General features: G+C 31.7%; 43 protein-coding genes, 4 long non-coding RNA genes and 4 other non-coding genes across 67 annotated transcripts; 31 read left to right on the top strand and 20 right to left on the bottom strand.

Annotated features, from left to right (window-relative positions):
- Window positions 1-966: 966 nt before the first annotated feature.
- LOC126674907 (agamous-like MADS-box protein AGL75) lies at window positions 967-1,748 on the bottom strand. The gene has a single exon (XM_050369451.2). It carries the CDS (start codon window positions 1,643-1,645, stop codon window positions 1,001-1,003), a length of 645 nt encoding a protein of 214 aa, XP_050225408.1. The 5' UTR covers window positions 1,646-1,748; the 3' UTR covers window positions 967-1,000.
- Window positions 1,749-6,415: 4,667 nt separating this feature from the next.
- On the bottom strand, window positions 6,416-9,522 carry LOC126671448 (luminal-binding protein 4-like). The gene is made up of 6 exons (XM_050365221.2): window positions 9,403-9,522; window positions 8,801-9,077; window positions 8,477-8,688; window positions 7,426-8,151; window positions 7,128-7,282; window positions 6,416-7,035 (listed from the first exon to the last, which is right to left on the bottom strand). The coding sequence occupies exons 1-6, from the start codon at window positions 9,458-9,460 to the stop codon at window positions 6,451-6,453; spliced, it is 2,013 nt and encodes a 670-aa protein (XP_050221178.1). The 5' UTR covers window positions 9,461-9,522; the 3' UTR covers window positions 6,416-6,450.
- A 987-nt stretch (window positions 9,523-10,509) lies between these two features.
- LOC126674342 (uncharacterized) lies at window positions 10,510-16,017 on the top strand. Its single transcript, XR_007639511.1, has 4 exons — window positions 10,510-10,646; window positions 13,909-14,057; window positions 14,690-14,737; window positions 15,803-16,017. It is a non-coding gene; the product is annotated as an uncharacterized LOC126674342 (long non-coding RNA).
- LOC126674341 (formin-like protein 11) lies at window positions 10,946-14,770 on the bottom strand. The gene is made up of 4 exons (XM_050368777.2): window positions 12,584-14,770; window positions 12,304-12,494; window positions 11,984-12,219; window positions 10,946-11,884 (listed from the first exon to the last, which is right to left on the bottom strand). Exons 1-4 carry the CDS (start codon window positions 14,323-14,325, stop codon window positions 11,159-11,161), a joined length of 2,895 nt encoding a protein of 964 aa, XP_050224734.1. The 5' UTR covers window positions 14,326-14,770; the 3' UTR covers window positions 10,946-11,158.
- Window positions 16,018-29,453: 13,436 nt separating the features above from the next.
- On the top strand, window positions 29,454-31,258 carry LOC126671025 (heavy metal-associated isoprenylated plant protein 35). Its single transcript, XM_050364714.2, has 3 exons — window positions 29,454-29,653; window positions 29,776-29,851; window positions 30,022-31,258. The coding sequence occupies exons 1-3, from the start codon at window positions 29,537-29,539 to the stop codon at window positions 30,960-30,962; spliced, it is 1,134 nt and encodes a 377-aa protein (XP_050220671.1). The 5' UTR covers window positions 29,454-29,536; the 3' UTR covers window positions 30,963-31,258.
- Window positions 31,259-38,172: 6,914 nt separating this feature from the next.
- Window positions 38,173-39,494, bottom strand: LOC126675248 (40S ribosomal protein S21-2). Its single transcript, XM_050369858.2, has 3 exons — window positions 39,340-39,494; window positions 39,105-39,237; window positions 38,173-38,402 (listed from the first exon to the last, which is right to left on the bottom strand). Exons 1-3 carry the CDS (start codon window positions 39,387-39,389, stop codon window positions 38,337-38,339), a joined length of 249 nt encoding a protein of 82 aa, XP_050225815.1. The 5' UTR covers window positions 39,390-39,494; the 3' UTR covers window positions 38,173-38,336.
- A 1,152-nt stretch (window positions 39,495-40,646) lies between these two features.
- Window positions 40,647-46,732, top strand: LOC126675025 (uncharacterized). 4 transcript variants are annotated; one of them, XM_050369589.2, is made up of 11 exons: window positions 40,647-40,888; window positions 41,249-41,368; window positions 41,451-41,559; window positions 41,974-42,222; window positions 42,295-42,407; window positions 42,650-42,714; window positions 44,389-44,636; window positions 44,707-44,854; window positions 45,357-45,424; window positions 45,516-45,673; window positions 46,498-46,732. In XM_050369589.2, exons 1-10 carry the CDS (start codon window positions 40,784-40,786, stop codon window positions 45,650-45,652), a joined length of 1,362 nt encoding a protein of 453 aa, XP_050225546.1. In that variant the 5' UTR covers window positions 40,647-40,783; the 3' UTR covers window positions 45,653-45,673; window positions 46,498-46,732. The 4 variants fall into 4 exon arrangements, with proteins under 4 accessions (XP_050225546.1, XP_050225547.1, XP_050225545.1 ...); XM_050369590.2 differs by lacking the exon at window positions 46,498-46,732 and adding an exon at window positions 46,326-46,491; XM_050369588.1 differs by lacking the exon at window positions 46,498-46,732 and having other exon boundaries at window positions 45,516-45,785.
- Window positions 46,733-51,986: 5,254 nt separating this feature from the next.
- LOC126671217 (rapid alkalinization factor) lies at window positions 51,987-52,808 on the top strand. The gene has a single exon (XM_050364953.2). The coding sequence runs from the start codon at window positions 52,260-52,262 to the stop codon at window positions 52,629-52,631; it is 372 nt and encodes a 123-aa protein (XP_050220910.1). The 5' UTR covers window positions 51,987-52,259; the 3' UTR covers window positions 52,632-52,808.
- Window positions 52,809-56,539: 3,731 nt separating this feature from the next.
- On the top strand, window positions 56,540-58,030 carry LOC126671181 (uncharacterized). The gene is made up of 2 exons (XM_050364912.2): window positions 56,540-56,785; window positions 57,444-58,030. The coding sequence occupies exon 2, from the start codon at window positions 57,446-57,448 to the stop codon at window positions 58,028-58,030; it is 585 nt and encodes a 194-aa protein (XP_050220869.1). The 5' UTR covers window positions 56,540-56,785; window positions 57,444-57,445.
- Window positions 58,031-63,731: 5,701 nt separating this feature from the next.
- Window positions 63,732-65,768, top strand: LOC126674345 (REF/SRPP-like protein At3g05500). The gene is made up of 3 exons (XM_050368781.2): window positions 63,732-63,963; window positions 64,529-64,753; window positions 65,155-65,768. Exons 1-3 carry the CDS (start codon window positions 63,928-63,930, stop codon window positions 65,617-65,619), a joined length of 726 nt encoding a protein of 241 aa, XP_050224738.1. The 5' UTR covers window positions 63,732-63,927; the 3' UTR covers window positions 65,620-65,768.
- A 790-nt stretch (window positions 65,769-66,558) lies between these two features.
- Window positions 66,559-71,036, top strand: LOC126674350 (ATP-dependent Clp protease proteolytic subunit-related protein 3, chloroplastic). Its single transcript, XM_050368788.2, has 9 exons — window positions 66,559-66,939; window positions 67,029-67,130; window positions 67,277-67,399; window positions 68,390-68,449; window positions 69,744-69,840; window positions 69,937-70,010; window positions 70,274-70,327; window positions 70,416-70,499; window positions 70,587-71,036. The coding sequence occupies exons 1-9, from the start codon at window positions 66,652-66,654 to the stop codon at window positions 70,680-70,682; spliced, it is 978 nt and encodes a 325-aa protein (XP_050224745.1). The 5' UTR covers window positions 66,559-66,651; the 3' UTR covers window positions 70,683-71,036.
- A 1,270-nt stretch (window positions 71,037-72,306) lies between these two features.
- Window positions 72,307-73,561, top strand: LOC126674906 (cytochrome c-like). The gene is made up of 3 exons (XM_050369450.2): window positions 72,307-72,648; window positions 72,759-72,892; window positions 73,198-73,561. Exons 1-3 carry the CDS (start codon window positions 72,537-72,539, stop codon window positions 73,288-73,290), a joined length of 339 nt encoding a protein of 112 aa, XP_050225407.1. The 5' UTR covers window positions 72,307-72,536; the 3' UTR covers window positions 73,291-73,561.
- Window positions 73,562-74,462: 901 nt separating this feature from the next.
- On the top strand, window positions 74,463-77,644 carry LOC126675101 (uncharacterized). Of its 2 annotated transcripts, none has more exons than XM_050369683.2 (7): window positions 74,463-75,017; window positions 75,349-75,426; window positions 75,530-75,672; window positions 76,284-76,354; window positions 76,480-76,575; window positions 76,645-76,679; window positions 77,200-77,292. In XM_050369683.2, the coding sequence occupies exons 1-6, from the start codon at window positions 74,541-74,543 to the stop codon at window positions 76,677-76,679; spliced, it is 900 nt and encodes a 299-aa protein (XP_050225640.1). In that variant the 5' UTR covers window positions 74,463-74,540; the 3' UTR covers window positions 77,200-77,292. The 2 variants fall into 2 exon arrangements, with proteins under 2 accessions (XP_050225640.1, XP_050225639.1); XM_050369682.2 differs by lacking the exon at window positions 76,645-76,679 and adding an exon at window positions 77,380-77,644 and having other exon boundaries at window positions 74,467-75,017.
- Window positions 77,645-88,323: 10,679 nt separating this feature from the next.
- Window positions 88,324-88,967, bottom strand: LOC126671833 (uncharacterized). Its single transcript, XR_007639142.2, has 2 exons — window positions 88,889-88,967; window positions 88,324-88,447 (listed from the first exon to the last, which is right to left on the bottom strand). It is a non-coding gene; the product is annotated as an uncharacterized LOC126671833 (long non-coding RNA).
- Window positions 88,968-95,650: 6,683 nt separating this feature from the next.
- Window positions 95,651-96,283, bottom strand: LOC126671831 (uncharacterized). The gene is made up of 2 exons (XR_007639141.1): window positions 96,216-96,283; window positions 95,651-95,774 (listed from the first exon to the last, which is right to left on the bottom strand). It is a non-coding gene; the product is annotated as an uncharacterized LOC126671831 (long non-coding RNA).
- Window positions 96,284-99,344: 3,061 nt separating this feature from the next.
- LOC126675179 (uncharacterized) lies at window positions 99,345-102,763 on the top strand. Its single transcript, XM_050369781.1, has 7 exons — window positions 99,345-99,689; window positions 100,096-100,214; window positions 100,361-100,426; window positions 100,561-100,758; window positions 101,248-101,366; window positions 101,486-101,591; window positions 102,124-102,763. Exons 1-7 carry the CDS (start codon window positions 99,464-99,466, stop codon window positions 102,667-102,669), a joined length of 1,380 nt encoding a protein of 459 aa, XP_050225738.1. The 5' UTR covers window positions 99,345-99,463; the 3' UTR covers window positions 102,670-102,763.
- Window positions 102,764-103,600: 837 nt separating this feature from the next.
- Window positions 103,601-107,001, top strand: LOC126673530 (F-actin-capping protein subunit alpha). Its single transcript, XM_050367707.2, has 10 exons — window positions 103,601-103,791; window positions 103,877-103,992; window positions 104,069-104,158; window positions 104,259-104,323; window positions 105,067-105,228; window positions 105,334-105,412; window positions 105,537-105,614; window positions 106,179-106,253; window positions 106,339-106,374; window positions 106,506-107,001. Exons 1-10 carry the CDS (start codon window positions 103,677-103,679, stop codon window positions 106,614-106,616), a joined length of 927 nt encoding a protein of 308 aa, XP_050223664.1. The 5' UTR covers window positions 103,601-103,676; the 3' UTR covers window positions 106,617-107,001.
- Window positions 107,002-107,140: 139 nt separating this feature from the next.
- LOC126673531 (protein GAMETE CELL DEFECTIVE 1, mitochondrial) lies at window positions 107,141-109,356 on the bottom strand. Its single transcript, XM_050367708.2, has 3 exons — window positions 108,666-109,356; window positions 107,830-108,019; window positions 107,141-107,519 (listed from the first exon to the last, which is right to left on the bottom strand). The coding sequence occupies exons 1-3, from the start codon at window positions 109,163-109,165 to the stop codon at window positions 107,301-107,303; spliced, it is 909 nt and encodes a 302-aa protein (XP_050223665.1). The 5' UTR covers window positions 109,166-109,356; the 3' UTR covers window positions 107,141-107,300.
- A 2,497-nt stretch (window positions 109,357-111,853) lies between these two features.
- On the top strand, window positions 111,854-114,217 carry LOC126671295 (uncharacterized). 5 transcript variants are annotated; one of them, XR_008790499.1, is made up of 3 exons: window positions 111,854-112,003; window positions 112,094-113,802; window positions 113,984-114,217. It is a non-coding gene; the product is annotated as an uncharacterized LOC126671295 (long non-coding RNA). The 5 variants fall into 5 exon arrangements; XR_008790500.1 differs by having other exon boundaries at window positions 111,854-112,136; window positions 112,862-113,802; XR_008790497.1 differs by having other exon boundaries at window positions 111,854-113,403; window positions 113,535-113,802.
- On the top strand, window positions 111,874-111,945 carry TRNAE-UUC (transfer RNA glutamic acid (anticodon UUC)). The gene has a single exon. It is a non-coding gene; the product is annotated as a tRNA-Glu (tRNA).
- Window positions 112,386-112,556, top strand: LOC126676058 (small nucleolar RNA snoR127). The gene has a single exon (XR_007640232.1). It is a non-coding gene; the product is annotated as a small nucleolar RNA snoR127 (small nucleolar RNA).
- Window positions 114,218-116,210: 1,993 nt separating the features above from the next.
- On the top strand, window positions 116,211-120,390 carry LOC126675271 (uncharacterized). Its single transcript, XM_050369881.2, has 13 exons — window positions 116,211-116,436; window positions 116,677-116,814; window positions 117,305-117,386; window positions 117,465-117,541; window positions 117,625-117,743; window positions 118,146-118,263; window positions 118,482-118,598; window positions 118,717-118,808; window positions 118,919-118,985; window positions 119,077-119,158; window positions 119,255-119,346; window positions 119,485-119,628; window positions 120,066-120,390. The coding sequence occupies exons 1-13, from the start codon at window positions 116,293-116,295 to the stop codon at window positions 120,210-120,212; spliced, it is 1,419 nt and encodes a 472-aa protein (XP_050225838.1). The 5' UTR covers window positions 116,211-116,292; the 3' UTR covers window positions 120,213-120,390.
- On the top strand, window positions 116,573-116,644 carry TRNAC-GCA (transfer RNA cysteine (anticodon GCA)). Its single transcript has one exon. It is a non-coding gene; the product is annotated as a tRNA-Cys (tRNA).
- Window positions 120,391-122,202: 1,812 nt separating the features above from the next.
- Window positions 122,203-123,231, top strand: LOC126671160 (uncharacterized). The gene has a single exon (XM_050364883.1). It carries the CDS (start codon window positions 122,203-122,205, stop codon window positions 123,229-123,231), a length of 1,029 nt encoding a protein of 342 aa, XP_050220840.1.
- Window positions 123,232-127,099: 3,868 nt separating this feature from the next.
- Window positions 127,100-130,819, top strand: LOC126674103 (26S proteasome regulatory subunit 6A homolog). Its single transcript, XM_050368478.2, has 10 exons — window positions 127,100-127,362; window positions 127,463-127,579; window positions 127,960-128,067; window positions 128,204-128,395; window positions 128,485-128,676; window positions 128,978-129,096; window positions 129,221-129,308; window positions 129,509-129,628; window positions 129,719-129,859; window positions 130,573-130,819. Exons 1-10 carry the CDS (start codon window positions 127,246-127,248, stop codon window positions 130,648-130,650), a joined length of 1,272 nt encoding a protein of 423 aa, XP_050224435.1. The 5' UTR covers window positions 127,100-127,245; the 3' UTR covers window positions 130,651-130,819.
- Window positions 130,820-132,160: 1,341 nt separating this feature from the next.
- On the bottom strand, window positions 132,161-133,868 carry LOC126674016 (translationally-controlled tumor protein homolog). The gene is made up of 5 exons (XM_050368366.2): window positions 133,748-133,868; window positions 133,347-133,420; window positions 133,138-133,263; window positions 132,578-132,735; window positions 132,161-132,484 (listed from the first exon to the last, which is right to left on the bottom strand). The coding sequence occupies exons 1-5, from the start codon at window positions 133,773-133,775 to the stop codon at window positions 132,367-132,369; spliced, it is 504 nt and encodes a 167-aa protein (XP_050224323.1). The 5' UTR covers window positions 133,776-133,868; the 3' UTR covers window positions 132,161-132,366.
- A 2,987-nt stretch (window positions 133,869-136,855) lies between these two features.
- Window positions 136,856-141,979, top strand: LOC126673742 (E3 ubiquitin-protein ligase RFI2). The gene is made up of 6 exons (XM_050367993.2): window positions 136,856-137,406; window positions 138,317-138,489; window positions 140,111-140,169; window positions 140,430-140,455; window positions 140,559-140,934; window positions 141,292-141,979. Exons 1-6 carry the CDS (start codon window positions 137,217-137,219, stop codon window positions 141,749-141,751), a joined length of 1,284 nt encoding a protein of 427 aa, XP_050223950.1. The 5' UTR covers window positions 136,856-137,216; the 3' UTR covers window positions 141,752-141,979.
- Window positions 141,980-142,196: 217 nt separating this feature from the next.
- On the bottom strand, window positions 142,197-147,642 carry LOC126671524 (serine/arginine-rich splicing factor SR30-like). Of its 7 annotated transcripts, none has more exons than XM_050365296.2 (14): window positions 147,492-147,642; window positions 147,117-147,213; window positions 146,287-146,352; window positions 146,077-146,151; window positions 145,792-145,900; window positions 145,664-145,710; window positions 145,488-145,545; window positions 145,087-145,136; window positions 144,916-144,972; window positions 144,705-144,838; window positions 144,487-144,588; window positions 142,751-142,784; window positions 142,578-142,658; window positions 142,197-142,469 (listed from the first exon to the last, which is right to left on the bottom strand). In XM_050365296.2, the coding sequence occupies exons 2-14, from the start codon at window positions 147,201-147,203 to the stop codon at window positions 142,413-142,415; spliced, it is 957 nt and encodes a 318-aa protein (XP_050221253.1). In that variant the 5' UTR covers window positions 147,204-147,213; window positions 147,492-147,642; the 3' UTR covers window positions 142,197-142,412. The 7 variants fall into 7 exon arrangements, 2 of the variants coding, with proteins under 2 accessions (XP_050221253.1, XP_050221256.1); XM_050365299.2 differs by having other exon boundaries at window positions 147,117-147,203; window positions 147,492-147,626; XR_007639038.2 differs by lacking the exon at window positions 142,197-142,469 and adding an exon at window positions 143,060-143,384 and having other exon boundaries at window positions 142,576-142,658.
- Window positions 147,643-152,633: 4,991 nt separating this feature from the next.
- On the top strand, window positions 152,634-154,300 carry LOC126671527 (uncharacterized). The gene is made up of 3 exons (XM_050365304.2): window positions 152,634-152,799; window positions 152,894-152,984; window positions 153,887-154,300. Exons 1-3 carry the CDS (start codon window positions 152,730-152,732, stop codon window positions 154,011-154,013), a joined length of 288 nt encoding a protein of 95 aa, XP_050221261.1. The 5' UTR covers window positions 152,634-152,729; the 3' UTR covers window positions 154,014-154,300.
- A 1,139-nt stretch (window positions 154,301-155,439) lies between these two features.
- Window positions 155,440-156,881, top strand: LOC126671526 (60S ribosomal protein L22-2). The gene is made up of 2 exons (XM_050365303.2): window positions 155,440-155,758; window positions 156,578-156,881. Exons 1-2 carry the CDS (start codon window positions 155,523-155,525, stop codon window positions 156,720-156,722), a joined length of 381 nt encoding a protein of 126 aa, XP_050221260.1. The 5' UTR covers window positions 155,440-155,522; the 3' UTR covers window positions 156,723-156,881.
- Window positions 156,882-157,902: 1,021 nt separating this feature from the next.
- Window positions 157,903-165,876, top strand: LOC126671128 (acetylajmalan esterase-like). Its single transcript, XM_056104918.1, has 8 exons — window positions 157,903-158,459; window positions 158,555-158,767; window positions 158,857-159,005; window positions 163,416-163,665; window positions 163,756-163,968; window positions 164,327-164,475; window positions 165,291-165,561; window positions 165,642-165,876. The coding sequence occupies exons 1-8, from the start codon at window positions 158,210-158,212 to the stop codon at window positions 165,857-165,859; spliced, it is 1,713 nt and encodes a 570-aa protein (XP_055960893.1). The 5' UTR covers window positions 157,903-158,209; the 3' UTR covers window positions 165,860-165,876.
- Window positions 165,877-168,192: 2,316 nt separating this feature from the next.
- Window positions 168,193-171,355, top strand: LOC126671612 (acetylajmalan esterase-like). The gene is made up of 5 exons (XM_050365394.1): window positions 168,193-168,560; window positions 169,541-169,753; window positions 170,409-170,557; window positions 170,657-170,921; window positions 171,014-171,355. The coding sequence occupies exons 1-5, from the start codon at window positions 168,311-168,313 to the stop codon at window positions 171,229-171,231; spliced, it is 1,095 nt and encodes a 364-aa protein (XP_050221351.1). The 5' UTR covers window positions 168,193-168,310; the 3' UTR covers window positions 171,232-171,355.
- Window positions 171,356-182,214: 10,859 nt separating this feature from the next.
- LOC126671495 (3-ketoacyl-CoA synthase 7-like) lies at window positions 182,215-183,705 on the top strand. The gene has a single exon (XM_050365265.2). It carries the CDS (start codon window positions 182,266-182,268, stop codon window positions 183,631-183,633), a length of 1,368 nt encoding a protein of 455 aa, XP_050221222.1. The 5' UTR covers window positions 182,215-182,265; the 3' UTR covers window positions 183,634-183,705.
- Window positions 183,706-184,540: 835 nt separating this feature from the next.
- On the top strand, window positions 184,541-187,197 carry LOC126675427 (uncharacterized). The gene is made up of 2 exons (XM_050370068.2): window positions 184,541-184,721; window positions 186,666-187,197. Exon 2 carries the CDS (start codon window positions 186,676-186,678, stop codon window positions 187,021-187,023), a length of 348 nt encoding a protein of 115 aa, XP_050226025.1. The 5' UTR covers window positions 184,541-184,721; window positions 186,666-186,675; the 3' UTR covers window positions 187,024-187,197.
- A 3,006-nt stretch (window positions 187,198-190,203) lies between these two features.
- On the top strand, window positions 190,204-191,620 carry LOC126674366 (dormancy-associated protein homolog 3). 2 transcript variants are annotated; one of them, XM_050368811.2, is made up of 3 exons: window positions 190,204-190,402; window positions 190,638-190,804; window positions 191,291-191,620. In XM_050368811.2, exons 1-3 carry the CDS (start codon window positions 190,288-190,290, stop codon window positions 191,399-191,401), a joined length of 393 nt encoding a protein of 130 aa, XP_050224768.1. In that variant the 5' UTR covers window positions 190,204-190,287; the 3' UTR covers window positions 191,402-191,620. The 2 variants fall into 2 exon arrangements, with proteins under 2 accessions (XP_050224768.1, XP_050224769.1); XM_050368812.2 differs by having other exon boundaries at window positions 190,207-190,402; window positions 190,638-190,799.
- Window positions 191,621-193,339: 1,719 nt separating this feature from the next.
- Window positions 193,340-195,816, top strand: LOC126673302 (folate-binding protein 1). Its single transcript, XM_050367391.2, has 4 exons — window positions 193,340-193,493; window positions 193,859-194,217; window positions 194,710-195,044; window positions 195,511-195,816. Exons 1-4 carry the CDS (start codon window positions 193,424-193,426, stop codon window positions 195,632-195,634), a joined length of 888 nt encoding a protein of 295 aa, XP_050223348.1. The 5' UTR covers window positions 193,340-193,423; the 3' UTR covers window positions 195,635-195,816.
- A 346-nt stretch (window positions 195,817-196,162) lies between these two features.
- Window positions 196,163-199,981, bottom strand: LOC126673301 (serine/threonine-protein phosphatase PP1). The gene is made up of 4 exons (XM_050367389.2): window positions 199,564-199,981; window positions 198,107-198,666; window positions 196,779-196,964; window positions 196,163-196,659 (listed from the first exon to the last, which is right to left on the bottom strand). Exons 1-4 carry the CDS (start codon window positions 199,757-199,759, stop codon window positions 196,636-196,638), a joined length of 966 nt encoding a protein of 321 aa, XP_050223346.1. The 5' UTR covers window positions 199,760-199,981; the 3' UTR covers window positions 196,163-196,635.
- Window positions 199,982-202,012: 2,031 nt separating this feature from the next.
- On the bottom strand, window positions 202,013-202,962 carry LOC126674045 (uncharacterized). The gene has a single exon (XM_050368413.2). It carries the CDS (start codon window positions 202,826-202,828, stop codon window positions 202,319-202,321), a length of 510 nt encoding a protein of 169 aa, XP_050224370.1. The 5' UTR covers window positions 202,829-202,962; the 3' UTR covers window positions 202,013-202,318.
- A 646-nt stretch (window positions 202,963-203,608) lies between these two features.
- Window positions 203,609-206,651, bottom strand: LOC126675377 (bidirectional sugar transporter SWEET16-like). Its single transcript, XM_050370010.2, is given in 7 exon segments — window positions 203,609-204,412; window positions 204,642-204,761; window positions 205,148-205,309; window positions 205,404-205,614; window positions 206,306-206,342; window positions 206,504-206,537; window positions 206,539-206,651. Coding segments are annotated over 7 exon segments (945 nt in total). The 5' UTR covers window positions 206,590-206,651; the 3' UTR covers window positions 203,609-204,082.
- A 3,687-nt stretch (window positions 206,652-210,338) lies between these two features.
- Window positions 210,339-213,245, bottom strand: LOC126671210 (uncharacterized). The gene is made up of 8 exons (XM_050364948.2): window positions 213,097-213,245; window positions 212,914-212,995; window positions 212,769-212,836; window positions 212,590-212,687; window positions 211,696-211,832; window positions 211,499-211,566; window positions 211,163-211,226; window positions 210,339-210,637 (listed from the first exon to the last, which is right to left on the bottom strand). Exons 1-8 carry the CDS (start codon window positions 213,105-213,107, stop codon window positions 210,620-210,622), a joined length of 546 nt encoding a protein of 181 aa, XP_050220905.1. The 5' UTR covers window positions 213,108-213,245; the 3' UTR covers window positions 210,339-210,619.
- Window positions 213,246-214,176: 931 nt separating this feature from the next.
- On the top strand, window positions 214,177-215,941 carry LOC126674811 (60S ribosomal protein L18-2). Its single transcript, XM_050369328.2, has 5 exons — window positions 214,177-214,285; window positions 214,388-214,477; window positions 214,582-214,710; window positions 214,806-214,988; window positions 215,639-215,941. The coding sequence occupies exons 1-5, from the start codon at window positions 214,283-214,285 to the stop codon at window positions 215,795-215,797; spliced, it is 564 nt and encodes a 187-aa protein (XP_050225285.1). The 5' UTR covers window positions 214,177-214,282; the 3' UTR covers window positions 215,798-215,941.
- Window positions 215,190-215,271, top strand: LOC126675960 (small nucleolar RNA SNORD25). Its single transcript, XR_007640141.1, has one exon. It is a non-coding gene; the product is annotated as a small nucleolar RNA SNORD25 (small nucleolar RNA).
- A 320-nt stretch (window positions 215,942-216,261) lies between the features above and the next one.
- Window positions 216,262-218,088, bottom strand: LOC126674065 (uncharacterized). The gene is made up of 3 exons (XM_050368435.2): window positions 217,530-218,088; window positions 216,817-217,058; window positions 216,262-216,674 (listed from the first exon to the last, which is right to left on the bottom strand). Exons 1-3 carry the CDS (start codon window positions 217,992-217,994, stop codon window positions 216,428-216,430), a joined length of 954 nt encoding a protein of 317 aa, XP_050224392.1. The 5' UTR covers window positions 217,995-218,088; the 3' UTR covers window positions 216,262-216,427.
- A 3,883-nt stretch (window positions 218,089-221,971) lies between these two features.
- On the top strand, window positions 221,972-222,827 carry LOC126674392 (putative invertase inhibitor). The gene has a single exon (XM_050368838.2). The coding sequence runs from the start codon at window positions 222,036-222,038 to the stop codon at window positions 222,549-222,551; it is 516 nt and encodes a 171-aa protein (XP_050224795.1). The 5' UTR covers window positions 221,972-222,035; the 3' UTR covers window positions 222,552-222,827.
- Window positions 222,828-236,824: 13,997 nt separating this feature from the next.
- Window positions 236,825-237,413, top strand: LOC126674480 (putative invertase inhibitor). Its single transcript, XM_050368926.2, has one exon. The coding sequence runs from the start codon at window positions 236,871-236,873 to the stop codon at window positions 237,381-237,383; it is 513 nt and encodes a 170-aa protein (XP_050224883.1). The 5' UTR covers window positions 236,825-236,870; the 3' UTR covers window positions 237,384-237,413.
- Window positions 237,414-237,877: 464 nt separating this feature from the next.
- On the bottom strand, window positions 237,878-241,401 carry LOC126671292 (signal peptidase complex subunit 3B-like). Its single transcript, XM_050365058.2, has 7 exons — window positions 241,235-241,401; window positions 240,751-240,901; window positions 240,616-240,663; window positions 239,322-239,384; window positions 238,890-238,943; window positions 238,554-238,640; window positions 237,878-238,439 (listed from the first exon to the last, which is right to left on the bottom strand). The coding sequence occupies exons 2-7, from the start codon at window positions 240,874-240,876 to the stop codon at window positions 238,305-238,307; spliced, it is 513 nt and encodes a 170-aa protein (XP_050221015.1). The 5' UTR covers window positions 240,877-240,901; window positions 241,235-241,401; the 3' UTR covers window positions 237,878-238,304.
- Window positions 241,402-243,578: 2,177 nt separating this feature from the next.
- On the bottom strand, window positions 243,579-245,636 carry LOC126674421 (uncharacterized). The gene is made up of 6 exons (XM_050368866.2): window positions 245,343-245,636; window positions 245,055-245,124; window positions 244,892-244,954; window positions 244,160-244,204; window positions 244,029-244,085; window positions 243,579-243,943 (listed from the first exon to the last, which is right to left on the bottom strand). The coding sequence occupies exons 1-6, from the start codon at window positions 245,576-245,578 to the stop codon at window positions 243,851-243,853; spliced, it is 564 nt and encodes a 187-aa protein (XP_050224823.1). The 5' UTR covers window positions 245,579-245,636; the 3' UTR covers window positions 243,579-243,850.
- A 1,284-nt stretch (window positions 245,637-246,920) lies between these two features.
- On the bottom strand, window positions 246,921-249,790 carry LOC126671447 (probable pectinesterase/pectinesterase inhibitor 21). Its single transcript, XM_050365220.2, has 2 exons — window positions 248,508-249,790; window positions 246,921-247,836 (listed from the first exon to the last, which is right to left on the bottom strand). The coding sequence occupies exons 1-2, from the start codon at window positions 249,553-249,555 to the stop codon at window positions 247,136-247,138; spliced, it is 1,749 nt and encodes a 582-aa protein (XP_050221177.1). The 5' UTR covers window positions 249,556-249,790; the 3' UTR covers window positions 246,921-247,135.
- Window positions 249,791-256,411: 6,621 nt separating this feature from the next.
- Window positions 256,412-258,544, bottom strand: LOC126674501 (probable pectinesterase/pectinesterase inhibitor 20). The gene is made up of 2 exons (XM_050368951.2): window positions 257,565-258,544; window positions 256,412-257,320 (listed from the first exon to the last, which is right to left on the bottom strand). The coding sequence occupies exons 1-2, from the start codon at window positions 258,499-258,501 to the stop codon at window positions 256,635-256,637; spliced, it is 1,623 nt and encodes a 540-aa protein (XP_050224908.1). The 5' UTR covers window positions 258,502-258,544; the 3' UTR covers window positions 256,412-256,634.
- Window positions 258,545-261,272: 2,728 nt separating this feature from the next.
- LOC126674502 (shewanella-like protein phosphatase 1) lies at window positions 261,273-264,253 on the bottom strand. 2 transcript variants are annotated; one of them, XR_008790337.1, is made up of 10 exons: window positions 263,939-264,253; window positions 263,647-263,747; window positions 263,459-263,572; window positions 263,120-263,332; window positions 262,895-263,030; window positions 262,606-262,785; window positions 262,402-262,486; window positions 262,241-262,310; window positions 262,036-262,157; window positions 261,273-261,524 (listed from the first exon to the last, which is right to left on the bottom strand). XR_008790337.1 is itself a non-coding variant. In XM_050368952.2 (10 exons), the coding sequence occupies exons 1-9, from the start codon at window positions 264,141-264,143 to the stop codon at window positions 262,058-262,060; spliced, it is 1,191 nt and encodes a 396-aa protein (XP_050224909.1). In that variant the 5' UTR covers window positions 264,144-264,252; the 3' UTR covers window positions 261,273-261,524; window positions 262,036-262,057. The 2 variants fall into 2 exon arrangements, 1 of the variants encoding a protein (XP_050224909.1); XM_050368952.2 differs by having other exon boundaries at window positions 262,036-262,144; window positions 263,939-264,252.
- A 652-nt stretch (window positions 264,254-264,905) lies between these two features.
- Window positions 264,906-269,320, bottom strand: LOC126674499 (ATP-dependent RNA helicase DEAH13-like). Its single transcript, XM_050368948.2, has 6 exons — window positions 269,146-269,320; window positions 268,842-269,054; window positions 268,040-268,270; window positions 267,843-267,956; window positions 266,488-267,735; window positions 264,906-266,351 (listed from the first exon to the last, which is right to left on the bottom strand). The coding sequence occupies exons 1-6, from the start codon at window positions 269,272-269,274 to the stop codon at window positions 265,191-265,193; spliced, it is 3,096 nt and encodes a 1,031-aa protein (XP_050224905.1). The 5' UTR covers window positions 269,275-269,320; the 3' UTR covers window positions 264,906-265,190.
- Between the last annotated feature and the right edge of the window lie 4,512 nt (window positions 269,321-273,832).

Here is a 273,832-nt window from a genome sequence, read left to right as displayed (position 1 = left end):
TTTTAAAATTAAAACGAACTCTTATTTTATATTAATAAATAAATTATTTTTCCGGCTGCCACGTCATCAAAAGTTGCTGGAAAATGTTAAAAAAATCATTTTGAAACAAATGTTAGAAGGTTGGGTACCATTTTGATACAAATTAAAGGTTAGGTACCATTTTGATACAAGATGCGAAGGTTGGGTACCATTTTAACTAATGACCCTGTATGTGTAGGTATTTATTTGTCCTTATGATACGGCGTCGTATTCAAGGTGTCTATTGTATGGATTTTGAATTTTGAGTATCTTAATATAATCTTCTTTTCCAAATTAATTACTGGATCTAAACTTTAATAAAACAAATGAACAAAGGGTCAATCCAGCCTTCAAATTTATGTCTCGGGATAATTAAGGTCGAGTAACTCCTGATTTGTATATCTTAAATTTTGATTTATTTGACAATAGTTAAAGTGATTTGTTTGATTTTGACATACTGAAATGCATGTGAAAAATAACTTAACCGATTCTGAGACATAAGTTAGAGAGTCGTGAATTCACTTTTTACACCGAAAACCTTACGTCTACCTCGAACGTTACTTCAATCTGAGCTACTTCTTTCGGAGCTGGAGGAATTCCTGATAGGTCGAAATTTATTGCCAATTTAAATATTTCTGGATGTGAGTACTTGTACTCGACTAATTTTTATTGGCTGTTTCGTAATTAATCAATTAATATTATCTTCATTGGGATATTTGATATCATGTGCTTTGTGTGTACAGCTAAAATCAATCCGTTGTCAGACATTGGAATAGATTTTGACGCCATTAACCGCAAAGAAAAGAGAATGGAAAAACCAACCGAAATATTAGAATAACAGAAATAGAAGACAAGAAAAAGCTTTATTTATTTATATATAGTTAGTTTTTTACATTTGCAAAACTCAAAGATAATTCCATAACTCGTGTTACTCAACTCGGTAACAATTAAAAAACACCCAATTAGTACTAAATGGAGTAAATTAAATTTGAACGATCTCACCATCCCACCAAAATTTAAGATCATTAAAATCTCCCATAAGTTGTTCTGCCCCTAAACAAGAATTGCCTCCAAACATATTATTATCATCAGTCCTTGTAACTGTACTACTACCACCATAGGAGAAATTTGAGCAATCCTTGCAACAGTTTTCTTGAGGCTGATTAGCGGATTCCACTTCTTTTGCAAGAGACGCTATTTTTTCTTGATAGTTCCTCAACTTTTCTTCAAGAAAATCAAGAAAATCGGTCAATTCGCGACCCGACAATCGATCAACATGTTTGGACAAGGTATGGATAAGTTTGGTTTTCATCAACCGGGTTTTCTTCTTGACAAGTTTGGCCTTCTTGTCTTCCAAGAAATCAAAAAGATTGCTCTCTTTTTTTCTTGTTTGTTCAAATTCTTTGTAACGCATAACGCCGTCTCTTACTTGTGATTCATTCTCAGGCCAAATATCGACACTGCCGTCCGGACCAAAACGTAGGACGATGACGGAGACGTCGCACAATGTTTGAAGCTCGAGTGCTTTTTTCTTCAAGGTTGGATCTCTCTTCAAGAAACTTGCAGTTTGAGTCTGTTTGTCACCTCTCAAAATTTTGGTCATGAAATTCTCCTTTCTTGGAGCCATTATTAGTTGAAAACTGAAGAGGAGAATTGAAGAAGGGTTTTATAGAGTAAGACCGAACCCTTGATGTTTGCTTTCCCGTTTGTTTAAGGAAAGCTTAATGAAGTCATTATTAAAGCATCTCAAGTATTAATTACATTCTGTTGTATAAGGGATTTTCATGTAACTAAAATGTCTATACAATGGGTCCCATTTAGTTGTTAACTTTATAACCCTTGTTCTGTGGGGCCGTTTGGTTCAAGATTGAGAATGAGAATCGGAATGAAAAGAAATGAGAATAAAAATAATTGTTTTTATTTTTTATTTGGTTCAAAATTAGTTTAGTAATGTGAATGGATAAAATTTAATAAAAAAATATTTCATATTTATTAAAAAAATACTTTTTTATTTAAAATAAAATATTTTTAAAAAAAATAAAAAATAATTTTTTTGAAAATATATTAAATTATTTTTGTAAGTATATTTTTTAAAATAAATATTTAAAAATAGATTTTTTTAATAATTATATATTTATTATTTATTATTAAAATATTTTGTTAAATTTTGATTCTCATTTCCAAAAGTCCATTTCCATAGGATAAGGGGAAAATGGTTAATTTCCTTCTTTTCCTTTTTAATGTTCCATAACTGTTTTTCTTTTAACACAATTTATGATTTTTTTAACTCTTTAATCTAGCTACATAATTTTATTTAATAGCTAACTCATAATTTCAAATGATTATATTTGTCTTTTCATTTATTCTCACATATGAATCTTATTAATCCATTTATTCTAAACCCCTGGAGAGGCTAGCCTCGGCATCCCACCGCCCAGACCTCCTACTTAATATGGGCCTTAACAACTCATTCACAAATACTTCCAATAAATTCTATTTGTGAAATATAGGATTCGAATCTTGATTTTTTTAAATTTCATGCTTACTGTCCATACTTGTTACTAATTGAGCCGACCCCCTGGCAATCAATTTTAATGCCATACAAATTTCAAGTTGAAATTTATTTGCAGTTGGATTTTTCACTAGTAGCAAAACAAAATATAAGAAAAGTAGAAACATGGTCTATTGAAACTAATTAGACTACTGATTATGGGTCGAGAGAGAGGAAAAGAACCCAAATGGCAACCTAAAGTGAGTGTCGCCTCGCCGTGAAAAAGTGAATCGATTTTAGTCCCCGCCAAAACTTTGAAATTGAAGAAGAGGCGGAATCGGAGTTATTTATTTGTTCTTATGATACGGCGGCGTTTTGAAGCTATCTATGGATTTTTTTTTTAAATTTTTTGATTATCTTTAATATTGAAACTTATTTTCCAAATTATTAACCGGATCTAAATTCTAAAAAAAAAAAAGACTTAATCACCAAAAAATTTCAAACTTTTAGAGAAAATATCATTTATACCCAAACCTTTAATTGTATAAATTCAATTTTTTAAGAATTGGAAATAATCGATAAAGTTTGAATTTATTTTGTCACTAGTCGTAAGCCCGTGCATTTGCACGGAATCTAATTAATAATTATATTTTTCAAATAAATTCACGGAATCTAATTAATAATTATATTTTTCAAATAAATTCATATAAATAATAATTAAAATTTAATATCTTGTAATTTATAAATTAATAAATAAATATTTTATTAAATTTGAAAAAGTAATGAGAATTATTTAAGTGTAATAATGTTTAAAAATTATTATTTTTTATTTAAATTTAAAATTTATAAAAAATTTATTTGGTATAAACATTTTATGAAGTCGGATTATATTGAAAATTATATATTAATAACAACTTTTAAAAATTAAATAAGTGTTTTATTTAAGTTGAAAACTCATGAAAATACTCTTTTGGTCCCTTCAATTTTATAAACATATAAATTATAAAAAATATTTTAAATTTATATAATATTGGGTTCTCTGTTATTTTGGTATAACTCATACGTTTCTATCAAAATACAAAATTACAAAATTATTTTAAAATATTAGTGCAATAAAATCAACAACTTCTAGTTTGAAGTTTATTAGTATTTTGTATTCTTATAAAAATAACTTAAAAATTCATACGATTTATGTAAGATTTCAAGAAACCACACGAACTATAACAATATATACATGAAAAGAAAAAAAAAACAATTAAATTATTGCCTTCTCTTAAAAACATTTGGAATTGAAAAACTTCTGGAACCATATGTAGGATAACCATAAATTGTCTTTGCGTACTTGTTTGATTGAACCATCATGTATAATATAAATTAAGAGAAACCTATAAAATTGCTAACGGATCTTCAATCAAAAGTAAAATTAAATTAGCATATATATAAATACACCATCTCTCTGAAATTTTGTCAAATAAAAATTAAAAATAAATTTAAAAATAAAGTTTAATGTTCTGAATAACCTCGACTTTTTAACATTTTTTAATCTACCCCGACGTTGTAAAATCGTCAATTGCATCCAAATCCACACCACAAGTGTTAAATTGACTCCTTTTCCATTACAAAAAGGTTCAAATAAGTCTTTTATTTTGAATTTTTCAAATGAAAAAGAGTTCAAATTAATCATTTATAAAATCCAATTTGTAAAATTGGTACAATTAAAACTCAAAGGTATGTATTTGGGTATAGTGGACGATTTTACAATATGTAGGTGAAATCGAAAAGGTGCTAAAAATCGAGGTTTTTTGTGGCGTTAACCAAAATATAATAATTCAACCGAAATTCTTACTACTATATTTTATGTTGATAAACCAAAATCACTTCATAACCAAAGAATGTAAGCTATGTTCAATAGTGTATATCATGTCGGTTCAAGTTTTTATACAAAATGAAATTTTAAAGTAAATATCTAAAAAGAGACATGACAATATCATGAGTATGGAGGAAAAAATAAATCACGTAAAACTTTTACATTTTTTTTAAGAAGTGAAACTTCTACATTAAAAATCTTATTACACATCATTGTACTACATCTGGGTCAAAGAGCATTGTTGTTATCCTTATCTTTATTATTTCAACCTTGCACCATTGTGTAATAAAAACTTTCATACCTGTGGTCTCAAGTGACTATAAACGTTGGTGATATACAATGGAGAAAACACATCCCATAAAAATTATTATTGTAATTGTTTAAATAAATCTAATTAAAATTACCTATTGGTTTCATGATATGAAATTGTTTAAGTAATTTATATAGAATTGAATAGTTTAAATAGATTAGAGTTAGTAGTTTAGCTAAATTGTTTAAATAGATTGAGTAGTTTAAATAGATTAGAATTATCTAAATTGTAATTTCAATTACATAATAAAATTAAAATTAGTTGTTTTAAAAAGGTGGGAACTTATGAGAATGCTCTATTTGGTGAGAATCAATGAGAGAGCTCCGTTGGTCCTCTCAATTATATAATATATAGATTAAACTAAGGCCTAATGTCTTAAAAAACTCCGACCTTTTAGCCCCTTTTCAATCATACCCTGACGTTGAAAATTTGTCAATTTTACCCTATTTTGCATTTTTGTGTTTCAATTGTACCCTGAAAAATTAAATTAACGTCTTTTGCGTTTGGAAATTTGTTTAAAACATTCTCCATGTCTCGCATATATTGATTGTATATTTTTTAAAATTTATTTAAATTTAGTTAAATTAATTAAGAATTTAAATTAGTGTTAATTTGATTATGGGTTTTAGTTAGTTTTTAAAAATAAAGGACTTATTTGTACTTTTTTGAATAAAAAAAATTTAATTTCACGTTTAAACTTAATTAATTGAATGATTTCATCATTTAAATAAAAAAATTAACAAAAATTAAAATATTGGGGTACAATTGAAAACGGAAAATTCAAAAATGGGTAAAATTGACAAATTTTCAACGTCGGGGTGGAATCGAAAAAAAGTTTAAAGGTGAGGGGTTTTTGAGTGATTAGGCCTTAAACTAACTAACTAACTAAGGGGCCGTTTGGTTCAAGGTTGGGAATGAGAATCGGAATGGGAATGGGAATGGGAAGGAATGGGAATGGGAATGATTGTTTTCATTTTTTGTTTGGTTCAAATTAGTGTAGGAATGGGAATGAATAAAGTTTAATAAAAAAATTATTTATTATTTATTAAAAAATACTTTTTTTATATAAAAAAATAAAAATATTTTAAAAAAAATTAAAAAAATATTTTAAAAAATTTTTTAAAAATATTTTAAAACAATAAAAAAATATTTTCGAAAAAATAAAAAAATTATTTTCGAATTTAAAAAAATTATTTTAAAAAAAAATTAAAAATTATTTTTTTTTTAAAAATTAAAAAATTATTTTTAAAAAAAATTAAAAATTGTTTTTAAAAAAAAATTATTTAAAAAATATTAAAAAAATAATTTTAAAAAAATATTAAAAACGTTTTTTTTATTATTTTAAGTATAATTTTTTTAAATAAATATTTTAAAATAATTTTTTTAAGAATTATATATTTATTATTTATTATTAAAATATTTGTAAAATTTTGATTCCCATTCCCAAAAGTTCATTCCCATGGGGTAAGGGGGGAATGGGTGATTCCCATTGAGGGGATAATCACATTCCCATTCCCTAGTACAATTTAACAAAACAAACATAAACAATGGGAATCATTCCCATACCCATTCCCATTCCCCCCTTTTTATGGCGAACCAAACGGCCCCTAAATATAGTATTTGACGTTATACATAAAATTTGGATTGGATTTAAATAAATAAAAAAATTCCTGAATATAACGTTATTAAAAATCAAAAGTACAATTAAAAAAAAAGATAGAATGAAAATAGAAAAAAAAATTATAACTATATATACTAAATTATCTAAAGTTCATCATATGGTTCTTCATCTTCAGAATCAGCAGAACTTGAACCTGAACTCGCACCACTCTGTTCATATAGTTTACTAATGACAGGATTGCAAACATCTTCCACCTCCTTCATCTTCTCCACATAATCATCCTTGTCAGCATCCTGGTTATCATCTAACCATTCAAGAGCATCCTTCAATGCACTCTCAATTTTCTCCTTGTCATCAGAATCAATTTTATCACCAACTTTATCTTTATCACTCACCGTATTCCTCATGTTATAAACATAACTCTCCAAGTTGTTTCGTGCATCGATCTTCTCTTTAACTTTGCGATCCTCCTCCGCCATTTCTTCAGCCTCCTCGACCATTCGCTGTATCTCCTCGTCCGAGAGACGCCCTTTTTCATTCTTGATGGCGAGGGATTGGGATTTCTTCGCTGCTTTGTCTTCGGCTTTTACGTGGAGTATCCCGTTAACATCTACCTCGAATGTTACTTCAATTTGAGCTACTCCTCTTGGAGCTGGAGGAATTCCTGACAGGTCAAAATTTCCAAGCTCGTGACAGTCTTTCGTCAAGCTTCTTTCGCCTTCATAGACCTGAAACATATTTTCAGGTTATTTAAAGTTCGAAAACATAAAAACAAGAGTTTGGATTATTAAATTTGTGAGATTTGTGGTTTTCTAATTACCTTGATTGAGACAGTGGTCTGCTGGTCCTGATAAGTGCTGAAAATCTGGGATTTTTTGGTTGGAATAACAGTGTGTCTCGGGATCAATACGGTCATTACCCCACCAACAGTTTCAATTCCGAAACTCAATGATGTCTTATCGATCAATAGAATGTCTGCAAAAAAAGACAATCATTTGTTAAACATACTAATAATGCATCGACAATCTTTTTAAAAGGAAACTTCCGAAACTGCGAAGCAATCTTGTTTCCGGCATTTCATTCCATAGGGGTAGTTACAAATTACAACAGCTACGTACCTTTGATTTTGTCATCGTTGTCGCCGCTAAGAACAGCACCCTGAACAGCAGCACCATGAGCCACGGCTTCATCAGGATTCACAGCTTTACTCAGCTCTCGCCTATCAAACATATCCTTCAACAGCTCCTGAACTTTAGGAATCCTAGTACTACCACCAACCAATACAATCTCATCAATATCAGATTTCTTCAGACCAGCATCTCCCAAAGCCTTCTTAACCGGTCCTAATGTCTTCTTGAACAACTCCACATTCAGCTCCTCAAACCTCGCCCTCGTCAGCGACTCCGAAAAATCATTCCCGTCGAACAGCGACTCAATCTCGATCCTCACTTGGTGTTGGTTACTCAATGCTCTCTTAGCTCTCTCGGCTTCCCTCCGAAGCTTCCCGAGCGCCTTTTTGTCAATGCTGATATCTTTACCGAACCTCTTTTTGATCAATTTGACGAAATAGTTCATCACCTTGTGATCGAAGTCTTCTCCCCCTAAGTGAGTGTCTCCGCTCGTGGAAAGAACCTCGAAAACGCCTCCGTCGAGAGTTAAGATGCTGACATCAAATGTGCCACCGCCGAGGTCGTATACTAGAATGTTTTTTTCGGCGTCGTTTTGTTTGTCGAGACCGTAGGCTAGAGCTGCAGCTGTAGGCTCGTTGATTACTCGAGCCACGTTAAGTCCCGCGATGGCTCCTGCATCCTTCGTTGCTTGCCTCTGTGCATCATTGAAATAAGCTGCAAGAAATAACAATCATCAATTATTGTAATTACGAAACTTGGTTATGGTAAAAGAACATCGAGCAGGATTATATGAAAAATAAAACTAACTATTCTTACTGATGTCGAACTTTTACACTAAAAATAGTTAGAGCATTATAAAACGGTTACCGAACTATAGATTTGGACAAAAAAACATTATACAAACACGCAACAAGCTCATAACCATTTTGTAATTTTTGTTGTAAAAAGTTATAGTATGATAACCGTTTTGTAAAAATATAATAGTTGGATAACTATTTTATAATTCGATAACCAAAAATATCATAAACGATATGTATACCTGGTACTGTGATAACAGCATGTTGGACCTTTTTGCCTAAATATGCCTCAGCTGTCTCCTTCATCTTCCCTAGCACCATAGCACTAATCTCCTCAGGGCTAAACACTTTTGTTTCCCCTTTAACCTCAACTTGTACATATGGTTTACCATCCTTATTCACCACCTTATATGGCAACATTTTTATATCCTTTTGAACTTCTGGATCATCAAACCTAAGTATTTATTATGCCAAATTAACCATTAATATAATTTTTCAATTAATTTATTTTAAAAAAAGGAAAATAAATACTAATATACAAATATAATAATAACTCAACTAGTTACCTTCTTCCAATGAGACGTTTAACATCAAAGACGGTGTTTTCTGGATTGGAAGCTGCTTGATTTTTCGCAGCCTCTCCGACGAGACGCTCAGTACCGGAGAACGCGACCCATGAAGGAGTGATTCTGTTGCCTTGATCATTGGCTATAATCTCTACTACGCCGTTTCGAGAAACGGCGACGCATGAGTAAGTCGTTCCGAGGTCAATACCGATCACCGTATCAAGTTTTTGTGAATAACCATCTGTAGTTGTTGCTGTTGCTAATCCTGTCAAAAATTCTTCAACAAAGCAAAAAAAAAAATTAACACAAACAAATTGATAAGTAGACAGCTAGTTAGCACGGACACAGACACCTGACCAGAGGCAAAACAATGCTACTTTAAAGTTCTTTTTATGTAAAAAAGTGAAATTTCGTGTCCATCAAGTGCCTCAAACGTTTTCGAAACGGGACATATTAACTGAATAAAGTGTTGGTGCTACCTAGATTGTCAGAAACAGTATATAAATCAAATACTTTGAATAACCTTTACTACTTAGCAATTATATAACAATAATGATATAAGCCATCTTACGAAACTAATTAAAAATTAAAATTTTATTCACCTGAAACAAAGAGAAGGATTAAAACAGCTCCATAAGCTAATCTATTCCTGACCTTCATTATGGTATTTTTGAAGTTCGAAACTATGGGAAAAGTAATTGGAGAAGTGAGTTTATATAGAGGTTCTTCAGTTCAGGTTTCTGTACTTTATATAATGATTCGTTATCCCATGCAATTCAAGTATTAAACACGTTATTAAGCCAATAGAGTGCTGACACGTGTTTTTTGATTCAAAATTTTAAATCAGACGTTATCTAACCAATAGGATTAGCACGTTGTTCCACTTCCATTGAATTCCGTTTGTTATGTAGATTAGCTTCTGTTTCATCTTAATATTCCTAGACAAAACTCTATAAAGATTATGTTTCAATCAAATTGCTCTTCGCATGGAATTTGTTTTCCTAATCCTAATTAACTAATATTCCTAGTATTACGTTTTTAATATTCTTTTAGGTTTATTTACTAAAAATCTCTAGATTTAGGTCAAATTGTAAGTTCCCATCACATTTGAAAAATATATAACAAATTAATAAATTTTGAATGATCAGTCCAAGATCCAATTGTCAAGAAATTCTTTTGACTTGATCTTGAATTTATTGTTTAATAAAATTTATAAAAACTTAATTATTTGTTTTTAAAATATTTTATAATAGTTTATAATATCATAAATTATTAATAACTATTTTAGTAATTTATAAAAAAAATTCAGATTCGGTGATAATAATATTATCATTATTCAAAAAAAAAAAAATTAACATAATTACTAGCTAGTTAAATAAAATTGAGAATTGTTTTTTTTGGTTGACTAAATTGACTAATATATCAAAGGAAGAAGAGTTGCCGAATTTAGCCGAATTGCTCAATTATTTTACAAATATTTGCATGAATTATATTAAAATCTGAAGAACTTAGTTAGTTTGATTTCAATAATATTTCTATTTTTTTTTATAATCGGGAAGGTTGTGTTTATGTTTTTGTTCTTCGTTTTTTGGCAATCCACAGAACCACACGTGATGTGTCTAAAAAAAGTTTGACACGTCATATTATTTAAGTTTCGCGCGCAATGGTTACAAGGGTAGTTTCGCCATAGCAAAAAGTAAAGTAAACGATGCATGCAAGTCCTTCAAAAACTGCAGCGTTTAAACGATTTTTCTGTTTGGTTCGTTTCCTTGTAAAAAAATTTCTTGCCAATTTCAAATTTTAATTTGGAGAGCGGTTTAAAGATGAAGACACAAATTGACAACAGGTGAGCTCAATTATACAGAATTTAGTGTTTATTGTCATCAATAGTAAGATTATTTCATGATAGGTTCATCATTTTATTTATATTAAATTGATTTATGCACATTTGTTTAGATGTTGAATTAGTAAGAACCTAGTTAGCACGGATACCGACACAGGAAACGAGACACTTGGACACAGGCACGCCAAAATAATGTTATTTTAAAGTTTTTTATATGTTTAAGGGACACGATGATTGAATGAAGTGTCCGTGCTACCTATCGTAGGAAGGAACTAGAATTATTATAGGAACTAGTATTATGCTTGATGTAAATATCCAAACTCTTAATCTGTTCAAATGATCAATAATGTGATTAATTGTTATTACAAATCCTTAATCCCAGCTAATTGAGATTTCTAGAAATTGAATTTAAACAAAAACAAGCCAAAACTCTACATAAAAATCCAAAATTAAAGTTAATTTGGATGCGATATAATGTATCCTCCCCTATATAAACACACACAAAACAATCCAATCTATCTAAATGGAGCAAGAGGATTTGGAGTGTTACTGACTTTTAAGCTTCTAAGCTCTTTGCAGACATGATCTAACATCCCCAAAAAATCTCTTACGATCACGAATATTCGGAGCGGGTTGGTTTCTTCTTTACTCACAACTCCGTGGAAATACTCCGCGATTCCTTTAACGTGTAATAGGACTTTATCTTCGTCTTCCTTTAACAATTTTAGATTCCGTTGCGCGTAGTTTAGGAATGTTTTCATGGCATGCACAAAGCTTTGGCTCTTCTCATCTGTAGACAAGTCTTTTACTAGATTTTGCAGTTTAGTCATTCCATCTGATAAGTTTGAAACTGAGCTTGCAAGAACGTCGAGGTCTATTGTGGCGGTTTTCTTGACATTGAAAAGTTCGGTACTTAAACCTGACACGAGATCTAGTCCCATTCTTTTGTAGTCTTCTTCGCGTTCTTGAATTGTTTTGCTTTTGTTCGTCTGATTGATCCTTCCCATTATGCTATCTGATACTCGAATTCCTTCTGACCGAACTATCTCTTGTACTACGAAATGTAGTAGTGTAGTTTTCCCGTCAGTTCCTTTTACATCAGCAAGCTTAAGGAGTGCATCGAGCTTGAATGCTCTAGCTCCGCCTCTAATTGTTCCCACATTCATACGGTTGCCTGTTTTTAGTACTGCTTCTAATAACTTCAAGAACAGCCTGCTCGACCTGAGTTCTTTGCAGGCTTCCTATTGGGAAAAAGAAAGATCAGAAAATAGGCGTAAGTTAGCGCTATTAAGAACTATTTCAATGTGATATTGTTGTGTGATCGTTGTCTTCGTAGTTACCTCTAGCATTGAGAAAGAATTTCTGAGATGAACTACCTCGTCTTCAAATGTTTCTCTATAAAGCATCGCCTCAACTCGCGAAAAGGCAAACGGTATAGTAAGGGCTACTTTAACAAACTTCTCCGCTGAACCTAATTGACTGATGTTTCCTTTGTACTCAGCAAGCTTAGCCCCTTCTTCCTTTGTCGGTACCATCTTCGACAATGCCTCTAGTTGTTGTAAAGACAATCCACTTCCTGCTTTCAACAATTTGAATCAGAAATATATTCTACTTTGTTTGATATCCGTTCATAATGTAATACTAAGTGTTCTGAGCATACCTCTATACAGTGCTTCACATACTTGCTCAGAGGTTGAATTCAAGGCTTTTGAGAGTATGGTTAAATTTTGCAGTCTCTTAGGTTCTAGGACATGCTTGCTTGGAGAGGGACTTTTGCTCTTTGCTTCATCATTCTTCATTGTGTTCTGTAAGTTGTATCCAAATAGGGATTCAATCATCTCCTCATCGAACCTGTTGTCAGAATCATAGTGTGTAAACTCCAGGCAGAAGCTGCAGAACAGAGGAAATACATCTACTGAAAATAATAACTCAGGACTTACTCAAATGAGCTTGATCTTATTTTATCCCACACCATACTACGATCCGGCGCTGCTCTAACTTTGTCCCAGTGAAGTGGCTTCAGTTTTGGCAGTGGAACTCCATCTTTGCCTAATGGTGCAGATTGAGGAAGTAGAGATGGAGGAGTTGGTGGCCCTTTAGTAGAGCCACTTGTGTTTCCTTTCGTAAATGGCGGTGGGCATGGTGGTGGAGGTGGGCCTTTGGCGGAGCTTGTATTTCTTAGCATAAAAGGAGGTGGGCATGGTGGAGGAGGTGGATTTTTGGTGGACATCCCATTTTCTTTTGGAAATGGAGATGAACATGATGACGGAAAAGGGCGGGTTTTCGGAGATTTTGAAGACCTTGGAGATATCTGAGGTGTTGCCTGGGCTGATGGAGAAGAACATGTAGGTTTGGATGTAATTCTAGTAGAAAAGGGAGATGGGCCGGAGGCCGGCGGAGGAGGAGGTAGTGGGGGCGGAGGTGGAGGAAGAGGCGCAAGATTCTCATCAGAATTTTTAGGAGACAGAACTCTCACATTTTCTATTTTGAGCTGGTTTGGAGATTGGGGAGCTTTAGTTTCAAAATATTTGGAAGAATTGATTGGAGATGAGGATATTTTAGGCCCATTTGATGGGGAAACCTCTGATAGGTCAGTAAGACTACCAGCTGAAGCATTAGAAAGTCTAATGTGAGAAGAATGTGAATCAACAAAAGAATGAAAAGATTCATCATCAGAAGAATCAACTTCAACTGGAATAACTTCATCATCAGGAGAAAAATTTCCACCATCAGAATCATATTTCACAGATTCAACAATATCCTCATGAACAGACAAGATTTCCCTTGTGGCAGAGGAACTACTAGCGTTATCAAATTCCGGTTCTAACATCATTTCCTGGTTTGTTTCTTCCCTCTCATTGTGTAACGCGTGTTTCGGTGTGCTACGATTTGATGCTATTTTTAATGTATCAGCAGGTTGTTTGAAACAAGTGCTGCTATGTTGCTCTAAATCTCTTTCTAATGAATTAAGATAGAGAAGATCAAGACCAGGATTTAACCTCACCTTGCTTGCTGATTTGTGTGGAGTCATAAACTTGGCTTTACCTCTGCTTCTGCCCTTTTTTCTATATACCGACATCAATCTTACAGTAAGGCTTTTGTCTTTTCTGAATTTTCTTGATACCCAGATCAATCCAAGAACACAGACAATGAATGCTGCTCCTGTCGAAACAAGAACTACTGCGAGAATTCTTTTAAATCTGCCTTTATCTTTGTGTTTCTTTAGAATCTTATGAACTGTTGCGTTTGATTTTGAGTGATGCAGCGGTGGATGCGAATGTACCTGAATTGGCAGCACGGAAACACGAGAAGGAGCAGGCGACGGAGCTTCAGCTTCTATGGAAAGCGAAGGAGAAGGCGCCGGCGAGAGATACTCATCATACGAGCTTCTTGCTCTGAAGCTCCTCAGTCCAAGTAAAGCTCTAAACTTCTGCACTATCAAAGTTTCTTTTTCTTCATTCTCATCATCCCCTGAAACTTTCTGAATCTTCTTATCATAATTCTCTCCACTAATTTCCTCCACAAACTCCAACTCTTGCTGGCTATGACGAACTTTTAAGTACTCTGCTGCAGCCAATGAAGCATCAGCACTCAAAATGTGAGCACTTTGCAATGATAGGAACATAAAAATGGTTATAATGATGATGAAGAACATGTGGAGAATCTGAGTAGAAGATCCCATGTTCTTCAACTACAAATCAAATCATTCATCAAAGCATCAATATCTAACTTTCTCCTTATAAATCTGGCTCATTTTTTTTATTTGAGATACATTTATTTTTTGTTGGATGGTGTAGCTACTGTAAATGTGTAGTAAAGAACATGTTTTACAGTCTTTAATGCTACTCCAAGGAACCCCTGACTATGGCAGTTGGGGCTGTACTGGTCCTTCTTTACTTCTCTGTTCATGCACTCTTATCTCTTCATAAATTCTCTCCAAAAAACACTGTTAAATTTGCATTACACTTTGTCTTTAGAACACTGTCCTTTATTTCTTTGTTTAGTTTTTGATTCCCTTTCTTGTGTCTTATAATGCTCTCTGTTAGAGAAAAGCTGACTGGCTGATGCTTGTTTTTCTTCTGTTCATACTTTATGTAACTCTACATTTTCCTGTGTTTTTGTAAAGAAAACAAAACTTAAGTGTCTTTTTAGTTATGGGTTTTGCAGTTGAATAGTATTATCTTTAGCTGCTAAGTGCCCATGAATTAGACAATGAAAAAGTTTTTTAAAAGGGTCCCATTTTTTTGGTTGGACTTTGCCTACCCATCAAGAGGGTGTTGGTGGACATTTTCTCCAACCCACATTATTGAATGTGAGCAAGAGAAAAATTGTCCATCACTCTCTCATGTGAAAGTATACAAATCTTTAGGTTTAATTCATCCAATAGTCTTTTTACTATTAATTTTTATTTCATTGGTGTTTTTATAAATTGTTTAAATTAAAATTCTCAACACTTATTTCATTAAATAATGTTAACACTTACTAAGTTCAACTTAATTTATTCAATTAGGTCAAAAGTCATTTAAAATATTAAATTAAAAATATTAACTCAAAACTTCTACTTAAAATATTTAATTATTAATTTCTTTAATTTTTTTATTAAAATAATTTTATAGTAAATTTGATTTAATAATAAAGTATCAAAACTATTCAGTACTTAATTTTAATATTTAATTTAAAGTTTTATCAAACACCACCTTAATCATTAAACTTTATGATTTTAAAAAGTCTCTCTACTCTTAATTTTTATATATTCATGTTATTTTGATTTGCATGAAACGACAACACTTTATGCAACTCCATCTAAATATGGACTGCGACGACATAAAATTAATATAGTAAAGAGATTTCTTAAAACTATATTTTTTTTATAAGGACTGAGTAAATTAAAAGTTAATAGTACATGGGTTTATTGATAGATTTGGCCAAATTTCTATTTTAGAAACTAAAAACAATCTTAAATCTTGAACCTTGAACTTTATAGGATGATAAAGAGTTAAGATCAGCAGTCTCCATCATTCAGCCTTTTAATTGATAAGGTAGTTATTGTTGGTTTCAGGTTCACAATATAGTATCTATTGATTTGTTAGAACTAAAAGCTGATTTGAAGACATTTTTAGTAATGAATTAACTTTTTGTTGTCTCTTACCTAACCACAGAGATTTTGAAAGAGGTACACAATCACCAACTAGATCATCGGCATTTTATGGAGATTAGCTGTTAATTACATTAAAGCCACGTCTTGGTTTTAAGAACCGAACTAGACCGTTCGGTTCAATTGGTTCGACCGAAAATAAGAAGTAAATTAAAGTTGATTCCTCTTTAAATATTGTATTCAACCTATTCGAATAAAAAACGGCAAAATTATTGAACCGATAAACTTTACAAATCGTATGTTTTTTTTCACTAATAAAATATATATAATTTTTTTATTATTATAACTATTTACTAGGGTGCGATTCATTTACTTTTTATGTACTTTGAAGTTTAAACATGTAAATTTATTCAAAAAATATATTATAGTATCATATATATTGTATAAATATCTTTATCTTTGTTATTTAATTAGTTGAGTCGATTATTGAATAATTGTAAATCGGTTCAGTTTTTAAAAAGTCTAATGATTTCAAAATGTCAAATCTTCTCAACTTTTTGCCAATTTATTTAAATCTTTTAAAGTTTGCAAATTTATCACAATTTGGCATTCTGTTGAAATTCTACTCAATTTTTTTCAATCAATTTAATTATATCGGTCTTTCACCTCATTAGAATACTTATTTTCTTATTTGATATTTCTGGTCAGTCTTCACTTCAAAGTTCAAACTTTTCTTGTTTGCTTCAAGCATCGAAATTGAATTTTGACGTTATTTTTCAATTTTTCTAAATCAGAAGTTAAATTTTAGAATTTTGAAAAATGAAATTTGCTTATGAAGGAGTTAATATATAAATTCAAATGAAAATTAAAATAATAAAATTAATTAAAAATAAATAAATAGAATCACAATGAAATTATCAAATTAGAATATATTTGCCAGCTTTAAAAGATATGATTAAATTTGTAAAAGGTTGAAAATTTTTGTTTGTTTTTGTCACAATTAAACATTTTAAAAATACATGTCTTTTTCATTCACTATAATAGTAAGGGGGGCCTCATTGAGTGTTTCGGTTACAAATGAGACTTGCCTTCTGTTAGAAACTTATGTAAATGGCTATGTATGGATCTCTGCGGGCATAAAAAAAATTAAAAATGTGTGGTGAATAGCCTAACTTAGTCGATTTAGATTTTTTGTTTTTGTTATTGTAAGTGTTTGGTAATATTTAAAAATTTGTAATTATTAGTTGTTTTATTCTAAATTTACCGAAAGTTTAATCAACTTTATTCTATAGCATTTTAGTATTTTATAAATTTTTAATTTATTGTTCTATTAATAGCTTACAAATGCTAAGTTTTTTCATTCTTGTTTTTTTATATAGTTTAAAAATCATTAACTTTTTCTACTATTAGAAAAATTAATTATTAAATATCAATGAAAACGACTTAGTTTTTTTTTTAAGAAAACAAATTAGTTATTTGATGATTGCATTATTAAAAATTGACTGTTGATTAAATAGAAGTCGACTATCTTTACAATTTCATTTATTGTAAAAAAAATTGACAATGAAACTTTGCAAGCCACCTCAGACCCACATGAAGATTCTTGTGTTTGTTTGTCGAGAAAGATTTTTATCAATTTTCATAGTTGCATAGTACTAAAACACTAAAAAATTCCCAAGAAAATCCTAAGATTTCACTTACTTTTCCGCCACCTTCTATTTTGTCCCATGTCTTCCAAATTGGTAAGAAAATATTAGGTAAGTACTTGTTGTATATTTTGTTGTTCAAAGGGTTATTTCAAGAGAGAATTAGCTAATTATCTATATTAGAAAAATATTAGCATTTGGTAACCCTAAAATTCTAACTTGATTTATATACCCCAAACGTGTTAGCCACTTATGTTTTTACTCTGCGCTTTATTTTTTATACTCCATTTATACCTAACATGTTTTATCCATAGTTTCTTCTCTTTTTCAGCTCATTTAAAGTGAAAAAAACAATAACAAATCAACAATTAAACTCAAAATCTTCAACTCATAACAATTCAACAAATTGATTTTTCTAATTCTATCATTACTTTTTAAAAATTTATTGTGACTTTCAAATTTAATTTCGATCCGCTCGAATTTTTAACTCGTAATCAAATAGTTTCAAATTTCACTTCGAATTCAAATCTAACGATCATATCTTTCTCCAAAAACAAAGAAAACTGTAAATTATTAATTTATTTGTTCTCATTAAAAATCTATTAAAAACGGTTTCAAACGGTTTCAAATACAGTTTCAATTTGCAGTTTCAAACCGTTTACAAAAGTTTCAAACAGTTTAATACAGTTTCTAAAAAAACGCTTTCAAACAGTCTAAAAAATAACAGTTTCAAAAAACAGTTTCAAACCGTTTACAAAGGTTTCGAACAGTATAAAACAGTTTCAAACTGTTTACAAAGGTCTCAAACAGTCTAAAAAGTTTCTAAAAAAACACTTTCAAACAGGTTAAAAAATAACAGTTTCAAATAGTATAAAACCGTTTCAAACCGTTTACAAAGGTTTCGAACAGTATAAAACAGTTTCGAGAAAACAGTTTCAAACGATTTCTAAAATTAATTTAAAATATTTGAAAACCAAGTCAAAATATCATTAATGAAGAACACTACGATTTTTTCAAAAAAAGTTGTAAAAAATTCCAAAAAACGATGCTACCATAATTTAAAACAACATAAAAAAATAGAAGAAGAAGAAGAAGAACTTTCTCATCTATCACCATCATATTATGCCTTAAACTCTTTTTTTTATTCAAATTTTTTTGTCTTAGAGTTCATTTGTATAATGTGGAAAATAGAAAAAGCATATTCGAAAAAAACGAAGAAAAAAAAATTGCAGAGGAAAGAAGAAGGAGAAGAAGAGAGAAAAAAGAAAAAATGAGAAGGAAGAAAGAGAAAAATGAGAGAGAAAAGAAAAAAACGAAAAAAAGGAGAAAGAGGAAAGAAAAAGAGGAGAAAAAAAAAGAGAAAATGAGATATGCATGTATTTAAAAGAAGGAGAGTAAAAATACAAATAAATTATTTTGCTAATTGAGGTACAACTAAAACAATTGAAAAATAGAGTAAAAACGTAAATTTTTGAAATTGAGGTATTTAGAACAAATAAGTTAAAAAAAAAAGGAGTGTTTGTGCAAATTCCTCTTATTTCAAAAGCTAAATCACACATTAAAAGTTTAAAAGGTTGTGTTCTAGTTTATACAGTCGACCCTTTGATAATTAATACACATGCTGGATCAAAAATTTATTAATTATTAGAATTATTATTTTATTGAATTTGTATAAAAAAAATTATAAAAGATATTTTAAAGCATCTACATTAATAGATCTAATATTATTATTATATTATAAAAAGACTAACTAAATACACTTTACAATCACTTAATTTAAAAAAATAATTTTATATTCAATTTAAAAAATATCAATTGATATCAAATCAAAAGATAACTATTAAAAAGTTGTATTCATAAAATAAAATAATTTTTAATATTTTTTATACTAGAGATACTTTACTTACTTTAATTTGTTTATCTAATAACTTCTTTTAAAATTTCTTAAAAGAATAAAAAAGTCATAATTTGATGTATTTTAACTTTCACTTTATGAATTAAGTGAAAGTTAAAATATTGCCTCAAATAAATCATCAATTGTTATATATTTTTTTAAAAAAAATCTCTTTAATAATTAATATTCATGTAGAATATATTTTAAATTTTATTAATTATTAGATAATAGAATTATTAATTATCCGACGTGGAACGAAGTTGGTTCTCTCAATTTTCTATTAATTATTAGAATTATTAATTTATAGAATATTAACTATTAAAGGATCGACTGTATATGTTTATGCATTATGGGTTTAAGGAAGGGAATGGGCTCTCGTCCACCACCCCCCCCCCCCCCCCCCCCCCGAATTGGGCTTGGGTGTTGGGTGTGGGATAAATATCGAATGGGCTAAGTTCGAGACTTGATTAAATTTTTTATTACAAGTAATCATAATTATATTTTTTATTTAATTATAATTAAAATCTTATATGAGACGGCCCGTATTTGACTAAGTAAAAACTTATTTTGGCTAACACCTTAAATCTCGGAACAAACTTGACTAAGCCTTCCATATTTTTTAAATCATATTTAAATTATTAACCCACTATCTTCTACCTTGTTATTTTCGCAGATGCAATTATTTTAAACATGTTTGTATATACGACTACATACACTATCTTGTAACCGCATTTTTACTGTTTACCATTTTTTAAAAACTTTAAAATGAGTTGTTACTGTATTAAGGGAGATATGAAATTCGTATCAAATATTCAAATATTACTGCTTCTGCTCCTACTTTGTTATTAAGTAGAGGGTCTTGTTATATCCTGGGGTGTACGTTTATACAGCGAATAATACTTTAGGGTAGTGAAACATTTTCACGCCTCAAGCTTACAAATACACTTTGTTCTACAATTTATAAACCTCGCTAGCGTCAAACTTAGGGTTAGGGGTGTAAATGAACCGAGCCGAACCAAGCTTTGAAGTGTTCATGTTCGATTCGTTTAACGAACAAGGTGTTCATGTTCAGTTCATGTTCAGTCGAGTTTTGAATGGAGTGTTCATGTTCGGTTCGTTTAAATTTTATAGTGTTTATGTTCGGTTCGTGTTCGGTTCGTGTTCAGTTCGTATTCGTTCGTTTAGCCGCTAAACGAACAAGTTCGCGAACGAGCTCGATAAGTACTAAACGAGCTCGTTCGCGAGCCCGCTTGTTTAGCGGTTAAACGAGCGAACACGAGCTGTTAAACGAACAAACACAAATATGAGCTGAATAAATTTAAAACAATCTAATCGATCTCGTTCACGAATATGAGAGAAACATAATTATATAAAGTAATTTAAATATGAATTAGTTCGCGGACACCTAATGGAGTTTTTAAACGAGTTTGTTCATGAATTATATACGAGCTCGTTCACGAATTTGCTCACGAACTCTTATACGAGCTGTTCGTGAATGTAAACGAGCCGAACACCACTATGTTCATGTCCGGCTCGTTTATATTAACGAACATAAAATCAAGTTCGAACTCTGTTCGTTTAGAATACGAACGAACATGAACCGAACTCTTATCGAACTGAACACCGAGCTGCTCGCGTACGGCTCGGTTCGTTTACACCCCTAGTCAAACCATGTAAACTACTGCTATGCCTTGAAATTTGACTGGTTTTTGGTCACTCATGTGAGAATAATCGGTCCACACATTAATTATTTTATATAATTTGGAAACAGAAAACAAGAGCAGCAAGAAAAGTACAACATAAGAGGAGTAACATTAGTTTCAATAAACAAGGCTCAATTGCAGGAATATGCCCCTCTTGTTTATCTTGGAGAATAAATAAGTCCTTTTTGAACATTTAGTCTGAAAACATCCTCAACTTTATCAAAGTGGAACAATTATACTCTTAACACTAATGGAGTTAACTTTATACTCTTAAATAGAGGTCTCAACTTTAAGTTACGGATATGCAGCAGTTTTAACAAATATATCAAAAGATAATACTCATTCCGTCCTAAAATAATAGTCTCATTTGATACTTCTATCTGTCCCAAAATAATAGTTCACTTCATCTTTTCATTTACTTATTCACACATTATCCTTATTTATACACTACTTTAATTTAAATATTACTAAGTGAAATACTTGAAAAACTCATTTTTATTAAATAAAATACTTGAAAACCATAGAAATAGCTACAACTTATTGATTTTCACAATCATTAATACACTCTTGTGTTTATCTATCATCATCTAATGTTTTTAGTTACTCCCTCCGCTTTTTTTAGTTGTCCATTTAACAAAAATTATATATATCAAGATAGTGCTTTTTTGTCTTAACTTATAAGGAAAAATAAATATAGCCCTATTAGTTAATAAAAGTTTTTTAAACTAAAACATAGAGAACATTTATTAGGGATGAGTAAATTTGGAAGATAGTAGTTAAAGTCACATTGAAGTCCTAAATAGACAACTAATTAGAGACAAATATATTTTGCTAAATGAACAACTAAAAAAACCGGAGGGAGTATTTTATAAAGTCTCATTTATTTATAATGATGGATATAATTGGAAAATTATAATATTTTAACTATAATAACTATATTACTTAATATGTGTGTGTTTTAAAATATGACTATCATTTCGGGACGGAGGGAGTATTCAGTTAGGATTGGTCCAATCAAAGAATAGTTTTTATTTTATTCTCATAATTAAAATATTTCTAGTAAGTTTTACATTTTTTTAGAGTATGAAGTTTTAATTAAAAAATAATTGAAATGCAGGGCAAATCTAGCTATCACGGCCATGGAAAAACAGAATACTTAGACAGCAATACGACGAAACAACGTCATTTTAAAAAATTTATGTTAAAAAATAAACTTTTGCATTCAAAACGTCGACTTTCTGATCTGTTTTCAAAATGAAAAATGTAAATAGATAAAAAAAATGTGTGCTATCCAGAGGCGGACAAAAACACAAATGGTAGAATAACAAAAGAGGAGGTAAAAGAGGGGAGATAAATTTTTGTTCTTAATAACATTCTTTTTTTTTGTAACTGGAGATTATAGCTTTAAGTGCTTCTGCTAATAAATTTTCAAAGATCCAAGAAAGGGTTGAGGAGTTTGTATGCTGCTCTGATTATGGAAGAACTGGGCCCAAACAATCTTGGATTTGTTCAGGCCAGTGTCCAAATTCAGCTTTAGCCCATTTTATTAAAATTCTTAACAATGGCCCAACTTTAATCAAATTACCCAATCCTACTATCTTTTCAAATTTACCCTAATTATATATTTCTTTATAATGAATTGGTATAATTTTTTTTTAAAAGTTATTAATTTTATTGAATTCGTAAGAAAAAAAACTATAGAAGTATGACACTAATTTGTTTCAAAAAAAATTACATTTTTTAACCTAATATTAATATTAAAACAAACAAACTAGATATATTTCAAAGTTACTAAAAATAATTATTAATTATTTTTATCATGCGCCAAGTCGACATAAAAGAAATGCCTTCTATTTTTGCATCATAATCAAATAATGTGGATAATATTTTGATTATGCCTGATTAAAATAACTAGTCAATAATAAATTAATTTATTCAATATATATAAAAGTAAATTCTTAGAGGAGTGGGAATATTAGAGAGGTCAAACTAAAAAAGAAAGAGTCGGATGAATAAAACAGTACAAAATTAGGAACGAAATGATGCATTAAGCCTATTGTAAAATTTTAAGTTTATATACATTCTTTGTTACAAATAATAAATAATGAATTAAAATTATGCTATTTTTTTTTAGAAAAAATTACATAACTCATAACGTAAATTGTAATATCACCATTAAAATATGTACATATTTATTAGGATAATTTACACAAATCTCCTAAAAATGGTGCTATCTAATGTTTTTACCTCAACTTTTCAATTTTAGCAGTAATCTCTCAAAAATACAAAAAAGTTTTTATAAATCCCCCATAACCCAAAAGTAGCTGAATTAATTATGAAATAATACATCTTTAACCTTCACCTGTTGTCCTTCATTTTGTTTACAACTGAGACAAGTTTACGCAAATCTTCGCCGGAATACATGAAAACTTTAAGGCTAAGGATTAGGAGTGGTTTGTTGGTGGTTGAATCTTCAATAGTCGGTCAGGTATTCGGACTGCCGTCATCAGTGGTCAGATCAACGGCGCAATAGAGATGGTCGGATCAGCGGTGGTGGTAGGATCAACGGCGCAATAGAGATTGTCGGGTCAACGGCGGTGGCCGATACGGCTCTGAGCTTCTGGATCGCTACATAATTTTCCCTCGCTCCACCTCACATAGCCTCCACCAACATCTCACCTCCATCTAGTAGCGCCTCGCCGGAGAAGAGAACCACGATTTCGGACTGTTCATTTTGGACAAACCCAGTTGGGTCCGTCTTCAGCTTGGTTCGTCTGCAGATGAACAAACATCTATTCGTATAGACGAATCCAGCTGGCGATCCCAGCTCCGACGAGAGTTGAAGATTCTTTGTTCTCCGCTATTACCCTCAGGTTGGAGATTTTTTGTTTGTGTGCATAGAGGTGGGTCAGTCTGTGGTCATTAATGACCCAAATGGCAATTTTACAGTTACTGTTTTTGATGCAAATCACTGCCCTGTAATTCATTTTTTAATCTTTTTGTGGGCTGTTCAGTTTCAAATTTGTATCATTCACTTTAGTTTTGTTATGAAAATTATTTATCATATAAAATCAGATTGTTTGGCCAACCATGATGTTGATTGTACATACAGATTTCAGTTATGCGATGTTGCTATTTGTGGGTGTTTCAAATGAACAACCCATATATGTCTTACATCTGTAAATTCCGTAAAATATTATCATGAAAACTTGTCCACTATATATATATATATATGCAGTCAATTTAGCCAAATAACTATTCCCTCCGTGAGCCGTTATGGTGTTTTCACACCGGCAAACAGCTTCCTTTATATTGATATTCAAAAGCTTATTTAACTTTTTAGTGTTTGCTTTATCCTGTACATTTAGAGTTATGTTTTTGTTCATGTTCATGGCAATCAAGATATAAATTATTGTATCTATATCTTCATTATCAGATGAATGCACTTATAAACAATAAGTTACCATATGAGCAAAGATATAATTGGGTTATTATGATAATGTTGCATAATAAAGAAAATAGTTTCGAAAGTTAATATTAAATTTATTTTAAATTTGAATTAATATTAAGTTTACACCGACTACTATGAAAAACTTAGATAGTAAGTTGATATTAAATTGACGTTAAATTTATATTAAATTGACATTAAGCTTATATTAAGTTGACATTAGGTTCATATTAAGTTCATATTAAGTTTATATTAGTTTATTTTAAATTTATATCGAGTTGACATTAAGTTCATATTAAGTGTATATTAAGTTCATATTAGTTTATTTTAAATTTACATCGAGTTGACATTAAGTTCATATTAAATTCATATTAAGTTCATATTAGTTTATTTTAAATTTATATCGAGTTCATATTAAGTTTATATTAAGTTCATATTAAATTGACATTAAATTTATTTTAAATTTATATTAATTCTATATAAAGTTTACACCGACTATCGTGGAAAACTTAGATAGTTTACATTCGATTTATTTGTCACTTTAGAACATTATTTTTGAATTATTAGTAAGTTAATTTGATTAGACAAAGTTAATTTTAAATTGATAATCAGTTTACAAAAAATTTACTTTAAATAGTTTATTTTAAATTTACATCGAGTTCATATTAAGTTTATATTAAGTTTAAATTAAGTTCATATTAAGTCCACATTAAGTTCATATTAAGTTCATATTAATTTACTTATATTAAAAAATTAAAATTATCAAGAATGACTTTAAAGCTTCTATATAACACTAATAACAAAGTTGTATTCAATCTAATTGAATTATATGAACTGCAAATCAAGCATGAACATGAATTAAATAGAAATAAACAGGTACATATCTTACAATATATCTCTATCATTACAACAATCATAACAAAATGCTTATTGTATCAAATAACATTTGGACTAATTGGTCGAATCACAATATAAGGAGATTTCACTAGTTTCATGTAATTTCAACATCACAAATTCAAAATTCCAAACCTCAACTGGATAAGAAAAAAGCAACAGCAAATGATATGGACATATCAAGTAAAAGGACTAGCTTATGTCTTAATAAGCAAACCGCCACACAAACAACGGAAAATAAAAACAAATTCAAAAGATAAATCACAATCCACCATATTTTTCACTAAATCATCTATTTCATTGTTTTATTTATTTAACGGTGAAGAAACCATATAATTTAGCTCTGCTTTCTTCTTTTTCTGCTTCTTCGTAACTCTTTCATCTGCATATCCACTGCTTTTTATCGGCACCGGTGAATTTGCAGATGATTATTTGAATTGCTAATATATCATATGATCGGTGAAATTATTGTTTGATTCAGCTTTAGAGCTTGATGGGATTGAAACTATCAACGGTAGAAATTTAAGCGTCGATGGATTAACAGATTTTCGCTAAAATAGCAGCTGAGATCTCGACGGAAAAAGAAGAACATCACCTGAACAAACATTAATTGAGAAATCATCAGTGGTAATGGTGCCTATTGAGCAGTGGAGAAAGATTGGTGAGAGATGAGACTGTTGCGCGTTGGTCCGAGCACCGCCGTCTTCCGTCCGACCACTGCCATTGCCTTTCTGACCACCAAACCAGCTATTCTTAATCTTTGCCTTTAAAGCCTAACCTTTAAGTGAGGTGAGGGTTAGAAAAGGAATAAAATAAAATGAGGTATCCGGTGTTAATGGATTTTAAAAATTGAGAGATTTTTGCTAAATTTTTTTTCTTGAGTCATAAACATAAACAATTGGATTTTTGGGGGATTTCATGTAATTTTCTCTATTTATTATGGTATTATCATCATCAGGGCCGACCTTAGATGAAATGAGGCCCTAGGCGGGTTGTTTTGACATTTTTTCAAATATACGCTTGCTTTATCTTTTTTATATAAAAAAATGACATTTCATTCTTTTTTCTTATAAAATTACGCTTTTAGTAGATCATTGGTAGACTTATTAATCGTTAGTAGTTTTTTAGTGAATTTTTGATATATTTTTAAAAATCGTTATTTTTTTAAACAATTAAAAAAATATATCTATTTATCAATAAAAGAATATAAAATATATTTTTTAATAAGTAAATAAATAAAGAGAGATCATCTCTATACGGTTAAAAATATATAAACTATATATTATTTTTATTGGCACACTGATTATAAATGGTTCCAATTAATATTTAAAATAAAAATTACAACACCTATTTTTAAAAGAACCAATGATCATTTTATATTTTAAATAGCTTAATATTTTTAATAAGATCTTATAGGAATACGGGGGCCTTTTTAATTTAACATACTAATTATTTAAATATAAAATTAATTTTTATATAAAATTTCCAACACCTTATCACTAAAAAAAACCCAATAAACATATAAATAATTTAATATATATATTTTTTTTAGAGAACCCCATCTAAAATGGGGCCCTTAAAAACTTGAGGCCCTAGGCATAGGCCTTAGTGGCCTATGCTTAAGGCCGGGCCTGATATAATGTGATAGGTCACACGGCTAACGTGCTGAAATGAGTCTGTTTCAAGATTTTTTTTTTATGAAAAAAACATATTGAATTAAAATGTAGTCTAAATAAATGAATAAAATTAATTAATTAGTATACACATTACTATGCAGTATGCATGGTATTATTCTTTGATAATTTTCTTTTAGGCTGTAGTGATTTAAAGTGAACCTAATTAAAATAATGTCCATTTCCTAAACTAATATCCATTCATTAATCAATTATTGTACTGGAAAGTTGTTTAATTTATACATATTAATATAAAGATTGCAATATAACCTTTCCCTTCCTAGCTAAGAAGCATTAAGCAAAAGGTATCAAATGCTTTCCAAATTCTTTTTCCTGCTTGTTAAGAGCCAGTAATCTTAGTGTCTTTTTAAATATTTTAAATTTATCATACAATTACTAAAAAAAAGTATCAAATGCCACTATAGGTGTAAATAAGCATAGCTTTGTTAGTTGAACATTCATATCTCTTGCACTAATAAGATATTTTGCTTGTGTTTGTGCACAGAAAACATGTAAAAATAAATAAATAGTCATCCACTAATAATAATTTTTTTTTCAAATAAAGACTCTGCAAGAAACCTCATTTTTTTGAGATCAGCTGGTAATATTTTGTATGAAATCCGATCGGAACAAATAAATCGCCTAAACTTTATAATTTTGCGCTTTAAAAAAAAAATAGTTCATTGATTAATTTTTATAAATTGAATGACAATTTTCTAAATTTGTAGTACGTTTAAGGTTATTTTATTATTATTTTTTATTTATAAACTTATGCGTAGCGAGATTAGATATAATTTTGTTAAATTTTATATTGAATGATATTATATTATTCTCTATGCTTTTTATATTTGTCTATTTTTTTAAACTAATTTTATTTCAAAATAGTTGTCAAGTATAAATTTTAACAATAATTTTTTTTTTTAAATCACTGTTTTCTTTTAATTTAATTAGTGTAATAGAGATACTAGTATTTAATAGGGTTAATTCTATATAAGATCACCATCTTTACACGTTTTTTTATTTTAATCACGCCTTTTAAAAAGTGTCAAATAAAATCACCATCTTTCATTTTTTTTCAAATCTATCATTAATGAGTAAAATTCGATGTCTTTTTTCTCACAAATAAATGTTTTAATTTGACTGATGCCCTATTAACATACAAAATACATTCCTCTTACTCTTTTCTTATTGATTCCGGTTGTCAAGTCAACAGAAATACACCGAATTTTCACATTCGTGATAGATTTGCAAAAAAAATGAAAGGTGATTATTTTATTTGACACTTTTTAAAGGATGTGATTAAAATGAAAAAACACGTAAGGGTGGTAATTTTATATGAAATTAACCCTATATATCTGTATAAAATTATTTAGTTATTTAGATGGGATTTTAATGACTTTTTTAACATAGGCCTTTTATTAAAAATAATATTCAAAAAATTCAAAGCGCATGTAGGTGGTTAATGTGCTCTCTTAACTTAAATGAGATCGTGGGTTTTAAACTATACTCATGAATGCAACCGTTTAAAATTTGGGGTAAGAGTTTTACCTTTCGCAAAAGACCTGCACGACTCGAATGAGGATAAGTTTGAATGTGGAAATTTTGAAGGTGTCGTTTCATAATTGGACCTCATTCATAACAACTCATGATATTATTATTTAAAAAGAAGAGTAGTCGGTAGCTCCTATTTTTTTGCAATATCCACTCGAATTATTGTTGGTAGTATTAAGATTTTTATTGTCGATTTTTCGTCAATAAATAAATTGTATCTATTAATCTAAAAATAAATAAATTGTATCTTTAGTAAAATATGGAGGTAATGTCATAAAAATTCACTAATTTTACACGTTTTGTTATTTTACAGCCGTGTAAAAATCGTCATTTTTATTTACCAGCTATCAATTTTTTTTCAAACCCATACATCACGTGAAAATATGGTGAAAATCAGTGACGTGTCACTATCCGGTTGGTTCTGACTTGTCACTCTCTGGTTGCCAACTCAACAATTTTTACTGAATTTCTGAACGGTGCATCAGTTTGAAAAAAATTAGTAATTGATATATGAAATTATAATATTTAAACAACGCGATTTTTTTTTAATCTGAGATATAGTTAGCATGTGCTAGCAGGAGTTAGTTATAATATTAGTATTATTATTGGATTTTATTTTTTTAGCTTAGTCCACTGGCTGTAGAGGCATGGGTCAAACCCACATCCTCTAAAAAGTGCAATATAAGTGAAGCTAACCGGACTATCTCTTGTTTGTAAACAACGAGATTAAAATCATAAAACATATAAAGTTGGTGAAATTTTTACGACAGTAATTTTAAAATAAAAAAATAAAACTAATAATATAAACTTGTTTACTAATAAAATATATTTACTATTGCCACTTCATGAAGCACCAAGAGGCCCCACTATTTGCATGTCTTTCATTTATTCTCCTCTTTCAAATCCTTCATTCCCACTTTCCTTCTTCTAAAGTATTCTATCTCACTCCCTTTCTAGAGCTTTCTCTCTCTACACCAAACTAACCTTCAATGGCCGCTGAAGGAAAAACAGAAGTCAAAATTGAACCAAAATCTGCAGAAGCTAATAATAAAGAAACAGCTCCAGTTGTAGTAGAAGAAATTCAAGAACCACCTCTCAAGTACAAGGTAATTATTGATTAGTACTAAAGAATCTTTATTTTACACACACACACACACAAATCTTTGTAATCAAATTTAAATTTTTGAACTTTCATACATAAATTAATCCAATTTTAACTGTTTTTCAGACATGGGTCTTGAGAGTTTCCGTTCACTGCGAAGGCTGTAAAAGGAAAGTCAAGAAATTATTAACAAATATTGATGGTAATTGCTAAATAATTTACTTTCTTTCGTTAAATTTCTTGATTTTATTATGTTTCTTTCATTTGCATGTTGGTTTTTCTTCTTTAATTAGGTAGCACGGACACGGGATTTCGTGTCTGTGTCCGAAACGTTTCGGAAGCTAAGTAATTGTTGTCCGTTGTTAATTGCAGGTGTTTACGCGACGGAGATTGATTTAAGACAACAAAAGGTGACAGTGATCGGAAATGTGGAGGCGGAAACGTTGCTGAAGAAGCTAGTCAAAGCAGGGAAGCATGCAGAACTGTGGCCTGAAAAAGCTGACAACAAAGAGAAAAAGAAAGGAAAATCCAAGAACAAAGAAAAAGATAAAGATAAACAAAGTGATCAAGAAAGCGGTGAAGAACAAGAACCGAACCAAAAAGAAAAAGAAAACGTTAAATCTGAAGTAGTAATTATTCAAGATCCATCTAAAGCGACGGAAACCGCCGTCGTTAAAGATATTAATACTGAGTTTGTCCATGTTTTTAAGCCCACGGACGGTGGCGGTGGTGCAACCGGTAAGCCATGTGTTCAGTTTAAGGAGGTGAAGGTTGAGCTTAAACAACCGGTTACCTTTGTAGCCGGTAGCCAGCCACAAGGCGGCGGTGAAATTGAGGGTAATGCTGAGAAGAATGGAAGTGGAGGTGGCAGTGGCAGCGGAGGTAAAAAGAAGAAAAAGAAGGGGCATAAAGGGAATAATAATAGTAACAATGGAGATGAGGTTGAACATTGTTCTTCTGATGCACCAGCAGGCACTGGATCACCGAGTCAAGGTCAAGTTCAAGGTCAAAGTCAAACTCATGTTTTCATTCCATATCCAGCCAATCATAGCCCTCCGCGTCACCCTGTGTATCAATACCCACCGCATTATTATCCACCTCCTGCTGCATACGCTGTGAGTTACAATACGATGCAGCCCACTACAAGCTACGGTGCATCGGTTTATCCTCCATCGTATTCATACGCGTATATGCACCCCGGGATGGCAGTAAGCGAACCTCCACCGTCTGATCTGGACTCATATCCATCACAACCATCAGATTCATTTGAGATTTTCAGTGATGAAAATCCAAATGCTTGCTCAATTATGTGAATTTTTTTGGTAACAAATTGTGGCACCAGCAAAATGGAACTTTGTATAAGTAATCAAGTCTAGGGGGTAAATTTGTTTTTTTCTTTTAATGCATGTGTAGATATGAATGGTAAAATCACAAAATAGGTGTACTAGCTTTTTATTTATTTTCAAGTGGGGGAATATGTAGCTAGCTTTAATTTTCTACTTTTGACTCGTTTAAGCTGGTTTTAGAAAGTTTATATCAGCCATGTATTGCTAGATTAGTTGTAAGTTAGTCTCTCTCTTTTTGATATATGTGCAAAGTAAATTTTTAATTGGTGATTAGTGATTAGTGATATGAAGAAATGGCATGGAAAGTGGTACTAATTATGATAATTTTGGTTCATTTTTTGATCTTTAATAAGAAAATTAAAGCATAGTTTGATTGGAAGTAAGTTCACCATTACTTTTTTAATTGGTACATTTTTTTTTGTTCTATTTCTGCAAAGTTGAGGGTTAGGTTTTTTTTGTTATTAGAATTTCCTGAGAAAATATAAATAAAGTATCGCTTGGTTGGAATTAAGTTCATCAAGAAAAAGAAGTATCACTTCTCAAAAAATCTAATTGAATTGTACTTTCCTAAATTGATACTAAATACAATCATCTCTCCGATTTAATTATTGAATATTAGGATATTGTTGTTTTAAAAGTTTATTTGATTAAAATGAATATGCTTTTCAAAAATTAGTAAATAATCCAAGTGAGAGGTAATTACATATTTCATGTATATTAACTTTCCAAGAAGTAAATTTTCTGAAAATTATATTTATATGGCTTTGAAGTAAATGAGGTCTAAACTCTACTTTCCTAGTCAAATTGAAACAAAAACGCGATTATATTCCTAAATTTAATTAGTTAAGTTAGTTATTAAAATTATTTATTTAATTGAAAATAAAATATAATTTTATAAAAAATTGATTAGTAAACCAAGTAAAGTAATTAGCAATTTCATGCATACTAACTTTTTGAATTATTAACTTTCTAAAGAGTATAGTTTTTGGAAATTTTATAGTTCTGAATCAATTTTATTTTTTTAATCGAGTTAACTGAATTAGTCGAAGAAATAGATCAATTATTCCATCGATGTGATTTTACAGTTTTAAAACTATAGTTAATATATATGATTAGACTGATTTTGGTTAAACTGATTGTTTTATAATTTAAATGATTGTGTTATAAAAATAACAATTCAATTAATTAATTATTAAATTGATCAGTCTTTTAATTGAACGGACTTTTTGGTCTTCCTAAAAGTTAGAGGGAAAAAAGTGGCAAATATTTGGTGGGTGATAATGGAAGAAAATGAATTTTGACCAAAAAATAACAAAAAAATACTCGACCTAACTTAGACACTTGTTAGGTGACCTCCACATATAAGTTTCATTATGCTTTGTGATTTTTTTGTCTTAACCACTTAATTAGTTTGATTGTAGGACCCTTGAAATCTTTCTAACATTATACTATATCATATGTGTAAAGGAGAGTTTGATTGGGAATTAGCGACACTAACTACTAATGAATGTGCACATTGTGCTGGAAAGATTGATTTACAATGTGGAAAGTTTTTGATGTCACTTGGGAAAAAAACAGGTTATGAAAATGAAATTGAGTTTGTTCTTTGTGATTTTTTTTAAATATTTGTAACTTCGAGTTTAATGGATTTATTTTTTGTTTTAGGTTTGATATGTATATCCCTTTCTAATCCTTATCAAGCAGTTAAAATTCAATTTTTTAATTTAAGACTTTAATTAAAAAAACTCCTTCGAAGTGTGCGTTTTAATTATTTTCATGTATGTATTTGTACTTTTCCCCTGGTATAACTGTTCTTTTGATGTATGTAGATGTATGCCATTTTAAGCGGTAGAATTTTATATTTTATGGTTATTTCATTCGAGTAGAACTTACTTAAGTAAAGCTTAAATAAATTACATATTATTCAACTTTGAGTTTAAATTGATTCAAATACGGATTCGAACTCAAATTTATATAAATATTCGAGCTCAAATTTGACATATTCGAGTTCGATTACTGTTCGGTTCGTTTACACCATGTCTGAAATCTATTTTCTTAATTGCCATCTTGCTTATGATTAATTAGTTAATTTCACAATTTCATTGTTACAATTGATGCTAATCCAATGGTTTGTAAATAAATAATTATCATTTGACGTGTCCTTCCAATGATATTTCTCTACATTATTGCAATAAATTTAAATAAATTGATTTTGTGGGGTCATATCTTTGTCCAGAAGGGCAAGGACCTCTAAAATAAACAAAAAAGCTACCAACACCTTCATTTCCTCTTTCTTTCAATATCTAGAAAGCTCTTTATGGGTTATATTCTCTTAGCCACTACAAGGTCATTTGACATTCTAAGCAATGAGAATCTCATGTATTGTTTTTATTCTTATTCTTCATAATGAAGTGTCCCTTTTAACTAAATAAATACTTGAAAAAAATACAGTTTAATAAGTATTAGTACATTGCATGATTAAAATGCTTTCTTTTAAGGCCTAATCATTCAAAAACCACTCACCTTTAAACCTTTGTTCAATTCCACCCCGACGTTGAAAATTTATCAATTTTACCCACTTTTGAATTTTCCGTTTTCAATTGTACCCCAATATTTTAATTGTTGTTAATTTTTTTACTTAAATGATGAAATCATTCAATTAATTAAGTCTAAACATGAAATTAAATTATTTTTTATTAAAAAAAGTACAAATAAGTCCTTTATTTTTAAAAACTAGCTAAAAACTATAATCAAATTAACACTAATTTAAATTCTTAATTAATTTAACTGAATTTAAATAAATTTTAAAAATATACAATTAATATATGCGAGACATGGAGAATGTTTTAAACAAATTTCCAAACGCAAAAGACGTTAATTTAATTTTTCAGGGTACAATTGAAACACAAAAATGTAAAATAGGGTAAAATTGACAAATTTTCAACGTCAGGGTATGATTGAAAAAGGGCTAAAAGGTCGGGGGGTTTTTAAGACATTAGGCCTTCTTTTAACTAATGCCAAGATATTGGAATTGGGACAATGTGGTTCTCCTCCAATCTTTACTATGATGTTGGGTTCAGAGTTGTAGCCCAATTCATTGTACAATCAGATTTTAGGGTTAAATATTCTTTGAATCACTAAATTTATATTATTATAAAAGAGATATTAAATATTTTTTTTTTAAGGTCATCAAATTTTCAATTATATTTTAGAAAAGTTTTGTTCGATCTAATTTTACCGACGTGGCCAAATGAATTAAAAATATTTATCACGTCGGCAAAAATTATCAAATTATATTTTTAATTTAAAAATGAATACTAACTTACATTACGTATAAATGGATTGAGGACATAACAAATATTATCTGAATATTCTAATTTGGATGGTCACATCAATAAAATTATATTAAAAATACATTTCTAAAATAAATATTGAAATTTGATTATTTTTTAAATAAATGGATATTTAGTATTTTTTAATAAATAATTTAAAAGTTCAGCGATACATGATGTATTTAATCTCATTTCCATGAAATATTATTTTAATTTTATGACAGTCATAAAACCATATAGCAATGGACAATACATACTAAAATTACCCTTTTTATCATTTAGTCCCTTAATTTATCATTTTTATCAATTAAATCAAATGTATCAGTTTCGGAAATATCTATATAGGAATAATTAATCAAAATTTGAGATTACTGATAAGATGTAACAACTTCAGGGAGCTAACAGATAAAAAGTTAATTTTTAAATGAAAACAAAATCTTAATCCACCTTACAAAATAGTAAATCTTATGGTAGTTTTTTTTTTATCAGGTCTTGGTCTTGGAGTAGTCCTTTGTGCATATTCATATCTTTTAATTACTAGCAATTTCTATTATATCAATAAGGAATCTGATTCTTTCAATTTAATCTATCTTCTTCTCCAAGCCATTCTAATTGCTGGCATATCCTTTTTAACACGATTCATGATAGATACATTAGAATTAAAACAATTTATCAGAAAGAAAATAGCTAGTATTTATTAAAGTTAATAAAAAAACGTTTTTGAACATTTTAATTTAAAGAATGAAAAAATCTAAATTTTTTACCCCTGATGTATTACAATATAAATTTTTAAGCACTTATCAAATTTTACATAGTCAAGGCTTCAAGCAGCTTACAAAAGCATAGTTAAACGAGTTTCTGTTATAAGAATCAGTTAGTTACGCAATGATTACGAGTGGCGGTGCTGTAGTTTTTTTTGGTTGCACATCCGATTTTCAGAGTTTCGCCTTGACTAATTCGGATCCGAGCTGCGTCGCGCACCTGACATGGTGGATGAGTCTGCCAGCGGAGATTTTCTGCATTCACAAGACTCGAACCTGAAATCTTGCTTAAACGATTCCAAGCCGCTTACCATTTGTATCAACTCCCGTTGATAGTGGAGGTGCTATAGTTAATGAAGAAGATAATCCAATAATCATGGCTTAACATAGACAATAATGCATACACATGATCATTGAATAAATAAAATAATTTACATTACCATAATACCATTGGCTTAATAGCTATAGCTACCTAACCTTCTTTTTTCTTTTCATGGTTCAAAACACAAGATTATACTTAAAAGAACAGCTAAAGCAGCAAAAAGGCAGGAAAAAAAGAAAAGAAAATCAGAACTGGTAGACTAATTTAATAACTGAACCGAACCAAAAATTCAACTCGCTTCGGTTGAAATTATAAAAATAGATTTCCAATTCAATTCGCTTTTGGATAGCAAAATTTTAATTAAATTTTAGTGCAAACCGAATCAAAATAACCAAATGAATTTGAAATAGCATTCCGTTTAAATTTTTTAGTGCCTTAATATTTTAGTTCGATTAGGTTAAAAAAAAAAATTAATTCGCTCGGTTAGGTTCGAATTCAATGGAACACGCGCCCCCCAAGTCCACGCATCAAAAGTTAGATCCTAGTAACAGGAAGCTATAGACCTATTTGATATTGGTAAAGCAATTGTTTTGAACCATATGCTAAATGCTATTGAGGCTGATCATTACTGTCGAAAAAGATGCATTTCAATGAACACATGCCTTAGATTTTTGTTGGTTTATGTCTCAGTTAAAGCTTTGCAGAATATCATGAAAAGTTGAACCCATTGAAGACTTATTTTAATCAGTAGAAAACTCATGAGAGGTCTAGATTAAATTACCTTTTAATTTGAATTCAAAAACTGTTAAATGAACATATTAATAAAAATTCCGATTTGTTGTAATAATGGTAATTCTATGTATATGGAACACGAATGTGTAGATCCTTTCTAGTTGGAAACGAAAATTTGCACTGAAGATATCACACAAAGGAATTAAAGAAATGAACTTTTAGTTCACTATCTTCGTGTAGTCTTGGTTTAACCTCTTTATAGATTTAAGTTTATTATAAATCCTACCTTTATTTTTAAAAGAATTATGATGTCAGCCTGAACTGAAGCCTATCCTAGCTGTAGAATAATTCTGCCCCGACCCGTGGACGAGGATTAGAAGACAACATACCTTTTGATAAAGATATCTCAATTCTCAATTCTCAAGCCAAGCACACCCATTTTTTTGGGAATATGAGTTTTATTACAAGAACATAAAAACATTTCCTTAGGACAAATGTAACTCTCAATGATTAGGGTTGTAAGTGAACCGAAGTTTGGCTCAAAAGAGCTCGATTTATGTTTGTTAGTTAGTCTAAATAAACGAGTCCAAACTCTAATATATGTTCATTTATTTAAACAAATTGAATTTGATCTAATGGTCTTTGCTCAATTACGTTTAAGCTCGCGAACGAACTCATACGCGAGCTTGATTAAGAAATCATGAATGGATTTATATGTAACACATTGTAGTTTCAATGAAACCTGTATAATTTATAGTTTGTATCAAGTTGGACTTGTATTCATAAATTTAGATGTTAAACAAATTTGGTGAGTTTTTGTTCATTTAAGAGTTAAATGGGGTTTTTGATATTTGAGGCACCCAAATTTCCATTGTTGTGGCTCTTTTGGAATTAATTCCAAAAGAGTGCCTGGACCCACATGTTCCGCATTCTAGAAATGCGGAACATGTGGGGTTCCGCATTCCTAGAATGCGGAACACCACTAATTTTGACCCAAATTAGTGGTTTCCGCATTCATGTTCCGCATTTTTAGAATGCGGAACATGTGGGTCCAGACACTCTTTCGGAATTATTTTCGAAAGAGGCACTGATCCGGAAATTTGGGTGCCTCAAATATCAAAAACCCAGTTAAATGAGTTTGTACTCAGATTGTTGATCACTTCAATATACGAGATTGAGTTTGATTAGTTTTTCTTCATTTAAGTGCTTAAAAACACCTGGTCTATTTATTGAATATAAATACTTCATAAGTTCAACTAGATGCATATCATTTTCAGCCCAACTACTTATGTTGGTTTAGAAGAAAACAGTCTCACATAATTGAAAATACTGCAACATTTCAAGTTTATATGAACTATCAGTCTTATTCATCCACTTATATGAAATGTTCATTTATAAGAACCAGAGAAACGATCACATTTTAAATATCAATAAGCGGCATAAATATACTGGATTTTGGTTGCATTTTATTTTCCAACAAGTAGATTTAGATACAGAAACTTACGTCAAATTCTGGGCAAGCTTATAGGCACCAGCACTATTAGCATTCAAGCTATTGATAATGCAAAACTTATTCAGTGTTACTATGAGGTGTAGACAAGAGACTCGGAATTGAAACGAGGCCATGGCTCGACTTTGGAATAGACATCCATGGGGGATTTGATGTTTCACTAACAGAGAAATATCCTAGCACAGTATCAGGTCATCAGGATCAGACCAATCCGTCTATCATTTCCATTGCATCAAACCGAATTCAGATATAGAAAACTATAAATTATCATAGTATCTATCTAATGACCACCAGTGAAAGAATATACATATTCAGCAGCTTGCAGTCTGCCAAGTATAACTGATAATCTACACTCCTATCCAGGCCAACCAAACAAATTTCACATATACAATGGGGTCAACAATCTATTTGAAAGATATGTTTTGGCTAAATATTAAAATGGTACTATTTCTTTAAAAAAAAAGATAAACTATGAATAACAAATTCAAACCGCAAAATGTAAGATCGGAAAACAAAGAAGTTCAATGCCGAATGGATCTAGTACTAAAAAATTGTCTTTGTTGACATAACTAAAACAACCACGGTTTCAAAATGGAATAGCTCAGTCAATGCTATCACACTCTCTCCTTGAACTAACATTGTTTAATTCAAATTAACATAACAAATAAAACATTTCAACCACATTTACTGTTGGCGGAGTTCCACCTTCTTCTTTTGCCACAGCCTATCAATAGCACTGTCAGCATCACCCTGTCAAAATTTCATCATAAAATAGATTATTATTATAATCAAGAAGCAATAACTGAAACAGATTAAGAAAACGGCATATAGCGCACTTAGTTAATATTAAGCCAGTGATTGCCTTAATCATAAGATATAAATATAAACGTAAAGAAAAAAATATTGGCATTGTAATATTCAACTGGAATCATTCATCTATTTTTAAGCAAGCAGCTAAGCATGAACCTATTGTCCTAAAATCTAAATTAGTACATGTGCCAAAACTAACACCAACATGAACAGGCATCACGGAACACAGGAACCAAACTGCTATGGACTCTTAACAACAATAAAAACAAATGAGACGCAATGACTAACTCTGTCAATCGCTGACGTATAAAATATAATCGGCAAATAATACAATTGACACCCAATACCATATTAATCTTCTAATCAATATGAAACACTGTTCTACTTTCTTCTATTGAACACGAAATCACTTGCTCATACTACAAGCATAAAATCCTAATTCAGCTTAAACCTAACCATAGAAATTACAAACGCAACCAAAAACAAGTGACATTGAAGGGTGAATCTTAATCAGCTAAGACAAGCAATAATACTACACAGTTGATAATAATTACACTTATTATACATCAAAGCTACGTATAATTAGCCGACGAAAGCATGTAATTTTAGATACCCAAATAAACAAAACAAAAAAGCAAATACCTGAGCTCGGATATAACCACAGAGAGCAAAAGTAGTGAATTGCCCAGTGTAGTTGCCATTAGCATCAACATGTCCAACGTTAATCTGGACTGATGCGTGATCCTTGGAGGTGATGAGTCTGTTTGTGGCGGAGCTGGAATAACATACAACCACAGATTCATAAGATTTTACTAACTGTAAATAAATCAAAGTGTGTTGAAATCAAAATGAACATGACAAGAGATTGAATTATTACCACTTCCTTGGGATGTAAAGATCCATGTTCTGTCCTTCCTCGTTCTGCATCTTGTCTGATTTGTTTAGTTTCGCTAGCGAAAATGTGTGTGAACCAGAGAGAGGAGAGACGGCTAGCGCAAATATTATGAGACTGAGCTTAAGGGGAATTGGAGAAATTTATTTGCAGTTTATATGCCTGCTACAAAACCCTAATTGGGTGAATGACTTCCGTGTCCTTGTAATTGTACAAATGCTAAAACACGCCTAATCTTTTTTTTATTGGTACAATGGACCCCTTATAATTAATCTAATCTTTTATTGAAAAATAAAATAAAGTAACACTATAAATAAAATAAAATGACATCTAAAGTAATAAAATGATATTTTTTTATCGAAAGAGGTTGGACCAGACTTGCCTTTTTCTAAAGGCAAACTCGAGTCCGGCCCGATCCAGATTCGCGTTTCAAATGTACTATTCAAGCCCGGTTTTCGTATAAATTTTACAATATTAAGAGCTCAAATCCACTTATAAAAAATAGCGTGTTTTCGGGTTTGGGCCTAATTTGTGGTAATAAAGCCACAGTCCAAGCCCGTTTGAAGGCGATTCTGGACGAAACAGGCATGTATCCATACCCGTGAAAAGGTTTAAGTGAACTATATTTTACTTTTTTTCAAAAGAATAAACGGAATTAAATTTTAATTATAGTCAGTTCGATTCTATTCATAAAACACGGTTTACAACACTTAATGTATAAAATGTGTATAGCGTTACATTATTTTTACTAAATACACACGTGTTCATAATATTATATAGCATCATATACAAATTTATTATTTAATTGAATAAATTTACTTTAGTATTGTACTGAAATTGAAATAGTATTAGTATTAGTTTAGTTACTAATGTTTTTTAAAAGGTGCATTGTTTATGTAAAAATTACTAATTTAAGTCATAAAACAGAGTATAAATGCATGCTTAATGCATTGGTAAGTTCATATACTGGTATTGTATTTAATATGAAATTTTAAAAATTAATTTAATATCGTCCTATAACTAATGTCAAATTTATGTATGTGTTATGTCAAATTTGACACCAAATATAACATTTGATTTTTTTAGTTATAACTTTACTATAATTAATTCTATTATATTTAGTATATTAACATATTATTTTAATTAACATTTTCTCTTTTTAATTTTAGAATCAGCTTAAATTAATTAATTTAAATAGAAAAACATACACCAATATAATAATAAAAAAACTTATAAACCTTTCTTATCCTTTTAATAAAAATATCAAATCTTAATTATCATCGGAAACATGATTGACTGTTATAAATAACAAGGCGGCAGTAGCAAACACCTTGAAAATTTTACTTTAGCCATTTCCCGCCAACCCGATCGACGATAGTTTCTACGTACTCGCTCGAGTTGAACCAATTTTTGTGAGGGAAAAACGTAAATGGAGTTCACTCTCAGTGGAAACGCGCTCAAGACCTTCGCTCGTTCTATCACATGCCTAGCGCGAGTAGGTAACGAGCTTGCCATACAAGCTTCTCCTTCTCAGGTACATTCTATTTTTGAAATCTCAAGGGAAACAAACACATTCATTTTTTTTTCATATATCATCTCCACAAAATTAAATGGAAGTTAAGCAGTAATTTTGCTGTAATTTTGTCGGTTTTGATTATTTTGTATAGTATTGCACGCAGAGAGTATACTCAATTTGAATCGGTATCATCTTAGGGTTTTAAAGAGGCATTTTAGCTGAGAAATGTTAATTATTCTTTAAACTGAAGTTTTATCCCTGTGAGTTATGCGAAAATAGCGAAATCATGTGATATACCAAATTTAATTTTGTTAATTATGAAATTGGAGGATAAAAAACCATTAGATTGCTATATTTATTGTTTTGTTAATGTCACAGCTTGTACTGCACACTCTTAATTCATCGCGATCTACCTATCAATCGATTACATTGAAGTCCGGCTTCTTTGATGTATATACAGTTTCCGGTACACAAGTCCAATGCAGTGTACTTTTGAAGGTTTTATAATGATTTTAATCTTTTTAATTACAATAAATTGACAGATTTAGTTTGTGAGCCTTACTGACTTGGCTGCTTTCAGGCCATTTGTGCTGTTCTCAGAACACCGATTCCAAGTATTGATAATCTGAGTGTGCGACTGCCTGATCCTGATGCATCAAAAGTGCAATGGACTTTGGAATGCTATAGTGGTAAAGTGTATTTGTCTTTGTCTGTGCCCTTTCTATGGTGCTCATTCAACTTTAGTTAGTTATTATCAGCACATTGCAGATCATGTAAGTCGGAGTGGAAATTAGAGAAATATAGAGTATGCACTATTAAATGTGAAAAGCAAAATTTAGAAAACTTTAAGTTGTGGTGGCAAGGACTGATTTATATTTAAAGATCTATCGTAAGACATATTACATAACTTTTCATGAAACAAAAGTAATTTTAAATGAACTTTTTCTACGTACTCTTCAGGACGTATTAAAATTGATGTGAGAAAGAAACTGAGTGTTTATGTTATGATAAACCCTAATATCGTTACATTGTATGTTATCCAATTATTTTTTCTCATGCACGTGTTCGATTCCTGAAATGTTATAATTTCTAACATTATACAGGTATAAGAAAAGCCTATTGGATCACTTGCAATGTTGAGCCAGACATACAACATTTGTCTCTTGATAGGAGAAGATTTCCGAGTAGCTTAGTGGTGAGGCCTCGTGATTTTAACAGACTGCTGGCTAACTTCCAATCAACACTTCAAGAGATTACTGTCATTGCCACAGAACCTGCTGGTCCTTCTGATTCTGCAAGTGAAATAGGCGGAAAAGCTGTTGAACTTAGAAGTTACATAGATCCAACCAAAGGTCAGAAAACATAGAACTAGAATTCTTGATGCGTTGCAGATAACTATTCACGTTTCAATTATTAATCTGCAGACAATGACTCTTCACTGCATACTCAACTGTGGATAGATCCGGTAGAAGAGTTTGTTCAGTATACTCACATTGGAGACCCTGTGGATGTAACATTTGGAATGAAGGAATTAAAGGTATCTGTGATTAGGCCTAGAAGAAAGTTTTCTGTACTATATATATATATATATATCTGTTTTGAACTCATATCCGGATGTCCTTGTTTGAAACCAAAAGCCTTATTGCCTTGTTGGTGGAGATTGGAGAATGTATTTCTACCATTGCATTTTTGTTATCCTTGCAAGTTCCTCATATGCTTTAACTTGTATCTTAGTTGACCGTGTGTATTTAATTTGTTTAAATTTTTCTTAATTTTCAGGCGTTCATTGCTTTCTGTGAAGGCTGTGAAGTGGACATTCACTTATATTTTGACAAGGCTGGAGAGTATGATTTTTCTTGTCCCAAATTTAATGTCTTGTTCTATTTCTCTCCTTTTCAATATTTCATCTCCCTGTTGATTTAACAATACTTGCAGGTTTCTCGTGTATCTGTATCATATCATAAATGCATACGGATGACATCCTTCTTAATATGACAAATGACATTAGGAATGAGTAGAGGTAGCAATGAGCGAATATTTAGGGCTTAGTTGTAGCAATGGCTTTAGGTTACATCTTTTTTAGTTGAAAGTCTACACTAGGAGCTAGAGGTGGCCACGGTTCATAACCCGGCGGTTCCGGTTTGGAACCACCGGGTTGCGGTTCAAGAAAAAGTGGAATTGGCTCGAAACCGCCTAAGAGACGGTTCCATGACGGTTCGGAACCGGACGGTTCCCGTTCCAGTTTAGGACGGTTTAGAAAAAATATTGAAAATAAAATTAAAATTTAATTACTAAAAAATATAATTTAACAATAAAATAACTCACGGAGATAGTATTACAAGAAAATAAAGAATTTTTTTTTGAAAATAAAATATTAACCAAAAATTTAACTAAAACAAATATAACATATATTTTATTGCAAATATATATATATATATATATATATATATATATTATATATTATATTATAAAGATATAATATATATTTTTTTTAAACGGATTCGATCCTTGAACCGCCGGTTCCAACCCGGAACCGCCCGTTCACGGTTCAACAAATTTGGAACCGGCCCGGGACCGCTCTTTCTATGGTTCCGGGCCGGTTTTAGTCCGGTTCCAGGTCTGACCGGGCCGGTTCCGGGCGGGTTTGACCGGGCCGGTTCATGGCCAGCTCTACTAGGAGCAGGCTAATTTTACAAGCTAGATTTTAGGATCATTTTTTATTTGATGACAATGGTAACTTGGAAGTTTGAATGAACAATGGTACACTAGTTACACTTCTATGAAGCACCGATACGGGTACGGACACTGGTACGGGTACGGGGAACGGCATTTTAGAAAAAAATAGGATACGGGTACGGCGGGGACACGGCAATTTTTTTATTTTTTTTAAAATATATATTTAGTTATATATAAGCTTTCAAGATGCAAAAACAATGAATCTTATGTTATAAGATGCATAATTAATAAGTAAATTAGTTGAAAATTAAAAGGAGGTTACTGCTGCTTTCTTTTTTTTTACATCAGGGGTTTTCTTCTTTGAAAGCAGGTTACTGCTTCTGTTTAGATATAGGGCTGCTGTGTTTTTTTTTTTAAATTAAAAATAGGGTTTAGTTTCACTTACTATCTAATTGTATTTGGGTTTGGGCCCATTTACTTAAATTTCTTATTAAAAAACCCATACTAAAAAAAAGACTTAAAATTAACTAAATATCACTAGAAGTGTCCCCCCGAAGTGTCCCCGAAGTGTCCCCAAAGTGTCCCCGGCGTGTCCCCCTCTTTGACCAGTCAAAGGTACGGGGACACGCCACGTGGCGTGTCGGGTACGTATCCCCGCCGTGTCCCCGGCGTGTCCCCGTGTCCCCGAAGTGTCCCCCTAAATACGGCACTCCGGAGGAGTGTCGGTGCTTCATAGTTACACTTGTTTTGATGAAACATTTGTATGATTTGCTATTTGACATTCAGTCATTATGCAATTCAAAACGTGAATATGATGCTTGTACGAACATGCACTGAAACAGGCCCATATTAATGGCACCAAAGTTTGGTTTAGATGATGGATCCACTTCAAATTTTGATGCTACACTAGTCCTTGCTACCATGCTGTTATCACAGCTTCATGAAGGCAATCCCACAGAACCTCCACAAGTGGCTACCACAAGACATGGTCAGAATGTTCCAGTAACTGGATCACAGCCACAAGGGAGGTCTAGAGCAAGTGTTTCCGAGCATCCTTCCGATCACACTAGAATTTGGTCTGAACTATCAGGTATATATGCTCACAGTTTTTAGGATTTAGAGATATACACCGAAAATCTTATATTCTTCAACTTTTACAGGAAGTGCAGCAAGAAGTGGTGGTCAGGGTGTTGAAGGAAGACACCATCAAGGAGACATAAATATGAATGCTACAGAACAGAGGGAAATAGAAAGGATTAGTAGAATACAATTATCAAAAGATGCAGAAGATGTTCCTGAGGGTCCAAGGTCTTGTCTCCTTTAAAAGATTAGATATTTTAAATGAACTGTTTTTCTTAGTTTTACTGATGCCTCCTTTTATCTCTATGCATTTACTGATGCCTCCTATTCTCTCTATGCTCATTAGAAGTTAAGCCTGTTAGCTTTGGGTCTATAGGAAGTTTTTTTTTAAATAAAATTGTCAATGATTGCAGCTGGGTAGAGTAAGGTGCAGAATAGATCATGCCTGCATAGTTAATGTGTATCCTAGGTCGAGCAATGATTTTCATCCTATGACCCTAGGTTGAGTTATGATTTCCATTCTGTGACTATGATTTTACACAGTTAACGATGCATTAGATATCGCTCATCTCATTTAAATATCAGCGAAGTTTGCTTAGTCTTTTAATTACATAATTGCTACCACATGACAATCTTGGTTACTATAAATACATTCTACACAAATCATACATTTTTGTTGTTTGTGTGATCTTGTATTGGATTAATTCTGATATGTTATTGTTGATTTTAGATCTGTTCTTTTGGCTGATGTATTTAGGTGTGATCCTATGGGAAAGTATCCTCAAGAAGAAACCCGAGGTTAGCTCTAGGCTTTCTAATTAGCTATGCTACTGCACAAATATTGTCCTGTCTCAGTAAACTAAAAATTTGCCATTTCTTTTTCTCCCAGACAAGCCAGAAACTAATGGTCAGAGTGTTTCACAACGACATCCTAGTAACTGGGTAGATGCACATGAAGATGACGAGGACACCGAAGATAATGAACTGTGTGTTCAGTCAACACCACCATACTGTGAAGAACAGTAGCACCTGTGATATCTTTTTGCTGTAAGTTCATATAGTTCCTCATTTAAATGCCTGATCCTCGTGGCTTTTTGCATGTTCCTACAACTCATGTCACTAGTCTTTCATTTATCATTATCTTGTTATTAAGCCAGCATTTCCCATTTCCATAGTGTTTTTGAAGTAGTAGATACTAGCTAGGAGCACACCTTTACGAGCTTTATAAACATATCACACATGTAATTATAGTCTATTTATCCATTTTAATAGAATGAAATTAGAGGGAAAAAAGGGTCATGCTATATGGTCAGTCCAAAGAAATTTTATATGATGTTTGTTGGGGACAATTAATGGATTCTTTTACTTCATTACACCAGTTTAGGAGTTAGGACTATCTTTCTGAAAAAGTTAGAACCTTAAATTCATTTTTCAATTCTTCAGTTCTTACTTCTTAGTATCATCTTATGCTTGTTTCCCTCTCTCTGCTAATGTGAGTTTTACTATGAGTACAATGTTTGGTAATTATATATCTTACTGTATATAAGTTATAACATGTTAAAATCATGCTTTGATAACTTCGGGTCATATAAGCTCTATTTATTTAATAGTTATATTATATTGATGGTTAACAAATCTAGCAAAATGATGTACTTAGAAGAAATGAGTTCCAAATAACCAAAGCTGAAAATTTCTGTAGCTCATATGGACTAGCAGATACAATTTATAATCCTAGGGTGAAAATCACAAACACCACAACAAAACAAAGATGAAAATATTTGTCGTTGGAAGTGAACTTATGTTGGGGGATCAGTTTTGAGCTATTTTTGGAAGATAGTTGGGCTTGTAATTGCTTTTTCCAAACGTTGCAGTTTCTTCACCAATCATCCTTGGATTGCATTTTGTATTCGGCATTTACTTGGGATCTGCTTTGAAATTACCCCTTCTCAAGTTATTTTTGCGTTTATGTATTCTTTTATTGATTCCGACTGGAAAATTACTTTGTTTTTTTTTTGGAAATGTCAAAAAAGATTTTGTGGTTTAATTCTTTTTCATCTTTGTGTATGTATTGACAAATCAAGGAATGCAGTTCGTTTTCCAAAGTCAGTTTATTGCCATACTTTTGCTAGTTTTGGGTGATGTGGTCCTGATGGGGCAAAACTTATAAATGATTCTGACATTTTTTGCTGATGTGGACCTTTTGCTACGGTGGCACCTGTGTTTGCCGCCATGAAAGCACCAGATAACAGTGCTATAGTATTTTAGTAACCTTTAAGCCTAAATCACATGTTTGTTTTTTGAACCTTTCGTATGGGCAAACACAACTTAGCTTGAACAGGATGTCCAGACTTGAAGATGAATTTTCTGAATGAACTTTAACTGGTTGCTGCAAATCATTGCCCAAAAAGGCTAATAGGAATTCTTGTTGTTTGCTTCTCTAATAGTTGATGTGTATGCTGCATGCATCAAATATTCCGTGGAGCTTGTTTACAGCTTTCACTGCATTAACTTTTGCTTGGACATATTCTTACTTATCATGTTGATAAACGGTTAAAGGAATTGCCAAAATTTCTATTTGGAAAAGCTTGAAATATTTGTGATACTTTTTCATTATTTCAGTTAATGGGATCTTTCACTTTTTGCACCAAACTTGATATTTAGGGTATTTTAGTGTGGTGAATTCAATTAATGATGTTACTTCTTTTTTTTAGCTTTGTTTAAATGACACTTTGAGATCGATATGTGAAAAGATGCCAGCCTCCTCAGGTTAGGTTATGGGATTGGGTAGTACACTGATTCACATGGCTCCTGATTTATCAAAATTATGAATTTAATTATAGAGCCCTGCTGTTTGGTATTTATTAGTATTAAGCAAAATGCAGAGTTAATCCCAATGAGATGTCTACATGCTGTGTTATAATTTGCTGGAAATTGGATAAAATAGAAAAAATTGGAGAATGTTATGCAGAAAAAAGATGAATTAACTGCTAGTGTCAGTGGCCTTTACTAGAAACACTAGTGTACCTAAAAAGGATATTTTTGGATGTAGTTATGAGGGACTTGAATTCAAAACCTCACAACCCACGGGAAAGAATCCCACCACTAGACCACATTAATAATCTTGCTCCTTCGATTAGTATCCTAAAAAATCTTATTTATTAATTAGTGTCTGATATGTGTTGTTTATATCTAATTATGTTGAGGATATTTGCTGGATTCTATTATTCATGTTCAGCATGATCCTTAAACATAGCTTACATGCCAGGATGTTACTGAACCTATCTGCTTTCTTTAATTTAGTGCTTTCTTGATAGGTTTTGTGAGATTTTTTATTTGAGGCAAGAAGTTTTGATTTCTTTTTTAACAATTGGGAGGATTTTTAACTTGCGAATATGTGTCTAAGCAAATACCTGAGCTGGTGGATGTATCTGCAAGGTTATTCCTTAAGACACAAAGTGCAGTCTGTTGGCTTGACTACGAAAAATACCATTTATGCCAATCTCTTTTGAGCTGCAAAAGCAGGGTGACCATTGTTAACAATCCCCACGTGTTATTATGTGAGATCACCTAGTGGTTATTAGGGGGGTGTAATCGGGTTGAGCTAACTCGGGAGTTACTCGGGATTGACTCGAAAAATACTCGAAATCGACTAGACTCATATTGAGTCGAGCTCAAGTTTGAGCTATTCGAATTAATTATCGAGTCGAGTTCGAGCTCCAAAATACTTGACTCGATGAGCTCGCGAGCCTAATCGAGCTTTTGTTAAAATATAATTTTTAAATATTTATTTAGATGATCGAGTCGAGCTCGAGTCTCAATTATTCTATCGAGTTCGAGCTCGAGCTCCTAAAATTAACTCGACTCGGTTACACCCCTAGTGGTTACCGAGCTATAGCTTTTTATGTTGTGGTTATTAATTGTTTTATATTTTCATAATTCTAACGTTATTTTTTTCAGCGACGGAAGATTATTTGTTACACTTAGACAAATCATCTTATGATCGATGAAAAATTATATGGCGCACAATTTTTCCGTTGCCATACAAGCAACTATCAATTGAAATGATAATAATAATTTTCTAATTAAAAACAAAAATAAAAGTTGGTCTATTGAAATATAATAAATAAAACAATGATAGCATTATTAAAAAAACCTCTCCCCTCTAAGGAATATCTAATAATATGCTACCGAAGTCATTTTGATGTTTTATTGCTGTGTAAAGGCTTTTAAAAAAAAAAGAATTGTTTTTTTTTTTTTTTTTGAAATGAAGAATTGTTTGTTATTCGTCTAAATTGTAAAATGTTTAAAATAAAAAGATTTTGTTGAAAAGATCTGTTAACTCACAGCTGGCATTTGGTAAGGTTAGTTACAAGACGCGCACACACCGTCCTTGTGATCTGTTTATGGGTCCCATAGTGCCTTAACGGCTTCGTATGTGTCACGTCGGCGCTTTTACTCCTTGGTTAACGCCGTTTACAATTCGTTAGCCTTCTTTTTTATACTACTACTATTTTATTCTTTCGGCTGGGTCCTGGCTTTTATAATTTGTTTTTCCAAAGAGGAAAAGAAAAGAATTGTAGCCGTTGTCATATTAAATGTTCTGGCGGGCGAAAGCATCCCTAGTAAATTATGTCATTTTTATAGTATTCCAAATTTTGCTTTACTAATGAGAATGGTATAAGCGCTAGTCAGCAAACTGTTAGGTCGTGGGTTAGATTCCTCCCACAAGCACTCTCCCCTCCCCAATTATCAAAAAAAAAAAATTTGCTTTGAAATAGTAATTTGATAAACTTTAAAAGTCCAATTTAACTTATTTCTATTGAAAGAATGTAGAGGAAATTTTGTGGAAATTTTTCCACATCCTAGATAGCATGGACACAGAGACGGAAAAAAACGGGACCTTCAAATTCGGACACATAAAAACAGTGTTCTGTTAAGGTTTTTTATATAAAAAAGTTGAAATTTTATATCCGAAACGTTTTCAAAATAGGGCATGTTAATTGAATGCAGTTCATGCTACTTGGTTCATATCTTCAATCTTAAAAAAAATCTTTTCACCTGATTTTGTAATATTTAAAACTGAGGGCTATGTTAAGTTGCCCATCATGTGACCTATTTATGGGCAATTTTATTACTTTCAAAACTGTATATATTTCTGAATTTTCAACTATTAGTATTATTTTATAGTACTACATAAGCAATGGTGCATGCTACTGAATATAAGCCAGGCAGCAGTAAATGAGATGGAGAGGACTATAATGAAAAACTCAATAGGACGAAAGAGAGGTCTATTTTTAACGGACAGATTAGTAAACAATTAATTTCTCAAGACTGAGTGTGCAGAGGAGTAATATTTGTTTTTTGCAAGGACTACTTTTATTGTTAGATTATGCAAGAGTTTATATCTTTATCATTTCATTTACTTTTATTTCAGATATTCATAATATATTTCAGAATATTATTTTGAGTCGAGCTCGAACAACTCAACTGACTAATTCGCGAGTTACTCGGGATTGACTCAAAACAACTCGGCTGACTCATATAAAGTCGAGCTCGAAAAACTTCAAAATTCTTGGTTCGATGAGCTCCGCAGTCTAATCGAACTTTAGTTAATTTAGCTTTTTATCCTTTATATATATATTTGCTTTAATATTATAATTTAATAATCGAGTCTAGTTCGAACTTGGCATTATTTTAACTCGACTTGATTATACGCCTAATTGTAAACAAATCAGGAGTGAAATTTGGCCATGTAGGAAAGAGGAAACGTGTCTTGGTTGATTTGATAGATTGGGGTTTAGCTCTTTGTTGTAATGAACTTGGAAGTTAGAAATAGCTGCAAAATAAACTCTAGATGCTGTCATTTCACCAATACTTTAATCATAATTTGTTTCTATATCCAGTGTTTTTCTCTAATAAAATCCAGGAGACAGAACTAGCTAGGGAAAAAGACAAGCGGTCAACCAGAACAGGTGCATGTGTGATCTTAGGTGTGGACTTTGTGAATGGCTTAATACATAGTTTGACCCCTGAACTTGTACCCTTTTACCCATCTAACCTCTAAACTACGTCTCACCTATCGAACCCCTGAACTTGTTAAATAATCCGATTTAACCCCTGAACTTGATAAATATGTAAATATTGAACCCCTTCGTGCCACCTGTCACTTGAAACATTCTAGAAGAAATTGTGTACGGAGGGGTTTAATGTTTACGTTTTTATCAAGTTCAGGGGTCAAATCGGATTATTTGACAAGTTCAGAGGTTCGATAGAGGAGACGTTATGTTTAGGGGTTAGATGGGTAAAATGGTACAAGTTCAGGGGTCAAACTATGTATTCAGCCCTTTGTGAATAAATTGTATGTGTTCAGCTTCTTCATTTTACTCGCAAAATTTACTTGTCTCATTTTTCCCTTAAATATTTCTTTACTGATTAAATCTTTATTTTTTGAGAAATGTCTTTAATCATTGTGTCGAGTCAAGAAACAAATTGCTCTAATTTAATAAATCTAGGGTTCAAATTCTAAACATAGAGTAATGTTAAACTTTGTAGAGATTATTTTATTGTTTAATAAATGATCATGCTTGATTCAAATTCTAACTCAAATTAATCAGTGTGAATTTTATGATCACTTTTTATTGATTCAACAAAAAAAATGATTTGAACATATTCGTAGAGTTATTTAGAATGAGGATTACTTCTAGTTAAGTTCATAAAAGAAAATTATTCTTATACTTGTCACTATTAATGTCTTTCATCTTGGAGTGTGTGACAAATACCAATGAGTTATAGTTCAAATTGTACGTGTGCTAGATAGCATTCTATCAAAATCGTATAATTAGGGCCAAAAATTTCTCCTTTGTGAATGATGGATAAATAAAAATAAAATCTAACATGTAAGCTTTCAGCCATTAGTATTGTGGTATTGTGATTTTTAAAGGTTCCCTTACCTTGAAATGCATTTGGGAGTGTTTATCTCATGCATTGGTTGTGCCATGTCATATTTACAACAAGCCAATGAGCATTTACGATAGGTAATTTTTTAATTATCATTTAATTTTTTTGTTACCATTTTTTCCACATAACTAATGCAACATTGACTTATTGCACGAATGACATGGCGCAATAGTTACTTGCAATAATTTTTCTGCGTTTGGTTTATAAGAAAATGGTATGATGAGTTGGTTTCTTGATGTTAATTAATTAAGAAGATTAAATAAAAGAAAAAAGTCAGATTCTAAAATGATAAATAATTTACATATTCTATAAGTAAAAAATGTACCCTTGACCTTTCTTTTTCATTTCATCCCACCATGTAATATATATTACCTAATCCTTCTACTTAGTGGTTACCCATAAACTATTTAGCTTCTACCAACTGAATGGCATTTCAGTAAATAAGATCAATGTCAAAGTCAAAAGTTCAAAGTTCACCACTGCTATAAGTCTCCAACTATCCCTTAGCTGTTTGTTCCATGCTCAAGAAAAAGAAAGAGAATAAACAAACCTTAGCACACAAATCATACAAACAAAGAGAAGAAAAGAGAGAGTCAAATTACCAAGAATACCCTCCAATTTTAGAAATCAAAATTATTTTTTCAGCTGATTTTGATTTCTTGTACAGTAAACAAAAATGGCCAATTACTTCACAACTTCTGGTTTCTTGATGTGTTCTACACTGTTGATCTTGCTCTTGATAACTGAATCCACCGTTGAAGCCAGTGGGGACAATCTAGGATGGATCTCAGCCCTCAGATCATCCTCGTCATCATCCTGCAAAGGCTCCATAGCAGAGTGCTTGGCCAGTAATGGGGAAGAGTTCGAGTTGGATTCAGAGATCAACAGGCGTATTTTAGCAACCAGCAACTACATCAGCTATGGTGCGCTGCAGAAGAACAGTGTGCCTTGCTCTAGACGTGGAGCTTCTTACTACAATTGCAAGCCCGGAGCTCAGGCCAATCCCTATAACCGTGGATGCAGTACCATTACAAGGTGCAGGAGTTGATTTTATTTTAATTTTTATCATACAATTTTTTTTTGTTTTTTATTGTTAATTTACCTTTTTACCTATTTTCATTTAAAAAAAAAGTTGGGAGTTTGGTTTCAGAAGGTGAAGATTGGTCTGTATTATTAATGAAAATATTGTTTTCATAAAAGTATATTTGAGTTTCTTTTGAATTTATTTCTTGTTTTTGTATACTTTGGATTGATAAATTATAGGTTGGGAAGAATCATTTCTAGTTAGGGTTTGGTGTTTGGTTTGGTTTGTCTAGATTCAATGTTTTAATTTGTTGAATCGCAAAATATGTTAAATACAAATTTAAATGAATTATACAATTATACTTAATAATTTTGGCAGAATTTGTGATTGAATAATGTAAATCTAATGAGTAATTATTTGTTCTTTGAAATTCATGTGATGCATTATTATGAGTTGTTGGTGATGGTAGAGTTTTGTGGGTTTGTTCATTATTGAGGTAGTGGATGTAAATCCTTTTCCCAAAATTTGAGTATGATGTTCCCTTAGTTCAGGCTCAAATTAAAAGTTGCATGAAATTTGGTATATGGAGAGGGGGAAAAAACAGTAATTTCAAAGTTAAAAGAGCTACAAAATTATTGGATTGTTAGCAGTAACTTAGCACTTTTGTTACTTTTTGTAGTTTTAGGGTAGTGTTTTTTTTTATATAATTGGGGAGGGGGAGTTTTTGGTAGAAAATGAACCCACTATCTTGATAGTTTGCTGTCCAGCGTTTATACCATTTGAGCTACAACTCGTTGGTTAGTTTTAGGGTAATGTTATTAATCTAATCCATGAAATGTTTGACTTAGACAAACTTACATTTTTTTTCATCTTACATTGGTTGAACTTGTGTACTTTTATGATCCGGATTTAGATAATAATCTCTCCCATTTTGATACTGAGGGATCACTTTCTAACTTTTTCACAAAAATGGGTAAAATTTGATTTGCACAAATATTAAAAAATAATAGTTAAATTATATTTTTAATTAACTTCTCATTCTATCCTTAATTTAAGTATTTTTTTTAAAAAAATACTTCTTAAAATTAATAATATATTTTAAAAAAGTAATAATAGCTAAAAAAAAATATCATAACGGGCTGAAATTAATGAAAAATTAATTTTATTATTTTAGCTAGCTATTCAAATTAAAGTAGTAAGTTTGCATGTATTTTGGAACTTCCCAAAATAGAAAATATATCAATCTTTGTGGGATGGGGGTAGTACTTTTTAGTCCTAAAAATACTGTAATTGTATACCAATTCAATTAAATAAAGAATATAATTAAAATATGGACTATTGTCCCCTCATTTATTAAAAACAACAAGAAGGATTTTTCATCAATCCATACTACAGATCAATCACTTCAAAACTTTGTGATCTGAAATCATCTAAATTGGGAAAATTCAATTCAAGTAGATGATAATTATTAAAACTAGTAATAATAACTCACTAATCACAATTATCTATTTGGTAATTGTTGTAAAAAAAAGGGTATCATGTACAAGTATTTAATTTATTCACGTGAAGTTGTATTGATTGAACAATTGAGAGCAATAGCAATAAAATTAATTTCACCTTTGTTTTAAATTCTTTGGTTTAGGTTGGGTTGTTAATGATGGGTCCATTCCAACCTAAACATTAAAGTAAATCAAAATTCAAACGTTGGTCCCCATTTTCACCAAATTTTTTAAGATCTTGGTTTACCTATTACTATTAGAGAGATGCCCTTTTTCTTTCTTTTACAAAAAGGTTTGGGCTTACATGCAAATTTTCAAAAAAATTGTGTTATTGTCCTGCATCAGACAAATTACAAGGGCCACCACTTGAATGGGAAGAATCTGAAGGGTCCCAAAACTAGCAATTTTTAAGTCCATCACTGGTATTTAAGTACCGATTACTCTTTCCGTTCTATTTTATTTGCCATTTTTTATATTTTTTAATGTTATAAAAAAGTATGAATTTTATATTATTGATTGTTTTTCACCCTTAACATTAATGAATTTGCTAATTAATATAATATGTAAAATTAATTATGTGTTTAATTGTATATTGTTTTCAATTAAAAAATAAAGAGTACAAAAAGAATTATTTATCACATCTAGCATTAATATATGTGAAAATAGAAAAGTAACAAATAAAATGGAACATAGAGTAATATTTTGAAAACCATATTGGCGGGGTTACCACTTAATATTCCATCTAGTTTTATCAACAATAGAACCTCTTAAATAAAAACAAATATAGTTATAATTTTATACTAACTAGACCTTATATATGAACTTTTATAGTTTAATTAAATTCATGAAAATTGACCGGTTTTACGGTTCAAGTGTTAATGACTCACCAATTTGTATAGTTTTTCCGACAATTCAACCACTTTTCACGATTTCGAGGAACTAAACCAAATTGAACTTTATTTTATGCTCAAATTGATTGAACCGGTCGATCTAGTTGGGTTCGTAAAATACCTGAACAAATTTCATTCTATAGGTGAAGTGAAACTATGAAATTAATCTCTTGAAATGGACCCCATCAGAATAAATAACAAACCTAAGCCTCAATTTAAATTATTTGGTTTTATAAGACTTATTTGAGTGACCTATACAATTGAGTTTAGGATTTACCTTATAGTTTCATGCCTAAAATATGATTAATGACACTTGATTAGTCTGCTAAAGAAATTTACTGTCAATTGATACCAACTGTGATTTTTTGTTGTTGTGAATCCTATAATTTTTTTTGGATAATTGAGAAGGAGAGAGCGCTTGTGGAAGGAACCCATGATCTTGACAATTTGCTCTCAGCGCTTGTGACATTTGAGTTACAACTCGTTGGTGAATCCTACCATATTTTATGGAATTTATTTCATCTTTGATTTTAAGAAAAAAAACTAATTATATTTGTATCACATTGATTAGAAATTCATTTTATTATAAAATATAATTTAACCAAATAAATAGCTGAAATGAACCCAAAAGCTAGATTTATAATGTGAAAATCAAGAGCATCAACCAAAAAAGGAAGATGCTTGCTTTGTATTAATGCCAAGATTTGTTGAACATACATTAGGTATACACATTACACCAAGGGCCCAATATTTAATGCATATTTGTAATACTATATCATAAGCCATGTGGTGTAAGTTTTTTGAAATTTAAACATGTAAACTAATTTGGGGAGGTTGGCATGCTCCCACCATTCATTAATACATTTGTAACTCAAATATTTGTAAGTGTTATTAAAATTTAATGATTACATAAAATTATGATGCACTTCAGTTACATATATTTTTGAAAACTTATAACATAAAGTATTACTACTTGAAGTTAAGAGTAGCAGGCTTCAATTGTCTAGCTAACCCAAAACTCAATTGTTTGGTCCAAAATTAACTCTAAGTAGGCCCAAGTTCCGATTGATGCTAAACGGGCTGATCTTAGGTCATGCAATTAAATTGGGGTTTTTTACACAAATCCCCTAAAAATGCTATGGTGTTTCATTTTTCGGGTTAATGACGTTTTTACATAAAAAATTAAGAAAATTTCTTAAATTACCCCATGATTAGAATTTTTTCTGTATTTAGGCCATACAGACCGCGGAACACTTCAGCGGTTTGTTGTAAACCGCGGAAGTGTTCCGCGGTCTGCGCACGTGGCTCCACCTGGACGCAGGTGGAACCACGTGGATGTAAACCGCGGAAAGCTTCCGCGGTTTACAGTGACAGGTCACTGTAAACCGCGGAAGCTTTCCGCGGTTTACAGAGGGAATTTATTCCCTCTGACAGGGAATAAATTCCCTTGACCAAAGTGGTTGTAGACCGCGGAAAATTTTCGCGGTCTACACCACTATATAAGGGGGAAATCGTTCCCCCTTATCTGCACACAAAGAAAATTTATTTAGGAAAAAATTTTAGAGAGATGTTAGAGAGAGAGAGTTAGAGAGTTAGAGGGAATATTATTTAGGAAAAAATTTTACGGAGCCTATTTTCGGAAAGTGATATTATTTTCGTGGTGGATATTATTTTGCGTGGCGGATATTATTTTGCGTGGCGGATATTACTTTGCGTGGCGGATATTATTTTTCGGCGCGGAATATTATTTTTCGGCGCGGAATATTATTTTTTGGCGCGTAATTATCGGGTGAGTCTTTAAAATTTATAGATATATTAATTTTTAATTATTGAATATAGTTAGATTTAAATGATGTTTACTTAGATTAAAATAATATTTCAAATGTAGTTAGTTAATATTATAGTTAGATTTAGTTTAAAATTCTAAAAAAATATGTATTTTATTGAATATAGTTAGATTTAAATGATGTTTACTTAGATTAAAATAATATTTCAAATGTAGTTAGTTAATATTGTAGTTAGATTTAGTTCAAAATTTTAAAAAATATGTATTATAAAATAAATTAGATTAATGTGTAAATTTAATTAGATTAATGTGTAAATGTAATTAGATTAAAATAATGTTTGAAGTGTAGTTAATTAATATTAAAGTTAGATTTAGTTCAAAATTTTAAAAAATATGTATTATAAAATGAATTAGATTTATGTGTAAATGAAATTAGAATAATGTGTATAAAATTTATAGGAATGAATAGAGTATATTAAAATTAGAAAATCGAATATATGAAATTTTTTAAAATATTTTAAAATTAGGTTGAAATTAGTGAAAATATTAAAATTTATTAGATTCGGAATTTACATTTAATGTAATCCATTTGAATTTACATTTAATGTAGGAATTAGTGAAAATATTAAAATGTAGTTAAAATTATATTTTTTTAATGTAGTAATGACGACAAATGCGCTGCCAGCCCTAAAAATTTATTGGGATGGTACAATATTATCGACTCCGGGTGGAGTGGATTATGTTTCCGGTAAATCGGAAATGGTTGAGCTGACGAGAGTAGTGAATTTTGCACAACTACAAGTCGTAATTAGAAGGGTAATTGGGCTGAACGATGCTGACGAGATAGTGAAGATTTATCTAAGAGTACCTCGGTTCGATGAACATGGAAGATTTCAAAAATATGATGGTTTTCCTATGGAGACAGATGTTCACATGGAAGCAATGTGGCGTAATGTTTCGCGGACGCCACAAATGAGGGTAGTTGAGTTTTATATTGTATACAATCCGTTATCTCAAGTACGTGCGGATGTAGACGACTGTGCGGATGTAGACGACTGTGCGGATGTAGACGATGGTGATGATTTTAGTGATGAAGATGAGGAAGAAGAACACTTCTACGGGGCCGTTGCTGATGACAACGAGGATGATGATGATGATGATGATGACATCGGTGGTGAGAATGGAGATGGCACCCATGGTGAGAATGTCGGTGGTGGGTCGGAACAAAATACAGATCAAACGTTTTAAATTTAAAAAAATCAACAATTAAAACGTATAATTTTTTTAACCAAAGATTGTTTTATTTTCAAATAATAAAATATATTAATTTTTTTTTAATGATTGGGAGAATTTTCTCCCAATCAGTGCAGCCAGGGAATTAATTCCCTGGCTGCACAAAAGCAAACCGCGTAACATTTACGCGGTTTGCCACGTTGGCAATGCAAACCGCGTAAGTGTTACGCGGTTTGCTTTTGCCTATGTGGCTCCTCCAGCGATGAGCCACGTAGGACAGACCGCGGAACTGTTCCGCGGTTTACATAAACCGCTGAACAGTTCCGCGGTCTGGAAGCCATAAAATGGGAATTTTATCATTTTGGGTGATAATTTTGGAAATAATTAACAAAAATCCAATTTAATGGTCATTAACCCTCATTTTTCCCTCACCATTTTGATTTTGGCAAAAATCTCTCAAAAAAAATAAAAAGTTTACAAAAATCCCTCATAACCCAAAATAAAAGAAAATGAGACAATATTGTCCTTGATATTTGTCAACATTTCATTGGTCTATGTTTGAGTCAATCAAATGATGACACGTGGCAAATCTAGATTTGGTTAGACAATCTAACCAACCGCCACCGACCACCGGCCAAATTCCGGTCCGACCGGCCGGACCACCGCGGTCAACGCCGGTCAACGGCCGGACCACCGCGGTCAACCCGCGGTCAACGGAAGTCAACCCGCGGTCAACGGCAGTCAACTATAGTGGTGAGATTTTAAAAAAATTAAATAAAATATAAATTTGCTATTAGTAGGAATAGAACCCATGACCTCTCACACTTTGTCCATATGTCTAACCATCAAGGCAAGACATGTTTGTTGTCTTTAATTACTCTTTAATATATATACATATACTCTTTAATAATGTATAAGGAAGCATTTAAACTAAATATAAACATATTAAAATGGTTGATTATAAATTATATATTATTATAAAATACTAATAAAATATTATGCTTGTTAAAATTTAAATTAATTTATTCTAATTAAATTAATACTAGTGTAAATTAAATATTAACTTAAAGTAAATTAAGTTAAAATAAATTTATAAATTAATGTATTAGAAACACAATTAACTTAATGTCAACTCGATATAAACTCAAAATAAATTATATAAGTTAATTTAGTTGATATAAAGTTAGTTTTTAAAATTATAATAAATTACTAAAAAAATTGCTTTAAATTGACATGTAACCTTCATCAAGTTTACATTGAGTTGACATTAGGTTAAAATCGAGTTGACATTAGGTTTACGTCGAGTTGATATTAAGTTACATTTCAAAATTAAAATAATTTACTATTTCGGATTGACATTAAATTTATACTGAGTTGACATTAGGTTTGCATGCATTGACATGAGATTTACACTGAGTTGACATTAGGATTACATTGAATTGGCATTAGGTTTGCATTGAGTTGACATTGAGCTGTCATTAAATTGATATTAAGTCGACGTTGAGTTGATATTAAGTTAATGTTTAAAATTATAATAATTTACTAAAACATTTACTTTGAATTGACATGTAGTTTACATCAATTTTACATTGAGTTTATATTAGATTTACATTCACTTGACATTGAGTCGACGTTGAGTTGATATTAAATTTAATTTATATTAAGTTTAAATTGAGTTGATATTAGGTTTATATTGAGTTGACATTGAGTCATCATTGAGTCGACATTAGCTTTACATTGAGTTGACATTGAGTCGACATTAGTTTGACATTGAGTCGACGTTCAGTTATTAAGTTTGCATTCAGTTGATATTAATTTACATTTCAAAATTAAAATAATTTACTAAAAAATTACTTTGGATTGAAATTAGGTTTACATTGAGTTGACATTGAGTCGGCATTAGGTTTACATTGAGTTGACATAGAGTCGCCATTGGGCTTACATTGAGTTGACGTTGAGTTATTAAGTTTACATTGAGTTGATATTAATTTACATTTGAAAATTAAAATAATTTACTAAAACATTACTTTAGATTGACATTAGATTTACATTGAGTTGATATTGAGTTGACATTGAGTCGATATTAGGTTTACATTGAGTTGACATTGAGTTATTAAGTTTACATTGAGTTGATATTAATTTACATTTTAAAATTAAAATAATTTACTAAAAAATTACTTCGGATTTACATTAGGTTTACATTGAGTTGATATTAGGATTACATCGAGTTGACATTGAGTCGACATTGAGTTGATATTAAATTTACATTGAGCTGATATTAAGTTAATTTTTAAAAGTATACTTACTAAAATACATTAAATTTACATTGAGTTGACATTAGGTTTACATTGAGTTGATATTGGGTCGTCATTGAGTTGACATTAAGTCCATATTGAGTTGACATTAAATTTACACAAATTACTGTAATAAAAACTTAAATAATTTACTTTCAACGTACTATAGTTTATTTTTGAAAGTATAAATTATAGAAAAATAATTTTATATAATAATATAAAATAATTTCATTTTAAATTTATAATTATTTATCAAAACATTTACTTTGAATTAACATTCAGTGAACATTAAATTTATATTGAATTTATATTGAGTTCACATTAAGTTTACTTTGAGTTTATATTGAGTTCACATTGAGTTAATATTAAGTTTATATTCAGTTCACTTATATTAAAATTACTTTCGGTTTATTTTATTGTAATAAAACCTTAAATAATTTACTTTCAAATTACTATTAGTTTATTTGTTATATTATAAATTACTTTTAATAGTATACATAATGAAGTTGACATTAAGTTATCATTGAATTGACATTAAATCGTCATTGAGTTTATATTGAGTTCTTATTGAGTTTTCGCACACCACGGGGGTCCCACTACCACATATCCGACTACGACCACTAAACCATTATATTTTTCAATTTTAAAAAGTGAAATATTTTTACTAACTTATATATTAATAAATTGTATAAAATATAAATATATGTATATTTTAATTTTTTATTGTATAAATATTTAATAAATAAATAAATTTAATTAGACTAATTTAATATTAAATTTATAATAAATTTAATTTAAGTTGATATTTAGTTTACATTATAAATTAATTTCATTCTAATAAGTTAATTTAAATTTATAATCAGTTATACATATATATTATAGAGTAAATGTTGACAACAATTAGTCTTTGCCTTAATGGCAAAGCACAACCTCTCTCTTATAAGAGGTCAAGGGTTCAAATCCCCTCAATCCCAAAATGGTGTTTTATTTAATTTTTAATTATCTAACTAAAATTGGTCCAACCATTAAAAATGGTTAGACCACAAACCATTAATGGTGGTGGTCGGGGCGTTGACCGCGGCGGTCCGGCTGTTGACCGGCATTGACCGCGGCGGTCAGGCCGTTGACCGCGGCGGTCAGGCCGTTGACCGCGGCGGTCCGGCCGTTGACCGGCCAATAATGATCTGACCGGTGGTGGTTCGGTTAGAATTGGTCCGGTTTATATAAAATGAGGAGAAATTATTAGGTGTAATGGAAACACAATAGGTAAAATACACCATAGGGATAAAATAGTAATCACAACTATTAAAAGGTAGAGATGAAAAGAATCTTTTAAAATTGAGAGATTTTTGCAAAAAAAAAAAGTTGGGTGATTTATACAAATTTTTGAGTTTTTGGGTGATTTGGTGTAATTTTCTCATTAAATTGTAAGGTGTGGGCAAACTTTATCATTCCACCCAATTTTTAGCCATATCTCATCCCATTTTAATTTTTACATTTTCATTATGCAGTTTTAAACGGTTTTTAAAATACACAATTTAAAATTATTTTAAAAATGTTTCATAAATAGTTTTTAAATAAAAATGATATTTAAAAACACAATTTGCAACCATTTATAATAAATCATTTCTTAGACAGTTTTACAAGGTTTCAATTCAAAAATTGAAAATATTTTGTTTTTTAATAAACTATTTTATAAATGGTCTCTAACGACATATATTGAAACTGTTTTTTTTTAAAAAAAAAACAATAAATAAAAAAATAGATTTTTAAAATCGGCGTATTTTTTGCAAATATTTTCAAAAACAGAGTATGTTTTAACTTTTTTTACATTATATTTGGTTTAAATTCAACTCTAGGATAATTGTGTTTGGTCACATCGTGCAACTCTTAAGATAAAATCAAGTAATAACCTCCATTGGACCACCTGGTTCGGTTTATTCAACATGGTCTAAAACTATCTCCTCAAACCAGCAATCTGATGGAAGAAATAAAAAGCAAGTGAAGGGAGGAAAAGACCGATTAATGTCATTTTGGCTTTTTGTATGTGATTTGGATGTAACGAAATAAACCGTATTCTTAATTTTGATATATATAAAATTAGATATAACTAAAGTATTTATTTGATTTCGCTATAGGATGTAACTATACAAACCAAATGATTTTACTTATATAATTTTTTTGAGTCACATTCGGATTTCTTTCTTGCTCTGTGATTTTTAGATCTTTTAGGTCTTGCAGACATAAAATCAACATAATTAGCTCAAGTATTCATCCAATTCCATTAGTCACTTAACATAATAGTCCACAAACAAATATTTAAGTGTTTGAAATTGAATTACAATCCATCAGTCTTCTAAATCTCTACCATAATAACCTATTACTGCACATTAATCCATTTCAATAATACTCGTGCCATGTAAACATTGCCGATTTCCATCAAAGTTATTTCTAGTCGTTGATGAAATATAAAACTTAAAGAGTTTTTATGGATTTTCAATGAGATTTGTTAGAGTTTTTATTTTAAAGAGAGATTGGGAATTAGAAAATAATGAATTAAGAAAAAAAAATTATATTTAAATTAAAGTTTAGGTGTTCAATTTTTTCCTGCTTGGTCACATGATCAAATATTGTTTTTTTTTTGGTACAGGGTACATGAGGTGTCCTGAACGGGTCTCAACTATGAGACGGCACCTTTAAGCCTTCCACATTCAGACTAATCACCACTCGAGCCGGGTAGGTCCCTTTCGGGAGGCAAAGCTCTGACCCCAAGTTTTAAACGGCTGCATACATGAGTACGGTTCGAACCCGCGACCTCACTTAAGCTAGAAGAGTGCCTTACCAACTCATCTACGCCTTGGGGTTCATGATCAAATATTGTTAACAACTCTTCATGATTGACGAGAGTGTAAGCTTGTAGTTATTTGTTTGTATGATTTAATGATAGATATATTATACTTATTAAAGTTCGAAAAATTGGATATTAATATTCTCTATCTATTGTAATCGAAAAAATAAAAATGTGTATGAAGAATTAGTGCCATAATTATGAAAGTACATGCCATGCTTGTACTAAAAAAATTTACGTGGTCTTTAATCTTTATAGATTTAATTTTGTGGCAAGATGTTAAATATAATTTTGAAAAATTCAAGGTTCAACCCTACTCTTTCTCTTGGAATGAGAAAAATAGATTTTTTAAACGAAAAATTAGTGGCTCGGCTTAAAAAAAAAAATCACACTGTTTTTAGAATGTTATTTAAAGTCAGAACCAATTCGTAATTAACCAAAAACAATTGAGGTAAAAGCGAAGTTTCTCCACTCCGGTATTCTAGAAAGATCCGATTCCTTAGCCTTTCAATTTCTATACTAAACTAAAAACTTAGCCAATAAGAGTCAGCGTAAACGATCATGCGAAACGCATCGATTAAAAGGTAAAACGGTTTCACACGGCTTCCAATCACAGCCGTCCATTGGAACCCCAAATATGCTGTTTTTCTCTTACTATATATTGAGGCCTCTCTTCCTTCTTCAATTCATTCATTTCTCCGTTTCCGATCAAATATTCTTTAAACGACCTCGTATTAATCGGTTTCAAATTCGAAAGAAAATTTTCAGATATGGCTGAAGAAAATGTCAATATGCAACAACAGATGGTAAGTATCTTTTGAAATTTTAAATTATTTTTTTGCTTATTTAAATTTTGTTTTGATGTTCAGGTTTGGTTGCTAAGAAAAAATGGATGAGTTTAAATATGCAAGAATTGAATTGAATTGGATTTTTTTTACGTTATTGTGCCGTAATTTAATTATTGCAACGTGATTTCTTAAGCCAAAGAAAAAAAAATTGCATGAAACTTTAATCAATAATTGTCTTAATTGGCTGCACGGGTTTGGTTTAGTGGTATAAGTTTCAGCCATCTGGCTACCATGATCCCGGATTTTAACCCTGGCTACACCTTTTCAATAAATTGACTGATCGAGACCAGGTTGCTGGCCATTATTGTCCGGAATTGCCGGGTATGTGGGCTATGAGCGGTCCACATTCAGGGTTTGACAGCTATATGGTTTTCGACTCGGGGAGCGAGTCTCACTACTAAAAAGAAAAAAATGCCTTAATTTTTTAACCAATTGCTATTTTTTGGGTCTAGATTAGCTATGCATTAATGTTTGATTCAATTAATTTTATATATCCATTTATGTATTGTATGGTGATTTTCAGGGTAAAGAAGAAGAAGATAGGCTGAAATATTTGGAATTTGTGCAAGTGGCTGCAATTCATGCAGTGGTGAGCTTCACAAATCTGTATCTTTATGCCAAGGACAAGTCTGGTCCTTTGAAGTCGGGTGTTGAGACTGTTGAGGGTACTGTTAAGAGCGTTGTCGGACCTGTTTATGATAAGTACCATGATGTTCCCATTGAGGTTCTCAAGTTTGTTGATCGCAAGGTTAGTGTTCGGTTCATTGATTGCAATTGTATGTTACTATGGTTGTTTGTTGAAATGGGTATGGTCACATTGAATACAATGTTTGTTTACAGGCAAATTTTGCTGTTAGGGCTAACTAATCATCAATTTTGGGTTATTTTAGGACCAAAATATGTATTTGAACCAATATTTATGTTCTTTCGTTTGCAATTGTATTGATAAAATGCCATCTTAGTTTGTGAAGGTTGTAAAAGGTATTGGTCTCAACGTGTGAAGTTGCTATGATTAACTAATCAATCTGATCAATGGAGTTATAATTATATAACAGTTGTGATTGAATTTGTTCAGCTTATTATTTGGTTTTCCTGTTAAGGCTCCGTAAAATTGAATTTAAAATTAAACATGGTTCCGTATGGTTGCAGGTTGATGCATCTGTCACGAGTCTGGACAATCGTGTTCCTCCTGTAGTCAAGCAGGTTTCTGCTCAAGCATACTCTGTAGCCCGAGAGACTCCAGTTGCTGCTCGTGCTGTTGCTTCTGAAGTACAGCGTAGTGGTGTGAAGGAAACTGCTTCCGGATTGGCAAAAAATTTGTACACCAAGTGTGAACCCAAGGCCAAGGAGCTCTACTCCAAATATGAGCCAAAAGCCGAGCAGTGTGCCGTCTCAGCATGGCGCAAGCTGAACCAGATTCCGCTGTTCCCTCAAGTTGCTCAAGTTGTTGTGCCAACTGCAGCTTATTGCTCTGAAAAGTACAACCAGACAGTATCTAGCACTGCAGAGAAGGGATACAGAGTTTCCTCATATCTGCCTTTGGTACCTACTCAGAAAATTGCTGAAGTGTTTAAGAGCGAGGCACCCGGAACTGCATCTATCACTTCCAGCTGAGCAATATGCTGATGCTGTAGTTTACAATGTTTAAATGCTGAATGTTCGTTTATTCTGTTTGATTTTCTTCTTCTGTATGCACACAGAATGGTGCTGGATATTTTGTTTTAATGATCTGATATAAGTAGTTTGGTATATTTTATTGTGAATTCTAATCGTTGTAGTTTCAGTTTATTCATTTTTGTTTATGTAGAGGATGTTTCTGTACTTGTAAGTTGTAACAAACCTACTATTACAATTGCAAATTATTTTAGCTTGTCCACCAAAATTCAGTTTTTTTTTAGTTCAAAATATTTTAGTTCATTGGCAATAGTGTCAAAATGGGTTAATGGATTTTACTTAATTTATATCGATCCACTGTGTTAATACAATTAGAGTTAATACGGATACGAACGCGAACATGATATTAAAATTAAATGAATCGTGAGTTAAAATCCATATAATCTATTTAATCCGGTTCGATTATGGTTCATAAAATTCACAACATCACGAGCCATTCGATCATTTGTTATAAATAAGTTGAATACCACTCATTTCCATATAGCATCTTTAACTCATTTTATTTAAATGGTGAATATAAATCATACCAATACAATATTTTTAGTAGATTTATGTAAATGGCTTGAAATATGATTAAGGTAGTATGATATACGCATTATATATATTAATAACGTGCTGATAGTACGGTAATGATGCGACTTGACACCATATATTTTAAATCATGTCATAAACGAGTTGAAGAGTTCACATATCGATTTGGATACGACACATTTTTTTTCAACATAGCTTATTGATGATAAAAAATCATTAGGGATGGAAGAAGGAGGAGGTTGTTGGAATCTGGTATAAGGAATTTAAATTTAAAGATTCAATTTTCCATTATAAAAGTTCCATTCATTTTTTGGCAACCTAAAACGACGCCGTTTCAGTGCATCTTCTTATCTAATGTCCAACCTCAAATCTTCTGTGTTAAAACAAAAACAAGAGCAGCTCAACTAATTTTCTTCAGCACAAACAGACACAGCAGTAGCCATGGCTACTTGTTTACGAATACTACCAATAACCGCCCCTTCAGTACCTTCATCATCATCATCTTTTTCCAAGTCTCAGCCACTCAAAAGAATCGGAAACTTCAGAATCAATTGCTCCTCAGCTAAAATTCCAATGCCTCCTGTAAACCCTAAAGACCCATTTCTATCAGAACTCGCTTCTATAGCTGCTAACTCACCCGACTCGCTCCTCGACCGCCCTATCAGCTCCGATACGCCGCCGTTTCTTGACCTCTTTGACTCTCCCAAGCTCATGGCCTCTCCCGCTCAGGTCAGTCCCGATACGACGCCGAACCTCTTTTTTATTGATTCCGAAAATGATTTTGTTTCTTAATTTTCTTAATGTTTTTTGAGTTTTAGGTTGAAAGATCAGTGTCGTATAATGAGCATAGGCCGAGGAAGCCGCCGCCGGACTTGCCTTCATTGCTTCTTCACGGTAGAATTGTTTATATTGGCATGCCGGTAAGTCTGTACGCTTTATGTCTGCCTATGATGTGTATTTTTTTTATCATGTAGTTTTGGAGTAAAATATTTAGATTATATAGGTTGTTTTCCTATACCTAATTTGTGTACTTCAATTGAGGTGTTTGTATGTTTTTTTTCGTCAGTTGGTGCCTGCTGTTACAGAGCTTGTTGTTGCGGAATTGATGTATTTGCAGTGGATGGATCCGAAAGCACCAATTTATTTGTATATAAATTCCACGGGAACGACTCGTGATGATGGTGAAACGGTAAGAATTGCATTTTATGAATTAACAGTAAACAGTCACTCCAATGATGTAAATCTGCTTACTTTGATATCATTTCGCAAAATCTTATTGTGGTGCAATCTTATATGGATGTATGTTTATCTTTTTCATCGACTCTAGCAACTCTACTAGTATTCTGACTTCTCATTTAATTAGGATAGTATAACAATTTATGGAATATAATCATATTTACTTTGCCACTTTAGTATATGCTAGTATAATAGGATGACCAGTGTTGCAAAGCCATGCCAGTTTCCTGAGTATAACCCAGATTTGTTTGGACAAGTTGTCAAATGTGAAGTATGAAACTGATACTTTAGCTTTATCTATAGCTTAATGTAAAGAAAGGTTTCAAGGGGAGGTGTAAAACCATGAGATGAATCATCATATTAGGTGTGAAAATGGGTCTCTAAGAGATAAATTAGCCGTGGTACTGACCGGTGACCACGCTAGGGATTGTTGCTTATATTCAGGGCAGACTATTTCGTCAATATGTATCAATCTGCTTAGTTAACTGATCCCAGTGCAGAAGTTGGTATCTGCAGGTTCATGAATACCGCAGTACTTGAAGCTCGTCACATAGAAAATGCATGCAAAGGAGCCTGTTCATGATATGCAGTGTCTCCCCTCTGCTTGCTTGTAGGATGGTGGTATGAAGAAGAGACAATACCTTATTGGGCAACTTTGAACTATCCCAATTGATGTTGGGGCAACTTACTGTTTCTTACTTTTATCTTGATTTCATAATGATAATTTTCTACGAACACACAATACCACAGATGATTATTTTGAGACTTGAGCTTATCCCACGTGGTAGTGGTTTCATATTGTCTGATAAATTTGTTGTCTTAGAGACCATTGGATACTACGTTTATACAGATATTTGTTTCGCTTTTGACTTGTTGATTTATTCTTTATGTAATTAGTTCTAAAAAAATTATTTTTTCATGCTCTCTAAATGTTTATTTTCAGGTGGGAATGGAAACAGAGGGTTTTGCTATCTACGATTCAATGATGCAGTTAAAAAATGAGGTGAATTTTACGAAACAGTTTTGGCGTTCTACATTAGTGTTATTTTAGTGGGGGTATGGTAAACACATTTTAAGGTGATGGTGTATTGAGTAGAAGTCGCTAGTTATAGTAGGGATATTATTATGATACTTTCGACCAGAGACGGATGCAGTACAGGACCAGGGGTTCATTGGGCCCCCCTGAACTGAAAAATAACTGAAACTCAAAATAAACTAATATGACCTTTGTTACAATTCTTGTATATGAAATGCATAAGATTCATGATGTATTTACAAGTTAAGCCTAAATTATAGTAGATCTAATTGTAGAATTAACACAATATTCCACTTCCTAAAATCAAAAAACAAAAAAATGTTTGATGGATGGCATTTAATTTTTTTCTTATAGAGATACCTATAAAATAAAAATATATACATTTTTTAATTTCTATTTAGTTATTTGAAAAGCCTGAATTATAGCAGATCTATATGTAGAATTAACACAATATTCCACTTCATAAAATCAAAAAACAAAAAATTGCTCGATGGATGGCATTTAATTTTTTTCTTATAGAAATACTTATAAAATAAAAATATTTACATTTTTTAATTTCTATTTAGATATTTGAAAACCATATTCCAAATTTTCCTCACATGTTAAAAATTTATTCTTACGTTTACTTAAATATTGACTCTAGCGTATCTTACTATAAAACGGTTTCAAGCGAAAATATTACAGTAGACTTTCTAATAATTAATACTCAATAAATTAATAATTCTAATAATTAATAAAGTTTTAGGGAACCAATTTAAATATTACGTCTTATAAAGTATTCGATAAATTAATAATTCTAATAATTAATAATTTTTTAATCCACCATGTATATTAATTATCAGAGGGTCGAGTGTATAGTAATATATTTATATTAGTTTAGTAATTTTTCTAGATAAATATTTATTAATTGTTCTAAATAAATATTTAGTAAGTTATATTATTTATATTTAAAAGTTCATTATATAGTTTTTATTATTTTATTAAAATTTTGGACCCCCCTGAACAAACATTTTGTTCCGTCACTGCTTTCGACTCTTCTGAAACTTTAGTTATGACACTGATTTTAATGATGGGAGATTCTGTAGAATTGGTTTGATAGGGGCTGCAATTTTGTGATATAACTAGTTCCATGTTTCCACTGAATGAAATTGGTTCCTTATCATTTGATTAATATGGTTTATGCACTTGTATGGGAGTGTATTATTTCTGGCATTATGTCATGATTTGTGCTTTTATAATTCATCTGCTACTGCTAATACAGATACATACAGTTGCTGTTGGAGCTGCTATTGGTCAGGCTTGTCTGCTACTTGCTGCAGGAACAAAGGGCCATCGCTTTATGATGCCACATGCAAAAGGTACAAAGCAGTTGCATTTCGAATTTGCAATTTAGACCTTTTATACTTTAATCCTATTTGAGTTTGATGTTGAACTTTGTTTGAATTCTATTTCAGCCATGATCCAACAACCAAAAGTCCCATCTTCAGGACTGATGGCCGCAACTGATGTACTCATTCGTGCGAAAGAGGTTAGCTGAGTTATTTGTTTTTGCTATTATCATCCTATTGGACTTTGCAGTCAAAAGATGAATGCTCTTTTAAGATTGTGAAGAAAGGAGCCTTTGAGCATGCTTTATTTCGAGTGGTTTCTTTTGTTCACGCTTTTAATTTTAATTTAAATATTTCATCAGTTTCCGGGAGCTTGATTTGCGAGCCGCACAAAGTAATACCATAAGTCTAATTAAGATTTATACATTCGAGACATCTTTATATTTCTTTAATTTCTTTTCAGGCTATAACTAATAGAGACACCCTTGTTGAACTTCTGGCTAAGCACACCGAAAATGTGAGTATGCTTAATTAGCTTTCTTTGATAATTTTACCCAAAGTGAGATAGAATTGGTAATAAAAATGAATAACTCGATTTTCATCAGCCTGTGGAGACGGTAGCCAATGTAATGAAAAGACCATTTTATATGGATTCTAGAAGAGCTAAAGAATTCGGGGTCATCGACAAAGTAAGTTCATACATAAAACTCATATCGGTTTTCTGCAAGAAAAGTTTTGTGCGTGTTACTAACACTATATGCAAATATTGCAACTAGATTCTTTGGCGGGGACAGGAAAAGATAATGGCAGATGTTGTGACTCCAGAAGAATGGGATAAGTTGGCCGGCATTAAAATCCCCGATCCATTCTAGTAACGATTTAGAAGCTGTTCGTAATTCTGATTTCGGTGCAGCCCCCAACAGTAGGACTGGATTTCTGCCGGTGGATGTAATCCAACCACACCTTTCTGTTATCCCTTATTATTGATAAATAGTGTCTTATTTGGAAGAACAGATTGTAATGCTGTTTACAGTTCCCAAAATTATCTTGGTAAAGCAATGTACTATACGGAAATCTGCGAGGAAGGTGATGTAAAATGGCTGGAAAATGGTGTAGCAGGACAGTATGTCTCCTTGCTAGCTTTTGTTCTAGTTTCTTGGATGAACACCTAGAATCGATCAACAAGGTCAAATATTAAATTAAAATGAAAATTGTTTTTAGATATATATGTCATGAAAGCTCCAACTGATTTTTTTTATATAAATTTTTGATTGGTCACTCTTTGATTTTTATTTTTTAAAAGTTAGAATTTATTGATACAAATTAAAATACAAGTAGTGAAAATCATATAACAAGAATCATTTGACAAAAAAAAAACAAGAATCAAGTATGTATCTTTTAAACTTTGATCTAATAAATACTAAGGAACCAATTTAAGATACAAACGGAAAATTAATTGAAAGCAAGAAAGAAAAATAAAGATATACATCTCGTTAAGTTGGTTCAATGATGAATAAAGTTCTATTGGCTCAATAATGAATAAAGTTCTATTGGTGTGAGCCGTGAGGTACTTGATTTAGCATTTTTCTGATTAGACCAATGATATGCTAGATTTATTGAAACCTATTAATTTCTGATCATCAGCTTCACTGAGATCCTAAAAAGTTAGATTGATTCTGATTTCTTTAGATTTTCAAAAACCTGAATCTAAAGTTAAAACAATCACTAAAGAACCTTAAATAATTTAAGAAATCCAACATACAAACTGAAAATAAAATCATACTAATTTATTCAAACATAAGATAACCTTCATATGAGAGAAATTTATTGAAAAAAAGACTGCAACCGTAAATAAATAGTACTATAAGCGAAAAGAAGATGATATTCTAATTAAAATCAAAAATCATTTTCTCTCACCTTTAAAAAATATAAAAATGAAAAGGAAGTTTCTTATAAAAAGAAGAGCAAAGTTTAGAGAGATATTTTAGTTGCTAGTGTTATGGTTGTTGTTATCATTAGCTTATCCCTATCCACAAAAACACTTAACCAATTTTTAAATCTGTTCATAAATAAACTTACAAAATTAGCTTTTGGACAAGTGTCACAAAAAAAATTCCAAAATAAAGTTCTAGTAAAATGCATGACGGGTTTTAGCTCTATCATATTTTTCTGCTTTAAATTTCTTTAGTTTTTGTATTTGTCAAGACTGCTTTTATATTTTAATTTTATCGATATTAGGTTCTCTTCGTTACGAAAATAATGAGCCTATAATTCAGGCATCATTAATACAGTTGAAATAAAGTATTTAATCATTTTTATATATAAATATTTTTAATTAAATCTTTGCACTTTTATTTTAATTAAAAAATAATTTTTCAATTGATTTTCCGTTTTGATTGAACATTGTTAACATTTTTTATGATTAAAGGATCTAAAATTATATATATGTAAAATTAAAATTATAAAGATTCAATGTATATCAATTATAGTAGACTAAGTAGAGGCACTCAGGCACCTAATTTGAGAAATGTGACAGCCTTAGTAGATGAATCAAATTTGCTCTATTAACAACCAATTTTCTTTTGATATCTTTCCTCATGGATTTGAATACACGACAAAATATGAGCATTCATGTCATTAGGCTGAAGACGTGCGGCTTAAGACTTCGGTCAGAAGCAGCACTCTATAAGTATTCTTTTCTCTGATCGCCCCAATTCACTAGAGAAATGCCAACATTCGAGCATGCACCACCGGGCGACGTAAAATCCGGAGAGAAAATATTTAGGGCTAAGTGCGCTCAATGCCACACCGTCGCGAAAGGCGCTGCCCATAGACAAGGCATTCAATTTTGATATGTTTTTAGATATTGATTTTGTTTGGTTGATGGAAAAAAATATATTATTTGAGTTTTTTCTTGATGTTGCTTGTGGTGGACGTAACTGTAACAGGTCCTAATTTGAATGGGCTATTTGGAAGGCAATCTGGTACTGCTGCTGGTTATTCTTATTCTTCAGCTAATAAGGAGAAGGGTGTAATTTGGGGCGAGAATGAACTTTATGACTATTTGTTTAACCCTAAAAAGGTATATTAATTAGATGAGTTATTGTCATAGTGTATAAATCTTTTTTTTTTCATGTTAAATGTCACTGCCCTAAAGTATATTTCGGTACACTCCTGGATACAACAAACTCGTCCAGATATATGTACTAGGAGCAAAAAATAGCAGTAATATTTGAGCATGATCTTTTTTTTGATAATTTGGGGAGGGGAGAGCGCTTGTAGGAGGAAACGAACTCACGACCTAGCAGTTTACTGCTCAGCGCTTAGGTCATTGGTTATTTGAGCATGATCTTAACTAGTGTTCCCCTAAAAAACTTGTTTTTGCAGTATATTCCAGGAACTAAGATGGTGTTCGCTGGATTGAAGAAGCCGCTGGAACGTGCAGACCTGATTGCATATCTGAAGGAATCAACTGCTTGATTCTCTGCTCCATGCTTTTGATTAGTGTATCAGGTTATCTTGCTATGGTTGGAGGATGTTGTCGGGTCACATGTTTGAAGGAAGAAATCTATCATATTCTTACAATAAAATTAGTTAGGGCTCAAAATGTTCTACAATTTGAGAGTTTAGATGTGTAGAGGAAAAAGTTATCCACGTTAGTTCATGTTCATGATGCTTATCATGAACTATGATTTTTAAAGAGATATATAAAATATGTTTATAGTATAATGTTAGTTTTTCTCATGTTAAATTCTGCCCTTTCATTCATATTGTTTAAGTGTCCTTAGACGAAACTGTATACTGTGTGGTGCTTTTTTTTTTTAACATAAATAGCATCAGACTATAAGAGTCATTTATTAGAAATTAATCAGAGATATGGAGTTTGAACTTTGAACCCAAACCCCCAAAGTCACTTGGAAACGCCTTAACCAACTAGGTCAAGCGGTGCTTTCAAAGCGGCCAATTAAAAAAGCAACATATTCGTAAATCAAAAATATAGGCGTACTTCTATGACTATAAAAAATATATTAAATTAGTTTAGTCAAGTTTTTTGGACTAAAAAAGCTTTGATCATGTGATATTTTAATTTATATATATATATATATTATTTTTTATATTTTATCAGTTTAACTAAATTAATCAATTTAATCTACTGGTCCTATCTGTTTTTCTTAAAGTTTGTTTTACAATTTGAGCTAAGGTTCTATTTTTAATAAGATTTATAAATATATATGCAGCTTAGGAGTAATTTAAAAGAATATAATTCACTAGAATATGATGTCTATATTAATATTTTTTTATTAAAAATATTAATGCACTAAATTTAATAAATAATAGTTCATGTATTAATATTTTTTATGGTGACAAGGACACTCTTATGAATAAAATACTGTCAAATTTCGGAAAGTATACCGCTGGCAATCCCACATATCTGACAATTCCGAACTATATTGGCAGTAGGAAGTCCACACCACTCTATTTATTAGAAAGAGCGTAGCCAGCGCTTGAGCATGGCGTCCAAACGGCAGACATTATTTTAAATTATTAAAATTAAAAAAGTATATAAAAATTACAAAACATACTTAAGTTAATGATTCATTTTGTAATTAAATCTTGTTATTAAATTAGAGGTCAATTAAGCATTGATATACTCATTTTCACTGTTAAATTGGAGGGAAAATCTGTTGGGTACAACAGAGAGTGTGAGAGGAAATCCAGAATTGAGGGAAATGGGAAATTTGTCTCTTCCCCTCAAATTCGCCGTATTTCTCACCTTTTCTCTTTCAGCCTCAACCGCCACCTCCTCTCAATTCGTCGTCAAATCCTCTCAATTCGTCGTCAAATCACAATCACCTTCTCCAAACCCTAAAGCCACACCGTCCGATTTGCTCTCTATTCTCGGCCCCGCCACTGAATCCTCAAAAATCAACCCGCTCCTCTTCAAACAATTCAAATCCTGCCTCAAATTCCTAGTCCCGTTCACTCCAAATAACCTCAAATTTAACCACCAACGACGCTCTATTGTTAGCCCCAGACTCGCTACTTCAAATCCTCGTCATCTCCGTTTTAGAAGTAGGGGAGAAGAAGAAGAGAATGAGCTTGTCTGGTGGCCTCCTGAGCCTGTTCTTGAATTGGCTCGACTCGCTGTTGACTCCGGTGGCGATCCCGGCGCTATTCATCGTGCTTTAGATCCTACTCCCTTACCTGTATGTATTTAAGTTTCAGTTTTTTACTCGAGCGAAAACTTTTTTTGTTAGAATTTTCAATTTTGGCAACTTTCGAATTTTCTATTATTAAACACTGAACAATTATTTTTTTAAAATGCCTATGTGGAGGCTAGAACATTGTTATTCTGGTGTGCACATCAGCATTGTTCCCGCGTTCACATTAGCATTTTTTGATGGAAAATTCCTCGGTTTTTGAAATTGCAAAAAGATAGTAGTTCCTTTATTAAATTGTTATAATTGAAAATTCGTGTTAAAATTGCAAAATGCGTAAAATTCATGATTTTTAAAGGGTAACTTCAAATTTTGATAGGTACCTGATGTTGAAGGATCAAAAGATAGCCGATGTCAGCTCACAAGAACACCCTATGGAAGACGCTTTATAAGCGAGGTCTTAATTATTTCTCTTGTCTTTTTTCTTTGTAATGAATAATGATAGGATATGTATATATGTACACGCTTTGAAGGTATAATTGTCTTGATTATAATTGTAGGAGTTAAATTCATATGTTAAATTTTTATTTCAAGTGATTGCGGCTCGAGGACCATCAATAGGGCTCAATGTTTCGTTGAATAGCTTTGATTTTTTTCATGGTCATATGTTCCTTGCCAAAGAAACAGGACGGCTTGGTATATTGTAAGTTTCAACTACCTAATTTTTGTTTTTGCATTTATTTTCATTCTTAATTATGTCTATTGTCGTATTGTTAGGTAATTCAGATTGTGAAGTTTGAATATGCAGTTTACTGTTTATAGCTTTTTGTTAATATCTGTAGTCGTGTTACTACCTCTGTCATAATCTTAACCCAACAAAAGGTTGCAGCACTATGCTCAAGCTAGTGACTCTGAGATAGCAGTCTCCGTTACCGTGTCTGCAAAGATGGACATTAGTTCAGATATGCATTACTATCTGTTGGGAATTTGGGTGGGATAAAGATAATATGGGATCTTGTTGGAATATCGTTGGAACTTGGAAGTAAGAAATACAGCAAGGAAAATATAGATTCTTTGTTGAGCATGTTATATAGAATATTGTTATGGTATCACTGTCCAAACTATCCAGCAAGGTTGATGTCACTTTAGTCTTGGGATTAGGCAGGAGACTTCTTTTTGCTTGTTCAATAGGCAGGAGACGTCTTTTTACTTGTTCAAAAAAGCAAACTCCTTTTAGCACAAGTCTTGTTTATAAAATAAATTAATCCTATGTTCTCTGGTTGAATAGAATTTTTTAGGTTTTGGATTTTTCAGGTTTCATGCCAAAGAATACCCCGCGTACGATAAAAAAGCATTTCCATACAACATGGGATTTTGCCAAAGAGGTATATCATGCAACTCCCCCTCTCTCTTAACTCTGTTTTACTGGATCAGTCCGTTACTCCTGCACTAAATAAATAGTCTTCCGAGTTATGCATACCATTTATCTTCCATCTTCCCCCCTTATCAGGTTCTGACGTACCTTATGATAATTCAATGAATCTCCGCAACATCCTGTGGCTGGCTCCTTTTCCAAGCAATTCATCTACAGCCTGGCTGTCACCAGGTACACTTTCCGAGTCAAAATCTTCATAAACGTCCGATGAATCTCTCTTACCTTTGTCTTTTTTAACAGAAATGCTTCCACCAATGTGGGGATTACTTCTGTAGGTGAAACATCAGTCCCGTACATTGCAAGCTCAGCTACATCCGATCACCATAATGTGATTGTGAACTGATATAGAATATTCTGAATTTAGAGTCCTCTGCTTCTAAATAATTTGTAGATGTTATATTTTTTTCCCTTTTCTCGTTTTGCGGTGTATGCCAAGGGATTAAAATGTACATGAACGCCCTTCAACTATGATATTAATTGTTCCATCTAAATAGCTGGCCTAGTTTCTTAGTGTGAATTCCTCATAGTGTTCTGGGGAATCTGGCCTCATATTCAATGTGCTTTTGCATCACAGGAAAGTAGTGTATAGTTTTGATCTTGTGCTTGCAATTGGATACATATGATAAACACAAGGACATAGTTAACATACATGATGAACTTGAATTTGTTGCCTGATATTTGTATGTTAGGGGGTTGATAAATATCCTTGTGTTTCATATGATATTCAAATATGTCGTAATTGATAACTGCTAGAACAATCGACTCTCAATAATGTATGATATTGATTTGATACAGGTGTTTTAGTTGTGCTGGATGCCCATCCAGGAGGAATCATCTACCAAGATCTCATTCCTGATTATGTAAAATTCGTAAGAACGATATATGAAGGTACGTAAATTGCTGCTGCTTTGTAATAATAATAATAATAATTAAAAACAAATGCGGTTCACATGCATTATCTTATCATTGCTGCAGATGAATTTGGAGAGGTTGCAGTTGATGTCAATTACTTGAATGTTGGGAAGTCAGTTGCTGATTATCAGCTGTTCATATGCTGAATGCATATAGAGACAGCACAAGTACTACAATGCAAGTGTATCATATTCTTTCTCAATTTGAGGAAAGGTTTTGGGAGGAAAAGCAAACAATGGAGAGATTGGATCTGTAACATCCTACTGGTTGTAAATTTAATTAAATTTAATTGACAAAAAACTATTATATTTACTATTTTACGCTATAATTGGCATTTTACGATTGAGATTTAAAAAAGAATATTTAAAATGAAAATTAACAAAGAAGTAATTTTGTCCCAAACACTATTTAAGAATAGGGTTAAGAAAAATTAAATCAAATCATTAATTCAAATTAGATTAGATTAAAATATATTTTTATTTAGTTTAAAATATTTAATAGGGATTGGTTTGAATGTGAACAGTTAAAAAATTATAATTTTTAGTATTAGTTTAGTTTGGTTAATTGAATTGTCCTTGAACTAGAGGTTCATATCATTTTTATTAGGCCGAATGTCGTAAAAAGGTCAAACCTTTCATAAAAGTTTCACAAAAGTCCTGACCTTTCAATTTTGTCGATTCTGGCCAAAAATAAATTATTTGGTTTCAATTGTGGCCAACTCTCAATTTGATTTCAATTTGCCTATGTGACGCCTATGTGGCATGCCAAATATTGAAAGTTCAGGGACTTTTGTGAAACCAAATAATCTATTTTTGGCTAAAATTGACAAAATTGAAAGGTCAGGATTTTTGTGAAACCAAATAATCAGTTTTTGGCCAAAATCGATAAAATTGAATGGTCAGGACTTTTGTAAAACTTTTGCGAAAGGTTTGGCCTTTTTATAACATTTGGTCTTTTTATTAATATATATGTGTAAAAGTTTTTTTTTTGCCATTAGATTAAAGGATTAACCCATTTTGAGGTTCCTTAAATTTACGAGTTTTATTTATCTGATTTCTAAACTTTCATTTGGAGTAAACTTTCATTTGGAGTTATTTCGTTCTTTAACTTAATATTTTTTATTTATCTGGTCCTTTGATAATTGCATTTCTCATTTCCTCTACACCTATATAATTACATTTCTCATTCAGGTGCAAATTTTATTTGTATTGTAATTTTTACTGGACTTAATCCATCATCGATACATTTGCGATACATAATATATATACATAATATATATACTTTTTATTATATAATTTATATATAATAAATATATTTTTAAATATAATAACCAAATAATATATGATAGATTATAAATTAAAATAAAAGTCCTTTAAGTAAATTACAATTGTATAATGTCTTTTTTAATTAAAAAACTATCAATTTAAAGTCAAACTGTTTTAATTTGTCTAAAATAAATTAATGATTTATTTATTGGATAATAGGCTGAGAAAACTTTCATTTCTTAATATTTTTTGCATTTGCACCTTGACGTGGTAAAAATTTCAATTACACTCAATTTTTTACTTTTAATTTCACCCTCAAATATAATTGACTTTTTTTCATTAAAAAGAATTAAAATTAAAATTTATATTTTAATATATATTTTAAATAGTTCTCATTGTTATAATCTATACTATATATAAAAGCACGGATGGGGGGGGGGGGGGGACAGGCAAATTTACTGAATAATCCTTTTCAGTTTACTACTAAATAAAGGTTTTATAGTCATTAACTAATTAATTATTTAATTAATCAATATTGTAATTAAAGTCCTAATTAGAATAGGTAACTAAATTATCTCCAATTTAATTTATAGTATGTAAAAAATAACTAAATTGTCTCCAAATTAGTAGGAATACCTAACTTTTAGTTTGATTGAACTACAAAATTAAAATATTGTATTTGGTCCATATATTATTATTTAAATTTCTATTTTATTATTTTTAAAGATATTATTAATAAAATTAAGTTAATTATTTAATTATGGTTATTATAAAACCAAAAGAAGAATAAATTCAATATGAAAAAAAACATTAATAACCAATATATTATATTTACTTTTATAAAAATTCTTAACTAATTTAATATTAATTATAAATAAAAAATTGATATAATTATAATATATTTACTAATATGTTCATTGAGTAGTTACGTTACGAGCCACGTGCATAGCACGTAATGCGAAACTAGTTAAAATAAAAAAGCCATCTTCTTAAAATTTAAAAAATTAATAATAAATATTATTATATTATAAAAAGTCACCTCCGCCCTCTTTGAACCTCATCGCCGGTGGCGGATTTACATGGATGAAGGTGGGGTCCATTGCCACCTATTTTTTTGAAGAAAAGAAAATTTACATTTCTATATATACATTTATAAAGTTTAAATAAAACAATATTAAATGAATTATTATGAGTTTTTTTATTAAAAATAGTTCATAAAATCATAAAAAATATTATTTACCTATTCTTTAAAAGCTGAAATTCTTTCTTTCAAAGATGTAAATCCGATCTCAATTTACTGTTGAAACTTCATTTGCATGCAAAATTAAATAAAAAAGAGAGAAAAGGAGATAAAAAGATGAGATTATTTTGTGGAAAGGTAATAAATTCTTGCCGCCGCCGTCAATAAAAAAGAGGAGAGGAGATGAAGAAGAAACGTTGGAGGGAGATGAGAATTGAGAGTTAATGGTGAGGTAAGTTCAAAAGTTAAAAGCAAGTGGGTGGGAGGAACAATTGGTTTTAATTATCTAAAATGAAATGTGGATTTTCATGCAAAATTTCATGCAAATTTTTAAAATACATTTATTTTACATTAATTCCTAAATAATAAGAATAAAAATAATAGTTTTATAAATAAAAAAGAATCTCGATTTGACATTAATTCCTAAATAATAAGAATATTTATTTTAATTTAAATATTTTATTTATAGTTAATTATAAAAGTTAAAACCGTATCTTACGATTCGATCCACGATTCTCGATTCACAAAAATTAAGATTTCGATTCTCGAATTGATAATCCATTTGAATATCTCTAGCTTGTTATTGATCACTACTAGTATAGTTTTTTTTTTTAGAATCTACTAGTATAGTTTATTCATGCTTTTAATTTGTTTATTTCTTAACACAAATGGTAATGGTAGATTCCTTCTATTTAATTTGTTAGTTTAATTTTGTAAGAATATAAACTGTTAGTTCTTTGCTCTTAAAATTTCCTTATACTTTTTAAATCATTATATGAAATTGTTGTTATGCGTCATGTTTGGTGACAATCATTGAAATTCTTAGGTAACTATATGAGTGTATCGTTAATACACCTAACGATAGCCTATTGAATCATGCTCAGGCTGCCAACCAGTAGGCGCATCAGATCGCAGAGTTGCAAGGAGGCTACTTCTTGGTAACTTTTTTTATTGTACTCCCATTTTAAAGTTTCATATACTCAGACTTGTAAACTAACTTGTTTTCTTTCTTTTACGTCTAGCCAAGGAAAACCAGAGACACAAATCAGCCAGACACATAGCCACCTACAACTTACTACGGCGGTGACTAGGTGCACGAGAGGGGATTGCATCTTCTACGTAAATTCATTCAGCATTATGCAATATCCACTTGACGGCCTTTATCTTCCTGTTACCGATCTAACCAGGGTTCCGCAGAACATCTGAGGCGCGGCATGCGAGAGGCTAGAGCCTACTTCGATCATATCATTAGAAAGCGCTGATACTATCTTTATAATTGTTGAGGTTGACTAGAACCGAGGTAGAGAAGTGGAGGCGGTGAGGCTGTTACGTTGTTGTTAGGGGAGACTTCAGGTGTGCGTAATCGCATTTTATGCAATTACAATCGTTTATATGGGTCCCATTATGAAACGCAGTCGTACCTGTGAGTCAGGAACATTCAACATGAATTTAAAGATTCGTTTTAGATAAAAAAAAGATGATGTAGCACTAAAATGGGATAACACGACCGCATATATTGGTGTAACACGACCATATATATTATTAGTGACGGACCCATGTTAGGTCCAAGGGGGTCACTGGACCCCCCTGAAGTTCCAAAAGAAAATTAAAGACCACTTAACTCTAATGTATCTAATGTGTCAAAATTAAATTAGCTAACTGAGAAATTGTACTAAAAATATTAAAAAAATTAGCTGATTTTATTAAATTGTCTTTAAATATTATTATAAAATATCAATAATCAAGCATTAAAAATAATAATTTAATTTTATTATATCGTATCAATTCTTTGCCTTGTCTTAACATTAATTTATTTTACTTATATTTTATTTACATAATTTTTTTAAATATTGATTTTTTTTAAATGACAAAAGTTAGAAAGGTTTCAACATTATTAGCTTAACTTGCTCAAATATTATCTGAAAATACTAAAATTGAAGTTGATAAAAAAAATTTATCCAACAATCGAGAACTATGATCAAATATAATAATTTTCTCTGAATTAAAAGAAATTAAAGATCATAAGATGGTAACTACGATAAAATACATTATTACTTTTTTTGTTTATTAATAAATTAAGTACACATTAATGTTATAAGTTGCTATAGTAGTTGAATGTTTTTTTCCAGCGATGAAATTCATTCAAAAAAATATTGTGGAATCTGACGGAAATAAACAATTAAATATGTTAATGATCAATTATATCGAAAAAATATGTTTTCAAAAATTAGTAATAAAGTTATTACGTAGTGATTTCATAATATTAAAAACTGAAAGAGAATATTATTGATTTATCTATATTAATTTATATGATAAAATGTAATTAATTTTTATATTTTCTATTCAACAGAGTTCTTTATTTTTTTACTTTTAAATTTGGACCCCCCTGGAAAAAAAATCTATGTCTGTCTGTCACTGGATATTATGAGTAAAAATAATGATAGCTATAAACAGTAAACTGCATAATGAAACTTCACAATCTGAATTACCTAAGAATACAACAACATAAATGCAAGAACAAAACATAGGTGGTTGAAACCTACAATATACCAAGCCGTACAGTTTCCTTGGAAAGGAACATATGACCATGAAAAAAAGAGTGTTTATCCCACACAAATAATTATTCTGAAAAAAATCATAGCTATTCAATGAAAAAAGACGAAAAAAATAATTAGAGATAATTAAGACCTCGAGCTCCGGTCACTGGACATAAAAATTTAACAATTAAATTTAACTCCTGCAATTATATATAATCAAGACAAGTATACCTTCAAAGTGTACATATATACTGAAAGACCCTTTGGGTTATAAGGCAAACCGGTTTTTGATTTGTGAATCGGAAATTTAAATTCTTTAAAGCGGAAAAGAGAATTTAAAGACAAAGAGATTTAGAGTGGTTCGGATCAACTCACGATCCTACTCCACTATTCAATCTAAGATTGAGATTTTAGAATCCACTAAATGGGATTGTGCTTTATAGATAAGCACCAACTTTACAAAGAGATTTCTTAGAGATAATCTCAAACTCACAATTGATTTTTCAAGGATAATCAAGAACCTATAAGGGTTGAGTTTTTCCAAAGCTAAACTCTAACTCACAATGATTAGGAGTTTCCAAGATTACTCCAAAACTACAACAAAACTAAGTGATTTAAAAATGTATGTTTGTTGTTTCAAGGTGTGTAAATCATTAACCTTGAAACATTGCAAATGAGTTTATATTTATACCCAAAGCAATCCCCAAACAAAGCACTAACAAACAAAACAAAAAAATGATCTCTGCACACATATCGCCCCCGTGATGCATGGATCACGGGCGAGATATTTGAATGAGACAAAAACCTTCAACGGCTAGAGCCACGTGTCAATGCTTCATTGGGTCTTCAAAAATGTGTCCGTTGGATCTTCAACGGTCTCATTTATCGCGCCCGAGATGTGTTCGTCGCGCCCGTGATTCGTTCCAACGGTCGACTAGGGTTTTGTCAGCTCGAATATCGCCCCCGTGATATTTGCGTCGCCCCCGTGATATATATCGCCCCCGAGATGGAAATCCATCACGGGCGAGATATGCTACTGGGCAGCTTTCTACTCAAAAACACGATTTTTGCTAGAGAGCTCCGAATTGACTTCCGATTGTTCCTATGAGTTCCTATACACTAATAAACATGATTAGATCACTCATAGTTGATTGTCAAAGTCAAAACAAAAGGAGTTTGAAAGGACAAAGGTCCAACAATCTCCCCCTTTTTGAGTTTGACAATCAACATGCTAAAATGACTAAGTTAAGTAAGAGTCAAATTGATTTTGGCTCCCCCTCACTTTATGCACAAAAGATATAAGCAATTTATAATGCATAAGCAAGAAATTTTGAAAAAAAAAAACTTAGCAATTTGAGCATGGAAACTTCTCCCCCTTTGTCAAGCACAAAAAGAATCAAAGCATGTTTAGAACACGGACAAAGGAGCTAATTGAAGGAGATTTTGAAAACAATTTTTAGTCTCTCATTCAATTGAGGCGCAAGACACTAATTTGATATGCATATCAAGCCTAAAACTCAATTGATTGAACTAATTTGATTTAAATGATCAAAAATAGGTAATAATTCATCAATTGAATTGTACCAAGGCAAGTCCAATCATTAAAAAAGTTTTAAAGCATATCAAAACTTTTTGGAGAATTAAGTTTTGAAAAATTGATTCTCCCCCTCAAAACAACAATTTTGGAAAACATGGCATATAGATTGATACAAATTTTACCTATGTTGCCATTTTCCAAAGGCTTCCATTGATCATCCACCTTATGATTTGAGATTGGTTTAGTGGACATCAATTGTACCTACAAAGCAAATCACTTAGGTACCCAAACAACTTTGGGTCCTTGAAAGTTAATGCTTGAATAGTTCAAAGGGATTAGCCTTAATTGAAGTTTTCTCACACATCAATGAACATTAATGTGACCATATTGCATGCAATAAAAATATTGAGTTCTATGGTTCACATTTGATTGCTTTTGAGGTGGCTTGATTCTAATGCTCTCATAAGAACAAGCACAAGCATGTACACAAGAATTGACATTTGAAGATGCATGAACATGTGAGTTCTTTCTAGTCTTCTTGTTCCATTTTTGACTATATTGAGAAGCATAGCCATGTCTCAAGGGTCTTGTACCCTTGTTGCTCTTAGCCTTTTGAGCCAAGAATGGCTTAGGCCTAGGAGCTTGAGCATGCACCTTCTTTGCCTCAATTGGTTTGACCAATTTAGGAGGAACTTCTATAGAAGAAGTTTGAGGCAAAATGGACTTCACAAATTTAGTCCCATTGAAACTAGAAGCATTTTGATTATAGCCAAGTCCATATTTTATGGTTGGGCATCTTTGAGATACAAGAATTGAATCCAAAGTTGCCTTCCCTTTTTGAAATCTTGAAAGTGAATCTTTTAATTCAAGAATTTCATTCTTTAGTTGATCATTTTCCTTAAGCAAGTTATCAACATTCAAACCTTGCTTAGGGATAGATTCTAAAGATGACTTGAGAGCTTCATTTGACAATTTAAGCTCATGAAATTCTTTTGTTAAAACAATCATTTCATCTTTGGCTTTAGAAGCCTCATTTTTGAAAAATAGCATCTTGACTTTATAATCACCACATTTAATTACTAGTTCATCAAGCATGCTATACATATCATCATCATCATCATGAGCATCATCAACAACAATATCATCAATAACATCATCAACAATATCATTTTTAACATTTAAGTGTGCATCATGTGATTCAACACCAATACCATCCCAAGATAGAAAAGATTGGGGGTTTACCTCTAGTGTTGGTTCCTCCTCAAAAGACATGAGGCACAAGTTGGCATCATGGTGGCTATCACCATCCGATTGAGAATCACCATCCCAAAAAGTCTTGGAACCCCCCTTTGAACTCTTCCTTGAAGAGGAGGATCTACCATGATTGCCATTTCCCTTCATCTTGAGCTCATTCACTCTCTTTGTGAGCCTCAAGAGTTCTTCCTCATTGCTTTCCTTCTTGTTCTCTTCTAAAAGAGTACTTGTTGATGCCTTGAAAGCCATGTTCTTCTCCCTTGCCATTTCTTCTTGAATAATCTTGATGTAAGACATTTAATGGAGAAGAAGCTTTCCAATCAACTCATCCGTCCTCAAGGTGGATAAATCATGAGTTTCAATGATGGCGGTAGTCTTAGGTTGCCATAGAAGAATAGGAAGGGATCTTAGGATTTTACCATTGATTTCATTTAGCTTGAAGAATTTCCCAAGTTGCTCAAGACTATGAACAATCTTAAGAAGCCTTGATGTCATCATCCCCACATCTTCATTTGGCAAGCCCTTGAAGCCTTCATACTCACCAAGAAGCAACTCAAGCTTCTTACCCTTGACTTGTTGTGTACCTTCATAGTAGCTCTCAAGAGTCTCCCACATTTGCTTGGCACAATTCAAGTGTTGAATTCTACCTTGTTCTTCTCTAGAGATTGAGGAGAGGAGAGTAGTAATGGCTTTTCTATTCATGCCATTCTCCTTGACTTGCTCTATAGACCAATCTTGTCTCTTCAAAAGAGCTCCATTTTTGTCACATGGAGGTGTCCATCCCCTTAGAAATACACTCCATAGATCAACCCCTTGCATATCAAGATAATTTTCCATCATATATTTTCAAACTTTGTAATTTGAGCCATCAAGAAAAGGTTTGAGAGTGATAAAAAAAATTTCGGTTGCCATTTTTGATCGAAAGCTCTAGCAATTAAGCAACAAGAAGAGCACCTTGCTCTGATACCAATTAAAAGACCCTTTGGGTTATAAGGCAAACCGGTTTTTGATTTGTGAATCGGAAATTTAAATTCTTTAAAGCGGAAAAGAGAATTTAAAGACACAAGAGATTTAGAGTGGTTCGGATCAACTCACGATCCTACTCCACTACTCAATCTAAGATTGAGATTTTAGAATCCACTAAATGGGATTGTGCTTTATAGATAAGCACCAACTTTACAAAGAGATTTCTTAGAGATAATCTCAAACTCACAATTGATTTTTCAAGGATAATCAAGAACCTACAAGGGTTGAGTTTTTCCAAAGCTAAACTCTAACTCACAATGATTAGGAGTTTCCAAGATTACTCCAAAACTACAACAAAACTAAGTGATTTAAAAATGTATGTTTGTTGTTTCAAGGTGTGTAAATCATTAACCTTGAAACATTGCAATTGGGTTTATATTTATACCCAAAGCAATCCCCAAACAAAGCACTAACAAACAAAACAAAAAAATGATCTCTGCACACATATCGCCCCCGTGATGCATGGATCACGGGCGAGATATTTGAATGAGACAAAAACCTTCAACGGCTAGAGCCACGTGTCAATGCTTCATTGGGTCTTCAAAAATGTATCCGTTGGATCTTCAACGGTCTCATTTATCGCGCCCGAGATGTGTTCGTCGCGCCCGTGATTCGTTCCAACGGTCGACTAGGGTTTTGTCAGCTCGAATATCGCCCCCGTGATATTTGCGTCGCCCCCGTGATATATATCGCCCCCGAGATGGAAATCCATCACGGGCGAGATATGCTACTGGGCAGCTTTCTACTCAAAAACACGATTTTTGCTAGAGAGCTCCGAATTGACTTCCGATTGTTCCTATGAGTTCCTATACACTAATAAACATGATTAGATCACTCATAGTTGATTGTCAAAGTCAAAACAAAAGAAGTTTGAAAGGACAAAGGTCCAACATATACGTATGCTATCATTATTCATTACAAAAAAAGACGAGAAAAATAATGAAGACCTCGCTTATAGTCTCCCATAGGGTGTTCTTGTGAGCTGACATCGTCTTTTGATCCTCCGACATCAGGTACTTATCAAAATTATAAGTTGCTAATAATAAAAAGGCTTAAATATTATTTAAAAATCATAAAATTTAGCGTGTTTAGTTTTAAGTAGGATCTCTAAGGCAGAGGTGGTGGTTACCATGAACCAGCTTGGATGACAGCATGAGATGGCTTTTATTTTTGTTGGTAATTTTCCTCATTGTAAAGAACAAATATTTTGTAGTTTATTAGAGATAGTACTGCAGAATTACATTGGCCAATGGACATGGAGTTTCATATCCTTCATTGCCGCCTATATTCTTTGGTTATGATACTTTTTTGTCCGGTTTATTTTGCCATTTAACTATGTTTTGAAGCTTCCCTTTGTTAAAAATAATACATTTGTTGATTTTTTCCATCTTTAAAGTGAATTATCCCGAGTGTACGAGGCACTCTTACTTGCAGTGCTTAATTGAACTCTAATATTTTCATGTAGCTAGATAGTAAATCATTGCATCCCCAAATAGTAACACCTGATAACACTAGTAGTAGCAACTAAAAAATTATTCCCCAACTTGATATTACAGATTTAATTAAAATTTCAATGACCATAAAAAACAAAAATATTCCATTTGGATTGAGATAAATGAATTGGAGAGGTAAAGTAATCATCTAAAAGCGTTGTTCATAAAGTAAAGTCAATAACATATCCCATCAACAAAGTTGTCCAATAAATACAGCAATGAAAGTAAAAAAAAATAAAAAAGGAAGTCAGTCCATGTCAAATCAAAAGAGCTTTCTCGCCTCTGTCGGATAATGAGGGAAAGGGTTGTTCCGGCGAGTGAACATGTCACGACCCATTTTCATGAATCGTGACCGGCGCTAGGGTATGGGTATGGTTGTACCAAAACCCGTAGCTAGCCTTGCGGATAACCAACTTAGATACATTTAAAACAAAGTACCTGCAGAAAAATCACATGCTCGGGGGCAACCGAGACTTCAGCCTAATCTAGCAGTACAGATAAACAGCATATATTTAAAGTACGCTTAATCTCAAATAAACTCCAACATGGCAATATAATATAAATGCCATAACACTGTAATCATGCCACAAGCGATAAGTAATAGTTGGACCAATCCAACAACAATAGCCTAAAATATAAACGTAAGGCTAAGACATGAATAATATGAAACTACTACTGCGGTCTAAGAGTTTAAAATAGTTCGACACTTTATTTCTGAAATAAATAAAGAACCTCCGAGAATGAAGAAACGGAGATCGACCAAAGCTCAAATCATAAACCTGGAAAATTTGGGAAAACAACGGGGTCAGATTTACTGAGTAGAGTTTATATAACCATTTACATTTATTAAGTTAAAAACCTTTAAAACGTTTAATAAAACATTTTCATTATGGATTATCAATGAAACCCTAAACCACAATTCTAAATCCATTGTCGTGTCGGTGAGACGTATCTCAAAACCGATCCCCGACTATCACTTAATAAATAGTGAGCCCAGGAGACGTATCTTCCACCGGTGCCCTCACTAAGGTGAGACGTATCTCAAACCTACCTCAATACCATAATCATTACCGGTGCGCACGCAGTCCCGATGATGCCCATCGAGTAGCACGTTCCAAATCAAATCCACAATGCCGAAAACAGTTCAAAAGCTGCTTATACATATATATACAAAATAATACGTTTGCTTAATAAAGAGGTAAATAGAGATATAAACTCACTGCTTGCTAAATCCACGTGATCCTGGCAAGCAATCTAACTCTGGTTCGCTTCTGAAGTACGAACAGTCAACGGGTCTAAATAAAATATTAAAATCATAATTAAAATCAGACCCTAACTCTAAAGAGTACTAGACACCACATAGGACTAGCACAACACAATACCAAGCCACATTTAATAAACACTTATATTAATGCATTCCAAAAATAACCCAAGTTATAAAGTACGTACAAATCATGTAAATATATTTAAAATGATTCGTAAAATAATTTAAATAAATCCAAGTTAAAATCCGTATTAGTGAGTCAGCCGAGTTATTACAAACTACCAAGCTTCTTCCCACTTGTTGGGCGACCACAATCTAACCCAAACCAAAACTTTATTAAATTTATAAACCCGAGTTTATAATTTAAAATACTTTAATAAAACAATTATCTATATTAAAATAGAATTTAATATCTTAATTCAAGTAACCCAAGTTACAACCAAAACTTAATTATTTTAAGTTTATAAAAGTTTATGGACTAAACTGTACTTTAGCCAGCTAGATACCCGAAATTAAATTAATTACTTTTGTTATAATTAAAACAAAGTATAAAATTACTAACCCAAAGACTTACTTAATTAAGTTATAAAAATATTAAAGTGCTAAATTATAATTTAGCCAATTTGATATTCAAAATCAAATTTAATACTCACTCTTAGTTTACTAAATTATAAATCAAAACAAGGATCCAAAAGATAAATTTTAACTTGAATAAATATCTAGAATTTTTTTTAGGGGCTAATTTGTAAATTAGCCAAAATTACATATCAATATAATTACCCGAGTAATTAGATTAATTTAGATTATAAAATAATTATTGTTTTCAAGATGTCAATTTAAAATTGAAACAAACACAAAAGTTATTATCAAATAAAAAAAAACAACTTGAGGGATCTAATTGTTTTAAGGGAAATTATTTAATGACTAACTTGGCCAATTGGCCATCTTCTTCCTTTTCAATATAAGTCCTTTCCCGCCAACCCCTTTACTGCAACATTCAAAATCTCAAGCCAACATTACACCTAGGTTTTGATTCTTTTATCATCATAAATAATTATCCTAAGATCATCACCTAACTAACAAGATTTAAAACTCAAAAACAATTTACAGAAATCATGTCAAGCAAGAAAATCAATTTCGACAGTAACATAATTTGTTAAACGGTGGATCGACAACGGTTAGACAGTCATGAACTCAAGCAATCGGTCTCTAATCTATTCAAATTAGGGGTATAGTAAACATACAATGGTATTTGAACCAAGAACAAGAAGAACCGTAGTAATATAGCATGAATACGTCAAAATGGAACGGCAATGAACGGAGAGATTGAACGTACCGTTATTGATTCCAAAACGTAAGGATCGAAGAGATCGCTGAGTCGATGAGAACCGTCAAAGAACAATCGGATTATATCTAAAATAATAGGCTAGAAATCAAGAACCGTATCTTGACGATATCGTAACAATGAAAGCAAGGTAAGAGAAGTAACAAGATTGCTTACCTAAAACGAATGGAGAATGTGAGTTGATGATGAAGATTCTGATCTCAGAAACGTAGAGAGTGTAAAACGGCTATGGTTGTGTTTAGTGAGGGAAAAATTTAGGTTAAGGAACAAAAGAAAAGAAACGTACAGCAATGTATAAATAGAGGAAGGGAAGAAGAAGTTTAAGCTGCATAATAATGATAGCTTATATAAACACACAATATGGCCCTTTCATATGTTGCAACATAATGGGCTTTTCATCTTAAACAAAAATGGGCTACGTAAAAGAAGAAGAGAAAGGAATGAGTGGGCTTCATTTCATGCATGGAACATATTGCATTTTTTTTTAAATTTAATAATATACACTAAACACGAATCGGACCACAATCGAATCAACGAGCGACTAAAATTAAATTAAATAAAAATATATAATAATAATAAATTAGTTAAAGTTTGACGGAATGCAAAAATTTATAATTAAAATAAAAAAAAAATATAATTTAAAAACACGGGATATTACATTCTCCCCAACTTACTAAAAATTCGTCCACGAATTTAAAACGCAAAAACAAGTAAACATATCAACACAACAAGCACCGAAACAATCAACTAAAACAGAAAGGTAACGTTACACGTACCTCAAGAAAAAAGGAAAGGATAACGTTTCCGCATATCGGACTCCGTCTCCCAAGTGCACTCCTCAACAGAATGATTCCGCCACAGAACTTTGACCATCGGAATCTCCTTGTTCCGTAACTTGCGCACTTGCGTATCAACAACCTCAATTGGTTGTTCCTCATAGGACAGCTCCTGGTCAATCTCAACGCTCTGAGGCACAATCACATGTGAAGGATCTGAGATGCACTTCCTCAGCATAGAAACATGAAAAACAGGATGCACTAACGACATGTCTGGCGGAAGAACCAGACGATAAGCCACCTCTCCAATCCTCTCTGAAATCTCATAGGGACCAATGTACCTCGGAGCCAACTTTCCCTTGACACCAAAACGAACCACGCCTTTCATAGGCGAAACCCGAAGAAACACAAAGTCTCCCACCTGAAACTCGATGTCTTTCCTCTTCGGATCTGCATAACTCTTATGCCGACTAAAAGCTGTCTCCAACCTCCGTTTTATCAACGGTACCTTCTCTGAGGTAATCTGAATAATCTCAGCACCAGACAACTTCCGCTCGCCGACCTCTTCCCAGCAGATAGGAGATCGACACTTGCGTCCGTACAGAGCCTCATAAGGTGCCATCTCAATGCTCGCATGATAACTATTGTTGTACGAAAACTCAATCAACGGCAAATGAGTATCCCAGCTACCCTGAAAATCAAGAATGCACATCCTGAGCATATCCTCCAACGTCTGAATAGTCCTCTCAGACTGACCGTCAGTCTGAGGATGAAAAGCTGTACTGAAGTCCAATCGAGAACCTAAGGACTCCTGTAACGCTTTCCAGAACCTCGAAGTGAAAACAGAACCTCTGTCAGAAACAATTGAAACCGGTACACCATGCAAACTGACAATCCTGTCGATGTACAACTGAGCCAACTTCGAAGCAGGATACGAAACCTTGATCGGAAGGAAATGAGCTGACTTGGTCATACGGTCAACTATCACCCAGATGGAATCGTACCCCTGTCGAGTACGTGGTAAACCAACAAAAAAGTCCATGGCAATCCGCTCCCACTTCCACTCTGGAATAGGTAGTGGTTGTAGATAGCCAAAAGGTCTCTGATGTTCCAGCTTCACCTGCTGGCAAGTCAGACACTTGGAAACGTACTCTGCAACATCCTTCTTCATTCCGCTCCACCAATACGTACCCTTGAGGTCATGGTACATCTTGGTAGATCCCGGATGAACACTGTAAGCTGATCTATGCGCTTCCTCCAGAATCTGGTCTCTCAAACCATCTGAATCCGGAACGCACAGTCTAGAACCAAACCTGAGAACTCCGTCAACAAAGACAAACTCGGAATTCCCATCTAGATGGATCTCATCCATAATCCGTTTCAATTGTGGATCCTCAGCTTGTAAAGCTTTAATCCTATCAATCAAAACCGGCTGCACTTGCAGATGTGCCAACAAACTCCCGTTCTGAGAAACCTGAAAACCGTAGCCCGAAGCTATCAAACCATGCCATTCTCGAACCATGGGTCTACGTCCAACCTCAGAAATATGGGCTAAGCTGCCCGAAGACTTGCGACTCAAAGCATCGGCCACCACATTAGCCTTACCAGGATGATACTGAATAGTACAGTCGTAGTCTTTCAGCAACTCTAGCCACCTCCTCTGTCTCAGATTCAACTCTCGCTGATCAAAGATGTACTTCAGACTCTTGTGATCAGTGAAGATCTCGCATGTCGCACCGTACAAGTAGTGCCTCCAGATCTTCAGAGCAAAGACCACAGCAGCTAACTCCAAGTCATGTGTAGGGTAATTCACCTCATGCTTCTTCAGCTGACGAGAAGCATAGGCGATCACTTGTCCATGTTGCATCAACACGCAACCCAAGCCAATCCGAGAAGCATCGCAGTACACAGTAAAACCCTCAATGCCAGAAGGCAACGCCAAAACAGGAGCTGTAGTCAGAATCTCCTTCAGCTTCTCGAAACTTGCCTCACACTTGTCGGTCCACTCAAACTTAACACCCTTCTGTGTCAGCTTAGTCAAAGGTGCAGATATTCGAGAGAAATCCTGCACGAACCGACGGTAGTAGCCAGCTAACCCAAGAAAACTCCTGATCTCGGTAACTGACCTCGGCCTCTGCCAATCCATCACCGCCTCAATCTTCTTCGGATCAACCTTGATCCCATCCTTCGACACCACGTGTCCTAAGAAGGTAACCTGTTCCAGCCAAAACTCGCACTTTGAGAACTTAGCATACAACTGATGCTCTCGCAAGGTCTGTAGTATAGTCCTCAAGTGATAAGCATGCTCCTCCTCACTCCGAGAATAAATCAGGATGTCATCAATAAAGACGATAACAAACTGATCCAAAAACGGCTTGAAAACCCGATTCATCGTGTCCATAAACGCTGCTGGTGCGTTAGTCAACCCAAACGACATGACCAGAAACTCGAAATGCCCATAACGCGTTCTGAAAGCAGTCTTAGGCACATCGACATCCCGAATCCGAAGTTGATGATACCCGGATCTCAAGTCAATCTTGGAGAAACACTTCGCACCCTGCAACTGATCAAACAAGTCGTCGATGCGAGGAAGAGGATATCTGTTCTTGATGGTAGCCTTATTCAACTGCCTGTAGTCGATACAAAGCCGAAAGGAACCATCCTTCTTCTTAACAAACAGAACTGGAGCACCCCATGGAGAAGTACTCGGTCTGATGAAGCCACTGTCCAGAAGTTCTTGTAACTGCTCCTTTAACTCCTTCAGCTCAGCAGGAGCCATCCGATACGGCGGTATCGAAATAAGACCAGTTCCAGGAACAACGTCAATGCAGAACTCGATATCCCGATCAGGTGGTAATCCAGGCAACTCCTCTGGAAATACGTCAGTGAACTCGTTCACTATAGGGACAGTGTTCATACTGCCCACCTCAGCATCCATGTCTCGAACCACAGCTAAGAAAGCTTGACAACCCTTACTCATCATCCGCTTTGCCTTGATCGCAGAAATCAGATTCTTCGGTGTCTCCGCCTTTTCCCCTTGAAAAGAAAAGGGTAGATCACCTGGAATCCGAAACTCAACCGACTTCCCTCGACAGTCGATCGAAGCATAATGGCGTGCCAGCCAATCCATCCCCAAAATCACGTCAAATGAAAGAACATCCAAAACAACTAAGTCAGCACGCAAATCCCTTCCATGGATAACCACGGAACACGATGGATACACAACATCCACCACCACACAGTCAGACAAAGGAGTAGAAACAGATAAAGGTTCACCCAGACTTGTTGGTGTTACACCCAACTTAGCAGCAAAACACGTAGACACAAAAGAATGGGTTGCACCCGCATCGAATAAAACAAGTGCATCTACGAAAGAGATCTGAAGAGTACCTTGCACCACTGCGTTAGATGCATGAGCATCCTGAGGAGTCAAGGCGAAAACTCTGGCCTGACCCTGACTCTGCTGCTGAGAGCTCTGCCCGGTACCATAGCTGCTAGAACCTCTACCGCCGTTGCCACGGCCTCCAAAACCACGCCCTCCAGAACCTCGGCCCCGCTGGCCACCAAAAGAAGCAGCAGGTAGAGAAAACCCTGCTGGTGCAGAGAACACTGGTCTCTGACTCTGATAGGATGGCTGAGCAACGCTAGCTGCAGACATCTGCTGCCCAGATGCCTGACACTCTCTGGCGAAGTGACCCGGCTGGCCACAAGTAAAACAACCCCCTGGTGCTAAGCGACACTCGCCTGGATGTCGACGTCTGCAGTTCTGACAGAAAGGAAAACTAGCACCTCCGCTGTTACCGCGCCCAAAACTGCGGCTGCTACCGCTGTTGCCTGAACTGTAGGTGTACGGCTGATAACTCTTCTTGACACCCCTCTTCTTGTTCTTGTACTGAGAAGGTGCCGATTGGTAGCTACCACCACCACTCTGCTGTCCAGGGCCAGAAGACTTCTTGGTCTGAGAAGGACCAGAAATATCCCCAAACTGCAGTAACGAGCTCTCCATACGCCGAGCACTGTCTACTACGTCTGTAAAATCTCTGCGTGTCTCGGTCAGCAAACTCATAAAATCGCGCCCTAAGCCTTTTATGTATCTGTTGTTCACCCTTTCCTGATCTGTCTGCAAGTCCGGCGCGAACCGACCCAACCTCACGAACTCTGTCGTATACTCGGATACTGACCTATCATCCCTAGTAAGTGAGAGCAATCTGTCTCTGTGACCCTCTGTCACTGAAAACGGCAAGAAGAAAGCTCTGATACCAAGTTTGTCACGACCCATTTTCATGAATCGTGACCGGCGCTAGGGTATGGGTATGGTTGTACCAAAACCCGTAGCTAGCCTTGCGGATAACCAACTTAGATACATTTAAAACAAAGTACCTGCAGAAAAATCACATGCTCGGGGGCAACCGAGACTTCAGCCTAATCTAGCAGTACAGATAAACAGCATATATTTAAAGTACGCTTAATCTCAAATAAACTCCAACATGGCAATATAATATAAATGCCATAACACTGTAATCATGCCACAAGCGATAAGTAATAGTTGGACCAATCCAACAACAATAGCCTAAAATATAAACGTAAGGCTAAGACATGAATAATATGAAACTACTACTGCGGTCTAAGAGTTTAAAATAGTTCGACACTTTATTTCTGAAATAAATAAAGAACCTCCGAGAATGAAGAAACGGAGATCGACCAAAGCTCAAATCATAAACCTGGAAAATTTGGGAAAACAACGGGGTCAGATTTACTGAGTAGAGTTTATATAACCATTTACATTTATTAAGTTAAAAACCTTTAAAACGTTTAATAAAACATTTTCATTATGGATTATCAATGAAACCCTAAACCACAATTCTAAATCCATTGTCGTGTCGGTGAGACGTATCTCAAAACCGATCCCCGACTATCACTTAATAAATAGTGAGCCCAGGAGACGTATCTTCCACCGGTGCCCTCACTAAGGTGAGACGTATCTCAAACCTACCTCAATACCATAATCATTACCGGTGCGCACGCAGTCCCGATGATGCCCATCGAGTAGCACGTTCCAAATCAAATCCACAATGCCGAAAACAGTTCAAAAGCTGCTTATACATATATATACAAAATAATACGTTTGCTTAATAAAGAGGTAAATAGAGATATAAACTCACTGCTTGCTAAATCCACGTGATCCTGGCAAGCAATCTAACTCTGGTTCGCTTCTGAAGTACGAACAGTCAACGGGTCACGTGCCGAATATCAGTATCCTTCTGAATTGGCTTATAAATATCGGAAACAATTAAATAACCATCACCGGTGATCAAACAGATGCACGGTTTTCCTTTCTCCAAATAAGAGGTGATATTTCCTACGAACCATGATGTATTCTTGATTTCACTTTCGGAGAATAACTCCCACTCCATCTTCTCGTCATTTAATTTGTAAAATATTAAGTCGAGTCCCCGCTTTATTTTGTGTTTATTCCTCCACGAATGCTTCAAGTCCATGTCCACTCGACGAATCTCTCCTTTATCATCCGAAATTCTTGTGACAATGCCTTGTTCATTTGATGATGGTATTTTTATAGGAGTATTTTTCCATTGACACCTTTTCATATCGTATATCTCCACGCAATTTCTTTCATCAATGCAGTAGATTTTTTCTCAGGGGACACACATAGCCAAGATGTGTTCCTTGAAATGGAGACTCGTATCCAATTGGGCATAATTTGTCCAAGAATTATCTACTTGACACCATTTCCGTAGAATAATGGTACTGGTATCAGGTTCAAGTAATAGATTAGCAACCAGTACATACTCGGGCTTGCCATCGACAACTGAAATAGAAAATCCATAAATGCGGGTGCCAGTATCAGGCATTCATATTTTCTCATTGGTCATTGGCTTAAGTAAAAACATCCTGATTTGTTTATTGTAGTTAGAGTCGGTGGCCGCCAGTAACTATCCATTCCTAAAGCATAAAGGAAGATTGGATCGATGATCGAATAAGTTTGGATCAATGCGGATCTTGTGCGTCGTTAGAGTTATAACCCGAATAAAATCCAGATGATCATGGCCATTTTTGTTCAGCATCAAAACCCAGGGTACTGTCCCTACAATGGCTGAGCTTGGTGGGCAGACTGGTGAAAGCAGTCTGAAATCCTTGCAAACCGCCGGTAATCGAATCGCATCTATCAAGTGCAGTTTTTCCATTATCAGCCAAATTATTTCCGCTGGTGCTTCTTTCCAACCTTCAAAATCATCATTACCGCCCATGTGACGTGATCTACTCTGAGAATTTTTTTTTGGCCGCCTATTTATATAGGCATATCTTCCTAGTTGTTTAGGATAACTTCTTGGTTTATAGAATCCTTTTAGAATTTGGAATAATTATCCTAATTAATTAAGGACTGTTCAGTTAGAGTCCCACGCACTGGTTACACTCAAATCGCACTCCACATCTTGATAAAATGACTAGTATATACTTTTCTTTTCTTTTTTGATATTAGACTAGTATATACTTATGGTCTCTTTTTCTTTAATTTTCTTGCAGCCCTCAAATACAATAAATTCACCAAATTTCATTTTCTAAGAGCATCTAATTTAATAATGGTCTTTATTTTAGAAAGAATAACTAAATTATTCAAAAAAAAATTATAATTTATAAAAATACGTATTAAATTCAAATATTTCTCCTCCACATAAATAACAAAAAAAATTCATCTAATACGTTTTCAATCAGAAGACGCTATGTGGCGTTCATCCTACAAGAATGTAAAATCAGCATATGGCAGCCTTTTTCTATATAAGTTTTGCAAAAATAGCATGCTTCATCAATGTCTATCAATCTGCTGTTTGAATAGATTCTCATACAAGAGGATCAAATTCCATGAAACGTCTCCTTTTCTGGGAAGACGTAATCGTCTCCAAATTTACCGAAAACGTCCAGTCTATTTTTTATTTTTATTTTTTTAATTAAAAAAATAAAGAGGTAATTAGAGGGGATATATCTATATCTATACTATATATAAAAGCACGGATGGGGGGGGGGACAGGCAAATTTACTGAATAATCCCTTTCAGTTTACTATTAAATAAAGGTTTTATAGTCATTAACTAATTAGTTATTTAATTAATTACTATTGTAATTAAAGTCCTAATTAAAATAGGTAGCTAAATTATCTCCAATTTAGTTTTTAATATGTAAAAATAACTAAATTGTCTCCAAATTTGTAGGAATACCTATCTTTTAGTTTGATTGAACTACAAAATTAGAATACTGTATTTGATCAATATATTATTATTTAAATTTCTATCTTATTATTTTTAAAGATATTATTAATAAAATTAAGTTAATTATTTAATTATACTTATTATAAAACCAAAATAAGAATAAATTCAGTATGAAAAAAAAAATTAATAACCGAATATATTATATTTACTTTTACAAAAATTCTTAACTAATTTAATATTAATTATAAATATAAAATTGATATAATTATAATAAATTTACTAATATGTTTATTGACGAGTTACGTTACGAGCCACGTGCATAGCACGTAATGCGAAACTAGTCTAATAAATATGACAATAAATAGTAAAACCCTAAATCAAATTAAATTAAACCGGTAATAAATTTGATTAACTGAACTAAATGTAAATATAATTTGTAAAATATACTAGTATAATTATAAATGAATTATTAAATCAAATCAAACCAATTATACTCACCGTAATGAAAGAGGTACATCATCTCCTTTTATCCAAAATGACGGCCTCGCTTGGTTGGAGGTAAATAGGTTAGGAAAGTTGTACTTACCAAAAAGTAGCAAATATTTTTTATTTGGTTCAATTTATACATTCTACTTCCCGGGAAGTTGGATGTTTGACTTCCCTTTGATTAGGGAAGTAACTTCCCTAACAAAACTTAAGGAAGTAGAACTTCCCTAGCACTTTTGTTGTATTTTTCTAATTTAACCTTAACTTTTTTTTCCTTTTAAATTTATATAAAAATTATCATAGAACATTTTTGTCTTTTAATTAAAAATTAGTTTCATACTTTCCAGGAAGTAAAAATCAAAACAAGCAATATTTATCAACTTGCTGAGAAGTTAACTTCACAATAACTATATTTTCCGGGAAGTTAACTTTTAACTTTCCGGAAATTGCTATAAAACGAATCAAGTGAGGCCGGAATTTTTTTCTTATAATTTCCTCTGACTCTCAGATACGACTGCGTTTCATATCGGGGACCCACATAAATAATTGCTAATTGCAAAATATGTGATTACGCACACCTGAAAGTTCCCCTAACCGCCTCCACCTCTCTACCTCCGTATCTTTCTCTCCTCACTTACTCCCCTAATAAAATATCTGAGACTAAATATATTCGCAGAGAAACAAAAGTACTGAGCGTAAACAATGGCCGTACACAGAATCGAAAAAACGGATCTATGGAAAAGCAAGGCCCGCGTATTACAGCTCCGGTTCAAAGACCGATTCCGAGTGGCGGTGGACCGTCACCGACAACGATCTCCGATATTCTCTGGATATTATTTCTCGTCGACGGTCCAGCGGTGGATCACTCGCTTCCATGAGTTTCGTCAAGGTTCTTTGCAGTCTTCTTCCGCATTTTATCGTAAAACAGGTTAGATAATCGTTCGCTCATCATTTCTTGCTTGTCTTGAGTTACTATTGTTTTTTTGTGTGTTTTTTTGCTGCACTGTTTGACCTAGTCTGGTAAATTGTTGTAAAAGATCGTTGAATTTATATGTTCACGCTATTTCCGAATGCAAAATCAGTTATTGCTATTAGTAGTTTAAATTGTAGTAGAAAAATTGATTTCTCAAGCATCTAATTGTGATTAGTTAGCATTTAATTGTGATTAGTTATCATGTAATATTGATTAGTTAGCTTCTAATTGTGATTAGTTAGCATGTAATTTTGATTAGTTAGTTTCTAATTGTGATTAGCTAGCATCTAATTGTGATTAATTATTATTTAATTAAGTTTTGAATAGTGAGTAGCTTTTTTTGTAATTCTTGCGACTACAGTTGGTAAAGAATTTGATGCTGAAGAAGAATCTTTAATTCTTCGCATGCTTCAGTCCGTTGCTGTTCCACTCATTGGAAATGTCTGTCATGTGTTTATGAATGGACTTAATCGAGTTCAGGTATACAGAAATTTTTCAGATATTTTTCTTTGCTGTTTTCTCATTAGAAATGTGTGTCGTGTATTTCAGAATGGACTAGATTATGTTCAGGTATGTAGAGATTTCCGATATTTCAGTTTTTAAAATGGCTTCCTCTGTTGTCATAGGTGTTTGGATTAGAGAAATTGCATGATCCGTTGCTTAATAGGCCCAAGAGTAAGCCTCTATTGACGGTATGCATCATTCTTGAACCATCGTAGAATATGTCTCTGTTACCTAGTTTGTTTGCGAGCTGGAGTTTCTATCTTTAAATCCTTTTATCTACGTTTATTTTGTAGGATTCCTAAACTTTTTGGTCCTTCTGCAGGTGAGCAACCATGTTGCTGCTGTAGATGATCCGTTTGTTATTGCTTCATTGCTTCCTCCAACAGTACTACTGGATGCTCAGAACATAAGATGGACTCTTTGTGCTAGTGACCGTTGTTTCCGTAATCCTGTTACTTCTGCTTTTTTTCGATCTGTCAAAGTATTGCCCGTTGATCGGGGTGAAGGAATTTATCAGAAAGTATAGCCCTGAGTTTATGTTTACATCTATTGAACTGCATACATTATTGAATACTTTAGTTGTTTTAGAATTACTTGATGTATGTGTTATTTAAGTATCTTAATGTTCCTTGCTATAAAGTCCAATATAACAAAATAATACCTCATCTATTGGCTCTAGCTCCCACACATTTGCATTGATACTCCTAACTAAGCTGAAGAATCACGTACTCAAGTCACATTTCAAACATAAATATTGGCTGCCTTTATGTAACTTTATCATTTCTTATTAGAAATGTTGCTGAGCATTGAAAATCTAAATCTGTGTCTAATAAATCAGCTCTGACTTCTTTGAGATTATGCAAAAATGTTCATTCTAATTAAATGAACAGTCGGCACTTAATCTTTTTGGTTCACTAAACTTTAAATTATGTTTTTTCAATTATTTTTGTCTTGTTGTCAATTTCTTTAACTTAAATTAAATTTATTTTCCATTTTGTGTTTTCTGCAGGGAATGGATATGGCTATTGCAAAGCTCAATAGTGGTGGATGGGTTCATATTTTCCCCGAAGGTAGTCGGTCTCGTGATGGTGGCAAAACTATGGGGTCTTCAAAAAGAGGGGTTGGGAGGTAAGGATCTAGTTTTGAATGATATCATTCTTTGTGGATGGATTAATGTATGGTGGTACTATGGCTGATTGGCTGTCAACATTCCAAAATTGATTATCAAGACATTCTCACTTTGATAGGTTGATCCTTGATGCTGATACTGTCCCTGTGGTCATTCCATTTGTTCACTTGGGGATGCAGGAAATCATGCCTATAGGAGCCAACTTCCCTCGGGTTGGCAAGACGGTATGTAGTCTATTTTATTTTGCTCTGGCAATTTATAAATTTTTTTTTTTTCATCCAATCATTTTGCTAGGTAATGATCTTGAAGCATCTGCACTTAACAAATAGAAGAGTTTCAAAGCTTTTTTTTGAACAAAAAATTGTTGAATGTGTGGGCAGGGCTCCTGCTTACCTTTTTTTTTGTATGCTCATATGACCTACACTTGTTGTAGCCACATGTTCATACATTCTCCTTCTGCATGGGTCTGATCTTACTTTTCCCTTTTTCTTACATTTTTTCAAATATATCATTTTTTCTGACCTTTCCTATCATACATTATTTGAATACGGCACATGATTAGTTACTGATATATCAATTATTCTCCTTCCGCATGTGTCTAATCTCACTTTTCCCTTTTTCTTACATTTTCTGAACCCATCATTTTTTCCGACCTTTCCTGTCATACATTATTTGAATATAGCACATGATTAGCTACGGATATATCGGCTATTCTCACTGCTGTACCTTATTAATCATTGCACATGGGTGCTGCAGGTTACGGTGCTTGTTGGTGATCCAATCCTTTTTGACGATTTGCTCAACGCAGAAGGCAAAGAGCAAGTATCAAGAGGTAAACTATACGATGCCGTTGCTTCACGAATCGGAAGTCGACTACTTGAACTGAAAATCAAAGTTGAAAGCTTAGCATTGGAACAGTCTCTGGAGCATCCATTTCCTACTGCAACAGAAAAAGCAGCTGAAATGGTGCAACGGGTTGATTGGGATTCATTTGGCATGGGAAGCCATGAGTTTACTGAAAATAACACATCAGAATCTCATCAAGTCCTACCAAACCGAAACATTAGATCTCAGCAGGAGTCCATTGCTTCTGATGAGTGTTTGAGAACGAGATCCTCCTATATCATTTCAAAGATGCACGGTTTCATGGACTCGACCGAGCTACTTGGTTTCGCAGCCAAGGGTGTTTTTACAAGCATTAGGACAAAAGAAAATAAACCTAGCTTAGAAAATTTAAGTCCATTGAGGGCCTGGAGACGATACTTGGAAGCGTATTTGCTACGACAGTGTGATATCTGCTAACCGTACTAGGAAGGCAATGTTGCTCAAAATTTTGATGTTACATTTTTGTAAATAATACAAAAGGCTTTAATAAAACGAGGTTTTTTGATTGATAGATATTATAGTGAAGATAAATTTGCTGATGAGGGCCGGCTGGCTAAATCTGTTAGTGTTAAATTGCTGATTTTTTTTTTAAATTTAGTAGTTATTGTCTTTTTAGTTTTTTGTTATCTTGAATATCTATTTTTGCATTGTTATATTTTATAAAAAAAAAGATTATTTATTACTTTCAAAATATTAATTGAAATAACAATTTATTTACACTACATGTATAATATATATTCGATGACTTGATTTTAATTTTAATTTAATCCTTTTTTTTATTTTAAAGTGGTGATACCTTTTTTCGACATATTTTTATTTTTCGTCATCTAAGATGATGGACGTGGACAATACAAGACATACACGTAACAGTGACAACTGATCTGATTCACATTTTTGTAATAAAGCTTTAAAAATACATTATTTATTTACAATATCAATAAAATGCTATGTGTATTATAATGGTCTATTTTGTTATTTTTCAAGTTATGTGTACTTTAAAGTAAAAATTAATTTCCAAAGTCTAATATTGATTCGTCAGCTGATTTGAACAGAAAACAGAGAGTTTGATTATTCATAGTGAAACCAGCTAAGCTACAAGGATTCGGTTTGTACTTTCTTTCTAGTTTTCCCAAAGGCTGAGGCAGCGAAGATCCTAAACGACATCGTTTGTCACCAATCTTGAAAACACTGAAACCTGTAGTTCCGTTGGGATGCTTAAATTCTACACTAAAACGACAACTGAAAGTCCGTCACATCTTTGATTAAAACAATTGAACGGTCTGGATCAACGGCCCCACCTATCCAACATTTAGAAATCTAACACCCCAAAAAAAACTCTCCTTTACAGATCACACCCCTCCCTCTATATTTTATTTTCAAAAAAATTCACAAACTACTCTGTTTCTTCTTCAATGTATTAAAAAATGGCAGATGAAGAAGAATACGGCGACGTCGAAGTTAGCGACGAGCAGAAAAAAGAGATCGCTAAATGGTTCCTTCTCAACTCTCCCGCCGGTGAAATTCAATTCCTCGCTAAAGGTAGCTTTATTTCTATTCATTTTCTTCACAAACAAACGCGTTTTATTTTATTATTCATGTTACTCTCTGCTGTTTTCTCTTATAGATTTAAGATCGGTTTTAAACGACGAACGAATTTTTAATGAAGCAGCAGACGAAGCATTTCCTCTTTACAACAAATCTCACATGATTTGCCTTGAATTTCCCGATAGAAGCGGCGATGTAAGCATTAGATTTTGTAGATCTGTTTTTTTTTAATTTAGTTTAGTGCACTAATTCGACTTATATTTACTGCTAGGTTATGATTACTGATTATAATGAGGTTAGTAAGAATGAGTATCTTGATCCAAGAACTGCGCAGGTTGCTATAGTTAATCATGTTAAGCAAGTAAGTTATTCTTCTAATGATTATCTGGTTGACTATTTGTAAGCTAATTAATAGACTATTCTACGTGTTTTTATATGTCTATGTTGCTAAATTGATTCAGGTTTGTACAGTGGGTAGACCTGCTTCAGATGAAGAACTTCCGTCAGCCTATATCGAGGAATTCCGGTATTTTTTATAAACTCGATTGTTAATTATTGTTGGATTATGGTAATATTGATGTTTCCTTAGTTTCCGTCATATTATTTAAATTTTGAAGAGCGTAATGTAAGTGTACTTATGTAGTTAGTTGTAGATGTATCTGAAATGTGATTGTAATGATAAAGCAATAGTTAGTTAGGTAATTAGACCCCTGATTGAGTTAGGATTATATAAGAATTTTTTGTTTAGGTTTGTGATTGAGAATCTCTTAACCTAGTTCAAGTTACAATTAACAATCTGCTTTCCGTTAATTATGGAAACCAACAACTATTCTATCTAATATAATTTGAATCAAATTTACACTGTATTTGGGAAGTCTAATAATGCCAAAATTCCATTTGTTTGAAGTTTATTTAGTCAATTTTCACCTTTATAAATATTGCAGTTTCTTCAACTCAATCCTTTCAATTAAAGAAAAGTCATTTTGAAAAAGTGAAGTTATGCTAAAGTGACTTGATTTTTTGCGAGCTGAATTGAATTCGATTCTTACAAATGATTTATTCCAAACAAGACCTTAATTGCCATAGTGATGCTGTGAAGGTCTTCCATGATAATTTTACAAGGAAATATACAATTTGTTTGTCACTTGTCTTTGCGTACCACTATCACTATGTGTGGAGATTTTAGCAGTATTATGATTTTTACATTAGCTTTTGCATGCATGCGCAATTGTCAACAATCTTTTACATTACCAGTTGTCTATGTGGCAGTTGTGCTCTTGATGCAGAAGTACTTAAATATGTTGGTGAAGCTTATCCAAAAGGAGTTTGTTCTGTTTACTGTGTTAATGGAAAAGATGTGGAGGAACCAGGATCAAATTTTGAGCTTGCCGTGGTCATCTGTGCTGTTAGACATAGTCCACAGAATTTTTGGTGCGTATTTTTAGTGAAATATTCAATATCAACAGTTATAGCTTTATTATTAGAAAGGCGTACATCCATTCATCTTCTTACCATATTCTTTTACATGTTGAACAGCAACGGAAGCTGGCGCTCAGTATGGAATATTGAGTTCAAGGATGACGTTCAAATGCTGGCAATAAGAGGAAAAATAGAGGTTCTTTGATAATCTAATTATTATGCAAGACAAGTTTAGGCTACTATTCTTTTGGCTTTTGTAAATATTGAGCTACTTTATAACGGCAGCCAATTTGTTTTTCCTCTGCTTCTTCTTCTTTAAGGTTGGTGCCCATTATTTTGAAGAGGGCAATGTTCAGTTGGATGCAAAACATGATTGTAAAGATGAAACAATATTTCAGGTTTGTATTTTCTTCACCTCTCTCTCTCCTCTTTGTTTCTAATTGTGCTGTAACTTTAGGTAATGAAAATGGAGTGTATATTATCTTTAGCATAATTCAGGATAGTGCATTTATGTTTAGGTGTTTTGATCAGTAGGGGTGTAAGATTTGATGCAATGACTAGTAAGACAAGTTGGGTTTCAGACACGCTAATAATGAACGTTCATATATGTGTGTCCTAGTTTATTCAATCAGTTTATTTATCTTGGTTCAATCTTTAAACAATGCTAGCCACATTCAATGTTGCATGGTATATCCTGCTAGATGAAGTTGAGCACTTCGTTTAGAAGTTCAGATTGTAATGCATCTTATTTCATGGATGCATGTCCTTTTTTTCTTTTTTTCATATCCAGTGAAAATTTCCCAAAGACCAGTTAATATATTCTACTGTTCTTCCAGATCACGGTGACCTTTTCCGTGTCTTTTCAGTGTTGTAGCTTCTTCTGTTTTTCAGATGATTGGTCGTTTTCGTGAAGCAAGGCAAATTTGAAAAGTTGGTTGATATTTTGTCATATTTGTGTTCAGGCCCTTGATGATTGTGCATTTTCCATAGCCAACATCATTCGCCACCATGAAACAGAATATCTTTCTTCTCTCGAGGTTTTCAACTGATCTCCTTTTTTAATTGCTAAGTATGTGGATTTTTGTGTTCCTGCTTCCTACATTAACATGTTTTTCTTGACAGGCTTCCTATTCTAATCTGCCAGATACAACTTTCAAGGTAAGTTTTATTGGCTATAGTATATTAGTGGATATTTTTTCTGGATGGCCACTGTCAATTGCTGGCTTTTAGACTTTAGACTTCATTCAATATGTGTCGAGTTAATTTTGAGTTATGATGGAACGATGCAGGATCTGCGGAGGAAACTTCCAGTTACTCGAACCCTATTCCCATGGCACAACACGTTGCAATTCAGCTTGACAAGAGATATCCAAAAGGAACTGGGAATTGGAAAAGAATAGGACAATACTAATGTATTCACCCCCGTGATGATATAAAAATTATGAGTGAGATCCCAACTTATCGGTTTGAGAAGCGCTTGGAATGTTCAAGTGAGGTGATACGGTGCCAAAATTGCATAAGACCTGCAGATATTGATCCATTCGTGCGACTTTTAAATTCTTTGATATGTTTCTATTTTCTTGATGGTAGTCATTCTGCTGTTAACCTTTTGTAATTGTTATCGCTCATTCAGTTTTGGTGTGCTGCCTTGTACTATTCAAGGCAAGTTATGTAAAGCTTTGTTAATGATATTTTTGTACCTTGTTATATGAAATCTTTGGAAGAGTTTGTTGTATCATAAAAAGAGCCTTGAAAATTGAAAGTGTTAGCAACAGTTCAGCATCATGCCTTTTTGGTCCAAACTTTATACTTTGACACCAAAAATAAATGCTCGAAACTCTTATCATAAAGATCATTCGGGAAAATTGACAAGGAAGTGAGGACAATATTCAGTCCCTAATCCATATGATTTGAACAGTTTCAGTATTATAACAGGGATTGAATGATTGATTTATGAATGGAAAATTTAGGGCTACATAAATATCAACTGAAGAGAACTGCTACAACATGCATTGCCAACCTACCTAACAAGGTGAATTCTAAAGCACGTAATTACAAAATAATGAAGTCCGATGTTGTCAGACTTAAGAAGTGAACTGTCTCCGCTTTGGGGGCATAAAATTGCCGGTGGCTGCTGACCTCTCCTCCTTGAATGGCTGAGTTGCTGGGTCTGAGAGACTCTGTATCCTTGAAACGCTGCCCTTTCCTCTCCTGGCATTAGGCCCCAACTCCTCTATCATGTATTTCCACCCATCTATGGGTCTCCTGCGGCTAAATATGTGACTCTTGATAAAACTAGCTATCTGCATTCCATTAAATAATAAGCGGTAAGAGAAGTCACCAATAAAGACGAAAGAAAGAAGTTGATGACGACAAGACATAAATTAATGCATACACAATTCCGAAACTTCCAAAATAATACATGGGAGTAGTGTTTTCTACATTCGACCTAAGCAACCAGAAGGCACATCTATTCGGTGCTTCAGAACCTTACTGTAGTTAGTCTTAAACATTGACAAACTGGAAATGACTCTACTACATGTGCAATCTTCTCTTCATTCTACAACTAGCTACGAAAAAGACTTGTAAAGACATGATAACATTGGCCTATACCTGGAATTTGCTGTATGCAATTCGACGATCAAATTCTTGGAGGAGAATGTCCTCTTCCCTTTGTGACATCTCCCATATATTCCCATCTTGTGCCTTAGATGTTGTTTCCCAACCGTCAGGCTTGCTTTTAAACTCGGAAGAGATTGGCACTCTCGAGTTATCCAAATCATTATTAGCAGCATCAAATATACTGCAATAAAAAAACTATCAATATATGAATCCATCAATGACTCAACAATCACTCACAGAATTTCACATCCACTAACATCAGCTTGAATGACCATATAATAGATACAAGATTAAAAAAAAACATAACACTAAATCATACTTGCCAGAAAACAAAACAAGTATGTTAATTCCTAAACCAAAAACAATGGAAGATCACCATTCTTTTATGATGAGGATTAGTATTTTGATGTAGCCATTGCGAGATAGGTAACACGGACACTTCATCCAATCAACGTGTCCCGTTTCGGAAACATTGCGGAAAGTCGGAAACATTGGGTCAATTGAAAGAGGAGGGGAGACAACTCAAATGCCAGCGCAAAAGAAAATAGAAAGAGTCGTGCGGACGCATGACGTTTCCGAAACGCTGCGGACGCATGACGTTTCCGAAACCTTGCAGACACGAAATTTCAATTTTTTCACATAGAAAACTTTAAAATAACACCATGTCTATGTCTAAGTGTCCCGTTTCTCGGTATTCGTGTCCGTGCTACCTATTGTAAGTACTTAAAACTCGAATTTTAGGACAAAACACAAAGTTAGCAACTTTATAAAATCAGAACATCAAACCCAAAATCCAAACACAAACAAAAAACATAAAAATCACATACTCAGAACAACTGTCAAGCAATCTATCAATTTCATCACCAGTAGAAGAACCCCCCAATTTAGCTTCATGCTGCTTTTCAATCTCTTTAACCCACAACCCAGCATGAATTCTCTGCTTCTTCAATCTATAATCCTTCTTCAAATTCTCCAAACTATACAGCTCACTACTCTCCTTCTGCTTCACATTATCTTTGTTTTTTGTCGTTTTTCTTCTCTCATTCCAATTCTCATTCATTTCCTCAACAAAAATTTTAGTCTCGGTATCTACCTCCGGCGAAAGAACTAGATTAGAGTCCGCCGTGGTTGCTGAGAAATTAACGTCGGTTTCCCACGGGTCTCTGTTTTTTGGGGTGAGAGTCTCTGGTAACCAGGCGGTTTCCCAGGCATCGTTCCACTCGTCGTCCCCATTTTTTGTGGGTTTGGTTGATAAATAGTATTTGGAATTGGTTGGTGGTTTGGATCTTTTTGCAGTGAGAGTTGCTAATCTTCGTAGAGATTGCATTTTTTTAGGCGAAATGAAAATATAGATGGGAATTAGGGTTTTACCTGTTTGGTCTAGATTAGGACTGGTTGTGCTTGAGTCGGTCAAATTTTACTATTTCTTCCTTAACCTGCAAACGATAATCTTTTGAGCCTAAAATGGAGCTCTACTCATTGAAGTGTTGTCGAGTCGTTTCGCAAACTTAGGTTTGTAAATAAACCGAGCTATTCGCAAGCAGCTCGGTGTCCGTCTCGATAAGATTTTTGTTCGTGTTTGTTCGTACTTTAAACGAATAAAACACGAAATTTAATTTTATATTCGTTTATTTACACTAGCCGAAGAATATATAACTGGTTTATGTTCACTAACAACTTGTATATGAGCTGGTTTAATTGAGATTGATTAAGAGTTTGTGAACTAGTTCGCATATGAGCTTAATAAAAAATTCATGAACCTATTTATATGAATGCTCGGTTAAAAGTTCTTGAACTGGCTCATAATTTATTAAGTATAAATCATTCTATTAATTTATTAAATTTACATAATTTTTTAACAAAGCTCTCTAATTTTGCTATATAAAAAGAAGCAAATGTTTAATTGTTTGTGCTAGTTCCTTTAGTTCGCAAATGAGTTCATCTATTGTGTTCACGAGCTCGTTCGCGAAATTATTTATTTAGCAATTAAATGAACAAACACGAGTTGAATATGACTGGACATTTAGACTATAAAATTTTAATGAACCGAAAATAAACACTTTATTTAAGACTCGAACGAAAATTAAACGAATATAAACACTTCGATCATGTAACATACCATAAACATCTCAAAGTTCGACTCGGCTCGACTTAATTACATCTCTAAAAAAACTAAAAGCAAATTATTTTAAAACATTTCAATTATACCATAAGTAACAGTTTGATATCTCTTATTTTAAAATCCTACGTAATGGTCGCTCATTTTCACTTCCGTTAACTATTAGACTCCTCTGTTAATTTCAAACAATTTGATATTTCATTTTTAATTCCGTTAATGATTTGATACCTCACTTTTAATTCTGTTAACGATTTGATACTTCAATTTAACAAAAAAAATATAATAGTTAACAAAATTAAAAATGAAAGATTATTAAATAGAATTTTTCAAGAAGTATCAAATTGTTAAGTATATCAATATTTATCTCTTCATCGCCATCCAAACAATAAGGTATCTTTCTTGTATTCTTTATTATTACTATATTGGCTTAATACATAGTTTGGCTCCTGAAATTGTACCCTTTTATCCATCTAACCTCTAAATTTAACGCCTCACCTATCGAACCTCTGAACTTGTTAAATAATCCGATTTAACCCCTAAACTTGATAAATATGTAAATATTGAACCCCTCCGTGCTACCTGTCACTTGAAATATTCTAGAAAAAATTGTGTACGGAGGGGTTCAATGTTTACGTTTTTATCAAGTTTAGGGGTCAAATCGGATTATTTGACAAGTTCAGAGGTTCGATAGGGAAAATGTTATGTTTAGGGGTTAGATGGGTAAAAGGGTCAGGGGTCAAACTATGTATTCAGCCTTACTATATTTGTGTTTTTTGTGGTTAACAGTTTATAAAATATCTAAAAGATACAAAATTGATAATATACTACTTTCTTCCTCTAAAACCTTAATTTATGACGCAAATCAATGTCATTATTAACTAATGATTCAAAAACTGTTTCTCCATTAGAATTCGTTATATTCAAAATTGAGGCGTTTGTACTGCATGTAATTTCAAGTTTTCAACTACCAACTATTAAATCCAATCTCAACGCATAATGATGAAAGAATACCCATTTGACCTAGTAAAAAGAAAGGGTTATAAAATTTAATCCTCATTTGAAATTTAATCTATTATTATAAAATTTATTATGTAAATTACCTATTATATATTTCATGTTTAAATATTTATAGAATTACATATTTTTTAACTCATTCGAAATTTCATTTATTACTCATAAAATGTAATAGTAAAAGAAATATAATAAACAAAAAATCATTCTCAGTTGAAATTACCTACTAAATATGAGATCTAAATAGAGTAAAAAATAACATATAATTATACAAATATTTAAAATAATATATAGTAGGTAAAATTTGTCATTTCAATTTGTGAAGTTAAAGTACTCATTGTGAGGTTAAAGTACTCCTTGCGAGATTTCATACTCCTTGTGAGGATATTGTACTCCATGTGAGGTTAAAGTATGTTGATGAAGGCCTCTACCGTCTGCAATGTTCAAGATAAGTTTTGATTCAGCTATAATATAGTAACAGTCGTTGGTATAATTTGTATGGAAATTTTGAGTTTTATCACTTATTGTAGTTCTCATTATCTTTCAGGATTATATCATCCGAAGTTGCAAAGACATTGGAATAAGTCGAGAAAGATATTTCATCAATAATAGAAGTCATGATTTTATACCGTTCGCTTATTTTACATATGTTAAGCGAATGTGTACTTGGATGGCCCATGAAGTGGCTAAAAAGTCCTTAAAGCCTCCTTTTTAGGAGTTATTATTGTAATTTCTATTTAATAGTTCTCTCAAACATTATGTACTTCTATTTACCGAAATTAATACAATTGCTATTTTGTCAAAAAAAAATTATATGATATAATATATATGTGGTGTCTTAGAGTAATTTGCTCAAAAACTAATAGCAATACACGTATATATTATCAGAGAGATAATTACATCCTTCCGATGTCGTCCAGCGGTTAGGATATCTGGCTTTCACCCAGGAGACCCGGGTTCGATTCCCGGCATCGGAACTTTTTGTATTTTGTCGCACAATTTGAACTTGCCAAACGACAACAACACTTCAATACGGTGGCTGAATTAGGTTTTGTTCAGTGGAGCTTCATTTTTCACTTAAATGCTAACTAATTTCTAGGGTTTCTGTTTTTTTATCGCTTGCAGAAAAAAATGGTGAAATGAAGATTATCATCGTGTCCTGGATGAGGTTATTTTTCAATCTCGTAAACCCTAATACCAATTTATATCGTATTTGCTGACTTGCTTTGTTCACTGGTTGGTTCACGGAATGAAATAGTTATTCTTTACTTTTTGGTATGAGTGTTTAATACACAAAATCTCGGAATAGCAATTCCATAGAATAACACTATTTCATGAACCAAATCAAAGAATAAGCATTTTATACGGAATAGCTATTTCATTCCGCAATTATTTTAAATATGGCCTGTGTTGAGCTCTGGAATGATGATGCTTAGCCAAATCAGACACGGATGTGCTCCACAAACGGCATTGTCTTCAATGCTTGTGTTATTTGGTCTCTTTTGTGACCTAGACCAATCATTAGATGCCCTAGTGTTGAAGTGCATCCTCTGGTGATAATTTAGAGATAGGTTACTGCCTGACCAGAGTTATATGTTTATTCGGTAAAATACTATGGTCGACAAAGTTTAATTTTACTGATTCCGTCAGTTGTTAGTAGTTAGTGTTAGATGTTAAATTAGAGTGAAACCACTTGGCCTGCCCTACTGAGACTCGAAACCAAGACTGAATGTACTTGGAGAGCCTAGCCACTTGGGCTAGGCCTCACCGGCGTTGAATTTTTACTTTGCGCAGACGTAAATGGAAGTGTTATTAGTGAGATTGGTTGACAATATTGCCTTTTCTTGCGTTTGTAAGGGTTAATTTAACGTTAAAAAGTATCTTGCTTATTAGGATTGAGGAGGTAGAGAGTACATTTGGACTAGTGTTCTTCATAATCACTTTTGTTGTGTTGCTCTACCTTCATTGTTGTCTGGCTATCCTCCCTTGTTTTGAAATTGCTAATGTGGGCTAGTTTTCCAGCTATCTATTGTGTTTGCTCTTATTTTTAGAATTAAATGAGTGTTGTAATTCAATTTTATTCCTATTGTTTGGACTTGATATTCTGACATAAGCAAGATCTGCTCAGGTATGGTCTTCTGCCTATATTATGGTTATTTTAATCGAGGAGACGTGTCTTCTTCCATTCAAGTGTTCTAATGATATGAAAAGAATACTAGGAATCTAATAAATATGTGCACATATCTAGTATCGAGTTATATGCATTCCTTGGGGTAACCTTAGCCAATCCATCTTATTTTTTTCGGAATGGGCCATGAAAGGGGAAGAAGGTGCTGGTGGGAGGCAAGCAAAGGGTATTGCGTGTGGTACGGATGACATGGCCAAAGGCGTAGAAGGAGGGACTGTTGGCATTGGCAAGAGTGGTGCCAACAGAGGTACTGCCCCTGTCATTTCTGTTGTGGATGAGTATAGAACAAAGTAGAATTTTGATTTCTAACAAAGTGATTTATTTCGTTACAAATATCTTTCCTTGTGAATTTAATTGCATTGTCAATCTTCTTCACAGTTGATACTGTAAAACACGACACCTCATTTGTTACCATGGAAAGAAGCTGGGTTCTTGCGGAATGATGTTAACCTTTGCATTTTCCTAAGATAGTGTTCAATTCTTTGTCATTTTATAACAAAATGTAGCAATGATGGAGCAGGAAGTTTCATGCTTTTTGTTTCTATTTGAGCAAATGTTCATTCTTTGAAGGCGTGCTCGAGGTTAATCAAAATATACAGCATTCGGGACCAGATATGATTGTTGATTCCTCGGGACCAAGTTTTAGGTAAATTATTTCAATTGATATAAACATATTTACCCTTGATGCAGACATGCAGTAGATGAGAATTGTGCAGGAAAAGGTTTGGCCTAATTGTTGATTTTAACTGTTTACCAGCTTCTGGATGTAAAATAAAATGAACATCTTTCAACTTTGAAGCATTACTGATTATAATACCACTTTTCAGGACATGAAATGAAGTAGCATCCCCCAAGATTTTTGAACTAATTAGAGCTGGTACGCTTGGATTTGCATTGCTGCAGAGGAGTGAAAAAGAGGAATACTTGTACAAATGATAATTTTTTTTAAGATTTGGGCTTAACTGTAACACAATCTCAAATGTTTCTTCTATTTAGTTATGAATTAAGTGCAGTATATTTATGATCTCCTTTTAATTATTCACTTTTGCATTTTCTTTTAAGTTTTAACAATTTGCTAGAGTTTTGTATTCATAATTTTTGTTCAGAGGGGAAATGGTAAACGGACAATTAGTTTGTGAAGAAAATAGCAAATGAACCGAATTAGATAAATAATTGGTTTGGTTCAGTTTGGTTTCCAGTTTTATAGAAACACAAGAATATTTTTTCTATAAATTAATAGGAAATATACTTTATCAGAAATTTATTTAACACATAGAATGTATTGTATATTTTAACTAAATTTTATTTTTGGCCAAAGATAGAATCTATTGATGTAGATTAAAATAGAAATAGTGATTTCCATAAAATAAGAAGAAACAATCAAAGATATAAGTAAAAAATTAATTGAACAAAAGAAACATTTAAAATATGGATCTTGCTAAAGGTGTTGTCTTAACTCTCAATAATGAACAAAATTTTGTTGGTGCAAATGATTTGATTTAGCTCTTTTCGATTTCACCGATAATTTATTTGATTCATTGAAATATAGTATTTTCTGATTCATCATCGATTTCAAGAAAATAGGTCATAATATAACCAACTGGACCAGAGCGAGCTGACAACCATGGTAATATCTCAAAAAATAAGCCGTATGAATAAAATTATTATTTTATTAAATAAAATTAATTTATGGAACTTACTCATATTTTTACAATTGAATTTACAATTCTTCAACAAATATTCGTTTTTGTATTTTCATAACATTTAAAACTAGTTATGAACGATATTTAATATAAATATATTATAATTGATATGAAATATACAATAATAAAAATAGAATATATTTAAATTAATATAACATATTAAATAAAAAAATGTTTTTATTGGGTTTAAAAAGAACAAGAGAGGAGATAATTGATTTTAATTTATGAAGTTATGAATTAAATTGCTAAAGTAAACTAAATTAAATAATATGAGGTCGAACTATACATTCAAGGTCGGAATGAGTTTTTTCCTTTGATTTTTGACAGCGGTTATTAAATTATAGTATACTGATATTTTCAACATACTAGTTTCGCATTACGTGCTATGCACGTGGCTCGTAACGTAACTCGTAAATGGACATATTAGTAAATTTATTATAATTATATCAATTTTTTATTTATAATTATTATTAAATTAGTTAAGAATTTTTCCATACTGAATTTATTCTTCTTTTAATTTTATAATAATCATAATTAAATAATTAACTTAATTTTATTAATAATATCTTTAAAAATAATAAGATATAAATTTAAATAATAATATATTGACAAAATACAATATTTTAATTTTGTAGTTCAATCAAACTAAAAGATAGGTATTCCTACTAATTTGGAGACAATTTAGTTATTGTTTACATACTAAAAACCACATTGGAGATAATTTAGCTATCTATTTTAATTAGGACTTTAATTACAATAGTAATTAATTAAATAATTAATTAGTTAATGACTATAAAACCTTTATTTAGTAGTAAACTGAAAAGGATTATTCAGTAAATTTGCCTGTTCCCCCCTCATCCGTGCTTTTATATATAGTATAGATATATGAAGTTTGATCACTTGAAAATATTCAGTCTTTATAATTTTTAAACATTTCAAAAATATAAATTCTAACTCAAATTTGATAAATATATTTTAACTGTAGTTATAATTCAGTATTTTTTCCTTTGAAAAAGGGCAAACTTTTTTTTGCTTCCATTGTAGCTAATTTTAATAATTATTTTTTATTGAAAAATATATAAAATAAAAATTGTATGTAAATCTATCTAGTTTACTATAATTAATTGAATTTACTAATATTGGACCAAAATCAAAATTTTAATAAAATGTTAGAACACAATTAAAGAAAGTGAAAAATGTGAGTAAAAAAGAGTCGCCATCTAGTGAGAGTGGCATATTTGTCGTCATTGAGAGAAAGAGACAATGGAGTCAAATGACGTCTGGAACAAAAATTAAATTTTGACAAAGAAAATAATTTAGTATTGAAAAAATTCCATGCTTATCCCCATGGCTTGAACGTTGTATAAATTGAGAATAATATGATTAGCCATTTGCAACTGAAGTAACCTGCTTCCTTTCTCAAACAAAAGAAAATGGCTGAAATAAAAACTGATAGTAAGAACAATAACACTCACGAGCACCGTCTTCTAGTAGCGGAATCCGATTTTTCCGGCCAAAAACCCGTCAAGACCGGCCGTGTAGCTTCACTTGATATCTTCAGAGGCCTCACCGTTGCGGTAATCCACCTCACTCATTTTCTTTTTCTTTTTTCTATTTTCTATTTTTATTTTCACATTTATTTAGTAATTCGATGATCAAAGACTGCGGTTTGAAATAAGAGAATATCTCTCATTCATGAGAATTGTCACAAATGGGTCCATAGCTCAGTGGTAGAGCATTTGACTGCAGATCAAGAGGTCACCGGTTCGAACCCGGTTGGGCCCTTTTTTTATGTAATTTTTTTGTTATTGCTGCAGATGATGATTTTAGTCGATGATGCTGGAGGAGAATGGCCGGAAATTGGACATGCACCTTGGAATGGCTCCAATCTTGCTGATTTTGTTATGCCATTTTTTCTCTTTATTGTTGGCGTCGCCATTCCTCTTGCTCTTAAGGTCAGTTTTCTCTATGTTTTTGTATCTTTATAGGTAGCACGGGCACGGAAAACGGGACACTTAGACACAGACATGGCGAAAACAGCCTTAAAAACCTGGCTTCCTGTATTATTGCACATTTAACCATTGAGTTTTTGTCAAAAAATACGTTCATATTGGAGCCTTGCAAACACATTGAGTCCTTCCGGCTATTTCCGTTAGAGATGAACTCAATGTATTTGCATGGACAAAAATAAACAGAAGGACTTAATTTAGATGAAATTGATAGTGGAGGGACGCAATGCGGACATTTTTTTTATTACATGAACTCAATCGTTAAAAGTGTGATAGTACATAGCATCCCGTTAAGCCTTATTTTAAGGTTTTTTTATGTAAAAATGAAGCTTCATGTCCGAAATGTCTCTAAAACGGGGCAGTTGATTGAATGAAGTGTTTGTGCTACCTATTAAAACTCCATGTGTGTTGATAATCTTGTTCTTGTTCTACGCAGAGATTCATAAGCCGAGGTCAAGCTATTAAGAAAGTTATATTCAGAACTATAAAACTCCTTTTTTGGGGTATTCTATTACAAGGTTGGTTCATTTTGCTGAAAGTATTATAAATTAATGCATGCTTTGAGATTGATTTGGTTGTATTAATGTGTTGTATAGGAGGCTTCTCTCATGCTCCTGATAAACTGACTTATGGTGTTGATATGAAGGAAATCAGGTGGTTTGGCATTCTTCAGGTAATCTTGATTTTGAATTTCAAATTCTTTTTAAATATTCGGTTTGAATCAAGAAATATCTTACAGCATTCTTTTCATTGTAGAGAATTGCTTTTGCTTATGCAATACTGGCACTGGTGGAAATTTTCACTAAAGATGAAGAAATACCTAGAGATTTGCCGCCTGGTCGGTTCTCTATGTTCCGGTTATACTGCTGGCACTGGTAAGTTTATATATGTGTTGACCTAGGGATGTAATCTAGTCGAGTCTAGTTGAAATACTCCCAAACTCGAGCTCTGCTCGACTCTAAAATTTATGCTCGAAACTCGTCTTGAATATGATGGATTTTTTTATTAGGGGTTCGAGTTCGAACTCAGTAGAATAATTGAGACTACTCGATTTTCTGTATAAAATTTTAAGATTGAATTTCAATATCAAAATAAAGGTATTATAGTAAATGTACATAATAGGATACAAAAGTAAATTAACTAAAACTCAATTAGGCTCTTGACACGATATTAATCGAGTTGATTTTCAATCTTCCGAGTAGCTCGTGAATTGGCTCGGCTAGGTTACAATCCCTTATCAGACCGGTTGACAGTAATTGTGATTTTTGAAATTGCAGGGTGATCGGAGGATGTTTACTAGTAACTTACTTGGCTGTAGTTTATGGAACATATGTACCCGATTGGCACTTCACTGTCCTTGATATAGACAGTCCTGATTTTGGAAAAGTTTACAATGTAAGCCTCTGGCAACATTAGTCTCATTCATATGTACTACTTTGGCCATAAATGATCTTCTTGGTATTGTTATATTCTTTTCTATATGATATTAGTATTGTTTCTTCTTTCAATGCTTATAAAACAAAGTGAAAATTGATTTTATTCTACAGTGGTGGTAGTAATTTTGTGGTGCTTATAATGTTTCGGCTTACAGTTATATGCTGTGTTGATTTCAGGTAACCTGCAATGTCAGAGGACAACTGGATCCTCCTTGTAACGCAGTCGGCTACGTTGACAGAAAAATCTTAGGACTTGCTCATATGTATCAGCATCCAGCTTGGAGAAGATCTAAGGTGCTTTATTTTTTATTTTATTTTATTTTACTTCTGTTTACCATTTACTAAATTTAAGATGATGAGTTAATAAATCGATGGGATTATAGAATTTATAAGTTCCGAATAAGTGCTGCAGGCCTGCTCAGATTATTCCCCACACGATGGACCTTTCAGGATCGATGCTCCATCATGGTGTCATGCGCCTTTTGAACCTGAAGGAATCCTGAGGTAAGGCATTATGGCTCATAGTCAAAGGTATTATTTCGATGAAGTAGCAGCTGGTTATGAAGAGAGTTCACACGAGTTTCTTAATTCCAAGAATTATTCGATATGTGCAGCACAATATCTGCTATTCTATCTGCTGTCATTGGAGTTCATTTTGGTCATGTGCTTGTGCATTTTCAGGTCAGAATCGTAATTCAATATATCTGCATATATAATTCTTTGTTTTGATCCAAATCCTGCTTGGCTTGGCTGATGAATCTTACAACTACAGGATCATGCAAGTAGGCTGAAGCATTGGATTCTGATGGGACTTGTTCTTCTCATCTTGGGTTTAATTCTTCATTTCGCTCATGGTGAGAACTCATTTGAAACTCTTCCAAGTTGTGCTGTATAATTTCTGCTTATCTTTATGAATTTTGATGGATGCTGTTTTTCTTTGGTATTTTCAGTTGTTCCCTTAAATAAACAACTATACACTGTCAGTTACGTTTGTGTAACTTCCGGTGCTGCAGCGCTGATGTTTTCAATCATCTATATTCTGGTATGCTACTGTCGTGAAATCTTAATACCCTGATTGAATTGTACTATCCCAAGAACATTCCATTCAGATTGTAATTATAGAAATGCATGTAAAATCCTGTGATCCAACCTAAAATTAGCTAGTTTATTGCCTTTTCAGGTTGATATTGCGGGTTTGAAATGGCTGTTTCTACCACTTGAATGGATTGGGATGAATGCTATGCTGGTTTATGTTATGGCTGCTGAAGGGATTTTTGCTGGCTTTATTAATGGCTGGTATTATGATTCCCCTCGTAATTCACTGGTAAGTTGTAGTACAATCTGGTCATGTTTTTACTCGGGACATGAACAAACCAAACCAAACCGGAAATTTTGGTTCAGTACTAAATTTTTTAAAAATTGATTTTTTGATTCAGTTCGTATTTTAGAGTAAAAAAATTATGCAAAAATGAGCTGAACCGAAAAACGAACCCAATTGAACTGAACAATGAACTAAACTGTTTGGTTCGAGAATTACAATTTTTCAGTAGAACTTCGAACATGAATCGGGTGGCCTCGAGAATTACTTGCTATCAGCTTTTTCGGGTTTCATTTGCAAGGCCAATGCGCTTAATGAACTCGAACACACACAAATGATCTGTTTTTTCTAGGTTTTGTTCCCCTTATCCACAATCAAGATTCAAGAACTTAATATCTTTTTATCTAATTGTCATTTGACGACTTATATATTTTTTTTGGCAGATAAATTGGATTAAAAAACATATTTTCATCGGAGTTTGGCATTCACAGAGAGTAGGAATTCTACTATATGTATTATTTGCAGAGATTCTGTTCTGGAGTATTGTTGCTGGCGTCTTGCATAGGCATGGAATTTACTGGAAGCTTTGAACTACACATTTGTTGCATATTTTGATCAAGTTCTGAGAAAGCTGTGTATGATTTAGCTGTTTCAAGTATTATTTCTTCACAGTCAAAATGCAATTTAATGCAGTTGATATAAATACTGTTGCCTTCTATGTATATTGTTTTTTAGAAAATCAATAAGATTGTTCATCGTTGCAATTAATTTGGTTGAACCAATATTGGTTTCATATTGGACATCAATTAATCTAGTAATGCTGTTTTTTATTTTTCAGCATGCTAACTTTTAAAATGATGTTATTGCACATCTCAACTTAGTGATAATAATTCATCGATGGCAAATTGAGATGACAATAAATTACAAAACATAGTTTAAGAAAATATATACAAGAGGTCTGTTTTAATGAAAAATAATAAAATAGTGATTATTGTTATAAAAATATTCCAATTTCACAAGTTTTCGTGGAAAATTTGAGCTGAATAACTACTTCCATATGCTATATTAATAATATAAATATTATAACTATTTGAAGATTAAATCAAGTTAAAATATCATAGAAATTATAGCATCGGAAAACCTACAAAACAATTATTGAAGTAAATGATAATAACAATATAGAAAAATATGTAGGGTTATTTTTCTCTCTCCTTAAAACCTCTCGGCACAAGTTAGAAAACAGTTATTTCTCTAACGTACGCTGGTGCTGAAAATGGCGAGGAAAAGGAGTCAGAAGAAACAGGTTTCCATGGCGGATCTGACTGATAAGCCCGATGATGCTAATTGTGCCCAAGTTACTGAGATTCACGAAGGAAGTATTGTGGAAAACCATGAGATTCTCAATCTCCCTGATGAAATTTGTCATGATGCAGGTCTTGATGGATCTGACTGTGCTAATGTGGAAGATGATGCTAATGAGAGTCATGTTGAGCCTCCGAAGAAATGGAATGCTTTGTTCTCCAATAATCGAGAGAGAAGTGAATCAAGCAAACTGGATTTTATTTCTCCTGCGATTAAGAATGGGGAACGAGTGGTCTATTTTAATTCAAATGAAATTAGGGCAGAAGAGGAGAAGTGGAAGAATGCAATCGTTGGCTGTGTTTATGGTATGTTCCCTAGATTCGAAAGAATTGCTGCATTTGTGAAGAACAGGTGGGGAAATAGAGGGCTGAGGAATGTACACAGAATCAATTCATCAATGTTCTTATTTGAATTCGATACAGAAGATGATTGTAATGAAGTTTTAGGCTCTGGCCCTTATACTTTTGATCAGAGACCTTTCTTGTTGAAAAAATGGCACCCTCGCATGGCCATGGACCTCTCTGCTATTAGAACAGTTCCTGTTTGGATACAGCTCCCTGGCCTTCCATGGGAATTTTGGGCAAAAGGAATTCTGAGTAAGATTGGTAGCTTCTGTGGAAACCCTCTGTACTGTGATCAATGCACCATCAACAAATCTAAGCTTGCATATGCTAGGATTCTTGTTGAAATGGAAACTAATGGTGAATTTCCTGAATCTGTGCAACTCTATGATGAAAATGGGAACTGCTTTTATCAAAGAATTGTGTATGAATGGAAACCTGTGTATTGTGACATTTGCAAGAAGTTAGGGCACTCTAAGAATAACTGTAGATCAGTTGCTAAAACTAATCAGCCAGTGAAGACTAAGAATGGCCCTATTGTAAAGTCTACAAACCAGGAAGAGGATGCAACCCTGGAGGAACCTAAAGATAGTATTGTGGATCAGGTTGTCATAGTGGAAGCAAAGGAGATCACCCCTCCTGGATCAAAGAAAGCAGATTCAGGTAATAAGGGTTCCAAAACTTCTGTTAATATGTTCAATGTTCTTGCTGAGGCTGAAAGACCAGTGTTTGGTGATCTGGATGTTAATGCTATTGATAGCAGTAACACTAGAAAAAAGGATAAGATTGTTCCTGTATTAGGAATTGTTAAGAATGGTGTAGGAGAAATTGGGCAGGGTAGGAAGAAGAAACCTACCAGACCCTTTGAATATGTTTAATGTTAGCAGTCTGGAATATAAGAGGATTAAACAATCCTCTTAAGCAATCTGAGATTGCTAGTTTGATTAGAAGAAACAAGTTAAGTGTTGTAGGTATTGTTGAAACTAGAGTTAGTCATGCTCAGTTTGATAATGTGTGGAAGAAATTCGGGAATAAGTTGCCTAATTGGGGTATCTTGCATAATTACTGCTGCTCTGATATGGGAAGAGTTTGGATCATATACAATAAAGACATGGTCAATATTCAGGCTATTAAGATGCATAGCCAGTTTATCCATTGTCAGTTAGATTGTGATGGGATTTCCTTCATGTGTACCTTTGTGTATGGGTCGTATGTAGCTCATGATAGAATTGATTTGTGGAACCAATTGAATGGGATCAGTCTGAATATAAATCTTCCTTGGATTATTTTAGGAGATTTCAATGCAGTGATAAGCAATGCTAACAGGTTAGGAGGGAATGATATAGATGTGCAGGCTGCTAGTGAGTTCCAGGATTGGACAATAAATTCCAATGTTAATGAGCTCCCCCATTCTGGTAACCATTATACATGGTGTAATAACCAGTGTGGAGATAATAGGATTTGGAGGAAGTTGGACTGGGTTTTTGTGAATGAGAGCTGGATGAATAGCTGGGAGGAATCTTTCTATGTGGTTCATAACCCTGGAATCTCTGACCACTCCCCCCTGGTTGTTTCTCTCAACAATGGAACGTACATTAGGAGATCCCCTTTCAGATTCTTTAACTCCTGGTGTGAGCACCCTAACTTCAGTGCTATCATAGATGATGGTTGGAAAGCTAATTTCAATGGATGCATGATGTATAAAGTGTACCAGAAGTTGAAGATTGTGAGGAGGAGTCTTAGAGCTATGAACAAGGAAGTATTTGCTGACATTTCTAACAAAGTAAATGATACAAAGAAGTTACTTAATTCTCTTCAAACAGATATTATGACAGATCCTTTCAACAGTCATCTGCAGGAAGAGGAAAGGGCAGTCTGCTATCATTTACAAAAACTGATCAGGTAGGAAGAGTGTTTTATAAGACAGAAGTCTAGGATGCAGTGGATAAAGCTTGGTGATCAGAATACCAAGTATTTTCACAAGTGTGTCAAGCAGAGACAGATTAGAAAGAAAATTCTAGAGCTTAAAATGAATGATGGGAGTAATTGCTGCAACCCTGACTTGATTAAAAATGCTATTTTAGATCACTATAAAAACTTTCTGGGTACTGAAGTTTCTAACAGAGCTTATACAAATGCCAGAGTGTTCAATGAAGGATATACTCTTGGAGATGCTGATAGGGAAATGATTGACTCAGATTTTACTTCCAGGGAGATTAAAGAAGCTATATTCTCAATCAGTGATGACAAGGCTCCAGGGCCAGATGGGTATAACAGTGTTTTCTTTAAAAAATGCTGGAATATAATCGGAGATGAGGTCACTCAAGCTATTATGGAGTTTTTTGATACCAAAAAGCTGCTGAGACAGGTGAATGCTACTAACATCACCTTAATTCCAAAAATTGGGAACCCTACTGTTATTGGTGATTATAGACCCATTGCTTGTTGCAATGTGATCTATAAGGCAATTTCAAAGCTCCTGACAAACAGACTTAGACTGGTTATAGACAAGATTGTTCATCCCAGCCAATCAGCTTTTGTTCCTGCTAGAAGTATTGCTGACAATATACTTTTAGCTCATGAAATTGTTAAGGATTATCACAAGGGGCAAGGCGACAATTGCACAATCAAAATGGACCTTCAAAAAGCTTATGATTCGGTGTCTTGGGACTTCATAGAGGAGGTTCTCATTGGCTTTAGGTTTTCCAAGAAAATTATCAAGTTGATAATGGTTTGCATCAGATCTCCAATGTATTCCATAATGATTAATGGAGAAGAGGTTGGGTATTTTCCAGGAGGGAAAGGGCTAAGACAGGGGGACCCAATTTCCCCCCTTGTCTTCGTTCTGTGTATGGAGTACCTTACCAGACTATTATTGCAAAATACTGGACCTAGCTCTGGGTTCTCTTACCATAAAGGGTGCAAGAAGTTAAAGATTTGCCAGCTGTCATTTGCTGATGATTTACTGCTGTTTAGCAATGGAGATTTGGGGTCAATTCAGATCTTTAGAAGAGTGATTGATGAATTCTCTGCCTGCTCTGGTTTGTCCCCTAACAATCATAAAAGTCACGTTTTCTTTAATGGAGTTTCTAGTGGAACCAGAGAAGAAATCAAAAATATGTTGGGGTTCAAAGAAGGTGAGATGCCTATCAAGTACCTTGGCCTCCCATTGTTCTCTACTAGAATGAGTAAAGGGTTATGTGACTCTATAATCCAAAGAATTACTGTCAGAATTGATAACTGGACGTCTAAATGCCTTTCATATGCAGGAAGGTTACAGTTGGTGAAGTCAGTTTTAATGAGTATGCACATTTATTGGTGCTCAATTTTTGTGTTGCCTAAATCTGTGGTTAAAGGGGTAGAGACTGTTTGCAGGAGCTATCTGTGGCATGGTTCCAATTCCAACAAAAAATGTGGTCTTGTTGGTTGGCCAGAGGTTTGCAGAAACAAAAATGAGGGAGGGCTTGGAATTAAGTCCATAGATACCTGGAACACTGCAGCTGTTAGTAAGCATATTTGGAACCTTGTTACTCTGAAGCCTTCAATTTGGGCTAGTTGGGTAACAGTCAACAAGCTTAAAAAGATGAGTTTCTGGGGTATAACAAAGCCTATAAACTGCTCGTGGAGTTGGAGGAACTTATTGAAAATCAGAAACAAAGTCAAGAAGTTTTATGATTACAAGTTAGGGAATGGTAGCAAGTTTTCTTTCTGGTTTGACCCTTGGCTAGATGGGTGTTCAGTTATAGACAGATTCCCAGAGATAAATATAAATGATGCAGACATTCACAAAACTGTTGTGGTTAAGGATCTGTGGAAGGATGACAATTGGAACCTACCAGATCCTATTGATGAAGCTACGAACGAAGCCTGGAACTACATAAAGAATAACCACAGGATTAATCATTTGGAGGATGTGATTAAATGGAAAGGTCAGAAGAATGGTGTCTTCACCATTAAGAGTTTGTGGTCTGGTATAAAGACTACTAGCAGTAAGGTCCCTTGGCATTCGCTTATTTGGTTTGCTGAACATATTCCAAGACATTCTTTTATTGTCTGGATTGCTCTGATGGGAAGACTTCAAACCAGAGATAAACTTTTGAAATGGAAGGTTATTGATACAAATGTCTGCCCCTTGTGTAAAGCTGCTCCTGAAAGCATCTCTCACCTTTTCTTTGAATGTAACTATTCTGGCATAATCTGGAAAGCAGTGATGGAAGATTTAAACCTCAGCAGGCATGAAGTTAGATGGAGGAGAGTCATTAGCCTTTTCTCTCGGAGGTGTACTGGAAGATCTTCAATGACTAAGAAAAGGAAAATTAGCCTTTGTGCTACAATCTACTGGATTTGGATAGCAAGGAATGAAGCAGTGTTTAATAACAAGATTATGCCTTGGAATCAGATAGTAATGAGAGTCAAGGAAGCTGCAAGAGCTAGATTAAGTCTATAATTGTTGGTTTTTTTTTTGCTGGCCTGTGAGTGCTGGTTGGGAATTTTGATATCCGTGTGTATTTTCTAAAGCTGGATTGAGCTTTTTAGCAATAAAGTTGCTAGTCTTTGGTTGATTGACCAAAAAAAAAAAATGAGCAATAAATTAAATGGTTACGCGGTGAATACTATTTTCTCACAAGCGCTTCCCTTTTCCAATTATCTATATCTATATCTATCTATATTTATATTTATTTATATTTATACTATATATAAAAGTACGGATGGGGGGGACAGGTAAAATTACTGAATAATCCTTTTCAGTTTACTACTAAATAAAGGTTTTATAGTCATTAACTAATTAGTTATTTAATTAATCACCATTGTAATTAAAGTCCTAATTAGAATAGGTAGCTAAATTATCTCCAATTTAGTTTTTAGTATGTAAAAAATAACTAAATTGTCTCCAATTAGTAGGAATACCTATCTTTTAGTTTGATTGAATTACAAAATTAAAATACTGTATTTGGTCAATATATTATTATTTAAATTTCTATCATATTATTTTTAAAGATATTATTAATAAAATTAAGTTAATTATTTAATTATGGTTATTATAAAATCAAACGAAGAATAAATTCAGTATGAAAAAAAGTTTAATAACCAAATATATTATATTTATTTTTATAAAAATTCTTAACTAATTTAATTTTAATTATAAATAAAAAATTGGTATAATTATAATAAATTTACTAATATATTCATTGACGGGTTACGTTACGAGCCACGTGCATAGCACGTAATGCGAAATTAGTATAAAAAAAACAATATAACCATGCAAAAGGAGCAAGATTCATATAATTATTTTTAATAAATGGTCCAAAATAAACAAATTATATTAGTTGAAGACAATAATAATCAGTAATCACCTATCATATGATCAAAACGGACTTCATAGTACTTTTTTAAGGAAATTCAAATCACACTCCTTTTGTGCTTCCTTTTTTGGGGTAAAAATAATTTTCTTATTTTCTTTCATAAAAATATATTTCTTTGAAATTTAATTTATAAAAATATTCTTTGTTTGAAAATTTATCAAAATTTATCAAAAATATTTCTATACCAAAAATAGTCAATTGTAATTTTTTAAAAATAATCTAAGAAAAAACATATTTTTGAAATAATAATTTAAAAAGCGGTTTTTTTTTCGTTTAATAAAATAGAGATTTTTTTTTAAATCCATTTTTTCGATAAAGCCCAAATAAACTATATGAGAACAAGTAAGCCCATAAGGGCCCAATTTCATGAAAATTTTCTCTATGATATGAATCTCAGCTCGGCATCTCCACACTGTCGTCTCCAACAAGTCTGAGTCCAAGCAAACCACTTTATAATACTTCCCTTGTTCAAAAACAAATCAAAATTTTCATTAAATTCCTCTCTCGTTTTTAATTCCATTCAGTTCAATCTATATAATTAAATTTTAATTTAAAATATGGCTACACCGATGGCGGAGGACGCTAACATGGAGGACGATCAGTTAGCGGGGATGACGACGGACGACATCGTCAGAGCGTCGCGTCTTCTCGATAACGAGATTCGCATTCTTAAGGTTTTCCGCAAGATCTAAATTTTTATTTGTTATGCTTATTTGTTCGGTTTTTTTAGGGTTTAGGGTTTGTAAATTTTTTTGTTATTGATCTGGAATTTAGGAAGAGTTGCAGAGGACGAATTTGGAGTTGGATTCGTATAAGGAGAAGATTAAAGAGAATCAAGAAAAGATTAAGCTTAATAAGCAATTACCGTATCTTGTTGGTAACATTGTCGAGGTAAAAAATTATTCTACATCTTTTGTTTTGTTTATAAATTTGTCTTAAAAGTAAAAAAAGAAATAGGTTACTGAATTGTTTATTTTAATCTGATTATTGTTGCTTTAAATTAGCAAAGTAAGTAGAATTTGCTATGTAGGAAAAATTATGGACACCCCTAATAGCTCATATAAGTTTAATTTGTAATCCTTTGTCTTTTACTCTGCTACTTTGAGATTGTATAGTATGCAGAATTTAGTTGTTTACTTGTGCATTGTGAAATTGTCTTGTCAGCGAGCTCCTTACCTTTAGTGTTATATTCTATGGTTGGGTTAGTTGTATCAGCATAGTGGCGTGACAATGTTTAGTATGATTACTTTTATTTGCTCTGTTGTATGTAGATTTTGGAGATGAATCCTGAAGATGAAGCGGAGGAAGATGGTGCTAATATTGACCTTGATTCTCAAAGGAAGGGTAAATGTGTTGTGCTGAAAACATCTACTCGTCAGGTAAGCTATCTTGGATTTTAACTATATTCCAACAGCTAAGCAGTTTTTTGGAACCTTGATGCTGTTATACTGTGATACTCTGGAATTATCTTTGTGGTTATCATCTGTCATGGTTTTACTTGTGCATTTATTGCAGACAATATTTCTTCCAGTTGTTGGTCTTGTTGATCCTGACAAGTTGAAGCCTGGTGACTTGGTTGGAGTCAACAAAGATAGCTATCTTATTTTGGATACTCTTCCATCTGAGTATGACTCAAGAGTGAAGGCTATGGAGGTTGATGAAAAACCCACAGAAGACTACAATGATATTGGGGGTTTGGAGAAACAGGTAGCTATAAATTCTTAAGGATGCTTGTAATGTAGCATTTTATGTTTTAAATGATAGATGCTGAATTAATTTTGTTATATCTACCATAGATCCAAGAACTAGTTGAGGCAATTGTGTTGCCCATGACTCACAAGGAGAGGTTTCAAAAGTTAGGTGTTCGTCCTCCTAAAGGTGTACTCTTGTATGGGCCTCCCGGAACTGGGAAGACATTGATGGCCCGTGCTTGTGCCGCACAGACTAATGCTACTTTTTTAAAGTTAGCCGGTCCACAACTTGTACAGGTAATAAACTATATTCAATAGTATATGATTCTTTCTTAGCTATGTAAAGAAATTATGAAGACTTGATGCTTCTAATTGTTTATCTAAAGCACTCTTGATTGTCTGCTATAGTTTGATAATTCGGTTCTGCAATACAATTTTCTGACAACATATATATAAATATTTGCCTTTGGATTTTCTATTTTCTTCATGCTACCGAGATGAATGTTCTGGAAGTATAATGCTACGAAGCAATTACTTTGTACAACGTTATTTTATTTAGCTACAGCCACCAGAGAGTAACTCAGCGTATATTGTGCAGATGTTCATTGGTGATGGTGCCAAACTTGTCCGTGATGCATTTCAACTTGCAAAAGAGAAATCGCCCTGCATCATTTTCATAGATGAAATTGATGCTATTGGCACAAAGAGATTTGACAGGTATGGCACATCTTTGCCCTTGAGTAGACTTGTGTGTAGATTTTATCTGGCAAAGCAGATAAATGATGGCATAGCTTTTGTTGAATTCTTTTTTACTTATTCAAATATTTTTCATTTGCCACAGTGAAGTGAGTGGAGATAGGGAAGTACAGAGGACCATGTTGGAGTTGCTTAATCAGCTTGATGGTTTTAGCAGCGATGATAGGATTAAGGTTGGTTTATTACTGTATTACATTAAATTGTTTTTGTTTGTAATTAGATTTCAATGTATTCTGGTTGATCACTTTGGAGACATTATGCTTAGTTGATTGATGGATTTTGAGATGGCTCTTGTATTTTGGTATTATAAATTGGTAGTCTTATGTTTTATCTATAGACCATAGTAATTTCATAAACTCTCTTGTAAATCTAGGTCATTGCAGCAACAAACCGTGCTGATATCTTGGATCCTGCCCTCATGCGTTCTGGTCGATTGGATCGCAAAATTGAGTTCCCTCACCCAACTGAAGAAGCAAGAGCTCGCATTTTGCAGGTTCCACAATTTAGTATCTTTATTCTTGGAACTATGTATAGAGTTTACAAACAATAATACTTAATTGATCCTTTTTGTGAAATGTTATAGATCCACTCAAGGAAGATGAATGTTCATTGTGATGTGAATTTTGAAGAATTGGCTCGGTCCACTGATGATTTCAATGGGGCTCAATTGAAAGCTGTTTGTGTAGAGGCTGGGATGCTTGCTCTTCGCCGAGATGCAACTGAGGTACTCACTCTCTCTTTCTGTCTCTCATATGCATCAATTTGGATCTCATACTTTTCTGGGCTATCTAGATGATGTTTTGAAATGTCAAAATGAAAGCATATTTGCTTGTAATGCTAATATGTTTGTGAAAGCTCCTTCATTGATAGATTGTGTTACTGTGTATGTTTTAATCCACTGTTGGAACAAGCCACTATATATATATGCATTTATTTATCTCATGAAAGATTATATGTACAGTGGAAGACACCCAAAGTGTATATTCGCATGTTATTTCACTGTTTAACGTGACATGATTTCATCGAAATCTCTTACAATATTTGGGGCAAACTTCTTGATGTTTGTAAATCTCTTAGTAAACGTCACATATAAATGCTCCTTGATGTTGATGGTTCTTCCCTTTGGAAGCTCCTCCATCGATGGGTGGTCTCATATTCCATCGCCTTTGGGAGCAGCTTTGCTGTGATTACCTAGTGGGACTTGCCATGAGACATACATGTATATCTTATCTTCTTTGTGGAAATTCCATGGTTAATTAATCTAAAGTGATTTAAGGGTTACTTTATCAATAGACCCACTATATTTGAAATAAAATTGATCATTTATTGTTGGAATGATAGATTTCTGTTAATTTTGTTATATAGATATTAGTTTCGTTAACATGGTATGGAATGTGAGACTGACGGAGATTATGCTTTGTTTGGATATGAAATCAGGTGAATCATGAGGATTTCAACGAGGGTATAATTCAAGTTCAAGCAAAGAAGAAATCAAGCTTAAACTATTACGCATAAATTCAAACATTCAAGGGTAAAGCAAACTTCAAGTGTAGAATTTCGTTTCACGTGAGAACTGCACATTTCCATGTATCTTTTGCTGGACCTTGAGTTGTATTGTTAATTGATATATTATGGAAGTGTTTTTTTCATTTGGAAATCAACAGATAGATAAATATTTATGTTAGTTTAAAACCATGGCAGTAACAGTTATAAGTTTTGGAAAAATCGTGATAACCCCGTATTAAACAAAACTCCTATACTATAGTAATATAAATAAATTGATCACAGATAGCCTAATAGATTCTAGAAAGTTAAAGTGCATATTTGTTTTTTAGCTATTTATTTAAAGGCTTAATCACTAAAAAAAACCTCACCTTTTAACCCCTTTTCAGTTATATCCTGACATTGCAATTTTGTCAGTTGCACCCTAATTTGCACCTTTGGGTTTCAATTCCACCCTCAAAATCAAATTGGATTTTTTTTCACTTGGGAAAAATTCATAAAAACCCTTATAAAATACTCGTTTGAACTCTTTTCCACATAAAAAGTTAAAAATGGATGATTTATTTTAACTTTTTTCAAATGAAAAAGAGATCAATTTAGTACTTGAGGGTGGAATTGAAAACCAAATATGCGAATTAGGGTGCAACTGACAAAATTACAACGTTAGGGTGCATTTGAAAAGGGGCTAAAAGGTGGGGTTTATTTTGGTGATTAACCCTTATTTAAAAGCCGAAGGTCACGCCTCATCCCTCAACGATTTTTAAAGAGAGCTGTTGGTAGAGTTTATTTTGAATGTTACTTGAAACATTATGGAAGTGAATGGTGTTCAAGAAATAAGAGATACACTTTGACCAAAGAGTCATTGTGTTTTTTGAATTTATGTGTCATGATTTATTAACTCATACTTAACCATTTTGATTGACTAATGATAATAATATACTTTATTTTTAGATCATTTAACTTCAAAACTATACAAAATGACACGTTTAGAGGCTACATTGAGTCAATTTGAAAGGCTAATTGACCCAAAAAAAGAATATTATCTTCAATTGATTTTAAAATATAAAATATTAGTTTTAACTGATGAAATTTAAGTATGAATTAATTGGATATAATATTTAAATTTAATAACCACTGACTAATTGATCATAATGCATAAATTTAAGAACCCTAATAAAAAAGCCTTTTAGTAAAACCTAAATGTCCTTATTGAAAACAAAAACGCTAACGCGCCTTATATTAGAATTTTTTTTTATTTCTTATCTAGCAGAAACTAATCGAACCTATTTCCGCTATTCTGGATTCTTATTGAGCGTAGCAAGAATCCTTTGAACGACACACTTCCAATGCTAGACAATATTGCTGAGCAAGTTTTAGTTGGACTAAACAATATGAGTTGACTCTATTTTCGTTCAACATTGAAACTCTTCTATAAAATAAGTTTTTTTAGAAATAATAACTGCTTAATTAGAAGGAGCAATCTTTTTTTGAGAACAAAAAGTGGCAATTTAGACCAGAGTCAAAAAAATTCAATAACATATAGCTCATTAATATAATAAAACATCAAAAACTCTCTTAATTGTATAAAAAAAAATTAAAACACGCCAACTATAATTATAACTTTTACTTGAAAAAATATAATAAAATCCGGAAAAAAAATATCTAAAACTCCGAATAATACAGACAGAAGATCCGCTGTAAGGAGACCATAAATGCTGAAACTCTTCCCTAACACTTGACTTCCTTGAGACCATGGGCAAAGTACATAAACGTAGGATCCGTAGCACCGTCCTTGTAGTATGCAAACACCAAGCTCCCATCATCATGCATGCTCTCCCCCACAAAGCTGCATTATAGAATTTAAATCGGATCATTAAAATTTATATAATACTACATAAATTTTAAAATTGTATTTAAGAATTTTTAAAATTGGACGTACAATTGAAAGTCGCTGAGTTTCGGAAGCAGGAATTTTGTAGCTGCTTCAATGTTCTTTTTAAATATTTCTTGCTTCTCTGGCTCTAATTTTGCTGACAGCAACTTGATGTACCTCTTCATGAATGTGACAAATTGCTTCTTGTCGAAAGTAGGCTGTTCCTGTAAATTATAACATCAAACAACTATATTAGATACCACAATCGCTAAATAACGTCAATGTTATGCTGTAAAAACTTTGGCGTGTTTGCAATTACAATCGTGTTAATGTCAGATACAAATTATCAATTACCGTGTTTTGCAATTACATTACGCTAATCATCATTTTTTTATAATTCGACTTTCCGATAAGATGATGTTGACTTGGACATTTATTGATCCAACACGACAATGCTAATATTGTTAAAATTCAAAGTTGATATTGTAATTACAAGACACGTCAACAATCATGATTTTATTCTACAACTAACCCTAAAAAGGTTTTATCGCGATGGGGATCGAGAAAGCTCGAAGTTGTTCATGAAAATAATTTCTCAAAAACCGATACGAGTCTAACTAACTAACCTGAAGCCGGAATGTGTCGACAATATCAACGACTTTAACAGCCTGATCATCGACACCTTCATCTTCTCCTCCTTCTGCCGAAGGATTAGCTCCAATATTCACATCAACTGCTCCTTGGACAACCCACTGTAATAAGGAAAAAAAATTACATTCAAATTAACAATTCAAAAACTAAAAATTAAAATTTTTAAAAACATTAGAATACCAACCTTTCCCTCAACTTCCCACAGCATTCCATTCTGGATTTCATTGTAAGGGAATGAGTCAGATAGAAGCTCGTCACCTGAAAATTCAAAATCATAAATTCAACAATTTTATAACAAATTTGAAATAAAAACACTCAAATTTTGGCTAATAATTAATCAAGTAAAAAAAACATATTCTTCTTATATTTATATAGCCTAAGATCATGAATTAAACTACAATTGAACGAAAGTAATCGATAAACAATAGAATTTAACCAACGAGCTAGTATAAACGTTAGGCAACATTCGGTCAAGGTTACGGTTTCAATTCCTCTCACAAACGATCCCTTAATTATATATAATAAAACAACAGAATTTACCATGCATAAAAAGTTAACGAAACAAAAAAAGAATACAATTTTCACCTGTGAGAAGATCTTGATAAACAAGCATGATTATATTTTAAATTAAACAAATAAAATTTGTTCTGTTTTTTTTCTTTTGATCAAGTTGTACGCACAGAATTAATGGAGAATTCTTGAGGGAATATAGGGGAGCCAGAGGCGCCGAGTATTTATAGAAAAATTACATGTAATTTCTGACAATCTTACCCTTCTTAATCCTGGTAGAATTTGGACTCAACAGTTTCCTGTCGTGCGTGCTAAGTAAAATTATTACCCTAGTCAAACAGTTTAAATTTGGAATAATAAGAGTGATTATTTATTCTAATTTTTTTTTTGAAATATATTTATTCTAAATTTTAAATATACTAAAATAATTACATTTTTTTTCTTGATTAGATTTGAATACTGTATTTACGTAAATGTTGATTATTTTATCGAGAGTGTATGTATGTTTTATAAAAAAATTAAATTAGGCGTTTATTTTACAGTGAGGGTGTAAATTAATCAATTTTGCTAATGTGTTATTCAAATTTTAATTCGGGAAAATTTATTATTTAAAAATGCATTTAAATTAGAAAATTATCATCAGAATATAATTTGAACCACTCCCATATCGATATTTATTAACTTTTCTTTAAAATAAAATATCTTATATAAATGTATATTAAAATGAATTAAACTTATTCATATGTAGATAGTGTTTTAACTTATAATAAACAAATTTACTCAAAAAAAAACTTCTAATAAACAAATAAAGAGTCAACGCGGTCTACAAATTTATATCTCGAGATAAAATAAATTTATGTTAATTTTTTAGGTCATTTATATCAAGAAATTGTATTTTTGAAATCAAATAAGTCCATTTAACTTTTGGTTAATCTATACCGTAAATTTATGTTCTGAAATCAAATAACTTACATTTTGAAGTGTATAATTTTGAGATTACTTGACTTAAATTAAAAGAGTTTTTGATCTAATTGATTTAAAAGTTAAGATTAATTAATTTAATTCTGAAAAATAAATTCTTGATCTAATTGAGTCAAAAAAATAAAATGAGAAAACACAAACTTGAGGACCGCGTCCTTTGCTCTTGATAAACTATTGAATATTATATTTATCAATTAAAATTAAACTCATAAATTTTAAATTCCAATCTTAATTAAAAACTGGATTAGGGTCCAATCAATTAAAAACCTTGGTGAACAAAGATCCTATAATATGTAGTTTATGTGCAAACATTCAGCTTTTGTCAGTAGCAGAATCAATAAATTTAAAATGATATTAAAATAGGAAAAAAAAACAAGTGTTGAAATTAAAGAATGGACCCACCTAAAAAGAGGAAAAGACTGAGAAAAATAAATACATAGGCGTGATGTGATTATTTGCAGCAGCGTCTGCTAGATTCGATGTATCAGAGTTTTCACAGCTTTGTAACTTTCTAGCAACCACTTACTATTTTTTTTATTCTACTTTAATTATTCTAAAATGAATTTATATTTTCAAAAAAAAAAACACTACTCTTTCCTTCTCAGAAACAAAAATTACATTTCCATGAAAATTAAGAATTTTTTTATCTTAATTAATTTATTAAATTCCTAAAGAAATGACTTTATTAAAAGATTTATATAACATCTTTTTAATTTTTAAAAAGAATATTATTATTATTATTACTAGTATATTCAATACTATTATGTTGATAATTTTAATTTTAAGTTAAATTAACATTAATTGTTACTATATTTTTCATCTTCATTGTGATAAAAAGTAGTAGTAATTTTTTTATAAGACGGAATGAGTCGTTTTTTAACTGTCCATTTGACCAAATTTATTTATTTTTTGTAAATATTACTACACTTTTATAATTTTTTGGACGAATTTAATAACACATTTGTCTTTTTAATGACTTAAATAATTTAATTTATAGAGTATTAATCATTAGAGATATATAAATTATTAATCTAAATTTTAAAATGATGCTTTTTAATGAATATAATTTTTACTTGATGGACATTTTAAGAAACATTAGGATTATATAAGATGATAATAATATAATATACAGTAATAAAGATTATATTATAAACTTTTGAGAAAATTATATCTAAAAATATATATTTCAGTCATACACTGAACTTGTTCAATTTCTTAGTAGTTATACAGGAATCCATGAATTAATTCATTAGGGTAGTCTTATCTGTAACAATCCAAATTAAGCAGGTATTGAAATGCTAATTGATATACTCAGCAATCAGTTTATTGTTAATTTATCTGTAGTAAAACTAGCTATAATGATAAATAAATAATAATATAATGCATATTCACTTTCCCTTACTTTAATTATGAGTTTTTACTTTTTAAATTATTATTTTTTCAATTTTAGATCAAATAAAATAAATATACTCTTTCTGTCCCGTATAACAACGAACACATTTCGTTTTTACATTTCTCGTTTGAGAAGTTCGTATCATGTTTTTAATATCATTTTATATAAAAATGTTTTTCTACTCTTCTTTATAAAATTAATGACTATAGTTATAGATACAATTTACAAAACCACCACATGCTAGAACAAATAAAAAAATAACAATTTATTATTATTATAATTCATACGTGAACAACAATTTTTTTTTTAAACAGAACAAATAAATATTGAACTCGAACTTTTTTTAATCATGATATTTTATTAATAAAGAAAAGTTTAATAGACCGTGTGAGCTATGTAATAGAGAATACGTCATCATAAAAATCATAGCGTATCGATTTGAATTTATAATTTTATAATATTTAACATAATAAAAAATATTACTCCCATACTAATTAGAATATGATCTCAAATTTTGTATTTAATCAGTAGTGAAAATTTTGTTTTATTAACAAAATAAGACACGGAAAACCAGCCCTAATCCAGCTAGTTTCTTCACTTTACAATCCACTGAAACAACTAAACAAATTTAACCATTTCTTTAAAATTTTAAAAACAATTAAAAAACCAAAATCACACTAACCAGTTAATATTTTTAACATTATAAATAAATAATAATTCTCGGTTGAGCAACAACCAATGTCAACAACTAGTACACTAACCCAGACACAAATCAACAACGTCCGTTGATCACACTCCCAGAAATGAATCACAGCCGTCAATGACATACAGCAGCGGTTATTAGGACCTCCAACAGCAATCCAACCTCCCCAAATCTAACGGCACAAAACCATCTCAAGACACAAACTCATCACTTCGGAGAAAAAAAGAATAATTATAACACAAACAAGCAAAACCAAACAAAAATAATTCAATTTTTTTTATCATTAAATTACCTTAATCAGCTTCTTAATCATTACATATCTATCTAACTTACATCTAATTACAAAATTTGTATCTAATTTATTGTGTTTCTTGGGTTGTTGTTCTTCTGCCATTTTTTTGTTTAATTTTGAAAGTTTTTAAGGATTGGGCAGTGTTGATTTTGGTGAATCGGGGTGTTTTTTGGTGATGGGATTGGGGAATAGTGAAAATGATGTGGCGGTTGACGACGGAGACGGTGGTGGCGGTGGTGGTGTAGGAGGAGGAGGATGTGGGAAGTCATTTGGGTCGGTTTCTTGTTCAATTTGTCTTGATGTTGTTACTGATAATGGGGATCGGTCGTGGGCTAAGCTTCAATGTGGACACCAATTTCATTTGGGTATGTTGGGATTCTGTTTGAATTTTGATTTATTTGATATTTGTTTGGATTGAAATTTTGAGATCTGGGTGGTGATTTGATCTTATAATTAATATGAGTTTGTGAATTTGGATTATTAAGATCAGATGTATTTAGACAATTGAGTGGATAAGACAGGTTATTGGCAGAAAATTAATGTTTACAGGCGAATTTCCGAGTATGATGTTTTATGTAGACATTTCTAGTGGATCTTTGTTTGAAATTATGTGGTTAATCTGTTTTTGGTTCTTAAGATTTCTGTTAAAGCTTATATGTGACTCTGAATGTACATTTCGAGTAACATTTGCATTTTTGTTGTTTTTTTCGCGGATACCATTTTGATTTGGAGATTTCAGATGCTTGCTTCATGTATGTAGATTAAGAAATAAATTTGTGGTCGATTGTAGTCCAAAACAGTAGGGCTGTCACCATCCGTAGTTAAAATATGATCAGACAATATCGCTAAATATATAGATAACAAGTAATGACTGTAAAAAAAATTAAATCAGCAATGTCCTTGCCCAAGCTGTTACTGCAGAGTGGCTACTCTGATGAATCTATTGTCCTGCTGGTCTGTACATACTGCAGATTAACTTATTTTTATATCTGTTATTTGAGAGCATGAGTTTTAAGTGTTGAAGTTTAAATGCATTATGAATGAACAGCATTTAGCATATGAATTTGTATGCATTTTGCAGAATTTATTGATAATTTATTTGTCGCAGCGTAAATAATAGCTTTGGTTTATCACCCTCTTCTAAATTAGTAGTTGATTCTGCTTTATAGGATCTTTTCAATATTAATTATATTAGTATTTAATTTCTTAATTAAGGGAATGCCTTTTTTGTTACCTTGTCATTGATTAATATCTGTTTTTCGTGATTATCTTCAGATTGTATCGGTTCAGCTTTTAATATAAAGGGGGCTATGCAATGCCCTAACTGTAGAAAAATTGAAAAAGGCCAGTGGCTTTATGCTAATGGTTGCCGTTCACTACCGGAATTCAGCATGGATGACTGGACGCATGATGAAGACCTTTATGACCTAGGGGCCTACTCTGAAATGGTAATTATATACATGGGGTACTTCCTCATGAAAAGCTTACTTCTCTACAGTTCTAAACAATTGCTGTTTTGCTTAAATTTGCTATATATTAAAAAGAAAAAAAAAAGACGTTTTTTTATGTTGTCTTTAAGTTGTACGACTTCTATTAAGATTTCTGGTTGGAGATTACATAGATCTGTTTTAATTCATTCTTGTTTCCGGGGATCGTGCTCGATTACGTAGGTATATGCATCAGCGTTTGCTTATTTGTTTTATTGAATTAAGGATGAAAATGACAATGTACAGATGTCCTTTCTTGTTAACTTCGTATTAAGCTAGAAGCTCTCTTGCCCTTCTTTATATATTTTTAGAAAGTCAAAACTGAGGCAGAATGAGCATGATATGGAGCTACTCAGAAAATATATCCCTTGTTGACTGGCCTGTAGATAGTTCAGACGGTACAGTCTGAATCATTTTTTTAATAATTTGGTGGATTTTGAAAGACCAATTCTGAAATTAATGAACAAAATTTCAGTATGTGGCACACAAGTTTTGTTTGCATAATTACGCCTCAATACTAAAGACACCTAAAAAGTGCTTATGTTTGATAGTGTACGTGTTTGCAATGAGAAATCACAATCAGGAGTGCATTTATCTCATTTTGCATGCACACCGTTTCATTTTGCAATGAGAAATCACAAAGGAAGTTTGCTAGGTTAGATTTTTTAGCAGAGTAGAGCAAAGACATCTTGTATAGTGCAGTGGAGTACAAGTGACTAAACATGGAATCAGTATTTAGCTTTAGAATAGCTCAGAAATTAACTAAAAGGGGAGGGCTGACAAAACATGGCTTGTGGAAAATAACTTTTAGACTCTTTCGAAATAAATACTTAAGTGGTTTTCCCAAAGAGAAGTTGCATAAAATTGAACATAAGAAAATTGGCATTTTATCAAGAAAAGTTACATTGTTAAGTAGGTAGGATTTTAAAATCACAAGGCAAACTATTATAAACCAACAAAATACTGTGGCATGTCTGTATTATAATTGGGGTGATATCAACTATTGGATGTGAGATATCTTTTTTCTTGATCCTCTTTGCAACCTTATTTGGGATCTTAGAATGAGGGGATTTCATACTGGAGAAGTATTGTGTTAATTTCAAAGGAAGAGTGATTTGTAGATGTAAGCAGTAAGCATTGGTTGCTCAAACTATGAAGGTTTTAAACTTTAGCCTCTACTAGGAATGAGTTCGGATTTTTGAGTTGTCATCAGGTTGCTGTTTCTATTGTTTATAGATTTTTCCTTCCTTGGGGCTTTCCTTTTATTGTCTATATTGGTAGCTCTCGGAGATGTTCTTAGGCTTTAGCTGATCAATGTCTAATTTATGGCTTGTACCTTTCTATATGGCTTTTTGTACCCTTGTAATTTAACCTTGAATCTTTCGTACAACTTGATTTCAGTTGCGATCATTGATCCCATGTTTACATAAAACACAATTGACCCAGTTTTCTGGCTCATAGTTTATAACAAATTTTTGCGTTCTGTATGTATGTGCTTGTGTGGATGTGCAGGTAGACGCTTGCAGTTCATTTGCACTTAACAGATTCTTCATTTTCATTTATGTTTCAAATGGTTTTGCAGTCCTTTGGAGTTCATTGGTGCCCATATGCTAGTTTACCGCGGCTTCCATCATCCTTTGAGTAAGCACCATTTCACAGCTATTTAAATATTATTTTGTAACTGTTTTGTTTATCTGTTTATACATTTTCAAGTCATATGAATAGGTGCATGATCGCCTGATATCTGAGTTTCCAATGAAAAAAAAGAAAAATCATTTTTTTTATGTGAAAGAAAGCCGAGCCGAAGAGATTTATCTCCTAGGCCTGAAGTGCTTACTTACCTTTTATCTCTATTTCCGAGCGTTGCTCTTTGTATTAATAGTTATATGTGTATTTCACAGGGATGGGGAATTTTCATCAAATGCATGTAAGGGATCCCTATGTCCTGGTTATTATTGATTTTTCTTTTTTAGTTCTAGCACGGAAGAATTATGGATAACACGTTTGATTGGACCAATATTGTAATGCAGATCATGATCTTCTGGGACAACATGCTATTTTTGCAGAACATACAGCTCCTGCATCATCAGCAACTCATCCATGCCCATATATTGCTTATATTGGACCTATTCATCCTTCATCCTCCAACTCTAGTGGAAGTGTTCCAGATGGTTCTAATTATAATAATCATTGGAATGGTCCTTCAGCACCTGGAGAGATTCCCAGTTCCTACGGTTTTCCTGCCATGTATTGGGAGCACCAGTCCCATCCCTTGTCCACGAGCAGCACTCGAATTGGTGGTGCTGATCAGCCTTCAATTCCACCAGTTACTCAAAGGCCAGCTAGGAACAGTTCCGATCATCCGAGATCTGGATCTTTCGTACATCAATTTGTTAACGGCCACAGGTATGCCGAGCATTCCTTTTCTCTAATGTGTATCATTAGATTTCTTTCTAGTGAGAGAAGTAGTTGGAAGATATTCTACTATTTTATTTTTGTCGGACTTGTCGTTTTATCATTTAAGTGACTGTTAGACATTTTTTTTGAAATATAAGTACTATCATTTTTCGAATATCAGATGCAGTTACATGCCCAAGAATGCTTCTATGATGAGATGCTTGAGTAAGAACATACGCATCATAGTTTGCTGATTGCCTATCAAATTTAAATGACATTTGTTAGATAGACATTTGTTCTGCAGGGTTCAATTTTAATTTTGTTCTAGTCGTAACATTCAACCTCTTGTGCACTTGATTTCTACAGTGTTAATGCTAGAGCCGGTAGCTCAGTTAGTTCCTCGATGAATCCAGCTTACCAAGGAAGTAATGCACGTGCTCGTGACAGAGTTCAAGCTCTTCAAGCATACTACCAACAACAACCTGGAAATTCTCCAGCAATTCGCACACCTGTCATTTCTGGAAGATCCGGCAGCCACAGAGGCTTGTCTCAAGTAGGGCCAGTTGCTTCAACTTCCGATCAGACTGGATTCTATTTCGTCCCACCGGGTGCATCAATTCGGAGCTTCCAAGAAGCAGAAAGTCCCGTGCCTGTTCGATTTCGCGGATGGGAAAGAGATCACGTATCATCATACCCGTCAAGTCAGGTTGAGAGAGAATCGAGTTGGTCATTTCATCAGACTGCTAGCGGGTCAGATCCTGGGATTAGATCCAGCAGCTACCGTCAAAGGCACAGAAATGAGAGAATGTCGTCACAGAATCGATGATTATTTCAATTATCCTTTTGGGTGAAGCAAACTACCACTAATGAAACCAAAGTTATGTATGCTTGAAAATGATGTATTATGCTTGGAGTCTGTCATTGACAGACTCAAAAAAACTGTTGAGTGGCCCTGAAAACAATCTTTCGGCAGCTACCTGGCTGTGTGATGAACTTTGGCATCCTCTAGTTTCTTTGCCTTTGAGGATATTAAAATAATATCACTTGTTGGACAGTTATTGATTTGCACATATATTTGGCTTTCTTCTAATACCAATGGGTACCAATAAGGCAACAGCACAATGGTTTAAAATAGAATAAATAGTCATCACAATCCGTGAACTTCTCTTAGCAACAATTATACTCTTTCAAATTCTACAAAATGAACGTGGGACAACAAATGAATGCAAACTAAATAGATTAGCATTAAATATAAATTTTCTACCAAGACATCATCCATAAGAGTCTCATACTCATAAAAATAAGTTACGGAAGCTTGTACAAAGTTACATAAACACGACTATAGCAAACATATGTGGAGAGACTTATTAGAACAGCCTTCTGGATACTTCTCTAACACCAATTCAAGAACCTCGTCGCAGAATGGCATGTTTACACATAATTAATAAACAATAGTTCATCAATTTACAAGTAGATAAGAAAAAATTTCAGTAATGCTCCTTCGACTCCATGGAGTCCCTTGAAAGGCTTCGATGAGCTCTCACCTGCCAGTTGTAGCCTTAAATTAGAACCAAATTACATTCAGGAAAGAGAATATATGGTATCAAATAATCAAGAAATGTAAAAATTATTGTAGCAGAGAGAAACCGTACCGCGGGGGAACGGGACTGAGACTCGCTGCTTCGGCTTCTACTACGTTTGGTTGCTCGCTTACCTGCTTGTTTGATAGAAGGCTGCATTGCACAAAGAGTACAATTTGGTAATCAATAAAAGGGTACACAATCGGCATGAAATTGAACAAACATTTTAATTATACTTCACTTACGGATGCAAGTGGAGATTCTGATCTTGACCTAGATCTGCAAAAATTCCAGAAACAATCCAATTATCCATAACAATCCATTAAAATCCTTGATCCAAAAGCCTCGATGCCACTTCCACCTCAAGGTGATCAGCAACAAGAAGGATCAGGAATTAGCACCAGTATTTGGAATTTCTACCAGAAGCTTATGAGAACTAATCAACATGAACATAGAAAATTCACTATAGCACCATGAAGTAAATTGGCAAAGTCGAGGACATCTTCCTCATTCACTTCCAGATTAGAGAAGAACTAAAGTCTTCTTACACATACCACCAAGTCCAGGAAGAAATAGACGTTGAAGTGGTTTTAAGTTTCATATGCATCGCTGATATGTGGGATGGTACTAATAGCACTTAATTCTGACTTCTGAGTAATCCAGCTTTAACAGTGCAATCCATCCACACTTGATGAACTCTAGCACTAAATGACACACCATGATAACAGAACTATAAAACAGTCAGTATGATTGAGAGGTGCTTGACTGCTCATCAATAAAAATGCATTACCTCAACCAACAAAGAGATGAAGGTATATGAGCACCACATAACATCAAGTTCCTAACATCCAATCCCCAGGTTGCCGTACAAAGCCAGATCTAGTAAGTAAACAAGCAATCCTTATTAACAAAGCATGACAACTTGACAACCTGGAACTGGAATGTTAACCTTCCACTGAAGTTTCTTTTCACTCGTTAAGAAAATGGGACTGAAGAATGTGCATATAAAGCAATGAAGGGAAGAACGGTATAGCTTTTCAATAAAGGTTTAAAAATCAAGAAATTATTTCAATAACACATGAAATTCAAAGGATTGTAAGTGGAAATGAATTCAATAATCAATAAATAATAGCAGGTACTGAAAAACACAATGAGGCATACATGATAAGGAATACATTTCTAATAACAAATCTACCGAGGTATAGAGATAAGAACAAAGACAAGGGTCTAATTTTTAAAATCAAGAGTGTCTCGAAACATATGACAAGGAAATGATGTGATGAAAAAAATGATAAGTGTAGTCAATGTTATCCATAGATGATAAAACTTGAGGACTCGCTTGAGCTAAGATGGATACCTACAAGAGAGTTTTGGACTACTGCAGCCATGGATACTATAGTCTCAAAATATGGAAACAACTTCCTTAGAGACGAGGAAAATGTTGCACATATTTAACAAATACAACTTTAAGAAAGCTATATTTGCTAGAACACCTTTAAAAGTTGCTTTCCCAATCATTGTTCTGTGTATACAGCAAGATTACACTTAACAAAGGCAGAGGGATTTCGAGTTTAGAAGCATACATTGTCTTAAATAACTTTAGCAAGAAGAAAAAACGTGCAACCCTTGAAAATAAAAATAATTGAATTTTCAAGATATAACAGTCATTGTGGTCTTTATTCTTCCTTTAATTGGAGAACCATCCAATTTAACTGGATCTAATAAACAAGGTAAAAGTAAATCATGTTGATAAAAGAATTCAACACTTAACAGCTGTTCTCTCGTTAGCGGCTTTTTCCTTGCGAGTGTTGGTTTGCCTTTTCTCGAGGTTTCTTAATACAATTTTCATTCATAAAAAAAAAAATCGAAACCTAACCACAAAATTTACTGCAAAACTTAGTTGACAAAGATATATCAAAAATACAATGCAGCAAAAAATATATTTATATTTTAAAGAAGGAAAAATTGCAACTGAGGATACCTGGAAGATCTGGGAGATGATCCTGCAGCAGAACGTGGAGAAAGAGATCTACGAGAAGATACAGACGGAGATCGACGAGAATATTTAGCTGCCGGAGAATAGCTGCAAAACAACTCAATTTTTGTCAGTTATTGCTTATAACATCTGCCAAAACCACAATTTGGCAAGTTATCACTACTACCAAAGACAACATCTATCAAAATCTTGCTAAAACAGACCTCCTACTCCTGTCACTGTAGCTACCGCTGCGACTAAGACTGCGGCTTCGGCTCCAGCTTCTTCTCCCATTGCGGTCATACGAGCTACGACTGGGACTCCTTGAGTAGCTCCTTCTCGAATCATATGCCCTCACCTAACAAATGCCAATAGATGAGTATGGCAGATATAGTAAACAAAAACTCAATTCAGAAGGCATGGTCTGGTACATACCCGTATATAAGATCGAGAAAATGCATTTCGAAACTCAGAGTCATCAAGTTTCCTAATCTGTAGATAGGACAAAGGAATGTCAAAACTAATAATGATCCAGTAAAGATAAGATACCTTAAATCCATAAAATCCAAAATTTTAATCAAACTTAAGAAAATAATAGAAGCTTACAGAGCGCTTCATATCATCATAGTTTGTGTAATCTACAATTCCGGTCATGCCTACAACGAGATGAAAGAAATTAACAAGATAAATTAGCAATACCTATCAAAACAAAACTAAAGCATCATTTAATATCATTGCATCCAGAAAAAGTTAAAGCTTGGCATAAGATCTTTAACAAATAAAATAAAGGCAAATTGCAACTGGATTCCTGCGGAAATCATATTCAACTTATCTGACTTATGCTCTAGGAAATTATTTATGCACTAATCAATTACAACATCCTTATATCCCCATTGATAAACTAGACCTAGTCAAGCATAAAATCAACTAAGCTTCAGTCTCAAGCTAACTCAAGCAAGCTACATATCAAATAGAATGACTAAAAAACAGAAGTTTATTTAACTCACCACCACGGTCACGGAACACTTGAGAGAAGCAGACATCCCCAGCTCGTCGCATATGATCCTGAACATTAAATATGCAATGTAAATGCCAGATCACTTCTAGCAGCCAACAGATGTTGACGACTTCAATTTGAAATGAAATTCGTCCAGACTTAATGTGGAAGGGAACCAAAACAGACCTTGAGATCTTGCCACGAAGCAGAAGAAGGTAATCCAGTGACTAGAACTGCATGAAAGGGTGCAATCAAATAATTTTTTTATTGCATATGATCCATGAAACAGCTTATAAACCTAGAGTGGGCCATACCACGATAATCAGAGTGTTTGGAAGGCCCACGACTTCCACTGCTCCGACTATAGCTGCTATAACGATCTTCTGGAGATGAATTCCTCCGACCACCATGTGCAAGCTCCACCTTTGAAATAAGAAAATATTTTATTAGAATTCAAAATTGATATTGATTGGGATATGAAATAAAAGTATGAAAATATCTATGAAAAAACACACTAACAAAGAGAGTGTTAAAAACCAAGACTAATACACAACAAGGTAAATAGATGTTGAAGAAAAAATAGGTAGATAGATACTAACTCGTAATCTATACCCATCAAACTTATATCCATCACGACCACGGATAGCATCTTCAGCGTCGCGAGCATCTTCGAACTGCAATATCAAACAGTTTAAAGAATTCTCACAAGGAAACAATTGATAAAATGTACGACAAACAGCACGAAGATAATTAACAAAGCTGAGGAGAAAGTATGTAACAATCAGCAAATTTTGTTTTAAAAAAAATACCTCAACAAAAGCATAGCCAGGGGGTCTTGGTGGGACTTTCAGATCAATTTCAACAATGGGTCCATACTGCAATAAGAAACAAAGAAAAACATTCATCATAAGTTACTTAAAAAGTGACACCAATTAACAGTATGCTACAATTTATCTAGAAAAAGGCTTTATTATAATTTTATTTGAGCTTCTCTTCGCATGAATTGTTGCAGAATTGTAAATAAACAAAAGGAATTTAGACTACCAATTTAAGCTTTAGCAAACTTCACCTGAGCACCCGTATCGGTTCGGTTCGGTTCGGTTTGGTTAGGAACCGAGCATAACCGAAGTTTGGAAAATTTCTAAACCAAGTAGAGCCAAACTTTAAACTCGCAGCAGAAGAAACCAAACTGAAAAGTTTGGTTTGGTTCGGATAAAACCAAATTTTTTTACTTTCTAATTATTTTTATCTTAAAATTAATTAAAACATTAAATAGTGTCTAATAAATTCCCATAAATAAATATATAAATTTAAATTATTTTTTAATATTTTCATTTGGTTGTTCGGTTATTCGGTTTTCAAAAATGCCCAAACCAAACTGAAAATCAAATACCAAACTTTCACCTAAATACAAACCAAACCAGACCATTTTCTCACTGAAAAACTTTATTTTCAGTCGGTTCATTTCGATTTTTCGGTCCGTTTACATTTCTGCTCACCCCTATTCAGTATTCACAATCAACCAAACAAAGATCAAGTATATACAGACAATATACCCTAAGTATACAATCGAATAGAATGTTAAAAAGAAATAGAGAAATTATAGAAATGAAAAATGAAAAAATGAAGAGAATATTACCTTGTAAAACAAATCTTTAACTTCTCTCTGTCGAATATCCCCGGGAAGATTGCCTACGTAAAGAGTCCGACTGGCACGGCTGCTCATCTTTTTTTTTCTTTCATAACAATCAACCAAACAAACAAACAATTTAATTCCCAAATTAAAACTAAATTCCACTGCCAAAATCACACAAATTTTCAATATCTATTGAGCTTATCAAACATTTAACAAACACTACTGCAGCAAACATAAATAAGACAAAAAATATATAAAATCAGCTAATGAAAGGGAAAAAAAAAAGATAAAATCATTTTAAATTTGTTAAATTAATTTAGCTAGTGAAGTGTGAAGCAACATTAAATATATGACTAATTTGTGGGAAAGAAATCTTACTTGATTTTTTAATCTGTGAAGAGGAATTAAACGGAAAATATATTAAGCTTGTCGTAGTGTAAGGATTAATAGGTGTGAGAGTGTTTCCAGTTTTTGTAGTTTTAGGATTCTTCTGGAACCATGAACAGGTGTGGCATTTCCGCTTTCCAGTTATGGCCCTGATTAATGGTCCGGGCTTAACGGGCTTTATTGTCTTTTATGTAGAGAAAATACATCAAATCACTCAAAACTTGAAAAGTTTATGTTAATGACTCACAAATTATTTTCTTGCAGTAATCTCTCATTTTTTAAAAGTTATTTCCACAGGGTACCTCAATATAATTTTAGTTCTATTTTACCCTTAGTGAATAAAAGAAGTTGAGTTTAGAAATTAGGGGCGACTCAGTGTTCCAGTTGACAGTAGTCCGACCGACGGTGGCCAACAATATCAACGGCGGCGCTGGTCGGACTGAAAAATCGAAGAGAGAGATCGATTTCAATGATAGAGGACCTCACTATATAAATGATTTCAATTATTCTACTTCTTCCTTCTTTTTTCTTCTCATGGTTCTTTACTTTCAATCGGTCATAGATATTGCAATTTTTTAATTACAGCTCCATAAGCATCGAATTTAAATTCAAATGAAAGCGGTGGGTGTCATTTGAGGTAGCATTTTAAGTTAGATTAAGGTTAGATTTTGAGGTCATGAAGAGGATTTCGGCGATGAGATGGTAGTGGTGGTGATGGGAGTTAGCGATATTTTGATTAGAGTTTAAGGAGTAAGAAGAGGAAAGAAACAGAGTTCAGATTGGATTAGAATTCAGGTGGTTTGTGGTGGTGGTTTGTTAGCCAGTTTTGGTGGTGGTGGTTGTTTAAACTGAATCTAATTGAAAATTGATGACAGTATAATTTTAATTGTGCTATTTGTATAATGTTTTTGAATTATAGTTATAGATTTGGAGAAAATCTGAGTCTATAATGTAGAGTCAAATTTGTTTTTAGTATTGGAAGAGTACGCAGATTTTTATGTTTATGAAAGGATGGAGGCATTTTTTAAATATGAACAGCTTGAAAATTTAGACTTTGTGTTGTTCTATAAATATGAAATGAATGGAAACATGTTATGTAGAGAAATTGTTAGAATCACGAACATGCATCATCAGTTTGGTAGAGAAAGTGATAAATTTCTCATGAACTGCAGCATCTTCAATCTATCTTTTAATGGCTCTATCATTATGGGTATTATTTGCAGTTCATCTATAAGTGGATCAAATGTTACCACTGTTTGGAGGCCTGGAATATTTGAACCTGGGGAGCATAGAAACCAATAGTTTTATTAATATGTGTTTATATTAGCGTTCTGCACAATACACATACATAAGCATGTGTTAGAATATAATAAAATTAGTTTATTTTTTAAATGGAGTATAATAACATTTTTTTTTTCTGTTATGATATTCTTTTTTATGGTTTTATGAATTTAATAGTATTTAATTTTATTTTTTAGCTTTTATTCTAACTGAGCTTTACGGCTGCTTTATTTTTATTATATAATTGGATAACCTTTTTAATTGAAATATATTTGATAATCTATAAAACCAAAAATCAACCCAATACAAACTTGATGTGAACCTATATCAACTGAACTATTTTAATTTAATTTTTAATCAAATTGGTCTTGCTGCTCTTTAAAATCTTAAGTGACATTTTATATGAAAAGAATTTTGAGATTTAGTATAACATAGTAATTGAATATCTCTTTTAAGTGAAATGTATTTGACATACTATAAAACCGAAAATTAACCTGATGTGCCTATATCAAATGAACTATTTTAATTCAATTTTTAATCAAATTTGTCTTTATGCTCTTTACAATTTTAAATGACATTTTATATACACCAATTGAATACCTCTTTTAAGTGAAATATATCTGATAGTCTATAAAACTAAAAATGAACCTGATGTGAACTTGATGTGAACCTATATCAACTGAACTATTTTAATCCAATTTTTAATCAAATTTGTCTTACTGCTCTTTACAATCTTAAATGACATTTTATATACACCAATTGAATACTTCTTTTAAGTGAAATGTACCTGATAGTTTATAAAACCGAAAATGAACCTGATGTGAACCTATATCAACTGAACTCTTTAATTCAATTTTTAATCAAATTTGTCTTACTGCTCTTTACAATCTTAAATGACATCTTATATGGAGATAATTTTGAGATTTAGTGAATATACTAATTGAATATCTCTTTTAGGTAAAATGTATTTGACATACTATAAAATCGAAAATCAACCTGATGTGAACCTATATCAACTGAACTACTTTAATTAAATTTTTAATTAAATTTGTCTTTCTACTCTTTACAATCTTAAATGACATCTTATATGGAGATAATTTTGAGTTTTAGTGAATATACTAATTGAATATCTATTTTAGGTAAAATGTATTTGACATACTATAAAACCGAAAATCAACTTGATGTGAACCTATATCAATTGAACTACTTTAATTCAATTTTTAATCAAATTTTCTTGCTGCTCGTTATAATCTTAAATGACATTTTATATAAAAAGAATTTTGAGATTTAGTATTATACAAATTGAATATCTTTTTTAAGTGAACCCACACCAACTGAACTACCTTAATTTATTTATTTTTTTGTAAAATTTCTTTTACTGCTCTTTCCAATCTTAATCTTATCGAATATTTTATATAGAGAGAATTTTGAGATATAGTCTATTATAAGGATTGGATAATTATTTTTAAATGAAATGTTGAGATATTGTTTTCAAGGATTAAATTATAATCATGCAAAACACTAATCTAAAGTAAACTTTTATTAAAGTAATTATTAATTAAAATTAACTCATTCTAATTGTTCACATTTTCAGGTCTAATTAAGCTCCATCATGACCGACTCTCGAGTGTCATACAAAATCCATCGCTTCATTTTCTGATTTGTGCTACTCATCAGTAAGGTTAGAAGACTTAGTCGAAGGCATCCTATGGTGTTGCATCATTTTGGAAGTCGCCATTTTTGCATGATTATAATTTAATGCAGTTACTCTTTCATTGTCCAAATTAAATCTCAAATTTTCTACAGTATAGCATAAATGCTTCAAATTTTCAATTTCCACTCCATTCACTTTCTTAACCTGCTCAACATAGTTAACATTTCTCGGCAAACATATCAATTTTGTATAACAAACACATCATGTAATCAATATTTTTCATAAATAAATAGAAACGTGTAACTTGATATGATTCCATATCAATTCATAATGAAAATTAATCTAACTCTAAATTGAAGATTCATAAAACATAATAATACAAATAGCACAATTAGGATTGTACTATATAATTAGATTAAGTTTAATTTAAGAGAACAAACATCCCCTACCACCACCAAAAACCTATAAATTTGAATTTAATTCAACAGAAAAGCTACTTCAAATGAAAGTTGTGAAAATAATTGTTTTTTGTTACAGAAGCAACATTATCATTTAGCTTCATGTATTGAATCGCGTGACAAGAATATGAGTAGAGAAACACGAACAGACCCGTCATCTTCTCGCCGGAGCTGGGTTCGTCATAGACGAACAAATATCGATTCATCTGTAGATGAACCCAGCTGGGTTTGTCTAAATTGAACACTCCGAGTTCATGGTTCTCTTCTCCGGCGAGGCTGCGAGATGGAGATGAAATGAAGGTGGAGGCCATGCCAGGTGAGGTTGGGTTATATCAAATCAGTCGTCCATGGTTTCCTAAATTGGATTGTTTCTTTGGCCACTTTTGCAATTGAAATTGCAAATTACCTGAAGTCTACCGCCCGCCGCCTCTGCTTCTTTGACCTCTTTCTTGTTGCCGGACGTCGCTGATCTTCCACGGAGCTGATGCCGAACCAGTTGTGAAGACCGGGACAATTCTGTATTGGAGAAGAAAACAGATTCAATCAAAGGTTAAAAGTGTCCTATTTTAATATAAAATTAGTTTATTTTGGGTTATGAGAGATTTGTAGAAAGTTTTCTATTCTTTTGGGAGATTACTGTCAAAACAAAAATTGTGAGGTAAAAATATAACATCATAGCACTTTTGAGGGATTTGTGTAAAAAACCCTTTTATGTACGTCCAAACCGGCCCGAGCTTGGTTCGGGTTCTGTATCTACTATCCAAACTCAATCTTTACACTCTAAATATGCGGCTTGAGCCGAACTTTTACGGGCGTACGTTCAAAAATTACCCAAAATAGAAAATTCGAGTTTGCTAATAAAATAGCGGGGCTTTTCGGATTTGGACTTAGACTGCACCTACGGCAAATATATCAACGTCTTAGTCTGGCCGTAAGCATACCAACCTATACGAATCAGACAAATACTCGTACCTATGAACAAGTTTAGTGCACAATTAGGTGTGTACATGAGTTTAGGATAGCTATTTACTGGTTAATCCAAATCAACTCGAATTCTCTTGAAGTGAGTTTACAAAATGAGTTTACCTAAAATTTTCAGCTACTCGAGCTCGAATAATTCGGATGTTCTTTAGAGTCGGGTTTAAATTTAAAATATTGATCCATCAATATTTAAAGTCAAATTAGACTTATTCAATTCAGTAGTAGCGTGTAACGTGAACGAACTAAACTAAACTTTATTAGATGAAAAACAAGCAATATGATATTAATTCTCATTCAATAATGGTGAAATTTAATTATTTATGTACGACAGTTTTAAATTTAAACACGATAAAAGTTTATTTGTATCTATATTAATATAATTTTTTAATAATTAATAAATATTTATTTTTATTTTAAAAACAAATGTATTTAATATGTACTATATAAAAAATTAAAAAAATAAAAGGTACTTGCAAGAGGTAGCACTTACATGGATGAAACGAAGCAAATGAGACCAGGAATTTGAGCCGCCAGAACGTGTATATTGGTTCAAATTACGCCCACAGAAATCTGAATGCCTACCTAACATAAACCGATTAAAAATCAGATCTTACACCGTCCATATCACGTGGACTCCAATTTCTGATTACTAAATTCCCACGTGTCGCTTGCTAACTTAAACACACATTACTCTTACATAATCCTGCACACAGAATAGCTTTACTCTAACCTTTATAAACAACGTCCCCAATTTTGCCTTGGCTTCCTTTATTTTTGAGCTGCAAAAACTAACACTGTTTCGAAAATTTGCTGGTTTTGTATTTGATTTTTGAACGCAACCTCTCCGGTGATCAAATGGCCGATGTTAAGAGCAAATTTGAGTCTGCGAGGGAATGGGTTGTCGATCACAAGCTTAGAGCTGTTGGTAATTTTTATTTTTGTGTTTTTTTTTGTTAAAATTGAAATTGGATTTTGAATTGATTGATTAATTGTTTTCTTTTTGTTATGGGGATAATTAGGGTGTCTATGGCTTAGTGGAGTTGCTGGTTCAATCGCTTATAATTGGTCTCAACCCAATATGAAAACCAGTGTCAGGCTTATTCACGCCAGGTTTCTTTCTTTTTTCTCTTGAATTATCTGTTGGAGTTATGTTTTTTGATTTCTGTTGTTTTGATGCCTGGAAGAAATAACTAATTAATTTAGTTTTTTGGTTGAAAAATTGGGTATTTGTGAGATTGTAATGTAATCTGGGTTTTTAAGAACTCTTGCAATCCTAAATTATTGTGCTTTGTAGTTTGCTGTGGGTTGTTTGCAATGCACGATAGGAGAATGTTTTGCCTGAGAATTGAATATTAATTTGTATGTTGATCCTAAATTGTTATTGTCGCCACGCAATTATATGATTTGTTCTTTGAATTCTAAGTGTTGGAAAGAAAACTAGTTTGCTATGGATCATCTCACATTGTGTTAGATTTGTTTTCTGACATACTACATTTGTTTTCTTGATTGAGCCTCTCCATTGCTTCTACCCACTACGTCTCTTGGCAACCTGAAAACACCATGGTTTTTTTTATTGGTCTCTAATTTAGAAGCCTAAATTGGAGGTCTTGCGGATTGCAAACCTTATATAAGTTAGGGTCGTTGCAATTTCTTTTAAACCAATTTGATTGGTATAATCGGTTGCAAGTAGGTGGTTGGATCTTTGATGTTAAGGGCACTAGATACAAAACACAATCTAACTAATCCCCATGCCAACCTAACAAAAGAAAAGGACATAATTCAAAAGACCTGAAGAAGAATGTGTAACCTACAATAATCTTTTCTGATTGATGTATTGATTTGTATGTTATTCAAAAGGGGTAATGTATCCAGTGTTCCTCTATTCTATATTTCAATTATAAAATTTCTTGTTCTATTGTGTATGCCCGTCTCATTCATTGTCAATGCCCTTCTCCGCTGTTGCTGCGGAGAGTTGTGCTTTGTACTTAACCTTCTCTTTATCCTGAACATAGGTTGCACGCACAGGCGCTTACGCTGGCTGCATTAGCTGGTGCAGCGGTGGTAGAGTACTATGATCATAGAAGTGGAGCAAAGGCTGAACGATATGCAGGGTACATCCCTCACAAGGACGCCAAATGATTCGGAGCTTACTAATCATTTATTCAGCCCTTTAATGACTACATTATGCGTCGGTGGATGGATATGAATAACAAAAATATGTAAGAAGAGGCATGGGTTTTGATCCTTGTACCAGTTTGTATTGCTTTATTCAGTAATTAGCGTTTTAGCATATACTTGATGGAGAGAAATGAAATGAGAAGGAGAGTGAGTGGATGCATATTTGTGACAGGAAGTTATTGATGTGTGGTATATATTGGTGCAAGGAGATTTCATTATAATGCAAACCTCAAAGTTCATTTGTTTAACATTCAGATGGTAATAATCATCTCAATCTCGTACAAGTAGTTCATGAAAGTTTATTACATCTCAAATTGCGTGTTTTCTGAAAATTTTTTCCAATGAATATGATTGAAATTTATCTCTAGCATTAACCAACAGTTTAAACCTCAGAGAATATCTAACTAGCCTGTTTTTATACTTGTAGAAGTATATAATTTGTGTTAAAAATATAACCGCAGTCCTTGAGTTTGTGAATGAAAACTGTAATTATACATTATGGCATGATCCCTCCATCGCCACAGAATGAAAGGATGATCTCGTAGTTCTTGGTCATAGGTATATTCGCTCTTAAATAGATTAATAGTTCCATGGTATAAGACACCTATAAAAAAAGCTACTATAGCTTTACGTATTTTAGACATGGTTTGTAATGTGATATGTAAATATTAATATAATTTAATTAATTAGTAAATTGAATATAATATTTATGTATAATACTCAAAGTTTATTACTAAAAAGGAGTTTTTTTTTTGATAATTTACAAAAAAAGAGTTATTTGTACTGAAAATCTCAATTTATATGACATTTAAACTTGGCAAAAAAAAGTCAAATCTTTCGGGTTTTTTTTGGCATTTTCTAGCAACGATGCATTTTTTCTTCTCCAAAACGAGTATTAAATAGTACTGGTTAAAATTATTTAATAGCAAGTCTTTTATGGCATTCTTTGAATTGTTTCAATTAATAATTTAAATGTAATATGAATATTAAAATAATTCACAATTCTCAAATTTATACAACATTTCATATAAATCAGACTAACACAATTTAATAATTTTGTTTATAACTTTTTATAAATTAGTTCAATTTCATCAAATCATGTACGATTGAAGCATGTGGAAACTGGAAAGCAACTATGAAAACATTTATTACAATTATATTAAAAGTGATATAAAATATTAAAAATGTAAACAAATGAAAATATTGCTATGTTTGCATTCTCTAAATTATTCAAATACATAAAGAACATAATTACCCTTACATCATAGCTTTATGGACTAAATTGTTAAGATAGGTCAAATTTAGTTTATATGAATGTAGTACACAACTTCAAGGACTGAAATTACCCTTCAGTCATCTTAAAACCCTAATTTCTATCTTAGGTCACTCTTATATTCAGAGCCGCACCATTTCACAAAATCTCCAGAGCATCAAATCGGCAGCTTATCACAAAATCATAAGCAATCAAAGATGAGTAAAGGAGGCGCGGCGGCCGGAGCAACTAAAGGGAAGAAGAAGGGCGCAACGTTCACAATAGAATGTGCGAAACCAGTTGAAGATAAGATTATGGACATAGCTTCTCTTGAGAAGTTTCTTCAAGAGCGAATTAAGGTCGGCGGTAAAGCCGGTGCTCTTGGTGATTCCGTCACCGTCACTCGTGAGAAGACTAAGATCACCGTCACATCTGATTCTAACTTCTCCAAGAGGTAAAACGCTGCGTTTATCAACAGAAACGTCTGAATTAATGTTGATGTTTAGAGAAAGGAAAAACTAGGTTTTTTCGTTAGTTAAAGTGGTCAAATTGATGCTAACACCCTTGGATTAGCTTGAATGTGTTTATAATGTTGGTTTTGTAGTATATGCAATAGTTTTTAGGCAACTAGCTATATGATTTGTTGCCACTGTAGTTGATCTTAGCCACTGATAATTGACTAGTTTTGTTATTTTAACGTGTTTGCGCTTATTAAATATGCGATTGGTTTTTGATAAATCCTGACTTTATATTCGTTCTTGTTATAGTTTTGTGAAGAAATTAGGATTAATTATATGCTTATGTAGCACAAACACGGATAGGGTAATGAGACACTTGGGAACAGTGAAATGGAGTTATATTCAAAGGCTTTCTATGTTGAAAATGAAGCTTTTGTGTCCGGGACGCCAAATTTCAGACTCATTTTCGAAGTGAAAAAATTTAATTGAATGAAGTATCTGTGGTACTTGCGTTGTATTTGAATTGTTGTTTAATCATTATATATCATAAAAAAGAAATCATACAACTATCACAAATCAACAAAAAATTACCTACAATTAATTATAATTTAACTGAAAAATAAATCAAGAATGCATGTAAACTTGGGGTTTGTCATTGATATATTCTTAAATGCTTATAAATCTCAATGCAGTGTATTTTTATATGTCATGAGGTTCACCGTTGCTGCTTGCATCAGCTTGTAACCCTATGCGTTCTATCTTGGCATTATGCACTTGTGCTTATATGTGGCTTCTTGTGTGGTTGTCTGCTATAGGTATCTCAAGTACTTAACCAAGAAGTACCTAAAGAAACACAATGTTAGGGATTGGCTTCGAGTGATTGCATCCAACAAAGATCGTAATGTATACGAATTGAGGTACTTCAATATCGCTGAGAATGAGGGAGAGGAGGAAGACTGAACGATGGATTGGTAGCCTTTATTTTTGTTTTTGAACTCCTTATTTAGTATCTGGTTCAATGGAGCTACAATTTATGACAAAAACCATGTTTTATGATTTTGTTTATCAAATTGTTCATTTGCTATACTTCTATTGCTGAGATTGAGAATTTTGTTTCCAGTTTTGAAGTTGTCATCTGTAGTCTATTACTGTTTGCACTTCTGCTATATATGCATGCCATCTTTAGGCGGACACTAACCTTGAAAGTATTGTTTTAAAAACCGAACTGGTGTCTGTTCATGGTTCAACCAATTTAATCATGGGTTGAATGTCTTGAATAAAATAAATTTATAATTATATATGTATGATTTAGAATAAAAAAATAGTATTTAGAACTTAGATATGGGCTTTTGTAGTTTTTACAAGGAAAACAAATGAATGTCTTGAATAAAATAAATTTATAATTATATATGGAACAAAGGATCAACGCACCCCCTGAACTTGTGACACGGGGTCATCTAGCCCAATTTATACTTTTTTGAGCAATTAACCCCAAAATTCTTTATTTTTGGGTCAAATAACCCAATAATTTATATTTTTATTTTAAAAAACAAATTTAGGATAATTATTTCGCAACAATTAGGGAAGTATTTAATTATTTTTTTGCATCTCTCACCTCCGATTTGTATTTTACGCGTTTTAAAAATATAATTATGGGTTACTTGACCCGAAAATGAAGAGTTTTGGGGTTAGTTGCTCAAAAAAGTATAAATTGAGTTAGATAATCCCGTGACACAAGTTTAGGGGGTGCGTTGACCCTTTGTTCATTATATATGTATGATTTAGAATAAAAAAATAGTATTTAGAACTTAGATATGGGCTTTTGTAGTTTTTACAAGGAAAACAAATGAATGAATATCAAATTTTATTGGAACTTGCTGATTTTTATGTTTTTCCCGGTTTAAAGTGATAGAACTGCATTTTTAATTTGTTAGAGAAAACAAACTGGACTGGCTTCTGGTTGGTGTTTGAGTTGAATCTTGCCCTTTATCACAAAATCTTGTTTAATTTTTTTGTATAATACGCAATTGGTGTAATAAATAGTTGCATATTGTAAATAGCAATTTTTTAAAATATATTTATTATGGCTTTTATTGTGATTGTAGCATCACAGCTAATTTGTTAAGGATGCCATAAATATTTATATTTGTTTCCATACTCAAATTTTGAACTTTCACTGTAAAAATGGAAATGCCCACAAGAATTGCATACTCAAAATTGAGCTTTTATCTGAATAAATGGAAATGCCCACAAGAATCGAACTTATGGCCATGAGCAAAAAAAATCGGAAAATATGAAATATTTTTTCAAATCAATATTAATTATCAAACACAAATATGTATATTTCTTGGCCGCTCATACCCCTAATATATAGGAGTCAAATACAAAAACAATCCTCAAAATCCTTACATTTTTCTATTTCTTAATCAAGAGACTCTTCAAGCTAAATGGCTTGTTCTGCCAAAACTTTATTGGCCACTGTTCTAATCTGGTTCTTGCATCTTCCATATGCATATACCCTCGAGCCTCGCTGTTTATTCAATAGGATTTATCAACTAGGTGACTCCATATCCGACGTCGGAAATTTGAAACGGCAAAACCCTAAATTTGGGTGTGCTCTGCCGCCTTATGGCCAAAACTTTTTCCACAAGGAAACCGGTCGATGCTCTAACGGACTGTTGATCATTGATTACATCGGTACGTGCGCCTTGTAGGATTGTTTTTCAATTGTTCTGCAAAAAAAATCAATTTATGTTCGTCTAACTAATTATGAACCTTGTAAGTTGTAACAGCACAATCAGCTCGTATTCCTTTTCTCGGCGCCTACCTGAATCCGAACGCTAAATTCGAGGGTGGAGTGAACTTTGCTGTTGCTGGTTCAACTGCATTACCTGCAGATGTTCTAGCAAAAAGAAAAATCTTCAATCCGGCCACAAATAATTCTCTAGCTGCACAGCTTGATTGGATGTCAACTTATTTTAACACAACATGTTACAAAAGTTCAGGTCATTTCTTACATCAATTGGTTCATTAAGACAAGATATATATAATCTTAATGTAACATAATTATTAATTTATATGTAATTCTCGATAGATTGCACTAAGAAACTCAAATCATCTCTCTTTATGGTTGGAGAGATTGGAGGCAATGATTATAATTATGTATTATTGCAAAATAAAACTATTCAAGATGTTAATTCAATGGTGCCTGAGGTTGTCCTAGCCATTAAAGATGCTGTTAAGGTATGTTTTCACTTAACACAAACCGTTCTATGTTACACCGAAACTTTTCAAATTTTCTGTTTTGCTTAATCACTTTAAAAATTTCAATATTTTTGAGTTTTTAAAATTTAAATCCTAAGCTTTGATAAATATTATATTGAGCCTATTTCAATGATTGTCTATTTTATATAAAATAAGGCAAAAATATTGTCCCGTTATTTATATTAGTTTATACAAATATTTCCGATTGTCTATTTTATATAGTAGCCGATTTCATTTTAGCGTTTTTGTTTACCCGTTATTTATATTAGTTACATAAGGGTTTAGGGTTTAGGGTTTAGGGACTCCAACAAACCATTAATCAATTAAAGAAAGAACATCACAATGTAATTATAGGCTATGGTGACTATTACAATGCATATCGAAGGATTTTGCGCCGTGCCCCCTCTCTCGGTGAGTATTTGGGATTCGAACTCGAGATTTTATATATAATAACATCGATATCAATCAGACTACACGTAATTGTATAATATTACAAGAAATATTATGTTTAAAGGAAAAAATTTAAATAAATAATAATATGATTTATGCGTTTGTAAAACAGGATTCGATGTAAAATCTTTACGAAAAGCGTGTTGCGGAATTGGAGGCGAATACAATTTTAATTTCTTTAAGAGGTGTGTGTGGATCTTCTGGTGTAGCAGTTTGTGCTGAACCAAATAGATTTATTAGCTGGGATGGAATTCATTTGACAGAAGCTGCATATAGCCATATTTATAATTTGCTTCTTATAGATTTCCAAAAATATCATCTTTGTATAAGTATTTACTAATAAATTAGGTTTTCTTTTATAATTTCTAGTTTACCTTTTTTTTTGTTTTTCTATTGTTAAAAAATGCAACTTTTTTTCCCTCTCAAAAAAAGTTCTTGCATTTAAAAAAAAATATTCCTTTGACTTTTAAATTATTTAACTATTTTTAATTATTAAAAATAAAATTAAATTTAGTCCCTCAATTAGTATATAAAAGTAAAAAAAATATATGAAATAATAATTTTTTTCAATAATTTATAATTTTTTTTATTACTATTATATCTCTAATTTATATGTTTTTAAGTATAAAATCTATAAAAAAAAGTTAACAATAAATAATACTCCCTCCGTCCCGTAAAAATAGAAAAAGTAGCTCTTTCACAAGAATTAAAAAAGTAGTTAATTATAGGTAATTTATGATAATTTTCCTAAATTGTCCTTTTAATTTCTTAAAGTAAAGCATAATAAATTAGTGATTCACACAACCCAAAGCCACTATATAAATATTAGCCAATAGAATTTTAGATGTATAAAAAGAATACATTGAAACTTTAAATCAATTAATGTTGATATAAGGGTAGTTTAATAATTTTATAGTTAACTAACACTACTTTTTCTATCTTTGTGGGACAAAAAAAGTAGCTACTTTTTCTATCTTTACGGGACGGAGGGAGTATCAGTTACAATATTATACACATGATAAAAAAATTATAATTATAAATAACATAAAATTAACAATTCAAAAAAAAAATCAATGAGCGTGGATATCATGCATCAGGGGTACTTTTCATGTGCTGGTAATAGACCTGGCAATTTTAGACACAACACGATTAAATGATACGACACGACACGAATTTAAACGGGTTTGGGTTTGATGCAAATGAGTTTGGGTCATAAACGGGTCAACCCGTTTATGACACGGTTAATTTCGTGTTTAAATGAGTTATACAAGCCTAACCCGTTTAAACTCGTTTAAACATGATTAATTAGTTTTAATTAAATATTATTTATTTTTATAATTTAAATGTTATTAAATTCTTAAATTTAATTAAATTATTTATATAATATACAATTAAAATAATATTTATCTCAAAATTTTGTAATAATTCTTTTAGTATTATATTAAATAAATTAAAAAGGTAATTAAATAATTAAACGGGTTTAAACGTGTCACTTTAAACGGTTTGATACATTGACACGTTTAGATAAACGTGTTTATACGTGTCGTGTCGTGTAACCCGTGTAATATACGTGTCGTGCTTGGGTTTTATATATCAAACTCGATTGATAATTGTGTCGTGTTCGTGTTTAGGCTAATCGTGTTCGTGACTAAACGGGTTTGACCCGTTTATGACCCACAAACACGAATTGTCAGGTTTAGCTGGTAACACTATAAATTATTATATTATTATTATGTTGACAATTAGTGATGTATACCGGATCCTACAATATGTACAGTGAAGTTGAGTCGTATGAGATTCATCCTCCAAGACGATTTCGAGCTCTTAACCAAAGGGTAAAAACCCAGATAAAACCGGTAACCGAATTCATAAAATTCTTCTTGACCGAAAGAGTAATCCGAATCACAAAATTAAGGCAGAATCCCCTAAAAATTGGATAAAGCGCGTCGTCTGAGGAATTCGCACAAAAACCATATCTACGAAATATCTCTCTTATTTGGAGACAAACTCCAACTAAATAGGAACCATTATCATGTTCAAAGTTCGCAGGGTGTATACATCCAACTACTATATAAAGAGTTTGAGGTATGTCTAAAATACACAATTACAATATACACAAAATTCTACTCAAGCCATTACTGACTTTAGTATCGGAGAGTTAATCAGACAATCACCGTCCGATTAGCTTCTACCCTGGTTTACAGGTTTAATCATCAGATCAGAAGGCAGACTCCATCAATTGGTGCCTCTTCATAATGTCCCTTTATTAGGATAGTGTGCTTTGTTCGGGTTAGCCAATCAAGCTATTGAATTCCCTTCTTTCAAAAGATGATGTTGATGCTAACACTTCGAGTTCAGCGGCTGCTTAGTAAAGCAAGGAATAGAATCAAAAATCTCATAAATAAAGAGAATTTGCCGAATTCGCCGTCTATGGAAAAAAGCTCAAAAACTTCAGACTTAAAGTTGCTTTTTCTGAACTCAAAAACAAAATTCTCATTGAAGGAATGGCTTCTGGCGGGTCAAACCTCGAGAATAAGCAACTGATGGATCCAAAGCACCATCAACAAACACCTGAGGTGATAAACATCACCGGGCACCATAGCTCAAGCACGGCAAAGGCATCCAATTTCACCGGAAATGATGGGACGATGTCACTGGCGGGAGTAACACCGGGGTAACCCCTTTTTTCACTCCTGAATATCAAACTAACCATGTTAAGGGAAGCAATCCCATCGCTTCCCCTGACTTTGGAGCAAAGATCCAACATGGTGACTCCGGAAGTGCACCATGAAATCCTTAAAAAGATGCTGGAAGCCTTTCAAGCAAATATGGATAAGATGGCTAACAAAGCCAAACGATCAAACGACAACCATGACGAGACTATGAAGATACTGAGAGAGAATTTTGGCCCACCCCCTACTTGATGAAGATAAAGAGCATAAAATAAAAAGAATCCAAACTACCAAGGACCGGCTAGAGGAGAAGAGAAAGGAAGAAATGATGATGAACGAGAAAATCTAGAAAGCCGAGCACATGACTTTCATGAGTCAGTACTAGTGGCAATATTAATTATAATTATAATTTTAATTTTAATATTATATATTTAATTTTGTTAAGAAAAATAGAACTAAGTAAATTTCAAATTTTGATAGTCTTACGATCTTTTAAAATTAAATTATCAAATTTATTTATTTATTTATTTTAATTAAAATTTTATTTTTTATCATGTGTAGCAATATTGCAACTAACTTTTTTTTAATATTATAAATATTTTTATAAATTTTATACTTAGTAATATATAAAATTAATTATTATAAGAGATTATACTAATCTTAGTAATTTTTTATTTTTGAACTTGTTAGAATATTATTGTTTTTGTATAGTATAATTTTATTTGATTTTAAATTAATTTTTACTATAATTAAATTGAGTGACAAACTTAAATTTTATTTAATAATTACATTTTTTGACGACATTAGCATTTTCACGGAGGGAGAAAATATTTAAATAACTTAATATATATGAGGTAAATATACTTTCTCTAAAAAAGTATATGGAATAGTAATTGTACCCTAACCTCATGGGGTAATAATAGTTATTTTCCCAAATATCTAATTTACAAGATGTACTAATTATGATTATGATAGTTATAGAATTTCTCCTGTCCCTCAAATCTTATTTAGTATGCATATATACATCTCAAACTAATTGCAGCCACAAAAAATATACATTAATTTAAAGCTTGTAATTTCAGTTAATTCGGTTTTATTAGGTTTCAAATTTGCGGCTACACAATATTTAACATCGACAAACCAATACATTTGGTTATTTAGTTTAATATTTGTGCTAATCATGTTGTTCTTTATATAGGTCGTGCCTATATAATCTTTAATTCATATGATCAATTAATAATTAAGCTCTAAGTAATAAATTTAACTAAACATGAAGACAAACACAATAATTTTGAATGTTGTTATAGTTGTCTCATTGTTAGTCCTTTGTTGCAAAGCACAGGATCTCAAGGCTTGTAAATTTGATAGAATATATCAATTAGGTGATTCTCTTTCGGATACCGGAAATTCTATAGTGGAACTCCCTCAAGCTTATCATGCTCGATTGCCTTATGGTGAAACTATCGGAAAGGCAACCGGTAGAGCTTCAGACGGATATTTAATGATTGATTATATAGGTAATATTATTGTACATTTTGTATTTAAGAAATGAGATTAGAGTGGTTTGTTTATATATAAATTATACTAACAGTTGATGATTTTTGTAGCACAATCTGCTGGTCTTCCACTGCTCGAGCCCTACGAGAATTTAAATTCAACATTAATTTATGGAGCTGATTTTTCAGTTGCTGGCGTCACAGCCTTATCTATGGAAAAACTATTAGAACTAAAACTTGATCTCGGATACTCTAATAGCTCTCTTAGTGTTCAGCTTGAATGGCTTAGAAAAACTCTATCGTACGTCTGCAATGCTACTAAAGGTTAGGACATATATATTAACGTTCATTCTAGTATATGCTCTTGATTTTTTTAACGGGAGAGAGAATCGAATTTGAAACTCTCATGTTGGAATACAACGTTTGTACCATTGCATTATTGCCTATAAACTACATCGGAATATGCTTACAAAGTGTATTATTTAGATTTTTTTTTTTAAATTATAACTAAAGTGATATTTAGATTTTTTTTTTTAAATTATAACTAAAGCGAATAAAATTTTAGTTCAATTATTGGGATGGTTTAGTTTGCACTCCTATATATATCCTTATTTATTAGCATTATTAATTTGTATAACTCAATAATTTTATGTATCTAATTAAAGATTGACATTTTCAACAGATTGTCAAGAGAAACTGAAATCGTCCCTGTTTGTGGTTGGAATTGGACCAAATGATTATAGTCGTGCACTGTGGACGGGCGGCAGTATTGACAAAATTAAGGCAATAATGACACCAGTAGTTGTGCAAACCATTAAAGATGGTATACAAGTGAGTTAATTTAATGGGTTAATTTCCGAAAAAATCACAAACTTTAAACGTTTTCCCATTTTAATCACACAATTTAAATTTTCTCATTTTCATACCTGAACTATCACTTTTTTTCAAATTTATGCACGGTGCTGAGGTGACACTCAGTCATTGGTGTAAAAGTGGTAATTCGTGCATGAAAATGAGAAAATTTAAACTACGTAATTAAAATGAGAAAACATGTAAAGTTGGTGAATTTTTATGATTAACCCTAATTTAATTTAAAGAATTTCGATCACTTACCATTATATATTACTATACTTCCTCCGTATTTATTTACTTGTTCATCTAGTGACAATGTATATATTAAAAAATTATTTTTTTTTATTTTAAATTATTAATATAAAAAATAATATAATCATATTAGTTAAGTCATCAATTAATAAATACTTTGTATGATGTCATTTATTAGGAAAGATAAATTTGAAAGATCTTTTATTTGATAATTGGGAAGGGAAACATTTATGAAAATTGAACCCACGACTTCAAAAATTTGTGAAGGTGTCAAAATGTTAAATTATTTAACTTTGAGCTATATCTCGTTAAATAATTGTATGTATAGACTAATAAAATTGTCACATGAATAAATAGAAAAAAAAAGGAAAAAAATACATTAAACAAGTTTAAAGGTGTCAAAAAGACAAAATAATTTAACTTTTTTTTTGCACATTTATCCAAATGTTTAAAAATTTATAAATCTGTCTTAATTTGTTATTTTTATTATATATTTTTTTATTTTTTTCTATCAATTTAATGATATATTTAATTTGTTGCAGACAATGATCAACTATGGTGCTAGTAAAATAGTTTTCGCCGGAGCCTACCCACACGGTTGCTCACCATCCTACCTATCGGCTTTTTTAAATTCATCTTCCGCTACTGATTCATTTGGGTGTTTAAAGGATTATAATGATGTTTTCGCACACCATAACGATCAACTTCAAAAAGCTTTTGAAGTATTACGAATTGTAAATCCAAATGCGACCATTATTTACAATGATGTATATATTGCAACATATACAATAATCGAAAATCTTCCAACTCTTGGTAAGCCTTCAAACATTTTGCATTTTTAATGGTTATGCGATTCAACATTGTTAAATCATGTTTTTGTTATGTTTGTGCAGGATTTAAGACATATAGAAAAGCTTGTTGTGGAATTGGAGGTGAATTTAATGTTAGTCCTGGACTGGATAAAATGTGTGGAGCTAAAGGTATACCGGTTTGTACGAATCCTAAAGAACACGTATTTTGGGACGGAGCTCATTTCACTCATCAAGCTAATAAAGTTTTATCGGATTATCTTATAAAAGAAATGCTATCTAAACTTCAATGTACAGTTTGAAAGAAATTTTAATATTTGTATACTAGATAGTTTGCTATAAATGTATTACTTGTGAAATTAGTACATTATGTATTTAGTCTGCAAAGTAGTAATGCTATAGTTTAATGATAGTTATATGAAAATATGAATCTTTATGTATATTTATAATCCTCAATTCTCATTGCATTTTTGATTTTTTTAAGTCTTTCCCAAAAGTAAAACCTTTTCAAATTTTTTGAATAACAAATTGAATCTTTTTTAACAGAACAATCTAAATCTTTTAAAGTTGTAAATCAATCTCAATTAGACGAATTCGCTGAAAATATATTCAATTTCGCAAAAACGATTTAATTGTGCATATGTAACAATTAAATATAAAACTTTTTGAAAAAAAATTGAAAAGAAAAATGGTTGCCAATTGAGATATCACATGGTTCGAATTAATTAATTTTGAAAAATATACATCGATTTCGGAAAATTAGACAAATTCTCAACAAATTGACCAAATTAGAATAAAGTTACAACTTTTTAAAGGTTTAGATAGATTGTTTAAAAGTAAAAAAATTACTTCTTTACACCACTATGCCATTTTTATGCCAAATAAACTCAATTGCATGCCTATGTCCCTATAATTAATGATTACAAAAAAAGTTAAATTAGCCATTTTAAGGAATAATTAATTTTAATTAAGTCCCATACAATTCACTCAAAAGTCTAACAATTTATGACCACTTGAAAAATAAAAACCTTTATGTGATGATCATTGTGTTAATTTCTTTATTAAAAATGAAAATTTAAAATTATGTTTAAAATTCAGTTTATTGACTTAAATAAGATGTAATTAGTAATAATTTGATAAAAATGAACTTAAACTTAATCATGTGAAAAATCAAATTTTAAACATAATTAAAAATAATATTAATGTTTTTTTATCTTCTGAAAAGGCCACTAAGTATTGGTGCAATTATAATTTATATGTGAGCATAATAGATAATTAAAAATTAAAATAAAGAACAGCTGTAATAATAATATTATCGAAGATGATAACAAATATTCAATCATAAAAAATAAGAGAGATATCTAAAATATATTTATGTGAATGGTTTTTTCGAAAATAATGTAGGAGTTAAAATTTGTTTACATCTTTTATGAAAATTATATGAACGAGCAGATAGATAGGATATGTAAGAATGATTTGGATGATTTTAATATCGATTAAGAAAATTAATACGTACTGCTCTAAACATTACCTTGAGAAGTTTTGAAAGTTAATTAGATGAAATTAAAATTAATTTGAATGTTTTAAAAAAATTCAAGCCGGATTAATTGAACTAAGCTAATCTAACTTTTTTTTAAGAATCAACTTTCTGGATTAAAAGAAGAACTTTATGTGTCTTTTTGATATATTTATTATAAAAAGTTGATTCTGTTGAATGCTTTTCAAAATGATAACCAAACTTTTTAAAATCATCACATTTAGTCCATCAAAAAGTTTGTATGTCAATTATAACTTTTAAAAATAATTAGATTTTTTTGGTCAAATCTAAATCCTTCAAATGGCTACCTATTAATTTATGAACAAAGGGTCAACGCACCCCCTAAACTTGTGACACGGGGTCATCTAGCCCAATTTATACTTTTTTGAGCAACTAACCCCAAAACTCTTCATTTTTGGGTCAAATAACCTCATAATTTATATTTTTATTTTAAAAAACAGATTTAGGATAATTATATCGCAATAATTAGGAAAGTATATAATTACTTTTTTCATCCCTCACCTTCGATTTGTATTTTACGCGTTTTGAAAATATAATTATGGGGTTACTTGACCCGAAAATGAAGAGTTTTAGGGTTAATTGCTCAAAAGAGTATAAATTGGGTTAGATGACCCCGTGACACAAGTTTAAGGGGCGCGTTGACCGTTTGTTCATTAATTTATATTTGAGACCAATGGCCATGGGTATCAAATAATTATAAAAAACATAGTGCCAAAAGACATATTGTTTGGTCTAAAAATAAATCAAGCAACATTATCGTTCGGTTTTAAAACATTGCCGAACAACGGTTATCAACCAAAAAAAACTGATTTGAACAAATTTTGTGATTCTACTGAACATCGTATGTTTTTCTCGTTAGTATATTAATAGTTGGCAAAATTCAGCACAAAAATAGAAATCAACAAGAAATAGAAATTATGGTTCAAAATGAACAAATATAGTTAATGGTTAACAATAGACATAAAATGTTCTGCAACAAATTAGAGCTAAAATAGTTCCAAAATATGGGGACTAAAATTAGTGGTTAAAATATGTATAAATATTAGAAAGATCAAGAAAATAAACATTCACCTCCCTATTTCTTTTCTTGAAAACTGTAAAAGTATTTTTTTTTACCTCTGTCCAGTTCTCTAGAAAAGAAATAGGGAGGTGAAACAAAAATTAAGGCATTAGTAACTTTTGTTTTAATTAAGCCATGGATGCTTCAAAATTTACCCTTTCTATAATCAACTTTACAGTCTTGTTGCTACTTTCACATTCATACGGGGCTTCTCTCGAGGCCTGTAAATTTGATAGAATTTTTCAGCTGGGTGATTCCCTCTCCGATACCGGAAATTCCATCGTCGAAATTCCACAAGCTTTTCATGGTCGATTTCCTTATGGTGAAACTATCGGAAAGGCAACGGGTAGACCGTCAGATGGATATCTTATGATTGATTTCATAGGTAATTTCACTTCTAAAAAAATTCGTTCCTTAAAAAATGGATAAATGCAAGTTTTGTTTAGTTTTTCTTTTCTTAAAATCATTAAATAAAGTTTAAGAAGATACATTTATAAGGTATTAGAGAAAGTTTGAAAACCACTCTTAATGATCTAAAATGATAAATTAAAGTAGAGAAGATACAAGTTCAAATTGTATTTAGTATATTTTTCATTATCTAGATCTGGCTTGTAAAGTAGATTTAGCGGGCTCGTCTAGTAGTTTTATGGATTAATATATATTTTTCATTAAATTTAAATCCAAATATGTTATAGTATATTGCGGATCTAATAAATAGATTCAAATTTAGACCAAATTTAATATCAAAATCGAGTGTCAAAATCTGTTCAAACTGGGCAAGCTTCGACGGAAACCAAAGCCCATGTACATATATATTAAGAAGTAAGAGCATCTCCATTGCATGTTCTATTTTTTATGCTATTTTTAGCACAAAATAAATAAAATGCTATATATAGCACATATTATTAAATTTTACTCCATTGCAAAATTTTAAATTAAATGCTAAAGTTATAATTTTATAAGTGATTATCATTGTTGATGTCAAATCTATAAATAATTTAGATATAATAAAATTTGGCATGTGCTAAACTTTCTAACAAATTTGGCACAAAGTTTAGCATATGCTAAATTTAGCATATAAAATAGAAGTGCAATGGAGATATATTTTTTTATACTAACTGCTAAGTTATAGCATTGTGAGGTACTTTTAGCACTAGAGTAGAGATGCTCTAATGTGAGATTATTTTAAATTATAATTATTCAAAAATTTTAAAAATACGCTTTAAACTCAATTTTTTTATCTTAACCTGAAAAAATTCATAAAATGTTTATGTTTTTTTAATAAAGCGTACATGTTTTCAAAACTTGACCGATTTTAGGTCATTTTCTACAATATTTTCTAATAGCTCTCGACTTTGAATGCAGCCCAATCTGCTGGTCTTCCTTTGGTTGAGCCTTATGAAAATCGTAATTCGACACTTACACATGGAGCAGATTTTTCAGTTGCGGGTGTTACAGCGTTGTCTAATGCACAACTAAAAGCATTAAATCTTGATCCTGGCTACTCTAACAGCACCTTTGATGTTCAGCTTGTATGGCTAAAAAAACATTTATCCACCTTCTGCAATGATATAAAAGGTAAACATTAATAAAAGAGCAAATTATTTTAAGACTTTTTATATATATTATAATTCATTTTTTAGTCTTTTTTGTTTGAAAATCAAATGGTGTGGTCTTTCGTTTTTGTTTCCGTCAACGATTTAGTCTCTTTGTCCATTTTTGATGTTAGTCAACTGAGTCGAAAGATTAAATTTCTTAAAAAAATTACATTGGTTCTTAAATCATATTTTTAATATGTCTAAATAAATATTATGTTGTTATGAGATTTAGCGAGTTAATGACATCAATTTAACTTTTAATATTTTAATTTTTTGTTAATTTTAAAAACTAAATGAAGTAAAATAAATTTAAAAAATTTTAAAGTAAGAGAAGTGAAAAGTAAATAAATTAAATTTTTCATTCAATTTCATAAATTATAAATTTTTATTTATACTTTATCAAATAAGTTTAAGAATTAAATTTAAATTTAATTTTTTTTATAGTTAATTCTTTTGACTAAATTGACTATTATCAAAAATAGAAATAAATATGAGAATCATATCGTTTGATTTTTAAATTTATAATATATGTGGAAGGTTTTAGATTAATTTTTTTTAATAAAATTAAATATAGCTCGATGCATAATCACATTTAAATTATGATTAATTTATTTACAATTGTGTTTAATTAATAGATTGTCAAGAGAAACTTAAATCAACCCTCTTTATGGTCGGCACTATTGGACCAAATGATGTCAGCCGTGGAATGGGTAAACTCAGCCTTAGTGAAATTAACAAAAATGTGGTACCTGCAGCTGTCAAAACCATTAAAGATGGTGCCCAGGTAATTTAATTTCTATATCTACAAACTTGAATTCTCTGTAAATTCTCACAATGACATTACATTTATAATTTTTTTTTTATAAATTTTGTCGATTTACAGACCGTGATTAATTACGGAGCTAGTCGACTAGTTGTCCCTAACGGCTACCCGCAAGGTTGCGCACCGTCCTTTTTGACAATGTTTAATTCCACCGTTGTTGATTCTTTCGGGTGTTTAAAGGAATACAACGATCTCTTTGCATCTTTCAATGACCAATTGAGAGTAGCAGTTGACGAATTACAAAAAGAGAATCCGACTGTAACTATCGCTTATGCTGATTTATACAGCGCAACATTTTCAATAATTAAGAATTTTTCGGCTCTTGGTAAGTAAATTTTAAATATTTAATAATTGTAGTGTTTTATATGATTAAACATTATTTGAATTTTTTTTATTAATTATGTGTATATACTGCAGGATTTAAAACCTTTAACAAAGCTTGTTGTGGAATTGGAGGTCAATATAATGCTGAAGGTGGAATGGATAAAATGTGCGGAGCTAAAGGCGTACCGTTTTGCCCTAATCCTCAAGAACACGTGTTTTGGGACGGAGGCCATTTTACTCAGCATGCTAACAAAATTTTATCAGAAACGTTGATAGCAGAAATGTTGCCTAAACTTAAATGTCAAGCTTGATTAATTCTACTCTTTTATAGCATGTATGTGTAGTAAAAAAAAAGACTATGGTATGGCTTAAATAAAAGTTCTAATGCATGTATTTTATTTTCTTTCATAATGGATTAAAATTAGACATCTATAATTCAGATCTAACGAGAGTCTAATAGACTCTATATCATAAGACATTGTTGCTGCATATATTGTGGAGTGTTTAAATATTTGACCATCTAGCGTAGGGCCTCTTTGGAAACAAAAGGTTTAATATTATTTATTTATTTCAATAAAAAACTATATAAAACTTAAATCAATAAACTTTGAAGGTTATATTTGGTTTATAAAATGGAAGAATATTAAAAATTTGGAATAGAATTTATAAGAAATATGAAACAATAATTTTTCATATTTTAAGAGTAGTATTTATTTCATAAAATAATAAAATATCAATTTCATGAAATAATTATTTTATAAACTAAAGTAAAAAATATTCATTATATACGATTCCATTTTGCACTTATTTAATAAACCAATCATAATCCAAATTATAACTATTGTAAAAGAGAGTAAAATGAAAATAATGTACTAAAATGATGTTGTGTGGACTTTAAATCTAACAATTATACCCTTAATAAATTTTGATTTATAATTTTACTCAATTTATTTGCCAACTAAACTCAATTATGATTTCTTGAAGAATAATTATACAATACAACGGTTGTGTCACATTATCGTGCAACAAATCAATAAAGCGTTAGCCATGTGCTAATATTTAATAATAAAAAAATAAACATTTATTAAATATTTTTTATCGTAAATGCTCATTAGCTTGTAGTAAATATGACGTGGCCCAACTAATAGATGGAATAAACACTATTTTTTGAATGTTAGAAATCAAACCAAACCCAATAATTAAAAAAAACTGAACTTAACCGAATAAATCAATAATCTTGTATGTCCGTTTAAAACTGCTAAAATACAAGAACGAATTTTGAAAAATCGAATTTTTAGTGGGTTTGATTGACTTGGGTAATCCAAATGTCAAATCAAACCGCTGACTGAAAATCAAAAAAGCTATTTATCAAAATCAAACTGATCAAACCCACATTTATAACCAAATTGCACTGATCAAAAATCAATCGCCTCAGTCGGTCAATTTAATCGATCGATATTTTTGCTCATCCTGTCGTGGGTATATAGTCTTAAACATCCACATAAATAAATGATTGAGTGTTATGGAGAAGGCAGGGAATGGATTAGAAATGGAGGATGAATTTGTAAGTAAATAAAGGAATCAAATCTACCTTGGGACTCTTCATTTAAGCTCTCTCTAAAATGAAACAAAAACTTGTTTAGGAACACTCCCCCCGCTTCTTTCTCCATTGATTTCTCAAACACGCAACCCCAACGTGCAATTTCTTACAAACAATATCCTATCTTTTTGCTGCTCCCCACTAATATTAATATATCATCATCCAATCTTTTCTTTCTTCATCATCCTATAATAATAATGAGCGTTTATCCCACACAACCGATATACCACGTCATTTTTACATTAAGCCAATAATCATTTGTGATAGTAAATTTTTTTTTTATTGTTTTTTTTTTATCATTAAACATTTGCACATAACTAATGCCTTATTAGTTTGTTGCACGAATGACGCGGCGCAACCGTTGTATTGTATAATTATTCAATAATAATAATCCCATTCTCAAGGCTAATAATCACCCATGGCACCTCAACTTTAGAGGTACGGGCGCTAAACCCCCTGAAGTTTAAAAACGGGCGCTAAACCCCCTAAACTTTGTGTCGGCGCTCACTAAACCCCTTTTGGACGAAAATACCCCCGGCGCCGTCTTTTGTTTGGCGGCTGTCTTTTAAAACAGAAAAAAAAAAATTGACAGCACCAAGTGTCAGTTGACACGTCATCAAAAGACAAAAAAAAATAAAAATACCCAAAACACCCCTAAATATAATATCTGATAAAATAAAAAAAGCCAACCACTCATTCAAAACCCAACCACCCATTCAAAACCAACCCATCACTGATTTAACCATCGCCGCCACCCGACCACCACCGGAAAATTTTCCGGTCATCTTCTCCGAGTGAATGATGACCGGAAAATTTTCCGGTCACCAAAATAAACGGATCTGCAGATCTGTTCCTCTTGAGGAACAGATCTGCAGATCTGTTCCTCAAGAACAGACCCGACGCGGGTCTGTTCTTGAGAAACAGATCGCACGATCTGTTCCTCAAGAACAGACCCGACGCGGGTCTGTTCTTGAGGAACAGATCGGCGGGTCTGTTCCTCAAGAACAGATCCGCGCCGGATCTGTTCCTCAAGAACAGATCCGCGCCGGATCTGTTCCTCAAGAACAGATCCGGCGATCTGTTCCTCAAGAACAGATCCGCGACGGATCTGTTCTTGAGGAACAGATTCGGAAGATGGCCGGAAAAATTTCCGGTCATCTTCAATAGAGAAGATGACCGGAAAATTTTCCGGGGGTGGTCGGGTGGTCGGGTGGGTGTGGTCCGGTCGGGTGGGGATGGTCCGGTCGGGTGTTGGGTTCATCTTTTAATTTAGATTGGGTTGATTTATTTATTTTGTCTTTTTCTAAATTAAATTGAGGGTATTTTAGGTGTTTGAAATTTTTAAGGTATAATTCTGACGTGTCAGATGATATGACAGTGTCAGAATTTTTTTTTTAAAATGTCAGTTGACTGAAAAAACGGCGCCAGGGGTATTTTGGTCATATTTCGTCCAAAAGGGGTTTAGTGAGCGCCGACACAAAGTTTAGGGGGTTTAGCGCCCGTTTTTAAACTTCAGGGGGTTTAGCGCCCGTACCCCTAAAGTTGAGGGGCCATGGGTGATTATTAGCCCATTCTCAATTACTCCTTTCCCCCTTATTTTTTCTTACCATTCAAATCTCTTCAATGCTTTGGTCAAACTCAAACATCAATCACTTCGGAAAAAAAAGTAACTCATTATTGAAAAACAATATTTCTCCTTTTTTTGTCTTTAGCAACTTTGATAAATAAATTTACCCCCATGATATTATTTTTTTTCGATACAGGATAAAATGAGGTGTTTTTGTTGATTCTAACTGTGAAATGGTACGGTTATGTCTTTCATATTCAAATTAATTTTCACTCGAACCGGATATTTTTTCTACACAAAACAAAGCTCTAAACGGCTGTATATATGAGTACATTTAAACCTGCAATCTCACCTCTGTATTATTTTAATAGAGAGGATAAAACGAGTCAAAATATTGAAATTAAAATATATTATTTTTTAGAATTACTATAAATTTAGCCGTAATTGATATTTTATGCGATCTCATTTTTGTACTATTTTACTACTCACTATCATTTTGCCACATCAGCTCCAATATGTATGCTTCAATTATTTTTTGATATTTTATAACTCAAAGTGTTTTATTTTATAAATTACTACTATATTTAGCCGTAATTGATGTATTTTATATGAAATTTAGAGAGTAAAATGAACTTCTATTGAAAGAAAAAATAATACGAGTTATACAATCATACCCTTAGTAACTTTGTAAGGATGAAGGGCGGGGCATGGAAGGATTAGGATAGAAAAATGTAGGGCATGCTGTATTTGGCGGCATAAACAACCCCACAAACTGACCAAATACATACGTAACAAAATATTGCTACTAATCAAACCGGTAACAATAAGATTCACTGCCCCCACTATCAATTTCAACGTCAAATCTTTAATTTCATGGGCCCAACTGATTTATCAAGCATTTCATTGGCTACTTTTTCACCCTTTTCAAGAAACTATATTTTGATAGCATTAATAAGTTGAAAATATATTGGCTTGTTGAATTGCTTTCTCTATTTAAAGAATGCCCACTTCAAGACTCCATCTATTTATTTAACACACTATATATTATACTAGTATTCATTTCCTTCTCTCTCTATATATATGCATCTTCAACACTCAAATATAGTTAACAAGTGAAGTTCTTCATGCATGGCTAGCTATAATATTAATGGGTGAGTGGCTCTTGCTGGAGAAGCAGGGCACGTGCAATTACTCTCTTTTTCTCTTTGAATTAAACTGATGAAAAAATTGCACGTGCTCCCCTTCTCCAACACGAGTTTCTCACCTTAATTTCTTCTTCTTCTTCTACCGGCGTTTCATGTTCCTCCGGCGCCGGTAACTAGGTATGTGATTGTAAAACCAAAGTTTAGGTAAGGCAGGTGAGATACGTATAATATTTAATGGTTGCATGTATAATTTTTTACTGTTAGCTAGCCATTTTTTAATTTCCATTTTTAAGGTAACTATTTGGTGGCATATATATGTATTGTCTATATATAGCAGTATAGAGAGGTGACACATAATTAATGGTACAGCTTTAAGAAAACAGTACCTGAGGACCACATCTTCTTAAATTTGATGTATATATGGCCAAAGACCTACAGATTCATCATTTATGTGCATGAATCGACAATGCCAATAGATTTCAATGGCATGCTACTAAATTATTGATAAAAGTGAAACAAAACTGAATCTTTTTTTCATTTTTTTCCAATTTTTGACGTGAATATGAAGTAATATGATGTATTGAATTGATTATGGGTACGGAAATTTAATAGCTCCAATCCATACGATATTAAATGACTGTTCTGTTCTGCTGGGCAGTATATGAAATTTTATAAAGCTATATTTTACATCTGTGAATCTCGATTTCACTTTAACGTGATAAAGTTACCAAACTAGCAAGCTTTTGAGTAAGATTTATAGATGTAGTCTATAACTTCATTAAAAATATGCCTAAATTAATCAAATTTAGGACTCATTGGTAGCTAATTACTTGGAATACGGATATGAAAACGTTAAAATGGAAAATAGGATGAAAAGGAAAAAAACCAGAGAAATGAACATTTTGACAGTTATAAATTTTAAGAGCTTTTAAGAGTATTTTCGTTAACGAAAAGACTATATCTCAAACCATAGCATAGCTTTGAACAAATTACAAACTAGTTTCTTAATTGGTTTTATGAATTTAATGATCAATTCTTGCATGTAAAAACTTTCAAAACGATAAATAAACTACAGTATTTTTCTAGAAATTTAAATGTGGCTTTGTAACATGCAAGCAAAAAGCTAATTATATATCTTTAGATGACATGATTATTAATTTATTAGATTAAATTGATCGTAAGCTCATCTGTAAGACTGTAATGGAGATAGATAATGCAAGTACTGTACTTGGTCACACATAGATTACAGTACGGATTAGTGCATAACCCTAAAGCAATTGAAGCAAAGTTATACTGTACACGTTAGAACCTGTCCAAACTGGCAGGGCCAAAAATAAAAGATGGCGTAAGTGTTGGCTTATGAGCTACAGATTTGGCAGTACAAAAGAAAGAAAAAAAGTTGAGTAATTCTCCTAAGAAAGTGGGGGATTTGTTTGATCATTTCTTCAAAGAAAAAGCACAAGAAATGTTGGAAATTGAAATGGGAGGATAAGGGGACAAAGGCAGAGATGAATAGAAGGTATCCTTAAAATGCAAGCAATCTTCACTGTAAGAATATCATCACATTTTGTATCTCTGCACACGCAATGCACTATTTTCTAGGGTTTTCAATTCTGTCATCTTTGTACCTCATGTTTCTTCTATTTCGTCTAAACATACTCTCATTTTTCTAAGCTACCCAACAACATTGCTATTCTCATCATACATTTTTCATTACTGGTAATTCTTTTACAAAATATTAATGTATTTAGGTGCATTTGTGACACAATTTTTATCCGAGTTATAATTTAGTCGAACCAACTTGCGGGATTATATTAAAAATATTAAAAATTAATTTTTGTTAATTGAGTTTAGTAGAGTTCGAGCTATGCGAGTTAATTGTCGAGTCAATGTGCACATTAATATATTTAATTCATAATAATCAAATTTAAATAGTTATTTTCTACTTCTAAAATTATATATATAGTACAATATTTTCTTTTTATTTATTAGAATTTATCTTTTTTTTAAAATAGATAACCGAGTTTAATCAATTTTTTTTTATTATTATATTAAGCTCAAATTGGATCTCTTTAAAAAAACATAATTGATTTCCGCTCGAATTTGAACCTGACAATATTTTAACTCGATTCTATTCAACATAGACTCTATAACGGGTTTGAGTATCTGTCCAGGCTGTCCCTCTTGTCCAAGCTTGGACAATTTTTTTTTTCAAATCCATTCCAAGCTTGGACAATTTATTTTTGTTTCAAGTCCAGTCCATATCTGAACATGCAACAAACTCGATTTTTATGGATGGGTTCAAACTTTCATTATTATGCATTTTTTCATAGGTTCGTAAAAACCCAGTCCAAATATGTATAAATTTAATGCATGTGCCGGGCTTGGATAGTAAATATGAGACACGAACCGAGTTTGGACAGTGCTCAGACTTGGATGCAAAAATAGTAAAGTCCAGGGTTGTACCCAAGTCCGTCCAAGCCTGGCCCATAAGAAAATTCTAATTCAACCACACCTTTACACATGATATACTAAAGGGTGTTTTACACAAATCCCTTAAAAGTGCTATGATGTTATGTTTTTACCTCACAATTTTCATTTTGACAGTAATCTCCCAAAAAAATAGAAAACTTTCCACAAATCCCTCATAACCCAAAATAAACTAAAAATAATACAAATAGGACACATTTGCCCCTTTCTTCATAAAATTGCAGAGAGAAATCTCTCCACCGCCATCTCAAAATCGCATTAACACTTTCCTCTTCCTTCTAGTGACGCTCACTTCACCGGCCAGCTCACACACCCCCATAACAACCAGACAACCACCACCACTGTCATCATCACTCTCTAAATGGCGATTTGCCTACTATGCAGCATCTGACTCACGAGACGTCGGCGGCGGAGCATCCCGCTACGACGACTTAAACAGTGTGGGTTACAGAATGACGTCAATAGACTGGACGAAGCATTGTTCTAAAGAGGACAGATCTGTGAGGCTTATTTTGAATTGAGATGCGTTCATCATTTAAGGTGGTGTATTCTAGGGCTTTCTGTAATTGTTTCTGTTTAAGCTCCTTAAGGATTGCTTATCTCTATAATCAAGGTTCAAAAGAATTTCTTTCCTTTTCTTTGAATGTTAGCTATCTTAATTCTTATTTGGAGAACAGTAGTAACCTTCATCCTTCAATCAATTTTTAGATTTTTTACTTAAAAAGAACTATTGAAGCAAATGATCGGGAGCGTGTAATTTGATAATTTCATGTGCGGATTTGATGGAGTTCCTTATCAATTATGGATGTGAATTATTTTTATTAACTTATTCTATAGCTTATATTTCTTGTATTAGCAGTGTTAATAAAATTTCTAGTCCTAATCTTACACAGTGCCATATATGTTGAGTCTATCTTTTCTTTTTTACTTGTTCCATTCTGTATTAAGAGTTTTTAATCTAGCAAATGTTTTATGCATCAATTAACTTCGACCTCTCCCTACACAATAATCCCAAAAGATACACCTTTTAGCTTATTATCCCTTTATTTACTTACTTATCCACTAGACATTTGTTGTGTAACTATTGTGCTCTATTTGAAAATTTCTAAAATTTAGAGGACAGTGCAGCTACTATTTATAATTTAAGCAATACTTTTAATTGTATAACTAAATGAATTTCTAAAATCCAAAATCTTTTTATTTTATCATCTGGATATAATAAATGAATCACAATCAACACTCAGAATCAACTAAATGGAATTCTGTTTATCATCTGGGTATTGACAAATTTTATTAAACTACTTCAGTTGATATAAGGTCATATCTGGTTCACATCAGGTTGATTTTAAATTTTATAGATTGTCAATTACATTTCACTTAAAAACAATTATTTAATTCTTATAATAGACTATATCTCAAAATTCTCTCAATATAAAATATCAGATCAGATTGTAGCAGTAAGACAAATTTAATAAAAAAAATTAATTAATGTAGTTCAGTTGATATAGGTTCATATTAGGTTCACACCAGGTTTATTTTTGGTTTTATATATTATCAAATACATTTTATTTAAAAGAGATTCAATTTGTATATTACACTGCATCTAAAATTTTATCTATATAAAATGTCAGTTAAGATTGTAAATAGCAATAAGCCAAATTTTATATAAAAAAATGAATTAAGATAGTTCAGTTGATATAGGTTCACATCAAGTTAACATCAGGTTGATTTTCGGTTTTATGAAATGTCAAATATAGTACACTTAAAAAAAGATATTCAACTTGTATATTACACTTAATTTCAAAGTTCTCTTTATATAAAATATCATTTAAGATTGTAAAGAGCAACAAAACAAATTTTATTAAGAATTGAATTAAACTAGTTCAGTTGACATAAGTTCACATCTGATTCACATCAGGTTGATTTTTAGTTTTATAGACTGTTAATTACGTTTCACTTAAAAACAATTATTTAATTCTTATAATAGACTATATTTTAAAATTCTCTCTCTATAAAATATCAGATAAAATTGTAAAGAGCAGCAAGACAAATTTTGTAAAAAAATGTTAAGGTAATACAATTGATATAGTTTATATCAGGTTCAGATCAGGTTGATTTTTTTTTAAGAGAAAATATGATTGCATTAATCAAAAGATAGCTTATTGGCCGACCATTACTTGAATTTCAGACAGGATATGCCCTATCCAAGTTTGATTCTTGATAGAATTACATAAAGCAAACTTTGCTAGAAAATGAGCCATAAAGTTGGCTTTCAAAATTCTCGCTATATAAATTATCAGTTAAGATTGTAAAGAGCAGCAAGACTAATTGTATTAAAAATTGAATTAAGGTAATTCAGTTGATATAGGTTCACATAAGGTTCATATCAGGTTTATTTTCAGTTTTATAGACTGTCAAATACATTTCACTTAAAAGAGATATTCAATTTGTATATCACATTTAATCTCAAAATCCATTAAATCTAAAATGTCAGTTAAAAATTATAAAAAGTAACAAAACAAATTTTATTAAAAATTGAATTTAGGTAGTACAGTTGAAATAGGTTCACATCAGGTTGATTTTCGATTTTATAGACTGTCAAATATATTTTACTTAAAAAAGATATTCAATTTGTATATTACGCTAAATCTCAAAATTCTCTTAATATAAAATGTCAGTTAAGATTGTAAAGAGCATTAAGACAAATTTTTGATTATATTTAGTATATTTATACACATTATATAAATTTGATGTTTTGAGTATCTTTTACACTATTGTTTAATTTTATAGTTGATAATAAGTTGATTTGTAGTTATAAAAATAAAAATAAAAACTAATACATTATATTTAAAAAATAAAAATTTAAGAAAACTTGTAAAAATAATTTTCATATTTAGCCATTTTATTGCCCAGGATATGGATTCAGATGCTACTTATTATTAGTTGGTTGGAGTTTTGCCCAGAAAATTGGGTTTTGGTTACACAAATTGGAGAGATTTTTAGGTAGACTCAGTCTACCACGTTATTCGTGGATTAGTCTATCACATTATGACACGTCATTAAAATAATGGCACTATCGTAATATTGTTTATTACTTATTTACACTTTTAAATAGTAATATTACGATTGTGCTATTATTTTAATGACGTGCCATAATGTGATTGGTTTAGTCCACGGATAACGTGGTGCACTGAGTTTACCTAAGAATTTCTCCACAAATTGATGTCAAATAAAATTAACTCTTCAAAAGCAGAAGAAACATGAGACAATTCATCCTTAAAATTTGCTTAATTTGATCCATTTCCCCTCTTTTTTCTTCAATTACTTATATTTTTATTAAAATGTTTAAAATTGAGTGGTCTCTATCATTTGCTGGCTAGAATTTGATTAACACCACTGCAACCCACCGGCGATCAACATTTTTTATAAACCTGAATCAAAGCACCACTTTTAGAATTAAAAACAAAAGCCCAATGCATATGTGAATATCCAGGAGATGAATTTGAAATCATTAATCACTTATCACATGTGCTTTCAGATTCACCACTTTTGATTTTTCAAAATTTTTAATCAAAACAGGCGAAAACCTAAAAATTTGAAGCGGAGGAAGATTTTCCACCATGAAAGTGCAGCAACAAGAAGCGCTGAAGAAGACGATTACCCTCCATTCAGCTTGTAACAACTTTCTTCCTACGACAACAACTCTTTCTTTTACAAGATTATTAATGGCGGAACCACCATCTGTCGCCGACCAACCACCCACCGCCGACCAATTCCAATAGGACCAGAAACCACCATCGCTGGACCAAAAACCAACACCGGTTGAAGCAGTATCTGTAAATACACAACCATCTATAACTCATAAGTGGGGGTAAAATAGGACTAATATTACATTGAGGTACACCGTAGAAACAAAAGTTAAAAAAAGAGAGATTGTTGCAAAAATAATAATTGTGAGTCACTAACATAAAGATTATCAAAATTGAGTCATATGGTGTAGTTTTCTCTATATATACTAAAACGTATTATCTAATAAAATCTTACTTAACATTATTAAAAGTATTCTCAGTGTTCTATATTTGGTTGGAAATCATACTTGACAAACTCTATTGGAACTGTGACAAATATATTTGAATAATTATCAGAAATTGTCATTAGTCCATTCAGAAATCATTAAAGGAGCTACATTCAATACAATTAATGTAAAGAAAAATAGCTCTGCCTTCAGTATAGCCTAATAATAAAAACATAAAATTCAATATTTGGCCACCTACCTCTAAACTCTAATTTAATCTATGCTAATCTAAAACTTAAACAAACAAATTACATCACAATTTAAGTCCTCTGCATGATTACAGCAATTTTTTAGTTCAATTTCATTTTCTTTGCATGAGTCTTTAACCATCCGTTGGTTATGCTTAATCACAGACTCATAACCTTTTCACTGTATTAAACCAATACTCTATTTCCCATATAAATATATACCAACTTCAATTATCACAGTAGCAGTAAAAGAAAATCAAAATCAACCTTGGTAAAAAAAATGGAAGGCCTACTCATGTTTGACCAAACCAACTTTGTTGGAACACTCTCAATTCCATTTCCCGATTTGAAACTCTCGTTAGCGATCGTTCTCGTCGCGATTTTCATTTACATTACTTTCAATTCGAAACGCGTTTTTCTCGTTGATTTTGTATGTCACAAAGCGCACGATTCTTATCGAGTTCCGATCTCAACTTTCATAGAACATGAAGAGATTTTAGGCAAATTCAGTAGTCAAACACTTGAGTTCCAAACCAAAGTTCTTGAACGATCAGGTATTGGAAATGAAACTTATTTCCCTAATGGTCTTCATTTATTTCCAATTGATCAGTCATTAAATTCCACTATAGAAGAAGTAGAAATGGTTTTATTCACTATTGTACAAACCCTATTCACCAAACACGGAATCAACCCGAAAAATATTGACATTTTAATCACAAATTGTAGTGTTACATGTCCAACACCTTCTTTAGCATCAATGATCATCAACAAATTTGGATTCAGAAGCAATGTGAAGAATTTTAATCTCTCCGGAATGGGATGTAGCTCGGGTTTATTGTCGATTTCATTAGCTAAGGAGCTTCTAAAAGTTCATAAAAACTCATTAGTTTTAGTCCTAAGCACTGAATCAATGTGTTCAAATATGTACCATGGAAAAGAAAAGTCAATGTTGCTAGCAAATTGCTTGTTCCGAATGGGGGGCGCCGCGATTTTGTTGTCGAATCGGAGTTCGGACCGACATATTGCGAAATACGAGCTGAAACATTTGATTAGAACTCATCTGGGTGCTAAAGATAGTTCTTATAAATGTGTTGTTCAGCAGCCAGATGATGAGGGTTTCATAGGAGTTTCATTATCAAGACAAATTCTTCAAGTAGCTGGTGAAGGGTTAAAAGTCAACATGGCTGCCTTAGCTTTACTGGTTTTACCATATTCCGAGCTAATTAAATACGGCCTTTCAATCTCTTGGAAGAAACTATGGGTACCAGCTAAAAAAAGAGGACCTCATATACCAAATTTCAAGAAAGCCTTTGATCATTTCTGTGTTCATGCAGGGGGCAAAACTGTAGTTGATGCAATAAAAGAGAGTCTAAAGTTGAAAGATAGAGATATTGAGGGATCAAAAATGACTCTTTTCAGATTTGGTAATACTTCATCTTCATCAACTTGGTATACATTGGCTTACCTTGAGGCACAAGGTAAGGTTAAAAGAGGTGAAAAAGTTTGGCAATTGGCTTTGGGGAGTGGATTTAAATGTAATAGTGCTGTGTGGAAGTGTATTAATATGATGAAAGCAGATGCAAGTAATGTTTGGTGGGATGGTATTGATCAGTATCCGGTTCAGATCCCTGATGTTATGGATCACTGATGTATATTTAAATTTAGACTATGTAATAAAAATAATGAGTTAATAATATTATTAGTTATACTTGTAAGATTATTTAATAATGTTGTTTGTAGTTAATTAGAGATCAATTTCTGTTCATTTACAGTAGGCTTAAGTTAATCATCCAAAAATATATTTTCTTTTGAATTTTTTTATTCATCAAAGTTCTTTAAATCGTCAATTTTAATCCATTTATCAATTTTTAATTTTAATTGTATTCATTTGTTTTAAATTAGAGCGGAAAAAAAATTAATATGATTTTCATATTGATTCATATAGTCCCAATTTGCTTATTCACTATCAGAAATTTCAAACATGAAAGACATATTTAAACCGTTTTTCCACTTCGGTTTAAATAAATGACTATAATTGAAATTAGAAATAGAAAGTAGAGTTAAAATTGATAATTTTAAAAATTTGCCCTGAATAAAAAAATCAAAATATTTAAATATTGTTGAGAGTTAATACATTTTAGAGTAATTCACCATTTGAGCTATAAAGATACAAACTTTTTAAAAAATATTTGTATTTATCATCGTAAGAGCTCGACTCAACCATATTCGCTAGTAAGTGGTTGAATTTGAATTTAGTAGTGTTCGACTCGTTTATACTCATGAAGAGTTTTTATATAATTTTACGAATCGATTTGTATAGAAGTTTCATTAAAAGTTAGTAAACTAACTCGTCCATGAGCTCAATTATAAGTTTGTAAATTATTTTGTATATAAGCTCAATTATTAGCTAGCGAGCTGACTTATTAGTGAATTGACTCATATATGATCTTGATAAGGGAGTAACTTTTATTTAAAATAAAATAGTCATTAGTAATAAATACTCACATAACTTTAATCAAAACGACGTAGTTTTTAAAAATAAACCCTAAATCAAACATATTTTGGTTAATTTCACCTGTAACAATACTTTTCTATCACAAACACAACAATTTCCCTGTTCCAGAACTCTCTCCGCCGGCCGCCGCTGCCAGTGCCGTTACCTTCCATTCTCCACCGCCATCGCTGCTGTTACTGGTGCTGTATTTTTTCGGTGTCTGCTGCAATCCATACATTTAGGTTCTTTCTCTTTTCTTCATTACAGTTCTTTCTTGTTCTTGAATTATAATGTTATTTTATTTTTAATAATTGTTTGTTAATAAGCATGTGGTTGTCAACTTCTTTGTTTGTTTGATAAAGTATTTGTATATTTTTTGTTAGATATAGCAATTCTCTTAATTAATTTTGGCTTTTAATCTCTTAACTTAGGATTACGACTTAAAATTTTACCTTTATCGGAATCAAATTTATTAGAAGAGATTATTAAATCGCAGAATTAAAAATACAGTTCAGTATATGGCGATCCATATGCTTAGACATTTGAGAATTTGACATTTTGGTTTGTTTCTTGTTATTTTAATGATGGCACACCATATGTTTGATGAAATGCTTCAGAAAAAATATTTGTTTTTTTCGGGTGAGAATGTTGAATGGAATAAATAGAGAAAGGAATTAATAAATTATTATTTTTGGGTATTTGAGTTGTATCATATTCATATTTCTTCATATCATGTGTCTTATGATGTATAATTACTTTCGTAAGTGTTGTGGATTTTGCAAAGTATTTTGTGCAAGTTATTGACTTTTCATTCCTGCTATATTTACTTTTGAAATATAGTTCCCAACAAGACATTTAATCCCATCTTTCTCTTTCAGCTTCTTATCCTAATTGTGGACAATCAACTTTCTATTTGGCATTATTAACATGTTTGATAATGAAGGGAAATGGTTCTTATTGATAAGATTGGTTTTAGATACTGAATCTCCTTTGTCCTTGATTCAAGAAAGTTGGCAAATTTGTTTGTTAGATTGTGCTAACTACCATTTGAATATATAGTTGGCATTTTGATAAAATAACTGCAGGCCAAAAGGGACCTGGATAAGATTAAGTGCTTTTTTTACACTGACAGTACTGAGATGATACCGTTAATTTTTAAGTTTCTATATTATTAATTAAACTATATTTCTTTAACCAATTCAGCTTCTTTTTATCCTTCCAATTCGTTTGTTTGATGCCAATTAGCACTTTAGCTTACTTTCATTAGTGGATATGAGAGAGAGAGAGAGATTTTTTGAGTGGATATTAAGAAGCTACTTGAGTAGGTGTTGACGATATGTTCTTTATAGCCTTGCGTACCTGGAGAGTTTAAATATCTGTGACACTCAAGTTTCTGTATCTTTGTACGCGTACTAGTGTGTTAAGAGGGCTTAACCATGTCAAAATGACAAATTCCTAACATATTGCAAATTCAATAGCCTTGTCACCATTAATTGCAGCTGTCATGTTAACTGTTATGCTATTTAAGATGATATTCCAACCCATTGCAGCTTATTTGCTAGTGCTAGGAAGAATTTGAGTGGTTTAGACTCTGGACTGCTGGTGTCTTCTTATGATTTGAATTGTTGACTTGTAGGGGTGGTTCATTCACAGGCTGACTTACACTCACACTCTGGTTGTTTAATTAAAAGAATGATAAAAGGTTTTCATTATCCTTTTAATTTTGATGTTAACTGCTTCAAATAGCCAGTTGAATTGCTAAAAGTAATACATATGCTGACATGTATGCGACAAATAGGGCATGGGAATGGACTTAGATTTATTGTCACACATTTTGTTAACTGTTTGTGACCAAACCCTTCAGACATATATGTCTGCCATTCGAATCACAACTGAAACGGCAATGATTTCTCTTGAATTGAAATTTGACATCCATCACTTTAGGCAGTTGGCTTTAAATTTAGATTGAGCTTGGTCATTTATCTATATATCTTCAAATCTTTTTCCCCTTTTCTATATTTAGTTTCAGTCGTTCATGCTATTTGTGTTGACCATTCTAATAATATTGACGCTTTAGTTTCTTTCCCCCTTTTCTATTGTGGTGTTTTCTTCTATTAATTTTGGCGGTTTAGTTCCGAATTACTCGTGTCTCCATGCTTGTGATTATATTGGGTGTTGCTTGGCAGATAGACAGAGATGGTTATTAAACCACCAGTTAAGTGGCCACCTAGAGTCACAGAGTTTCTAAAACCCTATATCCTCAGAATGCACTTCACAAACAAATTTGTTAGTGCCCAAGTAATTCACACACCAACTGCAACAGTAGCATGTACAGCAAGCTCGCAAGAGAAGGCTCTGCGGCCGACCATGGAAAACACTCGGGATGTAGCAGCTGCAGCCAAAATTGGGAAAATATTGGGAGAGCGCCTGCTGCTCAAGGATATACCCGCCGTCTCTGTTTTCCTCAAGAGAGAACAAAAGTATCATGGCAAGGTGAAAGCTGTGGTCGACTCGGTAAGAGAATGTGGTGTTAAATTGCTTTGATCTAGAAAATATCACTATTTTTACTTGGTGAAACTATAGTCCCTAATTGTTCTACTTTTTCTGAGTTACACATCAAATGCTTTTCTGATAATGTCAAATTTGAAACACTGAATTACAGAGGAGAATAATTTCGAAAACACTGGTTCAATTCAAGCTAAGTAACCATTTGATTGAGATTTTTTCTATTTGGTCACTTTATAAGCGTTGGAAAACTTTATGACTGCGTTACATATGGTCTGCATACTAACTGTGCCTATGCCCCCTAGGGTTGTGCATTCGGTTTGAAGGGAACTGAAATTTGCTGCTTCAAAAACGAATGGAAACAAAATTTTAAAGGAATTAAAAATCTTCAAACTGAACTGAACTAGTCAGTTTGGTTATTTCGGTACAGTCTGTACTAAAACTTGATTCAATTTTTTTTATGTTGTAGACCGAACTGAACTGAAAAGGTAACTTTGGTTTTATAATATCAAATCAAACCAAACTGGATTTGTTAGTCTTGTTTTTGTTTTTTTTTTGCACACCCCTTACTGTGCCATACAAGGGCTGAAAATGAAAACCTATGCGGTCTATATTTTATTTACTTTGTAAAGTGCTAAACAGCAGATTATAATAATTTGGTTAAGAAAATAATTAGGTAGATTTATATCGTTATCATACATTAAACAAACCAAACCTTGACCATTTGCTCGAGTGACAGTGACAAGGATAGACAAAATATAATAAGAAAATTGAATTATCACATATAAGCTGTTTCCTCTTTTATAAGGCACTTCAAATACCAAGTGGGGTGGCAAGCCAACGACAACATGAGTAGGGTGAGGATTAAAGGGTAAGTAATTGTACTTTATAGATTTTTTTAATTATGTAATATTCATAATGTGATAAGATAAGATTTTTTAATACAAAAGTATACCTAAATTTTGTTTTTATTAATCATATACTTCAATAATGAACTTTGCAATCGAATATTAATTATTTTTTCTAAATTTATCTCCATATTTGATATAACAAATACTTCGTATCTTTCCTATATGCAATTCAATAGAAATAATTCAGTAAAATGCTTTATATTTAAGATATTAATAAATATTTTTAAAACTTAGTGTCAAAATTTTAAAATATAACTATTTTTTAACAAAGTTCGAATATCTATTATTTTGATGTAAATATCAAAGTACATTGTAAATCAACTGTTATAAAATATTAAATAATAATAATCTGAATCACAACAAAATAAAAATAATAATTCAAGAACGAAATTTTGACAGTGCAATTGGGAGGATTCAAATGTTGAAAGTTTTTTAGCAATACTCTCAGTATTTTCATCTTTAATTTATTTTGTTTCAAATATACTTTTATAATACTAATGCAATTTTAATATTGGTTTTGTGATAAAATTGAAGTTGAAATTCAAACAAGCAGTGGGCGTTTTTTTATTAAATTCACAATCGCTTGAAAAAATTCAAATTAAGATTATCAGGGATACATGGCGAAACACATTGTAAAATGCATTAAAAAAATATTTTTTTATGACAGAGAATAGTCAAAAAGCCATAGAAATATCGGCAGAGCCAAGGTAGGGCCGAGGGAGGCATGAGCTCTACCTCGAAAAAAATTAAAAATTATCTCTTAAAAAGCCAAAAAAGTTAATTCAAAAGTGTTGCATCTCAAATTTATAAAATTGTTTTTATTGTATAATTTATGTAGTATAATATTTTGAGATTTTCTTAAGTAAATTGTGTAAAGTTACAGTCTGACTTTATCACTGTATAAAAATATATAGGTACAAGCTAGGAGATACTGGTTAAAAACTCGATGGTCACTCTCCGTCACCATGTAAAAGCAAACTTTTATAGAAAACAAGTTTTGAGAGATGCCAACTGTTTTTAGATGGTATTTGTCCCTTATCGAAACTAATATATATTTATTTTTATTTTTGAAATAAATGTCTTTTTTATTACTCTGTCCCATTTGAGAAGATGTACACTTCATTTCTTTTATTTTCATATAAAAAGTCTATATAATTGGTATAAAAATGAATACAAAACCTAAACAAAAAATTAATTAATCGCAATTAGATAATCATAAGTTACTCCATGCTCATCATGCATAAACCATGGAACTAAAGAAATGGGAGGACAAACATATCTGGTGCACCAATCTAATTATCATCAATAATAAAGGCTAAGTGATCCGCAACAAAATTCGCTTCTTTATAGATATGTCTTATCAAAATAGCTCGCCCTCTTCTCAACATATCTCGAATAGCTAAGATAACATGCGATAATTGTTCTGCATTTTCATTCTCATTTATCTTATCAACGACAATCTTATTATCCACTTTTCCGATAATTTTCCTCACGCTCCGATCTATCTAAATTTCGATCCATGTAACATTCCTCTAAGCAAGGAGTCCAATTCTTCTACTAAATTTTCGTTCTTTAACGCATAATTAAATTGTCATATTTGAAATCTTGGCCTAGTGGGCAAGATTTTAGGATGTGATAACGAGACTAATAACATAAAGGCGGTAAAACAAGATCTCGCCTGATTAAGAAATAGTATATGAGGTTGGAGGTTTGACTTTTAATTCTCTTAGGCGTTGTTGCCTGATTAAAAAATGTCTGACACTAATCAATAATTTCTGCTAACTCCCGTAAATAGTTAGAATAAATTTACTTTTGATAAAAATAATAATAATAATTATTACATTGTCGATTTAATAATAGAATACGCTCAATTATTGCTAATTAACTTATTCATACCGTAAATATGTTGCCGCGATTAAATCCGACACATTGATCATATCGAAAGGCGGCTAACAATCTACACCACAGTCAATCGTGTAGTACTATGCAAATATCAAGGCCATTTTAGTACACATATTTAAGGGTATTTTAGTACTTCCACAACTTCAGACAATGACCTATCACGTGACATGGTCTTTCTCCCATCTCTTTATCGCCACGTGTCATACATCCCATTTGGATGTCACTGATTAATGGACCCTACCTATCACATCGATCTTATCCCAATATACGTGCTTCTCGATCCACTTGCCACGTCACCAATATACCGCCAGATCTAGATCAACGATCTAGATTCGATCTCAAACAATAATACTTGCTCGACCTTTAACGCTTCATTTCTTCTTTAAATACCTTAACCGCCGCTTACTTCTCACTCCCTTCTATGCTGGCTATTATCTGGTGTTTTACTCTTATCGTACGCTTTTTTCAGCTAAACTAGCTAACGTGCGCCATGAGCTTACTTGACCAGCTATGGGACGACACCGTCGCCGGACCTCGTCCGGACAGCGGTCTCGGCAAGCTCCGGAAGCAATCCACCTTCAATATGCGGTCCACTTCCGGCAAGGGTATGGAATAAGTGTTTGTTTATTAACTTACGCTTTCCGGTGGCGCATATTAGCTGGATCATTTGTTGAACGAGTGAAATAAAATTGAATAAGCATTTTTTATATTTAATTAGTTCAAACTGATCGGAGAAACTGACGGTTAACCGGTGATAATTTCAAAATATACAAAAAAGAATGGATCAGTCGAGTTTTTTTTTATATTTTTAATGAGTTTGATAATTGTATATCTGATCAGAATCGGACGGTCGAAACGTGAGATCGTTAGGTGATGATTCAGCGGAGGAGGTAACTAAAGTTACGCGCAGTATCATGATAGTAAAACCGCCTGGTTATCAGAACGGATCAACTCCTCCGGTTTCTCCTGCCGGATCAACTACTCCGGTATCTCCATTTTCAGGTAAGGTTGTTGCTCCCTTTTGTTTTTTTGCGTTACTTAATCTTATTAAATGACAGTTAAGTCCCTGATATTTTAGTTCCTATTAAACTGGAGGCTGAGATTATCCACATAGAAAATATCCATGAGTGAAAATATCAAGGGTGCATTTGTCATTTCGCCGTCTTATGCGTTTGCCAATAGACAATAGTAATGTGTAAATTAGTAATTTAAAAAATGGTGCATTATTGGGGTTTGATAATTGCTTTAAAGATAATGACATATTATTTAAAATATCTCAGTGAGTAAGTATGAGTTAATTGATTGTGATGAATTAATTCAAAAATTGCGAGAACAATATCGATTTAATTGAAAAATTGCGGGGACCAATTGTTCTTACTCTATTAGAGAGTAGAAAATTGCCAATCTTATAAATGTAAAATTTTAAATTATCTAAAATTTAATATCATAATGTTATATATGTTGGCTCATTTTTGACTTGATTGATGGTAAAGGAAGCAGAGAGCCATTTCGGTTTCGAAGAAGATCAACATCGGACGCATATGAGAAGGCAAGCGAGGCTGGACCCAGGAGTCCTACTCCTCCTTACGACGTCTGATATATAACGACGAGACAATTTTAATATAATCGTTATCAGGCCGCTATAATGTGTAATGTTGTGTGTAAGGAAGGCATGTTTTTAAGTTTGTAGTATGGAAGTTGGGTGTGTATAAGTAGTAGTGTAGACTGTTTCGGAAGTTTAGGTTTAGTGATGATATGTGAGAAGCAGTGATAATGTAGTTTTGCTATCTGTATATAGTATTATATAAGCTTTCATTTCTCTTCTTTTGTTACCTTAATTCCTGCTTTTCTTTTCAATAATTGTTTTTGGGGGTCATTTTGGTATTTTTGATGGTGTTTGCTAAAGTCAAAACAATTGGATTTGATAAAATTTAATTAAGATTTAGATGGGGTTGGTATGGGGGAGCTATCAAATGGTGGGCTCTCAATTTATTAGTTAGAAAAAACCATATAGTATATGCAAGTTGCATGCCACAAATGACAAATCTAATGGTGTTTATAAATAGCAAATTCAATCCGTCTACGTCTTGATTAATTAAGAATATTAATTTAAAGTATTATTAATACTTGTCATGAACAATGTATGACTAAGGTAGAATTGTCTTGTGGAATTTGATCCAATTCATATCCATCTAAATGTTAGGGACGTTAACAATTTTTCCTTTAAATTGTTATCTAGCAATCACCATTCTATGTATAAGAAGGAATGTTAATAATCTTGAGCATACTTATATTCTTGATTGCTTAATAAATTATTATTTTCAGTCTAATAATTGACTTCCCAATCATTTTCATATATAAGAGTTAGGTTCCTTTATGTATGATTTAACTAATTTATTAAATTAAAAATAGTCTTTATGATTTTAGGTTGAATTATCTTTTTCGTGTACCCACATTGATATTTCTTTATGGAAACGAAAATGATATGTTTTTTTACCATGAGTAACTACACTTTTAAATTAGCAATGGCAAATATATTACTTTAAAACCTTTATAGTTAAACTTTATTATGCGCTTGGATATTAGCTCGATCACTCTGTTTTTAAAACGATTTTAAACAGTTGTTTTTTTTAATCTCAAGTATGATTCAATGGCCTCGTAATAAGTCTATTTTTCAGAGGCTTAAAAATGTCAATATGAGTCCGTATAAATATTATATGCGAGCTAGGTTTAAATAATAAATATGAGATTCGAACCGAATTTGTACTTAGTTTGTCTTAAAAAGCGTCAAGCATGATCTAAGTCCGCTTAAGACTGCTCCAATAGGTCTACTTTTAGTTTAAATTGTATGATTTAAATTTCCAAACATATCAAAATAAGCATATGCTCATGACATTGAGAAGAATGAACTAATACTAATTATCCCCTATGATCATAAGTATAAACTTTTTAAATCATCTTTAATTGCTGCTACCGCAATTATTGAGTATGACTACCCCCTTATAAAACACATTAGAATGAGAACAAAATGAGAAACATAATAAAAAAGAAACAGGAAAAATATAACCAGGAAAGATTTTTTTTTTTCATGAAAATGCTTATATGATGAGTTGAATAATTTTTCTGATTTAGGTGACAATTTTTCCTCTCAACTTGCAAGTAGAGATTAATTATTATATTTTAATTTGATGGTCAATTTGAATATTAAAATTTATGTTTTTTTATCAAATTATACCATTTTTACATTTGTTTTGTCGCTTGCGCCTCACCTTTGATGATAATTATGATGTTAATCTGGGACAAATTGATTAAAAAACTAAATTTATGATTAAATTGATCATAAAGTTAATATATATACTAACTTGTCATCGCTTGCTAGAGGAGACGAACAATTAATTTTGTTTCAACGTTCAACGGGAATGAACCTAATTCGAACTTAAGCCCAAGGGTTGAACAAAGCTTTAGCCCAAGCCTGCAGTCAATCGGGTCCAACCCGTCCGATCCAATGCAGTCAATCGGGTATCCGTAGACATTCTTTAGCGTTTCTTCAATGTCTCATTCAGTAAGAGCAGAACATGGAGTGAATCGGAGCTTTTAATCAAACCAGAAATTAACAAAGTAATTCAATGAAGGAAAGATCATATGGGTTTTTGATTTTATTGATTCTTTTCCATTTCCAAGTCCCATTTTCATCTGGTAATTTTGTCTCTCTTTTTAATTATCATTCGAATTTTTTTATCATGTTCTTGATTTACATAATTGGAATGTTTTAGCTTAATCTTAAATTTTGATAATAAAAAAAATAGAAATTTGGCAGTTGTTTCTTATGAAGGATTATACCGAAGCTTCGTTCTAGTTAGTTTTTTAGAGATAGTATTACATAATTCCTTTTGTCTATGTTTGGTTCACGGAACAGGTACGGAATAGAATAGCCCATTCCGTATAGGAATAGCTACTTTTTACGTTGGTTCATGGAGTAGTAACTTCACGGAATTGCTATTTCATAATTTTATGGAATAAATATTTCTCTCGAAAAGTAAATAATAGCTATTCCATTGCAGGGAAAGATGATAGAGTATGTACTTCTAAAGGTGGTCGTTTTCCGCCGTTTTCATCTGCAGGAAGACCTCCGAAAAAGGTAAGCAGGGGTTCCAAGGATTTGACACTCTGTAGGGTGTTTCGCACACAGACTTGCTGTGATGTAGCTCAGACGCATCCTGCTTTGCTATCCGTTAGAAGACTGGTTTCAGCAGGAGAGGCCAGCCAAGAGTGCTTGCATTTATGGGAATCATTGGAATGTTCTATCTGTGATCCCGACGTTGGAACAGAACCTGGACCTCCTCTTATTTGTGCTTCTTTTTGTGACAGAGTCTATGAAGCTTGTGCTGCTGCTTACTTCTCTATGGATGCAAAGACACAGGTACCGTGTGACCATCTAAATTCTACTAAGATGCTTCTAAATTTGGCTGATGAGATATATTTGATAATGTATGAGCTAAGTAGAAGGAAGACTTCATTCAATCAACGTTTTTTGTTTTGGCAACGTATCTGAAACTTGCCATTTTGCACTCGAAACTTTATTTTTAACAAAGGAAACCTCAAATAACACCGTTTCGCCATGTCCAAGTCCAATTGTCCCATTTTTCCATATCCGTGTTCATCCTACATAGAGGTCTCATAAGCTTAATTGTCAGGAGCTGACGGCCATATACTGTTCATATATAAAGAATGAGGAAAAAAGGGCCAAACTTAATAAAAAAACAAATAATTGGGTTCATTTATTAGATTAAACAATTATACGTCGATTATGAAAAGTAAAATACGATTTCTTTCAAACAGTAAGTGTCTTTTACATTCCGTTTTCTGTTCATTGCTTATCATATTAGTATCCTGAATACATTTTACCTGTCAGGCTCTAGCACCATGTGGAGTAAATGACTTTGTGTGTGGTAAAGCTGCTGAATGGGTCTCCAATGGCACAGAACTCTGCCGCTCTGCAGGTTTTGCTGTTAAAATGCCTGATGATACATACATTGGTGTAAAAGATGCATTTTGTTATGGTGGTAAAGCCAGTTTTGAATCTATTTCCAACTCATGGAGGGCTTCAAGTTATCAGTCTCCTAAAAAAGCTGAGCACTGGGGAATTTTAGAAGATTTCCAGCAGTGGGTGCAGGAAATGCGCTATAATGAGAAAGTTTCTTGGGCAGTTGGTGGGATGGTTCTCACTGCAGGGTTATTATTTTTGAGGTTAGGGTTCATTCTTATTGTCTTCTCTTCGTTATTTGTAGTTTGCTTATTGGATCCCTTTCTTGTAATTTTGTTATATCGATAAATGTGATATCCAGTACTACTGGAATATTAGGTTAGCACTTTGATTCAATCAGTTGGCAAGACAAATTTAGTTCAAGTGGTGAATGTTGCATTTATGGATGCAAAGTGATGACCCAGCACGAAGGGAGCCTTTTATTTTTCTCTAGTGATAGCAAGAAATTAGATTTTGATTTTAACAAAGTCGCCAAGTTGGAAAAATCGATATATTGTGTATTATGTCGATTATGTATAGTATATTAACTATGTTTACCAGCTTCATTAGTATATTTTATGTATCTACTGCAGCCATGCTGTCACCTGTTTTTGTTCGAAAGCCATGATTTTAGACTTGATACTTAATGGAATATATGCAACCTAATATATGTTTTGGATGACTATGCAGCAAAAGGAAGAGTTACAGCCACCGTCAGAAGCTAGCAGCTATTCAACGAACAGCAAGGAGATTAGATGGCAAGAACCAGAGATCTTTTGATAGCCAAGGGAGTATGAAAGGAAACAGAAGATGATTATTAAGTTGCTCACAAGCTTGATGCTGTGTCAATTTGCAGGTAATGATAAAACTAATTTCATGATGTAAATTAAATACTCTTCTCCTCTCCTCGTTGTCGAGCGAAAGTAGATTTATTAGTTTCGGAACTGTTAAAACTCAGTTACAGTAATTTATATTACTTCCAAATTTTTGCAGTCACCGTTATAATCTTGAAGAGTGTCTATCATTTAGCAACTAAATTTCATTCATTGTTGAGAAGCCATGTCTTGTTCTATTTACTTGAACTTTTCTTTCATTATTTTATTGCATTACCATGGCGCCTGTTGATTCAACTAAAGCCATGTCTATGGTTTGGGAATACTATGAGATGTGTAGTCGTCCCAACGGTATCAAATGATGCTGAAACGGATAATGTTAAAATGTAAAATATTAAAACAGAATATCAAAATGAAAAATGAAGAAATAACAGGTATTTACAAAGAAATAATAGCTTTTCGACTTGAAACAGAAGAGTTCTAGATTGTATTGCAGCCAAAACCAAAGCTTGATAACTTGCATATAAAGTTATATTTAACATATAAAGTTATTTACATGTTAAAGTGAGAAAACTTGAATCAAAAGCTAGTTACTAGGAAGTACAATTTGATACAATAGATCAGCGAGGAATGAACTATTTTTTTTTCTTACATGAGCAAACCAGGGTACATGTACAAACTTAACAAAAATCAAGCTCAATCAGTATATAGGATATGCTAATCGGCGGAAACGAGACGGTCTCAAATAATGCCCAATCTGAAGATTTCAGCTTCTGACCAGAACATTACATTGCAAGTGTTGCTGGTTGTTAATCTACATTCTTTTTCTTTTTCTATAGCTATAAGCACTGAATTGTTTTACTACGATCTTATATTCCAACGAGAGAAACTGCACTGTAACATTGTTCAATCTGTAGCAATTGATTCAAGATTGGTTTATCTCCTATTCAAAACTGGAATTAGACTTCAACAACTTGCCATTTTAGAAATTTCCGAGTTTAGGAGGCTGTTTATACAAAGAGGAGACAAAGGTCAGATGATCTCTATATAAAAGCCGAAGAAAAATCCAGTTATTCCATTATTAAAGAAAAAGGCGATGAAAAACACCGTAGGTGACTGATTTACCTTCTTAAGAGTCAGCTTAGAACTGCCAGCTGGTGCAGCTGGCTTCAATATCTCAAAGGAGCATACTAGAGATTTATCGACGCTCAATAAAGCACCAGCATTGTCAAACTCCCCACCGTAGTTCGGGGCTGAAAATATCGTGACTAATCTTCGTTTTGCAAAAAATTCATACCCATCTTCCACCACCTATAATACACCAGTAGAACAACAATTAAACAATATCATAATGTAGAAGTCATTCTGTGCCTGTCACACCATGATGGCTAAAGCTACTAATTACCAACCACTAAACGAAAGAACACCAATCGCGATCCTTCTTTATGGTTTGGTTACTTTGGTAGGGTTGGGATTAGGGTAATCATTTTTACTTTTGAAAACTCTTTACTTTAAAGTAAACCTTATTAGATTAAAAAATATGTTTGCCACATTAGAAAGCTCAATCGGGTATCCGTAAACCTTATTATATATTTTAAAGTAAATAAAGAGTCCAATTTTAGGTACCAACACCTATAAGAGATATTTCCAACATTATGATCCACCATATTCTACCTACAAGACCAACTTGTACTTTAAATTGCAGGCAGGACATATCCATCTTTGCTTTTCAAGAGAGGAAACAAAGGCGTCCCATCCTACCAAGTCGAAGAGAAAAAGAAGTTTGGAGGAAAAAAATGTACAAGGGGCTAAACGACTTGCTACCGCAGATAAAAAGTCAAATGAGCATATTGGTCCGGGAGGAGGAAAAAAATGGAACTTAAAATCTTTTCTGGAGATATCTGTTCTCTAGGAGAGACGGGTATATTAATTTTCCAATAGTGGTGAAAACAATTTCTAAGGAATCAATATAATTGACAAATTGGAATTTGGATCTATATCCAACGAATCACGCCTACCGGAAAAAAGTATTTTGTGTTTTGTACCTACCTTTGCTTATCGAGAAAATAGAAAAGAAAGGGCTAACTGTGAATGAAATCACGCACTTTTATGCGTTTTGCAAGCCGCACTAACTTTTGAGTTTAGCAATTTCAAAAATTAACTTTCAACTTTTGCCAATTCCAAATGCAACAGAATTTCTGATATAATTTTGTTGATGTGGACATCGGAAGTATTTCAGCTATTCCAATCTTCCGACATGCACATCAGCAAAAGTCGACCAGAAATTCATTCGGTTGCCAAAAGTTGAAAAGTTGATGTTTAAAATTGAAAAATTAAAATTGTTGGTGAAATTGCAAAACACACTGAATTTTGTGATTTTATTTATAATTAACCCTTTTACCGCTGGTGAATAACGCGATACAGTACAGGTATAGATCAAAGTTTTGTCTTACCTGATGACCTCGGCAAATGAGATCAAGGTCATTCTTATCCAAGAACTCAGCAACCTTATCTGCTCCAAAAGTACACGAAACTCCTCGATCGCTGTCTGACCAGCCCTCAACCTTAGCATCAGGATCAGACCAAAGAAGGTCACAAAGAAGACCGCTATCTGGAATTTCAATAGGCCTCTGAATTTCCTTTATTTGGTTCACATTCTCCAACTCTGGAGAAAGTCCACCATGCATGCATAGTATCTTCTGATCAATGAGTGCAGCCACGGGTAAACAATTAAAGCAGTCTGTAAAGATTTTCCAAAGCCTAACGTTAAATCTCCTTTTACACTCGTCATAAAAGCCATATATCCTATTGATCTTCGCATCCTCATGATTTCCTCTCAGCAGGAAAATTTTGTCCGGATATCTGATTTTGTAGGCTAAAAGCAGACATATCGTCTCCAAACTTTGCTTTCCTCGATCAACATAATCTCCGAGAAAAAGATAGTTGCAAGAAGGAGGATAGCCTCCATACTCAAATAACCTCAGCAGGTCTTGATATTGTCCATGAACATCACCTGCAACAAACTAGCAATATCAGATATGGAGGCATGCGAGGACAATTAAAAAGATGAACACTTTTTCTTCTTCGTAATTAGGAGCACACATTTGAAACATGATTTCGCACTTTGAATTCCAAAGAGACAACAAGAACAATGCCATTGAAAATGAGAAGGAAATGCAAATTATCATAGAAAACAGATGCAAATTATTCTAAACGACTGATGACACCATAAACCAAATGATAATTATGATGTAGTAAAGAGAGGCATCATTAGAATTTAGAAATGCAAATCCAATGAAGAGAAAATTGAGACACAGGGTAATTTGCATATTAAATCCTAACCTTTCCCATTTATAGCGATTTAAGCACAACATTTAAAACAATGCATTGCACATCCGATCCTTTCAATTGTTTGCAACATGTAGCCTCTATAATCGTTTTTCACAAAATAACAGACTACAATGTACACTAAAACGGCGACATTTTGTATAAAATGGCATTAAAAAAACAGAAATATGCTCCACAATGCCAGAATTTGAAAGGACAAGATGTGCGATGCAACGTTTTAAACATTAAGCTTAAATCGCTACAAACGGAAAAGATTGTAATTTAATATCTCAATAACCCTTTGATATACAAATGGCTTCTGCATAAATTAATAACAAAATTGACAGATTTTAATGGTAATAATAAGCATTTGTTAGCACCAATCTTCCCAAATCATCAAAAACCAAAATTCACCAAAAAAAATGCAATAACAAGATCTCAACATAGCCCCAATGATTCCAATTAACCAATAAAAAATCCATCAAATGCAAACAAAATTATCAAAACAAACACAAAAACAAAATCTAAAAATCAATTCATAAAACAAAATTCATCATATATAAAATTAAGAGAAATTGCTGACCACAAATGCGAATAGGAGCTTTAATTTCAAGGAGATTAGGCTGAGATAAAAAAATCTGGCGAGCATTGACACACAATTGACGGATCTCTCCTTCAGAAAGCTGAACTTGTTTGCCTCCTTTTCCCTCTAACAATCTTCTAATTATATCATCCAATACACCCTTATCCATCATCCCCTCCATTGTCATCATCATCATCTTCAATTCAAAATAATAAAAAAAAAAAACCAATAATCTTCAGAAAATTTCAAGAGCACCCAAATTAAAATTACACAATAAAGATCAAAACTTCGTAACGGATTGAGAATAAGGGTAGGTCTTAAATTTGTTAAAAAAACAAACTTTTTTGGATAATTGTTAAAAGGGTTCAAGAAAAATTATGGATCAAAGAATAATAATAGAGATGGCTTGTCATTTTCTGAATGGATTTGTCGTAATTGAAATTCTTTTAAATTTATATTTAATTGGCTAGTGTTTTTTTTTAAAGGAAATTAAAAACTTAAAATGTTTTGGTTGAAAACTTCAATTAAAAGCGCGTATTTTGAAAAGTCTGGTAATACGTGTATTGCCTGCAACTGATTTTTATTCTTATTCGCCAAATCTGTCTTTTTATTTTTTTTAATTGGTGTTGGCCAATAGTAGTGTGCCATGTTAGTATTTGTGGCATGTCTGTCATGCCAGATTTTATGAGCTCTGCTTGACATTACTCTTGCTAAATATCTAAAGTTTTCATTTTCAATAATAAAATTGCCAGCAACTTGACCTTCGGCTCGATAAAAGCTCAATTTCTACTCGTTCGTATTGTTATGTTCACGGTGTGAAACTAGTTGATTCCGCAGTTTAAGAATTCTGCTGAGCCCAAGTACTCCATCTCCATCATCGTATATGACAATATAGAAAGTATAAAGGAACCAAATCGAGTATACGAAAAAATGGATAGCATTGTCTGATAAATATAATCTATTTTATATTAGAATATTTATTTAAAACGAACCGAATATGAACATAGTAGTATTAACATTGTAAAATGGTGTAAATTGGACCCCCTATTAGTTCCACATGTATATTACGTGTTGTCCATGTCAACCTGATGACGAATAAAAATCTATTAAATGAAGATTCATTTTGTCAATTCTTTTATAGCATTAGGTACCATTTTGAAACAAAAATAATAATTATTATGCTCCAAATTATAAATTGAGCCAAATATGAGGATTCAAATTGTATATTTAGCCCCTCTCTTAAGAATTAGAATATACTAATGTCAAATTTGGGATGTTCATGTTTAGCAATCTTGATTGATTTTGTCTATATAATTTATCTGAAAGTTTGGATAAAAGGAAAGTCAAAGTAAAATTCCTCCTTTTAGTTTAATTTCACAGTTAAATAATTATTTATTGGTCTAGAACCTTTGAGGCTCAAACTCAAAACTTGAATATTTATAATTATTGAGTATTTTTCACCAAAATACTTATGAAACATTTTGGACTAGAGGTAAAGAAAACAATCTCATTGGTTAAAATACCAAACAAGCATGGCTCTTCATATTTTAGAACCAAATAATGATTGTAAATTGTAATAGTGTGAAAATTTCATAGACTTTTTTACAAAATGATAAAAAAATTACAGATTGAGTTAACTCATTTATGAATTAATCAGATCTAAAGTGCATTCGATTTTAAGAAATTTCTAACAAAAAGCAATTCCAAGCCTTATATGATTAACTTAATCATAAAGAAAAAATAGATTAATTGTCACTAGTTGTGCAATTTTCACATAAAAAACAGCATTACTCAAAAGACGCTAAATTTAGAAAAAAATGTGGGATTTTTACTATTTATTGGGAATTACCTACAAATTCATGGTTCTGATTTAGTAGAATTTTATGGTTGTGAGTGAGATCCAAAAGCAAATTTTAACAGCTTATAGTTGAAGAGGCTTAGTTCAGCAATATGCAGCCAATGAACAATCTCAGATTCAGTCTCAGATGATTAACAGCAGTAGTCTATGTTGGACAAGAAACGAAACAGAAATATTTCACATGGAAACGCTCTAACGGAAAAAGAAGGAACGACGCAAGAATAATCTACTGTTGGACGGAAATAAATAAAATGAAAATGCTGAAATGGAAACGTTTTAATTCTTTTAAGTTCACAAGAATATGTTATAAATATACAATCTCGAGTCTTAGAAGCATTTTTGAAAATGGAAACGGAACGCTAAAATATAGAACTTTTGAAACTCCAACAAGTTTCCGAGCAACCTAGACAGTAATATTAATAGGAAAGAAACTTCATGAGCAGATCAAATTCCATTCTCAGGATTGGATTTTTCCAATGATATTAGATGAGCTAGTAGCACGGACACTTTATTCAATTAACGTATTCTGCCGTGTCTGTGTGCAAGTGTCTTGTTTCCACGCTTAGTATTACATAGATCACTACTAATGACTAAACAAATGCAGTATTCTTCTTTGATAAAGAAACAGAAACATAGATACACATTTACACCTTATAAGCAACAAATCACCAAACTTTAATCAAAATGAGTACAATTCAAGCACAAATGTAAATAATATATTCTAAATGTTCTTTGATCAACTATAACGCCAAATCGATCTAACCCGTTTTCTTTTTTGTGCTTCAAATTGGACAGTTAATAGAAATTTTAGGAAAAATCAGGCCAGAAATTGCAGCTGAGTCAACATTATTTTTCATCTATGTTTGATATAAGTCAAAATTCTTTGATTTAAGTTCTTTATAAAGAAGATACAGAAGGATTAAATCTAATCTTACTTAATTCCCTAATCAAAAAACCACCACACTGAGGACTCTCTTCAAAATTATCAACCGGAAATCCAGCACCAGCAATCCCAACAGAGAATTCAAGATCATCCCCAATTCTTGAAACCTCAACAATATCAAGCCACATAAACCATAATTTCACACTAACCCCTTCCAAATTTGAAATCATTCCTTCAGAAATATAACCGCTGATTCTTGATTTGTATCTTAGTTGATACGAACCTTCAAGAGAAAAACTGCAAGAACCATTCAAGAACGCAGAGAATTTACCTGAAGCGGAATCAAGAACGTAACCAGTAACTCCTTGGAGTAATAATCCTTTGGGAAATCCGTAATCAGTGAGCATTTCGTAGGCTGATGGTTCTTGATTTAGCGATTTAGTCAACTTTGGTGATGAAAAAAATATGATTGAGAGTAGAATTGCTGATATTAATGTGCTGGTTTTGGTGCAGATTAGATGCATATTGATTGGATTTGATGTATGATGGTGTTGTTGGATTCTAATGTATAGTCAGAAAAAAAGAAGATTTTTGAAGGTCAGTTGAATGAAAAAGACTCAAATTACAACTTTAACAGTAGTAACTTTCTTTTTCGTTTTTTTTTTTTTACTTTTTAGTCTTATTGGGCAATTTGGATAAAATATATTTTTCGATTTTTTTAATTAATAAAAGAAAATTTTATTTTTTTAAATTGTATTTTCTATTTTATATTTAGAAGAAAATACAATATCCATCCTTGTCAAATACAATTTTGAAAATTCAGACACCCCATAATCTATTTAACATTTTTATGAGCCTCTTATTATGCTGTAAAATAAAAAATGAAAATAACTATCTATCACAAATATTTGTTCTTTATTTTAGAAAATGAAGTAGATTGTTATTTTCTTGTTCAATATATTTTATTGGCATTTTTATATTTATCATAGTTTGGCTACTTGGAAAAAAGTACTTATTTTATAATCTTAGATTTTTTGTTTTGAAACTAATCTTAGATTTTTCTTTAGTACAATAGAATATATTATCTAGTTTATTTATAGAATACAGCATAATTTTAGAGCAATTTAAAGATCAAATAATTTTTATGTAGGTCTATAAATATTAGTAGTATAAACTCTCTCTTATATACAGAGAATTAATAATTAAGAAGATGTCTTAAATCTGCAAATCACTCTTAAATTATAATAGTTTTATAAATTTCTTTTATTAGTGATTATTTAGCAACAGTTGTAAAATATAGACAATTTCTATATCAAGATTAACTTAATTTTCTTAGTAAAAAAACGATACAGTATAAGGTTCCTGTAAACTTAAAATTACAACAAACAGTGCAGCAAGGTCTCATCACACAAAACAAAAATAATGGGTAATTTTCAATGATTGTCCCTCAACTTCCATCTCTCTCCCTTCACAGTTCCTAAATTTTAATTTATAGCTATAATATCTTTTAACTTATATTTTGTATCGATACTATCTCTATCGTCATTTCAGCTCTATTTCCATCAAATATTTAATTATGCGGGGGACAACTAGAGTCCTATAAGTCATATTAAATGACTTTACTTGAATATTTGTCGATAGACATAGATATCTAACTAGCCGTCATATAATAACATTTTGACGAAGCTCCAATGACATCGTAGAAATATAATTTATAGGGCATGACGGGAGAGAGGCGATAGTTGAGGGACTTTCGGTAAAAATTACCCGAAAAATAATTAAACGAAAGAGGACCTTTCATGGTTACCTGCCTCAATAGCCCAATATTGCAAATCTTTAGCATTATGAGAAAGTGTTCTTAAAATCTTCTGCAAGCTTTTTTGTCGATCAACCGACGGCTTCGGTAAACTTGATCCCTTATTCAGATTATTGTTCTGCACATCATCACCTGCTTCTCCATCATTCTGCATTTCTTTAAGTTCTTCAGCTGAGCTTGCCGCTTCTTTAATGGCGTCGGTCGATTTATCCGAAGAAGACGACTTTTTCTTATACACTGCATATAGTATCAACTGAATTGATCCAAGAACAAATCCTATTGCATTTGGTACCTACAAATTAATTGATCTCCTCGTCATGTTATGTAGCACAGACACAGATACGAGGAAAGAGAGACTTGGACATATACACGGCGAAACAACGTTGTTATAGTGTATTTTATGGTAAAAATAAAACGCCAAGTTTCCGACACGTTTCCAAAATAAAAAATGTTGATTGAATAAATTACCCGTGGTGTGTGCAATTAAGAATTATATATATGAGCAGAGAACTGATTATTACTCCGATGTAGATGTCTTTGACGAACAATGCGTAAATGGACCATACGCCGCCGTTGAGGAAGAGGAAGAATGAGAGCAAAAATGGCATGTACTGTACACTCTTAGTCTTTATCACCATTCTCTGTTGCAAACAATTAATTCAAGCTAATTGAAATCATAATTATCATAAATCTTGATTTCAAATCGTAATTATAAGTTGATCCCGTTAGTTATTTTTAGTATATATTAGTCCGAATTTAATTAAAACTGGATTTAGTAGGGGCGTAATCATGAAATCAGAACAACGAACATAACTCTCACATTTAGTAATTTTAATGAATTAAATATAATACTCTCTAATTCTAGGTCAATTAACTCTCGAATTGGGGTCTTAGCGGCCTGTAAAACAAGTTTATTTTTTGCAATTGGAGGGTTAATTAACATAAAATTAGAGAGTATTGTCCCTCGCGTAAAGTTTAGGAACCGCAGTCTTCCGTTGCTCTTAAAAAAATAAGTGTGCAAAATTACCATGGCAGACAGAGGAGCTGCATACATGCCTATAGTTAAAACAGCACATAAAATTCCGACAAAGGTAAGCCTCACATCTCCATGGATTGCCAGCAAAGTAACCGCAATAACTGCTCCGAGAAACCCGACATTCAGCACCGCCACCAATGCTGCAGTTTTAATCTGTTTTCCGATCGATCAGGATGGAATTAATAAATGTTTTGACAATCCATTATAAACTCATTATGAAGAGTGGTCAATTAATGGCATTACTGACCTTCTTATCCTTGGGAGCGTAAATGAGGAAGAGAGTTACATAGATTAACTGGAAGAAAACTCCAGCTCCGTTCACCGTTACGACAAGTAAACCGTCGGGATTGATAAGTCCGTAGAGAGTCCACAAGCTTGTGCTTAATAATGTTGTAATGTATGGAGTCGATTTGTAATTCTCTGTTGATTTCTTCTTCACCACTGTCCAAAATGTCTTTCTGTATTTATACCAATCAAACACATAAACTTCAGAATTTGTTTCACAAACTTTCACCCAATCAAACAATATAAACTCATTAGCGCGTTTTGTAATTTTAACGCGAACTATATTTCTTTTATACACTTTGAAACACAGAAAAAATTTCTGATAAATAAAATATTGATGTGTATGTCATAATATATACTATTTCGTTGTCCGCATCAATATTATTTGAACGAAAAATATATGATGTGTCGAATAGTGAATAATTAATAATTCATGTTTTAAATTGGTAAAATAGAAGGATTGCGTTGGAATTACTAAACACGTTAGAGTCTATGATTTCTTTTGTAAATTTTATCTTATGTTTTAATTTCGCATCAGAATTTCAATTTATGATATTACTAAGAGCCCCTAAAAAATTTAACTTTTATTTTAATTTAGCTTTAATATATAATTGCCAAAAGAAAACATCAATTAATAGTTTAATACTGTCATTGTAAATTTGCAGTATTAAAAATATCTTTATTTTGTCAAAAAAGAATAGTTTAATACTGTAACATCTAATTTCACGTGATTCACATGAAAACAAGAGGTAAAAGAAAATGACAGAAACAGTAAACTTATCCAAACTGGACGTGCTAGTAATTGTAATCTATAAAAAGACAGAAATGAAAAATTCATACAGAAAAATGAATGGTTAAACTTACATGGGAGAAGCAAATACCAGTATAGAAATGAAATTACCTGCAAATTAAAATCTCAATTAGACAAATGAAAAATACAGAGTAAGTCGAGGCATGTAATCAACGAGTTATAGCTCAAATGGTACAAACGTTGGGCAGTATTATGTCATAGTAGTCGGTTCAATTCCTTCACAAGCGCGTACGTAAATAAAATAAACTTACCAATTATACCAAAAATGAAGCTTAATAAGACAGCCATGAATGGAAGCTTGAAGAAGAAGAGTAGTGCCGACAGAGAATGAGTGCATGTGAGCTTGAAAATGAGATGTCAGCTGAGCTAACTATATGTGTGGTTGATGATTTGAGTTTATACAAATCTCTCCAGCTTTAAATATACACACTCCCAGACAAAACAAAATCTATATATTTTTGCCACGTTTTAAAACTACAAATGTTTTCCTTTAAAAAATTAGTCATAATCAAATAATTGAAAATGGAATAATATAAAATATTAATATTCATTGAATTATATCCAATAAAGTAACTTTTTTTAAATTCCTACTTCATTAACTATAAAAGTTGGCTTTTTTTGGGTTAAATTTTAGATTTCTATAAAGATGAAATTGGATTTTAGAGTTTGGAGGTGATAGTGTTAGCAACCTAAATTTAAAGTTAAAATATATTTAACAATGTGCATGTGAGCTAGTAAAATATTATTTAATTTAAAATACCAAACGTTTGCGAGTTTTGTCAGTTATAACTAAACCTTTGAAAATTGTCTAGTTTAGCCATTTTTGAGATATTTAGAACCTTTTCTAGCCATTCGCGAAAAAAAGTCAAATTTTTTATCATTCGTGAACAGGTTAAATTAGCCGATTTTGATTAATTTTGCTAAAAAAATGTTTCAGTATTCCATATCAATCAAAATCGGCTAGTTTAGCCCATTCACGAATGATAAAAAATTTGACTTTTTTTTCGCAAATGGCTAGAAAAGGTTCTAAATATCACAAAATCGGCTAAACTAGACAATTTTGAAAGGTTTGGTTATAACTGACAAAAAACTCAAACGTTTGGTATTTTATTGGAATTAACCCTAATTTTTAGTGCTATAGGTATATAATTTGGGAAGAATATGATTAAACCATATAATTTAGGTCGGTTACGTTTTAAATTGTTTAAATCCAGAAACTATAAAACCAACTTTTTTCTTGCCTCACGTTGAAAAAAATGTCACCATTGATACCTCACGTTGAAAAAAATGTCACTATTGATGCCTTAACTTTTTTTTCTCTCTCTATTGGAGTACCTAATAAAAATCATATTATTAATTCTTTTTTTTTTAGAATAATGAAAATTTCATTAATAGAGAAATAAAAATACAACTTGATCAAATATTGAATATTTCAATACATTCAAGAGGTACAATAATAAAGTATCAGTAAAATAACAGAAAATCATATCTAATTTCTTCAATCGCATTGACAGAGCTCTTTGAATATGCAACTCAGCGATTCGTCCGCTCCACTCGAAGGTTATTTTAAACCACAAATCGACTCTTTGGTCTTTAAATGAGTCCGATTGGAAGAATATTAGAAATAAGATTTCTACTGATAGCACTTCAGATCTACGTTCCGTAGATAATTCCATCAAGAAAATAGCAAAACCCATAAAGGGTAAAAGCCAGAACCACTAAAGAAGACAAAACATCCATAAAGGAAGAAAGAAAAATACCAACAGATCTCAAATCTGTGATTATTGACGCAAAATAAACTAAATACGAGATTTGAAGAGAAAACGAGAAGGTAGAGAGGTGATTTTAACCAAATAATGGCCAAAATCACCTCCTCTTGTTGCGGCTCATATTATTAATTCTTGAAGGAAGTTTTGCTTACGTATAAATCACATTATTGATAAAATCTGAATCTACTTGCCGATCAATAATTAGGTAAAAAGCAATCTCTCGGCCTAATTACTAGTTACTGGCTGGTCATATTGCATGTTAATTATTGAGAGGCTAGTCAACCCATTAAAATTTTGAAAATAGGGACTAAAATGCTATACATTGAATTTTTCTTTATAACAGTATAAAATAGTAGTAATTTTTATGGAGTGAAAATACCAATTGAATCACTAACTTATCATCATTTTCTGTTTTGTTAGGAGAATTCTTATTAAACATCCAATGCTTCATATGCATTAATCTTTTGGTATCTATATAATCTTGAGGTTCAATATTTTGACTTGCAGCTTCTATTCATGAAGCAGAAATGCTTAATTGTTCCTCACAAATAATTAAAGACCAAAAGATGGATTTTTTAAAAATACTAAAAATATCTAAAAAGAAATTTGAGGGTATGATTATTTTTCAACGTATCCCTTTTCATTAATTTTTGTTACATACACTACTTTATAATTTATCAATTAATTAAAGTCTGCAAATACTTTTGAACAAAAAAAAAGTAAAGACGATTTATACAGTAGAGTAAAATTAAGACTGAATTTCTCCAAATCCTTATCTATTTGGAAGAAAATTAACATGAAAAATAGATTACTAAAAGATAATAATGTGAACATTATTCAAATATTACTATTTCACAATATCCAAATTTAAAGCTTATCTCAAATAAGCTTATTTAAAGCTAATCTTTATTAGTATGATGACTTTTTGTTCTATTAAGATAAGAATAAAGTCTACTTTGGATTTTTCTTTGATATATGATATAGATTATTCATTTCAAAAATATTTTAATTTACTTAAGTCCCACATAATTTTAAATATCTATAATATAATATTAGATTTTTTAATTTATTTGGACGAATAAAAAAAAATTAAAGTATAATAATCTTTTAAATGAATTAAATGGAGAGTACCGACGTTCTCAATCTATTTAATAAAAAAATATTCCAAACAGAAATTGAAAATTATCAACCCTCATCACAGCCTACTTCAACCAGCCCTCCTTCCAAACGCACTGTAATTCTCAAAGATGGACATTTGCAGCTCCAATTTTGGATTCTTCTATAAGTTCTATTGCATCCGCATTGGTAACAGATTTTTAGATAAATAACAAAACTACCTAAATAATTAGTTAAGTTTACAAAAATACGAAGTAGAGTTATTTATTACACCAATACCTAATTTTTTTTTTAAACATCCTCGTTATGCTCAACTTCATCTCGTTTAAATGCAGTATCCATACTCTGAAAATTGAACAGTTTATTGCATTTTGGACAAACCACTTTGCCAACAGCACTACCATCGCGACATTTATCGGTGATCAAAGCTTTGCAGTTCTTATTCGGGCAATAACATTTTTCATACTCTGTTACTGTCGAATGAAAAAGGAGATCGTCCCATTTGCTGAACAACTTTTTAGAGATGATTTTATTTTTAAAACATGAAATATGATCTATAATCTCGTTGCAGTTTAAACACGGGCACTTCACCTCAGCTATGTTCCTATCTAATTTGGCTTTAATATACTTACCAATGCATTTTTTGATATAAGGATGATCACATCTTTTGTCATTCTTGAACTTCTTGTTTGATCGTTTACTCTTCGTGCATATCTTGCAATGGAATTTCGAAGGTTCCTTTCTTAAGGATGTGTTTATCTTCTTCAATCTCTTTTATATCTCATTTCTGATCTGTTCAAATCCTTCTTGAGAGAAAAAAAACAACTCAGTATTTAAAAAAAGAAAAAAGAAAAATCACAATCCCAATAATCAAATCAAGAATTAGAGAATTACCTGTAATTTTGGCACGGGAGCTTTTAATGCTAGTCTCTACACTATTCATCTTTCTTCGAGATGAAGATAAAAAGGTTAGCATTAGGAAGCAATATATAACTGATCAGTATAAGTATTTGTGCTCATCTATATATGCAATTGTATGCAGTGTAATGGTTAGAGAGTTCTAACTCAAATCCATTCCTACAAAAATTACCTGTATGACATTTCGTTTATTATCCAAAGAGTTTCAATACAATTCTACTACTCATCTCATTATGATTAGCAAAATAATTAACTCAGAATCTAACACTCGTCCAACCGAATATTTATCAAGAAGACTAAACATTATAAAGATATATCAACATAAAGGCTACTCATATAATGAGTTTTAAAAAAGATGAACAAACTCTGAATTATGATCTTGAAACAAGATCTTGAAGGTCAAAAACAAGATAGCTCGAGAAATTTTTTTACACAATTCCTTTTGCAAGATTTAGAGGGAGACAAAACAGCTGCAGTTCAAAGAAATAAAATCTTGTATAGTTGCAGTTGCTTGGATAATCTTGTATGTAAATGACACTGCACTTGCTCGCTCGCTGCAGATCCTCAATCTAGTCGCTCCATCTGAAATAAAATGTAAAATGTGTTAGGACCATTTTTTTTTTAATATTGCCAATAATGTTACATAAAAAGTTAATCAAAGGGCAGTTTGAACATGCAGAAAATAAAATTAATATACATAAGCTAAAATTATGCTTTGCATGCTTATAATACCCTACTAAACAAAATAATCATATAGTTATGAGATGAAATGTATGAAGCACATCATCTAAAAAAGCTAAATTATGCTTTGCATGCTTAGAATACCCTACTAAACAATATAATCAAATAGTTACTAGATGAAATGTATGAAGCACATCATCTAGAGCATAAATACAGATTAAAATAGAGAACTTAAATTTCTTTCTTCCGGCATGCCACAAAGCTATTACAGCTAATATAATTAAATAAAGAACACAAATTTGCTCCATAAAAGAATATTCATCCATATTACTAGCAATTGGAAAAAGCATAGCACTATTGCTTTGACAATAATAAATTGCTAAAATAATAAGATAAACTTGGAGTTAAAGATTGACAATGATCTACCTTCCAAAGACCATCGTTAAGATAATGCATGTTGTCAACTCCAATTCCCTTGTTGATTGCTTTTCTGAAAACCAAGTAGACATTTTATTTAATTGTATTCGCTAGTAACAATGTAAATGGAAATTAAACCTTCAGAAGATAATAAACTCGTTACTGCTTACTCAATTCTACTTGTGCTTTATTTTATAGACATTGAAAACAAGAATCCTAATATATATCTAACATTCTAAGACTGAGAGACTGAAACCATAGCTCTCTCTCCTGTTTACAAACCATTTTTGTAATGCAGACAAGTATATCAGATTCCATAAACCAAAAGTGTTGAGAATAACTTACATATCTTTTGCTGACATTTTTGTAAAGCCAATTGCGAGTGCGTGTTCCTTTCCTTCAGCCATAATGGCCTGATAGTATTCAAATTAAAACTCATAAATTCATGAGTACGGAGTGCAATGAAAAGAGAAAGAACAGCATAAAAATGAATCTTCTGTAAGAGTACGGAAGATCAAAGCATAACAGAAAGCATCTCATACCACAGGAGTTTCTGCTTCCACCTGCTCATCAAGGGCACCACCTGGAGATGTAAGTCCAGGACACATAATGTTTGCACCAGCGAGGACAAATTTTATTGCACCCCTATCTACTTGCAACTTTTTCATTATCTCTGGATCTGTAAAACCAGAAACATGGCTTAAATTCCTAGGTCTAGAATTTGTAAACAAATTGAGAATAACATTAAAGAGTGCTTATCATTAGTTCATTACTAGTTACATACTCTAAGCAAAACAAGAAGCCATGAAACTGTGAAGAGTTTTCTATTTTAGAAAGTTACATAAACCTTGTGTACAAAAGAAGGTAGTGGAGGAATCTGACACCAAAGAAGACAAAAGAGCAAGCAAGCTTCAAGAACAAAGGGTTCCCCCAGAAGAATTTTGCAAGACTTTATTATGCTCATAAATTTTAATGTGCTCAACAACACAAATACACTCTCGTCTATTGCTCATAATTTGACAAGAAAATCATAAGGAGAACTTCACATTATTTAGAACTACTACTTATCAAAGGGCAAGACTTTGAAAATATATTTAGTGTTAAAAGAAATAGACGGGAATAAAGCCCAAGTTTTAGATAGAAGCAGAATAAAATATGTTAAATGAAACGCAATGACACATAAAATCTCAACTGGCATAAAATAACACACACTCATCACAGTTTGATTGCTATCAAGAAACACGAGACTTTAATTTATTGAAAATTCTCAAAACAGACATTATTACTCCATACTAAGGTTAAAGCCAACTCCACTAACCGGAATTATATCTCACAACAAAATAAGTAAACGACAAGTTATTAAACGAAAAAAAAATCCCTGTGATTCCGATATCAACAAAATAAAACGAAAACAACAAAGGAAAGTAATAGTTTACATTGGTGGAGAAGCCGTAAAGTAGGCATGTAAGGCCCATCGCGAATATTGAAAAACAGGGGAACGCTGTTCACCAACACCAAATTCAGATGATTTTGACTGCATATATACATATCAATTGTAAATAAATCATATCATATGAATAACAAACAAATGAAAAAAAACTATACAAATACAGACCATTTAACAACAATTAAGGGAGACTTTTTCGGTAGCAAATCATCCAAAACAGGTTCAAGTCCTGGATACTGCACAACAAAGTTGAAAATCATTTAAGCATAAAATAGTATACAATTAGGCATAAAATAGAAGAAATAAACAAAACCTCATCAGCAATACTCTGTCGAATTTTCCGCTGAACAGATGCTTTCACTTGATTCTGTGACGATACTTCTTCCGATGAAAACCTAATTTTACAGTCCGACAGTGTTAAAATTATACACTGTACATTATAAAATTGTAGAGCTATAGCTAAGACAATAACAAATCGAAAGTGGTTCATGCTTACTTTTTGAACATATTTGTATTGAAAGGGGGTAAACTGAGAGTGTAAAGATCTCTAAAAGCCAAAATATTTTAGGATTTTAAAGGTTTTTAATGTTTGTATCGATCTGAAAAAATTATACCTTCTTCTCTCTGAGCTCTCAGCTAGACTTAAGTTGCAATTAGCCCCTAAACTTGTAAGCAATTGTCAATTCAAACATATTTTTATTAATGATTAATTTAGTCGTAATCTTTTTTATTATCAATTTGCTCCATTTTAGCATAATAATTGGACGTGATCAACACGCACCGAGTCTGGTATAAAAAGATAAAATTTATTTAAAAAGAAATAAATTGATCATAAAATTAAAAATATTTACTGATCGACCATCACTTACAAATTGAACGGAAAAATTATCACTAAACTCCTTTTAGCTATATAGCACACACATTTAATCCAATCAACATTTGTCCCGTTATATAAATGTTTCAGGCACTTGACGTTTCGAAGTTTTTGACACTTTAATTTTTAACACGAAACTTCATATTGTATATAAAACACTTTAAAATGACATTGTTTCGCTGTGTCCGTGTTTAATTGTCCCATTTCACAAACGTTTTTGGCACATGATGTTTTAAAATTTTCGACGCTTGACGTTTCGAACACAAAACTTTATGTTTTATATAAAACACTATAAAATAACAATGGTTCGATGTGTCCGTTTTCAATTATCCCATTTCAAGCACTTGACGTTTCGAAATTTTCGACAGTTGATGTTTCGAATACGAAACTTCATGTTTTATATAAAACACTTTAAAATAACACTATTTTATTGTGTGCGTATCTAATTGTTCCGTTGTCCCGTGTCCGTGTTCAATTATAAGTTTTGGCGGAGCGGTTAACTCACCAGTGTACGTTAGCACTGCGTGCATATTAAGCTAGATATTCTGTATGGGCCTATGGTTGTAGCTGGGCCCATGGAACTTATGTTGACAATTCAGCCCATAGCTTTCTAAGGCTTTATGAGCCTTTATTCGACTTTGACGAGACTAGCCCAGGCCCATTTTAAACCTTAGAATGTGCCCGTATGATTTCACTATAGAGTACACAAAAGAAAACCCAACTATAAAATCACCTCAAAACCCTAATCTCATTTTTGTTTCTCTTCATCTCTTCAGTTGCAGCAGCAGCCGACTACACTTCATCAACCATGGTCTGTTTCATTTTACCTCATACACATTGATTTCTTCTTTAATTTTTCTATTCCGCCGTTTAATTAGATCTTAACCGTCGTTTTCAATTTCAAAATTTTCAGGGTATCGATTTGAAAGCCGGAGGTAAGAGCAAGAAAACCAAGCGTACCGCCCCTAAATCCGATGACGTCTACCTCAAGCTTCTCGTCAAGGTATTAGTTCATTTATTTTATTAGATTTAATTAGATTTTAAGTTATGGTTATTTTAATTATTGATCAATTGCGCCTCTGTGTGTGGTTTTTGATTTATTTATAGCTGTACCGGTTTTTGGTAAGGAGGACCGGAAGCAAATTCAATGCGGTGATTTTGAAGAGGCTGTTCATGAGCAAGACTAATAAGCCAGCGCTTTCGCTTTCTAGGCTTATTACTTTTATGAAGGGCAAGGTTTGATTTTTATTGCCTTAAGTTTGTTTAATTCAGCTAGCGGAATTTGTTTCTCGGGTTTTTATCTGATTTACTGTTTTGTTTTGTATTTATAGGACAATAAAGTTGCAGTGGTTGTTGGAACTGTGACTGATGATATTAGGGTTTATGAGGTTCCGGCTTTGAAAGTTACAGCCTTGAGGTTTACTGAAACCGCACGAGCTAGGATTGAGAAGGCTGGAGGAGAGTGCCTTACTTTTGACCAGCTTGCTTTGAGAGCTCCTTTGGGACAGAACACTGTATGTTTTTATATTCCTTTTCGCTCGTTAATTAGCAACTGAATTGTTATATTTGTCTATGCCATTTGTGTGTTTATTTATCTATTAGTTTTCAAAATAGAGAAATTGAACAACTTGGGTTTATTTACTGTGCTTTAAAGTAAATCCTCAATTGCTTAATTATGCAATTCTTGGGTGTTGAGAGTCAATGGGAGACTATTAAGGAGCAGTGATGAGCTTTCAGACCTGTAATGATTTGCGGTGATGATCGCAATTTTATGAACATCTAAGGGACTGAGTTTCTTAATATTGTTCCCATTGCTAGTCCGTTGGCTCTATAATGAGAGTTAATGTTTTTGTCTTTTGACGGTCTTTTAGATTTACATTTTAATTAAAGAGTGGATAGCTGATGGTGTATTGTTACTACTTACTAGTTGTCTGCTTGTTTGTTTAAGGATTTGTAATCAAGAGATAATACTAAACTTGTCTAGCTGCTTGTTTTACATGTGAGCAATTCTATTTGCTAGGTTGTCTTTCATTAACATATTTGGATACTATTTCTATCATTTGCAGAATGTGTAGCCTGTACCTTACTAATGACTAGAAATGTCTTTAGCGCAATGTATCCCAGTCAACTGCTTGAAATCTTACCGATGTATTTGTTTCTACAGGTTCTCTTAAGAGGTCCAAAGAATTCTCGTGAAGCTGTGAAACATTTTGGCCCAGCTCCTGGTGTGCCACACAGCCATACCAAACCATATGTTAGAGCAAAGGGAAGGAAGTTTGAGAAAGCTAGAGGAAAGAGGAACAGCAGGGGATTTAGGGTTTGAGTTTATTTGGTTTTTAGTTGTGAGTCAGTTTTACTTTTTAACTATTGTATTCCAAATTTTGTTGAAGAGACTAGGTTTCTTTGGAACTTGTTTATGTTATATCCCTTTGTTACCAATTATCAGCATGAATTTGTTTTTTGGCAATCACTTTATGAAAATTTAGTATAATTAGTATATTCTTGTCATCTTCAATTTTTGTTACAAGTTTAATTTCTTGGGAATATTACATAGATATTCTCAATTCAGTCAAATGTTTTTATAAATTAAGTTATTATGTTATCACTTTAAATTTACTTTGTATGTTTCATAATAGAGATGGATACGAGCAATGCAATTATTTATATTGAAGATGGAATTTTTTATGTTTAATGGGTTTTCTCGGGTAGTTGTGGTTTCTACAGAATTTTAGTGATGAGTCCTGTGTAAAAAGTTGGGGTATATTTTGTGATAAATTGAATTTGAAATTTTGGAAGATGAAACATTGTAGAATACGTATAAAGTAGCCACAACTACATTGAACGTTGATACAAACCATAGTTGAACATTAAACAGAAAAAAGCCATAATTGAACATTAAACAGAAAAAAGCCATAGTTGAACATTAAACAGAAAAGAAGAGATCATGAAGCTATTAGTGGTTGCTAATGAAATTATAAATAAGATCGTTGATCTCTTCCGGTTTTTCCTGGTTGATAAAATGACCAGCGCCTTCCAGGACAACAACATCGTCAAGTAAAGGCACATAATAATTGAATCCACCTCCGTGTACAAATTCCTTCATCCCGGGAGTGGTATACACCATGTCAACTTCTCCGACAACATACTTGACGGGGACTTTCACCGGTTCTCCAGTCCATGGTGCTGTCAGCTCCCAACTCCTGCATAAACCAGGTGATACCATTATCACAAGTTCTGCAGAAACGAGTCATTATATATATAAATTTTCGAGTTTGGGAAGCATTTCCGAAATGGAAACCAAATTCCGTAACATAAAGATCGAGAAGTTTTCATGGAACATACAAATCCATAGCTCTGTAGTAGTTCAGAGCTCCGGTAAAGCCTTTCTCATTAAATTTGCTTGCATAGTAATCAATGTCTGCTTCAGTGAGCCAAGAGGGCAATGTAATTGGATTTTCTTTACATATTCCAAATGCATTTTCTTTGGACAAGCAAGAAGGACCTGGTTTTCTATCTGTCAAAATTTTCTTAATAACTTCTGCTGCACCAAATTTTGCGATTTCAGATTCAATTTCGCCCGGTGCCTGCCAAATTCATTAATTTAGTAACCACAAAAACAGCACTATTAATTTCACATGCACCAAATTAATTTATAACTTACAACTTAATTATCATATCAAGATTAAAATTGGGTTCTCTAATTAATTCATAGTAAGAGCTTATCATGCACAAAAAATAAACATTCTGTTATTATTCTCTCTCCTTATCAATTGATCATTGCAAATTAAACAGTCTTTAAATGTAAAACACTAATGCCAAGTTACCAACTTTGTTTATCACTAACTAGGGGTTGAATTCTCGATTACAAGCTATGCAACACGAAAACGAAAACATTCAAACAAAATATACCAAAATAGAAAACGCCAATACGGATGAAATTAAATTTTTTAAAAAGAATTTTATTACTGTGAAGTTTCATAGTTTCAAAAGCGTTTCTAAAATAGAAACGAAATACTGAAATGTAAGACTCGATAAGTTTTAATGCATGATAAAACCTGAAATCTGCAAATGTAGAAGTCATCTCCGAAGAGAAGCTGCATGCTCTCGAGAGGCTTAATCTTAGGATTTCTTGGCCTAAAAGGAACACTAAGACAAAAAAATGCCCTAACTTTATCCGGTCGGAACAAACATAAATACCACCCCATAATAGCACCCCAATCATGGCCAACAACAAAAACCCGGTCCACCCGAAGGTGGTCAATTAGAGCCCAGAGGTCACCAACTATGTGGAGACAACTGTAGCTACTGCTCGAAGGTGGAGCTTCAGTATCACCATAGCCTCGAAGATCTGGTGCAACGGCTCGATAGCCTAACGAGCTTAATGCAAGAATCTGATGGCGCCACGTGTACCAAAGCTCTGGAAATCCATGGAGAAATAGGATTACTGGTCCTTCTCCTTTCTCAGCTATGTGCATTTTTATGCCGTTGATGGTCACCGTTTTGTGCAGTATTTCCTCCATTTTTGTGTTGTTTTTCTAGCTTCTTCAGCTTTCACTTCTCTGTATATGTATATAGGGGTGTAAAAATTGAACCGGATCGAAAAACCGAATCAAAGGTTAGAACTGTTCGATCATTGAGAAAATATAGTTTGGTTCAGTTTTTAATGTAGCACATGTTAGGTTTTGAGCAAAGAATTATCACGGTCAGTGAATTTGGATGTCATGATCAATTGTTTCAAGTTTAGCCACTTTTAGCATATTATAAACGGTTAATTTTATCAAAAATCATGAATTTTACACGAAATTTCATTTTAATCACGATTTTTAAAAGTTGTCATATAAAATCATGAATTTTCATTTTCCTTCAAATCTATCACCAAATTAATTTTCAGTGCATTTTTGCTGTTGTGGCAACCGAAATCCGGCTGATTTGAAAAAAATGAGGGAAGTTCTTACCTAGACCCGGTCCATAAAAAGTTCATGGACCTATCCAATGAGGTGTTAGAGAAATGAGAAAAAAGAGAAAATAATAGAAAGAGAGAGAAAATTGTATTAGATTTTCTAACACCTCATTGGATAGGTGCATGGAAAATTCATGAACCGGGACTAGGTAAGAATTTCCCAAAAAATGATAGGTCATGTTTTTATATGGCAACTTTTAAAAATCGTGATTAAAATGAAATTTTATGTAAAATTCGTGATTTTTTTATGGAATTAACCCTGTTAAAAATAGGCCTAATTACTCAAAAACCCCCCACCTTTCACTTTGTTTTCGTTTATACCCTGACCTAGGAAAAATGTCATAAATACTACTGACCTTGTCATTATGTTTCGCCCGTACCCTCGAGGTATTAAATTGATCTCTTTTCATTTGAAAAAGAGTTTAAAATAATCCTTCATTTTTAGCATATATTCTAATTACACGTCAATGTTATTAATTATACAAAAACACCTTCTTCTTTAAAAAATTCAACTAATAATAATAATTTAATTTATATTAATTATCAATAATTTGTTAAAAATAAAAAACCGTAAATTTTTTTACATCAGACTAATTAATTTCAACATAATACCGTACTTTAATTTTAAAATCTATTTTCAATTTTTTTTTTAAAAAAAATTAAAAAAAATAGCTCCTCCTCCATGGGAGGAGGAGCTTCTCCTTCCTTCCATGGAGGAAGGAGCTCGCAGCTCCTTCCTCCATGAGGAAGGAGGACGCTGCTCCTTCCTCATGGAGGAAGGAGCTCGCAGCTCCTTCCTCCATGAGGAAGGAGGACGCTGCTCCTTCCTCCATGAGGAAGGAGCACGCTGCTCCTTCCTCCATGTGAGGAAGGAGCAGATCTGCTCCTTCCTCACATGGAGGAAGAAGCAGATCTGCTCCTTCCTCCATGTGAGGAAGGAGCAGTGCGAGCTCCTTCCTCACATGGAGGAAGGAGCAGCTCCTTCCTCCATGGAGGAAGGAGCTTATTTTCGTAAAAATAAAAAAAAAATGAAAAAAATAATATTAGCGGTTTTTTTAAATAGGAGTACGGTAATAAATAGGACTTAATAAAACTATGTTATTTTATTTATTTATTTTATTTAAATTAAAAAATTAATTAATTTTGGGATTTATTTGAACGTTTTTAAAGATGAAGTATTAGTTTGTACATTTTTTAATAGAAAAAGGTACAAAATAACCCTTAAATTTAGTTGTTTTTAAGAAATCATCTTTTTTTTGAAATTTGGGGTACGGGCGAAACATAATGACAAGGTCAGTAGTATTTATGAAATTTTTCCTAGGTCAGGGTATAAACGAAATCAAAGTGAAAGGTGGGGGGTTTTTGAGTAATTAAGCCTTAAAAATAATATGTTTTACATCTATATTAATTAACTCTAAAATTGTACGATTTATATAAGTTAACGAGTTAAAGGACCATGATGATCCAGTATAATGATATTTAAAATAGAGATTGTGTGTCAAATGTGAACCTCTTGTGAACATATTTTCGAATGGCAAAACTCTAATTTGAAAAAATCGACACAATTATAATAAAATATTAAAAAATAGAGTAAAATTATAACGATTTTGAAAATTTGAGATATAAATGTAATAAGTACAAAATGTGGTGTATTTTTTAAATGATAAAGCCAATTTTTTTTAAAAAAAAAATTGATAACCCAAACTTTCAATCGAACAGAAACAAAGCAATCGAGTAGTTCGGTTTTGTTCGGTGTTGGTTTGAAATGAAATCACGTTTTTGGTTCGGTGTGGACATTTAACAAATTTTGGTTTAATCGGTTATGGCCGATTCTAGACCGAACCGAACCAACTAAATCACATAATGTGATCTCGTTGGGTAAATGAATAGAGGTGCATGCAAAGTTGGGTGAGTGCTTGAAGAGCAGTAAATTAGAGTAAATAAGAGAGTGAATGGTATTGGTATGGATAAGTTAAGTCAATTTCTGAATCTAAGGGCTTAGTTAGATTTCCAATGTGATACAGTTGAGTAGTAAATTAGACTATGCAAACCATTAATGCAAACCGCAGAAGCTTTTCTTTTTGACAGCTGATCAAGAAATAGAGTAGAATCCAACCAACCAAAGACTCATAAATCATCAAACTATATCTAGTATATGACACATTTTCATTTTTTGTAGGTTTTATTAATTTAAATTTCTCAAGATTAGATTTATTAGAAATATTTGTGTATGAATTGTTGAAATGTCTGTATTAAGTGGGAGGTTTGGACGGTGGAAAGCCGAAACTAGTATCCTAATGAGTTTACCTAGGTAATCGGACTCCGTCCTTAAAGAGTGGTCGGACTCTGCCGGAAATTCTCTTGTCAACAAAAAAATAATATATAAGTGTTATATTATTTTTTGTGAGATTGAAACTTAATTTGTGGAGGTGATTTAAATTTGAGATTTAAAAACACTAGTGAATATTTTCACAAGTTTTTGTTTTACTTTCTCGTGATCAATGTGGTGGTGATAGGTCTTGAGTTACCTTTTGTTTTGCTTTTTTTGTTATAACACATGATGTTTTCAGTATATTATAGTTTCTTACTAGCATCAAATTTATAGATAGTTTATTTTGGTACAAATAAAAAGTGAGATTGAACCCATAGTTTTATGGCCGTAGTGCCTAAACCTGGCGACAGGGTAATGCCTCATTCGGATTCTTTTGTTGTTGTTGATCATGTAAAGAACTTCATAAAATACGTCTAATGAAGTTATACATGGGACTATAGCTTACCATCATTGAGTTGGTCCATGGCCTGTTCAGATCTGGCTTGCTTGTACTAACTAAGTTCAGCCATAATTCAATTCACAAGTGTTTTTAAAAGAAATTAAAAACATTAAAACTGATATAATCTTGTTTACTACGATCATTACTGAAGAGTTTAATTTTATAAATTGAGTTATATATTTAATGGAGTGATTTAATCAAAGAATTTAGCCTCATACTAGGTCTAGTCTTACATTTAACATTGTCATCATGTCATATCCGATGAATTTTAATAGTTTACTATAATTGAAGTTTACTTATTAAACTTAGACCAAAATTGACATTTTTAAAAGGTTGAGTTATAAATAAAAAAAATTCAAAAAGATTGAGTATTTCTGAGTGATTAAACTTTCTAATTAAAAGTACAAATATAGTATAAATTAAAATAAAAGAGCTTTTATAAGATAAAAGATTATCATTTTCTCCACGTTAACAAAACAAAATAACAAGTACATGCATTTTTTTTAAATTGTTGTGTTGATAACTATCAATTGATAACTACCAATTGATGACTACTTGGTTGTAATTGTATATAAACGATATAAATAGTTATAATAGTTGTAGTTATTAACTTATTATGCTAAAAAGGGAGATTATCAACAAAATTAGCAAAGAGACCGTTTCAGAAGTTTTCTTTGAATGGTCAAGCTCTAATCTCGTAGATTAAAGGCCAGCACCCAATTATATCCACTTAATTAGTACTTAAACACCTCCTTTAAAATGCCTCAACTCATTGTCTTAATATACAAACACAACCTTAAACATACTTAACACCCACTTAAACATAAACAATGTCTATCCCAATCTTTTTCTTGGTTTTACTTTTCGCAGTTCCTACGCACCAAATATCAGACATTGTTACCAAAACATGTGATCAAACCCTCTACAAGGCCTACTGCAAAACGGAGCTCGGCTCCGCCCCAGTGAGCGACGTAAAAGATCTAAAATCACTAACCGTCTTCGCATTAAAAATGGCATCATTAAAAGGGGTCGCAATAGTTAAATCGATCGATAAATTTACAAAAGCGACACAAGACGAATTTGCTCAGCAATGCTTGAGTGATTGCGCTGAGATATACCAAGACGCGATCGATCAGTTGGAAGACTCGACTGCCGCAGTGGATGCAAAGAAGTATAACGATGTTAACACATGGGTGACGGCTGCAATGACCGATTCTACGACGTGTGAGGACTCGTTTAAGGAAAACAAAGGCACAAAATCTCCGTTAACAGCTGAGAATACAAAGTTTAGCAACCTTTGCAGCATAATTTTGACAATGTCTAATCTTTTGGCTAAAACAAAGTAGTGTCTAAGCATAATTTGGTGTAATAACAACCTCTTAAGCAATGGTTTTACTTTATAAATAAGCTTATGCAGCTTTGCTAATCAAAACATCTCTGTATTAAGAGAGTAATTACAAGCCTGTAATCTTAAACTACTGGGAAATGCTCTGTTTTTCCTTTACTGTATTTTTTTTTGTTAATATAGCTACTTTGTTTTTGAATTAAGTTTGATTGTTATTTGTTTTTGAATTAAGTTTGATTGTTAATAACTTAATATAGCTACTAATCTGGTTATACAATGACTTCTTGTTCTTGGACCAATTCATAGCAATCAAACTTTTGATCTATTTCAATTTAGTGCATACTTTTTAAATTTTAATCCAGTTACATTCATTTTATATTTTCAAAGAACGTGAAAATATTAAAATACTACACAAATATATTAAAACTAATATATTATCGGGCTTAATCATACAAAAATATCTCATATTTTCAACTTTTTTTATTTATATATTAAACTATTAAAATCGTTAATTTTAGTATTTCTTAAAGTTCCCCTTATCAATTTTTTATTATATATTACACTTTTAAAATCAACAATTTTATTTTATTTTTTAATTTTTAGTGTTTTTTTACAGTTTTTTAAAACTAAAAAATGAAATATTTTGTAATAATTTACCTTACATTAATAAAATAAGCAAATGTAATCAAACTTAATTTTAGACAATTATAAATAAATCCTATTTCAAACTAACTTGTATAAAATCCTATTTTCATTCCAATTAAGTATGTGCAAAAAATTGAACCAACAGGCAAAAGTGAAGGGCAATCAAATTTGTTTGAGAATTCTTTAGCTGCTATCAGACTAAATTGACAAAAATTTCAAATAAATAATAGAGAATTATTCCAATTTTAAAAATGTACATAACAAATTAACTTGAAATAAAAAATAAAATAAATTGAATGTGATCCAATAACATTGGAGCACATCTCCATGATAAGAATCGGGAGAAGGCTCAAGCAGAAAGGATTAGGTTTAATTTACGCATAAATAAAATCCCAAAAACTACATTAGTTTCCAAGAAGAACTATTATGCGACGTATTCACAAAATTACAAAGCACAAATACAAATTATCTACTGCCCCAGAGAAACCCAAATCTTTAATTTGCAACATATTAACTCACCATTGCTGAAACAAGAATTAGGTCGCGGCGTTTAAAACCCTAATTTGAACGTTATTATATAGAGAAATTCGGAGGCGCATATGACGATACTACCCTCATCAGCAATTAGGGTGACGTTTTATTGGCAAAACGCTTTGATATACCCCTCAGTTTTGTCAAGAGAATTATTTATACCTTTTAATTCTTTTCTTTTTAGAATAATTTATACCTTTTAATTCTAATTCATTGCAATTCTACTTTTAACGGAAATATTAATAATATTAGTCTACAGGACTGAATTGTACCAAATTTATAATTTTAAGGGTCAAATTACATCAAATTATAATTAGGAATACCGATATTTTAATCAAAGTTTAAGGGTGTAATTATTTTTTAATAGATATCAAAGTTTAACAATGGGCAAATATATTTTTTTTTATTTTTTTTCACTTATATTTTTCAATTAAATCTTCTTATAGTTAGCAAATATTAAAAAAAAATACATATTAACTAATAAAAATTTATGTGAGATTGTGAATGATAAACATTAAATTGAATTAATTACATACTATTATATTTAGAAAAAGGTGTATTGTCTTTAAAATACCAATACTTGATGGGAGAGGTCAATTATAATCAACTAGTCGTAATCTCGCGCATTTGCGCGAATCAAGTTACTTCTTACTTTAATTTTAAATAGCAATACACAATATATTAAAAAATTTATAATTTACAAATTAATAGAAATTAATTTTAGTTTTTTTACATTTTATTATTTTATGTATTTTCACGTTAGAATATATATTTTTTTTCCCTTTCCTTAATGTTTTCTATGCAATTTTTTATTATAATGAAATGTGTTTATACCTTATTTATAGCATTCTAATAACTTATTTTTACCTAACCTTATTAATTTGTGTGTTAGTATAATTCCTTAGTAACTGAAAAAATTATAGCATTCTAAAAACTTATTTATACCTAATCTTATTAAGAGCATTCCCAATGAATTCTCTAAAATTGTCAAACTCTTTAAATTAAAGAGTTTGACAATAAATTAGGAGTCCAATGGACTCTCTATTCTTTATATTTAGAGTAGAGAGTGAAAATGGCTCTCCACATGTAGAGAGCCATTTTCACTCTTTACTTCATTTTTCAAATATTAAAATTTTAAATTTTAAAAAATAAGATGGATATTTTTACTTTTAAATATTATATTTTTATTTTTAGTAAAAAAACTGAATAAATAAATGAATAAAAAATTAAATAAAAAAATTATTTTATTAATATCTAATATTTTATTAATATTTTTTATGAAAACAAAATAAAATAAAATTTAATATTAGAGAGGCAATTAATTTAATATTTTTATTTTATTATTAATTATTAAAATTATATACAATAAAAAACTGATATTAAAGAGTCAATTGGAGTAAAATTTTAAATATCACTCTTTATCTTTAAGATGCTCTTTATTTTACAAAAGATGCTCTTTATTTTAAAAAATACCATTGGAGATGCTCTAACATGTGTGTTAGTATAATTCTTTAGTAACTGACAAAAATTAAGTACATATCATACAAACTCAATATTGAAAATACTTTTCTGATTGCATTGGTGAAACACGTCCATTACTTTAGCTCATATATTATAAAGACTTAAAATATTATTTGAGAAACTGCTCGCTTAAAAAATTATTTGACATCTTTCATACTAATTTATATGTTTAATTAATAAAAAAATTATGTGTAATCTCGTTTGAAATACAATAAAATTAAAAAATCTATATATTTATATAATCAAAGTTCCGTGTATCAAAAAAATTCAAGTTTTGACCTAAAAATAAAAAAGAAAATCCGAAAAACAGTTTTTATTCCCATCCTTTGTTCGATATCTTGATAAGAAGAGAAAAATCAGAAAAATGAATATAGCATGAGTAGTAAATGTTAATCTTTCATCTAGCTAATCAATCCTAATATGAGCAGTAAAATATATATACCGTTTATGTCACTGTATGAAGCAAACAATTATTTCATAAATCATGCTATTTATATGAACAAAGCAATATTGATTAAAATTACCTGTTGTATATATAAGGTTTGTTTCAATTTTTTTTCTTTTTCCCTGCCTCATATTAATTTCATTGCTAAATTGAAGGCTGGCTAATCCTCTTCCAAATTGTTTCACCAAAAAATTGTTCGTTCTCACCCAAACTTCAATCTGTAATATGCACAATACAAAAATACGAAAACTGGAAGATAAAAAAAAGAACAAATCATTTGTGCATATTATTATTAATATAAGACAAAACACTTTTCCTAATAACAAAGCAATATACAAATAATCTTAGCATAAACAAATCTCTAATGGCTAAACATCACTACGATTAAAAAATAAATAAGCACATACGTACATTAAAATGAGGTTGACTCTTTGAAGATGGAATGAGATTGAGTTTCGATGTTGGTATGGTAATCTAAAATAAGACAGAGAGTTTGACATTGGTTGGAAAGTAAATTTAAATTAAAAGTAATTTATAAAATTAAATAAATATAAGTGTTTTACAAAAGGTGGGAACTAACAGGAATGCTCTATTTGGTGAGGATGAATGAGAGGCCTCCGTTGGTCCTCTCAATTATATAATATACTAGTCGTAAACCCGCGCATTTGCGCGGAATTAAATTAATATTTATTTAAAATAATAGTTGTATTACAAAAATTAACAACAACAAATATTTTTTTTTAGATTTTATAATTTGTATACTTTTTTTGATTTCCTTGCAAATTCGTATTCAATTGTTTCTTGTAATGACTTGTGGATCGAGTACCATAATTTTTAGCACTTTATAATATTCATCAAATCCTCTTGCGTGATATGATCTTTTTACATTTTTTAATAAAATTTATGCTCTTTTGTAATTATAAAATATGTGCTCGATTACCATAGTTGGATATTTATTTCTCGATGTTAAAACTACTTTAAATTATAAAGTCTTTGTACTCTTTTGTATTTATAAATTTCAATAATAAACTTAGCATATTTATTTTTAACTATTTTATATTTTAGTATTACATCATATTAGATATTTTTTAACATTGCTTATGAATTTATAAAAAAAAATCAAAATCAAAATATAATTAAAATTGCATTTTTTTTCATTGTTATATAACAATCATTATATCCAAAAAAATTCATAAAATATAAATTAAGCCTATAAGCACAAAAAAGACTTATTTGTTCAAATACCAAAAAGATCCAAATAAATAATTACCAAATATCAAGCATATGAACTGATAAATCATTCGAGTACCAATTCTACTGTAAAAACATATAATCGTTAGAATTCTGATAAATAGTGCTGATACATATAATTTTAACATGAGGCCTACAATTTCTTAATTTGGATTTTACCAAATTATAAACTACACATATAACTATATTTGCAGTTTCCACTTTCAGCAAAATAAATAATATCACAAAACGAATATATGTTACATAAAATTTATAAATTCGTCATCAAAATCCATCACTCATGCATAACAAACATGCATCACAGGCATATAAAAAAGCTAAAAAACCTACCTTTTCCAATTGCCAGAGAACTTTTAAAATCTGTATTAATTTTTCTTTTAAAACACTCATAGCATTATTACTTCATAAAAATATTAGCAAAACAAATCAAAACAAACAAATAACAAATAATTATAAATTATAGAAAATTATATGGTATAATTACAGAATCGTTATATCTGTAAGAACACATTATTATTGAGGTGCGAATTTGAAGATCATAACTCACAGATACTAATATTAGGAGACACTCTTGAATTGAGGATCATTACTCATATATGTTCTTTTGATCTAGTTGACAGATCAAAATTGAAAGTCTCTACAAAAAAATAGTCAAAACAATAGCTAATTAGAAATCTTAAGATATAAAAGATACACCAAATAATAAAAGGTTTTATTCAAATTACAAACTCCTAAGGTGTCTATAAAAATTGAATAGTCATGAAAATTATCTATTAATGAAATAAAATAATTTATTTTAGTTGGAAATTTAATTAAAAGTTAAAATATAATTGTTTTTGATTATTAGTTAAATATAAATTAATTTAAATAAAACGTGAACTCATAAGAATGCAAGCTTTTATGAAAATCAGTGAGGGTTACTCATGCATAATTGATATAATATCATTTTCATATTAAATTAATTTCATTTAAATAAAAATATATTATAGAAATATAATAAATTTTTTATGAAAAATAATATTAATTATTTTTCTATATATTACCAATAAAAAAATTAAGATACAATTTGGTAAAAAAAGGCAAACATAATTTTATATAATCTATGAAACTAAATTAATTAATAAAATAAAATTATAATCTCTTATTAATAAATTATTTACTATATCTAATAATTGATCATTAATGATAAGTAATCTATACAAACGGGTAGCTTATGATGACAATGCTCGGTTTATGATAATTTTTATAAATTTTTAATATTTAAATTTATTTTTAAAAATTGTATACATACAAAATTAACATTTATTAATAGAGACACCAATTTTTTTCATATTCGACTTATAATAATTTCATAATTTAGTCTTACTTTTATTAACTTGATTTATAACCTAATGATTCTAAATAGTTTTCTAATTCTTTATAATATTTTGTAGTTCAGATTAAATTTTAAACTTTGTTTTATCTTATAACTGTATGCAATTTTAATTAATTTTTTTATTTCATCGTTACTTAGAAATCTTCAATGATGTTCTTTATCATAAAGAGCATCTTCTTTCAAATAAAGAGCATGTTAAGTTTAAAGATTAATTTTATTAATTTTATTTCAATAGACTCTAATTTTTAACTCTTTATTTTACTTTTTTCAATCAATATTAATTAATTTTTTTTATTTTTTTATTAATCTTTTTTTATATTAGATTAGAAAAAAATATTAAGAGAAATTATTTTAATTTAATTTAAATACTTAATGTAATTGATAAAATATGGAATAGAGAGTGAAAATTGGCTCCACATATAGAGAATCAAACTCACTCTCTTCTCTAAATATACATAATAGCTAGTTCATTAGACTTGCATTTTATTGTTACACTCTTTTATTTAAAGAGTTTAACTTTTTTACAGAGTCCATCGGTGATGCTTATGTTTAAATTTTAGTTGTATTTATAATCCATTAAATAAAATTAGTTGAAGTTAAATAAAGTAATACATTTGTTATTTATTTTTAATTCATGATTAATTTTTAATTTTATTAACTTGATTTATAGCCTAATGATTCTAATTAAAATCCTTAATTCTTTATAATTTTGTGCATTTCAAATTAAAGTTTTGATTTTATTTTATCTTATAATTGTATGTAATTTTTTAACTATTTTTTTATTTTATCATTACTTAGGTTGATATTTTAGTTGTATTTATAATGAAGTTAAATAAAGTAGTACAATTTTTATTTATTTTTCTTTCTTGCTATCACTTTTTCTTAAATTTTTTTATAATGCTTTATTCGATTATTATCAAGTCACATGAGACCGTGCTCTGTAGCATAAATAATTTTTATAGTGGACATGTAAATTGTGTGGACATGTAATTGTTACTCGGATAAAAATTTATGTATATGTAAAAATTGAAAAAGAAACTTGTACTACATCTATAATTAAATAATTAAAAAGTTATTAGCTAAATTTTAATACAAATAAACTGTAATTGTGATTCTATTATTAGAAATAATAATTAATAGTAATAAATTAAAAACTAATTAGATAGTGTATTTGAAATATGTAATATATAAATATAAATATAAAATCTTCATTACTTAAAGTCTGAGAAACATTGGGTATTTATACATAAGAATTAGTGGAGAATTTGCAGGTAATCAGTTGTGAGGTAATTAATTATTGACACAGTAATTTTAACTTCCGAAGAAGAGTCTTTTTCAAAGTCCAACAAATATTCATTGAAATAGAAGAAAAAATAATTCATCAAACATAGTAACTCATGAGAAGGTAACTTATATAGAGTAAAAATTATTAAAAATATACTTAAAAATAAATAGTTTATAAAAAGTGGGAACTCATAAGAAAATTTTATTTGATGAGAATCAATGAGAAAATTCTATTTAGTGAGAATCAATGAGAAAATTCTATTTGGTGAGAATCAATGAGAAGGCTCCGTTGGTCCTCTCAATTATATAAATACTAGCCGTAAACCCGCGCATTTGCGCGAAATCAATTAATATTTAATTTAAACAATAATTTTATTAAAAAATAATACAAAGAATATAAAAAAAATCATAAGTTGCAAACATATTAAACAAAATAAATACATTATAATAATTTAAAGTATTGAATATTTATAATTAATTCTACATTTTATATTTTTATATATTTTTTGTTTATGAAATTGATCTTTTTTTAATTCTCCTTTTTTGCAAATCTACCTTCAGCTATTTATTTTAATAAAACTCAGATCGGCTACCATAATTCTCACTATTTTATAATATTCATTAATGTGATATTTTCTTAAGTTTGTAAATGGTTAATATCCATATTAATCAATAGATAAGTTTAATTACGTGAATTGAAATAATATCAAACGAAAAGCAAACAATTATATTAAAATGATTAATTAAAAATCAAATTCTACAATAAAATTAGATGATGTTAGAAGTTGTGTACAACGTGAAAATAAATCTCTGAAAGATTTTTTGAAAGCTCCTGCGCAAGTATTTATTTTCATTTTGTTCAATTCATAATCATATAAAATATAAATTTGATCTAATCACAATTATTTTTCAATCTATCATAGTTATCCACCACCGGCTTCGAACCATAAAGAAAATAGCGTATATTTTACTATCTAAAACATTTTGTAAAAGAAACAGCAATGGTAATAGTAATATAAGTATTGACAACAATAACAAACACAATGTAATTTTGTATAAAAAATTTGTTATAAACGTTGTGTCTAGTCTACAAATGTAATCCAACAAATCATTCGTACGCCCGCACATTTGCGCGGAATCTATATTTCATTTAATATAAATAATAATTTTGTTGAGAAATTTTAATACAAAGAATGCCAAAAAAAGTAAAATTGAATAATATGTAAATAAATAAAATAAAAAATATTTATTAATTTTAGTTATACTTCTTTTTAAAATATAGAATATCTATTATATATATTTGTTGGAATTTTGTGCATAATGCTATTTCTCGTAGTAAAATATAAATCAAATATCATGGTTCTCAGTAGTTTACAATATTCATGAAAGTGGTTTGTGCGATTTTGATTCTTTTACAATTGATTACAATAACATTTTCATTTATTTATGCGTTAATTCATCACATATGCAATAGTAATATAGTTTGTGATATCTTTGAACTATTTTTCCTGCAAACAATAATAACAGTAAATTTTAATAACAAAATATTAGATATAAATTTTAAAAAAAATAAATATTCATAGCTATTTTTCGAATGATTTTTAAAAATAATATTTGATTTTTTTCACTATTTAATTAAGGTATCTTAGTATTACGTCTCTATGATAATAAGTAATCCGGCGTAACTATTTGTTTAAAAAATAAAAACAAATCAATGCATAAACATGGTGACTATAATACATCAAATTACTAATTTTATTTAGTTCGATCTTTCACATATCCCTTTAGTAAGAATTTTATTCTTTTAAATTGTGGAATTATCCGTTGTGGAATTCTTCTGTATGAAAATTTTCTTATTTTTCAATAATGGGATTAACTAATGTAAAAGTGGTTCATCTTATTTTTTTTTCTTTTCTAATTTAGTATATTTTCATTGAAATAATGTCTAATTTTTCTCTTTCATATTCCGTTTTCCTTAAATACAAGGAAAAAATTTTCAGGATATAAAAAAAGAAACAAACTTTAGAAGACCAAGCAGGTAAAGGACATAGCAAAACAAAAGCAGTTTACAGATTAAATTACAAATCAATGAAAAAAAAGCTTCGAACACGATCACCGTAGAGCTATTTGTGAAGAAAATCACAAAATTGTGAGAGATAAATAATAAAGGAAGATAAGATTAATGGTACATAGAGATTACCTGTACCAGCACTATTTTGAATATGTCCATTTACATGTATGCTCTACCAAGGAACTTAGATCCAATTATAATATGTACATACACACACGGGCTTTCCATTCTATCAAGTACTTCAGTGACCTTAGATGTGTATGTATAGCACATGAATGTGAACAAAACAATATTAGTATATTCATTACCTGTATCAAGTTATGCTGCAAAAAGAAAAATTCTTATTAGTTTCACTAGTAGAATATAATAGTTATTATGATAGAGAAAAATTGCTATTCATCAAAAAGTGAATCGGTAGAGTTTATAAAGACTAAAATTAAAATTAAACAAATTGTGTTTAAATAAAACTTGTGAACTTCATAACAACTCAACTGTTAAATACTTATCTAATAAATAGATTAAGATATTAATATAAATTAAAATCTGATAACAATTTAAATTAAAATAATTATATTATAAAATAAGTAGTTTGAAAAAGGTAGAGTTATAAGCTTAAACAAATACTAATATAAGTTGAAAGTGTAAATTAAAAAAATTATAAAATTTAATTAAAATAAGTAGTTTGAAAAAGGTGAGAACTAACCAAAATTCTCTATTTGGTGAGAATGAATGAGAGGGCTCATTAAACGAAATAAAGAAAAGATAAGAAACAAAGGGTGTTCTGGGTAATTTTTTGAGTTTAAGCTATATTATTATTGCACACTTACATATTAATTATAGAAATATGAGGATCTCATTAGCTTTTTCATTTTAGTATTGCATCGTTATCTTTGTGAGGTTACATTTTGATATAGTAAATGAGTAAATGCCTTTTCTACAGAAACTTAACAGATTAAATGAGTAAAAGAAAGAAAAAAAAGGCTAATAATCACCCATGGCCCCTCAACTTTAGGGGTACGGGCGCTAAACCCCCTGAAGTTTAAAAACGGGCGCTAAACCCCCTAAACTTTGTGTCGGCGCTCACTAAACCCCTTTTGGACGAAATATGACCAAAATACCCCTGGCGCCGTTTTTTCAGTCAACTGACATTTTAAAAAAAAAATTCTGACACTGTCATATCATCTGACACGTCAGAATTATACCTTAAAAATTTCAAACACCTAAAATACCCTCAATTTAATTTAGAAAAAGACAAAATAAATAAATCAACCCAATCTAAATTAAAAGATGAACCCAACACCCGACCGGACCATCCCCACCCGACCGGACCACACCCACCCGACCACCCCCGGAAAATTTTCCGGTCATCTTCTCTATTGAAGATGACCGGAAAATTTTTCCGGCCATCTTCCGAATCTGTTCCTCAAGAACAGATCCGTCGCGGATCTGTTCTTGAGGAACAGATCCGCCGATCTGTTCCTCTTGAGGAACAGATCTGCAGATCCGTTTATTTTGGTGACCGGAAAATTTTCCGGTCATCATTCACTCGGAGAAGATGACCGGAAAATTTTCCGGTGGTGGTCGGGTGGCGGCGATGGTTAGATCAGTGATGGGTTGGTTTTGAATGGGTGGTTGGGTTTTGAATGAGTGGTTGGGTTTTTTTATTTTATCAGATATTATATTTAGGGGTGTTTTGGGTATTTTTATTTTTTTTGTCTTTTGATGATGTGTCAACTGACACTTGGTGCTGTCAATTTTTTTTTTCTGTTTTAAAAGACAGCCGCCAAACAAAAGACGGCGCCGGGGGTATTTTCGTCCAAAAGGGGTTTAGTGAGCGCCGACACAAAGTTTAGGGGGGTTTAGTGCCCGTTTTTAAACTTCAGGGGGTTTAGCGCCCGTACCCCTAAAGTTGAGGTGCCATGGGTGATTATTAGCCGAAAAAAAAGCATATGAAAATACTATACCAAATAAGAAGAGGCGGTGTTTATCAAACTGTAATGTAACTTCTGCTTTTGTTTGTCATTATGAAAATTTACTTAAAATGAAGGCTTATTCAGCCAACGGTGATGGTGAACCCAATAGCTATATGTCTTTTTATTTTCAAAATATAAAACCAAATTAACATAACTATATCTTCAAATCATTCTAAAAATTCTCTTTTTGAATATCAAAATCAAATTACCTCAATTTATAATGTAACTGAAACAAACTCTTTAATTTAAAAGACAACTGTAATTTTTGTTCTTTCAATTTGAGATTAAAAGAGATGAATTGTAAGAAAAGTTTAAAATAGTGTGATGATTTAATAAATTTCAATATTTCAAATCTTAATTATATTACATGGGCACTAAATGATTTGTAATTTGTTGAAATTTCCTTTTTATATAGTCATGTTTTTTTGTTCACTTTTGTTGTATATTTTTCATGTCTTGAAAATTCCTAATGCATTTTTTTTCTCAAACTTTCTTTGACAATAGTCTTGTATCGGAAGAAGAAATCCGACAATATTTATGCTACGAAAAAGTTAAATAAATCTGAACTGCTAATGAGAGAACATGTGAATATATGACATATTTTCACTACATAAACCTTATTTACCTCCATGCCTATTCCTGAATTAAATCTGCTTGAACCAAATAGTATATACTTGCTTGCTTCCATTGTAGCAATAGCTCCACTTTGTCTCTCATCCCCTTCCTTTTCTCCTTCAGTAAATATGAGAAGTTCATAAATTACTAAACTTGAAACACATTCATAAGAGAAGAACCGTGAGAATATAAAAATATGCAAAGTCCATGAGTTAACTCTTAAGAGAGTTTATATAGAAATAGACTTACATGTTTAGGATGAACACAATCTCTGTTCTATTAGATTAACTATCTATTAAATTAAAAATTAATGATAATTATCTAATAATCTATTAAATTAATAATTAATGATAACTATCTAATAATAAAAGTTAAGTAGTTTAAAAAAATTGGAGACTATGAAAATGCTCTATTTGGTGAGAATCAATGAGAGGGCTCTACTTTGTAGGAATCAATGAGAAGGCTCGGTTGGTCCTCTCAATTATATAAGTATATAGATATATAGATTAGTTGTAATCCCGCGCATTTGCGCGGCTCAATTTATATACAATTTAAATTATAATTATTTTTTTCAAAAATTAAATTAATAATTTCTAAAACTAAAAATTTTAATGTGTAAACTTGTAAGAAAATAAAAATATAATTTAATAATTTAAATGATGAATTGTCTCTACATTTTATATTTTTAACTATTTTTTTATCAAAATTTTATCTTTATTTCTTCAATAATTTTCTTCTGATAATTTCATCAAAAACCACATTTATTTTTCACTTTTTACATTTAATAGGAGTCTAAGTTAAAAAATACACAAATTCGTTAGTAAGAAACTAATTAATTGTAACACAGACTTGATAGGACTCTAATTGAAAAGTTTGATTTCAATACTAAAAACTAAACCTATAAATACAATAATTCTAATTAAATGTATTGTGACAGGCTTATAATTAATCTGCTTATAAAACTCTTTGTTGATCATATTAGGACCCAAAAAAAACACAGATATGTTATTTATTGAAATATAAAAATTAGATAAAAATACAAATCTAAAATCTTTTAAAAATATAAAATACACTGCAAGTTGATTAAGGTCCCTTGATATTGGTCGAAGTATAGATACTAAACAACTGAAGACATAATCATGGTACAAATAGCTAAATGATAAAAACAATTGATTTACAAAATATAAATTCTGCAATAAATTTCATGAGTCCATCACTCCTTCTAACTCAGAAAATACAAACCTGCAGTATGAAAAACAATTAATAACAACGTTGATCACTTCCTTAAAAAAAACAACATTAATGATCATCTAATAATATATACAATAATTATAAAAAAGAAAATAAATACAATATAATAATTCAACAAATTATTGCAAGGTATTATCAAAGCATCAATAGATCCTTAGAAGATTAAACTTACATTTGCTGCCTGCATATAAAATTGGGACGGCTTAAAATCCAAAGAGGAGAGTAAATAGATGATATTGATATAGGTTATGTTGATTATGAGTTTGATATAAATTAGAAGTCATACTTCGATGATATATATAGTGTATGTGCATAAGGAGTTTGGTATAGATTGAAAGTCATACAAAAATATTAGTTAAATTAATTAAATTAAAATACGTATTTTAAAATAGTGGGAACTAATGATATTGCTTCATTTGGTGAGAATGAATAAGAGAGCTCCTTTTGGTGAGATTGAATGAGAGGGCTCTGTTGGTCCTCTCAATTATATAAGTATATAGAATATAGATAGATATAGATACTTTCAAAAACCACATTTTTCCCAATTTGGTATTTCATATTTTAAAAATAATCTCAAATTATCCAATGTGTCACCGGTGTCAATGCCGTCTCAACATATTTTAGTCAAAAATGCTGACATGTCATTTAAAAATCGTACTGAACTATTTGTGACCTTTAATTCAAAGTTAAAATTGACCAACTGACATTTAGATTACTTTCAACTAGATTTTCAAATGACATATTGACATGTAAACTTTTGTAATTAAAACATGTTAACTTAATTATGACATGACTAACATGTGATAAAAGTTAAAATTATTTTTAAAAATGGCCATAATTGACACAACAACTACGAAATCAGGCTAATAAGTGTGATTTTGAAAGTATCAATTAAAATGATCTCACTTGTAAAATATAACTATTTTCAAGACACTAGTTCTTAAAATAATTATCAACTTTAATTAAATTTATATATTTTAGAAATTATTTTTTGTATGTATCAAATAGACTGTATATTGAAGATATGAAATTATAATTTTTGTTATTGAAGAAAATATTTTATTTTCTTAACTTTATCTAAAAATCACAAAAAATAAACACAAACTCTTAAACTTTTGATGAAAATAAGTTTATAACCAACAACAACAAATGCCAGCAATTGTTAAGTCAAGGCTATCAAATTAACAATAATAACCAACAGAATGACCAAATTAAGAACTTTTCTTGTATGGTCAACCTCTAATTACGTAGATTAAACAAACCATCCCCCAATTATATCCATCTCTTTAGTACTTAAAAACCACCACCTTAAAATCCCTCAACTTTTTTAACCTTCAAATTTAACCAAAATCTTAAAAATGTCTATACCAATCCTTTTCTTAATTTTACTTTTGGCAGTTCCTACGCACCAACTTTCAGAGCTAATCACCAATACTTGCGAGCAAACCCTCTACAGGGAATTATGCATTGTGGAGCTAAAAACAGCCCCAGAAACTGTTCAAGAATTACCAAAACTAACCATTTTCGCGTTAAAAATGGCGGTTTTAGCGGGTGGTGAAATAGAAAAAAGGATTGGTAAAATTTCTAAATCTAAAGAGGATAAAATTATTAAGCAAGGTTTAAGTGATTGCACCAAGATTTACCAGGGTGTAATTGCTAAATTAGAAGATTCAATGAAAGCTGTGGCTACTAGAGATTATGTTCATGTTAATAAATTGGTAACGGCGTCGATCACGGATTCACAGACTTGTGAGGATTCATTCAAGAAATATGGTGCATTGCAATCTCCGTTAACGTTTTATAATACAAAGTTTCACCAACTTTGTAGTATTCTTTTAACAATGTCTAATCTCTTGACTAAAGATTATTAGTATTTAATGAATACTAATTTCTTTTTTTTACTATTATGAGCATTATCACTAGAATTTTAATATCCAGAACTTTGTTGTTTCTGTTTTGTATTTTTGTTATTCCAATATATTATATATAACGGGTTTGAGCAAAATTGAACCAACGACGAATTAAAACCGTCTTGCTAATTAAAAAGATTAAAGTTTCGTCTTGCTTGTTAAAACAATTAAAGTTTCTATTATTCGTTAATACATTACGACAATTGAAATATGTAGTAAATTAGCTTGAAACTGAAAGAAAGGGAAATGAATCTCCGATGAGAATAATCAGGAGAACTCTCGCGCATAATAGATTATGTTTGCTTTTCGCATAGGTAAAATCCCGAAGACTACCATGAACTATTGTGCCATGAATTTCAAAATCTTAGGCAGTCCAGCATGTAAAACCCTAAAATTACATTTGATTCGCAGCATAGAATACATATGAAATAGAATAGTCATTGACTCATTCTTAAGAAATGGAATAATCATTCTTAAAAAAAATAGAATAGCTATTCTTTAATTTATCAGAGTAGAATTTCTACAAAAAATTATAAATAACAATTCTATAGAATTACGATTATTTATTTAAATATGAATAAAAACAAAGAATTGTAATTGTAGCTTTTCCCCTAATTTCCTGAACTTCTTTAGCCATTCTCCATCATCAGCATCATAAGTTTTCTTTAACTGCTTATCTATAGTCTTGATCGTGGTTCTTGAAATCTAGAATGGCCCTTGAAAAAAGGACAATAAGAAGATGACAAACTACTCAAAATTCCAAATATTAATCACCTTCTCTGCCAATAACAAAAATTTGTGTATCTAATTTTTGATTTGCCTGAATTTTATCATCGGATATTAAGACCGCTCAAGTTAGAGCTGCAAAGTACATTGAAAACATCAAGTCCTTCGTCTGTATTCCTGAGGTAAGCGGTATCCAGACATGACTAGTTTGTCGGCAAACATTTTGCCGGTCTTGGGCATTACATGCCAATGCAAAGTGAAATTGAATTCCTTACCACGAAGATTGCTTCCCTGCACATTATGTGATAATGTTTAGGTATCAGTTACCATAACAAGAGAAAATCCAAAGCCAGCTCACATGTATGTCTGGACTGTACAACTGAAGGATGTCATACACAAGCATACCTGGTCAACAAAACGATACTTGTTTGCGGTCTGAATCCAAAATTTGGCCTGCTCTTTGGCCGGTATGATAGCATCCCAAAGTGAAATCTAATACAAATTGCAAATAATATTTTTAAGCATCAGTCATAAATCTCCACAGAATGCAAAAGCAATTGAAATGACCTTACTTCAAGATACTAATATGTATGTATGTGTAATAGTACCAAGATATATGCAAAGGGTAAACTGATTCTAGACTGCTACACAAGTTACAACAAGTTAAATTTGAGTTTATAATCATACACGTCCACATAAATGAATGAAGCAGGACCTACTTAATTGCTAAACTTAAGGTACCTGATTCAAGGCATTCTTTGAGGTTGGATACTCTGCAGCTAAGAATACAAAAACCTGCCACATATTGTAATGAGAATATGAGATCACTTTACATGTTCGAGAAAGATCTTAGTTATTAATGCATAATTTGGAAACAGCCTTCTAAAATAACTAACGAGAAATTCCAAAAATCAATACAGCATTACTATCATTATGGGTAGCTTGGTTTACATATGCGACCAAACTAATCTCTCAATCAATGAAATATGCAACATATCTTACTAGTAAGCATAATCATTACATGACACAATCGAAACAAAAGCGTAGAGATTATACATTTATTGGGAGACCCGGATGGCCTGCCACTACACACGAAAAAAATGACTTCTCTGATTTAAAATGACCGCAATATCATTAACTAAGAGAACTGCAAAGCATTATCAAATAACTTACCTGCTTTGTGTTCCATGTGAACAATGACTGTAAATCAGCTGTTATGTTCATTGTGAGGCTGACCTACATTAAGTGAAAGACAACGTAATGAATATTATATCAATAACTAACATATATAGTAGTCTGGTACAGGCTGCTGAACAAAGACTCATAGCACTATTCAAAATTGAACTTATTGTAGTAAATATCAAAAAAAAGTTTCATAAGAAGAATAAACTAGATCATTTTTATGTAAATAACATTTGTAATGCTGTTCATTTGGAAACTATTTCTCAATCAACATATGTCCACATCATGAAGCTCACATTAGTTGAAATAGCCCAGTAATAAGTCATAGTGCAATAGATTTTGTTTAATACCAAACATCCAAAAAAGAAACAGTCTCTATTGAGTTAAAATCAATTTTAAAATTGAACAATAACCATTTGTCTATTTATTCCTCCAAGACACCCATGTATTAATTATTCTTGGTATATTATCACACACGACACATGGAATCATTTCTTTCAAATGTTTATCAACCTCCAACTATTTCTTCCTTCTTGATATTAGTAGATTCATGAACTACAAAATATTATATACTAAATGGCTGCTAATGACAGAGTGTGGTATTAACCAACAATGCGGTTAGCGGGAAAATCAAGGGATCCTCTACTGAATGTCTCAACTTTCTACATAACCAAAAATCTTATAAATCACTAAATGCTTTTGAGAATCAGCAAAATATAAAGGAACCAAGTTCTCTAAAGCAAGATCCAGAAGCCAACCCTCTGGAGAAAAAAGAACCAACTTCCAAACACAAATGGACATGTGTGATGTACCTGATATAGACCTTATGCAAATAATCTTAGATAAAAATGAAACACATATCGAAATGCAGCCAGCAAAACCTTACTAATTTCAAGAAAAAAGATATACACAATAAATAAAAATGGACTCTTGACAAAGATAGTATAGAACTTCACCATGCACATGAAGAAATCACGATAACAAATTTATATGCTCAAAATGACGCTCTAATTAATCCTCTTTACATTGCATTACTTCAAACAGCCAGTTATACAGATAATCTAAATTCAATACATAGCAAAGGCCATTAAGCTGAAATGTTGAATGCCAACAGCAAACCAGCAAGACTCATTTAGCATGCTCATGTTGCAAATAACTAAAAAATAGCCCTAAATCATCAAAATTGATTACTGATTCACTGTGTACAGTCAACAAATTAACTACTTAGCTGAAAATAGCTCGCTAATTAACAAAAACTAACAAATTATAAATATTAATAAATCACCTCATCATTTCCGTGGGGCTGCTTCTGGAACCAATTAATATTTAAAACCTATAATTAAAAAAAAAAAAACAGTTAGCCTTTCAAAATTCCAACAGACCCACAGGTTCTTCATCAGAAGAAGAATAAAAAATGGACCTGAATTTGGGCAGAAGGATTGGGAGTATTAAGATTATCGGAGAGAGAAGCCATGGCGCACATCAGCGCTAGGATGATGACGGAAAACGTTAGCAGAGCATTAGCTCTGTAACCAAAGGAATGCATGATTATCGCTTCTCCGCTGCCGTTTCTGTCAAGCAACGGTGAAAAATATTAAAACACTGCATAGCCACAAACATACTGAAATTAATATCAAATTAAGAACATCTTCAAAACTGTCTTTCATATGCTCTAAAAACATAGCAGTGACATTAGTGGATTGGATATAGTTAACCACATTTTAGACCGTTATTAATTTAAAAGATGTATTAACTTAACATTTACGGAGCAGATAGAGTGAAATAAGCAGTGCGGTGCGGCGTTTAAAACCCTAACTCAAAAGCCAAATTATACAGAGTTTAGTAATTCTTAGGAATTTAAAAATTGCAGATTAAGTAAGAATTTGGAAATTATTAGGGTTCACCTGAGAAAATCGCAGTTAAGTGATCAAGGCAGGGCACCGGTCGGCCGTAATTTTTCCTTTCTGATGAAGCAGTGCCACTGGGCTATCTGAAATTTGCTTTTTATTTAAATTGTTCTTGCTAATTTAGCAACGACGACGACCATAAGGAGAAAAGGTTATACATACTCTTAATATTTGAGCTAAGGATTATTTATGCTCTTATAGTTCAGAAAAGTGCATTAAGGCCACTAAAGTATTTAAATAGGCTGCTTTAGACTTTCACACCTAACATTGTTTTAGAAGCCGTTTATTTCTTACAACGTGGATCGTTTTTTGCTTAACCTTTGAGGAAAAAAATTATATATAGCCTTAGCAATGTCTGAAAATCAATTACTCCCTCCGTCCTAATAGAGTTGTCCACTTTGCCTTTATCACACAGTTTAAGAAAAGTAATTATTGTTTGTAGGTTTTATAAAATTTTCTTTGCTTTTCTTGTCATACCCCTATTTAATAGAGGGTCCACTTGCAATTTACTATTAATTTACTCATTAGTGGATTTTAAATAGGGGTAATATAGAAAAATTGAGTGTAAAAGTTACTTACTTTTTGAAAGTGGACAAGTATTTTGGGACAAAAAAATTTCTCAAAGTGGACAACTCTATTGGGACGGAGGGAGTATAACATTAAAATCCAGATAGGTGCTAAAATGTTAAATGAGTGTTAAAAATAAAGAAATACAATATTATATGATGTGTCAGAAAATAGGAATTATATGTGTGCGAATGATAAAAAAAAAGAAAGAGTCGCGTTGGTGAAAGACTAAGCCCACACATGGGCAACAACGGATTTTATCGATTTTCAAATCAAAACATAGGTTTTATCTTTAACCTGATATTAGCTAATTTTGTTACTCTTTCATTTTTAACATACAACATGGCAAACTGCTAACATCTTTCTAGTTAATCTAGTTCGACCGGCCAGTCTGATCCAGTATTAAAAAACATATACTTTAAAACTATATGTGATATAGCAAACTCAAAACATTGAGCTATGCAAATGTTGTGTTAATCGTTTCTAAGTCATTGCCATCACTATAGTATATGCAAGTTTATGAAACTGATTTTGGCCGACTCAAATGAGGGCAGTTGAAATTGACTAATTTTTTTGAATGTTCGGGTCTCATTTTTCCTTTATAAATTTCGGCTCATATATAATTATATATGGATCGAGTTTTTTTCCGACTTTATATGAAAAAATATAAATGGAAATCTCCATTAACATAAAAGGTTTGTTTTGGGAGCTTTATAGTCTTATTTAGCAATGTCTTATTTTTTGGATAAAAAAATGACTCAATTTTTTTTTATCATTGTTCTTTAGATAAAATTGCTAATATTAAAAAAATGGGGCTTTAGTTTCAAATTATAAGTAGACTAATATAACCCACAAATTTTATTTTATAGATCAAACCACATATTTAATGTAACATTTAATTCGAAGGGTTAATATGAAAAATAAATTCTAAAATCATCTAAAAATTCTAAAAAAAAACAAGTAGTATGTAATTAGAAACAATTTTTTTTTTCAGATGACAAATTAAAGAAAAGGTGATAGTTCATGGAGATTTCCATTTAACTCATTCATTGGTGTAAAATGACCTCCACCTCAGCGAATTACACACCGTATATGAATTTGTAAAAAGATGGTAGTTCATGTATGAAAATGACCAAATTTAAACTGCGTGATTAAAATGAAAATACATGTAAAGTTGGTGATTTTTTTTTGACATTATCCATTAACAATACTATATTTTTACTATTACAAGCTTAATACCCAGATCTCTGTTTTTCTTTATATGTATTTTTTTCAATCATCGTTAAAAATTACTATAGCTAAAAAAAATAAAATATAAATTAACTTGAAATTGAAAGAAAAATGAAACGAATGTGATGTGATCCTACATATCGTCTCCAATAAGACGGATCAGAAAGGATTCTGTTTGGCTTTCACATACGATAAACTCCCGAAAACTACTTTACACCCCTAGAAGAACTATTATGCGATGAATTTACAAGCTTTCAGGCAGTTACAATGTATAAACACGAAATTATCTGCAACATGAGGAGAACCATGTATCCTAATTTTGCAAGTATTAACGCACAATTAACCAATCAGAGACTAAAAAATGTATGGCATTCCGGCAAGTAAAACCCTAAAACTAGGTTTGCAAATACATATGGAATAGAATAACTACTTTTCAAATTTTGAGATAATACTTATCCTACAAAAATTTATACTACGTAGCAATTCCATAAAATTACTATTATTTATATAAATATGAACAGAAACAAAAAATAATTATTCCGTATGGAATAAACGACGAGGCTACCAATTTAGCTATTAAAAAAAATCAAAATCCATCCAAGAAAATAATGCACATGTGTAGCAAATTGATACAACAGGACAGTTGGGAGTCTGCTAATTCTCAGGAGCAACAACAGCTCAAGACAAATTTAACAATGTTCAAAATGTGACTCCCTGCAGAATATCCTTGTAATATAAATATATGCCAGATGACAATGGCTGTAACCAGAAACATTTTCACCTTTCAGCTGAGACTTGACTCCGAGCTCGCTTATATCAATCAAAACTAGCATTCAAGAATTTTAGCAATTCATTCCTTTTATTTTCTGCTTCCTTATCCTCTTTCGATTTCTCAAGTTTCAGTAATATCTACAGAATAAACACATCGACACTGATGAACTACTCGTCACACATATCTATAACGTCCGTAATTGAATTATTTAGCTCTACGAACCTTTTTTCCGGAAACTGCGCTTCGACGAACACCATCATCCTTGCCACGTCCTAAGAACTGTCAAACGAAAATTTCACGAGTTAATTAAATGTAAAAGTAGAAAAAGGAGAGAGCGTAGAGGATAGATGTACCTTGGAAAGCTGTACAGGGCCACTACCCCTCTCATCCTGCTCCGTCTATACAAGTCTCCCGTTGCCAGGACAAACCCGAGCCAAAAACAAAATCCAAAGCAAGTCCAAAAAGTAACCACCCAGATATCATGTCGCAGACCCCAGCTCCAATTTTCAAAGAGCCAACCATGTAATAGGCAGAAGTATTATAAGTAACTCAGATATTAATATGCATTCGATGCCAAAACATTTAAAAGAAAACCAAGACAAGGAAAAAGGTAATTCAGTTATGAAATAAATAAGCACATGCTTTTGTTTTAATATCTCAAGTCCAATACTTCAATTCGCACAAAATCTAGTCATTTTGGCACTATATCATTTCTTTTAAAAACCCTAGTTAACTGGTATTTCTCGTTTTCTTTTCTATATTCAAAACCTGAAAGAATTACATTAAGCAATTTTGACCTTTTAAAACAGGACATGGGAAAAAGGGACAAACGCGAAACAATGTTACTTTAAGGTTTCCTATGTAAAAAATAAAGTTCTGTGTCCAAAACGTTTCCGAAACAGGACACGTTGTTGAATGAAGTGTCCGTGCTACCTAGGACTTCATTGAATTGCATTAAAAAGCTTTCGCTTTCCACAAACTATGATAAGGCTACTTCCATCACACTCGACAGTCGACACAAATTTAAACAAAACACTCTAGCTTATTAAAACAAGTTTGGGAGAAGAAGTTGAATAGTGGTGTACCTCTTTTACTTTGAGCTTCTGTCGTTTATGGCGACGATTCTTACTTCGGTCCTTTTCTTTGATCTAAACAACAAATTAACAATCATATGAGTAATGGGACTACTACACAAAAACAGCATCTAAATATTAGAATTAAAAAACTAATATTAGAAAAAAGACATACCTTCTTCAATTTGTCATTTTTCTTGTGCCTCTTAGATGTTTCATGCTCGCTATCAGACGTATCATCAATTCTACACAAATTCAAAAATATAAACAAAATAAAAAAATTAATCAATTCCAGCTCTATAGAGATATCATTAATTTACACTACAACTTAATTTCATAATAAAAGTTGAATAAACTTACAGCAATCGAGCTAAACTTAGCTCAAAGGAATAATTTAATGGAAAAAAAAACCAAAAGGATATAGAAACTTCGCTAAAATAATTAGGGTTTTGAAAACAAGAACCTGGAAGAGTAAGAATCTGAAGAGGATTGGTCAGGATCGGAGGAGTGGCGGTGATGTCTGCTGTGACGGCGGCGTTTTGAATGTGGCTTATTTTTCTTACGGACCTTCAGAGAATCTTTACTTCTGTCTCCGTCACGACGGTAATTACGGTGACGGCGACGGTGACGAGAGGAGGAGGAGGAATCGGAAGATGAAGAGGATTCGGAAGATGAGATGGAAGACGATGAGACCGCCATTTTCGGAGACAATAAGAAACGACTTCTTCTGATTTGGGGTTTTTATTTTGACAACATATTAATAATTGGCAATTACTATTAATAAATATTCTTTCTACTACTTAAATTGCAAATTTTAAAAAATTATCACTAAAATTTAAAATAAATAATTATTTGTATACATAAAAATAAAAAATGAACGTCTAAAAAGGAAAGAAAATATAGAATATCGTTTTTTTAAAAACTACTCTATTGCTCAAAATTAATAATAGTTTAAAATAAATGTTACAAATTAATTAATTTATGATAAAGTATTATTTGAGTTTTTAATTATTCTATATCTATATCTATATCTATCTATACTGTATATAAAAGCACGGATTGGGGGGGGCATACAAATTTACTGAATAATCCTTTTCAGTTTACTAATAAATAAAAGTTTTATAGTCATTAACTAATTAGTTATTTAATTAATCACTGTTGTAATTAAAATCCTAATTAGAAAAGGTAGCTAAATTATCTCCAATTTAATTTTTAATATGTAAAAAATATCTATCTTTTAGTTTGATTGAACTACAAAATTAAAATACAATATTTGGTTAATATATTATTATTTAAATTTATATCTTATTATTTTTAAAAATATAATTAATAAAATTAAATTAATTATTTAATTATGATTATTATAAAACCAAAAAAAAAAATTAGCATGGAAAAAAAATTAATAACCGAAAATATTATATTTACTTTTACAAAGATTTTTAACTAACTTAATATTAATTATAAATAAAAAATTGACATAATTATAATAAATTTACTAATATATTCATTGACGAGTTACGTTACGAGCCACGTGCATAGCACGTAATGCGAAACTAGTATTAATAAAATATTTGTCATATGTTATGCACATTGGTGATTACATTGCTCCTACCGCTCATGTATTCATTAGGTTCATAAATTTCACAAATTTAAATTTAATAGGTGATCTTTTGGGCAAAGTTTGTATATGTGTCCAATTTTCGTAACCATTACCAAACATAAAATGATTAAGTGGGTCTGGTAATGGATTAAGTTTTTTATTAAATACAGTTTTTGTGTTTTTGTATTTTAATTTATTTTGTCCTTTTTCGAGTGCGGTTAGTGCGAGAGTAGAGTACACCCCTTTTAGGATTTAGAAATTCAAAAAATATAAAGACTAGATAAAGATAAAACTTTTAAAAATGATTAAATAAATAAAACGATAATATGCAAGGGCTCCAAGATGGGTTTGGCCATTTTATAATGGAGGAGAAAAATGCATTTGTACACAATTGCAATTACAGCATGACTAATGTTGAAGAAATAGCTGGATAAACATTGATAGACATAATCAAGATTTTGAATACAAAAAGAATGGAAGAAAAATTCCAAAAATCTACAAATTATTAAATGATTTTCTACTTAATTATAAGAACAGATCGATGTCTGTATAGAGTAATGCTGCTCACTAACATTAAAACAATCAAATAACACAACCTGAAAAACGAGGTTCATCTTACGTATGGTACTTGATTACAAACGAATCAAAAAAAATGTTTAATTTTGAGTAGTTAAGTAAGCCGCGTAAGGTATTCCTGTCGGCTCGATCCACGAATCTCCTCCAAGAAACCTCCCCGGAGTAAAATCTATTGCGTGTTGGCGAGAAACCGGCTTAATTCCGTTCCATTTTACGCGTTTTTTCGTGCTTGAACCAGGACCGTAGTTATTATACTCTCCGTACCAACAAGTCTTGAGTCCGAAGGTTCCGAACCAAGGAGACCATCCCTCTGGTTCGATTATATCATCAATGAACGATTCCATAATCACTGTTCTTGAGAATTCCTTCCATGGCCTGCCAAGGTACGTTTTAAACTGATCCTTGACAGGTTCGAATTCAGGATGAGCTGTGATTGTGCTGTTCTGTATGATGATTCCTGACGGTTGTCTTCTCGCCTTTCGGCCCTGAGCGGTTACGGTGCACTGTTGATTTTCGAGCGGCTTGCGGACTAAAAACGTGCAGTTTTGGAAGACAACTGGGGCATCACCGAATACGAAATCGATGGTGCCAGAAACGGTGCAGTCGCGGTAGAATTGTCGCTTGGCGTGTGTATAAAGTGTGTCATGGTAACCGTCCATTGAGCAATTGTAGAATATAGCAAAATCTGAAGAAACTCTTAATGCTACTGCTTGATGTTTGATGGCACCGGCGCTGTTTTCAAATCCGATGTTCTTTGCCATAAAATTGTTTCCGATGACAGCTGCATTATCAATCATGCCAATTTTTGAATTTGAGCAAATCAATTGCAAGTATGAAGGAATGAGTAGAAGCATTTTAATTTGCATTTTTGAGCTATTTTGATGGATTAAAATTATCCCATACATCTGTTCTGACATGTTATATTTACAAAAATCAATAGAATGTATAAATGTTGGAGTTTGTAATGATTGTCCATTTATTATAAAAAGAATTCCAACATTACAAATATTCTATTGACTTGTCCTAAATTCGACAATAACACAAAAGTCAAATGAATAAATTAATGTTTGTGGGATGCAAACGAGTCGAATCGAAATGTTTATTAATTTTTATCTCTTTATATGAATTAAGTAGCTAAAAACATGTTCGGCTCAAGTTCTATTTTACTTACATACAAGCTCTTAAACGACTCATCTCACAAGTTAGTAATCGAGCTCATAGCCGAGTAATTAGCACGAGCTCGATTACGAGCTTATGTACGAGTCAAACACCCCTAAGATCAAAGTCCAATCATTTAAAATTGAATGAGCACAATTTAAAGTTTGTTCTCGTTCATTTAGATTAATGAACGAGCTCGAACTGAACATTGAACTCCTCGAGAGCAATTCGGTTATTTACGCGCTTTTCATTCAAATTCATATAAAAATCTCGCTAAGGAATGCATATACTTACCAACTGTTGCAGTGCGGTAGATGTCAATTCCATCGGCGAAGTTCTTATCTCCGGTGATGCGAGTTTTATCAGCTCCATCTCCGATAACCGTCACATTTTCCATGCTCCGGTTGAACACAAGATACTCTTTGTAAATTCCCTCCTTAATGTAAATCACAAACGCCTTATTTCTCTTCTTCATGGGAACATGCAACAGTGCCTCTCTAATACTCTTAAAGTCTCCACTACCGTCCTTGGCCACGACAAGATCAGCTTCAATGTCGGAAACAGGATTACTCAGAAGCCTTCGCTGTCCGGCGTCGACCCAAGAAGGAAATATTTCATCCTGATCATCAGGAAGTTTACCCTGAAGAAGACGACGAGCAGGAATTCGCATACCGGAATATACAGAAGAGATCTCTGTAACAATGTCAAGACCATTGCTGCTCATTTCCATGGCCGTCTTTAACGCCTTTTTCATTTTCTCTCCGGCTGTCGTGGTCGTGTTTTCGAAGGCATCCAGGCAAGTTTCTTGGTAAGTCATGGCAGCGCTGAGCCAAGTTTTTATATCCGCCATTAAACCATCTAAATTACTTATATCAAAATCTTCAAACTCCGAAAACGCGGTTTTGAGCTCATTAATCGACATGGTCATGAGCTCTTTACAGCTCGTAAGAGCGCCGCGAGTTCTTGAATCTTTTTCGAGTTTCTGTAGGGTTAGTGATTTCTTGGCGGCCAAATCTATTTCTTTCTCAGCAATCTTGAATGCAATCTTGATGAGTTCTTTAGGGTCCGTCGTGTTTCCGCCCGATTTCGCTAGGGTTTGCTCACATGTTTGCTTATAATACGTAGGTTGACAGAGAGATTTAATGGCTCTCATGGAGGCAGCTACACTGGTCTTCTGATTCTTCCCCTTAAGCTCGTCTTCGGCGTCTTCCATACCGCTGTCTTCGACGCCGCTGAATGCGATACTAAGAGTTACAGCCACCGCCATAGCTACAAGAAGAAGAGTAGAGACGCCAATTACGGCTAATCTCTTCCGCCTATTGTAATCATCTCCGGCGATCATTTTTTTAATTTTATATCAAGATTTATTTTCTTGAAATTTTTGATTTCTTATTTCTTTTTGAATTTTTGATTCTGTCTTCTCAACGGATTAATCTGCAAAAAATTTAATTCTCCCGAGAACGCAAAATGTAAATGCGGTTCAAGGGAGAGGGATGATGAAGAGACTATTATGGTCTCCCAATATTATGGAATTTTCTTGAAAGGCCTCCCAAATTGTGGGGGTTGAAAAAAAGAAGAGTATTTATAAATTTGTGTATTTTGAAAAATGAACAATATGTGTAATATTTAGGTAATTCAGTTAGAAAATCTGAGGTATAGGAAGATGAAAGAGTGTAAATTATTGGTTGTCATTACTTTTTCTACAATCATGCCCTTATTAGTCATAATATGTAAAAAAACATCTGTTTTTCTTGGGTGTTTTCTTAATCATTTTTTATTTTTTTAGTTATTTTATCTCCATTGATTTTCTTCCTCTTTTTTCGCCCGCATAATCTCAATTTAAACGCGAAAATGAACTAATAAATTCTACTAATTATAAGATTTTTTTAATAGCTGTTTATGTTTCAACTCATTTCAAGTTCGCATATGTCATTAACTATGTTTCAACTCTTGCAACCAATCTCTGAAATATAACTACCAAGGCTCCATTTGCGATAAATTAGTTTTTCAGGTAAGTCAACCTGAAGAATTCAATTCTTTAGATAATTAGCTACTGGTATTTCAACTAAAAGACTGCAATGTACTAACAGAAATTTAATTGTTTGACCATGCATATGAACTCCTATTTTCAGACCTCCAAGCGAGCTTGGCGATCTTAAATGTCTCAACCACCTAACTCGCCATTTCACTAGTACCGGCGATTAGTCATTTGGACAGACCACGATCTGCATATCATTTCTCAAGAAATGAAATCATGGGCCACTCATACTGAAAAATACGCTGAACGTGTGAGTGATCCAAAATCAGACCGTTATATCTCAATCGAGGACTATATAAATATAAAAAAAAGGTATGCCGAAAGGTTAATGCATTTGTTTTATCATCTGAGTGGTTTTCAGATTACACATTAATTTCTAAATCCTTTGACCATTTTTATCTGCAAGAGTTCGCCTTCCGAAAGAAAAAGAGAAAATTACACCAAATCACCCAAAAACTCAAAAGTTTGTATAAATCACCCAACTTTTTTTTTTTTGCAAAAATCTCTCAATTTTAAAAAATTCTTTTCATCTCTACCTTTTAATAGTTGTGATTACTATTTTATCCCTATGGTGTATTTTACCTATTGTGTTTCCATTACACCTAATAATTTCTCCTCATTTTACATAAACCGGGCCAATTCAAACCGAACCACCAACGGTCAGACCATTATTGGCCGGTCAACGCCGGTCAACGGCCGGACCACCGCGGTCAACGGCCGGACCACCGCGGTCAACGCCGGTCAACGGCCGGACCATCGCGGTCAACGCCCAGACCACCACCATTAATGGTTTGTGGTCTAACCATTTTTAATGGTTGGACCAATTTTAGTTAGATAATTAAAAATTAAATAAAACACCATTTTGGGATTGAGGGGATTTGAACCCTTGACCTCTTATAAAAGAGAGGTTGTGCTTTGCCATTAAGGCAAAGGCTATTTGTTGTCAACATTTACTCTATAATATATATGTATAACTGATTATAAATTTAAATTAACTTATTAGAATGAAATTAATTTATAATGTAAATTAAATATCAACTAAATATCAACTTAAATTAAATTTATTATAAGTTTAATATTAAATTAGTCTAATTAAATTTATTTATTTATTAAATATTTATACAATAAAAAAATAAAATATACATATATTTATATTTTATAATTTATTAATATATAAGTAAAACTAGTAAAAATATTTCACTTTTTAAAATTGAAAAATATAATGGTTTTTAGTGGTCGTAGTCGGATATGTGGTAGTGGGACCCCCGTGGTGTGCGTAAACTCAATAAGAACTCAATATAAATTCAATGACGACTTAATGTCAATTCAATGATAACTTAATGTCAACTTCATTATGTATACTATTAAAAGTAATTTATAATATAACAAATAAACTAATAGTAATTTGAAAGTAAATTATTTAAGGTTTTATTAAAATAAAATAAACCGAAAGTAATTTTAATATAAGTGAACTGAATATAAACTTAATATTAACTTAATATAAACTCAAAGTAAACTTAATGTGAACTCAATGTAAATTCAATATAAATTTAATATTCACTGAATGTTAATTCAAAGTAAATGTTTTGATAAATAATTATAAATTTAAAATGAAATTATTTTATATTATTATATAAAATTATTTTTCTATAATTTATACTTTCAAAACTAAAATATAGTAGATTGAAAGTAAATTATTTAAGTTTTTATTACAGTAATTTGTGTAAATTTAATGTCAACTCAATATGGACTTAATGTCAACTCAATGACGACCCAATATCAACTCAATGTAAACCTAATGTCAACTCAATGTAAGTTTAATGTATTTTAGTAAGTATACTTTTAAAAATTAACTTAATATCAGCTCAATGTAAATTTAATATCAACTCAATGTCGACTCAATGTCAACTCAATGTAATCCTAATATCAACTCAATGTAAACCTAATGTAAATCCGAAGTAATTTTTTAGTAAATTATTTTAATTTTAAAATGTAAATTAATATCAACTCAATGTAAACTTAATAACTCAATGTCAACTCAATGTAAATCTAATATCGACTCAATGTCAACTCAATATCAACTCAATGTAAACCTAATGTCAATCCGAAGTAATGTTTTAGTAAATTATTTTAATTTTCAAATGTAAATTAATATCAACTCAATGTAAACTTAATAACTCAACGTCAACTCAATGTAAGCCTAATGGCGACTCTATGTCAACTCAATGTAAACCTAATGCCGACTCAATGTCAACTCAATGTAAACCTAATTTCAATCCAAAGTAATTTTTTAGTAAATTATTTTAATTTTGAAATGTAAATTAATATCAACTGAATGCAAACTTAAGAACTGAACGTCGACTCAATGTCAAACTAATGTCGACTCAATGTCAACTCAATGTAAAGCTAATGTCGACTCAATGATGACTCAATGTCAACTCAATATAAACCTAATATCAACTCAATTTAAACTTAATATAAATTAAATTTAATATCAACTCAATGTCGACTCAATGTCAAGTGAATGTAAATCTAATATAAACTCAATGTAAAATTGATGTAAACCACATGTCAATTCAAAGTAAATGTTTTAGTAAATTATTATAATTTTAAACATTAACTTAATATCAACTCAACGTCGACTTAATATCAATTTAATGACAGCTCAATGTCAACTCAATGTAAACCTAATGCCAATTCAATGTAATCCTAATGTCAACTCAGTGTAAATCTCATGTCAATGCATGTAAACCTAATGTCAACTCAGTATAAATTTAATGTCAATCCGAAATAGTAAATTATTTTAATTTTGAAATGTAACTTAATATCAACTCAACGTAAACCTAATGTCAACTCGATATAAACCTAATGTCAACTCAATGTAAACTTGATGAAGGTTACATGTTAATTTAAAGCAATTTTTTTAGTAATTTATTATAATTTTAAAAACTAACTTTATATCAACTAAATTAACTTATATAATTTATTTTGAGTTTATATCGAGTTGACATTAAGTTAATTGTGTTTCTAATACATTAATTTATAAATTTATTTTAACTTAATTTATTTTAAGTTAATATTTAATTTACACTAGTATTAATTTAATTAGAATAAATTAATTTAAATTTTAACAAGCATAATATTTTATTAGTATTTTATAATAATATATAATTTATAATCAACCATTTTAATATGTTTATATTTAGTTTAAATGTTTCCTTATACATTATTAAAGAGTATATGTATATATATTAAAGAGTAATTAAAGACAACAAATATGTCTTGCCTTGATGGTTAGACACATGGACAAAGTGTGAGAGGTCATGGGTTCTATTCCTACTAATAGCAAATTTATATTTTATTTAATTCTTTTAAAATCTCACCACTATAGTTGACTGTCGTTGACCGCGGGTTGACCGCTGTTGACCGCGGTGGTCCGGCCGTTGACCGCGATGGTCCGGCCGTTGACCGGCGTTGACCGCGGTGGTCCGGCCGTTGACCGGCGTTGACCGCGGTGGTCCGGCCGTTGACCGGCGTTGACCGCGGTGGTCCGGCCGTTGACCGGCGTTGACCGCGGTGGTCCGGCCGTTGACCGGCGTTGACCGCGGTGGTCGGGCCGGTCGGACCGGAATTTGGCCGGTGGTCGGTGGCGGTTGGTTAGATTGTCTAACCAAATCTAGATTTGCCACGTGTCATCATTTGATTGACTCAAACATAGACCAATAAAATGTTGACAAATACCAAGGACAATATTGTCTCATTTTCTTTTATTTTGGGTTATGAGGGATTTTTGTAAACTTTTTATTTTTTTTGAGAGATTTTTGCCAAAATCAAAATGGTGAGGGAAAAGTGAAACACCATAGCATTTTTAGGGGATTTGTGTAAAAAACCCAAAGAAAAATTCTTGTGTGGACTTAATTCGCCATGTAGGCCATCTAGACATATTCAAAATTTTAGAGTTGACACCAATTATATTCTACATTTTAATTTGATTATTGCTTGCATTTTATATCAAATAATTATGAGATTACATTTTGTACCTACCGATAGTGATTTTTATCATTAATTACTTTAATTCATTTATAATTAGTTCTGTAAAAATATATAAATATACAAAAAATGGCATTTTCATTCACGAAGTGAAGAATAAAGTACCTTTCAATCTCTCAATTGATAAAATTAAAATAACTGGAAATATTCTATATAACTTAACTCATTTTATTTAAATTAATTAATCTATAATCTATATCTATCTATAATCTATCTATAACAAATATAAAAGTATATTCGCGGGGGAACACTTCCATTCACGGACAAAAATACCCTTGATATTTATAATAGTGACATATAAGAAAATTTGTACTTAACAAATAGAACGATGACATTTCTAATCCATAAAGAAAATATATTAAAATAATTATCGTAGTAGTTATCATTATGTATTAAATTCCTAATCCTAAAAGGAATTGTGCGAACAACTATCATTATGTGTTAAATTCCTAATCTTAAAAGAATATGACGAGTTTCATTAATATTAAATAATCATATTATAATATTTGTGTTAAAGTTTTGATATTTTTGATATTTATTTATTAGTTATTGATGGAGTCTGCCTTCTGAACCGGTGAGTGAACCTGCAAAACAGGGTAGAAGCTAACCGGACGGTGGTTGTCCGATTAACTCTCCGATGCTAAAGTCAGTTTAGAGCTTTGAGCAGCGTTTTGAGTATATGAATGTAATTGTGATTCTAGGCATACCTCGTGCTCCTTTTATAGTAGTCGAATATACCTAGTGGAGTTGTATTAGGCAGGTGAATCCTACTTTGTAGGGATTCGGCCGTATCGTAGGGATTCTCCTGATTTGTCGGGATCTACCTTAATCTGATAAGAACCCTATTTAGGAACGTCTTCCTAAATAGTCTTATCTTCCTAAAGTAGAGCTTATCCTTCCATATGTAGTGTTTGTGTCCAAATAGGACAATATTTCCATACTTAGTCGTTTACCCGAATCCCGGACCTGACGCGCTCTCGGCGGATCATGTGGGATTCGGTCTTTATTAGTGTGTTACCGAATCTTAGAGATTCGGCATCTCCTTCATATCTTTCGGTCTTCAGGGGGAGTCCGGTGTCGCCTGAGAGTGGATCTCCTGCAACTCGGCTCCATTATACTTTCAGTAGGATTCGGTATCCATCAGTTATTTACTATGAAAAATAATATAAATTTGCTTCAATCATATTAACATTTTGTAATAATAACAATATCAAAAATTAAATTTATTGCTTAATTCTAACTTTTTAACATTTTCAATAAAATAAATTAAAATTTTATAGAATAATTAAGCAAAAATAAATAAAAAAACACATGTCTAATAAAATTTAAATAATAATATATTATTAAAAAATATACAATTATAATATTAAATAACAGATCATATAAATATCGTTAACGTGCGTAGCACGTGGCCAAAAAAACTAGTAACAAATATAAAAGCGTATTCGCGGGGGGAACACTTTCATTCACGGACAAAATTACCCTCTACATATTTTATCCAAGTTGATATTTCTAATTGTGACATATAAGAATATTTGTGTTTAACAAATAAAAAGATGACATTCCTAATCCATAAAGGAAACATATTAAAAATAATTATCGCAATAACTACCATTATGTATTAAATTCCTAACCTAAAAGGAATTGTGCAACAACTATTATTATGTGTTAAATTCTTAATCCTAAAAGAATATGGCGAGTTTCATTAATATTAAATAATCATATTATAATATTTGTGTTAAAACTTTGATATTTTTATATATTTATTAGTTATTTACTATGAAAAATAATATAAATTTGCTTTAATCATATTATCATTTTTTAATAACAACAATATCAAAAATTAAATCTATTGTTTAATTCTAACTTAACATTTCCAATAAAAAAAATTAAAATTTTATAAAATAATTAAACAAAAATAAATAAAAAAACACAAGTCTAATAAAATTTAAATAATAATATATATTAAAAAATATATAATTATAATAATAAATAACGGGTCATATAGATATTATTAACGTGTGTAGCACGTGGCCAAAAAAACTAGTCTTTATAAAATATATATTTATATTAAAATGCTATCAATTTGGGAAGTGAGGTGGGGTATTAATTAGTACAAAATCTTTCTTTTCTAGTATTGTCTCAAACGTGCATGCCTTTTACTTCTATGCAAATGCAATAATTAATTTCATTCTCTGACTTAATCAACAACAATATCTCATGTTTCCTCACAACAATTGAGGAATAATGGGATGCCACTCAAAATAAACAGAATTTTTTTAAAGAAATTACTCTGCCGGCAGCCACCGGTAATGCAGATCGTGCATAACAATTTAAAGACTTCCAAAGTATGGCACTCCAGTCGCCGGCAGCCACCCATCTCCCTGTATAAATTCCCATACAGTGTAGTTAACCGCACCGGCAGCAGTAATACTCCGATCATAACCAGGCCAGTCAACTCTCATACTAACATCCGACCCCGGCCCATAATTATCAAACTCAGCATAATAAAGCGTAGCAAGAGCAAAATCACCAGACCATGGAGCCCAACCAGTAGGATCAATTAAGCCATCAATAAAAGATTGCATAACAACCGTTCTTGAATACTCCTTCCATGGCCGTCCTAAGTAAGTTTTTATATTGCTTGACGCCAAATCTTGAGCTGCAATTATAGTGCAATTCTGAATCGAAGTGCCCGTGTTTTGGTTCGGGTCGATTCGGCCTTGTGCTGTGATGGTATTGAACTGATTACTCATTGGTAATCTTGAAATAATTATGCAGTTCTGTAGAACAACTGCTGCGTTGCCGAATATGAAATCTATGGTGCCGTAAATTTCGCAGTCTCGGTAGAATTGGCGTAGAGAATGAGTGTATAGAGTGTCTTGATAGCCTTCGAAGCTGCATTTGTAGAATGCTGATAGATCAGCGCCGTTTCTGAGTGCTACTGCTTGGTGTTTTTCTGGTCCTGATGTGTTCTGAATTGTTATGTTCACTGCTACAAAACCTTGCCCTACCGCAACTGCATGTATACATAGAAAAGCAATTATGAATTTCTCCAAAAACAAAATTATACTGTAACTTTTTTATGTAGCGGTTACCAAATTATAAAACAGTTACTAAAATATAGCTATACGTAGATGAGACAAAGATGTACAACCATGCAACAAGCCGGTAATTCTAAACTTATCTAGGATATAAAACTGTGAGGTTAATTAATGTTCAGATTAGACATAGGAGATATGATAAAAGTTAATTAGACTTACCAAATGTGGCAGAATTAAATGTGGTCCAACCGTCGACAAAATTCTTATTGCCAGTTATTATAGTTTGGTTAATACCATCTCCAATCATCATCAAAAATTTCTTTTTCTTATCAATCACAACATACTCATTATAAACCCCAGCAACCACATAAATTACATAATATCCGTCGCTAATAACCGTATTATTAGGCGCAGCAGCCACCGCGTCGCTAATAGTATTAAAATCTCCACCACCGTACGGATTCACCACCACCGTAGTTCTCACAAAGACACCATTTGTAAATTCTTGAAGTAATTTTCTCCCAAAAGGCAAACTTCTCACTAAACCCTCTGTTGGAAGTTTACCTTGCAGTAATTTAGGAATCCAACCCTGGTTAAAAAGAGCTAAAGAAGTACTGAAATAATTTTTTCCATCAAGAAGATGACCTAACAGACCATTCAAGACATTTTCCGGAGCTGTTGATGTTGATTTAAGCCCTTCAAGACATGTTTCTTGATTAGTCAAAGTAGCACTGAGAAATGTTAATAGATCAGTAGATAACTTGAGTTGCAAGTTATTATCATTACTCGAGTTTATAGTGTCGAGTGCGTATGACAATGAGTCGATGTTGAGTTGAGCTAAGAATTGGCAATCTTCGAGAGCGTAAACGGCGGATTGATAAGAAGAAGAAGGAATTAGGGTTAAGGAGCTCTGAACAAGTGAAAGAAAGTTGATTGAATTTGTTAGAGATAAAGAAATGGAAATTTTGGCGTAGTCATGAATGGTGCCGGGTTTGTTATATGGTAAAAAGGATTTGCAGAAGAGTGGATTTGGAGTTGAAGTGCATAGGGTTTCTGGTGTGTTGAAGATTGGCGGCAGTAAGTTTGCCATGGAAGAAGAAGAAGAAGAGAAGTAGAGGATGAAGATGATGGTTAAGATGGATAAATTTGAAGCCATTGTTTTGGAAAATAATTAGATGATGGGAATTAGGGTTTGCATAGATATATAAAGATGTATAAAACCGCGTTAGAGATTGATGTTAGTGTATTGATAAAAATATGTATACCTTCACTAGAAAATGTGATCTTGATGAAGGAGACTATGTGTTATTATTATATTAAAAATTTCATTTGATGTGCAAAACTAGTATGAGTGCAAAATGTATATCTACCTACCTAAACTCAACTCGGTCGTTTTCATGATTCAACACTTACAAATCTTCCTGCTGCAGATATCCTTGACAGCTTAATATAAATTGAGACACAATTGCACCAAAACCCGAAACTTTGGGATAAAATTATTAAAAAAAAAAAGAAAAGTTTAGCTGTAAATGAAAATAAACACAAAGATATGAATTTAAATGATCATTAGATTTTTTTAAATGAAAATGTTAACATAATTATAAAGTGGAAAAATAATTTTATAAATTATACACAACTTCACGTTAGCCTGATAGTATTACTAAAGACGGGCAATTTGAAACCGAAATGCCGAGAAGCAAAAGAGGGAGGTTTCCAGCCTTGCGGCATCTAAAGGATCAGACGTCCCCCTTATGGCTGGGCCAGCTTAGAAGAAATCTACTTGTCACCTGCCTCACTCGTTTCTATGACGAAATTGACAAAAATATTTTTAATAGTATGGTCCGTCAATTTTATAAATTTTAAAAATTATATCTAAGCTGTAAATTAAAAAAAAATGAGGAATTTAAATAAAAAAATAACTTTTTTAGCCTCTTAGCTTATTTTTATGATAAATTAGCCCATAATAAAAAAATCATAAATTTTTGACAAATCATCCTTTTGATTTTATGAATTTGTATATTATTATTAAAATATTATAACTATTATTATTATTATAAATTATGTATAACTTTTTTTTCTTCCAAATATGGACTAATTAATATCATAAAAATAACTTAAAATACTAAACTGTATCTTATTTGTATTAATCAGACTCTTCATATCTTTTTATTTCTTGAAAATAATTATTATGCTTTGTAAAATTGACAGACCATACTATTAAAAATAATTTCAAAACTATTTAAGTCAATTGGGTTGGTTTATGAAAAAATATCTCTCACTCAAAAATTAGATAATTTCTCAAAAATAATTGGGCGCATATATGGTGTAATGATAGGAATGTATTATTCCAGTTGGATAGTTCTATATTAAAAAGAATTCACATTTTGTAACTTGTAATAGAAAAACCATCTAATGTGTCCAATATATTGCCAGATTCATGAAGAAAGTGATTATAAGGAAGGTATTATACAAAAACCATTAAATAATTAAAATGAATTTAAACGTGAGCCGCATTAAGGAAGTAGTAATGTGGATAGCATGGCTTATGAATATTTGAAAAAATGAAAATAAAATAAAATAAGTAGTAGCAGTTTTGTAACTACAGTAAACTCTCTGATAATTAATACATATGATGGATCAAAAATTTATTAATTATTAAAATTATTAATTTATTAAATTTATATAAAAAATTTATAAAATATATAAAAGATATTTTAAAGTATCTACATTAATTAATAGACCTAATATTAATATTATATTATAAAAAACTAACTAAATATATTTTACAATCACTCAATTTTAAAAAAATAATTTTATATTCAATTTAAAAAATATCAAATCAAAAAATAATTATTAAGAAGTTGTATTCATAAAGTAAAATAATTTTTAATATTTTTTATACTAGAGATATTTTACTTACTTTGACTTGTTTATCTAATAACTTTTTTTTAAAATCTCTCAAAAAAATAAGAAAGTCATAATTTGATGGTATTTTAGCTTCCATTTTATAAATTAAGGTTAGTATTGTCTCAAATTGTTATATATTTCTTTAAAAAATCTCTCTAATAATTAATATACATATACAATATATTTTAAATTTTATTAATTATTAAATAATAAAATTATTAATTATCCAACGTGGAACGAAGTTGGTTCTCTCAATTTTTTATTAATTATTAAAATTATTAATTTATTGAATATTAACTATTAGAGAGTCGACTGTATGAGGAGTTACACATCACACATTAGCGGTGAATTCCAGTTCAGGTGGTTAAGGATCTCCAATGTATTCCTAATATTTCATAAATCTCAGTTTTTAGTTTTAATAGGGCCGATTGTTTAAGACCAGTTTAAAAAACTTGGAAAAAGCTAACTACTTATAACTACTGACCACTAACTAACTGTAAATGTAATTTTCATAAAAAAAAAAATGTAAATGTAATTAGATTGTACATTTGATAAAAAAAAATTACACATTAGCATTGCTCATAATTTATTTTGTCTTTTGGCCAAATCGTTTACGTTTTTGAAATGTGACTTTTTATTTTTTGTAGCACTAATTTAGTCTTTGTATTTCATTATTTTCTTATTTAGTGTTTATTTTATTTCAGCAAGTAAATTAGGGTTTTGTATGCTTTAGAACTTCAATATAAATTGTAAATTTTCTAGCCATTAGAGGCGGGTTTTGATTAATTGAATTCGAGATGTAACTCTGCTTTCTTTCTATCTTTCGACATTCATTCGAATCAACAAAACTTGAAGCCCTTATTTTGATAATTTTTAGATTCAATAGGATTATAGAAGACTCTTTTTGACAATCATAGATAAGGGTTTACACCTTTTTCTTAATGCAGAGCAAAAAAAAGTTCCTATTTAGCAAATTAGTATGCTCAAAAATAAAGTAACTCTATTAGCAACATGCCAAGGTAAAAAATAAAAAAAATACTATATACTATAATGAGTGGGTTATTGACTAGTAAAATACAACTATATTCAAATGTAACGCTATAATATTATTACAAGTGGTTTGAGTTTATTCTGTCTCAGTTTATAAAATGTGTTGTATTTGAAAATGGAAACATGCCACCAACTCCTCCTATACAAATCACTTGAAACCAAGTCCTCTCTCAGTTTCAGCAATATATAGACAATATCTTTGAATCTCACTTATTTAATTACCTGTGAAACAAAAAATAAAACCCTTAATAATTCAATGAAATAGATAAAATTTAAAATATGGCATTGAAATAGATAAATTATAGGCATGACGCATTTTTGGATCCATGTACTTGCCCTGTTTTTGGCAGTAGATCCATGCATTTATATTTCTCAACCTCGAAGCCTTATGCTTTTAGTTTTGTAGACTTCAAGTCCTTCCATCAATTCAAACCGAAAATAAATAAATTGAGGGACTTGGTGTCAACATAAATAAAATGGAAGGACTAAATTTTAATAAAATTAAGTAAAAATGAATACATTTTTTATTCCAGTTGCACTAAAGGCGTGTGAAGGACACGCCCTTCATTACTGTGACGGAAAGACATGATGTCTATAAAATTAAAACCCTAGGACCCAATGTTAACAAATAAAAGTGTAGGGTTTCAATGTCAAAAAGTGAACAAGTACGGGAACTCAAATATGCATTTTACCTAAAATAAAGCAAGTTTGATGCAGAATATATAAATAGTACCTGGTTACAATACTTGTAATCTCTATGTATAGTCAGCAATCTGCAATTCTCTATATGCATCTTTTCTGCTTCTTATTACTCTTGCTTTATCATCTCTTATTTCTAGTACCTGAATATATATACTTGGAGCTCAATAATCTTACGTGGTGAACTAGATTCACGTAAAAAGAATTCTCCGAAGTAAGGCAGGTCCATTCGAGATTACCTCTGGTCTTGAATTGAGAACGCCACTAGACATTCCGACATCAATGCGCCATACGCTGCAGTTGTACTTACTGCAGAATTCCACAAAAATAAAACTCATCAAAACATTTATGCATAGTTGAGTCTTGTACAATGAACTTTGTGCATGATCAGAGCCGATACCAATTGACCCCTGCAGTTTGAGGAGTGTGCCCTACCACCATTGCTTTAGCTCCTGCTGATTGCAATGTCTCTTCAAGAAGAGAAACTATCTGCTAAGATAATACATTCCGAGTTCCACATTCATAACTTCAAATGTCACTCAAGATTGAAAGTAAATCAAAGACATACAGTGACACAATCAAGTTGGTCTTGCACATTTTTTACATGCCTGAATAGTCTGATAGTCTTCTGGTTCCGACTCATCTCTGGAATACAGTCGGTTCCAAACAACGCTGTCGTAGCCCCTGGTTGCTATGAAAGGAATGTCAGGGCTATCATCGCTACCGCTAAGGCCTTTCATCCATTGAGATACTTCCCTGTTAATCCTCTCTATGCCATATGAAACTGTAGAACAAGTACTAATAATCTCACCAGACATTTCAATTTATATGCAAAAAATAACAATATCATTACTAATTCTCCTTGATTGGAGAAGTAGGTTTTTAGTTGTTACCATGGTGAGGCAGAAGTCCTCCATGACAGAATATCCAATCATTAATCCTGAGTATAACAGAATGCCGCGCTAGTTCAGATGCCAATGGACCGCCCGGTCTTAGCAGTACTGATCTGGCAATGATCCCCTTTTGCCTCTGTCCTAATGTTTTAATAACTTTATCACATAGCTTTTGGATTACAGACAACAATTTAGCTAACTATTAGGACACAAAATGTTTAGTACCTTCACCAAATTCAAAGGACCCCAGTAATTTTGGGACAATTTTCGGTCTTCTTTTCGACTTTTTGAGGCATGAATCCAACTAACAAATGAATTTTCCCAATCATATTTGTAATCTTCCAAATACGCCAGGAAATCCGTACATTCATCAAATCCCCCGGAATCAACGTATCTAAAGTCTCCTTCCACATTCATAGTTTCATGATTCCCATTGACCTATATATAGGTGACATTTCTTATGGAAACAAAAATGCTGAAATTGCGAAACGATATGTTTTACAAGAATAGGTTATAAATACAAATTTACGGAGTTTCGGAAGCATTTTCAGTAATACTACAAACCTGAAAAACTGCTCCACCTTCAGCTTTGGCCTGAATATCTAAAGAACGCAGCAAAGATAATATTGCTATCTCATCTTCGCCTCGATCAAGTATATCTCCAAGCTGAACCAGCACCTACAGATAATGTATACTGTGAACACAAAACAGTAAATCAAACAACTAAAAAGATCGATGACAGGCATATTTACGGTTTCTCCACCAATCCACAAGTCATCTCCATCATAATTCAATACACCAGCCAAGTCCAATGCACGCCTAGCTTGGTCAAGGTCTCCATGCAGGTCCCCAACTGAATAAACATAGTTTCAATCATTTATAGAAGAAACACTAAAACAAAGAAACAAAGTAGCTAAAAGAAATTCAAAGAGGTTCAGACTTTTATCAACACAACCACATGACTACAAAAGATATGAAGCAGTGCAAAAAATGAGAACAGAACAGTATAATAGTAAACTACAACAGAAAAGAAGATGAACTAACTGGCAATAATACGGCGACCAGGAGCAGAAACGTAAGTAGGAGGGTCTCCACTGACAAGTATAGGCTTTAAAGCTTCTCTGCTGATGCTACCATTGCCATTCCTTAAGCCAAGATGATCAGAGGCATAATAACAAGAATATGTATAGTTCGGTTTGGTTCTGCGAGGTACTAGAGATAAAGAATTTAGATACAATGAAGAAGCCATTGATTTATTTATCTCATATCATGTCAGAAATATGTCAAAAACATTAGATAGTCCTCAGCAGAAGTGAGGACTGGGCATGAACAGAACGAAAAACTAGCTACTTTTTTCTCAGCCATGTGTTTCTTTTATCTTTTTCTTTGGCCTTCTTTATGGTATAATATTTGGTGGATGAGATTATTCACAATTTGGCTGGCTTCTGTAAAACCACAAAGATTAGGCTGTCCATGACCCAAACCAGACCGAAAAACCGAACCGAAGTTCGTTGTCTCGTAATATTGAGAAGTTTGGTGTTCAGTTAACAGTCCGGTTTGGGGGTAAATAAAACCGAAAAACTGAACTTCTCAAAAATTAGAAAGATCTTTTTTACTTTTTATCTAAATTTCGGGACCTTTTTGTTGTTTTGCCCAAATTTTTAAGGTTTTTATTTGATTTTGGATATAAGTCCAACACCAAATTAAAAAAAAAAAAACTGAAACCGAACCGACCGAGAAATCCGGTCAAAAAAACTGGTGTTTTGTTAGAAAAATTTCGGTTCGGTCAACCATTTAGTAAATTTCGGCACTACCGATTTTGGTCGATTCGGAATTGAACCGAACCAACTGATGAACAGTCCTAACAAAGATACTTCCAAATCATCAAAATATCCTTTTTGCTCAAAATCTCAACTTTTTTCAACCAATGTAAAATGATAAAATCCACGTCCACATATGCAGACAGACTCTTACTTTAAAACCCAAATTCAATATTTAGACAAATAAAAGATATAATATTTGTCCTGCACAAAACTAACTTTTTCCCTTTAAAAATAAATAAATAAATGTGCATATTTGGGTCATTAAACAATTATTTTTCTTCAATAAACCAACATCTTCAACCCAGATGAGAAAGCTAACCATCTGGAAAACGTTGATGAGGATCGCACAGAACTTCAAAATGCATATTTGACCAAAGTCCTTCAAAGTTAAATTGATAATTCCTCCTAATCCAGGCGAAAAATTCTTATCGAAAAGTGTTACGATCAACTTCCCGAAAAGTTCTCTCCATAATTCAACTTGGACGAGCTGCCATATGATTCCTGAAGGATTGTGAAACATTTCCTTCAAACAAGGCCCAAGCAAATGCCTTTATTCGATCATCATCATCCTTAACTGGCTCACTAATAGCTGGAAGTTCCCAGCTGTGACACCCAAAACTTGGTATCATGTAACGACATATCTGGTCTGTACTAACGTTGTAATATGGTCTGCGACTCTTATCAACTGAAGTAGTGCACAAAGTAGTTTTACAGCCATAGTCAACAAGCCATTCTGGATCAATGCTTGTTGCTCCATAAATGTATGACCGACGTTTTGTACGTAGCAATTCATTGTAAACCAAATAATCAGGAGCTGAACTAGTAAGAGATGACGAAGGATTGAGGAATACGATATCATTAGACGTGCAGATTTCATACCTAACTAATTTTACTGATCTATCTTCTTCTGATGACCTTAAATCTCTATCGAGTCTTTTGGCAACTCTATCAATCAAGCCAGCACATATAGCTTTGCGTAAGATTGGTTCTTCGTAATAATTCTGTAGAAGAGGAGTCTTACTGGAGGAACCCCTCCATGCTTGTTCCACATCCTCCATGGTTCCATGAGTCCATGAGAAATTCTGATCCAAGTCATAATTGACACTTTGATCAAAGACTAATCCGAGAAGCTGCTCTCTTAACTTGGACATTTCATCCATGGTTTTATAGTGTAAGGCATTCTCAGTGCAAAATTTCCTTGGATCTTGAGAAAGTTCAAAACATTGCAAACAATAAGCTACAGTCAGAACATCACTGCTCATGTAAAGTGATTTGGCTGTTGCTTTAACATTTCTACTGTCTACTTTCCCAGAAATCTCCTCCGACTCTAAGAAATCGGTATTGTCGTCATTTTCTTGAAGCTGCATCAGGAAAGGATTTGACAAGCTCAATGCTGCAGCTGTTGCAACTGCATATCCTAGAATTAGATTTGCTCTGGGATAATTCTCCCCCTTCATAATTTGTATAGCAGCTAAAGGGATCCGAGAGTGACGAGGGTCCATGGGATAACAAGCCATGGCCTTTCCGAGGGGTGTCAATCTTTTCCCATCAAGTGCTTTAAGATTCCTCAAGCAATCATATGCTTGATCCAAGGCCTCTTTCTTTGGACAAGTTGGAAATGGAAAACCTTGTACCTGAAATACACAAATAATCAGACAATAAATCGATAAAATGATTAGATGTGTAACATGGGGATACCATAATGAAATCGCCCATCATTTTTAATGTTAAAGTAAATAAGCACGACTACCAAAACACAAGAAAGCTCACCTTTATATTCATGGATTCCAGGTTGAGAACATAGCCCTCAAGAGGCACTTTAAGAATTTCAGGACAAGAGAAATCAGGAAGTAAGTCGTTAAAGACAGCAGAAGAATAGAGGCGATAACAGTGGCCAGGCCCAGTTCTCCCAGCCCTTCCGGCGCGTTGAGCTGCTGATGCCTTACTTATCCACTGTACTCTATAACTTGTCATGCCATTAGATGGGTCATAATCCTTCACCTTTTCCTTTCCCGTGTCAACAATATACTTTATACCTGGAATGGTTAAGGATGTTTCAGCAACATTAGTGGCAACGACAATTAGCCTCTCCCCTTTCTTGACCTCTTCAAATACACGAAGCTGTGCTTTTTCAGAAAGCATGGCATAAAGAGACAGCACACGCAGTGGACCAACAGATACGCATTTATTTCCTGTCCTTTTCTTCACTGCACTATGATTGTATTTCTTTAAGCACTCTTGTGGCATAAAAGGATTCTGTTTTGCCTTAGAATTCATGTCTGAAGCATAATTTCCATCCAATGCTTCAAAAGCAGTCTTCAATGAGGAAACAACCCCTTCCTCACCTAAGACACCTAAGATACTAGTGTCATTTTTTGGGATGCTGTGATCCCGCGATTCTCCATCGCCACCAATATTTTTTACTTCACTTTCTGATTCAGAACCATAATAGTCTGATTCAGAATCATAACAGTCTGATTCAGAATCATAACAGTCTGATTCATCGCCATCAGAAAGTGGCATATCTTCGTCATAGTAGCTAAATTCGTCAGCAACTGAGTTTCCTTGCATTTCAAATGCCTCATTGATATCCTTTTTGGCAATTCCCTGAATAGAATAATTTTCTGATGCGGCAGAGACTCCATTGTTCCTTTCAGCAGTCATAGAAAACAATTTCTTAGAAGCTTTCAGCAATCTCTTGCGCAATTCCTCTACCTCTCTTTGGCCCGTGACAAAAACAAGTATGCCTCCTTTCGGTAGCATCTTGTGAATTGAAAGGACCTTTTTAAAGGCTTGGCCTACATAATCATCAAGTTTTGTTCTCTTCGAGAAATGTTCAAAAATCGGAAATTGCCTGGTTGGAACTTTAATAATCGGAGGAGGATTACCAAATACTGAAATGAAATCCTTCACTCTCATGGTGGCACTCATCAGAATAAGTTTGGGAGCAGATATCCTTTGATCAGGGCTAATTTCTTGTCCTGAAAGCATAATCTTTTGCTGATCATCATAAACTTTCTGCAATTTAGCATAATATTGCATATAGTTAACAAAATGCTTAAGAAATGAGCCATAAACTTCATTTTGCAGGGGAAAAAGAAGTACATTTTCTTTCGCGTTTTTACCTGGCGTAGCTGGATGCTACGAGAAAGCAATCCGATGAGTATGTCTGTGTTGGCACTTCTCTCATGAGCCTCATCTAATATTATGACAGAGTAGTTGCTCAATAGAAAATCACTCTGCACCAATGGAGTAGATACAGAAGAAAATAGTATGAAATTTGGCCAAGTATATGGGTTACAATACAAAAAACTACTCAAACCTTAAGTTCTTGTAGTAAGATTCCATCAGTCATAAATTTGATGGCACTACTGTCTACAACACTCTTCTGATGCCTGACCTGATAACCAACCACCTTACTACTTCTCTTGAGACCAAGCTCCTCCTTCACACGCCTAGCGGAGGCAAACACAGCAACACGACGTGGTTGAGTAACTCCGATAACACGAGATCGACCTCCACCGTTTGAACCAAAGCCTGCTTCATAAAGAAACTAAAAGGACAACAAATATAAGTAGTTTGAATTGCATGTAAAGCAAAAGAACACTATATATGTTTAGGGGTGTGCAACAACTGAACCGGACCGTAAAACCAAAACGAACCGAAATTGCAACTATAGTTTGGTTATTTAATAAATACAGTTTGATTCAATTTGCAATTATGTAAAAATCGGTATTCGGTTTAGGCAATTCGAAACCGTAAAAACCGAACAAAAAAATTTTCCAAAAATTAAATATTTATTTATATTTTTTTTGGTCTTTATTCTTTTATAGTTATACATAAGTTAATAAAATTCATAGAAGGTACAACTAATAAACATATAAAAGATTATTAGACACTAATTATTACATATTTAAATTAATTTAAGATACAAAAAGTAAAAAAATAAAAATTTCAGTTTTCTAACGAAACCAAACTGAACTTTTTGGTCCCGTTTGGTGTAATCCGAATTTGAAGTTCCGTTTGGTTCAGTTTAAAAATTCTAGTATAAACTTCGGTTTTGGCCATTTCAAACCGAAATGGAACCGACCGATCGATGCACAGTCCTAAATACATTTATATACCTGAGGAAGTTGAGTGGTTTTGCCGCAACCAGTTTCTCCACAGACAATGACAATAGGATGTTCATTAATGGCTTCCATGATCTCCTGCTCCATCATAACTATCGGAAGATCCTTCCGTTTCTCTTCCACATCTTTTGGCCGTACAACATGCACCACCCCTGTCGAGATTCCGGTAACAAATTGCCGGGAATTGCTCCGGTTTGATTTATTACCCTATTACATGTACACATCCGAATTTGTAATCAGACAATGTCATACGTAAACTTCAGCTTAACCAAAATTTAATGTAAACGAAGTATAATACCTGTACTCGTACGCATAACCTTTTATTGCGATCATTAGACTCCATTTCATGAAAATTGCGAGACTGATTTACAAGATTTAATTTCGGTTCTGATTGAGAGAGGCGGCAATTTTTTCTGTTTTTCAACATGATTTATAATTTATAGTGTTTCTATTAGCGAGGTTTAAAGTACTACTTTTAACCTGTAAGTGAGGTGGCAAGTTCGGATTGTACTATGCAGCCGTTTAAATATTGAGGAAATTATATCATTTACCAAAAAAAATAAAAAAAATTACAAAACTACATGTTGACTTTTTTTATTTATAAAAGTACAAAAAAATAAAAAATAATATCAAACATACGGTGTATACTGTGAGTTTAATATCAGTATACTAATGAACTAACATTATATCAACATTATACCAAAATTATAACGACATTATACATACTGAGATTTTATTAATATTAAATAAAAATTTACCAAAATTACATCAAATCGTATACTAAAAATTAAATTAATAATATACCAAAATTATACCAACAGTGTATCAAAAGTGTACATACTAAAATTTTATTATTACATCAACAATATACAAATTCTCTAGTTCATTACCAACTATAGTGAAAAGTACATATAAAAAAAATATACATGTTATCAACTAGAAAATATATATAAAAATTTATAATCGATATACCAAAAATATACTGAAATTATTCTAATAATAAATTAAATATTATTTTAAAATTATCTGATTTATAGTTTTAGTATTCCAAAATTATACCATAATTATACCGACATAATACAAATCGTACTTTTGTAATTAATTTTCAATTTTTGGTACTTTTGTAATTAATTTTAAATCAATCGTATTTTTGTAAATAAAAATAGTTTACAGGTACTTTTGTAAATATTTTTAAAATTTTAGGTAATTTTGTCATCATCCCTTAAATATTTAGGGTTGTTTAGAAACTTGGAGCTAAATTTTGTGGATCAATATTATGAGTTCAGATTAGTCCGAATGTGAAAAGTTTGGAAAAATTACACAAATGGGCTGAATATGAGCTTATATAACAAAAATGCTAAATTGCTAAATTTCTTTCATCCATGCTAATTTATTGTTTACATTAGAAAGTTAAAAACAGCAAATTATTACAACTTTTACCTATTTCATCTAATCCATACATGTGTCCCTTTAATTGGAAAAAAAGTGACAGATCAACACATAATTCAAATTGGGTTTTATTATTTAGATAAACAAACAAACCCTTAACAATCTCTCATCTTCTTCTTTCATAAATTTAAATAGCCCAGTACTCACCACCGCCACAACAACACTCTCCTGCTCCTCTTTCACGTCCGGCCGCCATCTCCTCTCGTGTTGCCGTACATCCACTATCAGATTTTCCTCCTCCACCGCCTACTCCATTTGATCACAGTCCAAATAAAATTTTCTTCTAATTTCCTCTTTCCCTCTATAAATTAAAAATTTCTTTAAAAAATTTGGATTTCTTTGGATCAATCAATGTTTGAGACTTTTATTTTGTACAGATCTAAGATTTTTTTGATCAATATTTTTCCATAAATCAAAATCAATTTTTTAAACATCTTATGATTAATTGAATTAAAATAAAACCCAAATTGTTTTTTAAAAAATAAAATAAAATTAGTATTGTCATTTAAGGTTAGGGTTAGCAAAAAAAAAATTAATGGCAGAACAGTTGGGAGGGTTGGAAGGCAGCCAACCAGTGGATGTTTCTAAGCACCCTTCTCATATTGTTCCTACTCTTTAGTAAGTAATTGAATTAATCATCATTAGGTCATTTTTTATACAAATTTATCAATGTATTAGGGTATCTGAATGATGGGTGTACTGTGCTAAATTGTGAGATTTTATTATTATGGACTAACTTGTTTATATTGTAAGCTCCTATACCTTTCATTTTACAAAATAGAAAAAACATTCAATGTAATATATTCTACAGAAATTTATGAAGTGAAGAAAAAAATAATAAAAGATGAAGCAAAAGTTGAAGCAAAAGATGAAGATAAAAGTAATAGAAAAGGAGCAAAATTTGCAAAAACAAATATTTAGTTTCTTTATTTGTATATGTTATGTATGAGAAATGTATCTTAGTTTGTGTTTATTTTTCTCTATTATTATATTTAGTTTTCTGTGTTTTTTATTGAATCAAATGTAAGAATATTAATTATTTCTATTTTTATTTATATTTATATTTCTATTTATGTGTCATAGATGTATCCTGTAAGAATATTAATTATTTATATTTATATTTTCTCTATTATTATATTTAGTTTTCTGTGTTTTTTATTGAATCAAATATGTATCATAGATTTTATCAGTTATATAAAATAAATTAATGAAAACAAAGTAAAAATAAACAAAATAGTAACCAATTTAATAGTAAAATAAGTTTTTCTATCACATGTTGTACATATTCGATATATTTGGGATACATTTTAGATACATATTCGATACATATCGGAAACAGCGCAACAACTTTATGGTGCGGGTTTTATTAATATTGTTGACTATAATTCAATGAATGATGATGATGGTATCACCTATGTATTGCAGTGTTTGTTGGCCTCATATTTGCAAGATAGAGTTGTTGATTAGGATGGTCTTCTGTAATGTTTAATAGTAACTTTTATGACGACACTATATTATTATTAGTTTTTTTTTTATTTCTATATCATGTATATACATATTGGATATATCAATGATATATTATAGATACATCACCTGATACGTCATAGATGTACCACCGGTACATTATAGATACATTATCGATACATCATAAATACATTAATAATACATTGCCGATGCATATTTGATACATCGTAGATACATCAATCGATTTTTAAACTAGTGGAGTAGCCCATACAAGTGATAATTATATGTTAACGTTAGTTCATCTTTGATCACAAGTCAATTAATTATTACGCTCGAGAGAGTGTTAAAAAATGAGATCATGAGTAAATCATTCCCTCTTATGATACATTGCAGACTAAATTTTTTTTAAACTGTAATTTTGTTATAACATAAGTGTTAAGTTATGATACATTATAGATACATATTTGATGTATAATTTATACATTGTAATTTTTATATTAAAATAGATGGATTATTATAATTGTATTTAATATATATTATTTATATATCGTAGACGTAGTATTAAAATTATATTTATTACATATTATTTGGGTATTTTGATATGCATTATGTATAAATAGTGTATCAAAAACGTATTGTTTTGTGTATTTTGTGCGCATTACATGATATCCATTGGAAAAAAAATTCTGATTTTTTGCTTTATTTTTTATATAATTGATGGCACAATAGTTTATTTAATATTTTAAATTAAAGTAGCAGAGAGAGATATTATTTGTGTATTTAATATGTATTTTGGGTGTATTTTAAGATGTACCATTAAAGTTGTATTTAATATGTATTATTTGTATTTAAGATATACCATTAAAGTTGTATTTAATAGAAAAGATTCTGAAGTAAATTGTGTCCGTTTGAATAATATTTGAGACGCATAAATAACATATTAAAAATATAGTTTTGTGACACATAAATAATATATATAAATTATATAGTTTTGAAACAAATAAATAATATATATTAATAATATATATATATATATATATATATATATTTATATTTATATTTATTATTTTTATCAATGGTGATAGATTTGATGAAGGGGATAAATATTGTTATTAGTTTTTTATTCATATATCACATGTATATAATTAAAGATGTTATATTATTATTATTATTATTTGATGCGTGAATTTTAATTAAAGCATGTGATACATATATTTAATTTAATATATACTATTCATACTTCTTAGAGACACATAATTAATACATATTAATAATTTGTTTATTTATTTATTTATATATTTTTGTTTTAGAAATATGGAAAAATAATAATCAATTATGTCCTCGATACATATCTGATACATAACAAATACATATCTGATACATTGTTTGAATAGTTTTGACAAACTGACGCGTGACTGACGCACGTGTAAGACGCGCGTCAGACGCGCTTCTGCGCGTTTTGACAGTTGTTTAACGCGTTTTGACAGCTGTTTGGCACGTTTTTTATTTTTGCTTTTTTTACTACTTGAGTAAGACATGTGTCTCTTATTTAGTGGTTAGGTATAATAAGTAAACTTTTCAAGTTTTTAGGTGCTAGTGTAATAAATAAGTTTAGTTAGCATTTTTGTAAACTTTGTTGATTTTTTATATAGTTTTGTAATCTTCTCGAAAAGTTTAAAGATATCATCTCATTGTTGAACTCCGTTCACCGAAAAATATTTAGGTGAACCAAGTTCACCACGTAGAATTATGAACTATCCATTTAATATGTGACACATGGCGTGATTATTTACATGAGCCAATTAATAAAACACACATTAATTAATGAGTATTTAATATGTTTTATTTAAAATTAATGTGTATTTTATTAATTGACTCATGTAAATAATCACACCACGTGTCACATATTAAATGGATGGTTCATATTCTACGTGGTGGACTTGGTTCACCTAAGAATTTTTCCCGTTCACCTCATGACCCTATAACAAAATAAATAGGCTAATCCCCTGAAAAACCCCTCATCTTTCAATTTCTTTTCATTTGCACCCTCACCTTTCAAAATCTCCAATTTT

The sequence above is a fragment of the Mercurialis annua genome, linkage group LG3 (genome assembly GCF_937616625.2).
Source record: "Mercurialis annua linkage group LG3, ddMerAnnu1.2, whole genome shotgun sequence".
NCBI lineage: Eukaryota > Viridiplantae > Streptophyta > Magnoliopsida > Malpighiales > Euphorbiaceae > Mercurialis > Mercurialis annua.
This window is presented reverse-complemented; position numbering and strand designations above follow the sequence as displayed.

What these genes read in the sequence shown, in the direction of transcription:
- LOC126671524 (XM_050365296.2), bottom strand. Translation starts at nt 147,203, where the DNA reads ATGAGCAGCCGTGCCAGTCGGACTCTTTACGTAGGCAATCTTCCCGGG. An exon ending in CAAACACTCTGATTATCGTG is followed by an intron (nt 145,711 to 145,791) that starts GTATGGCCCACT and finishes CCTTTCATGCAG; the next exon opens with TTCTAGTCACTGGATTACCT. An exon ending in CTTCGTGGCAAGATCTCAAG is followed by an intron (nt 145,546 to 145,663) that starts GTCTGTTTTGGT and finishes TTTAATGTTCAG; the next exon opens with GATCATATGCGACGAGCTGG.
- LOC126674499 (XM_050368948.2), bottom strand. Translation starts at nt 269,274, where the DNA reads ATGTTGAAAAACAGAAAAAATTGCCGCCTCTCTCAATCAGAACCGAAA. An exon ending in AAACCACTCAACTTCCTCAG is followed by an intron (nt 268,271 to 268,841) that starts GTATATAAATGT and finishes TTGTCCTTTTAG; the next exon opens with TTTCTTTATGAAGCAGGCTT. An exon ending in TCTTACTACAAGAACTTAAG is followed by an intron (nt 267,957 to 268,039) that starts GTTTGAGTAGTT and finishes CCATTGGTGCAG; the next exon opens with AGTGATTTTCTATTGAGCAA.
- LOC126673530 (XM_050367707.2), top strand. Translation starts at nt 103,677, where the DNA reads ATGGCAGATGAAGAAGAATACGGCGACGTCGAAGTTAGCGACGAGCAG. An exon ending in GCCTATATCGAGGAATTCCG is followed by an intron (nt 104,324 to 105,066) that starts GTATTTTTTATA and finishes TCTATGTGGCAG; the next exon opens with TTGTGCTCTTGATGCAGAAG. An exon ending in AATATCTTTCTTCTCTCGAG is followed by an intron (nt 106,254 to 106,338) that starts GTTTTCAACTGA and finishes TTTTCTTGACAG; the next exon opens with GCTTCCTATTCTAATCTGCC.
- LOC126674045 (XM_050368413.2), bottom strand. Translation starts at nt 202,828, where the DNA reads ATGCATCTAATCTGCACCAAAACCAGCACATTAATATCAGCAATTCTA.
- LOC126674392 (XM_050368838.2), top strand. Translation starts at nt 222,036, where the DNA reads ATGTCTATCCCAATCTTTTTCTTGGTTTTACTTTTCGCAGTTCCTACG.
- LOC126673301 (XM_050367389.2), bottom strand. Translation starts at nt 199,759, where the DNA reads ATGATGATGATGACAATGGAGGGGATGATGGATAAGGGTGTATTGGAT. An exon ending in TCATTTGCCGAGGTCATCAG is followed by an intron (nt 196,965 to 198,106) that starts GTAAGACAAAAC and finishes GGTGTATTATAG; the next exon opens with GTGGTGGAAGATGGGTATGA. An exon ending in CTAAGCTGACTCTTAAGAAG is followed by an intron (nt 196,660 to 196,778) that starts GTAAATCAGTCA and finishes TTGTATAAACAG; the next exon opens with CCTCCTAAACTCGGAAATTT.
- LOC126675248 (XM_050369858.2), bottom strand. Translation starts at nt 39,389, where the DNA reads ATGCAGAACGAGGAAGGACAGAACATGGATCTTTACATCCCAAGGAAG. An exon ending in CTTTACATCCCAAGGAAGTG is followed by an intron (nt 39,238 to 39,339) that starts GTAATAATTCAA and finishes ATGTTATTCCAG; the next exon opens with CTCCGCCACAAACAGACTCA. An exon ending in GTGGTTATATCCGAGCTCAG is followed by an intron (nt 38,403 to 39,104) that starts GTATTTGCTTTT and finishes AAATTTTGACAG; the next exon opens with GGTGATGCTGACAGTGCTAT.
- LOC126674811 (XM_050369328.2), top strand. An exon ending in TTACTTTTATGAAGGGCAAG is followed by an intron (nt 214,711 to 214,805) that starts GTTTGATTTTTA and finishes TTGTATTTATAG; the next exon opens with GACAATAAAGTTGCAGTGGT. An exon ending in CTCCTTTGGGACAGAACACT is followed by an intron (nt 214,989 to 215,638) that starts GTATGTTTTTAT and finishes TTGTTTCTACAG; the next exon opens with GTTCTCTTAAGAGGTCCAAA.
- LOC126674103 (XM_050368478.2), top strand. Translation starts at nt 127,246, where the DNA reads ATGGCTACACCGATGGCGGAGGACGCTAACATGGAGGACGATCAGTTA. An exon ending in CCGGTCCACAACTTGTACAG is followed by an intron (nt 128,677 to 128,977) that starts GTAATAAACTAT and finishes TATATTGTGCAG; the next exon opens with ATGTTCATTGGTGATGGTGC. An exon ending in GGCACAAAGAGATTTGACAG is followed by an intron (nt 129,097 to 129,220) that starts GTATGGCACATC and finishes CATTTGCCACAG; the next exon opens with TGAAGTGAGTGGAGATAGGG.
- LOC126675101 (XM_050369682.2), top strand. Translation starts at nt 74,541, where the DNA reads ATGGGAAATTTGTCTCTTCCCCTCAAATTCGCCGTATTTCTCACCTTT. An exon ending in CATGGGATTTTGCCAAAGAG is followed by an intron (nt 76,355 to 76,479) that starts GTATATCATGCA and finishes CCCCCTTATCAG; the next exon opens with GTTCTGACGTACCTTATGAT. An exon ending in CGTAAGAACGATATATGAAG is followed by an intron (nt 77,293 to 77,379) that starts GTACGTAAATTG and finishes TCATTGCTGCAG; the next exon opens with ATGAATTTGGAGAGGTTGCA.
- LOC126674480 (XM_050368926.2), top strand. Translation starts at nt 236,871, where the DNA reads ATGTCTATACCAATCCTTTTCTTAATTTTACTTTTGGCAGTTCCTACG.
- LOC126671210 (XM_050364948.2), bottom strand. An exon ending in TGGAAGCAGAAACTCCTGTG is followed by an intron (nt 211,567 to 211,695) that starts GTATGAGATGCT and finishes GAATACTATCAG; the next exon opens with GCCATTATGGCTGAAGGAAA. An exon ending in AAAATGTCAGCAAAAGATAT is followed by an intron (nt 211,227 to 211,498) that starts GTAAGTTATTCT and finishes CTTGGTTTTCAG; the next exon opens with AAAAGCAATCAACAAGGGAA.
- LOC126671495 (XM_050365265.2), top strand. Translation starts at nt 182,266, where the DNA reads ATGGAAGGCCTACTCATGTTTGACCAAACCAACTTTGTTGGAACACTC.
- LOC126674421 (XM_050368866.2), bottom strand. Translation starts at nt 245,578, where the DNA reads ATGGCGGTCTCATCGTCTTCCATCTCATCTTCCGAATCCTCTTCATCT. An exon ending in GCCCTGTACAGCTTTCCAAG is followed by an intron (nt 244,086 to 244,159) that starts GTACATCTATCC and finishes TTCGTTTGACAG; the next exon opens with TTCTTAGGACGTGGCAAGGA. An exon ending in GCGCAGTTTCCGGAAAAAAG is followed by an intron (nt 243,944 to 244,028) that starts GTTCGTAGAGCT and finishes TTTATTCTGTAG; the next exon opens with ATATTACTGAAACTTGAGAA.
- LOC126673531 (XM_050367708.2), bottom strand. Translation starts at nt 109,165, where the DNA reads ATGCAATCTCTACGAAGATTAGCAACTCTCACTGCAAAAAGATCCAAA. An exon ending in TTGCTTGACAGTTGTTCTGA is followed by an intron (nt 108,020 to 108,665) that starts GTATGTGATTTT and finishes TTTTTATTGCAG; the next exon opens with TATATTTGATGCTGCTAATA. An exon ending in TTGCATACAGCAAATTCCAG is followed by an intron (nt 107,520 to 107,829) that starts GTATAGGCCAAT and finishes AATGGAATGCAG; the next exon opens with ATAGCTAGTTTTATCAAGAG.
- LOC126671181 (XM_050364912.2), top strand. Translation starts at nt 57,446, where the DNA reads ATGACGACAAATGCGCTGCCAGCCCTAAAAATTTATTGGGATGGTACA.
- LOC126671526 (XM_050365303.2), top strand. Translation starts at nt 155,523, where the DNA reads ATGAGTAAAGGAGGCGCGGCGGCCGGAGCAACTAAAGGGAAGAAGAAG. An exon ending in GATTCTAACTTCTCCAAGAG is followed by an intron (nt 155,759 to 156,577) that starts GTAAAACGCTGC and finishes TGTCTGCTATAG; the next exon opens with GTATCTCAAGTACTTAACCA.
- LOC126674502 (XM_050368952.2), bottom strand. Translation starts at nt 264,143, where the DNA reads ATGGCTTCTTCATTGTATCTAAATTCTTTATCTCTAGTACCTCGCAGA. An exon ending in TGTGGATTGGTGGAGAAACC is followed by an intron (nt 263,573 to 263,646) that starts GTAAATATGCCT and finishes CATTATCTGTAG; the next exon opens with GTGCTGGTTCAGCTTGGAGA. An exon ending in GTCCTTTGAATTTGGTGAAG is followed by an intron (nt 263,031 to 263,119) that starts GTACTAAACATT and finishes ACATTAGGACAG; the next exon opens with AGGCAAAAGGGGATCATTGC.
- LOC126671447 (XM_050365220.2), bottom strand. Translation starts at nt 249,555, where the DNA reads ATGATCGCCGGAGATGATTACAATAGGCGGAAGAGATTAGCCGTAATT. An exon ending in CTACCGCACTGCAACAGTTG is followed by an intron (nt 247,837 to 248,507) that starts GTAAGTATATGC and finishes TTGATAATGCAG; the next exon opens with CTGTCATCGGAAACAATTTT.
- LOC126675427 (XM_050370068.2), top strand. Translation starts at nt 186,676, where the DNA reads ATGGTTATTAAACCACCAGTTAAGTGGCCACCTAGAGTCACAGAGTTT.
- LOC126671292 (XM_050365058.2), bottom strand. Translation starts at nt 240,876, where the DNA reads ATGCATTCCTTTGGTTACAGAGCTAATGCTCTGCTAACGTTTTCCGTC. An exon ending in ATCCTTCTGCCCAAATTCAG is followed by an intron (nt 240,664 to 240,750) that starts GTCCATTTTTTA and finishes TTTTAATTATAG; the next exon opens with GTTTTAAATATTAATTGGTT. An exon ending in AGCCCCACGGAAATGATGAG is followed by an intron (nt 239,385 to 240,615) that starts GTGATTTATTAA and finishes CACTTAATGTAG; the next exon opens with GTCAGCCTCACAATGAACAT.
- LOC126674065 (XM_050368435.2), bottom strand. Translation starts at nt 217,994, where the DNA reads ATGGAGGAAATACTGCACAAAACGGTGACCATCAACGGCATAAAAATG. An exon ending in TCTACATTTGCAGATTTCAG is followed by an intron (nt 217,059 to 217,529) that starts GTTTTATCATGC and finishes TGAATTTGGCAG; the next exon opens with GCACCGGGCGAAATTGAATC. An exon ending in TACTACAGAGCTATGGATTT is followed by an intron (nt 216,675 to 216,816) that starts GTATGTTCCATG and finishes TGGTTTATGCAG; the next exon opens with GAGTTGGGAGCTGACAGCAC.
- LOC126675179 (XM_050369781.1), top strand. Translation starts at nt 99,464, where the DNA reads ATGGCCGTACACAGAATCGAAAAAACGGATCTATGGAAAAGCAAGGCC. An exon ending in AGAGTAAGCCTCTATTGACG is followed by an intron (nt 100,427 to 100,560) that starts GTATGCATCATT and finishes GTCCTTCTGCAG; the next exon opens with GTGAGCAACCATGTTGCTGC. An exon ending in GTGAAGGAATTTATCAGAAA is followed by an intron (nt 100,759 to 101,247) that starts GTATAGCCCTGA and finishes TGTTTTCTGCAG; the next exon opens with GGAATGGATATGGCTATTGC.
- LOC126674907 (XM_050369451.2), bottom strand. Translation starts at nt 1,645, where the DNA reads ATGGCTCCAAGAAAGGAGAATTTCATGACCAAAATTTTGAGAGGTGAC.
- LOC126671025 (XM_050364714.2), top strand. Translation starts at nt 29,537, where the DNA reads ATGGCCGCTGAAGGAAAAACAGAAGTCAAAATTGAACCAAAATCTGCA. An exon ending in AACCACCTCTCAAGTACAAG is followed by an intron (nt 29,654 to 29,775) that starts GTAATTATTGAT and finishes ACTGTTTTTCAG; the next exon opens with ACATGGGTCTTGAGAGTTTC. An exon ending in ATTATTAACAAATATTGATG is followed by an intron (nt 29,852 to 30,021) that starts GTAATTGCTAAA and finishes TGTTAATTGCAG; the next exon opens with GTGTTTACGCGACGGAGATT.
- LOC126671160 (XM_050364883.1), top strand. Translation starts at nt 122,203, where the DNA reads ATGTTAGCAGTCTGGAATATAAGAGGATTAAACAATCCTCTTAAGCAA.
- LOC126674345 (XM_050368781.2), top strand. Translation starts at nt 63,928, where the DNA reads ATGGCTGAAGAAAATGTCAATATGCAACAACAGATG. An exon ending in TCAATATGCAACAACAGATG is followed by an intron (nt 63,964 to 64,528) that starts GTAAGTATCTTT and finishes GGTGATTTTCAG; the next exon opens with GGTAAAGAAGAAGAAGATAG. An exon ending in TCAAGTTTGTTGATCGCAAG is followed by an intron (nt 64,754 to 65,154) that starts GTTAGTGTTCGG and finishes GTATGGTTGCAG; the next exon opens with GTTGATGCATCTGTCACGAG.
- LOC126674366 (XM_050368811.2), top strand. Translation starts at nt 190,288, where the DNA reads ATGAGCTTACTTGACCAGCTATGGGACGACACCGTCGCCGGACCTCGT. An exon ending in GCGGTCCACTTCCGGCAAGG is followed by an intron (nt 190,403 to 190,637) that starts GTATGGAATAAG and finishes ATATCTGATCAG; the next exon opens with AATCGGACGGTCGAAACGTG. An exon ending in TATCTCCATTTTCAGGTAAG is followed by an intron (nt 190,805 to 191,290) that starts GTTGTTGCTCCC and finishes TTGATGGTAAAG; the next exon opens with GAAGCAGAGAGCCATTTCGG.
- LOC126671217 (XM_050364953.2), top strand. Translation starts at nt 52,260, where the DNA reads ATGGCCAATTACTTCACAACTTCTGGTTTCTTGATGTGTTCTACACTG.
- LOC126671448 (XM_050365221.2), bottom strand. Translation starts at nt 9,460, where the DNA reads ATGAAGGTCAGGAATAGATTAGCTTATGGAGCTGTTTTAATCCTTCTC. An exon ending in TGCTGTTATCACAGTACCAG is followed by an intron (nt 8,152 to 8,476) that starts GTATACATATCG and finishes TATTTCTTGCAG; the next exon opens with CTTATTTCAATGATGCACAG. An exon ending in CAACGATGACAAAATCAAAG is followed by an intron (nt 7,283 to 7,425) that starts GTACGTAGCTGT and finishes CTTTTTTTGCAG; the next exon opens with ACATTCTATTGATCGATAAG.
- LOC126674016 (XM_050368366.2), bottom strand. Translation starts at nt 133,775, where the DNA reads ATGCTTGTTTATCAAGATCTTCTCACAG. An exon ending in TGTGGGAAGTTGAGGGAAAG is followed by an intron (nt 133,264 to 133,346) that starts GTTGGTATTCTA and finishes TCCTTATTACAG; the next exon opens with TGGGTTGTCCAAGGAGCAGT. An exon ending in AAACTCAGCGACTTTCAATT is followed by an intron (nt 132,485 to 132,577) that starts GTACGTCCAATT and finishes TCTATAATGCAG; the next exon opens with CTTTGTGGGGGAGAGCATGC.
- LOC126674906 (XM_050369450.2), top strand. Translation starts at nt 72,537, where the DNA reads ATGCCAACATTCGAGCATGCACCACCGGGCGACGTAAAATCCGGAGAG. An exon ending in AGGCGCTGCCCATAGACAAG is followed by an intron (nt 72,649 to 72,758) that starts GCATTCAATTTT and finishes TAACTGTAACAG; the next exon opens with GTCCTAATTTGAATGGGCTA. An exon ending in ATTTGTTTAACCCTAAAAAG is followed by an intron (nt 72,893 to 73,197) that starts GTATATTAATTA and finishes TTGTTTTTGCAG; the next exon opens with TATATTCCAGGAACTAAGAT.
- LOC126675025 (XM_050369589.2), top strand. Translation starts at nt 40,784, where the DNA reads ATGGAGTTCACTCTCAGTGGAAACGCGCTCAAGACCTTCGCTCGTTCT. An exon ending in GACTTTGGAATGCTATAGTG is followed by an intron (nt 41,560 to 41,973) that starts GTAAAGTGTATT and finishes AACATTATACAG; the next exon opens with GTATAAGAAAAGCCTATTGG. An exon ending in TCCTCAAGAAGAAACCCGAG is followed by an intron (nt 45,425 to 45,515) that starts GTTAGCTCTAGG and finishes TTTTTCTCCCAG; the next exon opens with ACAAGCCAGAAACTAATGGT.
- LOC126673742 (XM_050367993.2), top strand. Translation starts at nt 137,217, where the DNA reads ATGGGATTGGGGAATAGTGAAAATGATGTGGCGGTTGACGACGGAGAC. An exon ending in CGGCTTCCATCATCCTTTGA is followed by an intron (nt 140,170 to 140,429) that starts GTAAGCACCATT and finishes TGTATTTCACAG; the next exon opens with GGATGGGGAATTTTCATCAA. An exon ending in GGAATTTTCATCAAATGCAT is followed by an intron (nt 140,456 to 140,558) that starts GTAAGGGATCCC and finishes ATTGTAATGCAG; the next exon opens with ATCATGATCTTCTGGGACAA.
- LOC126674350 (XM_050368788.2), top strand. Translation starts at nt 66,652, where the DNA reads ATGGCTACTTGTTTACGAATACTACCAATAACCGCCCCTTCAGTACCT. An exon ending in TTGTTTATATTGGCATGCCG is followed by an intron (nt 67,131 to 67,276) that starts GTAAGTCTGTAC and finishes TTTTTTCGTCAG; the next exon opens with TTGGTGCCTGCTGTTACAGA. An exon ending in TATGATGCCACATGCAAAAG is followed by an intron (nt 69,841 to 69,936) that starts GTACAAAGCAGT and finishes ATTCTATTTCAG; the next exon opens with CCATGATCCAACAACCAAAA.
- LOC126674341 (XM_050368777.2), bottom strand. Translation starts at nt 14,325, where the DNA reads ATGGGATCTTCTACTCAGATTCTCCACATGTTCTTCATCATCATTATA. An exon ending in ATGTGAAGCACTGTATAGAG is followed by an intron (nt 12,220 to 12,303) that starts GTATGCTCAGAA and finishes TGTTGAAAGCAG; the next exon opens with GAAGTGGATTGTCTTTACAA. An exon ending in ATTCTTTCTCAATGCTAGAG is followed by an intron (nt 11,885 to 11,983) that starts GTAACTACGAAG and finishes TTTTCCCAATAG; the next exon opens with GAAGCCTGCAAAGAACTCAG.
- LOC126671527 (XM_050365304.2), top strand. Translation starts at nt 152,730, where the DNA reads ATGGCCGATGTTAAGAGCAAATTTGAGTCTGCGAGGGAATGGGTTGTC. An exon ending in TCACAAGCTTAGAGCTGTTG is followed by an intron (nt 152,800 to 152,893) that starts GTAATTTTTATT and finishes GGGGATAATTAG; the next exon opens with GGTGTCTATGGCTTAGTGGA. An exon ending in GTCAGGCTTATTCACGCCAG is followed by an intron (nt 152,985 to 153,886) that starts GTTTCTTTCTTT and finishes TCCTGAACATAG; the next exon opens with GTTGCACGCACAGGCGCTTA.
- LOC126674501 (XM_050368951.2), bottom strand. Translation starts at nt 258,501, where the DNA reads ATGGCTTCAAATTTATCCATCTTAACCATCATCTTCATCCTCTACTTC. An exon ending in ATTTAATTCTGCCACATTTG is followed by an intron (nt 257,321 to 257,564) that starts GTAAGTCTAATT and finishes GTATACATGCAG; the next exon opens with TTGCGGTAGGGCAAGGTTTT.
- LOC126671612 (XM_050365394.1), top strand. Translation starts at nt 168,311, where the DNA reads ATGGATGCTTCAAAATTTACCCTTTCTATAATCAACTTTACAGTCTTG. An exon ending in TCTTATGATTGATTTCATAG is followed by an intron (nt 168,561 to 169,540) that starts GTAATTTCACTT and finishes CTTTGAATGCAG; the next exon opens with CCCAATCTGCTGGTCTTCCT. An exon ending in CCATTAAAGATGGTGCCCAG is followed by an intron (nt 170,558 to 170,656) that starts GTAATTTAATTT and finishes GTCGATTTACAG; the next exon opens with ACCGTGATTAATTACGGAGC.
- LOC126673302 (XM_050367391.2), top strand. Translation starts at nt 193,424, where the DNA reads ATGAAGGAAAGATCATATGGGTTTTTGATTTTATTGATTCTTTTCCAT. An exon ending in CCAAGTCCCATTTTCATCTG is followed by an intron (nt 193,494 to 193,858) that starts GTAATTTTGTCT and finishes ATTCCATTGCAG; the next exon opens with GGAAAGATGATAGAGTATGT. An exon ending in CTATGGATGCAAAGACACAG is followed by an intron (nt 194,218 to 194,709) that starts GTACCGTGTGAC and finishes TTTACCTGTCAG; the next exon opens with GCTCTAGCACCATGTGGAGT.
- LOC126675271 (XM_050369881.2), top strand. Translation starts at nt 116,293, where the DNA reads ATGGCTGAAATAAAAACTGATAGTAAGAACAATAACACTCACGAGCAC. An exon ending in CAGCTTGGAGAAGATCTAAG is followed by an intron (nt 118,599 to 118,716) that starts GTGCTTTATTTT and finishes TAAGTGCTGCAG; the next exon opens with GCCTGCTCAGATTATTCCCC. An exon ending in ATGTGCTTGTGCATTTTCAG is followed by an intron (nt 118,986 to 119,076) that starts GTCAGAATCGTA and finishes TTACAACTACAG; the next exon opens with GATCATGCAAGTAGGCTGAA.
- LOC126671128 (XM_056104918.1), top strand. Translation starts at nt 158,210, where the DNA reads ATGGCTTGTTCTGCCAAAACTTTATTGGCCACTGTTCTAATCTGGTTC. An exon ending in AACATGTTACAAAAGTTCAG is followed by an intron (nt 158,768 to 158,856) that starts GTCATTTCTTAC and finishes AATTCTCGATAG; the next exon opens with ATTGCACTAAGAAACTCAAA. An exon ending in CGTCTGCAATGCTACTAAAG is followed by an intron (nt 163,969 to 164,326) that starts GTTAGGACATAT and finishes CATTTTCAACAG; the next exon opens with ATTGTCAAGAGAAACTGAAA.